The sequence below is a fragment of the Notamacropus eugenii genome, chromosome 4 (assembly GCF_028372415.1).
Source record: "Notamacropus eugenii isolate mMacEug1 chromosome 4, mMacEug1.pri_v2, whole genome shotgun sequence".
NCBI classification, from domain to species: Eukaryota; Metazoa; Chordata; class Mammalia; order Diprotodontia; family Macropodidae; genus Notamacropus; species Notamacropus eugenii.
The window spans coordinates 291051383-291284570 of record NC_092875.1 but is presented as its reverse complement, the minus strand read 5'-3'; the positions used below and the strand labels follow the sequence as shown (position 1 = coordinate 291284570).

Below are 233188 nucleotides of genomic sequence, written 5' to 3'. Positions count from 1 at the left end.
ATACACTTAGAAGGAATAGCAACTTGTATTTAACAGATTTGCAGTTTCATATACAATCAACTTTTTTTTCTACTCTACTATATTACGGAAATGCTTGTTTTATTTTAAATTTTATTTATTGTTTTTATTTATTTTTATTTTATTTTTATTCTGAATAAAATAATTTTTTTTAAAAACAAACAAAGGGGAGGAGGAGTAGAAGGAACACCTTGCATGAAGGGCATTCTCAAGAAGTTTAGCCAACAAGGAGAAAAACAATTGAGGATGGTAGTCAGAGAACCTTGGTTAAAATTCTCCCTCTGTTGCTTACCTTGAAACTCATTTTTATCATCTTCAAAATGAGGAAGTTTGACTAGGGGGTCCCTGAAGCCTGCAGATTTAGAGCTGGAAGGAGGATCTTGGAAATCATCCAGTCTGATCACTTCATTTTATAGATGAAGAAATTGAGACTTACAGTTAATAATACTGGTTTACTAGCCCTTTGTAATAAGACTAAAACTATAATTGATACTTATACTTCAACCACTGGTGGGGATGAGGGTAAGTCCTAGAATGGAATTCCCATCTCTCAGCTGCTGCCTGGAATACTCACTCTCTCTCCTCCACTCTAACCACTGCCCTCCCTGACTTCCTTTAAGTTCGAACTAAAATTCCATCTCCTACAGGAAACCTTCCCTGACTCCTGTTCATTCCAGTGCCTTCCTTCTGATAATTATCTTCTATTTATCCAGTAGATCACTTATTTTGTATATATTTGTTTGCATACTGTCTCCTCCATTAGACCTCCTCCTTGAGGGCTCTTTTTTGTATCCCTAGCACTCAATACAGTGCCTAGCACATAGCAGGTACTTAAATAATGGTTATAGAATGGAACTCTTCCCAAGAATCTAGCTCACAAACTGTCTATGACTTAGTAGATACTTACTAGGAAGTTGCCTCAGGCACATAAAAGTTAAAAGTCTTCCCAGGTCCACTTGACTAAGTGTCAGAGGTAGGACTTGAACTCCAAAAGGCAGTTGTCTATCTATGTAGAACCTTTCTATGTATGACCAACGCATCTGCCTTCAGCCTCACAACAACCCTGTGAGGTAGGTGTGTAAATATCATCACTGTTTTACAGATGAGGAAACAGATTTCAGAGAAATTAAGGGATTTGTCCAAGGCCACTCAACTATTCATATTTTTAAAGGCAGCATTTTAATTTGCTAGTCTAGCATTCTATGCATGACACTTTTAGACCTCTGTATAAATGATATGCAAACCAAACTTTGTATATAAAACATTCTCATTTGAGCATAACAACTGAGGTAGACACTACAAATATTATTATCCCCATTTTACAAATGAGGCAAGTTAACCAACCTGCCCATAGTCACACAACTTCTTGTTGTTTGTGCTTTGTTCTTGAAGAAGACCATGACATCAGGAAAATGATGCCATAACTTGCAAGTGAATGGGATCTCATTGAGGGAGGGTTTTGCAAAGTCACTACCAGTCTCAGTTTCTCCTCCAGAACCATCTGGGTCCAGTTGCAAGATGTAGACCAGAACAACTGGAGATAAGTATCAGAGGCAGGATTTGAACCCACAACATTCAGATTCTGGCCCTTCATCTGCTATTTTTTTGCCTCTGGATGGAAGCCCCAGGTAAAACCAAAAGTATAAGGGCTTCTTTCCTCCTATGGATCCTCTCTCAGGAGGGCTGAATGATCGTTAGCAGAGATGCTGCTGGGATACGTCACAGTGAGGAAAGGTGAAATGTGTTGAGCACAATTGGGGTAATCCATTCCAGACGTGTGTAATGCAGGGGGAAACAGGTGCAAACAATTGAGCCCACTGTCAGGGAGCTCTGGTGATCGCTTTTGATATCTTAATCGTTGGTTGATCCATGTGCAACACTGGCAGCATCACTGTCATAGCTGGCTGAACATCTGCAAGCCTTTTCCAGTGGCTTCTGATGTCCATGTGAGTCCGTGAAAATCCTGACGTCACAGGAGCCTAAATTGAGCATGATTGCTGCCATTTCCCTTTTTCCGGCTGGAGAACTGGGGAGTTGACAAATGTCAATAATTGCTAATCATTCACTACTGTTTGTCATATGCCCCACAAGGCAAGTGTGAAGAGGGATTGTTCTGAGGCTGTGATCTGCAGGCAGCCATCAGTTTGATGGACTACATGTCATTTCTCTCTTGGACAGAGAAGCTATTCGCCTTAGCCAGACCTCTGAGTTTCTTAACTTTTCCCACCCCTAGCTGTCTCTTCTTCTCAACCACAATCATGTAAAATAAGCATCTGGAAAAGTCTTAAGAATGAATATATGATTTTGCCATTAGTGAAATGTTTCCGTTCTCCTTTCGACGCAGTGCCACTCTCCAGTGATGGGCAATTATCTACAAGAAGGGGCTTGTCTCAAAATCAGAGCCATAACTACTAAGCTGTGCACCTGGGGCAGCTCAAAACATGACTGGAGCTAGTGGGGGAGGGAGGGAGGAACAACTTCAAATCAACTTTTTAAGCCATGACACCTCAAGGCTGAGGCTTGGAGCGAGGCAGGAAGGGTGGAGTCAGTAGGGAAGGAGAAGCACGGGTTATAATGGAAAAGAGGAAGCTTGGACCAGGTCTTGGTGGAGCTCACCTGGAGTCTAGTCATGTCTCCATGATGGTCCTTTTGGTAACTTCTTATCCATATTAATTATGTCTTCTTGTTAACTAGGAACTAAGAGCTATTATTTCTGAAGCTGCTAAAGTACTGAAATACCTTTAGTAACTTTTAAATTGAGCACTCTAGGAAAAAATCCCATTTCCTCCAACCTTATTACAGTTATGTTCACAATCAGTGACAAAATCTATCATAACTATAACTTGATTGAGAGAGGCATGTCAGTTTCACCAGGGATCACCACCATTAGGCACTCATATCAATGGTGGCACTAAGTATGGTTTTACTATATACTAACTTCCTCTAGCAAAAATAAGTTAAGAATGTAAAGATTCAGCTGAGAATTGTAGACATAGATGATGTATACATAGATGTAGACATAGACATGTCATTAGAGACTGAAGGTGGGACAACAGAATCCAGGGTTCCAGGTTCAGAGCTGTGGACCCCCATTATGGTCAACTCCTTGGGGTCATTCTTGTTTTCATAGTAGCTTTAGATTTATAGATTGATAGGACCAGAGAATGGAATTGAAAGGGGCCTTAAGAATCAGCACTCTGACCCCTTCATTTTCCAAATGTGGAAACTGAGGCTGGAGAGGTGAAATAATTTGCCCAAGGGCATGCCAAATAGTAGGCAACAGGCAGATCTTTTGACTCCAAATACAAAGTTCTCTCCACTCATAACTGTTCCTCTCCACAGAAATCTTAAGTAAAAAGTGAAAGATTTACACAATCGAAAGAGAAATCCGAGCAATACCATGCCATTCCCTATTTTTAACCCCAGTTTATTTCTATCACTCTTCTATTTTCCTCTATTCCAGTTCAGCATTTGCTTTCCAAGTCTCAATGTTTTATCCAGGAAGATAGAGAGATGCCTGAAATGCAATTACATTTAGATTCTCCACAGTAAAAAAAGGAAACAACTGCAATAATTTGGGAAGCTGGAAATGTGTATCACAACAATCCTGGAATGTAGGTGCTATTATTGTACCTATTTCACTGATGGGGAAGCTGAGGCAGACAGAGATTAAGTAGCTTGCCCAGGGTCACACAGCTAGTAAATTCCTAAGGCTGGTTTTGAAGTTGAGTATTCCTGACCCACCGCCATTCCAACATTTTTCCATCTAGCTGCTTCTTAAAAACAATCTCTTAAAAGTCTTCTATCTGTTTTGGTGGAGGACAGTACCCATACCAGTGAAACCATAAGTCTTAGAAGCATCAAAGCATGAGTGCAGGTAACATATCATTTGTGAAAAGTTACCAAGCCCTGTTTTACACTGTCTGGAATAAGAACAGGAAGACCACTCTTTAATTTGAAATTGACAGTACTTCACTTAGTGTTAACAATTTCTTTTCAAGAATTAAATGAAAGTGTATTTAAGGGCAGTTAGCCCTATTTTAATGGAAAATGTTGTTGCTGACTGCACAAAATGAATATTCTTACTTGATGAATTGAGAGGGGAAAAACACTTGGCATTGGAAATCATACTCATAAATATGGAGTCTTTTCTGTCTTGCTAACTTAGTACAAAACAAGGGATTCATACAGGACTGAATTCAAACTTTGGGTCACATAAACCTGAAATGTGACTCACAACTAGAGAATGCTTTGGACTAGAGTAACGAATGGTGCAAGTTCTATCTCCTTCCTGAGCCTCCCTACCCCCACTTCCCCTAAAAAAAAATCAGTCAAAATATTTACATGCCAACCATAGAATTCCTGGGTTTGATTCTTGTCTATCCACCAACTGCTTATGTTAAATTTCACCTGGGACTAATTTGTTTCTTAAAAAAAAAAAAAAAGGAAGGAGAGAGAAGGCTGTGCTGTGGAAAGACACAACATAAAAACCTATGTAACTACATTTTCTTACTATGATTAAGTAGATCTAAGTTCTCTAATAAGGTCTGGGACAGACTCTACATATATTCAGTGTCATACACAAGTTTTTGAGCCACAGACACTGAGTGATCATTGTCAATACATCCCCTTATAATGAAGACAGTGTTATTCCTACAGACTGGTGTCCAAAAAGACAAGGCTTTCAAAATCGACTGAGTCTTGCATGAGTCTATTGGATAAGTATGCAAACATTTTTCAGAGTAGAGATATCCCAGTCTTAAAACTAGAAGGGGCTTCAGGGACTATCTACTACAAGCACTTCAGTTTCACAGATGAGGAAACTGAGGCCAAAAAATGAAGTCATTTGACCAAATATGATTACTTTCCCCTGAGTTGTTCTCATCAATTAAATCCTGAACAAGCAAAAACCTCTTTTATTTTCATTTTAGCATGAGGAAAAAAATACATTTAGCATTTTTAATTTCTTAGAACTCAAACATATTTCATATAATCAGATATGTGATTTTAAAATTAAAGTATGTTTCCTGCTTTTAAGGGTTATTCTTTGAGAAAAAAAAATAGTAACCCAAAAAATATCACCAAATCACTGGATATTGTCTAAAGTAAGTTTCTGCTGATTTGAGAGAGGTGAGTATAAAAATAGTTTCCAAAATAAAGACTCTTGCTTAGACATTCCTTTCCCCTGATTGCTTCCATTTGAAAAATGCTCAGCCCATTTATTCCTACATCATCGCTCTGATGGTTCACCCCCACCCCCACTCCTCAGGAAAAAAAATGAAAAATGTCATATTTCATAGCTAACATGCAGGGAAAATTTTTGGCCATGCAATTTTTACAACTTGCATTTTTGTTATCAAAGCCAGAAAAAGAAATCCAGGTGATTGTTTCTGATTTTCAGGTTATTTTCCATGGCCATACGATAAATCTCAATATAAATTAGGCTAGGACCATAAATCTATAACTTTACTATAAATAAGATTTTTGAGAGGATTGTTCTCTTTCTTTCTTGAGTAACAGTTATATGAATTCCCTATAACTCAATATATGCTTATTTTCTCAGGATTGAACCCTTTTCCCATTTGACTATTCACCTTTTAGCTTAAGAGGGTTGTCTTTTTTCTCTCTCTAAGCAGACTATACATTACTGAAAACAGAGGTGTGCAAGAAGATTTGTTGCTTTTTAAAATCCTGTGGCTTTCAAAAAGCCAGGCTGAAGTTTATAACTTTATTGATTCTTTGTCAAGCACCTTGAGTTCATTGGTGAAAATGGGAACAGCTGGGGTGCACTGCTTCTATAAACCGAGCCTCTTTGTCTCCAAGAAGTTACAGGGTCAGCTGGCAATACTGGCAGAAATTTTACAGTAACTATATCAAGCCCTTTCAGAAAGGCAGTAATACCCACTTAACTGGCTATAAGAGCTTATAAATCTTCAAGACCACTCAGAGAAATCTAAATATCCATGAAGCATTCCACAAGGCAGGACCAGCCTTAGGCAAAATTGAAAAGAAGGAGAAGTCTGTCTAAGAATCTTCCCCCTCCCACCATCTTCCCCTGGTCCCTACTCCTAGTGTCCCCACCCCCAGGCCTCCTAGCCCCCACTCATTTAGCAGTGTTCTGTTTTTGTCTAACTGTTAAGAAGAAAATGGTTACTGGGAAAGCAATCAAATAAACTAATTTCCCCTAAGCTATAAAACATCGATAATTTAATATTACTCCTGCCTGGACTATTGGCATTTTATAAAGATGCCTAGGGGTAGCTACATAATAATCTTTCTTGGCTCTATAATAATAAAAACTCTCAATCATATAGCTATTAGGATGGTCCTCCTGTAAGGTAGGTAGTACTTCATTTTACAGATGGGTGGCCAGAAATAGCATAAGACATCTCAATCAAGGGAATATACACCTGGTAGATCCTCTGTGATGGATGTGTTCAAGAAAGTGAGCAAAGATCTCATAGAGACAAGGTATGTAGCTAAGATGTTCAGTACTGAGCACTGATGGAGGGTATAGCAACACCAATTATTACTGAAGGTGTTAGAAGAAAAAATGCCATTCCATTATGCCTGGTCTCCTGGTCTTCCTATCCACAGGAAGAGGAAAAACACAATGGATTGAGCACCAGTCTCTTCCCTTAGAGGAGAAAGGCCATTGTAGCACATTTCTTGCATTTCCTGCATTAGGGGCAGGGGAGTAACACTGTTCCTTCAGCTCCCCCTCTCCCAGCGTCCCAATGGTGACCTCACCTGAGTAACCCTGAGAGGACTCCATCCAGAGGCCAGATCTTGAGGGACATTGATAACCCAACCACCCATTACTCAGTGATTAACAAACTCCCACTTGGTCACACCTTCCACATCCCACTGATTGTGAATCCCCAGGTGTCATCATTCAAACCCCATTTTCCATCTTCCACTATACTAGTGGTAAATTTTTCCTCTCAACCCAACCAGCCCTATGATGTCCTGTTCTAAAGCTACCACCCCCTCCATTGTGCTTTCTGGAATGCCTGCTCAATAAGTAACAAAATGGGCTTCATCTTAAACCTTTTCCTTTCCCATTCCTTCAACTTTCTGGCTCTCACTGAGACCTGGTTCCTTTCTGATGATGTGGCTTCCCTGGCCTCCCTTTCTAGTAGTGTTTGGACTTCTACATGTTCCTACCCATTTAGGGGCTGAGGTGGAGAAGTTGGAACACTTCTTTCTCCCCATTGTCACATTCCTGTTCTCTTGCTAGCACCATCAATTCAGTAGTCTCTCCTCCTTTGAGGTTCACTCATTCCATGTCTACCATTCAATCAAAATTCTGGTGCCTCTTGTGTACTGATCTCCAGGATATTCTCCTTCTTTCTTGAATGAATTCTGTGCTTTGCACAGTCTTTTCTCTTCCTCAACTATTGCCTTCATTCAAAAGGATTTCAATATATTAATTTTCCCTTAAATATCCTAACATGATAGTTTCTCAACTTGCCCATGTCATATGACCTACTCCTCCACCCTACCTCAGCTGTACGGATATGGTCAAACCTTTGATGTTGCATTGCCCACTAAAAAACAAACAAAAACCCCTACTTTAATGTGTTTGAATTCTGAAATCCCCTCGTGTGGATCATAATCTATTGTCATTCCACCTCTCCTTTTGCCATGAAACCCCAACTCGATTCTTCATCTTCATTTGGATCTCCAATCCCTTGACTTCTCAATTCTTTCCCAGCCTACTCTGGCTACACTGTCACATCTTTCCTGTCTTGACCCTTTGGTGAATCAGTTCAACTCTACACCATCCTCCCTGAATCTCTTGCCTCCTTATCATATAGCCAAATTTCCCTGTTACACCTGCTTAGAATTACTCCCACCATCCCCTTTCTTAGAGACAATTACCACCCCTACCCTGATGCTTCTCAGATCTACTTGCCCAACCCTGAACTCTCTGTCAACCTTAAGTCTCTCCAACTGCCTATTGGACATCTCAAACAGACTGTCAGACAGATATCTTAAATTGAACATGTCTAAAAGAAACTCATTCCTCACCCCACCCCCAACCTTCTCCCCTTCTGATCTTCCCCATTACTGTCCAGAGCATCAACATTCTCTCAGTCACTCAGGCTCCCAAGCTATAATACTAATGAGAGTTAAAGATCTTCTCCACCCATTAATGGGCCTGCCCATTAGGGGAAATTTGATTAGGGGAGATTTGTATTATAAGAAGGCCCATACCTTTTGTTAATTTCTAATGAGGCACAGGTTCTCAAGGGCTATAATGCCCTCTGACTCTGAAAAATGTATAAATACTCTGAGGTAAGGTTTTACTTTGGGGTTTCCTCATTGGAAGTGTTTATATGGCTGGATAAGAGTCTGGGGAGCCACTGAGGAGTCCATCTGGCTTTGAAAACCCAGATGATGGTGCTTTTCTCTGGTAACTATGTGTGTATGGTCAGACAGGTGGATCTATCTGTTGATCAGTGATGGATGTATTGCTTATAGCCAGACAGTTGGAAACCCTGTCTGTTGATTTTTGTTTCTCTGTTTGTATTTTCTCTGAAGTTCAGGGTGCTGACTTTTTACCCTGAACTAAGTGAATGATATATGTGCTTGATTAAAGAAGATTGTTGACCCCTCAAAAGTCACTTTCCTTTCAGAGAAGCAGATCTAAGAATCTGTACAGCAGGCCCTCCTGTGTACGTCAGGGTCCTTGCTGATATACAAGCTAAGTGCCATCCTCAATTCCAGTATCTAACATCCCCCCTTATACAACTGGGTGTCAAGTGCTGACTACTCTACTTTTGCAACATCTCCGGTATAGCCCCCTTTTCTCCTTTAATATTGCCATCACCCTGGTGTAGGACCTCATCACCTCACACTTAAATTATTGTAATAACCTGCTGGTGGGTCTGGATGGTCTGTCTCTCTCCTCTTTTGCCTATTCTCCATATTGCTGTCAAATTAACCTTCCTAAAGCACTAATGTAATCATGCCACATACACACACTCATACACACACTCATACACACACTCATACACACACTCATACATACACTCATACACACTCATACACACACACATACACACACACTCATTCAATAAACTCTAGTGGCTTCCTATCACTACTAGGATCAAACAAAAAAATCTTCTGGCATTCAAAGTCATTCATAACCTCTCCTTCCCCCTATCTTTCCATTTTTTTATTATACCTTATACTTTATACATACACACACACACACACACCACATACACACTCACACACACACACACACACACCACATACACACTCACACACACACACACACACACACCACACACACACTCACTCTCCAATCCAGTGACCCTGACCTCCTCACACAAAACACTACATCTCTAGGCTCCAGGGATTTTCTCTGGTTGTCCCTCATTCCTAGAATACTCTCCCTCCTTATCTCTACCTCCAGCCTTCCTTCAAGTTCCTTCCTAAAATCTGATCTCCTAAAAGAAGCCTTTCCTGAATCCCCTCAATGCTCTTAATTATTTCCAATTCATCCTGAACATAGCTTGTTTGTATAAACCCATTTTCTTGTTGTCTCCCCCATTAGATGATGAACTTCTTGAGAGCAGAGACTGACTTTTACCTTTCTTTGTATCACCAACATTTGCCACTGTGCCATGCCATACAGTAGGCACTTAATAAATGTTGATTGATTGATTATCTTATAGAGAAAACCCAGAAAACGAACTAGATCTGAAAAGGATCTTTGAGGCCATCTACTCTAATCTCTTCATTTTATGTGTAAGGAACATGAGGCCTAAGGAGGTTAAGTTACTTCCTCAAGGTCATACACAGTAGGTACACATGTGCGCGCGCACACACACACACACACACACGCACACACAGCCTCAAAGGGAGATTTGAACTCCAGAGTCAGTGCTCTTTTCTCTGTACCTTGTTATCTCCATCCTTAGTGACGCAGACAGCAAGTATCAGGGCTGGAACTCAAACTCAGATTTCCTAATTCTATTCTGTCTTGTTCTCATACCAAGTACAAGGCACTACTTTGTACTGAGTCCTTGTCCCATTCAACCACCCTTTCCTTTTCTTCCTCCTGCAGCCCCTATAAATTTCACATCTGACACTAATTATTTCCCAAGCTTGTCTTCTTTCCAGACTCTGAGACCTCTGAAGAGTCCCTGTCCAAATATGCATTGATATTCACTAAGTTTCATTAAATGGATTCTCTATGAAAAAACCCCTACCTTGTACCTCCATTCCAGTAACATGGTCCCACTTTCTTGGGTCTGTATTCCATCTGTCATCCCATTCTCTCTACAACTGGAGACCTCCCTTGCCTGTATCCTTCCTTCCATCACCTATAACAACTTCAAAGAAGTGAAATTCAGTTCTTGAAGTCTGGGTCCTAAACCTAGGTCCCTGAGTCCCAGGGGCTTAGGCTCCTAGCTACTGAATGCTTCTGACACTGTCTGCTTGCCTAATCTGTTCATGGAAAAGGTAGAGTTCATAAAGCTACTTTCCTACTTGATAGAAATATAAATTAAGAGGTCATTATAGCCTAGGGCTTCCTAAGGTTTTTTTTGTATCAAAAACTCCTTTAGCAGTCAGATGAAACCCATGGGTCCCTTCTCAGAATAATGATTTTAAATGTAAAAAGCAAAACACAAGATTAAAAAGAAAATCAATTATATCAAAATATAGTTATCAAACTATTTTTTGAAGTTCATTGATCCCATGTTAAGAGCCCTTAGGTCCATAAAGTCAAACTTAAGTAGAAATGGATTGCTATAAGCAGCAATTTGACTTAGAAAACTACAGATTAACATTATCTATGTAGCATTGTATTTTTATTTATTTTACTAAACATTTCCAAATTATATTTTAATCTAGTTCAGGCTATCTTTGGGAATTCCATGAGTTTGACACCTCTAGGCCTAGCTCAATCTCTTCACATTATAAATGAGGGAATAGAGAGTTAAGTGACTCACCCAAACATGATCCTACTGGTAGCAAGTGGCAGAGATGGGATTTAAACCCAGAAGCCAGGATTCTGTCCACTTGACAGAATCACCTCAGACCTTTTCTAACTTCCTGCTGAGGACACCTTCCCCAATCACCAGGCCCACCCTTTTGGATCTGTCTCATCTCTAGGGCCTGACCATCCTCTGTCTGGTCAGGCCTGCAGCTTACCAAACCCTAGTTATAGACAAATGGTGCCTTAAACCTAGAAAATAAGCTCCTAATAGTAGAATTTCAGGCACTGTAGCAAGAAAGCAGAAATATTCAGGGATTACAACACAACAATACAATACAACAACAATTTCCAGCACCTTTCAAACTCATCTTAATAGGTAACTTCTTATTCCATCTACTCCTAAGGCCAGTTCTTCCACTGTAAAATAGCTTTAAATGTCACAGATTATGCCTGTATGATAAACATTCAAAGGAAGACAGAGAAATTCAATCCATACTCTCGTTTGATTTGTCTCTTTTTCAGTTGTATTAAAATAAGTTAATTAGATTGAGAGAATTTTTCATCAAATAATTGTCTTTTAGTATCTATCATATAATTAACACTGGATTGCATACTTGGACTGAGACACAAGAGAAATGGAATAAATGCATTGTTCCTGCCATTAGAAAGTTTACCAATGTGGGAGAGGAGGCTTACGCTTGAGGGTAAAAAAAAATTAAAGAATTATTAAAGACTATAGTAATCTTTAAAGGTTGAGGAAGCATTTCCCCCATAATAACTCTATGTAGTAAGGAGTACAAGTTTTATTATTCCCATTTTAAGAAGAGGAAACTGAGGGTCAGAAAGGTTCAGTGACTTGACCATAGTCATATAGCTAGTCAGTACAAAATCTTGGATTTGAACCCATTTTTTCCCTAACTCTGGGTCCAGTATTCAGTCCACTGGACCACCATGCTCTTCATAAGAGAAATACATTGTGTCACAAAAAGGCTGGCTTATATAGTAGAAAATGCTGGATCTGCATCAGGAAAGCCCCAAGTTCAAATCCCAGCCCTGACACTTATTAGCTGCGTGACCATGGGTAAATCATTTTTCTTCTCGGAGTCTCAGTACCTTATTAGTAAAATGGTAAAAATAATAGCAGTAAATATTTTGTTTTATTGAGTTAGGAGAATGAAATTAATGTAATGACAAAATATGAGTCCAGAGGACTGAAAATGAAGCATCCACAATTCACCTCCTGCCAGAGAGATGAAGGACTTAGTGAGAAGACAAAGGAAAAAACTTTTCTATAAAGCCTACTATGGGCCAGGCACAATGCAAAGCCCATTTCTTACATCTGATCCTCATAACAACCCTGGGAGGCTGGTGCCATTATCATGCGCACTGTACAGTTAAGGAAACTGTGGCAAACAAAGATTAAGTGATTTGCCTAGTTACATAACTAGTACCTGTCTGAAGTCCAATTTGAAACCAAGTCCTTCCAATTTCAGGCCCAGAGTTCTATCCACTGTTCTACCAACTACCTCCAAAAATGCCGAGCAAAAGACACATTTCTGAACATGATCAATGAGGACATTTATTTTGCTGGAATATGTATGTGTATGCCTGTGTGTGTGTATATTTGTTATGAGGGTTTTATTTTGTTTTTTACTCTATTTGCCTCCCTATACCTATACTCACCAGCCAACCCTACTGCTGATGGGCACAGAAATTTTGACCTACTCTTTTCCCAATCTGGGCCAGTATGTCCCTCCTCAGAAAGTCTGATGGCCCGTGACAACTTCACATATTGATATGAGATTTAGTGTAAATGCCTATACAGCTTTAACCCTACTCCAACACAGAACTCCCAAATGCAAGTGACTCACCAGCTTCCGCAGCAGAGAGAGTGCCACCATGCCCTACATATTTTTATTTTTATTTTTTTCAATTGTTCAAGGAGGGGTGGAGAGGCTATGGGAAGCAGAGATGATAAATACTCATAACCATTAATTAATTTTTTAATAAAAAAAGGATCAAATGAAATGAACTGGAGAAGGAAATGGCAAACTACTTCATTATCTCTTCCAAGAAAATCCCAAAAGGGGGGCACAAAGATTCTGACATGACTGAAATGGCTAAAGAACAAAATATTATACTATATTATAAGTGGTATGATAAAATTACTTTATTTTCTGTTTATGTAATTTGCTGCTTGTATTAAGGAAACAGAGTATCATGGGGTCCTGTTTTACCAAAGGTCCAGATTATTTCTGTTTGGAATTCAAAATACCTGGAGTCAAGTCCCAGCTTTGCCTCTTACTGCAAGCTATAACTCAAATTCAGGTCTTCCAACTCTGATATGCCTTGCTACTACGTTGCCCTGATATATTCAAATATCTAAAAAGCTGTCAGTGTAGAAGAGCGTTGAGATTTGTTCTGCTTGCACAGAACCCAAACCAAAAGTGAACAGTATAGGGAGGAAAACTTCAGCTCAGCCTAAGAAAAAAAGTTTCTAACAATTACACTTTTCCAAAAGTGGGATTCCTTGGGAGATGGTAATAGCTAGTATTTATACAGCACTATACAATTTGTAGGATCTTTACAACAACTTTGCGAGATGGATGCCTTTATTATTCCTGTTTTACAGATGAAGAAGTTAAGACTGAGAAATTAAGTAACTTGCCACAGTCATACAATTAGTATTTATGGCAGATTTGGGACTTGGGTCTTCGTGGTTCCAAGTTCAACAGTCTTAGTCACTGTGACATCTAACTGCCTCTGGTAGTACTTTCTCCATCACTGAAGGTCTGAAGGTTCAGATAGTGGCCTTTTATGGATTGTAGGTGCAATTCATTTTGGGGGGAAGGATTAAATTAGACAACCTGTGACCACAACAGATTTGAAGATGAAAGCCACCTCCCATCCAACTTTGTTATCTTATGGAAGGAGAAGGAAAGAGCCTGAGATGATTTGCCCAGGGTCACACAGATAATAAATAAGCAACAGAGCAAGTGATTCCAACCCAAGCCTTCTAATAGAGCTAACCGCACACTTTCCCCTGTACAGGGCTGCCTTCCTCTCAGCTCTGGTTTTAAGTACAGTTACAATCCCCAGATCCTCCTGTTCATTCTAACTCCTTGGGGGAGAGGGGAAGGTGAAAAATGAAACATTAATTTTATTCATGCACATATATATACAAACAACTCATGTAGTTATAACTTGAGACTTCTTCAAAGGTTAGCTCAGCACACTGCACCATAGCACTAATAAGGGAAAATGCCATGGGAAAAAAATTGCCAGACAACCTCCATTACAACCAATTTTCAGTTACTCAATTTTCAGAGACATTTGGAACTGAAATTTCCATTTTGGAGCTGACACAAATTATTTTACTGCTTTCTATTCGGGTGTTCAAACCAATTCAGGTGGTCAAGGCACATCAGAATTGTGTTGCTTTTGGCCTAAGGCCATGGTGGAGTCTTTACAGAGTAAAGAACAGATAGGATTTGATATGTGAGATAAATTAGAAAGATCAAAGAGAGCAGTTAGAATGAATTTCTCGTGTAAGAATAGGTAATTCCTTTCTGCTGATTGCATAAAAAGATTTATCATTTTTACCTACGGCATCTAATGGAACTTCAGCTCTGATTTTAAAGTTGCCACAGAAGAGGGATACATTCTGCTAATTATGTCCTTATTTGTATCTGATAATAAGTAAGTTACCTGTCACTATTCTAGATCAGCAACCTCTGCTCTTGAATCTCTTGTCCTTGCACAACTCTTCTCTTGATAAGCTTCAACCTTAGTTTTCTCGCATCTCCCTGACTGCTTCCACTGCTTCTTTGTTAGCTTATCATTCACAGTGTGCCCCCTAACTATAGGTGTTCCCCAAGGTTCTGTCCTGGGCTCCTTTTCTTCTCCCTTTATGTCTTCTTCTTCTACTTCTTCTTTTTCTCCTTCTTCTCCTTCTCTAGCTTCTCCTTCTTCCTCTTCTTCTCCTTCTCCTCCTCCTCTTTCTTCTTCTTCTTCTCCTTTCTTTCCTTCCTTCCCTCCTCTTTCTCTCTTCTCTTGCTCTAGCTCTATTTCTCTCCCTTTTCCCTCTCTCAACTGCCTACTGGATATTTCAAAACTGGACATCCTACCCTAATGCACTGTTGGTGGAGTTGTGAACTGATTTAACCATTTGGGGAGCAATTTGGAACTATGCCCCAAGAGCTATAAAACTGTGCATAATCTTTGATTCAGCAATACCACTACTAGATCTGTATCCCAAAGAGATAAAGGGGAAGAGGAAAAAATATTTATGGCAGCTCTTTTTGTGGTAACTGAGAAATGGACATTGAAGGGATGTCCATCAATTAGGCTGAACAAAGTGTGGTATGTGATTGTAATATTATTGTGCTAGAAGAAATGACAAACAAGATGATTTCAGAAAAACCTGGAAAGATTTACAAGAACTGATACAAAGTACAGTGACCAGAACCAGGAAAATGTTGTACACGGTAACAGCAATATTGTATGATGAAGAACTGTGGATGACTTAGACTTTCTCAGCAATACAGTGATCTAAGACAATGCCAAAGGATTCATGATGAAAAATGCTATCTGTCTCCAGAAAAAGAACTAATGTTATCTGAATACAGACCAAAGCACCATTTTTCACTTTCTTTTTCTTTCTTTCTTTTTTGAATGTTCTTGCACAAAATGACTAATATGGAAATATTTTACCTGATTGAATATGTATAAGCTATATCAAATTACTTATGACTGAGGGGTGGGAGGCAGGGAAGAAAGGAACAGAATTTGGAACGCAAAACAAAACAAAAAAAAGTCAATGAACTTTAAAATTATTTTTACATGTAATTGAGGGGAAAATAAATTATTTAAAACTAAAAAAACCCTGGATATCCCAGAGACATCTTAAACCCAATCTAAGACTGAACTCATTATTTTTCTACCTCCAAACTCTCCTCTTCCAAACTTTCCCAACTCTGTCAAAAGAATCACCATCTTTGATAATAATACAGGCACGTCCTAGACTCCCAATCTCTCTCATCCCACATATCCAAACAGTTGCCAAATCTTACCATTTATACGTTCATATCTCTTGTACTGGACCCCTCCTCTCAACCCACACAACAACCACCTTAGTTCAGATCTTCATCACTTTTCACTTAGTTGTAACAGCCTCTTAACTGGTCCCCTGCCTCAAGTTTCTCCCCAGTCTAGTTCACCCTCCACCCTGCTACTAAAGTAATTTTCCTTAAGCATAGACTTGACTATGTGACTCTTCTACTCAACTAACTACAGGAACTTCCTATTATCTGTAGGATTAAATATAAATCCATTTAGCTTTTAATGTTCTTCACAACCTTGTCTCAATCTCTTCCAAGACTCATTGAGCACTACTCCCCCTCAGGCACTCCGCAACCCAGCCAAACTGGTCTTTGTTCTTCACGCATAATAATCCTCCTTGTGTCTCTGTGGTTTTCATTGGTTGTTCACCATGCCTAGAATGCATCCCTTCCTTACCTTTACCTCTTAAAGTACCTCTTTTCCTTTAAGATGAAGCTCAGGCACCATCTTCTTCTGGATAACACCTTTGCTGATGCCCCTGTCAGTGCCGTACCTCCCAGGCTAGCTTGTATTTGACTATCTTGTGTGTGTTTGTGTTTATTCGCTTTATACTTATGCAGTATTTAGTGGTATATATACTTCTCGCCTCTATTAGAATATTAAGGTCCTTGAAAATAGGGACTGTTTCATTTTCTGTGATTGTATCCCCCAGTGCCTATCACATAGTAGATTCTTAATAAGGAATTGTTGATTAATACTTGTACTAATAATAGCTAACATTAATACACTGATTTAAGATTGATAGAGCTTTGTCTACATCAGTTGAACTACATAATAACATTTCAAAGTAGGTGATATTATTATCCCCATTTTACAAATGGGAAAACTGAGGTTAGGAGGCTTGCCCAGGGTCACATACAAGTGTATGAGGCAGCATTCAAACTCAGGTCTTCATGACTCCAAGTCTAAGCCACCAGTCACACCAAACTGCCTCTCAAGTTAACATCCATCCTCCAGCCTTACCCCATTTTTTGGAATGATTCTAGGGATAACATAGAATAAAAGTTCATGAAGTGCTCTAGCACAGTGATCTCCACTGAGGAGACATGATCACCTCCCACCTGCCAGAGACGGCCAATCTCAGCTTTTGTCTCCAAAAGAACCATACCTGCTCGTAGTCCCGACGGTCCCCTCTCTGGTCCCTCCCTCCATTGTGCAAGCTCCCAACTTCCTGTCTCCTGAGACAAGCTTAGGCTCCTTGAAGCAGTTATGGACTAAGTACTACTTGGGTACTCTCAGAAAGAAGCAGCACCTACATACCCTTAGGAAAATCACTCCTCCTTTTCCCTCATCAGTGTTACCTGCTTCATGGTTGACATGTTGGTTGGTTTTGCTTAACTGTCTTTTTGTCTTTATCAAAAGGGATGGCTTGCTGGGGGAAAGGGGGTGGACGATATTCAGAAAAAAATGTGATACACACAAAAATAAAAGGAATAAAGAAAAAAGTGATTAGCAAATTTCTTCTGCCCCATTCTCCCTTGATAGCAGCACCAAAAAGCAAAACAATGTTCCTCATAGCTCATCAATCCTCTACTCATACCAGGCTTATTTTTACTCAGTTTGTAGATAATTGCTTTCCCAGACACTAGCCTGTACACCCACCAGATGACAGTTTCCTGAGCACCTGGTGAAAAGCCCTTAAGGGTATCGTCAAACTAGTGGCAATAGTGATTTATCTGGGGAGAACACCACCCTGCAGAAACCACCCATCCTATGTGTAACCTGCTCCAGCCATGAAGACTTTGTGGCACGCTAGGGTGTGTGCTACTATATTATACCTCTCCCCTAACCCCCAGAGCTTTAATCCTGGAGGGGATCTCTTCATCTGTAGAGCAAAGAATTGAACTCTTTAATCTTTCAAAATTAGTCTCAGACCTTGCATACATGGTCATAAAAATTCCACTTCATTATAAACACTCCCTTAGGGACATATTACAATCTATGACCTTGGAATCACTTTCAAGGACTTTCTTGTCCCATATCCTGAATGTGTTCCAAAAGCCATACTCATCAGGATATTGACATTGACCATGTATATTGATTCACTTCAAGAAGTATTGGGTGTAGCCTTAATTTAAAATTGTCCCAATCATTACCCAAATGCACAATGCCTTTCATCAGCATGATGAAGTTTGAAGAAAGAGACCGTATATATCATAGTGGTCTTTTCTAAAGGCAAGAGGATAAACAAGATGGCTTTTCAAGACTCTCCAATGGTGAGCCTACCTACCTTTGTAGAAAAGACACTAAACTGAGTCAGTAAACATTGAATGGAGTTTTAGCCCTCCCAGTGACTTACCACATAGCCTTCAACAGGATCCTTACACTCTCTGGGACTCAGTTTCCTTGTCTATATAATGAAGAGGCTGGACTATTTACCTACATGTTTTCTAAGATCCATTTAAGACTGAAATTCTATATAAACTCTCCCATTTGGCATTTAAAGCACTTCACAATTGGGCTCCAGTGTATCTTTCCAGATTGATTACTACTTCCGCTCATAACCTCTACTTCCAGCCAAACTGGCCTATACTTGCTGTTCCTTGTAAACAATATGTGTCTTTGCACAGTCTGACCACCACATCTCCTGTCATATCTCCACCTCTTGTAATTCTTGTAATCTTGTAATCTTTCAAGTCTCAGATCAAGTGCCTCATCTTTATAAGAAAACTTCCTAGAGTCTCTTAGTTACTAGCACCCCCCAAAATATTCTATATTCCTTTTGAATATGATTTCTATTTACTTATCTTGTATACATGTTGCACCACCCCCATAACCTCACTGAAGTCAGCAACTGTTTTGTTTGGGTCTTTGTACCTCAATTGCTTAACACAGACTCTAGCATGTAGTAAGTATTTAATAAGTGCTTGTGGAAGGAAGGAAGGGAGAGAGAGAAAAAAAGAAAGAAGGAAGAAAAGGAGGGAGGGAGAGAGGGAAAGAAAGAAAGAAAGAAAGAAAGAAAGAAAGGAAGAAAGAAAGAAAGAAAGAAAGAAAGAAAGAAAGAAAGAAAGAAAGAAAGAAAGAAAGAAAGAAAGAAAGAAAGAAAGGAAGGAAGGAAGGAAGGAAGGAAGGAAGGAAGGAAGGAAGGAAGGAAGGAAGGAAGGAAGGAAGGAAGGAAGGAAGAAAGGAAGAAGGAAAGAAGGAAGGAAGGAAGGAAGGAAGGAAGGAAGGAAGGAAGGAAGGAAGGAAGGAAGGAAGGAAAGAGAGAGAAAGAAAGAAAGAAAGAAAGAAAGAAAGAAAGAAAGAAAGAAAGAAAGAAAGAAAGAAAGGAAAAGAAAGACAAAGAAGTATTTATTGAGGACCTATCTTGTAAAAGGCACTTTGCTAGGTTCTGACAAAAATGAAATAATCCCTACCCTCAAGGAGTTATATGGGGGTGGTACTGGGATTTAGGAATGTCAAGTGACATTCCTTCTTGATAGAAAAAAAAAGTGAGTGCCAGCAATCCCTTCCTAAAAAAAGGAGCTCCACATAATGCAAACAGTTTCATTGCTCTGATGCAGGATTACCTTAGCCACCCTATCTAAGAAAATCCAGTGCAGGTGAGTGGCTCCCACCCCCCAGATCTTGCTGATGGAGGTATAACCCTTGTGGTGGCTTCAGTCACAGAGTTCTCATTCACGAAAGATTTGAGCCAGTCTTCAGGAAGTTGTGTCAGTTATGGTTTAATTTCTTTGGAGGAGTTTATGAAGGGACGTTGCCCAGATTTCTTCAAAGAAGAGAGTTTATTGACATTAGCTAGGGACCATTTTTCATGCTGGAAAGTTTTAACTATGAGCCAGCACACCGGGAGGGGCAAGTAGTCCCTGGCAGTCCACTTACTAAGAATAAATTTTCTGACAAGGGTGAGTGAAGTTGATGAGGTTCCTATTTCTTGCATCCAGGAAGACTGCTTGGTCTTCTCAATTAGTCCTAAGAGGCATCTTCAGGATGTCTAATACTTTATTTCAGGGTATGAAATTTGATATAGCTCCAAGAAGCTTTAAAAAAATGTAAATTTATAACCTTCACATTGTATTAGAAGAATTTCAACATGAAATATACTTAGGGTCTTCTATGTTTAGGATGATTTGAATTATTATCCTTGTGGGTTGTGGTGAGTTGTTGTTTTGTCTTGTTTTGTTTTTTAGTGTTTATGTTTCCTGATCATGAATCTAACTCAGAGGTTCTTAGGTTTTTCGGGTGCGTTACGAACCCCTTTGGCAGTCTGACGAAGCCTGCAATCCCCTTCTCTGAACAATGTTTTTAAGTGTATAAAATAAAATACATAGGATTATAAAAGAAACCAATTATATTGAAATAAAGATGTGATATTTTCCCACCCAAATTCATAGACTCTCCCCAAAATCTATCTGCAGACTCTAGTTTGTGATCCATAGGTTAAGAATTCATGATCTTGAGAAATCACCATTTCTACTAGGTTTAGGGATTGGGTCTATATTTCTTCATCAGTGAACATTCTCCCTCTACCAATGCAAAAGTCAATGCCTTCTCTGCAATTTACAGCTTTGGAGAGTTATCTAGAACAATGAGGGTTTCAGTGCCCAGGGTCACACAGCCGGGAAGTGTTAGGTTCAAGATCCATGTCTTCCTTCAAGGTCAGTTCTCCAGTCACACCTCCACCATGCCTCTCTCCATCCCTCTACAGACTCCAAATAAAGGCTTGGATTGCTGAAATAAGTAACTCAGCTTGTATTTGAACTCACTGAATCATAGAATCTCAGAATTCAGAGTGACCTTTCAGGTCTTCTACGACAATCCATACCTTAGCAAGACTCTTCTTTGCAAAATCATCAACAAGTGATTATCCAGCATCTGTGCAAAGAACTCCAGTGAGAGGGATCCCATTACCTCCAAAGGCAGCCCCTTCCACATTGGGGCTGGTCCTTGATTGTCAAAGGAATTTGTCTTCTTTACTTCAAGCTTAAATCTGTACTCCCTACAACTTTTATCCCTTGTTCCTCATTCCTCCCAGTAATGGCTCTTCAAAGATGAAGTGACAGCTATCATAACCCTCCTAAATCTAAGCCTGCTTTTCTGTAGGCTGAACGTAAGTATCCCCCTTTTGGATACTCCCCTGCTTATCAGCATTTCCCAAAATGTGAAACTCAGCTCAATAGACAAGATTCCAGAAATGGTCTAATTGGGACATCATAGGGTGGACTATCCCCTCCCTAGTCCTAGACATTGTGACTCTCTACATCCTGAGGTTATTGTAGCTGTGTGGGTTGTCATAGCACACTGCAACTCATATTGATTTTGTTCTTGGTTTTTTACTCATTTTCAGTCATGTTTGCCATTTCCTTCTCCAGTCCATTTTACAGATGAGGAAACTGAGGAAAACAAGGTGAAATGACTTGCCCAGGGTCACACAGCTGGTGTCTGAGGTTCAATCTGAACTCAGGTTTTCCCAATTCAAGACATAGCACTCCATCCACTATAGTACCTAGCTGCTACATATTGAGCTTATATCCCACCAAAATACTGAGATTTTTTTCAAACAGCTTTCTAGTCCTACTTCCCTCAACTTGCACTTTATAAAGCTAATATTTTTAACCCAAAAGCAAGACTAAATTTGTCCCTATTGTCTCATTTTATTTAATCCAGTAAAATATTTTAACCTGTTAAGATCTTTCCAGATCCTAATTCTGCCATCCAATATGTTAGCTCCTCCTCCTAGCTTTGTTTCATAATGAAATTTGACTAGTTTGACAGATATGCCTTTAGCTAAGTCATTGAAAAGAAAATGTTGAACAGGAAGGATCAAAGAGATCCCCAGGTGTCATTAATGATCATTTATTGACCTCTTGGTACAGTGAAAAAAGATTAGCTCTGAGAGCAGAGAACCTGGGTTCACTGCCCACCTCAGATGCTTGCTAACTGTATGACCTTGGGCATGTCACTTATCTTCCCTTGGTCTCAGTTTCTTCATCTGTAAAATAACAGCAGCTAGCATTTATATAGCATTTCAAGGCTTGCAAAGGACTTTGCATTGATGACTCATTTGATCCTCACAACAACCCTATGAGATAGGGTTTTGTAAGTAATGTAAATATTTCATAAATAGGGAGATACCCCCATTTTACAAATAAGGGAACTGAGGTTAAAGGAGATTAAGAGAATTGCCCAGGATCACTATAATGAAAAGGGGTCTAAAGCAAGATTCAAGCTTAGAACTTCCCTCCTGGAAGTCCCATACTCTCTCTAGCTTTAACTCTCTTCTAGCTTTGACTCTGCAACAGAATGTTGTGATGTTGTCAGAGGAATTCTTGTTCGGGCATGGGTTGATTAGGTGGCATCTGAGATGCCTTCTAATTTTAAGATTCTTTAATATCATGGCAGGATTCAGTTCAGTCAAAGGATCTGGATTCTTTGTATGTATAGAAAAATAAGGAGGATTAAATTCCCCAAAAACATAGTCAGTAGCTTTAATCAGCACCTCTGATGAGAAGTTAAGAAAAACAAACCTGAAGACAGAACAATAAAATTTCACAAAGATGACTTCATCCCATGCTCTCCACCAAAAACCATATACTCCCCATAAGAGATTCTCTTACATAATACAGACCAAACCTGTATCTTGTAGGAAAGTGATATTTTAAAGTTTCATTCTATTCTGCTTATCCTGGTGTATATATTCCCTTATGACTCCACTGGAAGATGTTAACCATATCTGAATATACAGAAATGCATTTGATCATAACTATTCATTTGGAAGCAAAGTTTGATTTTTTAAATGAAAAAAAGAGAATTTCTAAGTCCATATTATTCACACTACTTCAAAATACTGTTTCTCTGTGAAAACATCCATTGTTATAAAGTCTGCATAGAGAGAATACTAAATATATATGTGTTCTATAAAATTCAACTTTATATAGACATCAAAGGATTTTCATGACATACACATACACGTCTTCAACACCAAATTAGACCACATGTCCATCAGAGCAAATGAGCTGTTCAGATGTAAATGGCAGTAGCCCTCTTCACTTCAGGGTTTCTGAGTCCTAAAATTAACTTGGTTGTAGATTACAGATTCTTCTTACTGAAAAATTAATGAGTTAGAACTATGGATACTAGAGTGGAAGAGAACAGTTAATGTCCTAAAATGAAAGAATGAAGCAGCTAAACACAGCCACTGTTGAGTACATTGTGGGACTTAAGACAGACAGGATCATCCTGATACCAGTGACCACCCAAGGGTAAATATCTCAAGGAAATCAAGCCCATCAGAGTTTCAAATAGTTGAAAAGCATTGTCCCAACACAACAGAAGGAAAATGCAGAACCCTCATGTATTTATAATTCCCCCTTTTCAAGACCCTTTCTATTTTTTTTATGATTATACCAGGAAAAGATTTACCAGTAGGTAGTAACATCCCTTAGTAATACCTCGTAACTTGGTTTCACCTTGATGATTTTCATCCACCTATCACAAGTACAAAAGGACATGTGGTGTAGTGGATACAGTCAGCTTCGGAAGCAAGAAGAACTAGCCTTACAATCAAGATGACCCGGATTCTTTGATACATATTATCTTAAGGTCTCATTTCCCTAGGCAACTTTCAAAAACCATAAAATGAAGTGCAGCGGTCATTCTGCATTGGTAGAGGAAATTTATTCACTGGGAGTCTCCTGTATTGGAACTCCCCATGCCAAAATTTTTTTAAAACCATTCAATATTACATGATCTCATTCACAGGGATTTCTTCTGCCCCCAAGAATGGGGAAAGTATCTTTCTACTGGAAGGAGAAACTGAGATAGCTCATAATTACTAGGTCTTACCTTTTCTAAATATATTTTTCCTGCAAATAGCATAACTAAAAAAAATATGACACCAGCTGAATAATGTGAAGCAAAAGCCATTACAAGACCACAGATTTAATGCTAGCAAGGAACTTAGAGTCTAACCCCCTCATTTTACAATTAAGGAAACCTAGTTTAAGGGAAATGAACTTGTCCAGTGTCATGGAGTTAGTAAGTCTCTGAGGTAGGATTTGAGTCCAGGTCTTCCTGAAATCCCGTCCAGCACTCTTTCCACCATGCCACATAGTTTTCATTCCTCAGGTAGTGTCCAATGATTCTTTTTATTATTATTATCCAACTTATAAACCAGTAGAATGAAAAGGAATAATTGGCAGCTTAGAAACTCTGCGTGTTATTGATTCAAATTCTGGAGAATATACTACTGCTTTTTAAAATAATCCATTCTTCTTAGTGTGGACAGTGCCAGCTTCTCAGGAATATACTTTGTTTTGGAAAAGTAGAAACAGCCAGAATTTTCCTCCTCAAAGTTTCTTTTCTTCCCTGTTCATGCTTCTAACCAAAGAAAAGGGTTGATAGAAACCAAGTTCCATTTCTGGATAGATTCTTCAACTTTATTTATTGCTTGAACAATTTAGTAAATGTGAGTTAAATGTAAGTTAAAAATTTGATTTGGTCCTTTCCCAGACAAGACATTGCACAATCCATGCAATACCCATTATTAATACTGAAATAGGACTTTGTCAAAGGTCTCTCAGATCATCTCCACTATAAACTAAAGAAGTCTTCAGTAGAATCATCTTTGTCACCCTGTTATGAATAATAAGCTGGGATAAAGGGTCGATGGCTGGCCCAAGCCTCACAGTGAGTTACCAGAAGAACTGGGACTCTCAGACTTTCAAGCCAGGCCTCTCACTTGATGAAACCACATTATATCAGCCAAGATTCCAAAAACTACAGAGACAAGAGCAGCATGATCTTACAAAAAGTCTCCAGAGAGTACAACCGACAGAAAAGCTCCCAGAGAAAACTTACGCCTACTGGCCAGTTCTCGGCTAATCTGGAAGTTATGCTTGGTTTTTCCTATGGAATTATTATGTCTTCTCAGACTCCTCACAACACTGTTTTGCAGCTACTTTCAAGCAGTCACTGAAGCTATTACAGTAATATGGCGAGAAATCAAAGGCACAGGGAAGACCCACTCTGCTATCCCTGTACCTTTGCTCACACTATGGCCTATGTCTGAAATGTCATCCTTACCTTCCCATCCTCAGTTCCCACTGAACTCCTACCTAGAGTTTTTAGAACCCAGCACTATTAGAAGCCATTGTCTGCAAGATCTCTGGGTTGGAAGGGACCTTACAGGCTATTTAGTTCAGTTCACAATTGAATAAGAATGTTATCTATAACCTACTGGACAAGTGACCATCCAGGCTTTGTGTAAAAACCTCTGAGGAGGTAGCACAATGGATGCCAGGCTTTGGGCCTGGAAGAGGGAAGACTTGAGTTCAAATCTGGCCTTAGATATTTACTGTGTGATCCTGGGCAAGTCACTTAAGCTCTGCTTGTCTCAGTTTCCTCATCTGTAAAATGAGGGTAATAACATCATCTACCTCATGAGATTTTTACAAAGAAAAAAATGAAATAATATTTATAAAGTACTTAGCATAATGCCTAGCACAGAGTAGTTATTTAATAAATGCTTTTTCCCTTCCAGATAAAGCCCGTTCCACTTTTTAAAATTTATTTATTTAGTTTTAGTTTTCTACATTCATTTCCACGAGATTCTGAGTTCCAAATTTTCTCCCCATCTCTCCCCTCCCCACACCCCAAGACACCGTGCATTCTGATTACCCCTTCTCCCAACCTGCCCTGTCCTCTATCACACCCCTCCCTTCCCTTATGCCCATTCCACTTTTGAACATGAAGCCTAATGCATGCTTTGCAATTTCTGTCCTTTGCTCCTACTTATTCTACCTAGAAACAAGCAGAAGAAACCTGAAATTTCTCCCATTTGACAGCCTTTCTAATATTTGAAATCAGCTATCATGCCTCCCACCTCAAGTCTTCTTCAGGATGAATATTCCCAGTTCCTTTAACGCAGGGCTGAATTTGGGATTCATGAATTTTTTTTTAAAAAATACACAAATAAATAAATAAAAATTAAAAATCATTTAATAACTATTTTAATGTGATTTGTTTCTTTTGGAATCTTATATATTTTATTTTATACATTTTTAAAAGTACTTTTCTGAGGAAAATCCCTCAGGCTTCACCATACTGCCAAAGGGGTTCATGACACAGAAAAAAGTTTAGAATCTCTGCTTCAACAAAAAATCCTCATATGACATGATCTCCATGCCTTTCACCATGCTGGCTGCCGTCCTCTGGGTGCTCTGTAGTCTGTCATCATCTTTCCTCCACAGAACTGCTCAGAACAGAACACACTAGACTGCCTTAGAGATGTGGTCTGATTAGAGAAGAGACCAGCAGAACTATCACCGATCTGGCCCAAGAAGCTATGCTGTGCTTGGTGATGCCTAAGACTGCAGTTTGGGGATAGAACAAGAAGAGAAAGCTCTCTCTCCTCCATGGCCTCCCGCACCCTCAGCCAAGGCTCCAGTTTCCCTTCAATAAGATCTCACTTCCCCTCCAGTCAACAATGACCTTCTCTCCCCTTAACCCCCATATACATTTTTTATTTGCCCTGCTCTTATGTTCTTCTTCCACATTAGTTTGTATTAGTTATTTGTGTATGTATCAATGACCTTCCCTGTTTGGATGTAAGTGTGACGAGGGCAATAAACAATAACAGCTAATATTCATTAAGCATCTATTCTGTGTGGAGCAATAAACCACAATAGGTTACAAACTTTACCTAAGACATGTACCTGTCCTGCCTTCATGGAGATTACAGTCTAAGGGGGGACATACCAAGACAAGCAGTTACTGTGCTTTTTATTGTTCAGTCATTTCAGTCATGTCCGACTCTTCATGACCCCATTTGGGGTTTTCTTGGCAGAGATGCTGGAGGAGTCTGCCATTTGCTTCTCCAGCTCATTTTACAGAAGAGGACCTAAGGCAAAGAGGGTTAAGTGATTTGCCTAGGGTCACAGTTGCCCCCACCTAAATGCATTAAGGAAATACAAAACAAAATAAAGGCAGTGTGCCATGGAGGAAACAGATGGAAGGCTCACTGGATAGAGTGCTGGGCCTGAAATCAGGGAGACCTAAGTTCAAATCTGCCCTCAGACACTTACTGACTGTGTGACCCTGGCCAAGCCATTTAACCTCTGTTTACCTTAATCCATGAGAGAAGGAAATAGCAAACCACTCCAGCATCTTTGTCAAGAAAACCCCATGGACAACATGGGTTTCATAGGGTCTATAGGGTCATCAAGAGTTGGACATGACTAAACATTAAAACTATTAATTAATTATTATGTTTTTATTATATAATGTATTATTATAATTAATATTAATTAATAATAATTAGTTATTAGTTAAGATTAAACTAAACAGTAACAACTACAGGGAAAAGTGATACTAGAACTATAAAGTGCTATATAAATGGGAGATACAATAAGCAAAAAAGTTATGTCATAATGGTAGTAATAATTGTGATAGTACCAAACAAATGAAATTGACATCAAGTCAGCAGACGAACAAATTAGCTTTGAACAAATGGTTGGGTTATCAAGATCTATATCTAAAAACAGCAGAGTTTGTGGTAATGATTTAGGACTAGGACAATGACACCAGACATTACAGAAAGGTTATCCTTAAGAAGTGAGAATTTATTAATTGTCGTGTGTGTGTTCGTCCTTCATTGCCGAAGAAGACCATGCCATCAGAGAAATGATGACATGACTTGCACTTGACTTTGTTTTTTTTGAGTGAGGGAGGGCTGTGCAGGTCACCATCCTCACTTCTCCTGCAGACTCATCTGAATCCAGTGACCAGATATTCATCAGGATGACTGGAGGTGACCCAAGATGAGGCAATTGGGGTTAAGTGACTTCCCCAAGGTCACACAGCTAGTGAAAATCAAGTGTCTGAGGTAAGATTTGAACTCAGGTTCTCCTGACTCCTGCACTGGTGCTCTATCCACTACACCACCTAGCTGCCCATTGATTGATATAGATTATACAATAATATCATAGAAGCTAACTAACACATCACTACTGGTTGCAAAGACATGATCAGGAGGCTAGAATTATACACCCAAAGCCCACCATCCTTTATAGATTAACAGTTGATAGATCTCTGTACTACAAATAGATAGTGCTTTACAAACCATAAAGCCCTGTATAAATGTTAGTTATTATTTTTAGTTGTATAGAGGAACTATGGGAAAGGGAAAGTTTAAATATTTAGAATGTTAAACTGGGCCCTAAATGGAAAGTGCCTATAAATACTAATCCTAGAACTTTCCTAATATTGCTCATGTAACCTTGAACAAAAAATGGTACCATGTAAAGGGTATTGGACTGGGTCAAGAGATCTAGCTTACACTTTCAAATCTGCTATTTAATAGCTGTGTGATCTGGAATGAATCACTGAACTCAGTTTCCTCATCTGGGACTATGCAGAAGACTATTAAGGCCCTGTAAACTGCAACTTTCTACAAGTTGGTCTTGGTGACTTCAGCTTCTTTATTTATGAAGGCAATACAGAATGAAAATAGTACTATTCTGGAATCAGAGGACCTGAGTTCAAATCCCACCTCTGTCAATTAATACCTACATGACTTTAGACAAGTCACTTCATCTCTTTGGATCTCAGTTTCCTCATAGGTAAAAGAGTAATGGACTGGATGAACTCTAGGTTTCCACCGAGTTTTAGATTTATGATCTTATAATCACTCTGGCAAAGCTCAAAAGCGATGGCTTTGAGGAGCCAAGCCCTTCAAACTTCCATTTTCAGATAACATGTTGGTGTTCATTGATTCATTATGAGATTACAACCCTACCTGCATTAATACAATCCACTTCTTTAAAGAACTCAAAATGTTGGGCTTTCTATTTTCCCTTTGGTGTGGAACAATAATGTGACCCAAGCTCTCCTTCATCCTGTCTTTTTCACTTTTAAAAAGCTGTCTACACTTGTTACCACTGTTTTCTTTCCCTTCACATACTTCCTAACTCCTTGCAATCTGACTTTGGATCTCATCACTCATCTGAAACTTCTTCCACCAGTTGTCTGTAATCTTCAATGTTAAATCTCATGCCCTTTTCTCAGTCTTCATTGTTCTTGAGTAATTTTCTGAAATTAATGCTCTTGCTCATCCTCTACTCGCAGCTATTCTTTCTTTTCTGATTTTCATGACTCTGCTCCTTCTTGATTCTCCTTCTACCTGTGTGGATGCTCCTCAGTCTCCCTTGCTAGCTCAACATCCTTGTCCCCACCCCCTAACTGTGAATACATAATATAAATGTCCTATTTCTCCTCCATTCCATATCTTCTCTCTAGGTGATCTCATCAGCTCTCATGGATTCAATTATCATCTCAGTCAGATTACTCCCAGATCTATATGCCAGTCTTTCTTTCTCACCTGAGCTCCAGGACCACAATATCAACTGGCGATTGGCCGTTTCAAACTGGAGGTCCTGCAGATGTTTCAGACTCAACAATCAAAAAAGTCAAATTCCTATTTTCCCCCTCAAGCCAAACTTTTTTAAAAATTAACGACTTCTACCCAAGACATCACCATCCATCTAGGTTCACAGCCTGAATCTTCACTCTCCATCAGCCACATTTCTAATCAGTTGCTAAGTCTTGTCAATTCTACCTCCACAGCATCCTTCACATCCATCTTATTCTTTCCACTCACCTTAGCTCAGGCTCTCACCACTTCTTACATGGAATATTTCAAGAACCTCCTCATTGGTTCCCAATTCAAGTTTCTTCTCACCACAATCCATTCTTCATACAGCTGCCAGAGTGATTTTCCTAAGGCATAAATCACAATCATGTCATTTCCCCATTCAAAAAATTCCAGTGGCTCCCTATTGTCTCTAGACTGAAATACAAACTTTCTTGGTATTTAAAGTCTTAGATAACCTGACTCCAACTAACCTTTCCAGGTTTTTATATATTGTTTCCCTTCTTGAACACTGCATTCAATTTCCCATCTCTTCGCATATAATGCACTCCTTTTTCAACTCTTCATCCTAGAATGATCCCTAACTTCCTTTAAAGTTTGGCTCAAGCATCACCTCTTATCGAAAACTTTTATTGATCCCCTCACCTTATCAGTACCTCCTCACAATTGCTTTCTATTTACTTCTTTTTACCAGTTCACTGTTTCTTCTGATTGACTATAACCTCATTGAGGGCAGGAGCTGTTCAGTTTTTATCTGTGTATCCTCAGTACTGAGCATACCATCTAATCCATAGCAGGAGATATAGAAATGCTTGATGATTGATAGTGTTTAAGAAGCCTTCCACCAAGCAGCTTCCATGAGAAGTGTGATGTTCACTTAATAAACAGTTAGAATAAGGTGTTCCAGGGGACCTGCATGTGATTGACCAGGCTCACTCTCTAAACATCACCCCCAAAACTTTTATTTCCAGTTTCCCTATCGAATTTGTAACCCAATTAGCAAAGAGAAACTCCAAACTTTTTAGTGGGTCTATAAGTTTAAGGCCTTTATTGCTTTAGAGCATGATCAAATATTGGGGTACAAGAAAGTAGAAGCTATTTAAGTGTGGAGTTGGCATGGAAGCAGGATTTAGGAGTTGATCTTGACTTTGGCATCTATTTGACTATTTCTTCTTTTAAACCAAGCACATAAAGAATTTTCTCCATCATAACTTAAGAAGGCAGTATGGAGCTGTGAGAAGAACTCCGAGTCCAGAGCCAGAGGACTTGGGTTCAGATAACTATGCTACTAACTACCTCTGTGACCCTGGGCAAGTGGCTTAACTGCTCTGTATCTTAGTTTCTTCACTGGTAAAATGAGAAGAGGAGGGATGTTGGACTGATGACCTCTAAAATATCTTCCAGCTTCAGATCTATGATCCTGTGACTAAATGATCAGTGAGGTCCTCTCCAGCTCTAAATCTTTGATAATGCAACTACTACAATTCCCAAAAACAAACTTGCCCTTGGGGAAAACCACCTTCTCCCTTAGGCAAGCTTGATCAGCAACTAAGCCAATGAAAAGCACTCCCTTCCCCATCTCCATCTTCATCCTCATTCCCATGGCTACTCTGACTCCACACTCATTGCTCCATTTCAAAACCAAACTAAATATGAGAGGGGAGGGTGCTTTGATACACACGGTTATTTGCCACAGTTATCTATCTTGTGAAAAAGTAAATAGAGGAAGATGTCAAGGCATCCCACATTCTGCTGAGAATTATCCACAGTAGATAGCATGTCTTCATGCCAGGACTAAAAATCACTTTAGACCAAAAGGGCACGTAAGCCCGGTTGGGCAGTTTTGGAGACCTTTCTGTTGAAAGTTATTTTGATAAAACATAGGGATGTCAGCTTGGGTTAAACCTTTAAGAAGCAGGAATGGTTATTCTAGAGATAGTCCACCCTGGGGAACATGGTATCCAGAGACCTGATAAGGTTAATCCAAATTACCCGGGAGATTAGCCGTGAGACAGCCAATGGTTCCACAAACATCTCTGCGGCTATCCCAAGCAAAGAAATTATATGCTTCACTTTGGTTAGCATTATCAGGGAGACTAAACCTGAACATGCCAGTGAAATGAAGACCTTAGTTTATAGATGAAGCTGTCACCCCGTGTCTGAATTTATGGGGCCAGGCTAGCAGTAGCCTCCAAGTTACAGGTCAATCCCTTCTGGGTCACCCATGTTCACCAAACACAATATGAAATTTCAAAGGCCTTTATCTGGAGTTTTACTGACATCACCACCACCCCCTTCAAATGTGGGTTATTAGGGGAGAAAAGAGGACAGGGAGTCCATGCATTTGCATTATCATCTTTATCCATTGTTCTCTGCCTCTTTGCTTTGCTTTTCCAGGGATAGTCACAGATAATCCATTATTCCGGGCACATGGTAGGGGCAGCAGGATGAAAAGGCTGACGAAATCCTGAAAGTGCACTTGGAGCCCCCAATGCACAGTATTAAAGAACTTGGCTTCTTTTTCCACATTTTAATAACTTTAACCTCTGAGCTATTGCCAGTAAACTTTAAGCAGTTCTAAGGTTTTCAGTGCTGACCATTCAGTCTAAATTCATCAGTTTTATAGGAGGGAGGTAAAGGGAGAAAACCCACAAATCCCCATATTTTCATTTGAAAATTGTACTACATGGGAAATGCACAAATGAAAAACAAAGATCCTTTATTCAGTTTCGTTAAAAAGCAAACAAACCAAAATTTAAGTAATCACATGTGCAAATAGTGTGATTTGCATGGCCAAGTGACTGTTTGCACATGTAAATGACTATTTGGACATAGTAATGTGGAATTCAAAAGCATACACAAAGATTTGAACATGAAAACAGGTTAATACCTAGACAAAGAACCACTATTTTGGTACAATTCAATGGTTTTCTTATGCAGTTACCTGATTTATCTGCCTGTAAATTAGGGAGTTATACCTACAGCAAGTCAAAGGCAGTGATGGTTGTCTTTGTCTTATTCTGAAATATGTTTGGAAAATTTTCTTAGAATTGAAGTAAATGGTTCAAAAGAGCCAATGAATAAAAACAGAATGAAGACAGAATAGACCAGATAACCATAGGTTGATCAGGTTAGATGCTTATCTATATTATGTATTTAACTCAATATTACAAAGATCCTTAATTTGATTCACATGGATAACTCCCTCCATGGATACAAATTCCAAAACCTCCACATATGTACTATACATTGCTGTTGTTGAGGCATTTTTCAGCAGCATCCAATTCTGTGACCCTATTTGGAATTTTCTTGAAGATACTGGAATGATTTGTCATTTCCTTCTCTAGCTCATTTTACAGATGAGGAAACTGAGGCAAACAAGGTTAAGTGACTCACTCAGGGTCACATTGTAAGTGTCTAAGGCTAGATTTGAACTCTTGGAGAGGAGCCTTCCTGACTCCAGGTCCTGTGCTGTAACCACTGAGCCACTTAGCTGTCTGTACTATACATGTATATATATATGTATACATATATAAATATACATATAGTATATACATATATCATAGCTAGCATTTGCATACTGCTTTAGGGTTTGTGAAGCTCTGTAGATGTTTTCTCATTTGAAAGATAATACAGTTCCTTATGAATTTTTGTTCATTAACATTGAATGTGAATTTAAAACTATTTCAAACATTAGATAATAAATTAAGTTGGTATCTTAAATAAAAAATGAATGTCAGTAATAGTTCTCTATCAATCACTTAGCTTCCTTGGACTAAGGAAGGCAGGTGGTACAGCAGATAGAGTGCTGGGCCTGGAGTTAGGAAGATGTGAGTTCAAATTTGACCTCATATACTTCCCAGCTGTAGCACCACTTAATCTCCATATGCATCTTTCTGCAACTGTAATATGGGGATGATAATAACACCTACTCCCAGAGTTGTTATGAGAATCAAATGAGATCATATTAGTGCCTAGCACATAGCAGGAGTTTAATAAAAATTTGCTTTCTTATATGTAAAAATGGATGGGTTGGTCTTAGGATCCTATGAATTATCTACATTCAAGTTGAATTGTGCCATCAGTTTACCTCAGAAAAAGACATATTTTTTTAAATTAATGTCTAATGCTGAAAGAATGTAATCAATCCAATTTTTTTAACAAGAAAGGCAGCTTCCATTTTACGAGTAATTTGGAGCCTCAATTAAGATTTCAGCTTCTAGAATGCTAATGATGTAGAAGGGGGTAAAAAAAATAGCAACTTTTTAAATGACGTGTGGGGACTCTGTGACCATAATCAAATTGGACTATAGCACCCCCCCCAAAAAAAAAAATTAGTTTCTCAATTGACCACAGCTCTTTATGTTGTTAATCATATATAAGGACCCTAAATCTCACTCCATCTCCAGTAATCAGACAACCTCCTAGTGAATCATACAAGTTTGTAATCCAAATGAACATGGATTTCCCCATTGCAATCACCTTTTTCCACTCATTTCATTTATGCTTAGACCCCTTTGAACTCCCAGGACACATTGTCTTTTCTTAAAGAGACTTCAGGGAGTACAGATCTTTGCCATACAGACGTGGAATCTGATGGGGGCATCCTCGTTATATCTCTCAACAGTGGTATGGATGCATTGGGGAAACATTTATACTCCCTTCCTAAGCCTCTGCTGTGACTGTCAAGTCTAGCTTCTCAGGCACCAAGTCAGTATCCAAATACACACCAGTTCCCATAATCTTCTCTTTCTGTCCACACTCCAAATCTCTTCCACAACCCGGAGGATCCAAGCTCCCAGACACCCTCTTCCTCTCCTCCCTGCTCACTCTTCACAAGGCTAGTTTTCAGCCCACATTTCTCACCATACCCTCATGGCTAGTTTCCATTAAAATGCTTCTAATACCAACATCTAAAATACTGGAAAAAGGACCTCCAGAGACCAGGTCTTGGAGGAACTAAGGCACTGTGATTTGAACCTCTTGCTCTGGAGAGGCACTGTCCTCATTGTTGAGAGCTGGGGCTATATCTAAGTTGCACCAGACCCCTGCACCTTCCCCAACCATGCTTCTCCTGGACATTTTCCTCCCATGCCATTATCTCCTCTCCTTTCCTTTCCTCCTTTCCACTTCCCACTCTGTAACAATAATCAAATCAACACTGCAGGTGAATGAACTGACCTATAGCTCTACTCACCATCCCTGTGACTTTCCCAACCAAAAAGCACTATCCCTAGCCAATATTTTCCTATATGTTTTGTCTTCTCTTATTAGAGTGTAAGCTCTTTGAATATAAAGGCTCTGTCTCTTTTGCATCTATATTCCCCATGCTTAGCTTAGTGCCTGGCATATGTTTGGTGCTTAATAAATGCTTCTTTATCCAATCATTCATACCTATTTGGGAGCTGCAGGCAGCTGTATGCTATGCAGAAGACACCATCTCCTATGCAGAGCTATGTACCATTTACTGATATTCTCCATTTAGTCATAAGCTAAATATAAAGATATTTTCAAGCATAAGTCTCTCTGATCAGACCTTCCTGGCAACTCTAAGATTCTCTAAAGAAACAAGAGAAAGCACAAACCAATACCTAAGAAAATAAGTTACAAATCAGGGTCCATCCTAGGCAGGATTTGTGAGAGTACATCTTTATTCTGTTCCTTTACTAAAGAATATGAACAATCCATAAGTGTTTGTATGTCACTGTGACTGGCCCCTCCCTACATGTACTCCATGGGATGCCCCCCATAAACATATATACATACATACACACCTTTGTACCATTAAGCAGTACAAATGCATGTGCGTTTTTGAACGCTAAGAAAAAATAACAGGTCATTCTAAACAACATTTTATAAATAGATAAATATAATATAAATATACTATATATAAAAATATAAATGCATATATAATGTAAATAAATATTCTATAAATAGATAAAATGAATTTTGAAATATTCAACAGAATAAAAATTAACCCATAGTCCTTATTCAATCTGGGGCACTAAGGTGACACAATGGATAGAGTATCTGACCTGGAGTCAGGAAGATCTGAGTTCAAATTCAGCCTCAGGCACTTACTAACTGGTATGATCCTGGGCAAGTCACTTAATTCTGTGTCACTTAATTCATCTGCAAAATGAGCTGGAGAAGGAAATGGCAAAACACACCCGTATCTTTGCCAAGAAAACCCCAAACCTTGAAGAATCAGACATGACTGAAAAATAACTGAACCGAACCTTGATCAATTGGAATCTCTCCTAGACCTCTAATTTAATCATCTCTCAAAAGCTATCAAAGCCAACAAGCATTTTTCAGTAAATAGGGTCTGGGAGTACCAAAGTAAAAAGAAAAATACATCTTGTCCTCAAGGAGTTTATATTCAACTGCCACAAAAAGGTGGACATAAATATAAAGAGATTCTGATACAGCAGATAATCAGATGATCTATTGGTGAATTGTGTAATCAGAAGGTAATCACTTCATAAATTAACCCCCCAATCTTCTCTGTGCCATGTGGCTCTTTTCTGTTTGCTTCTTTCTCACAGGAACCAGGAAGATTATTTTCATTTGTCTGGGGATGGGAAAGTAAAATCAAAGAAGCAAATCTGGGGAAAAATCAATCAACCAAAACCAAAAGGGAATGGACTATTGTATCACAGTGGTATGAATACTTGTTATCCCCCTTAGCTAAAAGCAAGAAGATATTTCAAGTCCAAGGTTTGTGTGCCTGTGCGACCTAGAAAGGCTCTTGTCCCCCAAGGCTATCGCATCCCACAGTACTGATGCTACAGGTCCATGCAATCACAGAGGCAGGAAGGTACAGCAAACAAACCCAACAAGGTCACTGCCAGGAGCAGTCAACAACAGTGTTAAAAACCACTAAAAGAGAGGCTCATTCAAGCAAGATCAGTGCACCTCCTTGTAGCCAGGCAGGATCACCTTTTTTGGATGGGTTAGTGAGTGCCTCCATGTGAAATGCTGAAGTAGAAAACTGTCTGATGAAATATAGAGATGAGATAATAGCTGAGAGATAATGTTAAATGGACTCTAGTAAGCTCAGGCTATCAGATTTCTTTGAAATGGCATGTGACCTCACCAAGAGATCAGTTTCCTCGTGTGTGTGCGTGTGTGTGTGTGTGTGTGTGTGTGTGTGTGTGTGTGTGTGTGTGTGTGTGTGTGTGTGTGGAAGGGACTTGGGGTGATGGAGATGCACGCAGAGCCACTGCCATCTGCTGGCTGCTGGCTGCTCAAAGACTGGGTTGCCCCTGGTTCCCCTCCCAAGGCCACCAGCAGCCACAGTTGTGATTTAGGAGCTGATGCATCACAGAGCACATGTTTTCCTGAATCTCAAATGTCTGTTTCAACAGTCCCAATAGTGGCTCGTTTTTTAGACCTAATCACCATCTAGTACAGGGTGATTTTTCTGTTTCTCCTTTTTGAAATTTAAGTTTTGTGTTGCTGCAAATTAAAATATAATTTTTTTGTGTTTGTCTGCTAAGGTCTCTCAGTCAATGAGATATATAATAAATAACGCTATGAAATTGGCCAGTTCATCATTCAAATGTATTGCTATAGTTCTGCCCGTATAAATGAGTGAGTGCATCCAGGTTATTGATCAGTTTTGATGACAGAAATAGTGACTTGCAAGGTTGGAAATGGTGGAAGCAACTGGGGTACAGTGAAAAGACCACTGGGTCTCTGTACACAGGGCTTGAATTCAAATCCTGTCTCCTAGCTGTCGGCATGACCTTAGGCAAGTCACATAACTTCCCGGAGCCCCAGTTTTCTTCTCAGTAAATGAAGGGGTTAGACAAGATGGTGTCTGAGGTCCCTTTCCAGCTGTGGACTTATGATCCTCTGATAAGAAGAAATGAAATGGAATGTTTTGTCTGAGCACTTCATTCAGAGGCCAAGTCTTAAAAACTCCTCAGAGATGCCTGCTCCCTCTGGGAATGTATTTTCCATGTGGTACATAGAAATGGAAGGGGAACAAAAGGTTTTAATTACGCTGTCAACAGCAGCCTCAAGGTGTAGAACTGCCAATTAATCTTTCCCTACAGGGTGAGAAGTCTCTCAGTCTCTGTGTCTCTGTGTGTGCACATATATATGGGTCTGGCTTACATTAGCACTCTGAAAAGTTTCTGGTTATACACATGGTTGATGTTGTCTGTGGAATTGTTGGGGTTTGTTTTTGGGGGGGATTGGAACTAATTCACCCCTTCAGGGTTTAAGGATATTGGACTCAGTAATATGGATGTAATTGTTTTCTCCCACTAGCATACTTCCAGAGAGGAGTGAGGATGGGAGCCCTGGACAGGTCCAAATTGTTTGAACGCAAAAAGTTAATCAGGCTTCACAACAGATCTGGAGAGTAGTCTCGAAAGCTGGCCAGCCCTCAAGATCCAAAACACCACCTTCCTGGGAACAAGGAACAGATGGGAGGGGAGGGTGAAAATTTTAAAAGTTCCAGGGAAGAGAAGAAAAAAGACTTTATAAAGGAAGCTTAAAGGATTTTGTCTAGAGAAAAGAGTGGTGAAATACTACCTATGTATTTGAAGACTTCTTATAAAGACAGAATTGTTGAGTAGTTCTCCACTGCCTGAAAAAATATAACGAAATGGAGAGACAGAGACAGAGGGGAGTGGGGGAGACAAGGAGAGGGGAGCAGAAGGAAGAGGAGAGGAGGGGAGAGGAGGGAAGGGGAAGGAAGGGGGATAGGACAGTTAAGTTCTGTCAAAACCTGAGTTTGAATTCTGCCTCTAGATAGTTATTAGCCGTGTGACCCTGGGCAAGTCAGTTATGCTCCCCTACCCTTAGTTTCTTCACCTGTAAAATAAATCCTACACAGGATTGTTGTGAAGATCAAATGAGATATTACATGCAAAGCATTTTTAAACCTGCAGTTACTATATAAATATTATTATTTTACTCTCTGAAGATGTACTAGCTAGACAGCACTTGGATTGGAGCACATTTTACGGTTATCTCTTGATCCTCACAATCCTGTGAGGTAGGTGTGATCTATTTTACAGATAAGGAAACTGAGATAGAGGCTAAGCGACTTTCCCAGGATTACACAGCTAATAACTATCTGGAGGCAAGATTCAGACTCGGATTTTTCTGACTCCCAAGTCTCATGCTCTATCCGATACACCAGTAGCTACCTAGATGCCTCAATATTAAAGACTGGTGTTGACCAACATTTGTCTAAAATAGGATTGATTAGGTTTAATCCTACTGAGCCTCAAAAGTCTTGAACTTCTAAACAATTCTTAAATTCTCTGTAAGAGAATAACTTTGGTTCCAACCAAGACTCAGCCCATTGATACAGGCAGAAAGTTTCAGAAGTCATAACTAGGAAGTTGATTTGTAGATGACTGTGAAGGGTGGTGAGCTTGTGAAGGCAAAACAAAATTCATGTTTTCTTCACCATCCTTACATGCTCTGCTTCCAATTTGTTTGGCAGTGAAGGCAATACTGGAACAAGAAATAAACATCCTCTATACCCTTAGCTGGCCCTACTCACTCTCCATTTGTAACTTGCCAAGATATATTTATTATCTTTAATAAATATTTTAATTTAACTTTATTTTATTTAACTTTAATACATATTATTAAGATATATTTATTATCAGTGATAATTATTTGATAAGAATGTCTGGTCCTCCAAAATGAGACAAGGTCAATAGACCTAACCCTTGGCAAATTTGTAAGTTTTGCCAATTTTTTTTCCTATATTCTACTACTGTCCTTAGGGCTGCTTTCAGACGTTCTTGGACATCCTTTTCCCTCTCCCCTTGTTAAAATATAAGCTCCCAGAGGGCAAATACCATCTTAATTTTGGTATTTGTATCCCTAGGCTTAGCATGAACTTCACAGATTCTAAGGTTTGACAAATACTTTATATTCACTTATTCATTCCCAGTCACTAACTTATACCAGTACCACTATTTCTAGCCCCACCAAAACACTTTATAGACCTACTTTCCCATTTTCCCAGATCGTAGCTCTGCTCACTGCTAATTCAATAGTTCACTGGCATTGAAAAAGTGTTTACTGAACACCTACAGCTGCCTGAAGCAGCTTGACCTAATGCAGTGGCTTCCATTAAATAAGAGTATGAACCTCTTGGAAGTTCAAAATGATGATCCAAAGGATTTAAGCTAAAATTTCTTTAATGGTGCCTTAAGAAGCAAATAATTGCAGAATATTCTGAGCAGCGCATTAAACTACCCTGGAGGTTTACAACACATTCTTGTTGAAAGTAGTCTGCACTGGCCTGATGGATGAGCTCTGGCTCAGACCCAGGGCTGGTCCAAGTCAAAAAAACTTGGGTTAAAGTTTTGCCTCTGACGTATATACTGGCATGGTCAAATAATCTTTTAATCCCTCAGTGCCCCCAAGTAACTTTCTAAAATGTTAAATTACAGAAGTTACCCATCTTCATTGGCAGAGGGATTGTCCAGAAAGATATTTTCCCATACCCAATAATCACATGCCTAGACCAAAAATATAAATTATGCAAGGCACTATGCTAAGTGAAGCATATACAAAAATAAAACAAAACAGTCCTTGCCTTTTAGAAGCTTACATTATACTGGTTAAGTAATCCAAGATCATTTAATAATACCTCAACTACTCTAAATACCAAAAGTCATTAAACTGTGCATACCCTTTGACCCAGTGGGCATCTAGGTGGCACAGTGGTTCTAGTGCCAGGCCTGAAGTCAGAAAGACCTGAGTTCAAATACTAGAGAAGATAGTTTATACAATAACAACGTTGAAAAGAAAAAGAACTTTGAACTCCTCTCATACCTTATCATGATGTGGAGGTGACCCTGAGTTCTCAGTAGCTATTTTAATGGAAGACAAGGTCTGAAAATTTCCTTTCAAGCTCCAAAGCCTTCAAATATAGGCCTATCAAGAGTCTGTGTGTCTGGCATCTGAAGATGGTTCAAAAAGGCTCATCAATAAAAAATCAATTGTTTCCCTACCACCAAAACTCACCAAAATTGGCTACTAAGGAGAAGAGGAAGTTGTAGTCTATATTAGTGAAGATATTAGCCATGCCAATTCAACCACAGATCCTTGAACTATTGGAGGAAGTAGTATAATGATGGACTGATAGGATGTCATTCTTCAGAGCTAAAGTATTTGTGTTCTAACACGGATCTTCTCAAGATGATTTCCTATACATTATAACAAATGTTATTATATATTACATATATAATATATATATAATCATATTATATATAATAAATTCATGAGATCTTAATCCATAGATGCTATGGGAGTAGGCCAATGGAAAAAAACATATAGGGGTCCTTCACATCCCATAATGAGAGGAGCTTCCTACTCTAGCTATATGGAGGCCAAGATAGAAAAAAATGGGTAGTGGGACTAGGGTTGGAGAAGTGGGAGACAGAAAACATAGTATGAAAAGACTAGTGTCAGTGTATATGATTGTCTCATCAGAGGAATCACAGCCTGGCCATCCCTGTACAGTGCCTTCTGCTCCACTGGGCACTCCTTACTCCTTTCCCTCAGAGTTTGCTTAAGAATCATTCCTGCTTCTTGATTCCCTACCTCCAGAGGTTTTGTTTAGGCCCTAAAACCCAGTCACCCACATTGATTTATTCCTTGCCAAGATATTTGCTTATAATCATATAAACTTGTATCTGTATTCAGGTTCATCCCTGTCATCTGCTAAAACTGAACAATTAGTGGGGGAAAAAATTTTACCTTTTTGAAAGCATAATATTATAGTAACTTTCACTGTCCTAAAAGATTTTCCCATCTATGTTAAAGTTCAAAATATTAGAGAGATGGTTATCTGGGCCTTGTGTGGTATCCTAGGCCTGGACTCAATGGACCTGGGTTCAAATTCCAGCCTTGCTGATTACTACCTGTATGGCCCTGAATACCTCCAACTTCTCTAGGCCTCTGTTCCCTCATTTATGAAAGAAGGGGACTAAACTAAATGGTATCTAAGAACAGTTATCGCTCTTTTTATTTATTTTTTTGTAAATTTTTTATTTATTTTAAACTTAAATAACAAACGAGAAAAGAAGAAAAAATTGCCATGTACACAGCAGAACATAAGAAAAGATTCAGTATAAAAGAATAAATTTCCATTTCAAGAAAACCTATAAAATAAATACTACACTTAGTTTTCAAAGTTGCCCAGCTTTTTCTTTGCTTCCTTGTAGGTTTTCTTTTGTTCTTTGCTGTGTATTTTTTACTTTATTTTCCCCTACCTCACCTCCACCCCAAATCTTCTACCTTAAAGAAGGCTACAATTAAGTGCAGATATATATACATATACATTAATATCTACAAACATACATATATGTACACATATGCATTCATATATATGTGTGTGAATATATATGTATATATATATACATATACACATAAGTAAGACCATATTATATTCATTTCCACTTGGCATTTCTTTCTCTGAAGATGGATACTATCTTCTTTCATAACTCCAAGTCTTCCCGTGTTTTTCTAAACAACCAGCTCATCATTTCCTATACTCCACCAATACTCCAATCCAATCACACCCTATCTGAGAACCTGTCTATGAAAGTTTTTCCCCAATTTTCTACATTCCTTCTATTCTTAGCTACATAGGTTTTATTTATACAAGAAAATTTTAATTTAAAATAATTGAAACTATCCATTTTATATATCAACAATGCTCTCACCATATAATATAGTTTAAAGTCTGATACTGCTGAATCTGCTTCCTTTACATCTTTTTCACCTGGTTTCTTTATAGTTTCTGACCTTTTGTTCTTCCTTATGAATTTTGTTATTTTTTTTTTCCTAACTTGAGATGATTTTTTTAGTAATTTAATTGGCATGGCATCAAATAAATAGATGTTAGGTAAAGTCATCACTTGTTTCTTATATTGGTTTTACCTGCCCATTATAGCTCTTTTTAAATTCTTCACTAATTTGAGAAAGATAATTGGTGAATTTCATCCTTGTACTTTACCAATTAAGAAATAAAGGAACACTCAAACATCTCTTGTCCTTAATGGCATCAGTTTTACACGAGTTATCTAGATGATTATTCTGTTCCTCTTCATTTTAAATGGATTGGTAATGTTAAGCATTTTAAAAACAGAATATAAGGCAGCTTCTTAGAAAGATTATTGAACACATCAATGAATCCAGTTGTCTTGGATAAGAAACATGATTATATCCCTTCTTCCTCGTTAGAAATAGCTCCTCCTTGTGGTTAACAGAAATAACAGCTTTAAACTACAATCACATGGTTAAAATATGAAAATCATATTACGTATTTTATATGCATGTATGTATAAGTGGTGCATATACATATATAGTGTCCATATATGTATTTATGTGTATATCCTGTTTCTAATTCACTTACCTAATTTTTACACCTGTCAATAATTACCCACAATCTGAGTTTTCCACAATTGTCCACCTTCTCTCATGCTTCCTATAGCAGAAGAATCAATTTTCAAGTTAGTGAACAAAAATATATTCACTGAATATCCATATATGGTAGCTAATAGTGTGCTAGACACCATGAGAAATTAGAGAAAAATAAAAAACAAGGTCCGTTCCCCCAAGGAGCCACCATTCCAATAAGGAAAGTCCAACTAAATGACAAAAAGAATAGACCCAGAGAATCTCAGAATTGCAAAAGATCTTAGAGGTCATCTAGCTCAAATTCCCTCTGAAAATGAATAGTCTCTACAACAGGCCCAAACCATCATCCATCAAGGCTTGAATAGCTCTAATGAGGGAGAAGGCAGCCCATTCCACTTTGAGATTGATCCCATTCTTAGGAATTTTCTCCTTACATCAAGCCAAAATTTGCCCCTCTCTTAAACTTCCACCTACTACTTCTAGTTTTGCCCTTTGGGGCCAAATAAAACAAACCTAATCCCTCTTTCACACGTCAGTTCTTCAAATATTTGAAAACAGCTGTTATGCCCATCACTGAAGCCCATCCCCATCTCCTCTCCTCCAGCTTAACAAAATGAGACTATGTAAGCGCTAAATGGCCCAGCAGAAACTGTAATCATAACAAGAGCTCAGAGAAAGGGGATCGGTGGGGGCTTGAAATAATCCAAGGAGTGATCACAGAGCGAGTGGGAGCTGACCAGTGCAGACCTTGGAACAACAAAAAATTCAATCCCTCTAATTCTGAATATGTCATAATACTATATTTAAGATTAGAAAGGACCTTGGAGATGGTCTGCTTCAACCTCCTCATTTTACAGGTGAGGAAAATGAGGCTCAGAAGGAGGAAATTACTTGCCCAGGGTCACATAGGTATTAATAGCTGGAATTCAAACCCAGGGTCCATGACTCCAGATCCATTTTCTTTGCACTATACTACTCCCTCAAAATTATCTTACTTTTTTAATTTTCTCAGTTTATAGGTAGTTATAGAAAATTAAAGTCCCTAAACCTTAAAGCTTCATGAAGAGCATATGCATTTAAAACATACTACCACAATATAAATCAGTATATTCCTCTTGCGATGGGAATAATAACCTCAGTATCCTTCTCTCCACTGCCCTCCCTGTATGTTGGTGTGTATGGGATGTTCAGGGAGTACTAGCACCTATGGTATGAGAACTTGCCAAGTCCTTTTCAGGGATGTTCATCTACCTTTGGTGTCTACCTCTCACTCAACTCTCACCCGTCGATCCAAGAATCTGTAGCATGCACAGCAGCCACATCCCGGTAAAACATCTTAGCACATGGGCTAAACCAAATTCAGGGTAACCAACACGCCTCAAACCTGTTAGCGAGTTAAGGGAATGAATACCCCAAGCATGCGAAAACCTCCCTCACAGAATAAGCAGATGAGAACAATTTTTTCCAGTGGTCATGAAAGCAGCTGAAGCAGACGCTGCGGAACACTTAGAACTTGTTCTGAAGACACCAAGGTCATCCGCTGCATCCTGAGCCATCTCCAGTCCTCTTGACTTTCAACTTGCCACTGGACTTTCGACAGGTCTGGAAGAGAGATGGAGGAGCAAGTCGGCTTCACTTAAATCCAATTCATGCACAAGTCAAGACATCATCGATCATCCACTATTACACCCCAACATCACGATGTCATTGGTCAAGGCTGAACAAAAACAACTGCCATATGTTAGGCTAGTTTCTCCTTCACAGATACTGAAACTGTCCTGGAGATTTAATTAGCTCAGGATACTAAAACTAAGGCCATTGCTATAGGTTCCTAGTCCCCTGGGTACAAAACCAGAGCACAAGGGGCTAGAACTCCTCCCTCCAAGCTTATGACCACAGATCAGCACCATTAACAGCAGTGGAAAGCTGAGTTCAACTGGATCAATGCTTTATCACTGATGAACATCTCTCCTCTGCTCAGAATGTCCTTCACCTGCTTTTGCTAAGTAAGTCTCCCTTTGTTCACTAGTGTCAGGTCTATCAGAAGTGCCTATTTCATTCCAGCTTTGAATCTAAAATAAGGGGCCAGTCCGGGTTAGCCCAAGCCAATGGCACCTCTCTCCTATTTCAAGAAAGTATCATAATTTTACAGGATTTGGAGCCAAAAAGGGCACTGGAGATCATCTGCTCTAAGTACCTCATTCTTCTGATGAGAAAATTGCCACCCAGGGAAGTAGAATAACTTACTCCAAGTCACAAGGAGCCAATGGTGCAGGAATTCAAACACAGAGCCTCCATCACCAGGTTATTTTCACTATGATACTTCACTATGGCACCAATAATTAAGCATAGCACTTTTCTTTCATGACTGCCCTGCTCAGGGATGAGTTGGTAAAATGTTTAACAACTGGGCTGCAATTGGGGTAGGGGAGGTACAGGACAACCATACAGACACACTTTTAAATTTAATCTGCATTAGTAACATTTTCTTAAGTCTACACAATCAACAAAATAATCCTCCAAGATCTGATTTGTGATGGCTGATTTCAGAGATGTAAATCCACTGAAAATTTAATAGTGGGTTCATTCAAAAGGGCTGAGGCAGCTCTGTATAACCCAAGTATTACTGTTAGTCAGCAGGGCAAATCTTTTTTTTCTTTTGAAAGAAGGAAGAGGAAAGAAGACTTTACAAAGTGGTAACAGGAATGCAGTATAAAGATCATTAACTTTACCCCTTCCCCTCTAATGCTGCTAATTTCTCCTTAAAGCATCAACACAATTTGCATAACCTGGGAACCAGCTGTCAAGAGCATGGCTGGAGCTGAAAGAAAATCACTCACCTCAACTCAGCTAGAAGGGAAGTATTGAGGAAGCTAAAAACAGAAAAGGTGTTTCAAGTCCCCTGAGGTATGCTGGTCTGGGGCAGTCTCAAAAAAAAAAAAGAGCTATATCTCACTCCCCCTCATATATCTGGAGGAAAGAAGCAGACAAGAACTCCAGAAGGTGGTAGCAACAGCCTGGTAGGGGAACTTCAAATAGCACCTTTTCAAGACAGAGAGCCACATAGATAGTGGAGCATCATGGACTGACAAAGGGAGCTCTGGGATGGGATCTCTCCTTAATGCTCAGAATCATTAAGGCAGGTATGGCTGATTGCCAGAAGATGGCACCATGAGAAATAGTCCAGCACTCAGAGTTAAGTTTGTTGTCCCTTGATGTATCTGAAAATGATTCTACTAGTTGAGTTTCCCTTGTAATTACCTTGTTATTTTTTTCCCAAGAGAATAAAATAATTTGGATAACGTTCAACGTTCATGATTAGACAAAGTTAGTGCAAAAAAAAGTAGCCATACTTCCAAAATTAATCCAGTGACTTAAAGTTATCCCAAACAAAATGCCAAAAACAAACTTTATAGAGTTTGACAAAATAATAACAAAACTAAGATAAAAGAAAAAATTGTTAAGACTCTCAAAGGGAAATTTTCAGAGGAGGAAGAGGGATTTGCACTCAAAGATTTTAAGTTATACCATAAAGTAATAATTATCAAAACCATCTGATATTGGATTTAAAAAAAAACAAATAAGCTAATGAGAGAGGTCAAATGATAATGAAAAAGAACTAGATGCATAAAGTACTTCAATGTTGGGTAGACCTAGGATCACAAAATAGATTGTATAAGTATTAATTTTTCAACAAAAGTGGTTGAGTAAACTGGATAGCAGTTTGGAGGAAAAGTGAGAACAGATCAAGATCTCACGCCATAAATCACCATAAGTTCAAAATGGATCAGAATCTATCAAATATTTCAGTATATGTAGATATGTGTATATGTACTCAATTCAATAAACCTGTATGAAGCTCCTGCTGGGTACAAACCACCATGTAAGCCCTGGGAATACAAAAGAGGCAAAAGATCGTCTCTGCTCTCAAGGAGTTTACAATCCAGTGGAGGAGACGATACGCCAACAAATACATACGAAGCAAGCTATATATGGGATAAAAAGGAAATAAAGGAGGGAAAGGACTGGAATTAAGAGGGGTTATATTTAAAGTCACCATAAAACATTAGAGGATGAGGAATTATATCTTTCACAACTCTAATGAGGAAACAGTTCATTAGAGCCCCCTGCTTCTTCAAATTACTTTGTATTTTTTTTTTTATCTAAATAAATGTCGTTTCTCTGAATAGAATGTAAGCTCTTTGAGGTCAGGAAAAGTTTGGGTTTTTTCCCTTTTGTATTTACAGTTCCCTGTATAAATTAAATGGAATTGACTTTTCCTAACGGCCTAATATGTCTCAAATTACTTTGTGTATCACTAGGAATATTTTTTATCTTCTTTTTCTGTTCCTATAAAATAGAGGTAGTAGGAGGAGAACATAAAATGAACTACCAAGTCACATAGTCAAACTCTAGACAATTCAGATATATACAACATTGTTTTTAATTCATTCATCAAACACTTTTCTCATTCGTAGAAAGAATTGCAGAAATTACAAAAGTAGGCAATTGTTATAAATTTCAATTTCTAGACACAGGTGTTCAGATCAACTAAATATTTAATGTTCTCCCCATCATCCCTAAAGGGATCGTGGAATCATTAATCCACCAGGAGCCTCAAGAAATAATCTAATTCACCTCCAGGCTAGTTTCTGAGAAACCATCCAGATTGAATGAAGGGGTTTCTAAATGTGTAACATGCTCCAGGCAAGCCTATTCCACATTCTTCCAAAAAGAATCAGTAAATTCTTCCTTATTTCTATGGATCCTGCCTCAGTTCAAACCTATTTTCATTTATTGTCCTCAAGACTATGTGCCATGTGCCATTTCTCCATTTAAGTGAAATCTCCTCCATGTTACCTAATTTTACTTCCTTTAAATTTCCCTATGCAGCCTCCCTTGCACTAGTTTAGTCATTGACTGTTCATCTTTTCCAAATTTTCTGCATCTCTTTATTTTTTATTAACTTAATTTTAGTTTTCAACATTCACTTCCACAAGATTTTGAGTTCCAAATTTTCTCCCTATCTCTCCCCTCCCCTCACCCCAAGACAGAGTGCATTCTGATTACTCCTTACCCCAATCTGCCCTCCCTTCTATCACCCCCCCCATACTTCTCTTATCCCCTTTCATTGCCTGTATATCTTATTTCCCAGTTTCTCCATCTCTTTAGAATCAACCTTCTGCTTTTTTCTCCAATGGAGAAAAAATTCAATGCTTAAATCCCATTGAATTATTAAAATCCCCAGGCATTTAGGAAAATGTAAAGTCTGGGATCATTTGGGAATTGCACATTCTTTTGCCCTTGTTTTGAGTGGAATAATTATGCATATGTAATACCCTCTAAGAACAAGCACTCAAAAAGTGGGGAGATGTATGTATTCATTTGTAGAAAGACACATGTGCCCTGGATACCTGATTTTTATATCAGGGAATAAATGGCTATCAAACCACAGAAAACCTCTTAAATGTTCATTTTTATGTGTAAGTTAAGCTCAGCAAAATGATCCAGGGATGGAATGATGTTTATGGGGGTTCAAGAAGTGCATTTACAACTTGGAAACATAAAGAAGGTTGCTTCCAGTATCATAACAGGTTGGGGGAGAGGAGGAGGCAAGTGCCTCTCTCTCTACTAAGAAATCTAGGATACCCAAGATTTTGAATTCCAAATTCTCAGAATCAAAACCATGAAATCCTAGAACATTATCACTTGACATGAAGTTCCTAAAAAGTCACTTGGTGTACTGTCTCTTGCCATACCTTGCAACCATATTTCCCAAGTCATCTTCAGACTGTAACAGAACTGAGTCCCAGAATACTGGGTCATCACTTCAGTATCTTTTGCTGTCTGGGAGAGAACCTATGACGTGAATTATCGATATCAAGACTTCAAGACTAAGATACTTCCCAAAATCCATTCACTCCCAATCCCCATAACTGACTGGTCAATAAAATTTTTTAGTCTACTGGACCCCATATTACAGTTGAGAAAACAGAAATTAAGTGACTTGCCCACAGTCACACAATTAGTAAATGTCAAACGCTAAATTTACCTAACTCCAAACCCAGAATTCTATCCATGGCATCATTTAACTGCTTCACAACTTAATAAATATCTGTTGAATTAAATTGAATTTATGGGTTTTTTTTACTTTTAAAAGTTTTATTAACTTAATGTTGAACCTCATTACAACTAACCTTGCTTAATCACCACTTAAATTTTGATTAATTTCTATGCATAAAATATTGTAAGTTTCCAGTAAGTTACTCTAAGTATCCCTCAGGATTCTTTGTCCATTATTTCCCATTCGTTTCCTCTTACATGGTTGTAGTTAGTGGGTGCTTTGTTATTCAAGGCCCACTTTTTCCTCCTTTGCCTCATTTCAGAAAGCTCTTTCCAGTTTTCTTTACATTTCCCATACTTGAATATTAATTTTGCAGCTAAGTATTTTGTGTGTATCCCATCTGAAACCTCTGCTTGGTTGGTATATTTTCATTACCCCAGCTTTGTGGAAGCAACCTCTTTCTCCCTTCAACAAATCCATTCATCAACCGTGCCGACATTTCTTTGGATCTTCCTGAAACTGCCAGAGATTTTTTGGCATTTTACAAGAGCTTAATTGCAGTACATGTGACTCCCAAGGAATGAGCTCCTCTGCCTGAAAATGAGTGACTGTGAAAGCCGGAGTGACATGTCCGCTCATCCTGGAGCTTGAAGAGAAAGCTTAAGGAAACTTCTCAGGGGCATAAAGCCCAGCTGACCAACTTTCTCAACTTCACAGAATTTTCCAAACTGTTCATCTTCCTTTGGTTCCTATGAGTCTATAGAGGAGGAAGAGGGGAGGAGGGGGTGAGATGAATAGCTAACTCCCTTGGGACCTGTTTACTTTCAGGTCTGACTCTTAATTCTGCTACGCTGCTGTTCTGTCGTGCCTATTAGTTCCCCAAGAAAAGAATTTTATGACTGTTTATGAAAATAAACAATATTAGTCATATACTTTCTGAAAATTCATGGAACCAATACTCCATCAAAGAGACTTCTGTGTTTCCAAGAGGCAGGCCTCGTATGACTTACATTGTATCATGTTCAAAACCAGGTCACAGTCCATTTTTATAGCAGATTTACTCAATCCCAGTCCCTAATCAGATTAGCACTGCTTTTATGTCAGACAAATTTTAAAAGTTGTTGGGAATGTGGTCATTAGAGAGGTTGCAGGTTATGAACCTAATTGTGGTTTGTGGGTTAATTTTTTCATTTTTCAAATTGGGTCTTTGAAATATCCTCTTCAAGCTGTATATTTTTGTTACTATTTCTAAGATAATTCAGGAATCTAGTGCTTTATAGGGGAATAGGAGCATGGCTCTAGATATGGTAGGGAACTTTAAGGTCATCTAGGCTTGTGACATCAAACTGAAACAGAAACAGATCCCTGAGGACCACCTATTGACTTTGAAAACCACAAATTAATATTATCTATGTTGCACTGTATTTTTATTTACTTTGTTAAACATTTCCCAATTACATTTTAGTCTGGTTCAGACTATGTTCTAGTTTCTTCAGGTCACTTGGGACAGTGACCTGAAAGCTAAATCACTCTAATGTCAGACCAGTCTCTTTATTTTAGAGATGAGAAGACTGAAACCCAAAGAAATCAAGTGACTTGTTCAAGGTCACATAGGTAGAAGTGGCAGAGCCAGGATTTAAACCCAGGTCCCCTAACTCCAGGGTAACTAGATGGTGAAGTGGTTAGAGTTCTGAGCTTAGAATAAGGAAGACCTGAGTTCATATCCAGACTAAGACACTAGTGTGACCTTGGGCAAGTCACTTAAGTTTGCCTCAGTTCCCTCATCTGTAAAAGAAGATGAAGAAGGAAATGGCAAACCATTCCAGTATCTTTGCCAAGAAAATTCCATATGAGGTCACAAAGAGTATGGCATTACTGAAAACAACTGAACAACAACCTCTAACTCCACTGCCGTCACTCTACTGTGCCACCTTGTTATCTATGTTTTTCTCTTAATGATATGAAGAGAACATTTTTTAAAATCACAACAATTTTGCAAGACGTGACACTGAGGTTTCATTTCTACTAACCAAACAAGGCTTCAGAACCTTGGCACAAGGACTGATGAGTTTTTTTCATCACCTATAGTACAAAAAGATGGGTAACAAGAAGTCATCTTTGGGTAATGTGAAAGCTGTGAAATAAATCAGCCGAAGCTATTATAGCTGAGATAGAACGCTATGCAAATCAATGTTAAAGCCACTTACCAGATCAGGAAAGGCAAGTTTCTATGTCTCAGAGCACTTTTTTTTAATTAGGTCAAGTTGATATCTTCTGTACAAAACAACAGCAACAGTAGAAATGAAGTAAACCCTAAATTACATGATCATATTGAGGGAACTAAGGAAAGATGATTTCTGGGAGAAGAAAAGTCGATTTGGCAGAACTCGATAATAACTTACATTTACAAAGCACTTGAAGTTTTACAAAAAAAAAAAAAACTGATTTTTTTTATTTTCCTGACCATGGAATTCAGAGAGTAGTGAAGCCCAAAATACAAAGATAATCCAAAAATCTTACTTTGAGTTGAACTGACAGTTTCACTTTCCCCCCCACAAGACAAACTTTTTACCAATGCTTCTGACAACTAACTGGATTGGTTTCTTGGTCATTCATTTCAGTTCAATAACGATAACAAGCATTTACTAAGTGCCAACTAAATATATGCCAGGGACTGTGCTAGTGGGGAAATAAAACAAAACAGCCCATGCCCTCAAGGAGCTTACATTTTGCTGGGAGAATTTCTATCATGTACCTTTGATGAGGGGTGGAAAGATAGAGGTACAGGAACTCCAAGACTGGAATTCCCTGCGTAGGTTGTCTGGGAAAGAATCCACAGACTCAAGCATTGTTGAGGTCAAAGTGGTAAAGATTTATTGTGCTTTTCAGTGGGCAAGAGTTCTTAGGGAACCTGCAATCTTAATGGGGTACAGGTAAAGTTTATATAGGATATTCTACAGTAAAACATGTGCCAGATATGCTAAGTAGGTGATTCAGGGCAGGATTAGGGAATGACTACGGAATGGTTAGTTCTTAACGGAACATACACTTTTAGTATCTACCATGGAGATATTTTATCCAGAGTTCATCAGGAAATAGCCCAAGGTGGGGTTACAAGGAGGTGTAGTTTTAGGCCTGAAATGTCACTAAGTCAACTAACAGTCAGGACTGACTAAGTAATACCAGACTGTTCTCATCAAGGTCTTGTTAGACAAGATAAATGTGAGGGAGTATACATTTGCCTAAGTCTAGGATACATATGATTGGTCAATGAATTATAAATGTCATTATGACCCAGTACACAGTCAGTCAGCCAGTATACAGGTGGTTCAGACTGCAGCTGGCTACCGTAGCAGGAAGGGAGATAACAGTTGTTGCTGGGGCAGGCTGTGTCCTTGGGCTGCGCAGAAACCGCCTGAGACAGTGTTTTGAGGCTAGGGAGAAATGTGATTTTTAAAGAGAAAGATGATTTTAGAATTGTGGTCCAAGCACATACACCCAAGCACCCCATCACCATGTGATGGATATTCTAGAGAAGGGATAAATAACTGTGAGAGAGCAACCAGTGCAAGAACACACCATAGTGAAGTAGAAAGTGCATGAGAGTTTAAGTCAAAAGAAAATGTGATCCCTGCTCTTTCACTTTACCATCTATGTGACCTTAGACAAGCCATTAATTAAAAAAAAATAAAGGTTAGGCCTCCGTCTCCAAATCTGTAAAAGAGGGAGGTGCGACTAAATCACCCATGAAGTACCTTTCATCTCTAAACGCTATGTGCTACACATTCTAGAAGTGGCTGTCCATGAACCTTAGCCCAAAACACAGTCAAAAGACCTTCTGCAGTGCAGACCCAGATGTTTTAATGCAAGTCTTCAGCTTGCCACTATGACTACTAGTTGTAGAACTGTAGATGTAAGAAATCATCTAGCCTGACATAAGTTTGACCAAACCATTTGACAAATCACTAAGATTTAGTTTCCTTATCTGTAAATTAAGGCATCAGATTAAAGGAACTCTTCAGTCTCCTTTAGCTTCAATGTTTTCCTCTCAAACAATCCTCTCTCCCCTTAGAATCAATCAACCAGCCTTTACTAAGCTCTTACTTATTATGTGACAATAACTATTTTAAGCTCTGGCCAGGATCCAGATAAAAAACAAAAAACAATCCCTGCCTTCATGAAACTTGTATTCTAACAAAGACACAACACATACATCTGAACATACAAGACTAGGAACCAAAATTAATTGTGTGGGGAAGAAAAAATGACTTTTGTCAAAACATGTTGTATGTTTATTCTGAAGCCTCTAATCCTGATTCTCTTTGCCTTTAGTTTGTTATATGGAAATCCATGCAAAAGTCATAGCAAAATAATTGTTCAATTATTATGAGTTCATGCACACACAAAAATACTCTTGTTTGAATGCGCAATTTGGGAAAGAACATAATTCTTTAAAAAAAAACTTTCCACATTAAATTCAAGAGGAGTTATGATCTTTCATTGGTTAATGCCCCCACACTAACAAAATTATAGAGCTTTGAAGTATCAAGTACTGACATAAGCTACATACTGCAAAGAATTTGTTAAAAGGCATGGTTAGGGAACAATGTCCCCTAGCTTCTTAAACTGTAGATCCTGACTCCATATGGCAAGCACTGGAGGAGTCAGAGTGGAAAAAGTTTAAGAAGCCCTGCATCTCTTTTCAAAAAATTAGAATACATGAGAGGCAACTATACCTTGATTTGATATTGTTGGTGATTATCACAATTTCTTAAAGAAACTAAACTGATGTAAAACTATTGCCAAAACAAGAGGCCCAAAGGGCTTCACCCAGCAAACACTTAATCATGTTGCCACAACCATTTAAAATATAAGCTCACTTGTAGAAGAATACCAAAGAGGATGAGGCCACCCATGAAACAACGAAACACAATGTGGGGGGGAGGGAGGAGAGAAGCAAGGCTATAGAAGAATTAAAATAAGATCCAACCAAGCCCAATTATCTCACAAGTATTTATACATAAAACTGGAAAGATGTGGGAAGTGGAACCAGTCTAAAAGGGTTTCTCTCAGTTCTGATAGAGAGTATTGCTACCACATTTGGAATCTTAAACCTCGGTACCGTGAAAATGCAAAGAATGGACACACCCCATCCATCATCTCTGCACACCTTTGCTCAGCACCCTATGAGTTAAATAGCCCACTGAAAATGAAGTTGGAAAAAGGCACTGACCTTGACCTGATCAAATGACACAATTTTAAAGACACTCAAGGATCAATTTTCAAGATCTCTCAAAGAAGAGAAATTTCCAAAAGAATAACAACTATGATTACCAAAAGAGCAAAGCAAGAGATAAAGCATGAATAACGGCCAACCATGTGTGTGCTTTCTCATTTCTATAAAGTCCTTATGAAAATGTTCCATGCACACATTGATAGTGTCCTTGAAGACAAGAGAAGGAAACAGGTCAGCTTTCAATCTCCTCAGGATCTATTGCTAAAATTAAAGGGATTTTACAGAAGAATCTGACAAGCCCATCAATGCTGAAAGCCACAGGCCCTTTCATTTGGCTCATTTAAAGTATGAATCCACTGGAGACTCCCAAAGGAGCACAATGGAAGAGGCAGGGACAACAAAAGAGAGCCCAATTACCCATTCCAGGAACAGGACTGAAAGCTTCCAAGTGAATCTGGGAAAGGGCAAGGAAAGAATATGACCAGGGATGTCATCAAGGAGCCTTTGGCATGATGATCTTCAAGCTATGATTTATAGGGAGACAATCCATGGTAGGTAGATATTCATTCTAGGAGGTTTCATGTGTTTTAAAGCAAATGAGGTGTGCTACTCAGACAAAGTTGATTGGTTTCCCAGCTCTGAGGTCATAGGCATGGCAGTACCAATAAGCTAGGTTTCAGAGAAAGTATAAGGCAGAATAGAGGGAATACTAACTGAGAAAAGCGGTTTGGATTCAGATCTGGAGAGTGTGTCGAGCTGAGATAAACTAGACCTGGAAGTTTGTCTTTTTTTTCTATACTACAGTATACTTTCAGTTATACAATTGATAATGAGAAGGAGCAAAGAATACACAGAACCATAGACCTAGTGTTGAAAGGACCTTAGAGGGAATATAGTCATTTTACAAATGAGGAAACTGAGTCCTAGAGAAGTGAAGTGACTGATCAAGAGTAAAAAGTAGCAGAGCTAGGGTTCAGTTCTGACCCATGACTCCAAGTCAGTGTTGTTCCCACATAAATACACTTCTTTATTTTTTTAAAGGCCAAAAAAGTCAAAAGAAAAAAAAATAAAGAGGTAAGCAATCTCCCACTTCAAAGGAGTATCTATACTTCTTTTTGTAATAAAAGATCCTTAGGTAAAATTCATCTTCCTAAATCTACTTTGCCTGTTATGACAGCTGGATCAAGTAAATTTTTTTCAATAGCCATTATGTCTCTGGACACTAATTTCAGGGCCATAGGAATTATCCCAGAACATCTCTTAGAAAGATCAGAGGAAATAGGGTACAGCTGGTGACTTTTGTCCTCCATCCCTAAAGCTGCACTGAAATCATTTTTCTCCTTCTATTTGTTTATCTCTTAGTGACCACAATGTTCTGTGCATAGTCCTAAATGTCTTAAGATAGATGAATGAATGGATTTGCATAGAAAGTTATAAACAGCCTTAGTTAAATTGTTAACAGCCTGAATTATCGTCATTTATTTAGACTAATTATTTTAGCCTGCTTGGTTCCTCTTTAAATTGGTGGCTCCTCAAGAAGAAGTAGTCTAGAAAATCTGAAAGTAACAAGATTAGGACAAAAATTACATGAATTTAAATGGGAAGGAACAGCACTAGAAAAGGTACTCAGCTATGGTTAGACTATCTGGTTGGAACTGTAATGAAAGGTAAACAAAAAGACACCGGGACACAACTGCATTGTTGGTAGCGTTGTGAAATGATCCAACCATTCTGAGAGCAATTTGGACCTATGCCCGAATAGCAATCAAACTGTGCATATCCTTTGATCCAGCAATACCAGTACTAGAGGGGCATCCCAAAGAGATCGTAAAAAAGGAAAAGGACCCACACATACAAAAATATTTATAGCAGCTCTTTTTGTGGTGACAAAGAATTAGAAATTAAGTGAATGCCCATCAATTGGGGAATGGCTAAACAAATGGTGGTATATGAATGTGATGGAATACATGTGCTGTAAGAAATGATGGGCAGTAGATTTCAGAAAAACCTAGAGAGATTGCCTGAACTGATGCTGAGTGAAGTGAGAAGAACCAGGAGAACACTGTACGCCCTAACAGCAACATTGTACAATGATCAGCTATGATTGGCTTAGCTCTTCTCCACAGTACAATGATCCAAGACAATTCCAAAAAACTCATGATGGAAAATGCAATCCACTTCCAGAGAAAAAACTATGGAGCCTGAATTTTTGTTTCTGATGGCTTTTCCCTTTTGTTCTGCTTCTTCTCTTACAACATGACTAATGTGAAAATATGTTTACATGATTGCTCATGTATAACCTATATCAGATGGCTTGCCGTCTTGGGAGGAGGGGAGGGAGAAGGGAGAAAAAATTTGGAACTCAAGATCTTATAAAAAATGAATGTTGAAAACTGTCTTTACATGTAATTGGAAAAAATACTATTTACAAAAAAAAAAAAAAAAAAGGATACCCAGGTGAGAAGGAGGGTTGGTTTACATGATTTATTCATTCTCCCTTTGGTTGAAGTATAAACAGCAAGTCAACTACGGAAAGTCTAGAATTACAATTTGGAAAATTGTTTGTGCATGGAGTAAGTAGAAGTGCTTTCAAGGTCCAGCTCTGACACCGAATTAGATATGTGACTTGGGGCAAAGTCATTCAGTGTCTCACAAGGTGGGGAGCAGGAACCTGGACTCTGATCTCTAGAGTCTCGAATAGCTCTAAAAGTCATAGAATCATAAGAGTTAGAGCTGGAAAGGACCTCAGAACTCATCCAGTACAACACCCTCCCTCCCCATTTTATAGTTAAAGAAAATCTATATGAATTATGCACTAGAAAAACAACAAAATACATATCACAATATGCGGGAACTTCTTATTGTAGATATTGCACCCTTGAGGTATTGGGGAGATGGGAAGAAACACCCTTTCCTTTCTCTCCTTGATGCCAGGTAGCCCCAGAGCATTGCTTAACTACCATTATGGTTGCATGTTCTTCCTTTTCGAAGAGGACCAATGACATCACAGGGTGATGTCGACTCATATATGAATTAGACTTAACTGAGGCAGAGTTGCAAAAAATTGTCAGCCTCACTTTCTCCTACAAAGTCACTAAAGTCCAGGGGCAAGGGAAAAGTCAAGACCAGCAATGGCTGCCTGGATACAGTAAATGTCCTTGTCATCTTCTATCCTAACCAAGCTCTAAGCACCCCACAGTGCCTGCTTCCATGGTCTTCATGGTCTTTGGGACAAATTATTCTCATCTGCCCATTCTGCCAAGGGAAGTCTCCACATGCTTGCAGAACACATCCTCCTAACTCACTGATGGGTGTGAGGCCTGTTGAGACCCTCAACCTGGTTTAGTTTATCTGCTGAGAAGGTCAAGATGTAGCCACTGCCCATGCTACAGCTTCTTGGAGCCACAGGTGAGAGTTAAGTGACAGGCAGACACCAAAGGTAAACGAGCAACCATGAAAAGGATTCAGCAAGCCCTCACACCATAGGTGCCCGTCCTCCTTGAACACCCCATACACCATTATACAGATTCATGAAAGCTATAGAGGGGTTCATTCTATATGTATTGATTTGAGCAAATGTGGTCAAAACTCAATTACTGAGAGCATGCACTGGGGTCAAGGCAGCACAGCACTAAGATATACTTGATATCATTGCATAGACTCAAGCTTGACCCCTTTTCCAGCCTATTCTCACACTAGGCCACCCTTAACACAACATTCCAAACACAGCAGGGATAGAACAGGTGGTCATATAACAATAATAGCGAATATTTATATAGCATTTACTATGTGTTAAACACTGTGCTGAGACCTTTACAATTACTAATTCATTTGATCCTCACAATAACTTCATGAGAGAGGTACTGTTCTGATCTCCATTTTACAGATGAGGAAACTGAGGCAAACAATGGTTAAGTGACTGACTGAGGGTCATACAGTTAGTAAGTACCCTAGGCAGGATTTGAACTGAGGTTTTCCTGACTTCAGGCCCAGCACTTTGTCCACTTTGCTACCTAACAGCCCTATCTACTTCATGTAATTTGACAAATTACTACAAAATCCTGCCTGACAAAAAAAAAAAAACTCCTCCCCCATAAATTTACCATGATGCTGCCATCCCCTCCTACCTGACCTAAAATTCATACTGCTAGTCACCCCTTAGGGAAGCTAGATGGCACTAACGGATAGAATGCTAGACCCAAAATCAGGAAGATCCTTCTTCCTGAGTTCAAATCTGGCCTCAGACACTTACTGGCTGTGCGGCCCTATGCAAGTCATTGAACCCTTTTTGCCTCTGTTTCCTCATCCATAAAATGAGCTGTAGAAGGAAATGGCAAACTACTACAGCACCTTAGCCAAGAAAACCCCTAATGGGGGCACAAAGAATTCATGACTGAATAACAGTCACTCCTTAGTGTTCAACAAAGCCAGAAGATTCTTTCCAATATAAGAATGTATTCATGACCAGGAGTCCTAGAAACCTCTCCTCAGAGAACACAATGTATTGAAACTAGGCAGGTAATCTGCCATCAGATAAACCCAAAAAAATGTAATAATGGCCCAAAATAAAAAATAAGTACTAAGTAGATAGAATTAATGTTCTCTTTAGAGAAAGTGTATGTGTGTGTGAGAGAGACAGAGAGAGAAAGACAGACACACAGCCAGAGAGAGAGAGAGAGATTGGCAGGGAGGGAGAATGACTGGCAACATCTACCCCAAACTAGTCTCCCCAAATGAGAGAAATTGGAATCTGCTTTATGCATTAGTAGGAACATCCTGCAAACTCTTAGAAGTGTATTCTTATCTTTCTAAATTTCCTAGACGTCACTATCTCAGATCTTTAAAAAGAGGAGCAGGGCCCATCTCGACTTTCCATGTTCACAGCTCCTAACTCAGAGATATCTTTAAGTATCCAGAAGATGAGATAGCTGAGAGAGGCAAGATGGAAGGCCTAATAGACAAATGGGGAAATCTGTTCCCACATGGTGCTAAGCAAACAGTTCGAGGGGGTAACAGAATAAATCCAGGCAGTGATTGGTTACCCAGCCTGCTCTCTTTCTGGTGTAAGTCTTTGCCGGTGAGTGGTGTTATGAAATGGTGTGATTTTAATCAGCTTTGACTGCACCTCATTCTAATGGTTTACTCAGTGAAGTCCTTGGAGGCACATTACCAATAGGCCCCATTCCAGGGTTGAAGTCTGTTCTTCATCAGCTAGGATAGACAGGAGAGCTTTTGTCTCACAGCTCCAGAACTAAAGGAGAACCTAAGACCCAGATGGACTTTAGCCATGGCCTCTGTCTTGCCAAACTACAACCGCAGCCATATATTAAGTAGGCCAATCTGTGACCCAAGTCTGTAGCAATGACTTAGCAGAGGCATGTCAAAATTCCAAGTCCTGGGGGCACTCTGACCCCTAGTCCTTCATCCTACAGCTTTGTATTACAGCCAAAAGTGGAAGAATATCCAACACTTTCATAGCCCAGCACAAATAGAATTACAAAGTGTCAGAACTGGAAAAGACCTTAGAAATCATTTTGTCTTACCCCACTTTTATTTTTTTACAAATGGGGAAGACTCAGGTACAGAGAAGTAATCTCTATTTATTACTGAGTCACTGAAAGTTTTGCTCTCAGAGGTGTTAATTTCTATATGCCTAGCTTTAAAAATGACATGTAACTGGAATTTTTTAGTTATTTATCCCTCCCACCTCCTCTGCTCTCTCCCTAGTTATATGTACTTAGATATATACATGGGCTGAACTGGAAATTGTTTAAGGAATTAACTAATGTTCCACTGTCTCTACATATCTATATATCTATACACACATATATAATATATACATATATGTGTGTATGTATGTATGTGTATGTATATGTACATGTAAGTATGTATGTATATATTCTTCCTTGAGAGAATCATTTGGACTCTTCCTGTTTTCATTATGGAAAATACTCAAGGTAAGTGGTTTGGATAAATAGGAAGGGCCGTTTTACAAGGTGCTAGGGAGAGATATTGAAGCTAAAGATGACTGACAAGCTGAGTAGGTATTAGGGCAAGTCACAGGTAGGATTTTTTTAACGTGGGGCAAAAACAAGTGAGAACAACAGGGAAAATGCCAGTGGTGGTAGCAGCAGTGGTAATACAGAGAGTACCAAGGGAGAAGGCAGTCCATTCTAGGGTCTTCATCTCCAAGGACTTTGGGGTAGAAGATGCCTTGAGGGAAGATTCCATGACAAGAGGCCCCTGGGAGCATGGCCACAGAGTGGCCCAGACCTACAGAGTACAGCAGGCAAAACATGGGGACAGCAGCTACTCTAGGGAGTCAAGGTACCATCATCTCAAGAGGAAATATCCTCCTGGATGAATGACAAAATGACAATGAGAATACATCCCCATGAGAATACATCCAATTAACCCAGAGCTAGATATGGTGCTGGATTATAGGAAGACCATGCTATGGGAAATAAGATTTAGAAGGAAAAGGGGATTTAATTAAACATGCTAAGAAAGTCCCTGAAAGAAATTTACAATTCATTTCTCCTCCTTACTTTGTTTTAAGTGTTCATGCCAAGCAACAATAACAATTTTTATGCTAATGAATATAATTCTAATGAATTATTATATAATACCAAAAGGAAGATCCCACCAGCCTACTTCTTGATCTACCAAGAGAGGCCTAAAGGTTTTCACTCTGGTTGTTTAATTTCAAGGATTTCCAGGAAGACTCCTCTTCCTGAGTTGAAATTTGGCCTCAGACACTTATTGACCATGTAACTCGGGGCAAGTCACTTAACTTTGTTTGCCTCAGTTTCCTCATCTGGAAAATGATCTGGAGAAGAAAATGACAAATCATTCAAAATGGGATCACAAAGAATCTGTAATGACTGAACAAAAACAACAATGAACTAACCGGTAACAATAATAATTGGTAATAATAATAATAAATTGCTTTAATATAGCACTTTAAAGTTAGAGAAGGGTTTTGTATCTCATTTAAGCCCCACAATAGACCTATGAATTAGGCACAATAGATATTATTATCCTCATTTTACAGATGTGGAAACTGAGGCTCAAAAAGTTTAAATGACTTGCCTATAATCAAACAGCCAGCAAACAGTAGATTCAAGATTTGAACCAAGGTCTCCCTGGTTCCTGGTTTACCATTCTATCTGTTACACTCTATCTAAACACTAGATAATGCTGTTGCAGTAGGAATATAATATAGTCTGCTCTGGCCCCAGTCTCTCAGGACCAGGCTTGCCTCCACATTTCCTGCTCATAGATCTAAGGTACCTCAGGTTCTGTGAAGAACTTGGAGGCGGCTCTCCTCTCTACTGCCACTGCTCAGGTCTCTATTGTCTGTATTTAATATCCCTTTCACATATACACCTTGCTGCCATTTTATTAGGAGCCCAGTAACTAACATTTCCAATTCCATTTAACCCCTTAATACCAAGTAATTTTTACAAAGGAATATTCCCTTCAAAGATATAATAAAAACAATTGTACAAATACTCTCCCTAATACCTCCAGGGCATACTCTCCTTTCTAGTTCCCTCTTATCCTCTGAGGAAGTAGGCTCCAAATTTAGTTCATTTCCTACACAGCATATGTCCCAACAAGTTCATGACCAAAGTCAGTATTGCTTCTAGAGATCTTCACTGGGCTGACATCCTAAAGGTTTCTCCCAAAGAGAAGTGCTGTCCAAGATACTATTAGAAGATACCCCGTTTTCCAGAGCTAAGGCCCAGCAAGCAAGCTGTGTCCTAAGCTTGGCATAACAACAACCCTTTGCACTCACCTTCTGGAACTGATGGTCCCTGAGCTCAGGCAAGCACCAACAGGCCCAGACATGAAGCCCTGCTATGAATAAACGTCTTGTTGCTGGACAATCTTGCCTTACTGTTGCTATTAGGCCTTACTTCTGCTTCCACACTATACTATTTGACTACCTAGCCTCAAGGATAGAAATCAAGGTTTAGCTCCACTACCTCAGGTTCCCTCACTGGAGGAGAGGAAGGGGGCACACGTGTCTGGATCCTCTCCTTTCCTGTAAGCCATTTCCCTCCCTTTGAAATAAAACTTCTATTCGATTCCTGACTGTCCTGTCTCTGGCCTGCTCTGTTGGCTCTGGCCATCCACAGATGAGAAGCCATTTGGGTTCAGCAGGTTGACAGCACTTACTCTTTCAAGCCTCAGTGCTAGGGTTGCTGCAAAACCTGACCTGAATACAACTCCCAGATTCCTGTGACTTGGAAAAAGCATAAACCAAAAGACCAAGGAGACCCCATTTCTCTGGGTCATAGTCTCAGAGGAGTAGAAGGCCCATATAAGTAAATTTTCCAGATAACCGAAATTAATGCCTTTAAGTGCCAACACTTCTTTGATTTCATCTAGTTTGGAGGGAAATTTTACTAAAATGCACTAAACATTTCCCTGCTGTTTTAAGCTGTATTTAGAACACAATTGAATCTGTTATTAATGAGTTATTGCCATCATCTACTGTTGTAACGCTGTGATTTTTTTCATGACCCACTGAGACGTTAGCGCTCCTTTCCCCTACTCAGAAAGCCTTTCTCCACTGACTCCTTCTCATCTACCTTTTCTTGACATTCTTAATGTATCTAGCTACCTTTCCATCTCTGTCTCCCCTTAACTATTAAACTTACTGAAAAGCTCATCTGTAACCAATATTTCTACTTCCTTACTCCATTTTCTATCCTTAAGCCCTCGTAATTACCCTTCTGCTCTCACAACGCTATAGAAACTGGGTTCTTAAATTAGATAATATTTATAAAGTGTTTAACACAGTGCATGACACATAGTAGGTACTCAATCAATGTTTGTTCCTTTTCCCTTATCTCCATTCTTAGCCTGGGATCTATCACCTTGGTTCAGTTAAGGGTGTGGTTTTTTAAAATTTTGATAATTGTCTTTGATCTGAATGGAAACATTAAAAAATATATACCTTAGCACCACATGGTAAATTTTCAGAAATAAATTATCTGAGAAATTATCAGAGAAATTATAAATTAATGCTTTAAAAAAAGAAATACTACTCATATTGTACAATAAAACTGTTGCACAATAAAAATAGGAATTATCTCCGGAAGCAAGCGTTCACAAAATAAAAAGAAGGTTCACAAATTTAAAATGCAATTTACAAAACTAGAAAATCAAACAATTAAACTCAAAATAAGTACAAAATAATGAAATCAGAGATTAGAGGACAAACATAAAATGAAAAACAAAAAAGACTAAATAAGTGATCTTCAAAATGAAAAACTAGTTTTCTGAAGAGTAATAAAATTATAATTTAACCTGAAAAGTAAAAAGTTAAGTTACTGAAAGAAAAAAGAAAAATGTGAAATCACAGCAGAAATAAAAAGAATTATCCAGACTATATTTAATTATAAACTAGCAAGATCAAGAATTTAAAGAAAATGAAACATACTCACAAAAATATAAAATGTTTTTCAATTTAACAGGTTATTAAATAGACCTCTTAAAACACTCAACCTCAGAAAATGAAATTGAACAGGACATAAAGAAACTCCCAAAGGTGAAAGAAAAAATGGATCAAACAAATCCTACCAAATATTTCAAGATAAAATAATGACACAAATTATTCTCAAAAATTGAGAAACAAAACACTCTACAAAAGTCTTTTTATGAGGCAAATATGACCCCACTGCCCAAATCAAGAAAGAAAAAAATAAGGAAAAAAGACTTCTAGATCAATATACTTTTTGTCTATTGGAGCAAAAATTTAAATAAACTACTAGTTAAAATACTAAAAATATCCCCCCACAATTCACCTGAATGAAGTGATGTCAGAGACGCGAAAATGATTCAACATTATGAGAAATTAACATAATTAAATATATTAAAAGCAAAACAATCCAAAAAATCATTATATCAGCTGATGTTTTTTCTGACTTTAACAAAACATGCAACTCATTTATACTCATAAAACTAAAAAGCAAAGGAAAAAAAGGATAAAAGTACATATCAAAAAACCAAAAATATAGTATTTGCAGTGAAGGAACACAATAGAAGCTTCCCAAAAAAAATACAGGTTCAAAACAAGAATGCCTTCTCTCCTCAGTATTATTTGACAAGGTTCTAGAAATGCCATGGAGAGGAAAAAAATTAAAAATATAAAATTTGCAAAAATAAGAGGAAGGAAAAATTTGCACATTTGAATGCAACATGATAATTTACTAAGAAAATTCAAGAGAATCTATAAAGTAAGTAATTGAGACAATTACTTTTGAGACATGCTCAAGATTATGAAAATGTGGTTATAAGACTTCTTTAAGAAATAAAGAATGAATTTAATAATTGAAAGAATATTCATTGTTCATGATCAGGACATGCCAATATAATAAAATGAGGTTACTACCTAAATCAGTTTGTAGATTTAGTGACTTCCTACTCAAATTACAATGGGGGTGTGTGTGTGTGTGTCTGTGTGTCTGTGTGTCTGTGTATGTGTGTTTAATTGCTAAGTAAATGGAGGGTAACTTGGTGGAGCAGTGGATGCAGCACTGGATTTGGAATGAGGAAGACATCTTCATGAGTTCAAATACAGACCCATACATCTGTGTGATCCTGGACAAGTCACTTAACCCTGTTTGCCTCCATTTTCTCATCTGTAAAATGCGCTAGAAAAGGAAATGGCAAACCACACCAGTATCTTTATCAAGAAAACCCCAGATGGGGTGACGGGGAGTTGGACACAACTGAAAATGACTGAACAACAAAAACAAATTGATAGCAAAATTTATTTGGAGGAACACAGGTTCAAAAATCTAAAAGGCAATCCTTTTAAAAGTAAGAATCAAAAGGGAAAAGCACATTCTGACCTCAAAGCATAAAGTGTAATGAAGTAATCATCCGAATAATTTGGTACTGGTTAAAAAATAGAAAGGTATGTTATTCAGGAAGATCTGGGTACAAGTCATGCCTCTGTGTCTCTGTTAGGGATTATGTATCTAAAATGAAAAGTTCTACTAGGCTGCTACTGAAGAGAAAGGAATGGGGTTCTTAGTACATTTCCATTTAACTAAGATCCTTGGAATATGGGCATTGCCAGTCTCCCTTCACCTTCCATCAGTGGTGGCTTTCTTTCTAGTCATTACTGAGGGAGAGGGGAGATTGGGAAAGGGAAAAAGTATTTATATAGCATCTACTGTGTATCAAGCACTGTCCTAAGCACTTTACAATTATTCTTTTATATGATCCTCACAACAACCCTTCAGAGGAAGTGCTGATGTCACACCTTCTTACATTTGAGAAAACTGAGGCAAACAGAGATGAAGTGACTCGCCCAAGGTCACACAGCCAGGAATATCTGAGATTAGATTTGAACTCAGGTCATCCTGACACCAGGCCCAGTACTCTGTCAACTGCACTCATACTTGACTCCACCTAGAAGCTAACATATATAAGAACACAGAGTATGTGAAGGTAAAAGGTATAAGATAAGGATGGAAAGATAGATTGAAGCCCAGTTATGGAGCAATTTGAATAACAAGCCAAGGACTTTAGAATTTAGTTCATAGGCAGTGGGGGAGTCACTGAAGGATTCTCAGAAGTATGCATGTATGTGAATAATATAAACACCCAATAGAGACATTAAATGATTGATTCTAGGTTTTCTATAGTTGTCTAGAGCAGTTTAAGCTTCTCTGCTTATAAAAATTTTTTTGTTACTCAGTCAATCAAAAAGGTAATTAGAGGTGAGGTCAGAGAGATCAATGTGGTAGGAAAGGATAGAAGTGGCTGGTTTATGATTCTGCTGGACACAGAAATCCAATGATGTTCACCTTCTGTCATCTTGTTCAAGGCCAGTTCACCAACCCAAAACAGAGCTTGGGAACTGGAGAGCTGTTTCTCTTGAATCATGACTGGGTTTGGGGTTTCCACATTTCTGTTCCTTATGAAGACAACGTACTTGCTGGTTCGATGATTCAGTACCCATCGATGTCCCTCCCTTCCAAGCTTAGCAAATTTAAACTCTATATCTAAAGGAATAAAGAGACCATTGCTAACCAACTCATCATTTGCTAAGCCAAGACTAAATGAAGAACCCTAATGGAGAGGTAGAGTTGCAAGTGTGCCAACATGGTATCCATGCACACACCACACCATTCATTGCCTTCAGAGGTAGAAAATAAATCAATGCTTTTGACTCTGAACATTTCCCTCTTTTTTGCTGGCAAATGGAATTTCAAAATGGAAGGCCAGCATTTCACTATGAGGCTATCAATTTCTTTCCCTGAGTATGATCCACACACATTCCAAAAGATTAACACATAAAAAGAAACCCCTGGTTTCGTTTCTCCTTTTCCCAATGTGCACAGGCTGAGGCAGCCTTGCAACAAAAGCCAGGATCTTCCAATTTTGCATGTGGAGCTTGTTAAGTGTGGAGCCAAGAGAAAGCCCAGCCTGATGGGAAGAAGTAAGAGAAGAGGTGGGGGTGGAGGAGAGAGAGAAGCTGTGTTGCTCTTGATGGTGGCCAGTAGATTGCATTCAATTAACTTCTTTCATGCATAATCCATCATTGACAGGACCAATTTGTTAGTGCATGTTCTCTGACTGAATTAGGCCACAACCTACTGCCCCACATACCACCATATCCACAGACGCACCAATCAATATTCCATTTTTGGTTGGGCAACCCAAACTATAAAAATCTCATGACATTCATGAACTGCTTACTTCTCACCTTCACTATCGGTCAGATCTGTTTGTACAGAAAATAGTCAAAACACATTTGAGTGAGATCAGTAATCATTATAACAATGGAAATTTCACAGTGTAAAAGGACAAAATGCAACAGTCCCAAGGACAGATACATATCATATATATACACACATACTTTTACTTTTTCAAAAACTGATTTATTTCCTAACAAGTCAATGTATCTTAGAGCAGAATATAAGGAAAACTCTTAATCAAACCAAATGAGTTTCTTTCACCCCTTACATTCAAGTCACTCAAACTTTTAAATAAACAATACTTTATTTTATTCATGGCTATAAAATAAAGAATAAAGAGACACTTTCAGTAAGTGAAAAGTTAACACTTGAAGCCAATCCAGAAGTCAGACAAAGATTATCATGACCTCATCTTTTCACAATATGTCTCTTCAAAAAATCTCACAGTTGGAAGAGACTTTAGCAGCCATCTAGTACAACACACATCCCAAAGAGAATCCCTACATAATAACAGACAATGGATAATCTGGCCTATCTCCTTACCTCCCAAAGCATCCCATTCCCCTTTCAAACAGCTCTAATTTGCCTGGAATTTTTCCCTGAAACCAAGTCAAATTTTCCTCTTTTCACCTTCTCCTCCTAGTACTAGCCTTTGGATCCAAAGCGAATTCATCTAACTTCTCTTTCATATGACAGCCCTTAAAATACTTGATCACTATCAAAGTCTGTTGAGCCTTATCTTTTCCAGGTTAAACTAACCCAGTTCTTTCAACTGATCCTTCACCATCCTAGTTCCCTTCTTCTTCAGGATGTGTTTTTTAATCTCTTTAACAGAAAATAACCCATCTGATATTTCATGAAGATGGCATGGCAAATGTCTTCATCCTCATTCTCTGTTCCCAGTGCTTTTAACCTGTCAGCAACCCCAGGCTCCCTTCCCCAGTCTTATCCATTCCCACTTGAGGGGGAATACATAATCAGAATCAATCAACAAGCATTTATTAATAATAGCTAACATTTAAATAGTACTTTAAGGTTTACAAAGCATTTTACATATGTTAATTCATTAGATCCTCTGAAATAGAGGAGTCATTATTATCCCCATTTTACAGATGAGGAAATGGAGGCTGAGAGAGGTTAAATGATTTACCCAGGGCCACACAGCTAATAAGTGACTTGGGTAGAATTTAAACTCTAGTCTTCCTAACTTCAAGTCTAACACTACTCACTTTGCTGCATAACTGCCTATGAGCTAAGCACTGTGACAACAAAGACCAAGCAAGGTCTTATATTTTGATGAGCAAGACAACAAACAAGAATTTTATATTTTAATAAAGAAGACAGGTTGTTGTGTTTGAAGCCCATGACGTCAAGATGATGGCATGACTTGCTTTGAGGGAGGGAGGACTGTGCAAGGTCACCAGCCTCACTTTCTTCTCCTGAAGCACCTGGGTTCAGTGGCCAGATAGTCATCAGGATGGATGACCAGAGAAGGCCCAGGAGGCAATGGGAGACCTTGGCCTCTCTGGCCTTGGGCCTAATCAGGGACTCACTTAGGGTGAGGTCAAGCCTATTCAGAGAATAGCCCTCTTTAAGAATTGAGTTGAGGGATGGCTGCTTTAATTAGAAAAAAGAAAAATCATGCTGGGAAGGGAAGACCTTCAGGATTGCTGTTCCAAAGAGAAACAGTTACCATTGACATTCACTCTGAGCCAGGAGGGCCCAAAGTACAGCCATTAAGTGGACCTTGGTCAGGGACCCATTGTATTCCAGTCTAAGGGCTTCAGAGTGAACTAGGTTTAAGGAAGGGAGAAAGAAAGAAAGAAAGAACCAAAGAAAGAATGGAAGGAAGGAAGGAAGGAAGGAAGGAAGGAAGGAAGGAAGGAAGGAAGGAAGGAAGGAAGGAAGGAAGGAAGGAAGGAAGGAAGGAAGGAAGGAATCTAGCCAATAAACTCCAAGTTAACTAAGCAGCTTCTTTGGAGAGAAGGAGAAGGAGAGGAATAAAGAAGACAACACAATGAAGAAGACCCTAGATGAATGACTTAATTTCTCAGGGTCTCAGTTTCTCTGGGGTCCCTTCTAGAACTAAATCTATGATCCTCTGATATATAAATCTTTATGTTGTTCAGTCGTGTCCAACTCTTTGTGATCCCATTTGGAGTTTTCTTGTCAAAGATAATGAAATGATTTGTCATTTCCTTTTCCAGTTCATTTTATATATGAGCAAACTGAAGCAAATGGGGTTAAGTGTCTTGCCCAGGGTCACACAGCTAGTAAATATCTGAGGCCAGATTTGAACTCAGAAAGATAAGTCTTCCTGGCTCCGGGGCTGGCACACTATCCACTGTGCTACCTAGCTGCCTATAAATCAACATAAACAAGGCCATTAGAGTAGAGTATAAGACAGTCTTAAAGGGAAAGACACTAGAAGGGACTGCGAAACAGAAGGATTTCAGGGACTCCTGAAAGAGGCAGATTTTGACCTGAGTCTTAAAGGAAGTCAGAGATTGAAGAGTTAGGAGAAAGAAAACACTCCCCAGGCATTGGGGACAGCTAATGCAAAGACACAGAAATGAGAGATGGGGAAGAACAGTGTGGTCCAGGATGGATGGATCACAGAGCCTGTGGAGTAGGATGATGTGTTAAAAGGCTAGAAAGATAGAAAAGGACCTGGTACAATATTCATTCTGCTGTACAGCTAGGTGGCACCATAGTGCACAGAGAGCTGGGTCTGGAGTCAGGAAGACTCATCTTCCTGAGTTCAGATCCAGCATCAGACACTTACCAGCTAACTCACCCTGGGCAAGTCACTTAACTCCATTTGCCTCCGTTTCCTCATCTACAAAATGAGCTGAAGAAGGAAATGGCAAACCACTCTGGTATCTTTGCCAAGAAAACCCCAAATGGGGTCATGAACAGTGAAACACTACTGAAATGACTGAACAACAACAGATGCTAGAGTGATGATACAAGATTTAGATAAATTATATTCCCTGCTCTAACAGAATGTGTGTATTTGATCACTGTGGTCTTCACTATCTTCAAATAAAGTGAAATAAAAAGTCACTTTCCAAGTGCACTGGCCTTCTCTTCTCTGAATCTCTATAGTTCTTAGCATTCATTTAGTATCTAATCACAGAAACATAACTAGAAAATTTTGTACCTCAGGTAACATAAGCCATGCTCATGGCCACTTCAAGGGAGCCAAATTCGGAAGAACTATTCATGTTGGCTAGGAAAGGGATGAGAAAAAATCAGACCATCTGGTAGCTTCCTATTTTAAATAATTCTTATTGTTAATGTAATTCAAGCCCTGAAACTCATTTATATACAATACTTTCTTTGCTGGTGGAGATTAATGCCAAAGTCTATGTGAGGAGTAAAGGGTAAGAAATGGGGAGTTAGGGGGAAGAACCTTAAAATTACATCCCCTAGGCTAACTTCCCTAAGGAAGCAGATCAATATAATTCTAGCCCAGTTCCTCCCTCTGAACAGCAGAGGCAGCTCTCATTCACCATACTGATGATTTATATCCCCCCAACTAAATTGTCAGCTGACTCCTGGAAACAGAAGCAGCCCCCCCTTAACCTTCTCTTGCATCTCACTGAGTGCCTAACATTCTATTCTGCACAGAGTGGGTACTCAGTAAAATAAATATTTTTTGTTGTCTGCCAGAATGTCCTTTAGGAATAGTCTTGCTAGAAACTTTCTCAGAAAGGAATTTGTATTAATGCTTTCAATATGTGTGGGGTATTTTTCTTGTGAAGACCTTTATGGCACCTGTTTATAGCTCTGTTTTTGCCAAGTTCCAAAGAGTCACACTAAAGCTGAGTTAGATTATCTCCTCTCCAGAGCCAGGTCCCAGAGCTTAGGGGCAGGGTACAGGAGTTTTCTATCTTGGGCCTTCTGGGGGATGGATGCATAAAATCATTAGAATGTGGAAGACAAGAATTAAAAGCTCAGCAGTTTCCATCACTCGTTTCAACCCCAAAATGTGCAGGCTGTTCACTGGTCACTGGCACAAGCAACATTTCTCACTAGCCTATGCCTCTATCTTCAGGAACCCTGTAAACCCATTTCACAGGCCAGATCGACTAAAGATTTGGAAATGTTAGAGAAAGGGTGGGGAGATGGGGCAAATGGGTCAGGAGCTTACTCAAAATATGAGCCCCTGATTCTTCTTCTTGAACATAATCTATCACTGTCTGAGTTTGTGATCCAAAAAGTTGACCCATCTCCATACCTTATAACAGCTAGAAGGCAAAAAAAAAAAAACAGGTACCAAGAATTTTTTTCTTCAGAAAAGCTGGTGCAGTAGATAGAGTGAAAGATTTAGAAGTCAAGAAGTTTTGTGCTCACATCTTACCTCAGTCATGTACCAGCTGTGTTATTTAAAGTTATTTTAAAAAAAAAACAAAGCAAACAAACAAACAAAAGAAACCCACTCTGCCTCAGTTTCCCCAACTGTAAAATGTAGATAATTATAACATCTACTTTACACTGTTGTTGTAAGGATCAAATAAAATCAAGTGTAAAGCACTTTATAAACTTTATAAAAGCATTATGTAAGTTGGAGCTATTATTATATCTTCCTGTTCCCAAAACATAAGAACAAATTGACCAGAGATCAGATAGAAGTCTAAAAACAATATGTAGATCCTTTATGCTTATGAATAAGTAAGATCATAGATTTAGAGATGGAAAGGAGCCCTGAGGCCATCTATTTCAATCCTCTCATTTTGCAGATAAGAAAACGGAAGCCCAGGAGGCAATATGGAGATCTGAATAGGTTCTGGAGTTGGACACAGGAAAACCTAGATTCAAATCTCATCTCAGTTACTAACCAGCTGTGAACCTTGGGTAAGTCACTTAACTTATGTGTTCCTCAGTTTGCTTATCTGTAAAATAAGGAAGTTGGCTTCCTTCCTAAGATTCTTTGGGGAGATAGATAGCACAGTGAAGCACTGGAGTCAGGAAGACTCTTCTTCCTGAGTTCAAATCTGCCTCAGACTCTTAATAGCTACATGACTCTGGGCAAGTCACCTAACCCTGTTTGCCTCAGTTTCCTTATCTGTAAAATGAGTTGGAGAAGGAAATGACAAACCACTGCAGTCTCTTCGCCAAAACAAAGCAGAATCACATATGACTAGACAAAAAGTTTCCTCCCAACTCAAAATTTATAATTTATAATCATAATCCTATAAATTTATAATTATAAAGTTATTATATTATAAAATTTATATATAAATATATAATATAATCTATATAATAAATATATAATAACATAAAATTTATTATAATATTATAAAATTTATAATCCTATAAATCCTATGGGACTTTGGACTACTTACAGGTACTTAAGGACACTTTGACAATGTCATATTACCATTCCAGAAACTAATAACAAGGAACCCTAGCCATGCTTGCTTAAATCCCATTTCAAAAGACAGAACTGCATGAGGGTTTTGACCTCAATCCCAATCTTCCAAAACCCTAAAGCAAGAGTTCTGACACCAGTGGGATACACCAAACCACCTTGATGCATGGTTTTTAGTTGCAGAGATTTTGAAGACAGATTGCCTAGGAATATGAAGCCCAAGTGAGAATCTTCATAGCTTCATGTGGGTAGATGGTGTGCCAAACCCCACATTCCTCTTCAATAAGTGTGGAGCACACTTCCTAGCTCTATCAACTGGGAAGTCCCTTAGAGCTTAAGACTGGAATGATTTAGCATTATGGTAATGCCAGGTTATCTCCATCCCTCCGCACTACCAACTTGGAAGCAGTCAGGAGTCCAATATCTCTACATATCCTTAAAGAAATCAAGTATAGGAGCCTCTTCCCCATACCATAACAATGATGGGATTGGTCAGTGCAACTGAATGTACTTCTCACTTCTTCTGACCCAAAGATTTTTTGAAACTGAAACTTAACTACAAACAAAAGTCTTTTTTTTTAAACTAACAATTTTAACTGTCTTTGCCTCTATTTTTATCTAGAAGTTAACCCAAAAAAAATCTGTATATCTTCCCCCTTTCCTTCTTCCAAATGCAATGCTTCTTTAAAAAAAAACAACATAGCATTTCTAAAAATGGCAAGTGAATTATAACTCATCCTGGAAGACTGGGGTTTTTCTCAAATTTGTCCATACATTGCTGTCTTCTTGTACACATTATGATTCTGGCTGAACAACTGACAGCACGGAGTATGAAACATGCCAATTTTAATTAAGCATGTTGGTGGGCTTAGAGAGAGAGAGCATTAAATATTCACAATATATATCCTACCATCAATCACAATATGGCATTTTCATTGGCAGGAAATAAGAAAAAAAATTCAGATCTGTGAGCAAACTAGTGAAACAAACAGAAGATTAAAAATAAAGGCCTCTTCTAAATTTCCATATCAGTGACATTATTGCTATATGAAAAATCAGCATTTCTGAAGCAGCTGGGGACAAGAACTTGTTTGTTTTAAGTGAACATAGAAAGGGGTAAAAAAAAGTTAGGATAGTGTGGAGAAGTCTAAAGCTTTCCTACTGTCATTACAGGATGGAATATTTTTGAAATGTTATTAGACTCACCCACAAAACTAGCATAATTTGGTTGAAAATTAGAATCTAAATGGTAGTAAGAGACAAGTCAGAATCCCTTACTTCTAAAGGGTTAAAGTGAACTTCAGTCTCTAAGCGGTCACCCTCTGGTACAGAGTCTTCATAAATTTGATCTGTTTATGGAGTGTTTTTGATGGTAGGCAATTCTTTGTTGAAAGTTAAGTGCTCTTTTATATGAATAAATAAAGAAGGCTTTGGTTTGAACTAATACATTATTTTGACAAATGTTTATTGGAAACCTAATTATGGGTCCATAAATCAAGGCTCTTACTGGTCCTTCAGGTGAGCTCACCAATGCCACCAGATGTCACATTGGATACCAATAAGGTAATTAAAACAATTCCATGGAATGTTCTCCCTCTCCCACCATGCTGACAGTAGTCAAAACAGGAAGAAATTGTTCATTATATTAAATTTAATTTATTAAAATACTTGTTGTAAGATGTCATGGCCATTTTTTAAAGCCATTTGTTTTCTATTTGCAGTTGGATTAAAATGACAAGGTCAAGCATGATTCATTAAGCCTCCTGATACATGATTCTAAGAGCTCCTCACAGTCAAGAACAAAATTCATCTGCACACATTCTACAGTTTTCTCTCCATTTCTCAGAAGAACATTTCTTTGTTTTAAGGCAGTGAATTTCTCTTTGAAAAGGTGGGACCTGTTAATATCTACCCTCTCCTGACAGGCCCAAAACTGTCTGGAACACCCCACACCAGAAAATGATGTCTTGTTACCCACTCACCTCCACCCTAGACTCCTTCAAAAGGAAAAAAAAACCAAAGCTGACTCAAGTAATTCAGTAAAAGCCACCATTTACCTAAAAATGGAAAAGGGCTTGTACTCTCAAAGTCCTCTTTCTCTCTGCAGGTTTCCAATCGTTATTGTCAATAGCAGGGAAATCTGGATTTGGGTTGAGGTCAGTAAGATGCACACCACTGTACAAATACAGGCATTTAGCATGAAATAACATAGAATTAGGAGACCTTGTATGACATTGTTATTTCACCATTATTGTTTCTGCCCTTTCTTGCAACTCTCTTGGTGCAATTTTTTTATTATGCAAATATGTAAAGGATCTATGATAATTTTTTTTTTCAGTTCTATGCTCATCACAGATTCCTGGACTGACCACTGCATGGGAAAGGAAAAGGGACAGAGATAAGAACTAGACCAGAGACTTCACTGTTAATAAGGAACTGTCTCTACCAATGCAGGTCTACACTTTTTCTGCAACTTTTAGTCTTAGAAAGTCTACTAGAGGACAGAGAGAGACTTATTAACTTAGCCAGGGTCACACAGCCAGTAGGTGTTGGAGTCAGGTCTTCTTCCTGGCTCAGAGGCTAACTCTCCATTCACTAAACTACAATGATCATTGCATGATTCATCCCAAAGGATAATAAGAAACACTGACCAGTACATCATAGCTTTACCTCCAGCTCAGTCCTGGCTAGAGTTGGAGGGAGGCAAGACAGTCCCAGTGTGAAAACTCCCTACATCAAAACAGTCTATGATTTAGAAGGTAAGCACTAGAGAATAGACTGAGCCACATAAAGAGGAAGTGATTTTCCCAGGATCACAAAGCTAGTATCAAAGGTGCAATGTGAAGCCAGGTCTTCCCACCTTCAAACCCAATTCCTTATTTACTATGCCAGAATATTGCTGCTATTATTGTGGTTGTTATAAAATTAACACTCAACAAATAAATAATCAAATCAAATACAGAGAAAACCTCTAAAGAAAAGCCTAAAATTTTTGCTTATTTTTAAATGCATGATATATACTGATGAAATAATACAATAACAATATGTTTGCTCTCAATCTCCTTCCAAATCTTTTGGTGAGTTCTTAACTGGAGGCCAAGTAGGACAATGCAGGCCTTGGGCAAACTGAAAACTGTTGAAGACCTTAGTTTGAAAAAGCCAAGATCCCCCAGTGTATCATGGGCCATCTCCAGTTGTCCGGATCCATATCTGGACCCTGATGGCTCTGGAAGAGATAATAAGGTTGGTGACTTTGCACAGCCCTCCTTCACTTAAATCCAATTCACTGGCATGTCATGGCATCACCTTTCTGATGTCAAGATCCTCTTCAAGAATGAAGGACAAGTAGCAAAAAGCAAAACACAATGCAAAGCATACTGGGTTTACATTCAGAAGGCCTGGGTTCCAGTGTCTCCTCTTTCCCTGTTAGCAAATCACTGAATCTTCTGAGTTTCAAACTCATCATCCATTAAATAGCAATAATCCTACCTACCATCCCCGCCTCCAAGTCATTGTGGGAATCCAACTAGATACTAAATGTGAAAGTGTCTTTACAAAGTGAATGCAGTGGGATGCAGCAATGCCCACCGTTATTACACTTAAAAAGCATGTGACTTGGAGCCTGAAAGCTTGACCTCCGATCCCACTTTAACACTTAGTAAGATCACAGGAACCATGCCTCAGTTTTCGCATCTTTACAGCAAGACAGTAAGGTACAGATGGCTTGACATTTGCAATCCATATGATAGGATTGATTAATTACTCTTTCCCCCCCCTCCTCAAGCTAATCAGGAGCAGTGCTCAGGGGGGATTACACCATTGTCAGTAAATCGATCTTTTCCAAAAAGGTACAAAAACACCTGCATTTCTTACACCCAAAGGGACATTGGGGGAAAATCCACTTATTAATAAATAATGGAAAAACAAAGAAATGTTGAGTGTGGATTCATATTAGCTGAATCACACTTTCTTCTCTTAGCATCTACATCTGCTGCAGAAGGAATGGTGTGATACATGTGCTTATGAGGTGTTGTAAATAGAATTTTTTATACTTTACTGTACCAGAGAAAGTCTACAGTCCTGGGAGGTAGGCACTATTTTTATCCCCATTTTACAGATGAGGAAAGTAAAGTAGACCAACTGAGGTTAAGTGATTTGCCAGCTAGGAAGAGCCTCAGGCAAGCTTTGCATTCAGTTTTTCATTACTCCAGGTCCACCTCTCTGTACATTATGGCACCACCTAGCAGCCACCAATGAAATCACAGGTCCAACCCAAACAAAAAAATATTCCTCCAAGCAAGGGTTTCTGGGGCTTATTTATTTGAAATTACTTGAAGGTGAGCACTGGAGATGAAAGAATCACTGCATATAAAATCTTTTGACAGACTGCTGGACTGACTTTTGTATGAGTATCCCAAGTGACTTCAAGAAACCCAGGCCAGAACCTCACAGCTATGCCTCCGGGACGGTCAGGCAGCTCCACGTGAAGCGTCACTAGGCGGAGGCCACACATGCAGGACTCTGCTATTACACTACATAATTCCAGCCCTGCTGGCTTGGCTACCAGTGCTAATATAAACATCGGGTGAATGACACCTTAAAATGCTGGCTGTGGGGCTTCTCTCATCTTGCAGCAATAGAAATTATGTCATCAAGGCTGCCTTAAAAAGAACAATGTCTAAATACAGCTGTTACTTGTGAAAGACAAAGAATATGCTGTATTGTTTTATGTGCAGTGTTGCTCAGTGGGGAGATGATGGGGATAAAAACCTGGACTGAGAGCAGGACCTGCCAAGATGTCCATAAGCCCCATGCTTTAAGGAGATGTACATAAAGAAAATTATATTCAAAAAAATGTGTCAGCATTCCCACACTGATCCAGTAGAATTTCTTATGAGCCAGAGATTGAAGACTATTCCAAGGAGAGATGAACAATCCCCAAGAATGCCAGCTGCAAGATTAATATGGGATTGAACGATCAGTTATAAACTACCTTCCAGTCTTGTATTTCACATCTATTCGTCGTTTCTTTTATGCATTCATTCATTTGAATCAATTGTCTCTCTGTAATGCAAGATCACAGACCCACTGAAGACCAGAGTTAGCACTGTTATGCTTGTTTCTCCTTTTCTGTACTAAAAAAAAATATACATCACAGACTCATTGCACTAAGTTTTTTCGCCTCAAGGCTCACCACTTCTGTGTCCTCCGCTCCTCATTTTCTCCCACCTTCCTATATCCAGTATCTCCAAGTCCTGCTGTTTCAAAGTCTGTCTCTGGAATATGACTCCCTTCTCTCCGCTAATACTGTCACTACTCTGCTGCGGGTCCTCCTCACCTTACACCTGCGCTACTGCAGTAGCTGCTAGGGGAATCTGCCTACCTCAAGTCTCTCCCCAGTCCGGTTCAATCTCTTCTTAGCTGCCAAAATGATCTTCCTAAAGAGCAAATCTGACCTTGTCCCACACACTCAATAAACTCCACCTCCAGTATCAAATATAAAATCTACTGTTCAGCTTTCAAATCCCCTCATAATTTGACCCCTTCCTATCTTTCTAGTCTCCTCATACCTTACTCCCCAGCAAGTACTCTGTAATCCAATGACATCCGCCTCCTGACTCAGTGCATTTTTATTGGCTGCCTCCAGGTCTGGAATGTTCGTTTTCCCTCCTCATCTCTGCCTCTTGACTTCCCTGGATATCTTCAAGTCTCAGCTAAAGTCCCACCTTCTGAGAGAAGCTTTTGCCAGACCTCTTCCCTCTGGGGATGCCTACATCCAGTATTTCCTACATAGATATTGTTCATACATCATTACTTATGTGTTGTCTCCACATTAGACTATGAATCCTATGAAAACAGAGCCTGTTTCTTGCCTTTCTTTGTATCCCCAGCACTAATGTGGAATCAAATGTCTAAATGGAGAGATATGAGGATGAATATTCCTTTCTTATTTACCCGGATAGACTGTAAGTTTCTTAAGAGCAGGAGCTCTGTCTTCTATTTTTTTCTTTCCTCCATAGCATCTAGTATATAGTTAACAATAGGTGGCTACTGGTAGAAAAATTCTGGATTAGCTTTCTTTTTCCCACAAGGCCAATTTGGAAACATGTTTTAGATGTATAACGGGAATCATATTTCTTGCCTTCTCAAAGGGTGGGTCAGAGGTAGACACAGGGGGAGAAAATGGAACTGAAAATTAAAATTAAAAATCAAATTTTAAAAAATAAATGATAAAGGGGACAGTTTCAGAAAAATGTGGGAAAACATATAAACTGATGTAGAGTGAAAGGAATGGTACCCAGGGACTGATTTATACAACGACAAGGACATTCTGAAGAAAAACAACATTGAAAGACTTAAAAACTTTGCAATGACCAACTACAGTTCCAGGAAGTATGCTACCAATTTCCTGACAGAAAGGTGATAGACTCAAGGTAGAGAAGAAGAAATATATTTTTACACATGGCTAACATGAAAGCTCATTTTGCTTGACTGTGTATTTGTTGTAAGGGTTTTATTTTTCTTTTTTTCCTCTGTAATAGGGTTGCCAAAAAGCAAAGAAAGAAAAGAGGGTCATTGAAACATATTTTTTAATGTACAGAAATGTTCCCAAAGGAAACAGAAGGAAAGACAGCTCTGAAAGTCACATGTTGAACTTACTATATTCTTTACAGGAAAAGGAAATGGAAATGGTATTTAGCATAGTTCATGTACAGTCTTTATTCTGTTTTATTACAGAAATGCTCCTTCAACTTAGTGTTTGTTAAACTGAGACAAAGAAAAATAAGTAACAAAATGCTTTCACATCTCATCTGTTTGATATCCATGGCAACTCTATGAGGAAGACAGGATAGGCATTGCTTTCCCCATCTGACATATGAGGAAACTGAGGCTCATAGTAGTAAAACAAATTGCACAAGGACTCACACCTAATAGGTGTCAGACATAATTCTAGAACCAGTCTTTTGACTCCTAATAATTGATGTGTTCAATCGACCACATCATGCTGCATATATGTATAAAATATATTTTGTAGAATGAGACATCCTAGCTCACAACCTTAAAGCTAGGCAGGCTACATTTATTCTTCAGGTTTCCATGGGGCAATTTTAAAGAGTTTTGTTCTCTCTCCTCCATCAGCTTGAGCCTCTTTTTGACGGGATAGCCCTGAAGGGTGGTGGCATCTCTCTTTTCTGCTAACATCAGTTTGAGCCTGTACCAACTGTTTCCCAAGTTATTAGAGAGTAGTAACTAGCTCCCTGCATCCATTTAAAAACTTAACATCAATTAGCTTTACAAATGGATATTTACTTCAAAGATATAGCAAGAGCAAATGTACAAAGTTTTCCCTCCCCAGAACCTCAGGAAGTGTACTCTCCTTTACAAAATTTGTTCTAGTGGATAGAGCACCAGTGCAGGAGTCAGGAGGACCTGAGTTCAAATCTCACCTTAGACACTTGACACTCACTAGCTGTGTGACCTTGGGCAAGTCACTTAACCCCAATTGCCTCATCCTGGGTCATCTCCAGTCATCCTAATGAATATATGGTCACTGGATTCAGATGGCTCTGGAGGAGAAGTGAGGCTGGTGACCTGCACAGCCCTCCCTCACTCAAAACAAAGTCAAGTGCAAGTCATGTCATCGTTTCTCTGATGGCATGGTCTTCTTTGGCAACGAAGGATGAACACACACAATTTGTTCTATGGCAGAGTAGGCTCAAAACTTAGCTCAATTCCTACATAGCATTAGTCCCACCAAGTCCATGTCCAGAGGCTACCTGATGTCTCAGCTTGTCTCAGTTTCCACTGACTTGGATCCAGAAGGTCCCTCTTTGCTGGCAGGGGCATCAGCTCTAGGCTGATTGTAACACCCAGCCTGGAAGCCAGGCTCTAGAATGCCAGGATGCTATAGCACCCTCATAACTACATTTCAAACTCACTACGTTTTAAGACTGTATTCCTGTCACCTTAAAAAGAAAAGAAGAAACAGAGACCAAAGACCAAGTCTTGTTTCCCTTTACAACAGTCTCTCATCAAACAGTATAAGGCGAAGGAGTCACAAACATCCCCCAAGATGGGAGACAAAAGAGGACACAGCTGATAATGAATTCAACCAAAAACTTTCCATTTCACCATATGGTTTGCTGACTAGACCCAATACAGAGTATCTGCTACACTTCACAATCTCTCAAAAGCCCTGCCCTGACTGGTTATCAAGATTTTCCTGGAAGGAAACTCCCTAACATCATCCACCTGGAGAGGTTACATCAGCTGAGCAAACTGATGAGGTCTGTCTGCACACACACCAGATGCCCATTACTTCTAGGAAAGAATTATCACTTTCTCGAGCTATAAATTTAAAGTAATATAATCCAAGTCCCAAAGTCCATTGGTAGAGATCAATGCCCCAGGATCTGCATGGAGTTAGTGAGAGCAGGAGACGGGAAAGCTCTAGTCTATTCAGTCTCTTGATTTTAATAATAGTTAATAATGACAGCTAGCATTTATAATAACGGTCAACATTTACATAGCACTTACTATGTGTCAGGCACTGTGGTAAGCACTTTACAGTTATTTTCTCATTTGATCCTCACAAGAACTCTGCAAGGTAAATGCTATTATTATCCCCATTTTATTGATGAAGAAATTGAGGCAAACAGAGGTTAAGTTTCTTGCCTGGGGTCACTCAGGTACTAAGTATCTGAGGCCACATTGGAACTCAGATCTTCAAGACTCCAAGCCCAGTTCACTCTCTGTGAATTTTTTTAGTCTCTTGAAGACTTTTCAAGCTCTTTGACCTCAGGAGATGCTTCTGGTACTTCTGTCTTCCAGTTTTAAGGGAGAAAATAGATAATTCAAACCCCATTTCATGTTGCTGAAGGGAGAATAACATCCTGGAAAGAAGCTGATGTGAGAGGAGCTAGCAGCCTCCATCATGTCCCTATCCCCAACTTGCTGTACTAGAGACTCCAGGGAATTTTCCACTTGAGTGAGATCTAAGATACCCCCTTTTCATTGAGCTCTCTTGCTCCCAATGGGAAATCTTTTTCACTCTGTATTGTGTGGCATATATTCTCCTATGAATACTTTCTCTGATTTCTATTTGGTTATTGATTTGGAAAAATGGGTGTCTTTGCTACTTAAGGTTTGTATTCATTGTAGAACTGGTATTTAACAGGAAGTCCAGCCTTGGATAAAGAGCTTGGGGTCCTTTTCCCATTAATGAAGGACAATCAGAACCTGAACCTGAAAATTACATCCCCTACACTAATAATATGTAAGGGAATATGTGTACATTACATGTACATGTACACATAGATATACGCACGTGTGTATATATGCACATCTCTATGCATCAATATCTCTCTTTATATCTCTATTTATGCCAGAGAGACAGAAAAGGGGAGAGGAAGAGAGAAGGAGAGAGACTCTAGCCCAGTCTCCTCTTTCTGAAGCCAAGCTTCTGGCCCCAACCTACTGCTTCATCTCCTGGCAGGAATTAAAGTCCCCCTTGGAGAAGGGTGGAGGGGAAGAGGCTAGAGATGTCCATTCTGCCTTCCTCCAAGCCACACAAAGACATTCCTGTGCTATATATGAGGGACAGCTTCACCACAGTATTCTTATTCTTGCGATTTGTACTGTTTTATCCCTAAAGAGGCAATGTGTTAGAGTAAGTGTTTTTATGATTTGGGCAAGTAATTAACTTGTCTGGACTTCAGTTTCCTCATCTCTAAAGTGATGAGGTCAGACTAGATGATTTCCAGCTCTAAATCTGTGAACATATGACCCAATGATACTGAAACCAAACTAGAAATATGTTTAATAGTACTGGGAAAATGGCAAATCTGATGAAATTCCACATAATGCTAATAGTAATTAGATAAATAACTCCTATCTTCCTTTGGAAACCATCTATAAATACTCATAAAACACCATGAGAGACAGAAAGGTACAGATAATTTTACAAATATAATCCATGAGAAAGAAATCATTCAACAACACAACATTGAACTTTAAAGATGTTTCAAACTCAAGGCCCCATATAGTGTAAAGACTCGGCTTGATGTGACAACATGCCTATAGCTCCATCTTTTGGGGGGGTTTGTTACTTCTCAGAATGCCAGAGTGATAAACCTAATAGAACAGAATTACAGATTTCCTGTATTTTGTGCACTTGAAAAACCATTTGAACACTAAAAATATCCCAACATTTAGCATGCTCTAAGGACCATTTCAACATTACTTTCACAAAATACATCACTTCTGACTGCGGTAAATATTAGGGGGAAATGTTGTTAATGTTCTGAAATATTGGGTGTCAGGTCTCAGGGTTCTCACAAAAAGATTATATAGAGATATAGATATACATATATACACACATACATACACACCCATAACATATATATGTGTATATATATAATATGTGTGTAGATATATATAGATACACACATATACATACACACATACATATATAATGTCATATATGTATGTGTGTATGTATATATACATACTATATATGTATGTGTATGTATATGTGTGTGTATATATACATATTACATATATATATATTTCTTTTCCATTATTCTCACCTTGTCCCACCAAATAAAATAAAAATATGTAGGTTAACCCCACTGACTACTGAGCAAATACCCCAATTTCCTATGTAAGATGCCAATCCTGCAATTAAAGGGAGTGAGGGGCTGATGTGGTTAGAGAGCTAAATCTCTTGTGTTCCTTTGTACATCCGCCAGTCACAGTAGGGTAACTTCAATAGGTGCCTATTATGGTGGCATTGAAAGTCAAAGGACATTGGTTCAAATGCCCCTATTACCACCTGTGTGACCTTGGGCAAGTCACCTAACCTTCATTAGCCTCAGTTTCTTCATCTGTAAATTGAAAAGATTGGATTAGATGGCTTCTGAGGTCCCTTCCACCTCTAGCTTTGTGATCCTGAACTGAGTTGGGTCCAAACACAGTGACTGAGAAATACCATGCTTGCAAACTAACTGGCCAAATCCCTCCATCTGGTGATTCTGCTGTTTTCAGGGAATGTATTTTTGTGCGGGATTTGGGTATTTGTTGGGAAATGTCTGTTGTGTTGAAATGAAACTTATCGTTTAAAAAAAGGAAATGCTCTATTTGTTTTTAGTATTCTGAATATTTAAAAATAATAGTACTGGCAGCTAATAACATTAACCTGGGATAATGCAAAACAGCATCTCCTGGGTCCAGTATTTGTGGTTCTATTGCCCCCTCGTGGCTGTTCTGAAACTAGATCATTATGATTAACCCCTCAGTAATCTCAGGAAATTGAATTTTATTTCAGCTTCTTACGAATGTGTGTGTTCTGGTTGTCGGTTACAACTATTCCTCTGCTTTTTCAAGGAGCCAAAAGTATCCTCAACTGTATAGAATAATACAGAAAAGAAACTATAATAAGAAAAACAAATTTTATTTTAAAAAATTGAAGAGATGTGTAGTGTAGCCCATTTTCATACTATACTTTTAACTATAACCAAGACACCGAATCAACCAATCTAATTCAAAATATAAGGTCACTGGCAAGGAATGTATTCATTGAGGTTTTAATACAGGACTTTCAATATTCAGGCTCCTCAGTTCTTGCTAATTATACTGAGCCCAATTCCCCCAATGCATTAATTGCTATGAGAGAGTGAGTAAGTGAATGAGGCCAGTCACGCAAATCAGCACTAACCCACAGCCCCAAGGCCAAAACAAACAGGTCAAACAGCAAAGAATTATGCTGTGGGCAAGGTGCTGTTTGTTGTTTTTTAATCAGTAAAAATGGAAACTATCCTAGAAAATATTAGTGCTATATTTCTGTAGGCTTCATTTCTGATGCTGGTAAATATTAGAAAAGAGAACTGGAAATGTTAGAATCAATTTTTTAAAAGATTGAAAGTGGTAAGATTTTTTTTTCCCCTGCTTGCTTGACCGTCAGCATCCAAAGATGTACCTACCTGTTTACCCCAGCTGAAGGCTCAGGGTTAAGTTGCACAAATCTCTGCCATGCTCACTGCTGATTTAACATTGTGCCCTGGTTCCAAATTCTCTGACATCAGAGACATTCTAAGAATGTATAAGATTAAACTATCGAACCATTATGGTGGATTCATTTACACCTATCACCAAATTATTTAACAGGCTGATTATTAGATAAGAAGGCCCTGAAGATATAGTACAAAAAGTGAGTGCATCTGAGTAAAGGAAGGTGATGAGGAAGTTTAGAGAACAGGACACTGTCAGGGAAAGCAAGTTCAATAGCCTACCTTAATAGGAAGCCTTGGAGCAGCTAAGTCTGTCCAGGCTGTTGTTGTTCAGGTATTTCCTATTCTTCGGAATAAAGATACTGGAATGATTTGCCATTTTCTTCTCCAGCTCATTTTACAGATGAGGCATTGAGGCAAACAGGGTTAAGTGACTTACCCAGGATCACACAGATAGTAAGTGTCTGAGTCCACCACTCCACCTAGCTGCCAGATTACTCCCCTGCTAAAGTAGCATCCACATGCAGAGAAAGGACTGATGGAATCTGAATGCAGGTCAAAGCATACTGTTTTTCAATTTCTTTATTTTTCGTGTTTTTTTCCTTTTGATCTGTGTCTTTTCTCACAAGATGATTTATGTGGAAATACATTTTTCATGACTGAAGATACATAATCTATGTCAAATTGCTTATCATCTTAGAGAAGGGAGATGGGAGGAGAAGAGAAAATTTGGAACTCAAAAAAGTTTTTTATGAATCTTAAAAATTGTCTTTACATGTAATTGGAAAAAATAAAATACTACTTTAAAAAGGACTTGAGGAAGACCAATTAGCAAGCCATTGTAACAGTTTAGGCAAGAAGGCATGAGGACCTGATTTAAAAGGAGGAGGTGTGAGAAGAGAGAAAAGGTTCAATTTGAGAGATGTTGTAGAGGCAAAAACAACCTGATTTGGCAATGAATGAGAGACAGAGGCAGGGGTCAAGATGAACACTGAGGATGTTAACCTGTGTACCTGGAAGAATTATGGTCTTTTGGATGGAAAGTGAATTTTGGAAGATAGACTGGAAGGCAGGCATGGGGAGGAGAAAGGTAATGCACTTTGTTTTGGATAATAATAACAATAGCTAGCATTGATATAAAGCTTTCAGATTTTTAAAATGCTTTACAATACAATTATTTCATGTTATCCTCACAACAACCCTGGGAGGTAGGTGTTATTATCATGCCACTTTACAGGTGAGGAAACTGAAGCAGAGGTTAAGTGTCTTGTCCAGAGTCACAAAACTGGAGAGAAAATTTGAACTCTGGTCCTCCGGATTCTAAGTCCAACTCTTCACCCGCCGTACGACTTAGCTGCCTGTGTCTCCTGGGCAGCCAGGTAGTACAGTGGATAGAGTGCTGGGCTTGGAGTCAGGAAGACTCCTCTTTCTGAGTTCAAATCTAGCCTCAGATACTTATTAGCTGTGTGACCCTGGGCAAGTCACTTAACCTTGTTTGCTTCGGTTTCCTCATGTGTAAAATGAGCAGGAGAAGAAATGACAAACCACTCCAGTATCTTTGCCACGTGTCACAAAGAGACAGATAGAACTGAACAACAACAAAATCTCCTGGACATCCCTTTTGAAATGTCCATTAAGCAGCTGGTGAAGAAGGACTGAAGCTCAGGGGAGAGACTGAGGCATACTTCGTACATCACTTGTATTCTCTTTATCTGTGTGCACATTGTATGTCCCTAGTAGAAAAGATCCTCGTGGGATGAGAATATCTTCTTTCTGTCTTTCTATCCCCAGTGAATGCTTGTTGAATTTTTATTTAAATTGAATTGAGACAACATGAGGGCATTAGATCAGGACATGACACGAAGTAAAGTAAAGAAGGCTGGACCCAGGCTCAGGAGAAACCCATATTTGAGTGTCACATCTGATATTTACTAGCTATGAGAGTGAGGCTGATGCCTGTGCATCTCTTCCTCATTTAATTCAATCTGTATCCATGATGATATCATTGTTCCTTTTCAAAAAACAAAAGACAAACAACAATCATGGACAGGTCATTTAATCTCTCTGAGTCATCCTAATCTAGAAAATGTACATGACAATTCTGGGGTGCCCACCTCACAGAATGAGGTTAAAATGACGCTTAAATGTAAAGTACTTTACAAATCTTAAAATTCTATATAAATGCTACATCTTATTATTATTGAGGCAGGGCATAGACAGAAAGGAAAGGGGTTTAACTCAAATGCCACCAACTATCACACCAACTGCTCAGTTCACAGTTCGGCCCAGAGATGACGCAACATGAGGAAATGTCATGTGTGGACTTGCCACAGTTTCCTGGAAATTTTAAGATTAGCAAAAGATTGATCCTGACAAAAGCTCAAGCTAGACAAATCTAAAAATCTGAGTTTTACAACTTCTTACCTATTTCCAACTCTGCTTACCCCCCCAAAAAAAACCCCATGCCTACTCAGGACAAAAACACAAATAGGGACCCAGTTATTTGTACGTTGCCTAATAAGCAAACAGGTACAATTGTCATTATTTGTATCATTTCCTAAAAATCGATCTTTTCTATCTCACCCTTTTTGACCTTTCTGCAGCAAAAAGAGGTTGACCTCCTCTTTGCTGATGCTCTCACTTCCCAAGTCTCCCGCTTGCCTGGGTTGTTCCTTTCTGATCTCCTCCCAAGGTTCTTCATCTTCAGCCCACCACCTAAGCATGAGTATCCCTCAGAGTTCTTTCCTTGGCCCCCTCATTTCTATACTCTCTCTCCCCCTGTCAATCTCATACCCATAATTTATCACTCTGAGGAAAATGACTCCTAAATTCACATATACTGCCCTTAAGTTCCAGTCTTGGACTTCATAGATTCATGAATTACTAGATCTGATAAGACTCTTAGAGATTTTTCTAGTCATGGATTCATAGGGTCATATAATTATTAGGTAATCTAATCCAGCACCCTCACTTCATAGTAGATGAAAGTGAGATGAAAAGAACTCGAACGATTTGTCTAAAGCTACACAAATGCTTAATGGAGGAAAGTCTGATTGTCCCACTGGCACCTCAAACTTAACACACGCAAAACTTCATTCATGCTCTTCTTTCTTCCAAAAAACCTGCCTATCCCAGGCTCTCATGTTTTGGTTAATGGCATCAGTCTTTCCAAGGTTGCAAAGCTCCAAGGTATTGCTCATTTCCCCCCCATATCACTACACATGTAGTGGTCATGTCCTATCAATCCTACCTTGAAAATATCTCTATAATCCATTTACTCCTCTCCACTCTCAAGGCCTTCACCCTCATTCAAATCTTCACTCCCTCTAGTCTGAACTATTATAATAGTCTCTTAAGTGATTCCTCTCTTCCAGCAGCTACTTATTACTGCCAAAATCTAGGTATAAAGATCCATACCATGGACAAACTGGAGGAGCAAGGAATAGTGTATTTATCAGATTTATGGAGAAGGGAAGAATTTTTGACTAAAGAAGAGATAGAAAGCATTATGAAGGACAAGATGGATAATTCTGATTACATTAAACTGAAAAGTTTTTGCACAAACAAATCTAAAGCAACTAAAATTTGAAGGGATGTAGTATATTGGGAAAGAATTTTTACAGCTAATCTCAGGGATAAAGGACTCATTTCTAGAATACATAGAGAGCTGAGTCAAATGTACAACAATACAAGTCATTTCCCAATTGATAAATGGTCAAAGGATATGAACAGGCAATTTTCAGAGGAAGAAACTAAAGATATCTATAGCCATATGAAAAAATGCTCTAAATCACTATTGATTAGAGAGATGCAAATCAAAACAACTCTGAGGTACCACATCACACCTATCAGATTGGCAAACATGACAGAACAGGAAAATGATAAATGTTGGAGAGGATTTGGGAGAGTTGGAACACTAATTAATTGTTGGTGGAGCTGCAAGCTCATGCCCAAAGGGCTACAAAAATGTGCATACCCTTTGACCCAGCAATATCACTTCTAGGACTGTATCCCCAAGAGATCATAAAAATGGGAAAGGGTCCCACATGTACAAAAATATTTATAGCAGCACTCTATGTAGTGGCCAAGAACTGGAAATCAAGGGGATGCCCATCAATTGGGGAATGGGTGAATAAATTATGGTATATGAATGTAATGGAATACTATTACACCATAAGAAATGAATGATCAACAAGAAGACTTTAGAGAGGCCTGGAAAGACTTACATGATCTGATGCTGAGTGAAAGGAGCTGAACCAGGAGAACTCTGTGCACAACGACTACAGTGTGCAAGAGTTTTTTCTGGTAGACTTGGATCTTCATAGCAATCTAAGGACTTAAAAAAAAAAATTCCCAATGATCTTCTAAGGCAAAATGCCTTACACATCCAGAGAAAGAACTATGGAATTCAATAGCAGAATGTAGCAGATCATTTTTTTGTGTGTGTTTAATGTTTTGGTTTGTTATATGATTTCTCCCATTTATTTTAGTTCTTCTACACAGCATGACTATAGTGAAAATGTATTTAATAGGAATGTATATGTAGATCCTATATAGAATTGTATTCTGTCTCGGGGAGGAAGGGGGTACATGCGGGGTAGATGGGGGGAAAAAACCTAAGTTTTATGGCAGTGAGTGTAGAACACTAAAAATAAATAAAATTAATATAAAAAAGAAAGAAAGAAAGTTGTCCTTCTTTGTTGAAGAAGAGCATGACATCAGGAAGGTAATGTCATGACTTGTAAGTGAATTGGATTTAGTGAGGCAGGGTTGTACATTCTCCAGCCTCACTCTCTCCTCCACAGCCATCTAGATCCAATGGCAAGATATAGTTCAGGATGACTGAAAATGACCCCTATGCAGTGGGAAACCTTGGCCTTTTTAAACTAAGGTCTTTTCCAGGTATTAGTTTGTCCAAGGCAATGCCTGTTCAGTGATTAAGGTTAGGTAATAAATGCAGCAAAGAATGACCTTTTACCTAGTCAAAAAAAAAAAATCAATCTGGGACAGGAAGACCTTCAAGGTTTCTGGCCAAAATAAAAACAATTGCTAAATTCCGCTAAACAGAACTATCACAGCCCAAACGATGACCAAATGAGGCTTGAGCTAGGACCTATTGTTGCCCAACCAATGATAGTCAGAATGTTTTGGGTTTAAAGTATGATCCTTAAAAAATAAATCTAGCCCATAAACCCCAAGATAACTTGCAAGGTTTCAGCGATCAAAATTTATATCCCTTTGGGCAGACCATCCACAGGTAAGGGTATGATTCCCAATGTGGATGGGGTAGGGAGGAAAGAAGGAGGGAGGAGAGGGAGGGAAGAGAGGGGAAGGAGGGAAGGAAAAAAGGAGGAAGGAAGGAAGGAAGGAAGGAAGGAAGGAAGGAAGGAAGGAAGGAAGGAAGGAAGGAAGGAAGGAAGGAAGGAAGGAAGATTGCCCAGTTGAAACTGGCCTTTTGGGTCCCTAGTGGGGAAGTTACTAATACTCACAGACTGCTGATTGTAATTGTTGATTGTAAAAGTTCTTTCTTCCCTGTTTTATGTGAGATAATTTACCCCATTTTACTTCTCCCTTCCTCCTTCTACCAATTCATCCCTCTTTCTCACCCTTTATTTTTGTTTTTTTAGATATCATCCCCAAATAGTCAACTCATACTTGTACCCTCTGTCTACGTATACTGCATCTAACAACCCAAATAATATTGCAATCAATCTTTACCTTCTAGGCCACACTCAGGTGCCACCTCCCCCAAGCTGTTCCCATTCTCCCAGAATGTGACCTTTATATCCTACTTTGCCTAGACCTCTCCTTTGCACTTATCACATTCTATGCTGTCACACTTATTTATGACCCATCATCTTTTATATTGCCCTTCCTTCAACAGCCCTAGTCCCAGTACGATTGTGTTGGAGAGAGGTTCAAAGTCACAGAGGCTTGTTGCCAAGGATGTAAATATAGTAGAGGTAGAAATTTAATATAAAGACTCTACCTGGATGTTTTGGGGGTTTTTTGTGCTGTCTTCCTTCCAACCTACTCCTTTTTGTTTGCATAGGAGTCCAAAAAATTTTGAAGGTACTAAAAATACTGGAGGCCCGAGAGCCAATTTTCCTTAGAGGTTTGTTGGAAGAGAAGCATCTAAAAATGATCAGGAATGGATACATAGAAGTAATTAGGAAATGATAAAAGTTACAAGACCTTTCTTACCTTAAATCAGATAGCTATTTGGGAAAATAGACTGAGAATTAGCCCCAAACACCATGAGATTCAATACTAAATTTAATGTCTATAGGCTATACTTAGCTGGCAGGTTGGCCCTTCTTTGTTCCAAAAGACCTTGGCCACTGGAGGTAAAGACTCTTCCTTCTAGATGTGAAAAGCCTCCCACAAGCAACTGTAGGAACAGACAGGCTTCTCTCCTAATGAAGAAAAGAATCTGCAAAAGATTTCATTTAGTCTGATTCCAGGTTCAGGTATGTGAAGACCTTGCCTCTAAGAGGCAAAGCTAAAGCCTCTGGGCTTTAAGCTAAACGAGAGATGACAGATACCATTCTTTCCATTCAGGGAATTTCTAAAGTGAGAGATTCAGCTGAAAGCAAAAAAGATGGAAGTAGAGCTAATATACTTCAATTTCTGTACATCTCATAGGTATCACATACTTAGGGGAACCATGCCAACCTACATATGTGAGACCAGAGAGGAGCAATACTGAGCAGAAACTCCACACTTAAGAAACTACAGAGAGAGAGAGTGAAGAGAGAGAGAGCCAGTGAAAAGCAAGCCCAATTGGAATACGTATAAGGACCTCATAAGGCAGCAGAGATACCACAGGGACCCCACCCCCTAACTGCTTGCAGGTAGGCAGTACCCCTATGTACTACAATTATAAGTTCCTGGAGAAGAGCATACTGTGTCATGTATATCTCAAACTCATAACACAGGGAATGGGGCATGTCAGAGGCATTTAATAAATGTCTGTTGAACTACTTCAGTTTTCAGGGTAAATGGAACCTCAGTTGCCTGCAAAAGTCAATATTCAATTAAAGTACTCAGCTAGGAGGCTCAATGGATAGAGAGCTGGGCCTAGAGTCAGGAAGACCAGAGCTCAAAATATGATCTCAGACACTAGCTGGGTGACCCTGGGCAGGTCACTTGGCCCTGTTTACCTCAGTTTCCTCATCTATAAAATGAGCTGGAGAAGGAAATGGCAAACCACCCCAGTATCTTTGCCAAGAAATGGGGTCACAAAGAGCTGGACACAATTGAAACAACTGTCCACAAAAACAAAAGCGCTCAAAATTCCCACGAAGTAGTCTGTGTGCTGGTAAAATGCAGTGGAATTTTATTTGTTGTATATAATTATAAAGATATACATATTTTCATTACTTCACATTTATTAGTTTCACTTACTATGAAATGCAAACTTTTATGGTAAACAATTCAAAAGATAACATGCCAGTTTCTGTAAACGCTTTTGTTGGAAAGTTCTTCTTGGTTAAGACCAACAGTGGGTATTTGATGATGACTTGGTGACTTTTCTTTAATGGCCTTGGATAGACAATTAAATTGCTTCCACCATACCTCCCACTGATAAGCCCCTCCTAAGTGCTACTTACATTAGGACATTACATTACTTTCTCATAACTCTCAAAGTGAAACAAAGCATGATTAATTTCCCTCCCTGCGAACTTCTGAAAACCCTGAAATACAAACTACTCAAACATCCCAGAAACGGACAGCTGAATACAGTTACTGCATTAGGAAATGCCTTATTCTACAGGCTCTTGGTGGTGTCCTTCCATCTAATTCATCAAATGCTTCCTTTTCTTCACTTCTGTTGGGGTGAAATGACGTGTAGTAAACAATAAGAAAAAGAATTCCAAGCAGAAGACCCCCAACTATGATGATGGTGATAACTCCGAAGAAGACTTGATGTTCATCAGGTGGTGTGCAGAACCAAAACACAACCAAGATCCCCAATGTGACCAGCACCCTCATAATATAATAAGCAGACATAGAGAATTTTGTATTTTCTCCCTTAACATTAAAAAAAGTAAAAATCAGAATGAATCCAACAACTACTCTGTATAAAATTTCCATACATTTGGATACACAAAATGTAGTTTGTTGTTTACAGGCCCATGTTATGCCTGACAACCAAAGGATAAATAGCAGAATTAAGCCTGAATGAACATTTAGCATGGTTAAAAGAGAGGCACTTAGTATCCAAGATACAAATGTTAACAGCTTATATAGGAGATACGTTAATCTGGGACAGGCTCCACTGAGGAGTTTTTTATCAGGTAAAGATTTTCTTAGGGCAATGTGATAATCCACAGTTGACCAGGAAATAGCACAGCAGGAGACCACAATAGCAGCAACTAAAAAATAAGAACAAAATAAAGCAAATTCTCACCATGGAAATGTTATAAATGTTCATTCATACAACAAATATCATATTGAGTGTCTACTATGTGCAAGACACTATGCTAGGCATTGCAAAGGGTACAAGAATAAATACGGTAGATAGTTCCTGTTCACAAAGATCTTGTGATCCTTGAGGCAGGTACAGCTTTGGGCCTGGAGTCAGAAAGATCTGAGTTCAAAAGTGCCCTCAGTCACTTACTACCTGTGTGATCCTGGACAAGTCACTTGACTTCTGTTTTCCTCAGTTTCCTCAACTGTAAAATGAGAAGAATAATATCATCTACTTCTCGTGGTTGTTGTGAGGATCAAATGAGATACTTGTAAAGTGCTTAGCACAGCGCCTGACACAGTAAACACTTAACAAAATGCACGTTTCTTCCCTTGCGAGCAACATGGAGATGCCTGAATTGTATGGCTTTCCCTTGAAGCATTTAGTATTTCTAAGTTGTTCCCATTTCATCACAAAAAGATTAGGCAGCATAATGCTTGTAATTACTTATCCAGATTCCATTGATTTCCACTGGTTATGATTTTCCCCTGAACACAGAGTCATCTAAATGAAGGACTTTTTTAGGGGTATTGTAGACCCCCTTCTCACAGTCATGTTTTCAACTCCATAAAACAAAATATATAGGATTACTAAAGAAATTAATTATATCAAAATAAAGTTATCAAAACACTTTTAAATCAAGTTGTTGGACCCCACTTAAGAACCCCTGATCTGGATATACTATCTTTAACCTCAGTATCACCTTTGATTGTTTCCTCCCCCGACAAGTCAAACCAGTTGCTGGAGCTTTGGGTTTTTCCCCAGTGCTTTCTCACACACATTCATCCCCTCATTTAGGCCCTTATTTTCTCACCTAGACTGTTAAAAAGTATCCTTTGACATTTGATGGATCCCTGATTACATCAGTGGAGGGATTCCCACTTCTCTACTAATCCAGGTTGAAACCACTTCACTCTTTCTCATTGTGCACAACAACTCTTATTCATGTCTTTCCATCCAGCTGTACTGAGGTACTGTTTTGATTCTTTTAATAATATGAATATATCAAAGTTATTCACCTGCTATGTCTAAATCTCACTACATGAACAACCCACCTCCTTTAATGATTATACATTTCCTTTGTTCCTCCTCATTTGTGAAATGAGACTGTTAGATTGGACAACCTCTACAGGACTCTATAATTATGATGAATAATTTTTTCATGTCATTCATATTCAAGTCATCATTAGCAAGATATTGCAACCCACTTGATACCACCATGTAGCTTTCCATGGTCCCTTCAGTTACATGTAATTTTGATTCCTTTAAGATCAGGGTAGTTCCATGACTCATAGCCATGTGGCACCACTAGGAAAATACAAATATGACCTTTTGCATGAAAAAGGAATTTGGAATCACTGGAAGCACTGTGTAATTCACAAATGTAATATCACTTTCCATTCATCTCCATGTCCTCGTGAGGGCGATATTGGATCTTCAGCTGCTTTTCCCACAGAAGGTGGTTAGACTAATCTCTTGTGGCTTTCACTAAGAAGGTTTGTAATATTCCAGCACAATGTTATCCATCACAACAACTGGAAACTCCTGCTGCCTAAACAAAATTCTTTTATTTGGGGAGAATTTCCCATGACAATGGCAAACACTTTTAGTGAGCATATGCCCCTCCCCTCATTTTACCCCTTCAGTACTCAGTGGATTCCTGAACAGAGTTAATTCCATAGTCCAGATAATAATAACAATAATAATTCACACATATCCAGACAGCATTTTTAGGTTTACAAAGTGCTTTCCTCTCACCAGTCCTTGTGAGATGGGAAGTATAAGCATTAGGATGTCCATTTTATATACAAGGCAAAACCTTATGGGACAAAGAAGGATGAAAGACAGGGGAAAAGGTCTAGAGAAAAACTGGTATAAAGATAAATTAAACCAGATTATCCTCAAAGCATCCATAGATGAAATTAGCAGAAAAACAAGAGGCAAACACAAAAGAAAAAGAGAAACAGATCCATTGGCATTTTTACAAGAGAATTTATTGTGAGATCCTTAAAGAAGAGGTTTGGTTTTGCCTTTCTTTGTATCTCTAGTATTTAGCCCAATACCTGTAAGTTCTAAGTGCTAAAGAAATGCTTGCTGACAACTTAAATAGGATGAAGGCAGCACACCAGATTAAACTGGCATAATACTTTCTCGAGTGACTTTCTAACATAAAAACCCATTTTTTTCAACACCAAGATTCTTCTGAAAGTTCCAAGTGGCTAAATCAAAATTATAAGTGACCCAAAGAGCATAGATGGTACCTTGAACACAAGTAACACTGAAGATGACAGTCAGATAGCATATGATGGAAAAGTAGATGGGATGAACATGTGCACGTAGAAAAAAAAAGAGAGAGAGAATGATATGCACATATCAGGGCATTATTGCCATAGTACCTACAGAAGGCCTCAAAGACATAGGAGAGATGAGAATGCCATAGGTAAAGGTCATCTGTGAATGATATGTAGAACATGGACAAGAGTTTTATAGGTGAGATGGTCTGAGTGGCTTGTGATCTGGCCCACTGGATGGAAAGCCTGTGTCAATGACTCATTATAGTATTTCAATATCAAAGATGAGGAAACAGGCTCAAAAAGTTTCATTGAGTTGCCCAATGTTATAAACCAAAGCAAGTATCTGGGACTCAAGTGGAACTCAAACGCAAGCTTCCTGACTCATTGCCTAATGTTCTTTTCACTACACTTCACTGCCTAAAATCCTGTAATAGCCTCTTAACTGGTATTCCCCTTTCTCCATTTTAACCCCTTTAATATAACCCTGAAACCACTACACAATCTAAAACACTGCTCTTAATCATGTCATTCCCTGCTCAAAAATCCTGAGTAGCAACTCTTGGCATTTAAAACCATTTATCAACAAACCATGAACGACATTTCCAGCTTCATTTCACACTACTCCCTTCCAAAGACTCAACGTTCTGGCCAAAGCAGATTGTCCTCTCTCCCAAATTTTAGGGCTGCCTTCTCCCTACTTTGCTTCTGCCTTGGCTTAAGTCATTCCTCATGTGTCAGGGACACACGACTGTTGGCTGCCAGGGTCCTGAGACCCCTTAAGCAGACACTGGAGAGAATCAGGAAGTATTCAGAAGTTGCCAAGGATATAGCAGACACTGACCTGATATTAGTCATCACCACTTCACCCTTTGACACAGGAAAGTGCCTAAGGCCTCAGGACGCTTAAAGGATATTCTAAGGGACAAGGCCTTCACAGAATAACACAAACATTCAGGGGTACCCAGAGAAAGCTGTCTAGCTAATGAGAAGCGATGCACAGCTCCACCAAAAAGGGATATTGCCTGGGTCTTTTTCTTCTTCTTTACAACCACAGTTTAAGGGTGGGTTTAAGAATGCTAGTCCAGAAGTCACAGCTCCCCCTGCTTTTTTTTTTCTTTTTTATTGCTATCTGTAAAAAGTGGGAAAGAGGTTGATGCTTCATGGAAGTTATTTCCAAAAGCTAATAGCTTCCCAATCCTTACAGCTCAGCTATCCTGCCTTCTGTCAATGGGCAATCACAAGGGATCCTGAACACTTCCTCACTGAGGCCTAGAATAACCCTCCTATTTCTGCACACTGAAGTCCTTCCCTTCCTTTAAGGCCCGGCTCAAATGAAACTTCTTCCAGGAAGCCTTCCCCAACACTCCACTCACTCCCTGAGCTAAAATTGATCTTTTCCACTTTGGTGCTTTGTCTGGATCTCTCTTTTGTACTTAACACATTCTCTCCTGAAGTAAAGTTATGTGGGCACATTACATGGCACATTTTATGAGAATACAATGTATGTTATAACTTGACTATGCATCCCTAGCACCAAGCATACTGTCTTATACATCAGTACTAAATAAGTGTTTGTTCAATTAAAGTGAATTGAATTGAACTGAAAAAAATTAAGATTTTTTAAACTGACAAAACAATAGATATTAGAACCTCTGAGTCATTTTTCCAATTCTTTCTTAATTTGTTCTTTCACAAAGTCTTACTCTAGTACCTTGTCACTGAGTGAAGGAGACCCTAGGTTCTTGAAGATTATGTTAATGAAGCGCAAGCTTTGGCAGGTTTAACCATACTGGATTGGCTTCAAGTACAGTCTCAACAATAAACTGAATGTGTTTTCTGAGGTTAAGTACAGAAAGGATAATCATTATATTTCATTTACAATTTCTGTGTTAATCTAATATATCTTCAAACCACCACCTGCATGATCTAGAGTTCTGTTTTGAACTCAAAAACCTTCAGTATCTCCCCATTTTCTACTTCTTTGTCAACTAGAAAAATGGTACCCAAGAGCAATAGTCTACAAAGTCATTTGTAAAATCTTAAAGAATTCCCTAGTAGACTAACGTTCAAAGAATATAAGTAGTCTTCGAAAGATCTGCAAAGTATGGCATGGAGTCAAGATATCAGAGTAACAGCATGGACTTTCTAGAGCACTCTCCCTAAGCCCAGTCAAAAACCTTTAAAAAATGGCTCTAAACAAATTCTGGAGCTGCAGAACCCACAGAATGGCAGACTGAAGCAAATCTCTAGCCCAAGACAGCCAGAAAGTGTCTATCACACCTCACTGGGAGCAGGGCGCAGTCCAGTGTGGGCTGTACTGGCACAGAGGGGACCTGAGCAGGCCTTGGGGGAACTAAATCTCTCGCACCTATGGCAATTTCCAGACTTTAGGACCCCAAAACACTGAGGACAAATTGGAAGGTCAGTGGATAAGCCTGTGGGACCAGCATGGGAGAGTGCAATGGTCTGGCCCCAGTCCCAAGGCGGCAGAGGTGGGAGGAGGAAGAGGAACCTAAGGCAGCCACAGCAGCAGCAGGGGCAGCAGCAGCAGCGACTGCTTCTGGAGCTCTGGGCCCACAGATTGTGGGGGGAACCAAGCAGCTGACAGTGTACCCCCACCCCCACTGGAAGCAGAAATCTACCTTAACAAAGAGCTCAAAAGTCAAGTAAATGACTGGGGAAATGAGCAAAAACTGAAAAAAAAAATCAGACTATAGAATCTTACTTTGGTGACAAGGAAGACCAAAACATGCAAACAGAAGACAACAAAGTCAAAGCTCCTTCATCCAAAGCCTCCAAGAAAAATATGAATTGGTCTCAGGCCATGGAAGAGCTCACCAAGGATTTTGAAAATCAAATAAGAGAAGTAGAGCAAAAATTGGGAAGAGAAATGAAAATGATACAAGAAAATCATGAAAAACGAGTCAACAGCTTGCTAAAGGGAGACACAAAAAAATGCTGAAGAAAATAACACTAAAAAATAGACTAATCCAAATGACAAAAGAGATGCAAAAAACCAATGAAGAGAAAAATGCCCTAAAAACCAGAATTGGCCAGATGGAAAAGGAGGTCCAAAAGCTCACTGAAGAAAATAATTCCTTAAAAATTAGAATGGTGCAGATAGAAGCTAATGACTTTATGAAAAATCAAGAAATTATAAAACAAAAGCAAAGGAATGACAAAATAGCAAATAATGTGAAATATCTCATTGGAAAAACAAATGACCTGGAAAATAGATCCAGGAGAGACCATTTAAAAATTATGAGACTACTTGAAAACCATGATCAAAAAAAGAGCCTAGACATCATCTTTCAAGAAATTAACAAGGAAAATTGCCCTGATATTCTAGAACCACAGGGTAAAAGAGATACTGAAAGAATCCACCAATTGCTCCCTGAAAGAGATCCCCAAAGGAAAATACCTAGGAATACTGTAGCCAAATTCCAGAGCTCCCAGATCAAGGAGAAAATATCACAAGCGACCAGAAACAATTCAAGTATTATGGAAATACAATCAGGATAACACAAGATCTAGCAGCTTCTACATTAAGGGATCACAGGTCTCGGAATATGATATTCCAGAGATCAAAGGAGCTAGAATTAAAAGCAAGAATCACCTACCTAGCAAAACTGAGTATACTTCAGGAGAAAAAAATGGCCATTCAATGAAATAGAGGACTTCCAAGCATTCTTGATGAAAAGATCAGAGCTGAATAGAAAATCTGACTTTCAAACACAAGAATCAAGACAAGCATGAAAAGGTAAACAGGAAAAAGAAATCATAAGGGACTTACTAAAGTTGAACTCTTTGCATTCCTATGTAGAAAGATAGTATTTTTAATTCTTGAGACTTTTCTCAGTATTTGGGTAGTTGGAGGGATTATATACATATAGACAGAGGGTACAGGGTAGTTAAATAGGAAGATGATATCTTAAAAAATAAAAGTAAGGGATGAGAGAAGAATATATTGGGAGGAGAAAGGGAGAAATAGAATGGGGCAAATTACCTCTCACATAAAAGAGGCAAGAAAAAGCTTTTTCAATGGAGGGGAAGAAGAGGGAGGTGAGAGGGAAAAAGTGAACCTTACTCTCATCATATTTGGCTTAAGGAGAGAATAACATGCACACTCAATTTGCTATGAAAATCTATCTTACACTACAGGAAAGTAGAAGAGAAGGGGAGAAGCAGAGAGAATGACAGAAGGAAGGGCAAATGGGAGGAGGGGATAATTAGAAGTAAACGATTTTGTGGAGGGATAGGGTCAAAAGAGAGAATAGAATAAATGAGGGGCAGGATAGAATGGAGGGTAATATAGTTAGTCTTTCACAACATGATTTTTGTGGAAGTCTTTTGCATAACTACACATGTATAACATAAATCAAATTGCTTGCCTTCTCAGTGGGGATGGGTGAGGAGGGAGGAAGGGAGAGAAGTTGGAACTCAAAAGTTTTAAAAACAAATGTTAAAAATTGTTTTTACATGCAACTGGGAAATAAGATATACAGGTAATGGGGTATAGAAATCTATCTTGCCCTACAGGAGAATAGAGGAGATGAGGATAAGGTAAGGGAGGGGTAAGATAGAGGGGAGGGCAGATTGGGGGAAGAAGTAATCAGAATGCACGCTGTCTTGGGGTGGGCAGAGGGGAAAGATGGAGAGAAAATTTGGAACTCAAGATCTTGTGGAAATGAATGTTGAAAACTAAAAAAGTAAACAAATTAAAAAAAAAGATTTGTAAAGTAGAAACAATCATATGAAAAGATGCTATAAATCACTAATAGTAAGAAATATGCAAATTAAAACATACCTTAACTTTTACCTCACTCCATGCAAATTGTCAAAGCAGAAACAAGAAAAGCACCAGTGCCTTGGTGTCATGGGAAGATGCATACCTAGCTAGTAGAGCTGTGGAGTGTTCTAACTGTTCTTTCAATTTGTAATTTTACAAGAAAAGTGACTACAGGGTCTATAACTTTAATCGCCAGTCTTATTACTGAAAAAACACTCCAAAAAAGACAAAGACAGAAAAAAGGTCCAATATATATCCAAATATTCATAGTAACATTCTTTGCAATAGCAAATAACTGGAAACAAAGTGGATACGCATCAATTGGGGAATGAGTAGTGTTTAAAAATATTTTGGTATATATGAATGTAATTTAATATTACTGAGCAATCAGGAATTACAACTCTGAGTAATTCCAAGAAACATGGAAAGGTTTATATGAATTGATTCTATGAAAATAAGAAGTACCAAGAAAATAATCATTCTCCTGGATTTTTCCTATATGGTCAATCTATGCAGGCTATCCATCAGTAAAGATATCTTAGCCCTTCGCTGGAAGTGAAAAAGTTGGGCCAAGAATTAAGTAGGAGGTGGAGAGCAGTTCGGAATGCCTTTGGCAAATTACAAAACTTCTTTAATGATCCCTAACTTCTTCCTGAAATTAAGATTCACATCTTCAGTACCTACATTCTATCCGTGTTGTTTTATGGTTTTGAGTCATGGAACACTACAAGTCATAAAGAATTAAAAGCTGGAGATGAATGGAGAGGTTCACGGTGGGTGAGTTGAATACACAAAACAAAAAAAGAAATTATGAAGAACCAGAGTAAGGAGGTCATCAAAAATCTGTGATCCAAAAAAAAAATGATAAGTAACAATAGCAAGGAATTACAAATGTACCGCCCATACACTTCATCAGTATTCACAGAAAGCATGGTGGGAAGACCCCTTGTCCAGACTAACAGGAGGATGTAGACAAGCCCTGCATACAACGAGCAGGCTGGAGAAGCTGTGACTGGCATCACAGAAGAAAATATCCATACTGATGGATAAGAGCCATAGAAGCTCTGAGTTAATTCAATCAGTGGGTGATAAATACCTACATTATTTATCTCATGGTAATTCTGTAGAGTTTAAGAGAAATGCTGTAAAAGAGTCAGTGCCTCAACAAAAGATGAATACAAAGTACTGAGTTCAATTGTGTTATTTTTTTAAAGTTTGGGGGCGCATATGAATCAAAGATAATGTAAACACAAAATTCCAACTGTACTTTAGGTTATGACCACATTTACTCCAAGTACCTGAACATTTCTACCCTTCATATTATGGGAAAATCCATTCGCTCATTAATTCCTTTGTCTCAGACGTAATCCCCCAGTTAAAACGATTTCCTGCACCATAAAGGCCCAAATGAGATAACATATGTAAAGCACTTTGCAAATCTTAAAGTGCTACATAAATGCTAGCTACTGCCATTATTATGAATATCTGCATATACATTGTATCCTCTCAGGAGAAATTAAACTTCCTGGGGAATTTGTTAAGGAAATGTTTCATTTCTGTTTTTTGATCTCCAAGAACAAGCAAAATGCCCCAGATCTAGTAAGCACTTAATAAATGTTTGCTGAATTAATGAGGACACAACTCAGAAGAAAACCTCAGATATGACTGCATTCCTAGCAATTAAATAAAAGTTGATCCAGATACGATGGAACAATTGGAAATATGCACAAGCTTTCAACTATTCCAAGAGTTCTTCTTGACCTTTTAGTGTTACAGACCCTGCTGGCTGGAGACTATGGAGCCCTTCTCAGAATAATGATTTTAAATGTGTAAAATAAAATATGTGGTTCTGGAAAGGAAACTAATCATAATGAAATGCAGTTATAAAAATATTTTTAAAATAAGCACATAGACTCCAAGTTAAGAACCCTTGATATAAACTGTGAGCCCTAGGTTTTCACCTCGATTTACAAAACTGGCAATTGGATGCAAAACAGTCCAGTTTTAGGTTACATCGATACAAAGCACCATGGGTAAGGAATAGTTGTAGATACTAGGTGGGTCCACTTTATTATTCTATAATAATCCCAGTTGAGACTTAAAGAACCCAAGTACTAAAACAGGTTTGGAAAACAGGCCTTTTGCCCCCATAAACAATAGGCCACATCAAAGACACTGGTAGAATACAACTGAATTCAAATTAGCAAACATTAGTTCATAAGAAAAGCTAGCATTTACATAGTGCTGTAAGGTTTGCCAAGAGTTTTACGTATATGTCTATTATCTTCTGTGAGATTAGTTACTATTGACCTGCTTCGAATCACACAGCCCAAGCCTGAGGCAGGATTCAAACCAGACCTTCCTCATTCCCAGTCCAGCATTTTGTCTGTCCTCTGCACCATCCAGGTGCCTTCACTTATGCTGCTTCATATTCAATGCCCCTACCATTATTTTACTGACTACATTTCTTTAAAATCACACATTCTGGAAATTTGTACAAACATGACAAAGAAAATACTGTATGAAGTCAAGGAGTTTTGTAATGGGCAAACATCTTCCACATTGTCCCAAAAGGCTTACCCTCTCTGAAGCCAGTTTGACCAGATTCCATCAGGACATAGAGCTGAATCATGAGCTGTGGGGAGGCTTCCAGGTATATTTCAAATAGCCTGAGCATACTCAAGTCAGCCACTTCATTTATCATTTTTTGATGTAAGTCAGCTGGTTCTTCTCTAATGGGAGTGGAGAAATCTGTGGGGCCTTGTGTCAAGGTGGATGCACCAGATTGGTCATCTGAGCTGCTGCACCGGAAAGCCAAACGGTATCCCTCTCTCAAAGCAAACCAATACCTATAAATATACAAATAGCATTATTATATCATTATCAGTAATTAACATATGAAGTATTTGGACTATGGACTAAGAGAAGCCCTAGAAGTAAAAAGCCAAAATAAGAGATTAGTCTAGCAACTCCAAGGAGAGCCCTAGAGAAAATACGGTTTCTCGACAAGTATTACAAGTAGGCAGAAGAAATGTAGCAAGAGATAAAAAATGGAACTATAGAGAATGGAGGGGGAAAAAAATGAAAGGAAGATAAATAGCTTAAAAGAGATGGTAGAAAAACTACCCAAGTAGTGATTCCCTGAAAAATGGTGCATTAGTTGACTAAACTTGTTCAAAAGGACAGCTACAATCAATTCCTCAACTTCCTTTCCTCTGACTTTCTTCTTAACTCTCTAGAGTCTGGCTTCCATACGAATGGCCTTTTCTCAGTCCTTATCCTCCTTGACTTCTCTGAAGTCTTTCATACCGTTAATCACCCTCTTCTCCTTGACATTCTTCTCTGTACGTTTTTGGGATGTCGCTCTCTCCTGGGTCTCCTCCCACCTATCAGATCACTCCTCAGTCTCCTTTGCTGGATCTTCATTCATGTCACTCCCACTAACCAGGGATGTCTCTTCTGGTCTCTCTTCTCTTCTCCCTCTAATTTCTTTCACTTGTTTACCTCATCGGTTCTCATTAATCACCTCTATGTTAACGATTCTCAAATCTATTTATCCAGTCCTGACCTCTCTGTTGACTTCCAGTCTATTAGATATCTCAAACGAGATGACTTCTTAAATTCAACATGTCCAAAACTTAACCCATTACCTTTTCCCAAAAATCCTCCCCTCTTTCACACTCCCCTATTACTGTCCAGGGCACCATCATCCTTCTTAATCAGACCCACAACTTAAATGTCATCCTCAACTCCTCCCTCTCCTTCTCCCATCCCTACCCTGCCCCCCTCCCCCATGCTGCTTTGTATCCAATCTCTTGCCAAGTTCTATCGTTTCTACCTTTACAACATCTCCTCTATATACTCCCTTCTCTCCTCTGACACTGCTACCATCCCGGTGCTGCCCTCCACCACTTCATATCTAGACTACTGTTAATAGTCTGCTGGTTGGTCTCCCTGCCACAAGTCTCTCCCCACTGAAATCCATCTTCCACTCAGTTTTAAAGTTTTAAAGCACAAGTCCGACCACATCACTCCCTAGTCAATTAATTCCAGTGACTCCATATCACTTCCAGGATCAAATATAAAATCCTCTTTTATTCAAAGCCCTTCATAATTTGGCCCCTCCCCACCTTTCAAGTCTTCTTATACCTTATACCTTAACTCAATACTTTTCAACTGTCACACCATACTTTTCAATCCAGTATCACTGGCCTCCTTGTTGTTCCACAAACAAGACATTCCACCTTATGACTACAAGCATTTTCACTGGCTATCTTCCATCATCTCTGTCTCCTAGCTTCCTTCAAAATCCAGCTAAAACCCCATGTTCTACAGGAAACTTTTCCCAGTCCCTTTTAATTCTATTTCCTTCCCTCTATTAATTCTATTTCCAATTTATCCAGTATAGCTAGTCTCTAAATAGTTTTTGAATGTTGTCTCTCTCATTAAAGTCTGAACTCCCGGAGAGCAGCGACTGTCTTTTACTTCTCTTCGTATCACTGGTGCTTAGCACAGTGCCTGACACACAGTAGGTATTTAAAAAATGTTTAGTGACTGGCTGGCTGGTAGAACTATGAATCAATCCAACAACTGTGGAAACCACTTTGACACAATACCCAAAGTCACTGAACTGCATGTGCTTTTTGACACAGAAATACCACGACTAGGCCTATACCCCAAAAAGATCAAGGAAAGAAGGAAAAGATCTACAGTATTGTACAAAAGTATTTACAGCAGCACTTTTTGTTATATCAAAGAACTGGAAATTGGTGCCAATTGGGGAATGGCTGAACAAATTATGGTATTTAATGAAATATCACTATGCCATAAAAAATAATGAAAGGGACAGATTCTAGAAAATGTGAGAAGACTTGATATAGTGTGAAATAAGCAGAACCAGGCGCAGTATTTATGCAATAGTTATACCACAGACTACAAAGTTATAAAGGAAAACAACTCGGCAAGATTTAAGAACTCTGATCAAAGAAATGATTACTCTCAACTCCGAAAGACTGATGATGCAGGATGTCTCCTACCTCTGCTAAATTAGTGATGGTCAATAGGTACAGAATGAGACATATATTCTCATGCCTTACCTACAAAATATACATTTGTTTTGCTTGACTTATTTGTTTGACTTATTTTTCCATATTCAATTGTTACAAGGAAAGGCTTTTGTTTGCGTGGAGGGGTGGGAGGGAAAGTTGTGGGATAAAGTAGTTAAGGATGATATAAAAAGAAGAAAAAACACTGGATTGACAAAACATTTAAAATACATAGAAAAGAAAGCAATTCATAAGGAGACAGACAAGAAGGGCAATAATATTGGTACTACCACATTATAAAACAAGCTATAGTAAGTTCACAGTTTCATATATGACCTTCTTTGTATTTGTAAGTGTTTCAATTTGCTGTTGATTTTCCAGTTCACAGCTATTTTTTTTTCTTAAGCTGCAGTAAGATTTCATAGAGAATAGGTTATGCCAAGCTGTCAGGACTAGAAGTAAACTAACAAATCAGTGTAATACTCTAGCAGTAACTTAGGTATTAACAAAATGTTTGATAAAGCATGTCAGTAGCTGGAGAGATGTGGATGAGATGGATTCAGGATTGGCTGGATAGCTAGAGATGTAGAGTGCTTATTAATGACTCAATGTCAATTTGTTTGGTTGAATAGAGTGAGTACTTCAGCGGTCTGTGCTTGGCTCTAGACTGTCTGACATTCATGACTCAGAGAAAGGAAGAGACAGCCTGCTTGTCTCATGTGCAGATGATGTATGTTAGGGATATTATCTGACTTGGGACAGTCTGAACATTAGTCCAGGTTTAATGTTTGAATGCAATGAGGCACCTGTAATCCATTCAATGGTTAATAAAAGGAAGACTACTTAGTTGTGACTTTCAAAGACTATTTATTTAACAACGCCAATTTTAACAATTAGTTTAAATGGATGAGTCTTCCACTCATCATCCCAGGGTATTGTAACTCTTATGATCTTGGAATATCTGCTAAATATAAAAGGTCCCAACTAAATGCTGAAGGAGACTCAGCTTGAGCCTTGGCTCCCTGGGCTGTTGAAGTTTCAGAGACAGCACTGTTTGTTGCCTTTCAAAGAAAACCTAGCCTAACATGCTCGGGCAAAGGGGTTAGAATATTGCCATTACCAGAGCAAGGAATAGTGTATTTATCAGATTTATGGAGAAGAGAAGAATTTTTGACCAAAGAAGAGATAGAAAGCATTATGAAGGACAAGATGGATAATTCTGATTACATTAAACTGAAAAGTTTTTGCACAACCAAAACCAATGCAACTAAAATTTGAAGGGATGTAGTATGTTGGGAAAGAATTTTTACAGCTAATCTCGGGGTTAAAGGCCTCATTTCTAAAATATATAGAGAACTGAGTCAAGTGTACAACAATACAAGTCATTCCCCAATTGATAAATGGTCAAAGGATATGAACAGGCAATTTGCAGAAGAAGAAATTAAAGATATCTATAATCATATGAAAAAATGCTCTAAATCACTTTTGATTAAACAGATGCAAACCAAAACAACTCTGAGGTACCACATCACATCTATCAATTGGCAAACATGACAGAACAGGAAAATGATAAATGTTGGAGAGGATGTGGGAGAGTTGGAACACTAATTAATTGTTGGTGGAGCTGCGAGCTCATGCCCAAAGGGCTACAAAAATGTGCATACCCTTTGACCCAGCAATATCACTTCTAGGACTGTATCCCCAAGAGATCATAAAAATGGGAAAGGGTCCCACATGTACAAAAAATATTTATAGCAGCATTCTTTGTAGTTGCCAAAAACTGGAAATCAAGGGGATGCCCATCAATTGGGGAATGGCTAAATAAATTATGGTATATGGATGTAATGGAATACTATTGCACTATAAGAAATGATGAACAAGATTTCAGAGAGGCCTGGAAAGATTTATATGATCTGATGCTGAGTGAAAGGAGCAGAACCAGGAGAACTCTGTGCACAGCAACAACAACAGCGTGTGAGGAATTTTTCTGGAAGACTTAGCCCATCATGGCAATGCAAGGACTTAAAAAAAAAACTTCCAATGGTCTTCTAAGGCAAAATGCCCTCCACATCCATTCTCCACATAGAGAAAGAACTATGGAATTCAATCACAGAATGGAGCAGATCATTTTTTGTGTGTGTATTATGTTTTCGTTTGTTACATGATTTCTCCCATTCATTTTGGTTCTTCTACACAGCATGACTATAGTGAAAATGTATTTAATAGGAATGTATATGTAGATCCTATACAGAATTGTATGCCATCTCAGTGAGGGATGGGGGAAGGTGTGGAGTAGGGGAAAAAAATCTAAGTTTTATGGTAGTGATTGTAGAACACTAAAAATAAATAAAATTAATATAAAAAAAAGAATATTGCTATTACCACAACATGAAACTGGGAAGAACAATCAATCAATCAATCAATGAAGATTTATTAAGCACCTACTATGTGCCAGATACTGTGTTAAGTGCTAGAGACACACATACACACACAAAAGGCAAAAGAAAGTCCCTGCCCTCAAGGACCTTACAATCTACACACAAATATGTACAAAGAAACTATATCAGGATAAATCAAAAAAAATTAACAAACAGAAGGAAAACACTAAAAGTAATAAGGGTACCAACACATTGGATTAAAGTGTAAGGATCTAAAAAAATTTTGACATGCTAGAGTCTAATAAGGTGAAATTCACTAGGGAACGACATAAAGTCTTATATTGGGTACAGGTACAAGTTGAGAGAAACATGGGCTGGTAACAGTTTACATGAAAAAGACTTGGAAACTTTAGTGAGCTGCTCTATATGACCTAAGGGCATGTAGGGCAATTCCAAAATGCTAATATAATCTTGTACTCCAATAAGAAATGCACAGAATCCAAGAATAAAAGAATTATAGTCCCTCAATACTCTGTCCTAGTTAGACTATATTTAAATATTAATTTCAGTTCTGGATGTCATAGTTTAAGAAGGCTATTGATAACTTGTTGATCATACAGGGGAGAGCAATCATGACAGTGATAGCCTTGAATCCAAGCCACATGAGAATCAGTAGAAAGAAGTGGGAATACTGGAGAAGAAAAGGTTCAGGAGGGCATGATAGCTATGATGAAAAATATTAGAGTTATTTTGTTTGACCTTGTGCAATGTTAATTAAGTTAATGAGAGTTAAAGATCTTCCCCACCCATTAATGAGCCTGCCTATTAAGGTAAGCTTGATTAGGGAAGATTTGTTTTGTCGGAAGGCCCACACCTTCTGTTAATCTCTAATGAAGCACTGGTTCTCAAGGGCTGTGATACCCTCTGGCTCTGAAAAGTGTATAAATACTCTGAGGTGAGGTTTTGTTTTGGGACTTACTCACTGGAAGTGTTTGTTTGGCCAGATGAGACTCTGGGTAACTACTAAGGAGCCCCTGGCTTTGAAAACTCAGATGTTGGTGCTTCTCTCTCTGGTAACTATGTATATATGTAATGGTCAGACAGCTGGATCTGTCTGTTGATCTGTGATGTATGGTCAGACATTTGGAAGCCCTGTCCGTTGATCTTTCTGTTTGTAACTTCTGTTTGTATTTTCTCTGAAGTTCAGGGTGCTGACTTTTTCTCCTAAACTAAGTGAAAGATAGATATGCTTCCTTTTTAGAAAAGCAGATCTAAGAACCTGCACAGCAGCCCTCCTGTGTATGTGGGGGTCCTTTGTTGTTACACCCTGGAAGACAGGAAGGAAGGAAACAACATTTATCAGGCACCTACTATGTGCCAAACACTAGCTTTACAATTAATGGATACAAACTGGAAAGAAAGAAATTCAGTCATGCTATCGGGAAAAACTTCTGAACAATTAGAGGTACTAGTGTGACCACAAGATTGTGAGTAAGAAAGAAATGTCAGGATCATATACCCTTCAGTTTTGAACAGCAGAGAGACAAGATTGGATTTGTAGGAAAGTGGCCTCCACAAGAGGGAGGAAATAAGCATTTAAGTTCTGGGCAATGTGCCAAGCTCTTTACAAAAATCATGCCATTTTATCCTCACAACCATGGGAGGCAGGTGCTATTATTATCCCCATTTTACAGTTAAGGAAACTGAAGCATAAAGAGGTTATGTGACCTACCCAAGGTCATACAGAGTGTGAGGCCACATTTGAACTCAGGTCTTTCTGATTTCAGGCCCAGTGGTCTATCCACTGTACCACCTAGCTGTCTTTCATCCTGCAAGTATGGGGTATTCTTGTACTGTCTGCAACACTAGAAATTTACATATCTCTTATATAATCTATATAAAATCACATATAATTAAACATAAGTATAATTTAATATGAGGCTAAATATAAATTCATAATATAAATTAATATTTAATAATAAATATTAATAAAATAAATCTACATAAATATTATAAATAAAATTATGTATCCTTTATATTTACATATCTTATACCTTTGGAACCAGTGCTGCTCATTTATGACTTACATCTCATTTTCTTTCTTTTTAATTTTCCTTGAAAATATTGTAAGTTTTATGCTTTTAAGTGGGGAATCAATCTCGGTATAGTAATGGGTCTGCATATATGTTTACAAGTTTCTTGGGTAGCACTTAGAAGTCAAGAGAATAAGAAAATCTCCCCAAATATACCAGGGACCTTGTAGCATGGGGAGAATTTCTGAGACAGGGGTTACATGAATACTTCCTTCACCCACTGTGTTTGAACTCCAGCTTGCGGGCATTTCTCTTTGACCTATTCCTTTGTGACTTTCAGTTTAATTGAATAAACTGTAGTATACTTGGCTATTTTGGGAAAGCACCTGGAATCATCAGACCACAATGTGGCATAGAAAATGCAACGTTACACCTCTTTTCTCCAGTCAGCATTGACTTCAATTAGTTTGTAATTTCAACTAAAAATGGTGTTTCTAAACAAAGAACTACATAACTTAGGCTAAGCTGCCCTAGAAAAAATGATCTATTCCATTAGGCATATGGAATAGCTCCAACCATCTTAGAAATTTTTCCCAGAAGCAGGACATAGAATCATGAAAGTAGAAAAGATATTTTGCACTGAGATACCATTTTAAAATTATCTTTTTTAGCTCAGTGGTTTTTTTATCCACTGCCCTCTCCCATTGTGGTATAAATATGTAAAGGAAAACAACACTGAAAGACTTCAGATTTCTGATCAATACAGTGATCACAATCATAATTTTAGATGATTGTCAATAAAGCATGCCTCTTGCCACTCTGATGAGAGGTGCTAGAATAGAGGTGGAAAATCTTCCTAAAATGCAGGTCTGTTCATACACCCCACGCCCCCCCACATTCAATAGACTTTAGTGGCAATCACAAAAGGGCTTCTCAAGCCCTTTGTAGCCTGGTCCCTTCCTACCATTCAGTTTTCTTACACCTTCCATGTACACTACAGTCCAGTGACACTGGCCCCCTTGTTGCTCCTCTAACACAACACTCCATCTCCTGACTCCACGGATTTTCTCCACCTCCTGACTTCCCTGGGTTCCTTCAAATCTCAGCTAAAATCTACCTTCAGTAAGAAGTCTTCCCCATCCTCCTTAATCTTAGTGCCCTTCTATAGATGTTTTTGATCCAAGAAAAAAAAACTGATAAGCCCCTTAGAAGACTGATGCTTTTTTCCTTTTCCCTTGCTTATTAGATTTAACTTGAAAAAGCCCCAATGGTGCAGATAGCTTCAGTATTTGTCATAGCACACTGAAAATTCCGACTTCAAAGGGAGCCTGAAATTGAAGTTGTTTTTTAAGAGAAAAAAAAAAGGAAAATCCCCTGAATATTCCCCTGAAATTTCTACCCTTGGACCATGCTCCCCATCTGTGGTGGGCCTCAGCTCACCTAGCCCACTATCTCAGTTCAATCTCAACTTTGGTCCCGGCACCTGGAACCAGGATCAAATCAGCTCTGCCACTGATCCCGAAAGGGGTGTGTCAGTCTACTCCCCTGGGGCCTCAATCACCACCTTTCCTAACCAAAGTTCTCCTCCTTGACCATCACTCTCCTATATGTGTTGTCTCCCCCATTAAAATGTAAGTTCCACGAGGCCAGAATCATCTTTGCTTTCATTTCTATCCGCAATGCTCAGCACACTGCTTGGCAAATAGCATGCACTTAACTTTTGTCCCCCAAGTCATTCTATATTAAAACAAAATACTCTAAAATAGTAAAATATTCAGACACATCTCTACTTATTGGTGTAATGAAACACGTTTATACTACGGAGGATCCCATTTTCTATTCAACGCTTACTGCCTCCTTTTTAACACTTCAGGGTTATCTTTGATGTTCCTTCTCCCTCACCTCTCATATTAAAGCTGTCACCTATTTATGTGGGTTCTGCCTTTGTAACATCTCTCACTTCTGTCCCTTCTATTTCCATCATCCTACAACAGATTATCATTACTGCTTGCACAGACTACTGCAATAGGTCATCCATCCCTTCCTCACTCTCCTCATCCATTCCTCAGTACCTCTGTCAGAATAAAATTTCTTCTGTTCAGATCCACCCAAATCATGCCCTTACTCCAAATTCCTTAGTGACTTTTCTATCGTCTACTGAGTAGATTTCCAACTTCTGTGCCTGGCATTCAAGAACCACCACAATCTGGTACTACCCTACCATTCCAGTTTTATTTCTTACTCTTCTCCTAAATTCTGTGCTGCAGCCATACTGGCTTAATATGTACCCTCCATATGCCCTGCACCTTCCTGCTTCGGTACCTTGGTTCACCTGTTTGGCTACACCTGAGACACCTCCCTTCTCTGCTTCTTACCAACCCTTTAAAGATCAATTTAAATATCATCTGCAACATAAGGCCTTCCCTAATCTCCAATGCTTCCCCAGTAACTACCAGAACAAGAACACAAAGAAACAAAGCCTACTCACAAGAAGCTCTCCTGAGTAGAGGCAGCTAGTTGGCTAAGTAAATAGGACATTGAACCTAGAGACAGGAAGGTCTGACTTCAAATTTGGTCTCAGATACTTATTGCTGTGTGACCCTGGGCAAGTCACTTAACCCTGTTTACCTCTGCTTCTTCATTTGTAAAACGAGCTGGAGAAGGAAATGATGAACCACTCCAGTATCTTTGCCAAGAAAACCCCAAATGGGGTCACGAAGAGTCAGACACTACTGAAAAACGACTGAACAACCACAATACGCCAGGCACTGTGCAAGCACTGAGGATACAAAAAAAGATAAAATAGTCCCTTCCTTCAAGGAACTCACATTCTGATGGAGGAGATGATACAAACTACGTACATACGAGATACACACAAGACAAATTGGAAGTAATCTCAGAGTGAAAGCACTAGCAGCAGAGCAGACTGGAAAAACCTTCTCAAAAAGGTGAGACTTGAGCTGAATCTTAAATGAAGTCAGGGAACCCAAAAAGCAATCAATCAATCAATGCCAATAAGTTAAATGCAAAGTAGTTAGGAAGGGAGGGCACTAGGGACTGGGGAGACTAGGAAAAGCTTCATGTGGAAGAAGATGGTGTTTGGATTATATCTTGAAAAAAGAAAGGAACTCTATGAGGAGGAGGGGAGAAGGGAGTGTATTTCAACCACAGAGGCTGACCAGCACAAAAGTTCAGGTATGGGAAGGTGGAATTCCACATCTGAAAAAGACAGAAGACAGTCTGGCTGGATCGTAGAGCGCAAGAAGGGGAAATGGGAATGAGAAGGCTGGAAGGCTAGGTTGGGGCCAGGTTATGAAAGGCTTTAAAAGCCAAATTAAGAAAGTAATATTTTCTCCTTAAGAAAATAGGGAGTCACTGCCATTAAATAGAGGAGTGACCTGATCAGATCTGCTCTGGCAGCTTTAGTCACTCTTGTTTCAGGCAGGCTCCCCTCCTGATTTTCAGAACTCCCTTCTTTACGAAAACAGTCTCTTCACTACATCCCTGAAGCCCCAGAACCTCCATTTTTTTTTTATTCTTATCATTATCTTTTTTTTTTATCTAACTTTTAACATTCATTTTCACAAAATTTTGGGTTACAAATTTTCTCCCCTTTTATCTCCTCCCCCCCCCCAAACCCAAGCTTTCTAATTGCCCCTGTGACCAATCTGCTCTCTCTTCTATCATCCCTCTCTGCCCTTGTCTCCATCTTCTCTTTTGTCCTGTAGGGCCAGATAGCTTTCTTTACCCCTTTACCTGTATTTCTTATTTCCTAGTGGTAAGAACATTACAGTTGATCCTAACACTTTGAGTTCCTACTTCTTTACCTCCCTCCCTCTCCACCCCTTCCCTTTGGAAGGCTTGCCTTCCAGAACCTCCATTTTAAGGCCAGTCAGGTTCATTCCTTCACTCCTCTCTAGGCTCTGCTCCAGACTCTCAAGGTTTCCCTTTCCATCCTCCTCATGTGCACCTCTTTCCAACTCTCTTTCATTTTCTTTTGATGTGTTTTTCCCCATTAAAAAGTGTAAATTCCTTGGGGTCATGGATGTTCTTTTTGTTTGTTTTTGTATTCCCAGCACTTAGTACAAGGCCTGGCATGTAGAAGAAACTTAAAAATTGCTCACTGACTTAAATTAACTTGACAACTCATGGAAGATGGGTTGGAATAGTAAGAGACTGGAGGAAGAGAAACCAACTGAGAGACTTGAAAAAGTTCAAGTGACTTGTGAAGAGGGCCTGAACTACAAAGGGAGAAACAGAAGTGTAGAGGCTTGGCAACTGATAGTGAGGGGGTCAGAATGAGAGTGAGGTTACAAATCTGAGAGACTAAAAGAACAGGGGTACCTTTAACAGAAATAGGATGTCTACCAGAATGGGGAATATATAACAAGTTCTACTTTAGACAAGTAGAGTTTGAAATGTCTCCAGGACAAGAAGACTGAAATGTCCAATAGGCAGAGGAGGTACAGAAAGAAAGTTCAGGGAAGAATCTGAAGCCAGATCTCTAGATGTAAGTCACTGGCACAGCAATGATTATTAAAGCCAAGAGTAACCAAGTAACCAAGAGACAAAATGCAGAGAGAGAAGGAGGCCTAGGAAGAACTTGAGAATGAGAAGGGTGATGAGGAATGATGAGACAAGTTGGAGAACCAAGACAGGAAAACCCAGAGAGGAAACAGAATCCAAGGGGAGAGGAGGGTCAAACATCAACTACTGCAGTTAGATTTTGAATTTATTTTGACAGAATACAATCCTTAGTAAACAATGTCATAGTCAGGACTGGAGCATACCTTAAAAGTCATCTAGTTAAACTTCTTTGTTTAATGGATGAGAAAACTGTCCTCAAAATGGTGACCTATTAACTAGATTTAATACAAAGGGCAAACAATATTTATAGCTCAGGTGAAAGATGTTATTATTTCATTCCAGTAAGAAGCTCTAGAACAGGAATGCTACTTTAACTTATCACACTAAGAAATTATCTATATTCAAATATAAACTGAAATGTTTTATAAATATACCTTGAAAATTCTGTAGATACCCCGTTGTGCTAAGTCAGCATTAGTTGCCAGAATGATCTTTGTACATCATGCAAATAGTGGACATATCTGAATGTTTGTCTACATCAGTTAGATATAAACCAAAAATTTCAATAGACATGAATAAAAGGGGAAGAAAACGTTTTGTTAATGATTAAAAATTTAAACTTACCTTGTAAAAATTCCTCCCTGAGAGCAATGAATCAGAAGACTGTAACTCAGCCCTTTCTGACCTGTTTTCTGAAAATCTTCCTTGTACCACATAAAACTAAAACACTGGACCACCACTGCTGCAATGAGGACAAAGCTCATTGTTAAAATACCAAAAATATGCTGTCCTTTATAGAAAAAATTTATGGACACCCAGATATCCACTATTAAATCAGTCACATAAATTAGACAGCCAAGAACCAACATCACAAAATTCCATTTCGTAAATTGCATCATGAGACACTTTCGTTCAGGGCTGCCTGCTGCCTATTATTTCATATATTAAAAAAAAAAAGTGGGCAATTAATATTAATGCCTTCTTCACTGCAGTACTGAATGTTAACTTCTATTGACCCAAGTCACAAGAAAAGTAATGAGACTATAATCTTTTCTAAAGAACTAACGTTAGGATGCTAGATGTAGCATTCAATTATCTGCTTCAAAATAAAGATGATATCCGTCCTTTGTCCCAAATGACTGCACCTAAAGAAAAAAAGGAGGGAAAGCTCATGAGAATCTTGAACATGATACCACAAATGCTAAAAACTTAGAAAGTAAGCATCCATGGAAACATAGTTCCAGAGCTGGAAAGGGCCTCAGAAGTCATCTACTCCAGAGGCATCAATGCTGACTTCACTCCCCAGTATGGCCTGAACCTGATTAAAATATAATTGGGGAAATATTTAGCAAAATAAATTAAATAAAATAGAACATACAGAATGGTAATATGTGGTTTTCTAAGTTAATATGCAGCCACAAGGATCCTTATATAAGGTTTGTTGTGTTGTTTCAGTCATATCCGTCTGTGATCCCATTTGGGGTTTTCTTAACAAAGATAGTGGAGTGGTTTGCTATTTCATTTTCATAGATAAGGAAACTGAGGCAAACATGATTACATGACTTGCCCTAGGTCACACAGCTAATAAGTGTCTAAGGACAGATTTGAACTCAGGAAGATGAGCCTTCCTGACTCCAGGCCTGATACTCCCTCTACTGCCAGATGGTCCAGATGGCCAATGGAAAGTTTAGCAGCCTCTATTTCTATTTGAGTTTGACATCACTAATCTAGACCAATGACCTCATTTTACAGATGAGGAAATTCACAGAGGTTGAGCAACTGAAGCGAACCAGTTAGAGAAGGAACCTCTCACTCTTGCCCAACTAAATATTGCGTATGACTAAATCAACCAATTAACAGACATACAGTAAACTCTTACTATGTCCAGAGATTGTAGTAGGTACTAGAGAGACAAAGGCAAAATGAAACAGTCCATACCCTAAAGAACTCCTGGGCTTATGGCAGATCCTTGATATGAAAGTCTCAGAAAACAACTTAATTTTATTAAACTTTTTCTGTCTATATTTACCTTTTAATAACACAAACTAATATACCTACTTTAAATGATTTTTTTCTTGTTGTTCATAGTATTTTACTCCTGGGTCCTTTTTCAGAATTTTACAAGAAGGTCTCACTACTCCTGGAGAGATACTGTTAAACCTGATGGTTCAGAAGTACTAATTTTCCTGACAGCAGGTGACAGTGGTTAAAACGATGAGGTTCTGGAATCTTAAAACTTAAAGTTTCTCCAGGGATGTCTTTGCCATGACTACTGGCTGGGGGACCTTTTTGTAAAGCAGCTTCTTTATCTATAAAGCAGGAAGAGTCATACCCAATATTATCTCTCTCACCAGGAGCTGAGAAAGATTGAACAGAATAAGAGAGCTCACAAATTATCATTATATATTGAAATTGTGTCCCATAAAAAACTAGTTTCCACAAGACATGGTTTGGAGCAACTTGAAAAATCAAAATATAGTTTCCTAAGCTCAGGGTTATTCAGACTTCTCACTCTCACTCCAGGATCTGGCCACTCCAGGACCCAGCTGGCTCTGGAGGAGAGAGTGAAGCTGGTGACTTTGCACAGCCCTGCCTCACTTAGATCCAATTTACCTGCATGTCATGGCATCACCTCCCTGACATCATAGTCCTCTTCTAGAATGAAAGACAAACAACAAGCAGTATCTAATCAGGTTCCAAATCCTCCATACTACACATGTAGCCACCAGCTCAGTTGAGATACTCATTGATTTGAGGGCAGACTATTAAAATGGTCTCCCTGTCTCAAGTCTCTCCTCTTTCTGATTCATACTCCATAAGGCTATCAAAGAGATTTTTCTTACTAACTCCACTAGCTCCTTATAACCTCTAGGACAAAATGTAAAACAAACAAACAAAAAAAACCCTCCTTTATTTGACTTTTAAAACCCTTAATAAACTGACCCCAACTTATTTTTTGGCCTCCTTATGCATTGCTCCCCTTCCTGGAATCTATGGACAAGTCAAATTGTCCTCTCTCTTCCTAATGTTTGCAATCCACCTCCCATCTCTGTAAGCTTTGTACCAGCTCTCTTACGCCTAGAATGCATTTGCTGCTCTGAGAATTGCTAACTTCCTTTTAAGAGATAGCTATAATAATAATGTTTTTAGGATGTAGCTCAAGTCTCTTATTCTATCTGATGCCTTGCATGATACCACCCAGGTTGTTCGGACCCTTCCTTACCAACCATTTTATATTTAACTACCTTTTAATTTATATTTATTCTACATATTTCTTATGTATATACTTATACATGTATCCTGGGCAATTGCCAGTCATCTTGATTTATTACATCTTGCCAAAGGATTCTGATGACTCTGGAGAAGAGATTGTGTCTGAAGACTCTGCACAGCCCTATCTCACTCAAATCCAATTCACTCTCACGTCAAGACATCACCTTTGTGATGTTATTGATCCTCTTTAAGAACAAAATATGAACAACAACAGACTTATATATGTACATGTTGTCTCCCTAGGTAGGCTGTAAGACTTTTGTTTCATCTGTGTCTTGGAACTCCAGTGCTGATCACACAGCAGGGACTGAAGAAAAGTTTGTTGATTACCTGTTTGGGAGGAAGCACGGAAGCCATCTCTACCATCATATCCAGGATGTCGTGCACCAAAAAAATAAAATTGCCTATGTAATGGAAAAGGAGCAAACCTTCTTCTAAAAATTTTAAAGTAGAAACAAATAATTTTGATAGTAGTTTCCAGAGTATAAGAAATGAAAAGAACATAATATCAGTTTATAGATCCAAGGATGAGGGAGAGAGAGTGGGTTGTTTTTCCCTACCCCTTGGGAAGAACAATATAGGGGAAATATCTTTTCAGAGGGAAACAGCTACTCAAACCATTCAACTTGACAACATCCAAAAAAATTCATTTACCTCTAATTTCTTCTCTCATCTAAATGTTATTATCTGAAATAAATCTGGATGAGCAATGGCTTAAAGAAATTCCAATAAATATAAAGCTAATCTTTCTATACTCAAATTCAAGTATATTACATATGCATTATATATTACATAACTGTAATTTTTTTTATCCAGTGGGAGAGTGAAGCCTGCCAAGCATATTTCTTTTAACTTCTGCATCCATAAAAAGACTTTCCATTACCTGACCCTGACAGGGAAGATGGCAGCCACTTTGAATAAGTATAGCTTTTAAGAAGGTAAAGAGTAATCTTTTAGAAACTGTAGGGGAAATTGCAGCATTGGCAGAATACCAGATGAAACTGAACTGATCTAATATGATGACTCTTAGGTTTCTAATTCAGTTTCAGAGAAAGTAATTACCCAATTGGCAATAAACTAATACACAAAGTCAATATGACTGCTCTTGCTGGAAGTGCCGCTGGAACGTGATGATCACAAAGTTGTACAATCCTTACACTAAGGTATGATTCCAATGTGTAGTCGGGAAAACTATAACCAATCATAAAGTTCTGCAGCATAAAGGCTTTCTGAGATTCTTAACAACATTTCACTTCCACTATGGATCAATGCTAAACAGAGGATGGAATCAGGCAGGCTATGTGGCTCCCAGCCAAAACAAGCAACCTTTGCACTCCGAACACAGTCCATCTGAGATAACACAATTCCTGCTTTAAAAAAAAAAAAAAACTAACCAAGATCTTCACCAGTTCAACAAACTTTTTTAAACCATACAAAAAGAAGACTTACCTATCACAAATGTAAATGTTCTTTATCATTACAAATCTTCCTTTAACTCAGAGACTCTTCAGAAAAAAATCATCCTTGGCCCCATTCGATTTCCTTGGAATTTAAAACAATTGTAATTAAAGAGTATATAAGCCTTTAAGATCAAATGCCAAAATGAAACTCAAATCATCTCTTAGTCACATGTTCTACTGTCTAATCTGCTGATGACATAATAATCTATTTTATGCAACATTAGGAATACAACCCTTTGTAACTACAGCTGAGGGCAGTACTAACATACACATAAGTTCATGCTAGGTTTTTCCTTTACGTTCCAGTCATCTCTCAGGAAATATTATTTTGTGTATGTTTTAACCCATCCAAAGAAATCATAATAGACATTTAGATAGCACTTTGAAGTTTTCAGAGCACTTCACACAAATTATCTCAGTTTAACTTCACAACAACCCTGTCAGAGAAGTATTGAAGATATTATGCTTATTTAACAAATGACGACATTGAGGTTCAGGAGATTTAAGTGATTTGCCTATGGTATGAGAGGTTGTATTTGAACTCAGGTCTTCCTGACTCCCTGATACGCTATTGAATTCTAATAAATCTTATTCTAACAGAATTCTACTGCATTTGAAAAACTCTGGTAAGAAAATTTAGAAAGTTCAGAATATAACTTCTCAGGAGAGGATTTTAAATAAACTTCTAATTTGCCATAGGATCATGGCATCGTATAATTTAGAACTAGAAAGGAACTTAGAGACCTAGTCCAATCCCTTCATTTTACAGATGAGGCTTAGAGAGGTTAAGTGACTTGCCCAGAGCAATGAGTAAACCATAGGCATGAAGAAGTTGCATCATATTAACAATGAAGACTTATGTACAAAAAGTTGCATTAAAAAACATCATCAAAGATATTTGTGAAAAGAGGAGGTGGGTTGAATATATTAGCAAGGGTGAGAGTTCCCAAAGGCTTGTGAATATTTCAGAGGGGTGACCTCCTTAAGAACTGGAATTGCTTTTGCCCTTCTTTGTCTACCTGGCACTTAGTACAGGGCTTGACACATAGAAATCTATTAATAAATAACTGATTGACTAACATGAATAAGTGTTGAATGAAATGAATAGGGTGTGGATGGGTTGTGATCTATACCACTTAAGGGGGTACTCACCAACAAAATCAACAGTCTGATGAAACCACAGATGCACTGAAGAATTTAAAAATTCTCTCTCTGAAGAATTTAAAAGAAAACATGCAGAAAAAAAAACTCTTACCATACCTCCCTGTCCCCTCGGAAATGGGAGCAGGAGCCGTGAAAAGCAGTCCTGTCAGGACATATGAGAGGCAGAATCAGAGACTATATAGAAGTGATCATTTTGCTCTTTGCATACTAAGTCATAGATCATGAAACTTTTGAGCTGTGACAGGCCTAATACTATGACCGCCAACCCCAGGAACTTGCAATTCTCCAAAATCTTTCAAATATTACCAATATTGGCTCAATGATCATATACTGGCTGGGTAGAAATAATTTTTTAATTAAAATACAAATTGTTGGTCTTCCAATATGCAACAAGGAATCTTGATCCTATGAGTTCAACAGAAGTCCTTAAAATACTCTTCCAAGAAAAGAATATATTTAAAAGGGGAGGTAAGATACAGTGGACAGAAAGCTGACCTTGAAGTTAGGAAGAGCTTACGCTCAAGTCTTGCTCCTGAAACACTAGCTATGTGAACAAATAACTTTAGCCTCTCAGTGGTTGAGATAACTCTCTTTATAAACCGCAAAGAAAGTGCCAGCCTTCATTGATAGAGGGAGTTTCCACACCAGAAGTTCCTTATACTAATGAAATCACAGGTCTGCTCCCCTCCAAAAGTACATATTTTAGATAAGTCAAGAACTTCTGTGTCCCACCAACTGCCATTACATTCAAGCAAGCTCAGTATACAGAATACTAAATTTATAAAGAAAAATTAGACTGATTATATATTTTACATGTTTTTTAATCAAGAGATTACTTTTAAATAGCAAGCTACAATAGTAAAAAAAATTCAATTAATAAAAATTTCATATTCTTGGGAGATCTTATAGTCCAACCTACTCCTTGGTATATACTTAAACCAGGTCTCCAAGGTATTAAGTGATTTGCCCAGAATCTCAATGGCAAAGCTGGGAATGGAAGTGTTCTTCCAGTCCTCAGTCCCGTGGGGCCTTCACTTCGCATCCCTTGCTTAAATACACTATTGATTTATTTGTGAAGGGATACTCACTTAGCATTTTTTTCTGCATCAAAAAATAATAGGATGGTTAACCAACTGGAACATTACTTGGAATGGATGCCTTTTCCTCATCTACATATGGGGGCGGGGCTGAATTCACATGATTGTGCAAGGTGTTCTGGACCAAAGTCAGGGATTTCAGGCACAATTAAGAGCAGAGAGATGGGTGAGTCATTAACTCACAACATTCTTGGCACGCTGGGAAAGTCCTGCTTAACATTCCACTGCTACTACAAAGGGACCCGACACACACACACACACACACAGACACATACACACACACATACATACACACACACATACACACACACAGAGACACACAGACACACACACATACACACACATACACATACACAGACACATACACACACACACACACACACATACACACAGACACGCATATACACACACCAGTCGAAGATGGGAGTTCTTTAGCCCCCGCCCACTTGTACAGGACGCCAGAGAAGCAGCCAATCAGCATTGGGTAATTGACTAATAATTGCCCAATGTGCGGAGGAGGAGGAAGGTAAAGGGGAAGGTGCATATAAATAAATTCCAGGATCCTAGGCAGTTCTGAGGCCCTCGGTGGGTGGAGGTGGGCTGGAAACATGCACCAAGTTATCCCTCCCAAACGGGTAATTAAGCTGAATCTTGTAAAATTCTAACGTCCACCCTTTGTCCTTGAGGCAGATTCTCCATCTCAAAAAACTCCACGTCACCAGACAGGTTGTATTAGAGCAAACTTCCTGCCTCAAGGTAGTTGCGGCTGTGATCCCATTATTCTTGTGATAATCGGTCAAATGAAAGACCCACCGCCAAAACTCAAAGAGAGTATGATGAGAAACAGCGAGCCTCGAGCTCTCTTTGAACGCACGTGGCCACACCCAGGCAAACTCCAGCATGGCCCCGCCCTTTCCACGCCCTCCTCCCCTCCCCCTTCCCCGCCTTCAGGAAATCACCGGCCCAGAGGATCACGTGGTATTCCTAGCCCAACCAATCGCTGCCGGACCTGTGCAGCGGCGCGGGAGGAGCCCGCCCTGCCCACCGGCCCCGGGTTGGGTCTTCCTGCCCCCGCCGCGCGGCGGCGCCCCGCCCCGAGGCATCTTAAGCTGACCTCGGTCACCGGAGCTGGATTGCGGACGACATGTCGACGGTCCTGCCGCGGATCGAGAAGCTCTCGTCCCGGGTGGTGCGTGTCCTGGGCTGTAACCCCGGACCCATGACGCTCCAGGGCACCAACACTTACTTGGTGGGGACCGGCCCCAGGTAAAGGCCTCGGGGGCGGGGCCTGCTCCTTGCCCTTTCCGGTGCGGGGAAGGAGGTCAGGCCGGCCCGGAGCGAGGATCTTACCCTCCCCCAGGTCGCAGTTATTGCTCGAGTGAGACGCGGGGGGCACCCCCCAAGCACTTTTAAAACTCGTTGTGTTTTGGTTTGGGGGGTCCAGAGGACCCCTCCCCGCTTCCAACTGCCGAGGGGGCTAGAGGACGCCCCCCTTCCAACTGCCGACAGGGGGCAGAGGTCGCCCTTCACCCCCTTCCAGCTGCTGAGAGGGGTATCCGGGGCCCTGCTTCTCCGGGCCCTTGGCTCGCCCCGGCCTCTCCCGGCCCCAACGTCCCTCTCATTGAAGGGGTGAGATGGTGGTGAGTCCTAGTGCACATCTCCCACCAGGGGGCGCGATCCTCCGCTCGAAAGTGAACCCCGGAGGGCCGGCGTCAGCCCCGAGGAAGGAGTTACACAAGCTGCTGTTCTCCTTGGCAAACGGCCCTTGTTTCTGAGGATTTTCACCCTTGACCCTTCGTTACTTGTAGGCCATGCTGTAGCCTCGTATTTCGGTTGTGTTGCTTTTTTTAACTGAGGAGTAAATAAGGGTCGTAATTATTGGTCGTACCGTACTTCCTTCCCATGAAGCCTGACGTTAGAGCGGATGGTGAGCGCCTAACTGCTGTGTCTCTGCGTGTTAGAGTCCAGAAAAATTAGGCTTTAGATGAAAAGGTAAGCATTCTCAGCACCTTGAAGGACCAAAGTAACATGAGCAAAGCTCGCCAGATGTCAGCGTGAACTGTTACATTTTGCTACTCTGGAATCCTTGTGTACTTGGGACTAGTAAATTGCAGGCATTTTAATGGATCACCTATTGAACTGTGTACTTTAGGACTGTGCTAAGGACTGGGAGGAATGCAGAAAAATAAAAGAGCCCCTGTTCTTAAAAAATGTGAAATCTTAATAGTGTAAGAGCAGCGCACATACAATCGAAGCTATGTGCTTTTCACGCAATAAACTCGTATAGTAGGGTGTGAAGTTAGTGAACAGTAAAAATCAACATATGATGCTGAGCACCCCAAAGACCAAGTCCTCAGTGTCTCTTTGATTTTCCCCTTCCTGTCACAGTTAGACTTGTGTGGCAAATGGAAGGCTGGCTAGGGGAGAAGAGTCCAAAAGGTGCTGTGAGATCAAACAAGCCTTTTGATGGATTCAAGAGGAGTCAGCTCCAGTAGGATACCGAGCAGGTGTCTAGGTGGTAGTGTGTGTAATCTCATTGCTGTAGGTGGGCTTACTTACTTCTTCATCCCTGGTGTAGGCTCATCATTTCACACCTGTACTGTCTCTTACCATCTTTCAGCACACCAGTCATTCTATCCTGTGTACTGCTGTCAGACTTTAATTTTCCTAGAGCACAGCTTTACATGTAAAAAGAACTTTTATGCATAAAAAAGAGGCTGCTTAGGAACCTCTGATGGTTTATTGCAATCTTATGCTCTTCTGAACTGAGTATAAAAGACATTCAATAAATATTCAACGATTGTGGTAGAAGTTGGAGAGTGAGAATTTGAAATTGGCAGAAAGGAGTAAGTTCTATAAATATGAATGAACCTTTATGTGGGAAGCTGCTACTGGTGCCTCACCCTGACTAGAGTGGGTTTAGGGGTTTTTTGTTTGTTTTTTTAAGCAGTGATGAATTTTGTTCAGTTACAATACAGGTGTTCATAAAACATTTGCCATGTGCAATGAACATTGCACTCAAGGAGCTTTTCTTTATTTGTCTAAACCTGTGATTTCATCCATGTAGGGAAGGACTGCCCTAGGAGACAACTCCCTCTACAATGCAGATCAGCAAGAGTGCCACAGTTTTGAATTGTAGTCAAAAGTGCGTTGATAAGTTAAGTGATTTGCTCTGGGTGACAAAGCTATTATGTGAGGGAAGAGATTCACTGAGGGAAGAGATACAGAGGTCTTTAACCTCCCAAGTTACCAATCATAAACATTTACAAGAAGTCTACGTAAGTTAGGAGTATAGTTTAGCCACTGGAAGAAAACAAATCTAACAAATATGGTGCAGAACCTTGTTCTTTTTATCTTTAGCTTCTTATTATTAGTGCTAACCAACCACGGACATTGTGTCATAGCTATTTCTTTTCCTGAGGGAATGACATACTTCCAATAGATTTTTTAAAAATCTGTTGATATAAACTAACCCCTTATGAAGAATAATTCTAGTTGATTCTAAGATCTCTTTCCTCCTATAAGTGTGGAGAAATGAAAAAAAACAGTTTTTAAGGCAAAAGATGTTTAATTTTTTTTCCCTGAAAGCCTTCTTTTTAACCAGATAATTATTCTTGGAATCCTGACAGCAGTATTTCCTGAGGCTTTTTGGCCCTATGCAGTTTTGTAAGTCAAGTTTCAGGTGATACCCAGTAAGAAAAGGTCTTAAAAGGAGCCAAGGGTGACCCTATTAAAAGAGCAGCAAGAACCTCTCTTGTTTATCCAAATAAAATCACTAACCTCCCCTTCAGGTTTCCTTTTTACAGAAGCTACTTAATCCTAAATACACAGAGACAGCAAAAATCTGGAATGCTTAATTTAGGTATCCCAAAATATTATAGGAATATAGGAGGAGATCTTAAAATTACCTATCATACTTGATCTTATGTGCAGGGAAGTAACCATACAAAGTAAATTAAAAACACAGACATCTAGATGTTTACTCTCTATACTAGCATTGGAGCAAATGTGGTAGGAAAAAAGGCAGTTGGAAGGGCACATCCAATATACATACTCTACACCAGAGGGTTCACACATGCAACTTACAAAACTCTCATGAAACCAGAAAAAGATTAAAATGTAACCAGGAAATATTTGACTAAATAAAATAGAACATAGCATACATTTTAAAACTAAGTCAATATGTGGCCCACAAAGGGATCCTTTTGTACTAATTAGTGGACCGCATTTCTATTGACACCACTGACGTAGGTGACAGTATAATGAAGTGATACAACAGCTGAGCAAGTCCTATAAATATTTATGTTAAAGCTTCACTAATTTGAATTTCACTATTTAACATTCAAGATTATTCCAACAAACTGTTGAAATTTATTTGCTTAGAAAACCTTTATATAATTCGAGTAAGTAATGTAAACAAGATTGCCAAGAATTATTTAAAATTAAAGTGGGAAAAGAGAGAAGCTGGTAAGGGAACAAACCTCCTCTAGGAACATCCATTCATATGTAAACAGTTTATATTCTAATAAAAGATTTTTAATATCTTCATTAAATTTATTTTTTAAGAACTCTGCTAGTCAGCACTATGTTAGACTATATTTGTTTGGAAGTAGCAATTGACATTTTACTAATTTAAACCAGATTTCCTGAAGTTAATATGAATTTAGTCATTTTTATTATGTAATCAAGAAAGAATCAAAAAGAATGTGAAATGATAATTAAGAAGGGAACTATAACCCTAAAAATACATAATGTTAGAACTAGAGACTTGAGAAATTAACATAGTTCTACCATTTTAGAAATGGGTGAATGGAGGCCTAAAAAGAGATAATGGTTTCCCTTTATTTGTGGTATAGAACAATATTTTAAAGTAGGACTTACTCTTAAGAAAGTTCAGAAACATAAATGGGAAAATCAGAGAGAAAACCTATCCTACCCCATTTCCCACTTCATATCTGAAAATGTTAGGGTTCATAGCAAGCCTATGTAACTTAGTTACTAGACCTAGTGTAGAAGAACAAACTTGTTTAGAGAAGCTATTCAGTCAAGTCCTTGGTATCTGTTGGACACAAGGCTATTGTGAGAGGTCTCTGAGTTCTTTGGTGTTAAGTGCTTTGAGGTTTGCAAGACACTTTTCATGTCATCTCATTTGATACAGCAACATTTTTGAGGTAAGCGTTTATCTTCATTTTACAGGTTAAGGACTTGCCCAGAGTCACACAGCTAGTTCGTGTTTTGAGGCAGGATATAGTAGCTAGCTTTTATGTAGCATTTTGAAGCTTGCAAAGCACTTTACAAATATTACCTAATAGCTACCATTTATATAGTACATACTATGTGCCAGACACTGAGTATGAGGAAATGGGTTAAGAGAGGTGATGTCGCTTGCCAGGATCACGCAGCTGGCAAGTGCCTGAGATTGTATTTGAACTCACATCTTCTTGACTCCAGGACATGTGCTCTATCCCCTGTGCCACCTAGCTACCTCACTATTTGCTTGCTCTTCTTATAGCCTTCAAGGGTTACCTCTCTACCATCACTAGAGTAGGATTGTAGTAGAGTTTTCCTAACATTTAGCTTAAATTATCTGAATGACCAATATGCTACTGTTATTTCATACTCATGATTCTATGTATATTTCTATTATTTGATTCCATTATTTAATTTGGTTTTTTAGGAGAATTCTTATTGATACTGGTGAACCATCAATTCCAGATTATATCAGCTGTTTAAAACAAGCACTGGCTGAATTTAATACATCAATCCAAGAAATTATAGTGACTCATTGGCACCAGGATCATACTGGAGGCATATCAGACATATGTAATAGCATCAATACAGGTAAGCAGAAATGTTCATTAATCCTATTAGGAAAACCATGGTTTTAAAGGTCATGTTTTAGATATGGAATACTAAGTAAACTATTAAAATATTTACTGAGCTTTTCTTGTTTGCACACTACTTCTAGGTACTATTTAATATTTATATGCCTGTTAAGTATTATTCTTGTTTTAATATAAAAGGAAGAGAAAAAATAGTTTACTTCTTCATATCCCCTGCCCTCTCCACCCCCTTGTAGAAAAGGAAACGTACCCTTCCATTTAACATAGGCTAAAGATTTATCAACCTGTTGCTAAGCCTCTCCAAACGCAGTTCGGTTGCTCCTTAGACTACAGGAATACAGTCTTATCACCAGCTTCTGCTCTTAAGTCTTTCTAGCCAGGTAGAAGCTTCCACCTTCATGCCATAATGAGACATCAGAATAGTACATTTGTGGAAAAAGGCATACTATTCCAAGAATAATCTCAGAGTCTGAACTGAGCTTTAAAGGGAAATAGGGATATTAAGAAGCCATTGAATAACACTCTTTGAATAGTCATTCAACCAGCTACAAATCCATCTGGCTGTATTACCATTTGAACCCATTTGTCCATCTTATCCACAAAGATATCATGAAAGGTCTTGTGATATGTTATGCTGAAATCAAAACTTATTACATCTGGAGCATTTTCCTGGTCTACTAATTTATCAAACTGTGACATGAATATAGTTTGGCATGTCCTCTTAATTAACGTATGCAGATTCTTCATGATCATCACTTCATTATGTATTTGCTTACAAACTATCCACTAAATAACATATTCTGGAATGTATCCAGGAATAAATGTTAAATTCTGTATCTATAATTTTTAGCTTTTCTGTTCCTTATTTTAAAAAATCAGAACATTGGCCTTTTGCTAGCCTTCTAGAACCTCCAGTTCTCCAGAATTCCTCAAAGAGTATAGGCAGCAGTTCTATGATAACTTCTTCAGCTTTTTTCATTTTGCTGGCAAATATTCATCTGGACTGTAACCAGTTCTCATGTAATGTAACCATGTTAATCGAAAAGCATTTACTAAATCCTTACTCTCTTCCAGACATTGTGCTAAGCAGTGTGGATACAAAGAAAAGCCAAAAACAACCCCTGGCCTCAAAGAGTGTACATTCTAAAGGGGGAAATCACATACATATAACAAGATACATACCAAGATACATTCCAGTTAGATGGAAAGTGATCTTAAAGGGGATGCAATAGCAGTTGGAGGGACTGGAAAAGGACTCCTTCAGAAGGTGGGCTTTGAACTCAATCTTGAAGGAAACCAGAGAAAACAAAGATGGAAAGACAAGGGGCAGAACATTCCAGGCATGAATTATATTCAGTAAAAAGACAACAGAGATAAGAGTGTCATGTTCAACTGCAAATAGGTCAGTGTAGTTGGATCGGTGGAGGGTAGGAAGGGCTCAGGTAAAGAATATAATTAATTGTGAACCTGGAGAAAATAAGAAACTTACTAGGGTGCATTGAGCAGGGAGTGACGTGGTCAAAAGAACGTTTTAGAAAAATCATACTGGCAGCCAAGTAAATGATGAATTGGAGTGGGAAAGACTTGAAGGAGGTAGACCAGTTAAAAGTTTACTAGGGCTATATGAGTGGAAAGAAAAGGATGCATACAAGAGATAATGAGAAGACAGAAACAAAAACAAAAATATGTGGCAACAGATTGAATATATGTAGTGAGTGAAGAGTAAAACATGGCAATGAGATTTCGAGCCTTGGTAACTAGTGCTGCCATCAAAAACGAAAGGAAAGTTTGGAAAGGGGGAAATTGAGGGGAGGAAAAGAAAAAGCAGATTTGGACATATTGTCTTAGAGACACTTACAGATACATATATACCTGGAATCATCTACATAAAGATGAAAATGGAATCCCTGGTTGCTGATGAGATCACCAAGTGATACAGTAATAATATTTTTGTTTGTATCCTTGAGGATGAGTGTTTCTTGTGACTCCTAGACGTTGAAATCTGCTTTCCTTAAAAATAGCGCATCTCCCACCATGCCTAGCTTTTTCTTCTGTTTGACAAATTGAGATGTTGTGGACATTTCCCCAAAAAGTTTCTATCATTTCCACCTCAGCAACTAGCTTCTCATTATTATTAAGGATTCAGAGTAGAATTTCCTTTTGTTGGTTTCTTCATTTTTTCAATGAAGAATAAAAGAAAAGTAGCTGCTCTACTTTTGGCATAGAAGGAAAATTCTAGTAGATGTCTGGATAATTGAAGAATCCCATTGCTTCCATATCATGCCTGTTATCAGGCTTATGATTTGTTTTCCAAACTCATCTATTTTTTTCCTTCTGTTCAAGTTGTTTTAAGTGTACTCCAGTGATAAAGTAATTATTGCTTCTCTCCTTACTGATCTCACCCCAGGGCTATCATACTTTCCTTTTCTGTTTCCTGGATTTTCTCACAAGAGTCTGCCTTCTAAATATATGACTATTTCTTCACTCCTTACACTTTTTTGTTTGTCTTGAATAAGGTTCTATCCAGTGAGGACTGTATTCTAATCACACTTCACTAATGCCTATGAAGGCACTTTTGCCTCCTGGCATTAGGATCTCTAATTCATCTTGCTTGTCACCTAAATTTTGTGCATTTGTGTACAGATTTTGGAGTCTTGTGTTTTACTAATGACTCATTTCTTAGATTTTTGTCGCCTGTGATCTCTCAGGTATCTGAACTGTTAATCATCCTGCACTATGGCTATTATGTTTGTATCTACTTATTGGAGATGCAAACAAAGGTTTCCTTTTCCAGTTTAATTAAAGTCCTTTTAGTTATATTTAGAAAAACATCAGAAAAATACATTCTTTCCAGCTTTTATTAGGTACGTCCTGGCCAGGAGACCTGTTGTTTCCATATACTAGAAATCTAAATCCCAGTCTCAGATACCATCTTTTTCATTTCCTAATTTAGCTTTTTTTCTGTATCCACTGCCTTCCATGGGCAGCTTTGAAGGGGGAAAAAAACTTGTACCTCTCTGACCTTTACTTTCTTGCCTAAGACTTGCTAATCTTTGCCATTGCTTTCCAGATTCCTTCTGGTAGTTTGGCTTATACTCACATGAATCACCATAAGTGGTTAATAGACATCTGTTTTAACAAGTCTTGGGGGTTCTTTATTATGCCTGGGGCATACAAACCCCAGAAAGACTGTAGCCTCTTTATTGTTATTAAGTCAACAAGCACTCACTTAGCAAGGAATCACCTATCACTATTCCAGTTCTCTTTTCCTCTAACCCTTACTGGATAATCTGTTTCTTAAGGCTTCCGTAACTCTTACTTTATCCTTTGCTTAGTGGAACACAAGAAACTATTTCTTCCTCAAAGCCATCTAGCTCCCATCTCTTCAGGAAGAGGTTCAAATTGTTTTTAGCTTCTAATGTCTAAATACTCTTTCCCATCTACTGTGTGGCAGCCACTGACTCTCTACCCTCATAGCACAGGTCAAGTTTACCTCTGCCATTTCAGTTCCTCTGTCTAGTGTTTCTCCCTCCACCTTCCCCCGCTGAAGTCCTTCAAAATCTCTTCTTGACCTACTCTTTCTTCCCATTGCTACTGCTTTAGACCAGAACATCATCATCTCATACCTGAGTTTCTATATTAGTCAATTTTCCGGTCTCCCTGCCTCCAAGTTTTCCCTTCTTTAATCCATTCTGTTTTCAGCTGCCAGAATAAGCTTCCTACATGTCATTCTCTTCTTCAGGCATCATGGTGCTGTGGAAAAAGCACTGAACTTAGCGTCATGGAACCAAGTTTCAAAACCCAGCCCTGCCACCTACTCACTACTAACTGTTTGACTTTAGACAAATCATTTCACATCCAGGCTTCAGCTTCCTCATGCATAAAATTAGATATGACTGAATGATCTCTTAAGAGTCTTCTACAGGGGCAGCGAGGTAGTAGAGTGAATAAATAGAGCCCCAGCCCTGGAGTCAGGAGGAACTGGGCTCAAATCTGACATCAGACATTTGATAGTTACTAGCTGTGTGACCTTGGGCAAGCCACCTAACCCCTAGTTACTTTGCCTTCCCTCTGAAAAAAAAAAAAAAAAGAGACTTCTACATTGGATCTCTGGTGCTATGACCACAATTGTCTATAAAATCAATTCCAAATGCTTCTGCCATTTAAGGATCTCCAAGTAGTAACTCCATTTTATATACCCAATCTTATATTCTGCTACTCCCTAATACAAAATTCCTGCTTTGGACAAGCTAATCTCTTTAGTGTCTTCTGTATATTCTGTGCTTATTCTTCATTTAATCAAATATTTATTGAACACTTACTACGTACTGTGCATTGTACTTGACACTAGTGTTAAAACGTGAAACAAGACAGTCTTACTTTCAAAGCATTTACAGTAGGGTAAGACCAAGTACATATCATGCAAGAGAGATCCAAATAAAGGGAAGAGGTCACTTGCTGCTAGGGGGATCAGGGAAGGTTTTTTCTTCTCTTTTTAACTGAATTTTGTTTTCAATTTCAAATTCTCTCCATTCTATCCCCTCCTCCCCTACCCACTGAGAAGTCAAGAAAAACAAAACTCATTACTAACATGTATAGTTGTGCAAAATAAATTCCTGCATTATCCATGTCCATAAAGGGGAGGTGGGGTAGAATTATGCTTCAGTTTGTCCTCTGAGTTGATTAATTCTACATCTGGAAGTAGATAGCATGTTTCGTCATGGAACCTTTGGAATTGTGATTGGTCATTGTGATGATTAGTTTCTAATTCTTTCAAAGCTCATTATCTTTTACAATATTGCTGTTATGGTATAAATTGTTCTCCTGTTTGTGCTTACTTCTCAGCATTTCATTCAAGACTTTTCTGAAATCATTCCCTTCATCATTCATACAGCATAATTCCATCACATTCATATTCCATATTCTTTCAGCCATTTTCTAGTTGATGAACCTTCCCTCAGTTTCCAATTCTTTGCCACTATAAACGAACTACTAGAAATATTTTTGTGCTTACAGATTCTTTCTGTCTTTTTTTGGTCTCTTCTTTGGGGTATAGACGAAGTAGCAGAATCACTGGGTCAAAGAATATGCACAGTTTTTAGCTTTTTGGGCATAATTCCAAATTGCTTTCCAGAATGATGGGACTAGTTCACAGCTGTACCAACAGTGCGTTAGTATGTATATTTTCTAGAATTTCATTCCAGACTCTCTACTTATTTATTATGGTGGCTGCTGAATCTTATATCTATGTTTCTGTGGAACTTGAACACTTTCTGTGTGTTTCTACGGAACTTGAATATTTTCTGGGTACTTACAGTATTTTCTTCTTGAGCTCTAGATTTTGGCTATAATATTCCTGGGAATTTTCTTTTGGGCTACTCTTTTAGGAGGTTACTGGTGGATTCTTTCGATTTCTGTTTTGCCCTCTAGTGCTGAGATATCTGGGCAATTTTGTGTTATGATTTCCTGAAACGTTATTTCTAGGCTCTTTTTTTTTGTTCGTGGCTTTTAAGTAGTCTAGTGATTGTAAGATTATCTCTCCTCAATCTATGTTCCATGTCAGTTGCTTTTCCTATGAGATATTTCACATTTTCTTCTATTTTTTTTTCTATCTTGTGACTGCTTCTTTATTTCTTGATGCCTCATGGAATCCTTAGCTTCCATTTGGCCACTTCTAATTTTCAGTTATTTTCTTCAGTAAGGTTTTATACTTCATTCTCTCTTTTCATATCTTTCTTCCTTAGCTCTTATCTCTTTTCTCCATTATTTCCTCTATTTCTCTCACATGGTTTTTAAAATCATTTTCTAACTCCTTCTTTAACTCTTCTAGGAATTCATATTGGACTTATGTTCAAGTTGCATTTGCTTCAAGTAGATTTTTTTTTATTGTTTTTATTCACTTATTTGTTTATGTCTTAAGTTTCTCTGTTGCCATATTAGCTCTTTATGGTCTTATTCTTTTTATGATTGCTCATTCATTGAGGCTACATCTTGACTTTGGATTCTATGTTACTGCTGAGCTCTGTACTGTTCTGGAGGTGGAGGGGGGGAGAGTTTTAGGGTGGTGTCTGTCCTGAGCTTCTGACCTCTTACATACTTTTTCTGCTTTCAAACCTCTGGCTGGGGCCTACAAGCTTTTGGTTTTTCCAAAGTGGTATTTTGCAGGGAGAGGTCTATTTACTGTCCTCCTGGAATGAGTTCTGCCAGTACATGACCCAGGTTTGGGTCTGTCAGCTTGTTTCTAGTTGGGAATTTCAGCTGATTGCTTCTTGATTCAGCCACTATTGGCCTGCTAATAGTCCCTGCAGGTTCAGTGACTGAACTACCAACTCCGTTTTGTTCTGGAATGCTGTGTCACACTCTTGGACTCAGAGACAGCTATCATGTGCTAGGTACTTATTCTATGGTTAGCCACAGACAGGGCCAGCACTCACAACCATTCCTTTCTGCCCTGGATCTATGACCTAGAATTTTGTGGTAGCCAACAATGCCACCAGAAGGCACCTGTTCCTGTACCCGGAGCTTGCTCAGGGTTTCCCTGAGACCCCTTTTTTGGTACCTTCTCTCAGTCCCTGGACACTGGAGTGATCTCTGTCTCCCCACCTACTCAGGACAGGAGAAATGACTCACTGTGGCTTCTTCTTGGCTTTCTTGATGAGAATTCAGTCTGATACATTCTCTAATTTTTTGTCGAAGAAGTATGAAGAGAGAACTGTACTCTTACGCGTTCTCTCTCTTTCTCTGTCATCTTGACTCTGCCCCTCAGGCAAGGCTCCATGAAAATATTTTGCTTTTGTTAGTCTTTGCATGATAATGGTGATAGTTGATTTTTATATTGCAGCTTAAAGTTTACAAAACATTTTACATATATTACAGTAATCTCATTTGACACTAACAAGCGGGGAAACTAAGACTCTCAGCCGACTAAAACTTTCTAAGTGACTTGCCAATGGTCACATGGCTAGTTTGTATCAGAAATGGGATTCTAACCCAAATAATTGCATCCAAGTCTGTTATTGTTTCTGCTGTGTTATATACATCTTCTGAAAGAAAGAGAATTTGAATAGGCTGTTATGTAAGGGGAGAACCTATCTATGTATAAGAGATAAGGCACAGAGACAGGAGAGGGCAGGAAGAAACTCAGGGAATGACAAGTGGTCCAGTTGGCTGCAAAACAGTCTGGGTAAAGGAACATAATATACAGTAAAGGCTGGAAAGGTAGATTTGATCCAGACTGTGGACAGTTTTGTTTGCTAGGCTAATTGTATTTTATGTGGTTAGCACTGAAGAGCCACTGAAGGTTTTAATCAAGAGAATAAAATGATCACAGCTTTTAAAAGGAAGGTAACTTTGGTATGGTATGAAAGATGGATCAGAGGAGCAAGAGGCTGGAGGCAAGCACAGCAATCATGAGGCTATATTGGAAAGGCAAAAAGAGTCTTAATGGTGGTGGTAAAAGTGGGAATTAATTTGAAGGAAAAAGGCTTCATAAAAAGTAGGGGTGTGTGTGTGTGTGTGTGTGTGTGTGTGTGTGTGTGTGTTGTGTGTGCATGTACGAATATACTTACTATTTAGACTTCTTGAAAGTGTGGTGTTTTTGTTTCTCCATTGTCCCAAACAGTTCACTCATATGTTTACCAATTAATTGATTTCTTTTTTTTTAACCAGTGGAGACAGAAGTTAGTTGTTATAAAAGCTGATATTTAAATAGAGCTTTTTAAGGTTTGCAGAGTGCCTTAAAGGCATTATCACATTTGATCTGATTGGAGTTGATCTTCATAATAATCCTGTGAGGTAGATGCTAAATATTATGAGACTTACAGAGGTTGTGACTTTTTATCATGCAGCTAACAAATTTCTAAAGTGGGATTTGAACCCAACTTTCTCTAACACCAAGTCCAACATTATATCTATTAGACCATACAACTCAGTTTTCCAGTGTTAGCATCACATTGTTGTCTTTACTTCAGAATTCAGGACAGGAAAATCCTTTGCTTCTTTAACCTTTTACTGTGGTAGCCCATTTGATATTGGATATAGGTATCAGCCTTTTATTAGGGATTTACAAACACCATTCCTGTGGTTCTGTATTACTGTCTCATCATTAGTACCTAGAAGTTTGTTGTGTTTTATTTGTGGGGGCAATCAGGGTTAGGTGACTTGCCCAGGGTCAAATAGCTTGTAAGTGTCTAAGGGTGGATTTGAACTCAGGTCCTCCTGACTCCTGTGCTGGTGCTTTATGCACTGCACTACCTGACTGCCCCCCTACCTAGAACTTTTCAAAGCTAGCTAAGATTTGAGGGGACTATTTCTTGAATTTTATGTTAACAAAAGAGAATTTATTTATACATGTATGTATAGAGGGGCTTAAAAAATGTAGAGTTCCTCTAGACAAAGTATCTGTAAAATGCAAGAAGCAGCTAGCACTCCAGACACTTGCAGCTGTATGAAGAGTTTCATCTGAGAATTTTTGCATTTAAGGCACCTGAATACCACACACTACACTTAGGGCAAACTTACCTTCAGTTGGCAAGGATGATGCAGGGTTACTACAGAGAGAATAAGGTGGAACAGGATGAACTTCATCTCAAAATTTAAAATTATTTTTGCCAATTGGGTACTAAGCTTTGTTGTTGTTGTTTTTTTGTTGAAGAACTACAAGTATTATTGATGCCCTCTAAATTCAGTGCTGCATCAGAAAATTCTGGTTGCCTCATTCTAGGTTTTGTCTCTGTCTGTAGTACCTCCTGTTTTACTGGGTCTCCATCACTTCCTTGAAATGTAAGGAAGAAACCTTTTCCTTCTGATGACTGCAAGTATCACCATCATGAGTTCCCTATAAAATATATAACTTTGAATTTTTTTAATGTGAATTACATATTTTGTGACCAGACACTGCATATTGCATCAGAAAGCTTCCACGCAATCCCTTCATGGATGAAGTTATAGGAAATAAGGAGCAAAAATATGTTTATCTGAAAGATGGAGATGTGATTAATACAGAAGGAGCCACTCTCAGGTAAATATTTGACTGTTTTGTGAGCTGTTGTTTAAAAATCACATTCTACCCAATGACAACCAAATCCTTATCAAAGTCAATTTCTGTCCACCTACTTTAGTACAGATCTACAATTCTGTAATCTGCTGAGCAGAAAAGTAAATTTGAATTAATATACCCATGTCTGGGGCTCCTCTCCTAATCCATTGTTCTTTCAATTATATGAATCACAAAATGTGGCCATTCCAAGGGATTATGGGGTGGGTTTCTTATAATGATTTTCTTAACATAATATTTTGTTCCTCATATGAAACAGTGACTGTTCAGGCTGAGCCCAATAAGGTACCTACATCTTGACAGGATCCATGTATTCAGATCCTGGTCTTCAGTTTTGCAGGTTCAGAAACTCAATTTATTTTAACCAGTATGGTCACGTCACAGAATGACTTAGCCTAGGTTAACCAAACTCAGAATCAATCAGGCTATATAACCTAGACTTTTTATTAATTTTCCTTTAAAAAGCTACTAAGTAGATTGGAATATTGGGGTGGGTTGATCAATGCATTTATTTCCCAGTAGGAAGGTCTGCCTGGGAAAACCAAATTAGTATCAGAAAATTGCGCCCTAAACATAGAATCAGAGCAGAAGTGGACATAAGAACTAAAGAAACATAGCATTTTAGGACTGTTTCACAAAGGAACAAGTAGTCCTACACAGATCAGTAGCTCCCAAGTAGCAGTAATAACAACTTACTTTCCTAAAGATGAAACTGAATAATCAAGGAAAGATTAAATCATGTTTGGTGTACTCTGTTTAAGAAGGTAGGGGAGTATTTAATAAGTTAGCGAAAAACTTGAAACAAAACATGCTCAAGAATTGAGAAATGGTTGAAAAAACTTTAGTACATTAAATATTTAGTGAATTAAATATGACAATTATAATAAATTCAGAGAAACCTGAGAAAAAGTGAACTTGCTGTTCTTTTTCTTTTTTTCTAACTTCTAGTATTTTTTTCTAATCACATGTAAAGCTAATTTTCAGCATCCATTTTGGCAGAATTTTGAGTTCCAAATTTTTCTCCCTCCCCAAGGTAGCAAACAGTCTGATATGTTACACATGTACAGTCGTGTTAAACATATTTCCACGTTAATCATGCTATGAAAAAAGAATCAGAACAAAAGGGAAAAAACAAAAAAAAGTGAAAATAGCATGCTTCAATTTGCATTCAGACTCGTAATTCTGTCCCTGGATTGTGGATAGCATTTTCAATCATGAGTCTTTTGGAATTGTCTTGGATCGTTGCATTGCCGAGAAGAGCTAAGTCTATAGTAGTAGATCATTGCACAATGCTGCCGATACTGTATACAAAGTTCTCCTGGTTCTGCTCCGTTCACTCAGCATCAGATCATATAAGTCTTTCCAGGCCTCTCTGAAGTCTTCCTGTTCATCATTTCTTATAGCACAATAGTATTCCATTACATTCATATGCCACAATTCGTTCAGCCATTCCCCCATTGATGGGCTTCCCCTCCATTTCCAAATCTTGGCCACCACAAAGAGAGCTGCTACAAATATTTTTTACATGTGGGTCCTTTTCCCTTTTTTCTGATCTCTTTGGGATACAGCCCTAGTGGTGTGGTATTGTTGGGTCAGAGGGCATGCCCAGTTTGGTTGCCCTTCAGGACATATGAACTTGCTGTTCTAACACATAGCGTTTCACCTCCAACTCCTTGTCCCCCATGTTGGGGACAATCTGCGTAAAGGTTAAGTGAAGGAGAAAAATGCTCTGTGGGAGGAACAGTCAAGCCAGTTTGACTGGAATGTACAGTGTAAGGAGGACTGGTGTGAAATCAGTCTCATTTAGAGCTTATTTTACTTTACTTACATTTTAGTCTTTTTGGTAATAGTACTTTATATTCATTGGACAGTTTTTCTTTTAAAATGTTTTATTGGTGCTTTTTTTTAAACACCTCAGGTACTCCCCATTACCTCCCATAGAAAACTCCTTCATAAAAAGACAATTAAACAAAGCATATTATCACATCTACAGCACCTAACAGTACATGCAAAATTACACATATGTAACCTGCCACTTCTAAGGGTGGAAGTGTATGGTCATTGCATTTAATATAAATTTAAGTGCAATTTTACTTATACCTTTTGTTTCTACGAAGCCTAAAATTCTTCCATCCCTTTTCCCTTCATGCTGTGAAGGTGTTTGGGGTGCTCAGGGAGGACTAGCACCTCTGGTTTGAGGGTTTGGTCAAGCCCTTTTCAAGGTTGCTCTTCTACCTTTAGTGTCTACCTCTCACCCAAGTCTCAACTGTGGTTCCAAGAAGCATCCAAGTAGCATGAGCAGCAGCCATGTTACTACTACTACTGCTAGTACTCCTACTACCATCACCACCACTACCACTACACTTCTTAACATATGGACAGGGATTCAAGGTAGACACTAACGGTAGAAGAGCAGCCCTGAAAAGGGCTTGATAAACCCTCAAACTAGAGGTGCTAGTCCTCTGATGATTGGAAGAGAAAGAGAAGCTGATGACTTTGTGCAACCCTGTTTCACTTAAATCCAATTCGCTCATAAGTCAAGACATCATTCCTTGATTTCACTGATCTTTTTCACAATGAAGGATGAACAGTAATATTGCATGTGACTCTGGGGAAGTATAATAGGAAGTCAGCTTGAAGAGCTAGGAGCCCCCAGAGTGGAAAGCAGGGAAGTATATTATTGTATAGCCTTATTTTGCAAGCTCAGGGAAAAAAAGCCTCACAACAAGTCTGCCTGCCTCGGAATATCACCTTGCATTTTATTTGTAGTAATAGTAACAATAATAGCTGACATTTATAAAGTGCTTTAAGATTTGCAAAGTACTTCACGTATGTTATCTTGTTTGTCTTCACAATTATCCTGAGATAGATACTGCCAGTATTTCTTTCATAGTATATAGCCAGAGACTTAAACCTGCCCTTTTCAGAACTTTTAAAAATCTGTTCTCTTATAATCTAGCATAAATGTCTGATCATGCTCAGAGAAATTATTAAAAAAGAATCTGAAGTATTCTCACAAAATCTCAAGTATTTTAAGGAAACCTAGCAATTGACTAAAGACGGAGGAAATATTTGCTATTGCACATTCTTCTGAATCACTCTTCAGTTTCCACTGGATTCAACCGATGTGTACCCTGGGGTTATCCTATGCTACATTTGTCTTGTAAAGCAGAAAATTTGGTTCATATATTTGCCAGGCATCAATTCTGAAAAAAAAAAAAAGTATATCACACTATGTTGACATCTGTGTGCTATTCTTCATCTTCACTATATCACACTTATATGCAAAAATTTTTTAAACCATCTTACAAAAGGCACATTAAATACTTAATAGAATGATTTTTAGCATTTAAGCAAAAAAACCTCCAGATTGTTTCAGTTTTTTAAAAGTCTTTAGATTTTGGCAACAACCTTTAAGATCTTTATAGTATAGTTTTGTTTGCCCATCAGTAATAAAGTTCCCAAAAAAGCTGTCTAGCCAAATGACCCTTGTCATTGGGAGGTGTTGCCTCTGGCCCATCTAACCATCATCACCTCAAGTAAAGTGTCCCAGTATTAAGGTAACCTGGGATCTCAAGCCCCTACAAAAGAAGCATAAACTCTGACTTATCCTGTCAAATTGGAAAAGCTTCAGACAATGAATTAGGTGTTTCCTGTCCAGGAATCAGCCAAGCTAAATTGACCACTAGATAATGATTTATTTATTCAGTCACAGAAATTCATGAAGATATTCTACTAAGAAATGGCAAAATTGTGTAATATAATTATCCTTTCCCTTCTTATATGAAAGAGAAGATATGATAGTGTGATGTAATAGAGTATAGTAGATAGGGCACTGAACTTTAGAAAGACCCAGGTTTTAATCCAGTCTCAGACATTCACAAGCTCTGTGACCCTGGACAAGTTCTTACCTCTAAGGACCTCAGTTTTCTTGTCTATAAAATCAGGAAGTTGTACTCAATCCCTAAGGTCCCTTCTACCTCTAAATTTATGACCCTGTGTGCACAAAACAATACAAAATGTAGTAAGAATTCAGAAAAGGAAATAATACTCCAGGGGAGAATGGGGGACGGAGTTAGCTTATGGAAGAAATAACATTTGACCTGGACCTTGAACAGTGAATGATATTTCAATGAAGATAGAAGGCATCCAAGCTCTAATAGGCAGGATGTATTTCGAGTAGAGGCACAGATGTAGGAAATTGCAGGTTATGTTTAGGGAACATCAAGCAACATAGTTTGATTAAAGTGTAGAATAAATTAAGAAAATACTGCAAGATAAAGTTGGAAAGGTGTATTGGAGGCAGATTATATAAGACTTTCCTTGCTTGGTGTGTAGAGTTTGGTATTTATTTGGTAAGCAATAAGAAGTCAGTGAAGGTTTGTGGGTTTTTTAAAGCAGGGAAGAAACATAGAAGTTGTTTAATAGGAACACTAATTTGGTTGCAGTGTACAGGATAGATTGTAGTAGAATAAACAAACTGGAAAGGGGTTAAGAGTCCATTGTAACAGTCCAAGTGAGAGGGAATAAGGGACTTCACTCGTGCTGGTGGTTGTAGGAATGGAGTCTGTTCAGATGAACAAGGGTTTAAGTATTTATTAAGTACAAAACAGAAGTTCTAAGCCCTGGAGATATAAAGACCAAACCAGAGTACCTATGGGAGGACATGGCATATATACAAATCAGTATGATACAGAGTAGGAAATGAAAGAGCAAATCAGAGAACACTTTTCTAGGAATATTCAGAGGAGAGAGAGAATGCTTTCATGTGGAAAGAATTAGGAAAAGGTATCATCTGTGCTTTGAAGGAATATAAAGACTCACAAAGATAGACAAAAGGGATGAAGGATAGTCTGCATGACAGTAGTTTGTCAGAAGAGTAAAATACATACAGGATAATGGTATGAAGCAGGTTGGAAGTACACATAGATGGCCTTAAATGCCAGGCAGAAAAACAATCACAGAAGATTCAGAGCAGAACAGAGATCAGATCAAAACTGTGCCCTTGGAAGCTTATTTTGGCAGCTACTTGAATGACAGAAAGAAAAGAGACTGGAAACAGGATTATAAAGATCTATTAGACCAGAGGAGTGACAGTGAGGACCTGAAATAGCACAGCAGCCATGGGAGTAGAGAAGATTCAAAAGATATAGTAAAGGTACAAGCACCAGGCTATGGCACTGATTGAATAGGGGGTGATGAAAATAGGAGTAAAATTCATCTGGGGTGACTGAGAGGATGATGGTACCATCACCAGATATAAGGAAGTATAGAGGAGATAATAGTTTAGGGTGTGAAGGTAATTAGTTTAATTTTAGACATGGTGAATTTGAGGATACGGGTAAAGATGTCCATCCAATAGTTGGAGATACCATACTGGAGTTCAAGTAAGACCTTAAACTTAGATGAATTTAGAATTCATCTGCATAGATGTGACCATTGACGCTACTAGAATGAGTAAGATTACCAAGAAAGTATAAAAAAAGAAGAGGTCACAGAGCAGGACCTGGGGGCAGCAGGAAGTGAATAAGCAAGAAAAAACAACAAAAGAAAGCAGTGTCACAATGTTGGGGTGATTGCAAGAAATGGGGATGATCAGAAGCTGAAGAAAGGTAAAAGAGTGGTGAGGGCAAAAAAGAACCCCTTAATCACCTTAAAAGAGAAAGGACAGTGCACAGAGTTGAAGTTACAGGCAACTTTAGATCATTGAGCCTTAATGACTGGAACAATAATAATGCTATTAACAGAAATAGATGATATAGAAAGTCAGGGGTAGGGAAAGGTTTGGGAGGAAATATGTTGAATTTGGTTTTGAGCATTTGGAATATGAGATGAAAATTTACGTGTATAGAGTAGACATTAGTCTGTACTAAAAAGCCAAGAACAAAAATATGTTTTTGTTCGTACATTAGGTGAACAGGATAAGAGAATTATAGACAAATGGTAGACTTTTTTATCTCAATCTTTATTTTTTTAATTGAGCAAGCTAAATGTTGAACTTTTTTTTTTACATGAATGCTGTCAAACTCAGAAAATAAGTGACCAGAGAGCCACAGAAGTTATACAACCTCAGCTGACTCTGGGAAAAGAGAAAATAACAAAACAAGAGCTCACAGTGGTTATAAGCAAAAATCTTTCTTGATTCCATTGGTGGAGAGAAACTAGATACATGTGCGAGGGGCTGCTCTGATACCCAGGAGATGCTCCACAGCGAGGCCAGGCCTTGATACGAAGTGAGCTGTAGCCATGGCAATGAGGGTGCAACAGCAGTGAGCAAAAAGCTTGATTCATACTTAGCAAGGCTTCACGACCAGACTGTAGGTGCTTGTCCAAGCCCAGGGACGACCTGGGGCTGGTGTGGAAACAGTCCTGGGATTTTACTGCAGCAGAATTCATGCAGAGGGTGAGCGCAAAAGATGGTTGTTATGCCATGCTCAGGACATAGCTTGCTTGCTGGGCCTTAGCTCTGGAAAACAGGACGTCTCTTAATAGCTTAAAAAAAAGTGAAAAAGAAAGGGATGGTCTTGGCATGGGAATCCTAGCAACTTGTAATTATATGCTCAAAAAAATTCATTGAGAAACTAATTTCAGTACTTAAAAGATGTATTATTTCACCTGTTCAGGTACCTATAAAATCTTAGAAAATAGTCTCTGAGTTGTGACCAAAGAAAATGCATCACATTATGGCTAACCATCTCATCTCATAATGAGCCTTGCCAACCCAAGCCAGGTTTTGAGAGAGCAACAGTGTTTTCACCTGGCCCACATTTAAAACCTTTCCAGTTTGGCAGAAGCTGCTAGATCTCAGATTCCACTGCCAACAAATCACAGACAGTTCCACAATAAGATGAAGCCCTTGAGGGTTATTAAATAGAGAAATAGATATAGATATGTGTATATGTATATGTATACATATATAGGGATGTAAAGATGTGTTTATATGCACACATATACCTGTCTAGTTATAGGATATATAGTTACAGTAAAAGTAAGTCTTTTCAAAGATGACCAAAGAAAGTGTTTTACTTTTAAACTAAATAACTTAGTGAAATAAAATATACTTTAATATTTTCATAAATCATATATAAAAGTGTGTGTGTGTGCGTGTGCGTGTGCATGTGTGTGTGTGTAGCCCTGAGGTGAAGAAGGTGTCTTAACTAAACCAGCCTACCAGTTTAGCCAAGCAGAAAGACCAAAGAACAATTTGATTTTTTGCTACACATACAAGAGCCTTCTAATGCTGTCCTTCGTGTGGGACTGCCATATAACATGTTGCTATTTCACATACTTCAGTGCTTTGGATGAGGTCCAAGACAGTTGTGAATAAATATGTCGTGAGGCTTATAAACACATGTGTGTATGACTCTTACATAGAATATAAGGACTAGATAGCCTGAATTTATATTGAAGATTCATAAAAAATGAAATTAATAGTACAACAATAAGATACAGATTGTGTTAGGCACAATCTTATATTAGTCAATAAGGTGTTGCAGTGGATAGAGTACTGGATTTGAAGTCAGGAGGACCTGAGACAGTCCAAACAGGCAGCAAGCATTTATTAAGCGCTACTCTATGCCAAAGAATTCACATTCTAATGGGCAAAGATACACATAAAGGAAAGAGAGGGAAAGTACTCATGGGGCCTGGTGTCAGAAATCCCAGGAGTCAGAAGCACCACACAGTCAGGAAGGGAACAAAGCAGAACCTTCCCACAATGAAGGCTCCCAAGAAGAACTTGGCAATGGTAGAAAGGGACTGGCATGGCTGTACAGTACTCCATTGAGAAGGTAGCTATGTCATAGAATCAGTCTCCTAAGAGTCAGCACAACCAGGAGGGGAAAGTTAGGATCCTGTCTTAAATACTTAGTAGCTGTGTGATCCTGGTCAGTTCACTTGTACTCTCAGCCTGTTTCCTCATCTGTGAAACGGGCATAATAGCACCAAACCCATGGGGTTGTGAAGATCAAAGTGAGATGACATGTAAAGTAATTTACAAACTTTAAAATACTATTTAAATGCTCTTATCATTGTAAGCCTCTTCAGGACAAAGATAGTATGCTTACCCTTAGCACTAACCATTGAATAGGCCATATATAATAAGGGACGGATCTAAGGATCATAGATCCAACCTGCTCATTTTATAGGTAAGGAGACTGAGGCCCGGAGAGGTTAACTGACATATCCAAGTCACAAGGCTACTAAGTGTCTAAGGTGAAAGTCCCGTGCCCTGTTTACTATACCACACTCCCCATACCACATACAATTGATTCTTTTGGATGGTGACAGTTGCTAATCCCCACAGTGTAACTGCCACCTTTAGAAGAAGGTAGTTTCTTCGGCCTTACCTGAAGACAAGGGTATGTATTAGGTGATTTCTTGTTATTGCTGTTAATTCTAAGGTATCATGATTGCTGATGACTTTTTGTTTCTTCTGTTAACCAGAGTTCTGCACACACCTGGACACACCGATGATCATATGGCTCTACTTTTAGAAGAAGAAAATGCTATCTTTTCTGGAGACTGCATTCTAGGAGAAGGAACAACAGTATTTGAAGATCTTTATGATTACATGAATTCCTTAGAAAAGCTATTAAAGGTTAAAGCTAATTTGATATACCCAGGTAGGCAACTGGTTTCAACTTGGGTACCTATTTGTCAGGTAATGGGGTAAAGTTTTTTAAAGATATATAATAATAAAGTACTTCATTCAGTTCCATCCCTAACAGTGCCCCACTTTGTTAAAAGTATCTGAAAAGAAGTCTGAGGGGTCCAAGTAAATATCTTTCTACAGGCATAAGAGGGTTATAATATATTGATAAAAATACTGAGCAGCTCTTGTCAGTTTCCAAAAACTGCAGGGGAAGAAGTCTAACATGGCTAACAAGTCTGGTTTAAATTAGTACTTCTTAGGTATTTTGATTCCATAAATCCTCTAGGGCTTTATAAAATAAAGCAGAAAGAGAACTAGATCAGGAGTCAGCAGACTTATTCAGCTCTGCCACTTGGAGCAAGTTACTTAATTTCTTTGAGCCTCTGTTTTCTCATCTGCAGTATGGAGTAATAATATTTGTCTTGCCACCTCACAGAGTGACTGTGAGGCCCATGGCCTGGTAAAAAAAGAAGTGTATAAATTATTCTCAACCCCAACAAAAAGAAACCCATTGTTTGTCTCACAGGCATGACAAATCACCAAACAAGTCTGTAACTATTTTCCCTTTATCTTAAAGGCTAGGAGAAAGGGAATTCTGACAAAGTGGTCTAGAAGATAAAGAAGACAGCATCTTATTCTTAAACAGGACTTTGATCAAACAGCTACTGAGAAGCATAGTTTGTGCCTCCCCCTGAATGCCCTCATGATTCTCCTGCTACTGGCAATGGAAAAGAAGCAAGCAAGGGGGGATGGGAGGGACAGTTAAAAGGATAATGTGAAGGAGAAAGAGCAACTTGTTGCAGGTTCCCAAAATGTCAGACTTCTGAGCAGCTCCCAGGGAGCCACTACACAGATACTAAAGTTGTAAGAAAGGAGAAAATAGGCAATTACAGCAAAGCTGGGAAGACTTTGAACTGGTGCATAGCAGAGAGAGCAGAACTAGGAATAACATATAGAATGCTCATCAGTGCAGTGATCCAAAAAAACAAAGATCTAACATATCACTCAGCTGTGATAAACTTGAAATGTAAAAAGAGCCCAGAGAACATGACCAATGGAGGAATTGTTTTGCCATACCATGTAGATATATATTAAGAGATTTGTTTTACAGGGTTTTTTGTTTTTTTTAGTTAGCAAGTCAGTTAGCAGGTTCTTACTCTAGACCAGGCACTGTGTCAAATGGTAGGAATACAAATAATAGCAGAAAGAGGGTCCCTGTTCTCAAACTCACATTCTGACAGAATAAGATAACACATGAAAGGGAACTGAGGCAGGGGGGTTGTGAAGGTACCTACTACAGAGGCTTTATAGAAAAAAAGAACAGGAGGTTTGAGAATGCAGGCTAGAGAAGAATGAAGACCTGGCTGGCCTGGGCTTACTCCTTGGAGGAACCAGCCAATCAGAGGGAGAGGCCCTGGGAGGGAAGAGCTAAGTTCCATGTGGGAAGTATAGTTATCCTTTCCCTGTAGTGACTTTCCCCATCCCAGTTTTAATATATCCCTAGTCAGCATAGGAAATTAAATAGGAATTTTGGAGTTTTGCAGAAGCCGCAGTTGACATATGAAGGCCAGCAGACAATGCAGAAAAAGTTTAGAAATTCAGAAATGCATAAATTATTTGTATGGTATTGTATAGTATCAGCATATTTTATCTTTTAATAGGATAGTAATATAGACTTCTCTGGTATAAAGGGAGGGCCAATTTTATGCAAATTTTTCAGATCATGAGGGCACTGAAACCCTAACCCTCTCAGTGTGGAAGGAATAACTATAGTTATAGGAGAAACAAATCAATTAAAAATACTTAGGCAGAAAAAGATAAGATCTGGAAAGTATTTTTATAATCTGCCAATATATAGTAAGCATATACTGTGTGCTGGACTAGGGATACAAAAAGAGGCAAAAGGCAGTCCCTGCTCTCTGTAAAAATCTGAAAATAGTGTTAAGATAAAAGACTCTTGGGCAAATACCAAAGGAAATTCATAAGATTTAGAGTTAGAAAATATCTTAAACGTCATCTAGACCAATCCTCTCACTGTTACATATCACTCAAAGCTCCAGGGGTCATTTTTCCTGCTACCAAGCCTAGGTTTAGTTCTGAGGGCCCTAAGGGCTCAGATTCTCTCTCTAGTTTATTGATTCTATCCTGAAATAAAACTCCAAGAAAATATGAGTAAAGCTGAGATATAATTCAAGTCTAGTTTTCCCCAAATGTGGGTAGTGGTCCTCTCCCACAAAATTACATAGTGTATAGGTATCAAGTATGTCATTCACCACAGAAAATGCCTAGGATATAAACTCAAGAACAAATATGGAAATATTAGACATTCAAATATCGCATAAGCCTGTATCCCATCCAACCCTACCCATTCTCCAGAAGGTAAAGATACTTTGTATGAGTGCTGAATAAATATTCCCCCATTTACTGCAAAAAAATTTTTACAATTCATAACAATAAAATGAAAGATTACAAGGATTTCCTAGGTTCTAATGGCTTAACTTAGTTCTTCAGCTTCAGGCTGGTCCTCTTTGGAAATCCTCTTTTCAGAGAAATACACTGTGAAGGAACTGTTTGCACTCTATAAGCTAATGTCTGGCTCAAATTCAGGGACTCTTGCTTTCTTAGGAACTCAAGAACTTTCATTTTTAGGAACTCAAGATGCCAGAATTCTCTCCATCTTAACTGAGCTAGCATGGACTCTTCACCATATACTTTTCCTACAAGTTACTTTAAGGAGGATAAATCAGAGGAGACCTTAGTCAAATTGAGAAACTTCCTAAATAATCTGTTAATATTATAGGATATGCGATCCTGATTAAATTAAGGAGTTCCCCAGTCAAATAGATGAAATTATAGGGCTTGGGCCATTGTTTGGTGGCAATTGATGGAACACAGGGAATTCATTGATTGCCTGCTATAATATCCAGCACACTTCATGCTCTATTAAAACAAGTTGGCCCCAACCTCTGGAACTTTTAGATCTCATTCCTTGCCTTTTCCCTTATACTTTCTTCCAAAACATGGTATTAAGTAAAGTGAGGGAATTTCTCTTCCCATCAGCACCAAGAATAGCATGAATAGCAAATCACAATTTAGAAATAAAGCACGTAGCACTAGGAGTCATACTGTACTCAGCTTAAGAATGTAGTTCAGTTCAAGGATGCAGTCCTGAATCCTAACCTCTTATGCAGAAGAGAGGATTTTGAATTCCCCAGGTAGCACTATCTCAGAACACAGCCTCTTTTCCTCTTTTTAAGAAAATCCAATTTATCTACCTCCCATCTTACCTTGCCCCTTTGTCTAATTGAGAAAGAAAAGCTAAACACCTGTTAGAAACATGTATAGTCAAGCAAAACATGTTGAACATTTCCACATTGGTCATGTCCGAAAGAAGTATCAATCATGAGTAATGTATTTCATCAGGAATCCACTGGAATTATTGTTGATCATTGTGCTCATCAGTGTTCCTAAGTCTTTCAAAGGTCTTTGTCTTTACAATATTGTTGTTATATAAATTTTTCTGCTGGTTCTGTTCACTTCACTGTGAACTGATGTTCATACAAGTCTTCCCAGATTTCTCAGAATACAGTAGATAAAGAGATCTCCTGGGCAGCAGCAGCAGATTCATTGGTCACTTTAACAGTATGGAGTTCAGGCACTAGATCTTCCAGAAAGTACAGTGAAAAGAAAACTAAGGTTAGAAAAAAGGAGAGTGGTGAGATACTTTCTTATTCTCATAGACCTCAAAGGGAAGAACACCTCCCCTGACAAGAGTGCACCCTCCTTAACCTTTAACCATTAACCAGTCATCAGAAGGGAGCCCTAGTCTCTGAAGCTAAATCAATAAGGTGTCAGTATGCTTATTCTGCCTCCATTTAAGGGCCCCATCACCATGTCATTTTTTTCAGGTTGATGGTGGAGGGGAAGAGGGAAGGAGACTCACCAAATTGATCAGAAGCTCCCTTCTTAATCTCTTATTGCATAAATCTCTGGCACATAGTTGGTGCTTAATACATACTTGGTAATGAATTATTTATAATGAAGAAATAACTGAAGCCCAGGGATATTACCTGACTTGCCCAAATTCACATAGGTATTAAGAAACTACAAAAAGACATAACTGCGGTTTCTGAGAATTATTTTCCACAAATTCGCTGTTTGGAACTTAAAGGTGGTGTTTTCCTTTTTAAACAATATTATAAATGGTAACCACAATAGCCTATTTAACGTTATGCAGTGTGTCTGAATTATAGCCTCAATTCCAAGGTACTGATGTAGCTTCCTTGGCCCAGGTTTGGGGAGAGGGTGGAATGCAGGAGTGGAAATGTGGAATAGGGGGTTTAGGATTTAACAGGAATAAAAAACCTATGAGAAACCTCCTACATTATTTGGTGCCTGACGCAGTTTCCCATTTTTTAACATTTTTATTAATTTTATTTAATTTATTTAAATTTTCTTTTTTTAGTGTGAACTAAAACAGACTAATTATTAACTTAATTTTCAACAAATACATATTTCAACATATAAAGAACAAGAAAGAATTGTCAGAGAAATTTAGCTGTTTTGTACTGTTTGGTTTTTTAGAAAGTATGTATATACGCATATATAAAATTTAGCAAGGTAGCGACAAAGCTACACTGTGTCCCATTCTGTGCCTTTTTGTTTTCATCTGTGCTGCTCTTACTAACCTACCATCCCATTACCTCTTAGCAAGGTGAGGCCTCTCTTCCCTACCCACCTTTAGCAAGTACGTATCATCCAGCAAAATATTGGCCATGCCTGATAATGTATGTATATCTCATCTGCATCCTGGGTTCATTACCCCTCTGCTCAGAGATGGCAGATAGATTTCACTAGAAATCTCTACAAAATCACTATTGATTCAGTGTTCTTGAGTGCAAGAGTACAGAGAGGGGAGTGAGACTACAAAGACTCCTAGACAGGAAACTCCCTCTGCTAAGAAAGATTTATATCCTCTCCAGCTTTCTTATGGCACAATAATAGTGTATACATGTGTCAAAATTTGTTCAGCTTTTCACCCAAATAATAGGTACTGTTTTGTTTCCAATTCTTCACTACTAGAAAAAATGCTGCAATGGTTCCTGTACGTACAGGTCAAGATTGCAAAAGAAAGAATTTTTTTTCTTAAGAAAAGAGGGGTTATGGGGAAATGGGCTCATAATGTACTATTGGAGGAGCTATTCAACAACTCTGGATAGTCATTTTGAGCTCTACTCCTTCCTTACTCTTTTCCTTCAAAGATCCTAATGGCTGCTCTTTTCTACTATTGCCACCTGTTTCCAAATGGGATTTCTATTCCCCCTAATCCTTTACATAATAGAATACAACTTGTAACTTCCCCTATTTTCCCAATCCAGAAGGAAGCATATAGTCAATTTGAGGCTTCCTATAAGTTTTTTTTATGAGGGAAAGGGAGTCTCTCTCATTTTATATAGATGCTAAAGTGAGGTCTTTGGATACAAAAAGGACTGAAGCATTAGTCATCAGTATTTCACTTTAAAAAAAATTGCCTGACTCAACTTCTCCTGAGTAGTCAACCTTAGGGCAAGGGCTCTGGGCAGAAGAGCAAGATGAAAGTAGGTGTGGGAGGAAGGTGATAGAGTTGGAATGGGGAAGGGCAGGGCAAGGCATTGAGTCTGTGATGATGTGTGCTGGGGCTGGAGAAATAGCAGTGGTTGTGGAAGAAATGGGGACTCTATTCCTCTTTCACTTTTCCTGTGGTCACGGCTTATTCAGCCACCTTAGACCCTTTCATAGATCTGCACAAAACTAGGACAAAAGTCTTAGGCTTCTAGAAGTGAGCTGAGAGAGAAGGGAGAACACAGCAGGGATTCCCACATTGGAGAAGGCAGGATTTTGAAAAGTTCTAATAGCCACCAATCCAATGAAGTAAACTAATGGTTCCTTAGTAGCTATGCATTGAGCTTAGCTACTATGTTGTTAAGTTTTCCATTGCTTATTTCTAGTACCTTACATGAACACTCATTTCCATGAAAGATTTTTCTCTGAAACTCTGTTAAGTTCATTTTAAAGAGTAAACTTCAAGCTGGAAGGAACCTCAAAAGTCCATCAACATAGCTCCCATCTAAACAAGAATTCCTTCTGTCTATTCAGCAGTTGCTCCTATAGCCTTTACTGGGAGACAGTGACATCACTTCTCTAGATGGTCATTCTACTTTTGAGAGATTGGATTGTTGAAATTTTCCTTCTATCAAGCAAAAACTGGTCAGTTTGCAACTTCCTCCTATTCTGTCCTATGGAGTCAAACAAAAAGGTGGATTTCTTCTTTCAAAGGAAAGCCTTTCAGATACTTGAAAATAGTTGTCATATGCCCCCTAAGATTTCTATTCTTTAGGCTATTCATCAACAATTCCTTTATCTGAACTTCATGTCTTAAATGACTTCACTATTCAAGTCACAATCCTCTGGACAGTCTCCAGTTGAACATTATTCCTTGGATTTGACACCCAAAAATGAACACAGTATTTTAAATGTGGTGTGACTAGGTCAGAAGACAGTAGCACTGTCACCACCCTCCCTAACCATGAATACTATGTCTCTCTTATACAGCCTAAAATTGCACTCTTGGAGGGCTATCATATAATAATGTCAACTCATGTTGAACTTTTGCTTATCTAAACTACTGCCTACTCATGCTTCTTCCATATTATACTTATGAAGTTGATTTCTTGAACCCAAAATTAAGTTTTATCTTGATCTTTATTAAATTTAATCTTATTACATTCCATCCTGTATTTAGCTTTTCAAGATATTTTTGGGCCCTGACTCTTCTCCAGTGTGTTACCTGTCCCTCCTAGCTTTGTATCATCTGCCAGTTTGATAAGCATGCCATGCCATCATAGCCTTTGTCCAAGTCATTGATAAAGATGACTTGTCTTGGACATTTATTAGAAGCCCAAGATTACAATAATAATAGTTAACATTTACATAAGGTTTTAAGGTTTGCAGAGAGTTTGACATATATGATCTCATTTCATCTTCACATCAACACTTGGAGGTAGGAGCAATTTTTATCCTCATTTTACCAATGAGGAAACAGAGGCAGACAGAGTTTAAGCAACTTGCCCAGAGTTACATAGCTAATAAATATTCAAAGTTAGGTCTTCTTGACTCCAAATCATGTACTATGCCAACCAACTACCTACAGATCCCTGAGACACTTCACTGGAGCCCTTCCAAGCTGACTCTGAATCATTAATAATAACTTCTAGTGCACATTTCTCTATCTTTTCCACAGGAATAGCACAAGAAACTTTGTTAAATGCTTTTCTAAAACCTGAATAAACTATTTTCTAACCCTCACCAAAAAACAAAAAAATAGTAAATGACGATAATTTGGCATGACCTGTTCTTGATGAAGTCATACTGGATTGTTTTGATCCTAATACTTTACAGAATTTGCCAGAAATTGAAGTCAAATTGACTGGTCTGTCATTTGCAGTGTTCTCTCCCTCTCTCTCTTTTTTTAAATTTGGTGCAGAACTTGGCCTTCAGGCATTCATTCCATTCTCCATCATCTTCAGAGGTCCCTGGTAGTGGCTCAGCAATAATATTTGCCAGTTAGAGCCTGGCATCTGAGCCTAGAGACTTAGAATTATCGAAAGCAATTAGTTACTCTCTTAGTATCTACCTTCCTATTTGGGGGACAAATGGAGGGATGGTATTTTTTCTGAAAATAGGTTGTTTTTCATTACCTTTTAAATTGTCGATTTTTTTAAACCCATTTTAACCTGCATGCTACCTTACACTCACTTGTTAGTTTTTATCCTGTATGTATTATTTTGCATCTTAATGCTGTAGGAAAACCCATATCCATTGAAACAAATTGGGAGAAAGGCTAATATGAATTACAGAATATTATAAAGAAATATCTTATTGCCTCCCAAAGAACTAGGCTAAGGAGTTGGTACTCAGACTATGACTATTTTAATAAATAGAACAACTTGTTCTATTTATATAGAAATGGTATATCTGTGATTTAAGCCTCTTGAAAATATTGCATTCTCAGATATTTTAAACATCTTTCCTGAAGTCTATTGTGTGACCAGTTAATTTGTTTTCTTTATTTAGAAATGGTTTATGAAACATAACAAATACCAAACTGCTAAGAACTGTCCAAACTTCCAAATTAGTAAAGTTCCAATATGAGGTATTGCCTTATGTGTTATTTTGACAAATCTCATTCACTGATTGGAAACATGATTTTACATTCTCATTATTTATTCTTCCATTCTATATTTATTCTTTTAATGTGCATAAATAAATTTTTATGTATTTTACTTTAACATAATTTTATTCATTTAGATTATTCTTTAAATTTTATTTTATTATTACTTTATAGCAGTCTGAAAAGTTTGTATCTTTTAGGTTGTTTCAGGACATCTAAAATTCTTTTAAAATTGGTTGAATAAATAAGTTCTTTTTATTAAATGGTTCGTGTTTTGTAAATATATCTTAATTTAGGACATGGCCCAGTAATTAATGATGCTGAAGCTAAAATTCGAGAATACATTTCTCACAGAAAGGCACGGGAACGTCAAATCCTTAATTTTTTTCATGATAATGCTGGAAAGTCATTTACTGAAACGGAGCTTTTAAAGATTATTTATAAGGTAATTCAAGTTTATTATCTGGCTTGTAGAGCCCCGAAATTGTAGACAAAATTTCATTACTATTATTGGCATAGCATATAGTGGTAGTAAGCTAATTACACAGTCATACCTCTCTTCCTAAAGGTCACAACTTCTAATAACCTCAGCCATCCCGAACCTAGCCAGTAATTGAGGAGTAAGAGGAAAAAGACCTCTGTGCACAAAAACAGCTGTCATGAAACCAGAAACAATAAAGCCTACAGATTTTACTTCCTGAAAAAGTATGGCTGACTTAAGTCAGTGATGTCACATATAATTCTAAGTCATCAAGTTTCCCAACCTACAGTAAATTAGAAAAGAATCTAATAAAAGCAGACTCTCTAACAGCATCCAAAAGCAACTATGGCAGCTTGCTAGTGAAAGGAAGAGTATAAAAGATCAGCATATATGTGTGTGTGTATAAATATTTGTATATATGTATATATACATATACGTAGTTCTGAAAGTACTATATTGTAGCACTGTTATAATGATTGAAGGTGGTGATAAATATACTGATTAAGAAAAGATTTGTGTTCGTTATATTCTGAGAGGTAAGGGAATAGGTAGTAGTTTTAATTGTTAATATTTGATACTTCAAAGTAAACTTCAATCAACTGGAATATCTACTTGTGTGGGACATCTCATTTTCCCCATGAAATCAGTTAAATAAGACATTATAGTATCTCACAGTGTTTTTTCCTGAGGAAATCAAGACATCACAGTCATTCCTTACTATAGCTGTACAAACTGTCAAGCTTAACTAAAAGGTACTAGCAAATAATCTGAGGGGAAAAACACCTCTTATCACAAAGAAATGAACTTAGTGGATTAAAAGGTAAAAGTAGTAAAGACCAAATTAAATTCAGAGAGAGAAAAATTGAGGCTTACCCTACCACCACCAATAATAACACTTACGAATCAAATTTTAAAGAATATTACAAGCCATTCAATCTAAGCTAAAGATGGAGGAGGAGGAGAATGTAAACATTCTATAAAAATAAGATTATTTTAAAATGGGAATATTTTGGTATGGTTGTATAAAAAAACAATAATTAAAACTTCATGCAATCAAAAAGTTGGAAAGGGCTTTCAGAGTCCATCTAGTGAGTCCAGCTTAGTCCATAGCTGGAAAGCATTTGCTTCTACAGTATCAGCTGTATCTGAAAATCTTCAGCAAGAGGAAACCCACTAGTATTCAAAATAACCCATTATAATTTTTAAAGTTTTTCCTCAGATAGTACTAAAATCTATTCCACTGCAGCTTATACCAATCACTTCCTGATTGTATCCTCTGGGGTTGAGAAGTCTATTCCTTCTTCCAATAGAAAATACCTGGACAGCTACTGTCTACCCCTTTTTATTTCTTCTCCAAACTAAATAACCTTAGACCCCTCAATTGGCATCCATCCATATGAACTTGATATTTAGTCCCCTCATCACCCTGCCCACATTCTTCTGGGTGTGCTCTGACTTGTCAGCAACCTTCCTAAAATGTAGAGCTTAGAAATGAATATAATATATTCTCCCCAGAGCAGAGTAGGGTAAGACTATCACTTTGTTCAGGGAAACTGAGCCTTTCAATGCAGCATTAATTTGGGGGCAGCGATGTCACAGTGAGGCCTCATATTAACTTGTTAGTACAACAAAAAAGACAAAACAAAAACCTCAGATTTTTTTCATGAGAAATATTGCTGAGTCATATATATCCCCAGTCTTATATTTGAGTTTGAGAATTAATTTGTAATATTTCAAAGGTATCCCTATTTCATATGAGAATCAGTTCATTGTTGCCTGTCAAGATCTTTATTTGGATCTTGACTCAGCTGGGAGCCCAGACTCTCATCAACTACAAATTAAACAAATCTGCCATCTGTATGTTCATCCAAGGCATTGATAAAAAGTTGGTAAAGCTCAGATCCTTGGGGAAGTGCAGTAGAGACTTCCCACCAAATTAACAATTTACCTACCCGTTGACAACTCTTTGAGTCCAATCATTAAACCATCTTCCTACCTGTACTGTCACTGAACATAGTTTTTTTCCTTTTTTTTTCCCACAATAGCATAGGAGACTATGCCAAATACTTTGCTGAAATCTAGGTAAACTGTATCTATAGCATTCTCCTGATCTAATGCTTACAACAGAGCCTGGAACCTGGTAGGCATTTAATAATTGCTTATTGGTCAGCTGGTCTACCAGCTTGGTAACCTCATTAAGAAAGGAAATGAATCATTCTGGCATGACCTGTTCTTGATGAAGCCATGCTGGTTTTTGGATGATCTATTCTCTCAGGTGCTTAATTTAGTCCTTGGTACTAAATGAAATGCTTAGGGAGATTATTAGCTCCTAAACCAATACCACTTTCAGTACAATGCACAATTTTTTTTTTTTATTAAGGTGCTTCAAAAGTTAGGCAGCAGTGTATTATCATTTAGTTTACTTAATACATTGCAACTCACTAAAAGCATGCTATTGAACCATTTAACATATATCTTATTGATGTATTTAGGAGTGCTTTAGGAATTAAGGAAAAAGACTGTCACTTGATCATAAATAGTAATATATTTGCTAAGTGGTATACTGGTAACAAAGAAATAAAGAGGCATACTCTCAGTTACTAAAGAGGGACACTGAAGAAATTAATCTTAGTATTCAGTTTTTAATACGCACATATATTTGAAAGCTTTAACAGATGCATAAAATGAAAATCTAAAAAGCTTAACATTTAATGTGTGTACTGCTGTTTGTTGATTTGATTAAGAAAAGTAACATACATTTATTATTTAATGGATATAAATGTTTACCCTCATACTGCTAACAAAATACAGATTCCTTCTGTGAATTATACTTTCATAGTTTTTCATGACCATTTTTAATTTTTTCAACAAAATAATTTCATTGTAACAAAAATCAAAGGAGAAATCCGTTTTTCAATATACTGTAATTGTATCATTAACTAGTATTGAACATATATTGGTATATTCTTACTGTAAAGGGTTTTTTTATCCTAACAGTATTTATTATAAGGAGACATGTATTTAACACAATAAATTTTCTAATAACACATAGAAATTCTGAATACTTTTTTTATTATAAGCCCACCTGTTTCATGGGAAAATAATTTTTCCCATTAAAATCATTTAAAATATAGACTAAACTTCAGAATGGTTGATCTAAAAAGACATTTACAAACTATAACCATAAACATTTTCCTGTACTGTGTACTGAGCACTGTGCTAAGAGCTAGAACCCTGCCCACAAGTAGCTTATAATACAATATGGAGATAAGATACCCATCAACACTGAGAACTCTCATCAGTAATTTTGCATTAAGTGCATTAGAGTTATAAAGCAAAGTTCTACTTGAGATTTGAGTAGAAAATCATTACCAAAAACATGTGATGACATTTGAGTTGGACTTAAATGAAGGGGAAGGAATTTAGCAGATGAATGGTAAAGGAAAACATTCTAAGCATTGAAAAAAAAGTGAGAGAATGTAATGCATGTTTGTTGGGCAGCATATTTTCATTTGTCTGGATTGTACATTTAAAAATAATTACTTTTAGAAATCTTTATTTTTCTGTTATTCACATGAAATCTCTTTTGTGACAGCCACCAAAGTAACACACATTTTAAAATAATTTAGTTGAAAAATATTTATACAAAATGTATTTTACATATCAAAATACTAAATGAAATGAAAGAAATGTTACAAATGAAATTATGATTCATTTCTATTTTCATGGCACTGCTTTTTCCTCTGGTTGTACCTTTTATTTGTTTCCATGTTGTCTTGACCCATTTGTTTTCATGATGTCTTTCCCATTAACTGTGAGTTCCTTTAGAGCAGAGAATTTTTTTGTTTATTTTGTAGTGTTGGGTATTTTTTTGGTATCCTCTTAGCACAGAGCCTGGCACATAATAAGTGCCTGATAAATGTTGGTTGATTGACTGCAAAACTAGATGTTTAAAAGGTAGTTTCTCTGTCTTAAACATTTAGCCTTAGAAGCAGCCATGCCCACCACTTCCAAACATCCCCTCACTCATATTAGAGATAAAAGAAACTAGGCCCGAGGAGGTTAAGTGATTTAGCCCAGGGCACATGGTTAGACTTTCAGAGAAAGTACTTCTTCCCATCTAAAGCTTTCTTTTGGAGAAAAATGGTCAATTTATAATATGCAACATACTTTTAGTAAACAGGCAAAAACACTTTCTCCATTCAGGTCATCCAAAAGGTATTTTTGGTATACATTGAATGGCCAATAACAGCCTCCAATCCAAGCCCTTGTGGTTCATTGTTTAGGTGCTGATGGCTGAGAATGAGTGTAAATACCAGTTGTTTTCTTTTCTGGTTGGAAACTCTGAATCTTTCCCTCCCACACTGATAGTTTTATGACATAAATTGTCTCAAATTCTTACCTAAGCCCTTAGTCATTGAATAGGCATTGCCTCAGACAAACCAAGACCTGGGAAGGACTTTAATTTAGGAAAGCCAGGGTCACCCACTGAGTCCTGGGCCATTGCCAGTCTTAATTTTTTGTCCTGCCACTGGACTTCAGTGACACTAGAGGAGAGAATGAAGCTGACAACTTTGTGTGGCTCTACCTCACTTAAATCCAATTCACAGGCAAGTCAAGGCACCATCCTTATTGTGTTATTGGTCCTCTTGGAGAACAAAGGCTGAACAATGACAGTGGTATACAATAGTACTAGTCTAGGCTGCTGCCTAGATCATAAGAACATACCTGGTCTGTGTGTCTGTGTTCATCCTTCATTGCCAAGGAAGACCATGACATCAGAGAAACGATGACATGACTTGCAATTGATTTTGTTTGGGGTGAGGGAGGGCTGTGCAGGTCACCAGCCTCGCTTCTCCTCTGGAGCCATCTGAATCCAGTGACCAGGTATTCATCAGGATGACTGGAAAAGGCTTACATACAACAAAGATAATTTTGTTCAGTCTTTTTATTAGTAATATCAAATGAAGCACAAAACAAGGAGAGGTATACTAGTCATAGATGTAGGCAGCTGTAATTAGAGGATGTGAGGAAGAGTCCAAAGGGAAAGGCATTTCCTTATAAATGAGTATCTCTAGATTTTCTAATTTTACTGATGCCATTGAGGTGATTAAATCAAGACCTAGAACATTACAGAGCCATAAGCTCTACTGATACTCAAGGGGATATCCTAATGTAATACATACATGAAAAACCAAGTAGATGAAGAATGCCTCTTGTACAGACTGTACTGTGTATTTGGGTGGACCATAAAGCAGATCCTTTGGTACTATATCTTGGACAGTCATTGAAGAAGGACAATGATCTGGGCCAAGAATTCTATAAACAAGCTAAATTGCACTGAGAAAACTATGCAAAACTTCGAATGACCCCAAATTTCAACATGAAACAAAAGTTCATCTCTTAAACAATATTCTTCCAGTGATACTATATGTCTGTGTGAATCATCTCTGAAAAATCTAAAATTGCAGGTCACCCAAAAGGCAATGGAGAGACAACTGGACATAAAAAGTATCATAAAAGATAGATAATTAGAAAGGGAGGGGACCAGTCTTGTATGAAAATCCAAAGTTAAACAGTGGACAGCTTGAATGCTATTCTGGTTATTTGTCCTTCAAAAAAGACCATTGACATCCCAGAATTGTGAATTAGATTTAAGTGAGGCAGAGCTGAACAAAGTCATCAGCCTCTCTCTTCCAGAGTCACTGAAGTCTGGTGGTGAGACAAAAGTCTAGATGACTGGAGATGATCTGGGGATGCAATGCTTGACGTCTTCCATGTCTGACCAGGCTCTAAGGGCTCCACAACTATTGGAACAAATTGTTCTCATCTTGCTCGGGGTAGATATTTCCCTAACTCACCAACTCTCAACCTGGTTTAGCCCATCTGCTACAATGGTTTTACCAGGGTGTGGCCTGCACATGCTACAGCTTATTGGAGTCATAGGTGAGAGTTAGATGATAAGTAGACACTAAAAGTGGATGAGCAGCCCTGAAAAGGGCTCAGCAAACCCTCCCAACAAAGGTGCTCCTCCTCTCAAAACATCCCATATATCCCTGTTCTGGTACTCAGGTAATATTAGAAAACCTGAAGGAAAATCTTAGCACACTGAGTAGGTAGTCTAGAGAAAATGGAGAACTCTTAAACAAGAATTGTACAGGATAAGAAAGAATGTGATTGGGGGTTGCAATATTTATACCTTAAGATTAATACTTAAAATTAATGAAATCACTGATCCATTGAAGTACTGCTGGAAACAAAACAAATTCTACTTTTAGGCTTCTCAGTTCCTTCCAAGTTCATCTAGGTGGATAAATTAATTGTTCTCTTGTATTAATTTATTATCTTGCCATTTCTATAAAATACCAGCATGTTCTCTTCTGTTCTTCCAATCTCTCCTTGTGGATATGTCTGTATTTGTGAATGTGTTTCTGTGACCCCATGCCTTCTCCCTTTTATCCTACTACCCCTTTCTCCGATTTCATTCTTGAGTCATTTCTTTTTCCTGTAGCTTTCCTACTTATGGGGTGGGGGGCTGGGGAGGTTAGGGGGGACCTTAATAGGGAAAACATTAATATTTTCATTTATTCACCTCTGCGTCAGGAATTGTGGTGGATGCTAAGCAAATACATCCTAACTCATTCTTTGTTTATGCTCACCAATCACAGTTAGGTGGTTATTAAATCCTATCAGAAAATTTAAGTGTAAAATTTAAGTTTCAGATGTTTATTAAGTATAAAAGTATGCAAAGATATTTTCATGTATAGATTACAACATAGGATGTCCTTCTGTAATATGGTCAAGACTATTCAAAAACAATACTTTAGGGATTGAGTGTCAGCCTAAAACAGAAAGCTTTAACCATGTGAAATACTTTCATGATCAGTGTAGTAGCATCTCCAGATAAAACCTTTCTCTATATCATATTGTTCCTAAGAGGTTCTATAAAATACACCTAATGGATTTTCAAAAGTAATATTTTTCTACTACTTTTGTTTCCTATTAGAATACTCCTGAGCATTTATATAAACCAGCTAGTATTAACCTCTGCTTTCATTTGAAGAAATTAGAAAAAGATGGAAAACTATGTAAGTATTTTCTGCAAGTGTAATTCTACTCTTTTAAAAAATATATTGTCAGTATTTCCACAGTTCTTTATCACTTACTCGTGTAGAAAAAATAGTCAGTTCACCCAACCCAATTCTTTTTGAAATGCAGCCTCTAACTCATATGTCAGAGGCATGGATGGTAGGACTGACCAGTTGCACACACCTAAAAAATCCTAGGCGGGGAGAGACACAGAGAGATACTGAGAATGTGTGTGTTTGTGTGTATTTGGGGGAAACAGTCTTACAAAGAATCAAAACCATTCTTACTGATTTTTTGAGGCAGTTAGGCAGTGCAGTGGATAGAGCCCTGGGCCTAGAGTCAGGAACACTTGAGTTCAGCTCCATACTCAGACACTTAGTAGCTGTGTGACCTTTGGCAAGTCATTCTGTCTCAGTTTCCTCAATTGTAAAATAGAAATAATAATAGCACCCACCTCTCAGGGTTGTTGTGAGGATCAAATGAGATACTTGTAAAGTGCTTAGCACAGTGACAGAGTAAACACCATATAATGTTAAGTTGTTACTATTGATCTTGTTACGTTAGAAAACCACGTCAGTCACAGAAGGATAACTTTAGCTACTAATCTATCCTAGGCCACAGAGGGTATGTTTTTTGAAAATGATTGGAAACAAGCCATAGTTACCCAGGAAATAGTGAAATGGTTACTCTGGTATTTACTTGCTAAAAGTGAAATTAATCTATTATAACAATTCTGTGGTCTTTATGAAAGTCTCAGTAATCTATGAAAGACTGCTTTCTGGGTACTAATCTATGAAAGATTACTTGGTGATTCCTCATGAATTGCAAAGTCTTAAAACACTTTCTAGAAGAGTATCAATATTATCTCTATCTACAAAATGATACAAGCTTTAATATGAGGATGAGGCATAGAACATTATTTTGTAAATAACATCTTTAAATAAATTTCTCTTCCCTTTGTTTTTTCACAGCAAGTACAATGACTCCTGAAAAGAAATGGAAAGCCAGTCTTTAGTTTCATGCTAGTGAATAAAGAATAAATAATCTGAAGCCTTTACTGAGGAAGAATACTGAAAAAGAAACTAGCTACAAATAATTAGTATCACATCTGCTCCATTATCAAAAATATAAGAATTCTACAATCTATATTTAGAGTATGCATGGTAATTATAATTCATCTATTTTCAAGACTTTATGAGTTATAACGATTTATGAGTTCTTAACAGACTAATCAAAACCTCTATACTTTAAAATTAATAAAATCAGTTTATTTTAAACAATCTGCTTTGAAAGTTGTCCATTTGATCCAGTTGTCAGTAACCAAAAGTAACAATATATTTTTCCTCAGTTACTCCAAAATAACACCATATCTTTAATTCTTCCTGCTTCTTAAACTCTAATTGTTAACACTTATGTCTGGTAGATGTGTATGTTCTCATGCATTTATCATTGTATTATCTTTTAATAAAAGATTCAAGATAACAGGCCCTTCAGAGAACTTATTCAAGATACATTTTCTGTCTTTCAGGCAGCTAGGTGGTATAGTGAATAGAGCAGTGGGCCTAGGGTCAGAGTCAGATCCAGCCTCAGATGCTTACTAGCTGCATGGTCCTTGACAAGTCACTTAACCTCTGCCTCAGATGTCCCAACTAGCAAATAGGGATAGTAAAAGCACCTACCTTGCAGGGTTGTTAGGATAAAGTGAGATAATATTTGTAAAGCTCCTTAGCACAGTGCGAGGCACTAGCAGGCACTATATAAATACCAGCTAATATAATTATTTTCTCTTGGAAAGAGATAGGATATTCACAAATAAATATGGCATGAGGTAGACTATGACAACTACATAACCCATGTGTTATTGGAGTCCTAATCCCTAACAAGAGATCTAGGTACAACTTGGGAGGCAGCTCTGGTATAATATCTCTAGTTCATATCTGAGAATGTCAGTATCTGACTTGCATGTACACACATACACAACAAATTAGCTCATATCCCCACCCAGAGCTTGTGGGATATATTGTAGGAATATCATTACATCCCTCACTCTTCGTCTTAAAAGGACACCAGTCCCCTTTATTTTTTGAGACATTTTGGGTTAAGTGACTTGCCCAGGGTCATACAACTAGTAAGTGTCTGCGGTCACATTTGAACTCAAGTCCTCCTGACTCCAGAGCCAATGTTCAATCCACTGTGTCACCCAGCTGCCCTTTCTGGTTCCCTTTAAGTATTCAGGCTAATAAGACATCACATGTGGAATAAATTTTAATTAATTCGACAATAACACAAAGTGAGCTCCTAACCAAGTTTCCTCACTGTTAGGAAGTCTCTCTCCTCCCTTTTCCAAAAGAGACCCTCTTCTCTGATATATTCCAATTTTCCTCTGAACCTACACAGTTCACATGACTGGAATAGAGATGAATCGCTCCTGAGGGTACTTGGTTCTCTATCAACATGAACTCTAGTACCTTGCAAAAGTAAGGTCTGTCAGTTTCTACTCCTCCCTGATATTTCTGGCTCTGCTTTTTTACTCTTTGGTAAATCATTCCCTGCTGGGCCTCTCTTCCTAGTACTAGCAAGGGCAAGGTCTAAATGATTGTTTCTTCCTCTTAGGGTTATATTAACCATTTTCTCATCCGGCTAGCACTACCACCATGGTAGAAATGGTTTTCCTTAGAGACCACAAGAATAGGCCCCTCCAGGTACCATATGCCCAGCATTTCTATATCTTACCATGGACCACATGTTCCCTCATATCTACAAACAGTTTCTTGGTGAAATAATACAGGAAGAGCTAACTTGCATATCTGCTACCAATGGTGTAAGAGAAATTGGGAAGCAGAAGAATCACAAAAGAGTTTCAAGAAGGAATGAATCAGCATTTGAGAGAGCTTTAAGGGATAATCAGGACTAACTGGCAAAGATTGGGTGGTGCAGCAAATGATCACAGGGAGGAAGGATTGTGAACAAAGACAAAGAGACAGGAAAATATCAGATATATCTATAGAAAATCCACTTTAGAGCACAAGGTGAATGAAGGAAGTAATGATGACCTAAATTTTTTTTTAGATTTTCTTTTTTTTCCTACCTAAAGTGCCAGTCCCCTGCTGGAATTACCTTTTATATAACCAAATTGCACACTAATAATGGAATTTTTGGTTTTCCCTCCACCAGGGTACTAGGTTAACTTACTTTTAATCACTACTACATAGTTGCTTTTCCATAGAAAAGTTTTGAAATATAACTGTCTTGGTTATGTTAAGGGTCTCTCTACCAATGACTTTTAAAACCAGATTTTTTTTTTCAACTATACAGACACAAATGTTTTAACCACTAAGTATAAGTCACTCAGTAGGCACATCTGATTTTTGAAAATCTGCCAGTGATCCACTGGAGGGGGCAGCTTTCAGAGGTTTGGCGTACAACATTGCATTTGCTGATCTGGGTCAGAACACTCACAAACACCAAGACTGGTTTGATGAAAATGATGGGGAAATTCAGAAGCTGCTAAATGAAAAACAAGAACTCCAAAGGATTTACCAGTGGGATAGTTCATCCATCTCTAAGAAGGCAACATTTAATTCCATCAAAAGCAAAGTACAAGCAAAGCTTAGATACAGGATTCCTGGCTCAGTAACAAAGCAGATGAAATTCATTTTTGTGCTGATAACAATCCAAAGTGCTTTTGTGATTCCCTGAAAGGTATTTATGGACCAAAAACCTATGATGCATCACAATTACTCAGTGCTGATGGAGCCACATTGATTAGTGATAAGGACATGATCCTAGAGAGATGGGCTGAGCACTTCCATAGTGTTCTCAACAGACCATCATCAATCAATGCTGAGGTCATTGACTGTTTACCTCAGGTTGAAGTCAGTCCCTCCTTAGTTGAACTTCCAACTGAAGAAGAGGTTTTGAGGGCCATTAGACTCCTTTCATGTGGCAAAGCACCTGGTGCTGATTCTATTCCAGCTGAGATTTACAAGGTAGGGGGACGATTGCTTATACAAAAGCTGACTGAAATTTTTCAAGTTATATGGCAAGAGGAGGTTATCCCCCAGGAGTTCAAGGATGCCTCCATTGTCCATCTTTATAAAGGTAAAGGGAATAGACTGTCCTGAAACAATCACAGGGGAGTCTCTCTCTTAGTTATTGCTGGCAGAACTCTTGCTAGAGTCCTCCTTAATAGGCTGATCCTTCACCTGGAAGATGGTCATATACCTGAGAGCCAATGTAGCTTCAGAAAGGATCAATGAACAGTCGATATGGTGTTTGCTGCCCGACAACTTTAAGAGAAATGCCAGGAGCAAAACAGAGATCTGTATACAACATTTGTAGATCTGACCAAGGCCTTTGACACTGTTAGTCATGAGGGCTTATGAAAAATTATTTCAAAATTTGGTTGCCCAGAGAAGTTCATGATGTACATCAATTTCATGATGGCATGTTTGCCCAGGTTCTGGATAGTGGACGATGCTCTCGTGTCTTCCTAGTCACCAGTGGAATGAAACAGGGCTATGTGCTTGCTCCCAGGCTCTTCAGCATGATGTTTTCAGTCATGTTGTCAAGTGCTTTCAATGAGGATGAACACGGCATCAAGGTCAACTACCGTACTGATGGTAAGTTCTTCAATTTGAAAAGGCTACAAGCCAAGACCAAAGTGGAGGGAGTGCTGGTGCATGATTTTCTGTTTGCAGATGATTGTTCACTCAATGCAGCCTCTGAAGCTGAGATGCAAAGTATGGATCAATTCTATGCTGCCTCAGTTAATTTTTGCAGAATAATTAACACCAAGAAAACACAGGTGCTCCATCAGCCACCACCACACCATCCATATGCGGAACCATCGGTTACAACAAATGGAGAAGTTTTGAATACTGTGGATAAGTTCACTTACCTTGTTAGTGTGCTTTCCAGGGATGTACACATTGACAATGAGGTGGATGCATTGCCAGAGCTAGCTCAGTGTTTGGGAAGCTCTGAAGAAAAGTTTGGGAAAAAAGAGGTATTAGACTGACTACCAAACTGAAGGTCTACAGAAGTGTTGTGCTGACCTCATTGTTGTATGCCTGTGAAATGTGGACAATACACCGACGCCATGCCAGGAAACTGAATCACTTCCATTTGAACTGTCAGGAAGATTCTGAGGATCACCTGGCAGGATAAGGTACCAGAGACTGAAGTCCTTGCTTGAGCTGAACTGCCAAGCATTCAAACTGTGCTTCAGAGAGCACAACTCCGATGGGCTGGCCATGTTCAAATGCAAAATGTGTGCTTGCCAAAAAGACTATTTTATGGAAAACTCACATGGAGCAGGAGATCACATGGTGGTCAGAAGAAGTGATACAAGGACAATCTCAAGGTCCCTCTCAAGAACTTTGGATTTGACTATGCATCATGGGAGACACTGGCACAGGACCACTTAGCGTGGCATGCTCACGTAAGAAAGGGTGCTATGCTCTATGAGCAAAGCAGAACTGAGACAACCCAAAGTAAACGTAGGATGTGCAAATTTGGGATATCCACCCCAAATACTCACACAGACTCTATGCCCAACCTATGGTAGAGCATTCTGGTCTCGTAGTGGTCTGATCAGGCACAGTCAGATACACTGAAATTTCATTTTATCATGATGATTTCATTTTAGTCCTCTTTGAGAACAAAGGACAACAGCCAACTATTAGAAAGAATGAAGAGAAATGGGTGAGCTCCTAGAATTATTTAGTCCTATGAGTTTTCTTTTGTAACTGTAAAGTGACTGGGGGAAGAAGAGGTACTAAAGGAAACAGTACATTTAGTGTCACACAGAAAAAAAATATAACAGCAAATATAGCACAAAATGGAGTCAATTATAGTCTCTCCCAAATCCACTTTCAACATGCCTAAATGATGAAGGGATAATTTTGATAATCAAAGGGACCAAATGATGAAGGTTTCAGAGAAACCTGGGAAGACTTGTATGAACTGATCCAAAGTGGAGTAGAACCAGGAGAATATGTAGTAACAACATTGTAAAAACAAACTCTGAAAGCCATAAAAACTCTGATCGATGATTCAACCATGATTCTAGAGGACTAATGATAAAACAATTGGTGCTACTCTCCTATTGACAGACAGGGGTACTCAGGGTGAAGAATGAGATACACATAAACACACACACACACGCATACACATGGACACACGCGCACACACATAGATGACAGACAGAAAGAGCGCACCAGCCAGTTGCCCAGCACATCAACCAATGACTTCTTCATTTTCTCATCTAATGTAAAGGCAAGTTCTGACAAAAGCAATGCCAATTGGGCCTAATCTTGAAAATACATTTCTTTTTTTAAAAAAAAAATATTTGTTTTTAGTTTTCAACATTTACTTCTATAAGATTTTGAGTTCTAAATTTTCTCCCCCTTATTCCACTCCCCCTTCCCCAAGATTTCATGCAATCTGATATAGGCTATGTTCAATCATATTAAATATATCTATACATTAGTCATGTTGTAAAGAAGAATTAGAACCAAAGGAGAAAGCCAAAAAAAGAAGAAACAAACAAACAAACAAAAAAACCAGTATGCTTCAATCTGCACTTAGACTCCATAGTTCTTTCTCTGGCTATGGAGATCATCTTCCACCTATATATTTCTTAATATTGAGAGTAAAACACTAGCCTCAATACCTCTGAACAGGTGATCCCCCACATGAAGAATGTACCCCTTGCTCATCTCTACATCTTGGATAATTAGCTTTAAGACACAACTTGGATACCACTTCAGCTTGGATGTGCCACATTAATTCAGGTGCATCTTTCAACAGGCCTTTCTCCCCCCAAAAAACTCAAAGGCTCTTGAAATTCTTTTGCCTTCTTTTCTAGATTTGTTGTAGTTACTCCATCTGTCCCAAAGCCTGCAGCTCTATCACTCCAAGACAGCATAACTTTCCAGATGACTAATAGTGTCTGAGCCCATCAGCAATCTACTGTTGCTTAGTCTCAAACACAATTCAGGAATTTGTAGAATGCATGGCAAGGGTCAGCAATCAGAATTTATCCTTTATCCTAAACTAGACCACATCAGGAGTGTTGAAAGCTTCCAGGTCCCTGGCCTAAGCAGTACTGGAATAACACCATGCTTGTGATAGATACCCCTCAACTCACCCAGGAATTTAGTCTAAAGTGGGGAAGCCCATAGTGTTCAGTACAGGTTATGGGTGGGGATAAATTCTTTAACTAGATTGCCCAAGGCTGGGCAGTTTAGAAATAAACGACAAAATCAAAGTTACACACCCACCCATCCCAGTCCCTCCTTAGAAAAGGTCCTCCTCAAACAAAAGCCCCCCTCAGACATAGACCAATGCCTGACATCATATACCAGAATGAAGTCCAAATGGGTACATGATTTAGGTACAAAGGCTGATACTCTAAACAAATTAGGGGAGCAATGAATAGTTTATTTGTCAGATTTATGGAGAATGGAAAAAATTTATGGAAAAAAACAAGAGATAGAGAACATTACGAAATACAAAATGGATAATTTTGATTATATTAAATTGAAGAAGAAAACTAGGAATTTTTACAACTAATATCTGTGATAAAGGCCTCATTTCTAAAATACACAGAGAGTTGAGTCAAATTTATAAGAATACAAGTCATTCCCTATTAGAAGTGAGCTTGTTTAACACGCCCCCAACAGTGAGAAACATGCCCACCTTAAATAAAGAACAATACCTGTTGTGAAATCAGGAAAACCTTTATTAATCTTTACGTCCATTCTCCCTGAGTGAATGAATAGCCTCCCCAGTAAGGTTTCAGGAAGACTACAACACATGCAGGAAGATAGGGCTTCTTATACTGTTTTCTGAACTTTGGATCTCCCATGACACCGTCCCCTGGCCATGTGACTCCATGTTCTCCTCTCTGATAGGCCCTTCCTCACACAGCTCCTTAGACCTGCCCATTAGTTTCTGATCTCTAACCTGTCCATGCTAGGTCACAACCCTTATCACCTAGTAATGTGGACAACAGAACTTTCTTACTTCTCACATTCCCCAATTGATAAATGGTCAAAGGATATGAACAGGCAGTTTTAAAAGGAAGAAATTAAAGCTATCTATAGTTATATGAAAAAATGCTCTAAATCGCCATTGATTAGAGAGATACAAATCAAAACAACTCTGAGGTATCACATCACATCTATCACACCTTTCATTGGCTAACATGACAAAACAGGAAGATGATAAATGTTGGAGAAGATGTGGGAGAGTTGGAATACTAATTCATTGTAGGTGGAGTTGTGAGCTGATCCAACCATTCTAGAGAGCAATTTGGAACTATGCCCAAAGGGCTACAAAAATGTGCATACCCTTTGACTCAGCAATGGTTATGGAATACTACATATACTGTCATTTCTAGGGCTGTATCCCAAAGAGATCAAAAAATGGGAAAAGGACCCACATGTACAAAAATATTTACAGAAGCTCTTTTTGTGATGACCAATTGGAAATCAAGAGAATGCCCATCAACTGGGGAATGGCTGAACAAGTTGTAGTATATGAATGTAATGGAATACTATTGTGCTACAAGAAATGATGAAAAGGCAGACTTCAGAAAACCCTGGAAAGACTTATATGAACTGATGTTGAATGAAGTGAGCAGAACCAGGAGAACATTATACACAGTAACAGCCACAGTATGTGAGGATTGTTTCTAACAGACTTAGACCTTCACAGCAATGCAAGGACCTAAAACATTTCTAATGGACTCGACGCAAAATGGCATCCACATGCAGAGAAAGAACTACAGAGTTAGAACACGGAATGAAGCAGACTATTCTTCTCTTTTGTTGTTTTATTTTGTTTAGTTTTACTCATACTTTCTCCCACTTGTTTTAATTTTTCTATGCAACATGACTAATGTGAAAATGTGCTTAATAAGAATGTATGTGTAGAATTCATATAAGATTGCAAGTCATCTTGGGGAGGGAGGGGGAGAAAATTTAAAATTTATGGAAGTGATTGTTGAAAATTGAAAACAAATATATTTATAAAAAAAAAAGAAAAGAAAAGAAAAGGTCCACCTCTCATTGTAATATTCATTCTCTCTCACTGTTAACCAATCAGAGTTGACTGCCACCTCCAGAACACCCCTCTTCCAAGGACATATAAACTGCGAGCCCAACACAATGAGGGGTCTTTGGCATTTGAGAGTGTCACTGACCCATTTTTGTTAGTAATATGTTGGCACTGTTAATACAATTATTAATTCCCCAGAAATTATGTCTCTTGAACTTTTAAAAACGTCACTGTATGATCTTAAGGCCTTTCACTATTCTAGTTGTCCTCAAGTCTCAAGTTGAGATTCAGACACACATAATTATAGGTTTAGATCTGGAAGGGATCTTAGATGTCATACAATCATAAGATCATAGATTTAGAGTTGTAAGGAAACTTAGAAGTCATCTAATTCAATCCTCTAAATTTACAAGATGAAAAACTGAGTCCCAGAGAGAGTAAGTGATCTGTCCAATCTGATACATAATAAATGGCAGAGCCAGGAATTGAATACAGCTTCTTTGACACTAAATAGAGAACTCTTTCCACTGTATACTATGGATGGTCTTGACACTTCTGAATTTATCTACTTCAATTTATCAACTTCTAAAACCAAACCCAATGTACAAGATACTGAGGACAAAATACAGTAGGACTATCACCTCACTGGTGCTGGACATTATACCTCTCTTTATGCAGCCTAAGATTGCTAGATTTGAGAAATAGCAAGACTTAGGGAGTACAGGACCTGCCTCAGAGTCAGAAAAACCTAGGTTCAAGTGCTACCACTGATACATCATAACTGTGATCATGGCAAGACATTTACTCTCTCAGTGCCCCCAAACTAAAATTACAAGTTACAGATTAATAGCTGATCTACATTGGTGTCAGGAATTTCCAAATCAAGAGTCTCCTACACAGAATAGAGGGGACAATAATGATGAGGTATCATGGTCATATAGCATTATAGGTGATTCTCTGTTATAGGTACAACCACAGCCCTGTCACTGCAGAGAACTAGATATATTTCTCCTTTCTTTGAGGTTGCTAGATGGCACATTGCTGGATTTGAAGTTAGGAAGAACCAAATTTGAAACCAGCCTCCCATTTTATTAGCTATGTGGACCTAGGCATACCATTTAACATCTATGGGCCTTAGTTTCCTTATAATGAGGGAATTGTATCTGATGGTCTCTACAACCCCTTCTAGCTCTAAATGTTTGATTCTATGAAATCCCAAGGATGGACCTCAAAATAAAGATCACTGTTGATTTATGCTACAATCTGATAAAACCCTCAGATATTTTTTAGCACTTCTCCATGATCTTATACCTGTACAGCTAAAAGTTTGTAGCCAAGTCAAAGACTTTACATTTCCTTATTAAACTTTATCTTATTAGACTCAGTCAACATCTTGGCCTCTAGACATCTTTTGGATCCAGATTGCCTTCCAACCTATTACCTATTTCTCCTAGCTGTGTGTCATTTGCAAGTCTTGACAAATATGCTATACAGACCTCTTTGCAAATCATTAATAATTCAAGTCATTTTTGGCTTAGTAGGGCATTCTAGAGCTTTTGCTTTGTAGCAGGGCTTTCAAGAATCCATTGTTACTTCTATGCCACTTATAAGGTACCAAGGAGGGACTTTAATAAATAAATAAAGCTGTAAAACAAGATTAATGGATCAGGACCTACTTTGTTCCTGTTTCTCCTGTAAGAATCAAAGGGCCAAGACCCCAAGCTTAAGAATCTAGCCCTCACACATACAGTAACGCTCCATTTATCCAGAGGTCATACAATCCGTTTTACCCTTCAGAACACAAGCCCCAATTATGAAGAAAGTCTCTGAACATCATGAAGCCCATTCACTAAAAATTTCCATTCTCACAGGAGAGACCATTGGAGAAATTCACATGTATTTAAGCAATAATCTGCCTGGTTTCCTGTACTGAATTCTTCTGACTTTCAGGTCTAGAGCTAGGTTTATAAAGCTCTCAGGCACAATCTTTCCCTACACTCTTTAAACAATACTCTTCCTAGGTAGAGGGAATTTAAGAAGCCGTAGTAGGTGACTGTTGTTGCTCATCCCAATCTGACCATGTAGCCCACTTCCAATTACCGGGTTCTTACCTTGCTCTCCATGACCAACTACACCACCTCATAGGCGTTCCAGTAACAGGGCCTGATTTATGTCTCTGTGACTGACTCCCTCTCTTTGGTTGCCTGACTGGCACCCAGTTCTTCCAGGGCTTAGGGTCTTGATTCATCTTGCTCCTAAAGCCAGGCTTCTGTAATGACCACCAGCCAGACCTGATGAAAACTGTGACTGGAGCCTCTGGTTCTGCCCCATCTCTCTCCAAGTATCCAATTTTCATATGCTTCTATACACATACACACACACACACATATATATACATGACAACCTTTGTGTATACACACACACACTTTTTTTTCCCTTTCCAAAGAGCTCTCTTTGGGTAGCTGTAGAATATAGTCACAGGAAGCCTAATTTGCATCAACCTAAGTAAAAAAACATGGAAACCACGGGGTTGGGACAAGTGGGGGCCTTCCCAGAGGGAGGTCAGCGGGAGAGCGGTGAGCCGTGACTGCGGACAGTCTAACCAGAAGAAGAGACGCGCGGCCCTGGGCCACCACGGAGCGTTAAGGCTACCACGGCCCGTCCTGCCGATAAAGGCTACAGCGGACATGAGTGACGGCGGGTTCTCGCTCCTCCTCCTGTTTCACTACAACACCAAGGCCCCTCACGGCCGCCCTTCCCGCGGCGGGGGCTGCACAGCGCTCCAGGACTGACGGACGGGTGACCTCGCTCAGGAGCGTCGGGAGCCGGGCCGTCCACCTCTCACGTCCTCGCCCTGGGGTACACGGAAGGGAATAAGAAGAGCACTTCCACCAGCCTCGAGGCCAGGATGGAAAGCGGTGCCGCCCGGGAGCAGCGGCGCGGAAGGATCTCAGGGAATTATTTTTATAGCCGTAATGCCTCCCTCCACCGGAGTGCCCCCCTCTGGGCCTCGAAGATGCCAGGCCGGCTCCGCCGCGGGCACGTGCCCGCCGGCAGGGGGTCCCCGGAAGCAGCCATGGTAACTGAACACTCTAGGTGGGTTCTGAGCCTGCGGGACACATGGTATCACAGATCCCTCGAGTTTTCGGGTAGGAGCGGCAGAGCGAGCGGCGAAAGGGGAAAGCCCAACACATTGGAAAGTGCCGGTGAGCGCCGGGCCTGAGCAGGAAGGAGCCAAAGGCCGGTTGGGGGCCGGGTGCGCCTGCGCAGTAGGCTACCACCAGACGTCACTTCACCATCTAAGGGGCGGAGGTGCTCTCTGGCGGTAAAAGAACACCTACTCTCGCTCCTCCCCCCAAGAAGAGCAGGGCGGGTGCCCTGGGGGCGTTTCCTCAGCCTGAGAACTACCGGCCTCCGGGCTATAGGTGGCGCTGCAGGCCAGGCTGGCGTGTTGGGGGAGGGGAACGAGAAAAAGCGCTACGAACGTCGGAAGCCCGGAGTTCGCGCGTGCGCATTCTCAATCGCTTTCCCTCCCTCTTTCTCCTTTTTTTCTCTTTTTTTTTCCCGGGCCGCCCCGGCGGCTGCGTAGTGGCTGTGGGATGGGAAGTGAAGTCCCAGCGAGCGGCTGCGGCGGGGCTGAGACCAGCAGCCAGGGGGAGGGGACGGAGGCGGGAGCAGCGGCAGTAGCAGCGTCTAACCCGTGAGGAAGAGCAAAGCAGGAGCCTCGGCGGCAGCGGCGGCGCCAGAGGAGGCCAGGAGGGGGAAGGACGGGACAGGGGCCAGCCCTCACCATGGCCATCCGAAAGAAAAGCACCAAGAACCCCCCGGTCCTGAGCCACGAGTTCATCCTGCAGAATCACGCCGACATCGTCTCCTGCGTGGCCATGGTCTTCCTGGTGGGGCTCATGTTCGAGGTGAGACGGGCAGACACACCCCCGCGCCCCCGCCCCGCGGGGAGCTCCCTCGCCCCCTCCGCCCCCTTCCTCCCCTGTCCGCGTTGACAGTCTCTCCTCTGCCCCTCCAGAAGGAGCTGCGGACAGAGCCTCCCCCCAGCCCCGAGGTGCCTGGGCCGCGTCTCTCTCTTCCTGTCCCCCGCTAAGGAAAAAACGGGGGTGCGGCTTCCTGCTCCCCCACCCCGCCGGGGAGCCTCGGAGCGGGGCAGCGGCGCGGGAGGCGGAGGGAGGAAGGGAAGGGGAAGGGAAGCTGCTTCCCTGGCCTCGGGCTTCTCGTCATTCGCCGGAGGCTCCGGGCGGGAAGGGGAGCGGGCGCCCCCTCTTCCACTCCCCTCCTCCTCCCGCCCGCTCGCGTTGACGCCGCCGCTCAGTTCCTGGTTCCCGCGAAGGGTTACGTGGCAGTGAGCGAGGGGCTGGGGCCGGGGGCGGCCCCTCGGCGGAGAGGATGAGCCCCCCCTCCCCGGGCCCGGCGGCTGCCTGCGAGGGGGGGGCGGGCTGGAGAGCGAGCAGAGCAAGGCCTCTCGGGAAATGTGTCCCCCCTCCTCGGGGCTGGGCGGCGGGGCGGCCCCGGAGAACTACAAGCCCCATGTGGAGCTTCTCCTGGCGGGCCGGCGAGCCGGGGGGAAACCGACGGAGACGTGTCCATCCCGAGCAGAGACCCCGGGCCGGGCTGGGCCCCGCTGGGCGCTCCGGCGAGTCTCTGCCCTTCGTCGTCTTCTGACGTTTAGCTTCAGTTTCGTTTAATAAATGCTTGTCCACCCCGGTGCAGAAACCGCCGACGTGTGCCCTGTCACAACGTGATCAGACGGGTTAGAATGACCCTGATAGGCCCTAGAGTGAAACCGTTCTTCGTCCTGGGGGACTGGAGGATGGAAGGTGCAAGGGACGCTCCCTAGTGTCTCCCCACAGGTGGGGTATTTGACTTGGCATGGAGTGTCTATTAGGAAGCACAATGGGCCCTTAAAACTTGGCAAGGGAAGATACAACATCTTCAGTACTTTGGCAGAATTTTTTTTAGATTTGAGGAATCGGTCTGATTTGTACGAGAACTCACAAATTCATTTCAGTTTTCTTCTGTGATAAGTCCGCAACGTTGGAAAATAGCACGGAACTCAAATACAATAACTTGGGCTACAAATGGAAAGGTTTTGGCAATAGGGAAACATCCATAATTTGAAAGTCAAGAATCTTAACTCTTATCTACTTTCCTTTAACTACTTGTTGAAATCTTACAAATCTTTTACATCCTAAATGTTGGTTTTTCTGTGAAACCCTCCCTGTTTCCCAGTCTCTCCCAGAGCCCACTGCTGAGTTTCAAACTTATTATTAAAATTATTTATGTGTGAATTATATCTCCCTTTTAGATTATGAACTCCATGAGAGCAGGAGCCCTACAATCATCCTTGGATTTCTTAGCACCTAGCACAGAGATACTTAATAAATAGAATATAATAGTTTAAAGTTTTAAAGTTCTTGTTTTCTTATGTTACTCTTGTATAGGTCCTTGTTAAAAAAATTTGCCTCTAAAATTTTCTAGAACTTAGGTTGTTTTATTTTTAATTTTGTTGCTGCATTACTTAATCCTACAGTACTAATGCAAAATTAAATGCTTCTCTCATATATTTAATGTTAGTAATTATGCTTTGGTTTCATATTTTTGTGAAGTTTGTAGTTTCCCGCTGATAAAGCTTAACTTGAAAATAACGTATTTGAATACAGACGAGAGAGATTATCATAGTTTTGAATGTATTACAGGCAAATTTAGAAACTGGAGAGTATATGGAGATTGGTAGGATTTTACTTTTATGTGAAACATTGTTTCACATTCTTTTCTAGATAGCTTTCTGGTGATAAGAATTCACATAAGAATTTGCGTATTAATAAGGGTAAAATATTTTTATTTGTAAATTTGACAGGTTTTTTAATATTAATATGAAAGCAATAAAAGTGCTAAACATGTTTCTAAGATAAATTCGAGATACAAAACTTATGTATCCTACGGATAAGGTGTAGTCTTATTACCATATGTTAATAGTTCAGGATTTTGAAGCCTACTATAAAAGGAAATGTCACAGGATTCATATTGATACTATTAAAATATTACCAAACATAATACATTACTGCTTTGTGCAAACTCATTGGAATAGATGAGGAAATGTTAGCTTATTGGAGCGAAGGGAACCTGTTTTTGGTTACTAAAAAAAAGGGAAAGACTGGCCCCTATTTCCTGTGCTTTTGATCCGATCCCAGCCCATTCTGTGCTTTGTTGCATTAATATTCCCACCCCATCCTCCCCATCCTCATCTCCCAATGCATCTTCCATTGCTCCCCTGCCTCCCCCTCTCTGTTAGCTCTTTTTCTGTCTTCAAACATCCATGTTTGGTTCAATTTCTGTCCTAAGAATTACTTCCATTGATCCTCCTACAAGCCCTTCAAGTTATCTTCTCTCTTCTCTTCCAGACTTTTAAAGAAGTGCAGCTAGTGACAGTTTATACAGAGTGAACATGGAGAGTTAACAAAATCCTTTCAAATACAGTGGCCATTGTTGGTAACTATGCTATCAAAAATAAAGGATACATCTTTCTCTGAACTTAAGAACATGGAAAGGGACGTACTCTTAATGCAATAGGGTTCTGTTTGAGCCTTTGTTGAGAAGTTTCAGCATCCAAACAAAATGTATCATGGTTTGTTTGTTTGTTCTTTTTAAAGATACCAAGTATGGGCATTGGAATATAGGAAAAATTATTCAGAATAGTAAATGTTGCAGGTGTTTTGGAGTTTACAGGATTAACATCTCTTCCTTCCCCACCCCCAAATTGTGCTAACAAGACATTTTTTTCTATGTTTTTAGTGGAGGATTGAGGATGCACCCTTTCTTTTGCTATGAAAGAGCCATCTATATGCTCAACTTCTATTTCCTCATCCATTACTTAATCTTCCTATACAGTCCTCTCACCCTCCAACTGAAACTGCATTCTCCACCAAGATGATCATGATGGTAACATCCTAAATGCCTTATGCAATGACTTTTTCCTATTCTTCCTCCTCTTTGACTACTTTGCCCATTTCACACTGTTGACCATTCACACAAATATCATAATTTCATCATGTGCAAAATCTTTCAGGGGTTAGACAAACACTAGGTTTTGGAACTAGTTGAATGGGTAGGACCTACAGGTAGTCATTAATGATTTATTGTCTTGGAAGGAGGCTTCCACTGGAGTTCCCCAGAGCCCTGTACTGTTTAACATTTTGAACAGTGACTTCGATAAAGGCATCGTTGTAATACTTATCAGATTTTCAGATGGCACCCATCTGGGAGGAAGAAGAGGCAACCCAGGTGTTGGATTGTATCAGGTGTGTAGAGACAGCAAGATGAATTTAATAAAAATGTAACATCTTATAAGACTTTAAAAAAAATTCATGTCATAAGTACAAGATGGGAGGCATAAGGTCTAAGAATTGTAGACTGCCAGTTGAATATGTGTCAGCAGTCTGTATGATCTTAGCTTGCTTTAAGAGAGGCAGCATCTAGGTCTAAGTAGATAGCAGTCTAATGCTCTCTTCTGCTCTGGACAGACCATACCTGATATAACAGGTGCCACATATTTTATAACAGGTGTCAAGGTAGGTGGTACACTGAATAGTGTTGGGCTGGGAGTCAGGAAGATCATTTGAATCCTGACTCAGAAACTTACCAGCTGTGTGACTGTGGGCAAGACACTTAATTTCTCAGTCTCTCCATCTGTAAAGTGGAGATAATAATGGCAACTAGTATTGTTGTGAAGATCAAATGAGATAACATTTTGTGAGCCTAAAAGTGCTGTATAAATACTGGCTATTATTATAAGCTAAAAGTGTTCAGAGATGGATTATCAGGATAAGGAGTGACCTTGAGCTCATGGCAAATTAAGATCAGATGAAGGAATTGGGAGTGTTTAGAGCAGGGCTTCTTAAAATTTTTCCACTCATGGCCCCTTCAGCTCTGGTTTAGAGAAGATAACTGTTTTTAAATATCATAGAGGCTGTCATATGGAAGAGGGATTCAGTTTTGTTTGACCTGCCAGGGAGCAGAACTGGATGGCAAATTGTAGAGAATGAAATCAGTTCTATGTAAGAAAAACTTTGTGATAAAGCCATCCCAAAGTGGAAGGGGCTGCTTTGAAAGGTATAGCAGGTTCTCGGGATTATAGGTTTAACAATAGTAAGGACCTTAGAGATTGTATAAACCAACCCTTTCATTTTATAGAGATAAAACTTGGAGGCCTAGAGAGGGTGAGTGATGCCCAAGGCCAGTGAGTGGCAGAGCCAGGATTTGTATCTGGGCTCTTTTCCTCCCAATTATCCATTTACCTAAGATTAAACAGGTAGCGAGCAAGTGATGGGGCAGAAATTTGAACCTGAGTCCTCTAATTCCTCCACTGCACCATTCTAAAGATCTTAAAGCAAAGGCTGTGGATGACCACCTGAAAAAGTATGTAGTAGAAGAGATTCTTGCTCATCTATGCTTTGGGCTAGTTGGTTACTGTTGTTTCTACCACCTCTGAGAGTCTCAGAATGTATTTACAGTTATCCCTTCCACATGGCGATTTTCCCTATAGCAGTTTCAATATATTGTGTTTCAGCAAAAGAAATTAAATGGGAATTTTGTTGGAGTTTTGCAGAAGCCACAGACAATACTGGAAGGCCAGCAGATGACACAGAAAAGTTTAGAAACTCAGAAATATATATGTATAGTATTGTATAATAACCCAAATTTTACAATAAAGTACTGTAATACTCCACAAAAGAAAGAGAAAAAATTCAGATTTCTTCCCTGGTATGAAGGGAGAGCCAGAAATTTTTGTGCAGATTTTCCAGATCACAGTGGCACTGTGCCCTTAACCCCTGTGATATAGAAGGGAGAACCGTATTACTTTGTTTTTCGCTGTTTCTACTGATTTCTTCCATCACCATGTCTTTCCTTGCACAGTCTTCATGGAATGATCTTATTCTATTGACTTTATATCCTTTCTCCCCTTACAGCTGCAAGTATTGAATTCTTTTCACTCAAGGCTTAATTATATGTGGAACCATCTCTAGAAATTTTCTCTACCTCAGATTTCTCAGAGCACTTTGTTTGAAATTCTCCTTTACACTTAGCACATTTTGCCTTAGGTTAAAGTTTTTTGTTTACCTGTTTTGTCCAGTATACCTTTTGTATTGTTCCTCCCTTTCCTTATCCCCATCTTCTCTTTTGTCCTGTAGGGCAAGATGAATTTCTATACCCCATCACCTGTATTTCTTATTTCCTAGTTGCAAAAACAATACTCAACAGTTGTTCCTAAAACTTTGAGTTCCAACTTCTCTTCATCCCTCCCTCCCCACCCATTCCCTTTGGGAAGGCAAGCAATTCAATACAGGCCATGTCTGTGAAATTTTGCAAGTGACTTCCATAATAGTCATGTTGTGTAAGACTAACTATATTTCCCTCCATCCTTTCCTGCCCCCCATTTCTTCTATTCTCTCTTTTGATCCTATCTCTCCCCAAGAGTGTTGACTTCTAATTGCTCCTTCCTCCCATTGGCCTCCCTTCCATCATCCCCCCGACCCTGCTTATCCCCTTCTCCCCACTTTCCTGTATTGTAAGATAGGTTTTCATACCAAAATGAGTGTGCATTTTATTCCTTCCTTTAGTGAAATGTGATGAGAGTAAGCTTCATGTTTTTTCTCTCACCTCCCTACTTTGTCCCTCCTCTGAAAAGTCATTTACTTGCCTCTTTTATGAGAGATATTTTGCCCCCTTCCATTTATCCCTTTCTCCTCCCAATATATTTCTCTTTCACTGCTTAATTTCTTCATTTTTTTAAAGATATGATCCCATCCTGTTCTATGCACCCTGTGCTCTGTCTCTCTCTCTATGTGTGTGTGTGTGTGTGTGTGTGTGTGTGTGTGTGTGTATGTGTATGTGTATGTGTAATCCCACCAACCACCCAGATACTGAAAAAAGTTTTCAAGAGTTACAAATATTGTCTTTCCATGTAGGAATGTAAATAGTTCAACTTTAGTAAGTTTCTTATGATTTCTCTTTGCTGTTTACCTTTTCATGCTTCTCTTGATTCTTGTATTTGAAAGTCAAATTTTCTTTTCAGCTCTGGTCTTTTCATCAAGAATGCTTGAAAGTCCTCTATTTCATTGAAAGACCATTTTTTCTCCTGAAGTATTATACTCAGTTTTACTGGGTAGGTGATTCTTGGTTTTAGTCCTAGTTCCTTTGACTTCTGAAATATAATATTCTACGCCCTTCGATCCCTTAATGTAGAGGCTGCTAGATCTTGTGTTATCCTGATTGTATTTCCACAATACTTGAATTGTTTCTTTCTAGCTGCTTGCAATATTTTCTCCTTGACCTGGGAACTCTGGAATTTGGCCACAATGTTCCTAAGAGTTTCTCCTTTTGGATGTCTTTCAGGAAGTGATTGGTGGATTCTTTCAATATTTATTTTGCCCCCTAATTCTGGAATATCAGGACAGTTTTCCTTGATAATTTCATGAAAAATGATGTCTAGGCTCTTTTTTTTATCATGACTTTCAGGTAGTCCCATAATTTTTAAATTGTCTCTCCTGGATCTATTTTCCAGGCCAGTTGTTTTTCCAATGATATATTTCACATTATCTTCCATTCTTTCACTCACTTGGTTTCATTTTGTGATCTCTTGGTTTCTTGTAAAGTCATTAGCCTCCATCTGTTCCATTCTAATTTTGAAAGAACTATTTTCTTCAGTGAGCTTTTGAACCTCCTTTTCCATTTGGCTAACTCCACTTTTCAAAGCACTCTTCTCATTGGCTTCCTGAACCTCCCTTGCCAATCGAGTCAGCCTATTTTCAAAGGTGTTACTTTCTTCAGCATTTTTGGGGGTCTTCTTTAGCAAGGTGTTGACCTGCTTTTCATGCTTTCTTGCATCTCTCTCATTTCTCTTCCTAGTTTTTCCTCCACCTCTCTAACTTGATTTTCAAAATTCTTTTTGAGCTCTTCAATGGCCTGAGACCACTGAATATTTATTTTGGATGTTTGGGATACAGAAGCCTTAACTTTTATGTCTTTTCCTGATGGTAAGGATTGTTCTTCCTCATCCGAAAGGATGGGAGATATCTGTTCACCAAGAAAGTAACCTTCTATAGTCTTATTTTTTTTTCCCTGTTTTGGGCATTTTCCCAACCAGTTACTTGACTTTTGGGTCCTTTGTCAAGAGTAGGGTATATTCTGGGAATCTGTAATATCTCAGTTCCTCCAGGGTGGCACAATCCAGCATGTACACTGATCTGGAAGCAGAGAGAGATTTTTGTGTCCAGAATCTTAGCAATTACCTCTCCACAGCCACCTGGCCTCCAGTTCTGCCAAGTCAGCGCTGGGGGCTGATTTTCAGATAAGCTGGATGGGCAGGGCTGCCATTCAGTGTGAGACAAAGACTAGCTCCCCCAGGGCCTCCCCACAGGGTCAAGGCAAGACTCAACTCCTCAGTGCCCCCAGGGGTTTATGATCCATCAACGTATGGGGGCTGATGAGAACTGCTGCCACCTGCCAGATGTGGCCTCTGCTGGCTGCTGCCTGAGGCTGGAGCTATGGGAAGTCCCTTCTCCCTTCCTGGCCATCTGAAAAAACCCCGTCACTGACCTTTGGCACCTGTGGGTTGAGGGATCTGAGGACCCGCTGCTACAACTGGAGATTCCGCCCCCAAGGTGTCCTCCTCCCAGAGTCTTTGTCACATCGAGGCCAAGGCTGGGCTGGGCTCAGCACTCTGCTCCAAGTCTGGTGCAACTGACGTTTCCCGTGGGCATTTCAGGTCACCCTGGGCTGGAAATCTCCTCCACTCTGTTGTTCTCCACTTCTGTTGCTCCAAAATTTGTTGAGAGTCACCTCTCTACAGGTGTTTTATGGGCTGTGTGGGGAGACTTTATGTATGTGTGTTCCCCCTCCAGTGTACCTTTTTAGCCTTATTTCACTTTGCTTCCCTTTTTGTAAATTTTCTTAAAATGTGAGCACCCCTTGAGGGCAAGGAATGTCCAGTTTCATCCTTTTTACCTCAGTATCTAGCACAACATAGTATACTTAAAGCATATTTGTAAAATTGGACATATCCTTTATAAAAAATGGGGAATTATAGGTTGAGAGCCAGAAAGGACTTTAGGGATCATCTTCTTGTCTAACCTTTGCACTTTAAAAATGAGAAACTGAGACCTGGAGATGTTTAAGTGACTTTTACAAGGTCACAAAGCTACTATGGAGGCAGAGCTAAGATCTGAACTCAGGTCCACTGACTCCCAATCTAGTACTTTTTCTACTATACCAGTTACCCAGGGGTATCATTTCTCAAAACTTTAGGGTTTTATGACCCCATTATACTCTAAAAAAAAATTACTGAGGATTCCAAAAAGGTTTTGTTCATGTGGATTATATCTGTTGATATTTTTCCATATTAGAAATAAAAATGGTTAAATTTTTAAGTATTACTAAGTCATTTTAAAATAACAATAATAAATAAACCCATTTCATTTTAACATGAATAACATTTTTATGGAAAAACAAAAAAATTTAGTGAACGGAATAGCATTGTTTTATGTCACTTTTCTTTGCAAATTTCTTATTATCTGGCATGAGATTATATTTGCTTCTACATTCATTGTCTTGCAATATATTATTTTAGTTGAAGTTTATGAAGAAAATCCAGCTTTACATAGGTAAGTATTTGGAAATGGTAGCAAATTGTAATAGATAAATAATATCTTAGTATTGTTATGAAAATAGTTTTGACCTCACAGACCCTTAAGAGTATCTAAAATCAGTGAACCAACACTTTGAAAACCACTGCCCTAGAGGGAATGTTATTGTAGAAAAGAGAGAACTATCCTTTGCAAAAGGAAACAGTTCTGGAGGACTGTGTATACCCCAAAATGGAGACCTAACGGGGCAATTTCATGGATAAAAGTTGTCTCCTATTTCTGTCTTTCTAAGAAGAATGTTCAGTAATTGAAGTTTGTTTCCTCAAGGTCATGACCATATGCTAAAGGTTAGTGCTTCAATAATAGTTGTTTAATTCTCTTTGACCTCAGGTCACACTAACTAGCTTGGAACAGTTTAAAAGGTTTAGTTCAACAAACATTAAGGATGGGATATTGTGCTAAGCACTGAAGGATATAAAGATAAATAAGATACCATTCTTTTTATTCAAATGGATTGTGGTAACTGTAACTTGTATAAAAATATAACTTATGACTTTTAAGGCCAAAAAAATTAAATGGGCTCTTGATGTTATAATGGAAACTAGTAAGAAAATAAGACTTGACATTTGGAAATTTGCTTTATAAGCAACTTCTTCAGAATACATCTTTTATTTGTGTAAGTCAGATCCTATGTTAAGAAATAACAAACTGTTTTTACATAAAGAAAAAAATAAAATTTAAATTTTTTTAAAAAGTAAAAAAAACAAACCATAATTGTTTTTGTAACTTAAGAATCCCAATACAATGAAGTTGTATAATCATTTTGACTTGAAGAAAACCCTGTTTTAAGATTTCATGGACACAATTTTCAGTTACTGAGGGACTTTGGCAAACAGAAGCTTAATCCAGGAACCTGAAGAGTAAGGGAAATGGAAATGAAGGAAGCAGGAAGGAAAAGACTTGAGGGTGAGTGAACTGTTCTTCCAAAACTGGAAGGAAGGGCTCTTTTGTGGGAATGGGATACGATTGACTTGGAATAGTTCAGAGGGCAGAGCTGGAACTAAGGGTAGCTAAAATAACCTAGAATTACTGGTCAGGAGGCAGCTCAGAATAAGGAGGAATGGTTCAGTAACAGTCATATAGGCAGGACTATGGTGGAGTAGGGACTTTTCCCATTCTTGGAAGTCTTCAAGCTTATGACAACCTGTTAGGAGCATTGTAAAAGGGATTTCTGCAATAGAAAGGAGGTTAAACCTAAGCAATTACTGATGTTTTCAACTCTTACGATTCTATGATTTTAGGTCACAACATATTTCTTAATCCTACTTATCTTCTCAACTATTTTACTTAAACTGATATTAAATTAGTTTGCTTTCCCTGGCAGATACAGAGTAAGAACACAGTGGCATGGGAAAGACACCAGAACATGCTGGATAGAATTTTATTTTCTTTTAATTTGTGGTTTGTTATGCTTAATGACATGTATGTAAAACATGTATGTAAATGTGACCTATTCAGAGCAATATGGGTTAGTGGATAGGAGCACTGAACTTGAAATCACAAAACCTGGGTAGAAATCCTGGTTCTGTTATTTATGTATATGACATGGTAAGTTCAAAGATGTTCAGTAATTTGCTTAGTTTTCTTGTCTGTGCAATGGTGGTAATGATTCTTGTAACCGAATTGCAACTTTGTTATGCAGATCAAGTAAAATGATACATAAAAATCACCATCAAGGTTTTCTCAGTCTTTTGTTTTCCTCTTTTTGAAGTGAACACTACATTCTAAGCTAATATTCATTTCTGAAACTTAGGACAAAAGAATATGCCCATTCCTGTTACTTAAAGGATTTGATGTTAAGATTTGTTTTTGTGTTTTTTAAACATATCTCAAAAGTTGGAAGGAACCTCATAAGTCATCTACGGGTCATAAGGTAGGAAATGTTGGAAGAAGGTTTTGAACTCAGGTCCTCTGACTCCAGAGATATTTTTTCCCCTATTGTTGTTCAGTTGTGCCCAACTCTTCATTATTCCATTTGGGGTTTTCTTGGCAAGATAATGGAGTGGTTTGCCATTTTCTTCTCCAGCTCATTTTACAGATGAGGAAACTGAGGCAAACTGGGTTAAGTGACTTTCCCAGGATCACATTTGAACTCAGGTCTTCCTGATTTCAGGATCAGGACTCTTTTCCACTGTACCACCTATCTTCTAATGTCTTAAAGATTATCTAGCAGCTAAGGGTCTATGAACAGTCAGTGAGCACCTAATAAGCCCTTTTCTATGTGCCAGATGCTGTGCAGAGAGAGAAAAAAATTAAAACAGTTCCTCCCCTGAAAGAGTTTATATTCTTTCTTCCTATCTGAGCATCTCTTTATTCAGATAAATATGTTATCAGATATATGTTTTTGTGATGAGAAGCGAATATTTAGATACTATATATTTTAATGAAATTTAAAAATATTTATGCTTAAATTTTGCAGAATAACACTGGTAACTTTTTGTTTTTACCTCCCTTTCTTTCCTGAGCAGCCCTGAGTTAAGTTCTTCATTTAGCTTGAATCCTACGCAACTCATATAAGTGAAATGGCTATTTTGTAGTTGTGGTCATGTGAATCATTCACTGTTACCTATGACTTCTAATTAGTTTCTTCTCAATAAAGTGTCTGTCCATCTGAAACAAGTAATTTAAGTAGTTTAGAGAGAGGATACTTCTTTTTAAACTCGGCCTCCCTTTTCCCTTAAACTTTCATGTTAAAATTTATTTTGGCAGGAAATTCAGTGACCATTAATGAAATACCTAATGTTTTAGTCTCCAAGACTGAGAAGGAAAAAGACCAAAGTGACATCTATCCTCAAGATTACATTCTTTAAATTTCTGTGCAAGTCTAGGAAACTGGAGAATAGTGACAACCAAGTTCTGCCTTTTGGACAAGGATTACTTACTGTAATAAACTGGGAAATTCTCAACACTCTAGTTCAATAAACTAACTGTAAGTGCTTACCTCTCTTTCCCTAGTAATCAGGAATCCCCAGTTACGTCTGCCACTATTGTATGGTCTGAGAGTTGGTGGTTCCTGCATTTTTTTTCTGCAGGTGGAAGGTGGAGACCTTTTGTTATTTGGTTTGGAGAAGCCTCATTAAGGAAAATGTCTGTGAAAGAGTATTAAGTTTTTGTTGAGGGGCAGCACATGTTAAGTGACTAGTGTTGCATAGCTGATATGTGTCTCAGTCAAAAGATTTGAACATAGTGTTTTCAGAATCCAAGGCTGGTTCTCTTATCTTTTGTAACATTAGTTTCCAAACTTTTGATCCCATATCCCTATGTTGTCAATTTTTTTAAAAGTATTTACTCCTGACATACATATGTAGCGCCAATGTGATATTCATAGCTCCTTTGGCAGCCATGAATATGCTGGCACAATTCTGAAGCACAAAATGCAACAGACTCTCCACATGGAAGACAGAACCAAAACATTTATTCAGTCACCCATGTGACTCAGGCTTCCATGTGAAATAGGTCACATGGACCTATTAATGGATGGGAAAGATCTTCCCTTAAAGAACAAAAATACATTAACAATACATGTACTTATTTATATATTTTATACATATACTGTTCTACTACTGTGTTATACATGCTATAAAACATACTATGTTAGGGAAACGCAAGTTGGATCAAATACATGTTGGAGGTAAAACAATTGCATTTTATATCTGAAGGCATGGGAAAAAATCTCAGACCTTATACCATTGTTGTTATTCATCCCTTATTTTCATTTTCAAAGAAGACATCACAAATGAGCAGTGTCTTGACTTGCTTGCTCATGAATTGGATTTAAGTGATGTGGAGTTCCTAAATCATCAGCTTCACTCTGTCTTCCAGAGTCATCAAAGTCCAGTGGCAAGACAAAAGTTAGAACTTCTGGTGACAGCTCAGGATGCAGTGGATGACCTTGGCATCTTCAAAGGGCAACTAAAAGGATATTAATAACTATCATTAACAATATAACTACCATAGATTCTTTTACAACAAGATGTCTCCCATAATCAAAATCATTCGAGATTCCACGGAAAATATAACAGAAATAACCATGTTCAGTGACCTAATAATACACAATCAGGTAAAACATATAGTAGGCATGCATGCTTACTAAAGCTATTCATCAAAGAGGAATTATTCCCTGTGGATGGAGGGGTCTTCCAGACATTCCTATTTGCAGATGATATTGTGCTGATCACGCATCATGCCCTACAACATTGTGATGCCTCTTGCACATAATCTGTAATCACTCAAAAGAGTTTGACCTGTCCATACACACAGGAAAGACCAAATAGATAAGGAATGTCTTCTTGCCCAAATTTCAACATGCACTTTGATGAGAGCATTATAGAGCTTATGCATCAGTGTCTGGGACCAACTGTACAGATGGGCAATATGTTGGGCCTGAACTGAAAAAGAAGATGAGAGTGAGTTCGATTGCTGTTGACTACTTGGCAAACAAAGCTTTACTGATCCCAAGCTTCCCATGAAAACAAGGCCCAGCTTTTCAGTATTACCAATCTACCAGTGTTATTCTGTGACAGCAAGAAATGGAATATACCCACTTCTGAAGAATTCAAAATGAATATCAACGTCAGAGCAATGGAGAGGTGCATGGTGGATATGAGCAAACTGCAGCTTAGTCTTTGGAGCTCTTGATAATAACAGGAATTAAAAGTATCATCAAGGAATTGTATGATAAGACTGGGCTGTCACATGATGATAAGTGACAGTAGGCAGATAGCCAGAGTACTCCACTGGCATCTGATGGATGTCAGGAGAAAGCAAGGAAGGCAAGTTAGAGGAGGAGTGGGACAGGTAGTGCACAGATTGGCCATGCAGGACTGGGTGATGACCTGCAGTATTGGAAGAAACTGTAGAGTCTATGCATTCCACTCTCAGTCTTCAGCTCTGTTTTGTTTCAGTTCTGTGGAACAAGCTACCCTTCCCTGGAGAAGTTGTTTCTTCTAATCTCATCACTGTGCTGCTAATTCAGCCTTGAATTAGCTTTCTTGAATTCAGCTTCCCACCCACCTCAGCTTCTTCTCCCCTCTGATTGGAGGGCTGCAGCACTGAATTGCTCCCAAAGATTTCCTTTATAGAGTATAGGACCTGGACTTTCCAGCAGCTCTGCTTGGTTTCAGCTCCCAGGAACAATATGCCCCTGTGCTAGGTACCCCCTGGTGGTATTCCCCTCTTCTCATCTTTTGAACTTCTTTTTGTGTATTGTCTTCCCCAATTAATTATAAGCTCCTTGAGGTGGGGACTGAATTTCTGATTATTTGTATCCCCAGCACTTAGCACAATATGTGGTACATAGTAGGGGCTTATTAAAAAACATTTATTGAATTGAATCCATGTGATCACAGATCCATTTAAATGAAAAAGCATACAAAAACAAATTAAAATGAATGAAATAAAAAGTAAAATAATTTTTGATTTAATAGTGCAGAATATTTTGTTTTCACTAAAAATTATTATTTCATGAGAACAATGTGATTGGATATTGTTTTTGAAAATATTTAATATATTGCAATACAGCAGTTCAGAGGTCAGATATTTATTCCAGTATTTAGTTTTAATAACTCATAACTGAAAAAGACACTTCACAAAGATACATGGATCCATATGGAATAAGTGCTTCATTAGCTTTACTTTACAAATCAAAATGATCATAATTCAGTCCCATCCACCAGTTAATACTAAGGTTTTTGTTGAAATATAGCTAGTATATTTCCCTGTTCCATGATATTCATTTCTTCTCAGAGACTGATTGAATTTTTATTTTTTTAAATTTTTTGAATTTTTAACAAGTCATTTCAAAACATGTAGAAACTATTTGGAAGATTTATAAACAGGTTAAAAAATTTTGTCTCCAAGCTTATGTGCAGATCTAAGAGTTTGCAAGTAATGCACTTAGATTTGTTTCTTAGCAACAAAAGTTTAATTTCTAAGTTCCTCACTAGTTAAACATGATGGCGCAACATAAGGCAAGAATTTCATTATTAGCAATAGCAGATATAATTCCATATTTCAAATTATTTTATTTTTTACTTTTTGCCAACTTCTTATTAGGTCTGATTAGATCATCATTATTTTAATCTCATAATGTGGCTGAAAAAGTCTGTACTAGGAGTAGATGTGTCAGCTCTACAGTTTTCTTTACTATTATCTCAGGTTCACGTTGTTGTTTTTACAAATATCTCTTTAAGCCACTTGTCCATTTTGTGAGGTTTTAGTTAAAAGTAGATATTATGGTCTGTAAATCCGCTTCACGGGGTACATACAGAGAAGCCATAATATAAGGAACAGGTGAAGACATCAGTGTCACATCCTCAGTGCTGCAGAATTCCCTCTCTTCTCTTAGGATACCCTTGTGGACCATCTGTGACATCTGACATATAGACTGAGTTAGATTACCAGTATCAATCTGTGTTGGGACTGGAAGCTCAATTCCGTGTGGACAGTCTCGGGCAGGTAAAAGTGGGACTTCTAAATCTTAGAGTCTTACGAGGCCCTCCATGAACAGCGGGGGTTCGAGAAGGTCAGACCGAGCTAGCTCGGCTAGCTCGGGTATTTCCGCCTCTCCCCCGGAGATACCTGATGGGTGGAGTCTCCCTGCCCTCGAGGTCGTCCCGGATTGGAGCACACCTAGTTACCTAACAGCACGGTATTGAGATGCAAACTGTGTGGCTGAAGATTAAGTAGGATTGAGGAAGCCTAAAAGCTCTTAGCACGTGTGGAGCCAAAGAGAAAAGTAGGGCTCCGCTTCTTTTCTTTCCTCTCTCCCCTCCCCCTCTCTCCCCCGCTTGTACTTCTACTTCCATTCCCTTAAGCTTAGCCTTCTTAGGAAATCTCCCCCTCTTCGTCCTAAGAAAGAAGACTCCCTGCACTTGTAACTGAAACCCTGTAATAAAGCTCAACCCCTGTTTGACTCTGGAACGTCCTTTCTCTCATACGTGCATCCGGCGTGGCCAGCCGAAGACCTCGGGAGGTGAGGTAAGAAAGACTCGGGTAGCCCAATACAGGCCTCTAGGCTTGGCAAATCTGTATATTAAATATTAATGAAGTTTAAATTTCTTTTCTTTGTTTTTGAGTAAATAAAATAAAAGTTCCAGTGTTTCCCCTGTACCACAATGAATCATCATCTGTGGAGTTTGGAAACTTGCTGGTCTTGGGTTCTGTATATGTTACATCAAACCACCTTCCTTTCTTTAATGACTTCTGTATCCAAGATTATGGCATCACCATAATCCCTTTCCTTCCTAGTTTGGATTTGGGAAGATCTGTTTGATCTGCGTGTGTCAGGTTTTTCAAGTTTATTCAATACTCTGGTTCATCTTAATTTTTATTTATCTCTTTTCAGATTACAACAAAGGCAGCAGTCATTTTTGTTACGCTTCAATACAATGTTACCATTCCGGCCACAGGTAAGTATCTTTTAGAATTTGTTATTGTGAGGAGCAGAGCGTAAAGTAGCATTGAGGATTCAGACTTGCTTCTGCTTTAATCTTCACAGGATGCCTTCATTAGTAGGAAGGAGCTCTAATTTATTGATGTTCATGTTGGAGTACAGAATTCACTCTTTTTGATGAGCATCTTCTAGTACATTGTATGGAAATTAACACTTGTGTTTTCAGTGCTTGAATTATTTTTTAAAAAAAATTTTTTTTGTGGAGAAGCTTAAGAATCCATAATGAGCGTTCGTTCTTTCACATTGATCGTGTATATACTTATTCGTTTTACATTTACTTGTGTATAAAGCGCTTTGCTAGTTTGGGGATTGAAATGTAAACTTCAAGTCAGTTTACATCTCCCTGCCCCAGACATAATGTCCTTCCTATTATATAGTTCCAGGTGTGTAGGAATAAAGATTTTGAGCTTAATGTTCATTCCCGAGGTGTTCTACATTAAAAACAATTAGTTGAGAATGAATAGTAGGCTTAGTGATTGCCTGAATTATCTTGTACTACAACTCAAATTACTTATTCCATTTCAGAAAGTAGGGTTATTCCTAAAATATCTCATTAAATTTCTTTTAAAATAAAGCTTTATTAGAAGGAAATGGAAGTTTAAAATAACATTAGATGCTGTGCATAGAGAATGAGCATTAACACATTTTTTCACATCACTCCTTGAATACATACAAACAAGAACTCAGTTATTTTTGGTTTTGGTTCTTTGGTTTCTAAATTATACATTTTTAGAAATCATCAGTTTAATAACCAGCTAATTAAGCTTTATGACTATAAAAAATTAAAAGTTATCTCTATTGAATTCAGCTAAGTAGAATAAAAGGGGGAAGGGAAAATGATAACAACTTCTAGAAGTCTACAGGAAAGATGTTAAGGAATAGAGTATTATTTGATTAGAATTGTGGGTTTTGTATTTTTTTTAATTATGGTAATTGACAAGTAATAAAGTGGTCAGAGATGCTTAAGTTAATTTAACGCCTATCTTTTTCTTACATAGTAACATAAACCTAGACCTTTTCAGATGAAATTGAGTTTTTCTTTCAACTCAAAACTAATTGCTTCTGAAGCTTTGTTATTCAGACTTTCCCTGGGAACAGATTTCCCTGGGGAATTACTAGAACTTAATTCTTAGTGTTTTATTGTTTCCGTAAAACTATGTTGTACTGAGTTTTATCCTTAATTAACAATCTTAATATGTACTTTGGTTTTCTCTTTGACCTTCAGAAGACCGTACAACTGAAACACTCTCTTTCTATTACTATGGCATCAAAGATTTGGCTACAGTTTTCTTCTACATGCTGGTAGCAATAATTATTCATGCCATAATTCAGGAATACGTGTTAGATGTAAGTACCTAGTGCGGCTTTCTTTAAGGTATTATAAAACATTATGAGATGAACTTGTTATGTATTTGGATTTCTAATAAAAATTATTAATGACTATTTTTATTTTTAGAAAATTAACAGGCGAATGCACTTCTCAAAAACGAAACACAGCAAGTTTAATGAATCTGGTCAACTTAGTGCATTCTACCTTTTTTCTTGTATTTGGGGCACAAGCATTCTGGTGTCCGTAAGTATTATCTGTGTTGAAATTGTCATATCCAAAAAACTCATGTTTTAAACACCAAATAGAAAGTATCCTATTTAATTATTGTCCTCCAGTCTATAAATGAATTTTGGTTTACTGAAAATTTTAATTTCTGTCTTTGCTCCAACTAGCCAATTGTTAGAGATCAGGAGTACTGTTAATCTGTATAAATGTGGAATTTGAGGTGATACATTTGTTATTGAACTCTGTGCTGTGATTAGTTTGTTTTGTAATGTTTCGTTTAGAATGCCACATATTAACATTTATAGTCCCTGAATCAGGAAAATATTTTTATCTCTTGTATTCACTTGCAGGCAGTGTCTGTATTAGCAAAAAAAAAAAAGGGGGTTTTTTAAGATAGCAATAACTTTAATACTGCTGGTCCTCAAAGGTGAGATGTTTTCAGCCATTTCTCGCAAATAAAGCCAGTCAGGCGAAGTACTTTCCAGAGAGCTTTAAAAATGTTACATGCTTTTTCAAAGAGTGCCACCAGAACTTTGCTTATATCATTCTAACTAATGGAAAAAGTAAGAACTTTTATTTTAAAGGCATTTATTTCTATTAACGTTTCTCAAAATGTGTCATCTTCCACAGATATTTGTTAAATTACAATCTAGAAGTTAGGTTTTTCTAAAAGCATTACATTTGGGGAAATGGCACTTTTATTTAAAATGAACTTTGCATATATAAGAGTTAGATTTTTGCATTAGATTAAATAAGTTTGATGGGCTGTTGGTGAAAAATTGTTTTGGTTAAAGAAACAATGCCATTTTACCAGTTTCAGGGTAGATGTCAAGGTTGCATCAACCAAGAATGCATTTCTTTTCTACTTTTTGTAGTCCATTATCTCCCTCCATTTGTTATAAATTGGCTGCTTTAATAATACTTTGGACAGAATTAATATATGTAGACTCTCAAATTAATGAAGACATTTGGGGACTGGTACTACATCCAACTCCATAGGATCAGTGTTTTGTTAATTTACAGTGAATTCTGTTTAAAAAAAAAATTTCCTGTGTACCAGATATTTTTACCAGTCCATATGGGAGTCAGTCTACAAAGACATTATTGTTTTAGTATGTCAGTATTCAATGGAAATTTTTTTGTAATTCTCTTTTTTTTGGCCTATTTTAATAGAGGAATAGATGGTAAATATTGCAAAATTTTTCTTTCACAGATTTGAGAGAGGGTTTAAAGTAGGGTAGGTCCTGAGCCCAGAGTGTCTGTAGTGGAAAAGTTTAGGAAATCCAAGAAGTGAAAATGGAGGTACCCTGGTTTGGGATCTGTTAGCAAGAGCAAACAACTTATACCTGATATGCCTCCCTCTCTACACTGCATAGTTTTCATATCTTGTCAAGTTTATTAAAATGGAGTTCTACCTTCGCAAACATTTACAGGAACAAATCTTTCTCTTGGACTATCAGGAGATAACTGCTCAGTAAGAATAAGATCAGATATCTTGGAGTAGAATTTAAAGTGTTTTTCTTTTTTCAAATAAATGCTGGTTAGCTTGACTATCAACAAGTCAGTGATAACTATTTGATTATATGGGATTTGTTCTATGAGGTTTGGATTCAGTCAGAGGGCCTCCAGACCTCAGGTTCCCTACCCCTGTACTAGAATATTATTTTAAACATCAACAAAAATTTTTGACCATCTTGAGTATCTACTTAAACCTTAAAGTCATATGAAACTTTAGGAGTAGTTTAGTCCCTTTATTTCATCGCTGGATGTGATGGGATTTGGGCATGAAAGAAATGGAAATAGTTTTCTACTTTATTTTTGAGTTATCTTCTGTAGGCTAATTTTTATGTCAATACTGTCTTAGGAGAACTTCATCTCAGATCCAGCTATTCTGTGGAAGTCCTACCCCCTTACCCTGATGACGTAAGTTGTTTTTAGTTTGATTTTACTGATTAAAAAAAAATAGTTCTGTCAAATGAAAAAGCAGCAAATGTTAAGTAGTGCTCAGTACTCTTTACACTTGGTCCTTCTATCATGTTCTTCTTCCCTTTATTCTTGTTCTTACTTTTTCACTTCCTCTTCTTTGCTTTCTTCTCTATCCTCTTGCCTTTTTCTCTCTTTAGCTTAGATCCATTCATTCCTTCTTCATATTTCTTTTTCATCTCTTAAGCTCAAACCAATCCCCGTTCTTCCACAGTCCTTTTGCCCTAGTGACTTCTTTGTCCTCTGAATTCTCATCACCCTTATATCCTGCCATTCACTTTAAAAGTTAGTTACATACTGTCCAGTATGCTTCTCTGGTTTTTTAAACTTATGTCAATTTTGTCACCTCAGCAGACTCCTAAGTTCCTTGAGAGCAGAGAATATCTCTTAACTTCTTTTTATAGAAATTATAGTAGTTGGTAAATAGGAATATTCCAGAATAATTGACTTAACGAGTGGGTGGTAGAGGAGAGAGGTGGAAGTCAAAAAAGGGGCTATGTCTTTGCATCCGTGTTTGCTAAAATGACCATTGCATTGAGTTGTTTTTTTTTTTAAGAGTACTCTTTAAATAGATGTCAATTACATTTTATCCTTGGGTTCTTATAAGCCTTCAAAAATACCTTTTATATGTATCCGTTCTAAAATTTGCAAATCTACTCTCTATACCCTAATGCTGCTCTACTTTCTTTCCATTGAAGTATACTCCTTTTCCTTCCCTTCCTCTTGTTGCAAGAATCTTCTTCTTTCTCTCCTACCACAAAACTAAGTCTGTCTCATCTCTTCAGCATTTGATTCTCTGTGCTTTCCAACTAGCTGCCCTGATAAACTAATTAGTGTTTATGTAGTAATGAAAAGGCTAGATTTGTTTTATGGTAATTTGTATGGTAATTGATAGACCTACAAAGATAGTGTCCTTTTGTTTAGTAAGCCTAAAAAAGGACTGCAAAGATGGGGATTTCAGACCTGTTTTTCAAGGCAAGCAGTTTGTCAGGATCTGTTTTGGGGGTCAGTAGGGTATTACAAAGGTAGTCTTTCTAATCACACCACTCCCTGTTGTATATATGCAATATAGATACAGTAAGGAGTGGTATGATAGATAACTCTACGATTGACCCTGACTTCCAATATTTGTTCTATTCTGTGTTCCTTAAATATATTATGTTTTTAAAGTATTTATTTCACTTTCTTGTGTTGTACAGATTTCAAATGAAGTTTTTCTACATATCACAGCTGGCTTACTGGTTTCATGCTTTTCCTGAGCTCTACTTCCAGAAAACCAAAAAAGTAAGCTGGACAATGTATAATTTTTTAAATTATCTTGCTATCAATTTTTTTTTTAATTTCTTGAAGGAACTTTTTTTTTATTTTATCCAGTATCTTTTTTACTCTCATTATCCTCCCTTCTGCTTACCCTTCCCAAACCTCCCTTCCCCCCCAAAAAAGTTTTCTCCATTCTAAAACATAAGTTTGGGTCATTCATTTGATTTCAGTTTAACTCAGAGACACTTGAAGAGCTAATAAATGCAGATTTTGAATGGTGCTAATGGTCATAATTTTGCTTTTATTTTTTTCAAGGTAGCATTTTTACCCCGAATTTGAATTTTATACTTTAATTGCCATCAGTAGTTCCCTTCTTAGCTGTGTTATAAGGACTAAGACATTAGGTAACTGAAGCATAAACAGTTTTATGTAAATCTTAGAATTCAGTGCTGAGAGAAGTAACTTGTAGGTTAAGTCTTTTTGATCAACAAAGTCATCTCATTCTTTTAAAACAAACATTCCTAAAATGGATGAATTCTCCTTTGAAAGTATAGGGAAGTTGTGGTTTTTCTTAAACATAGAAGAAAAGTTCTTAAGTAGAGCAGACAACTGATTTCTAGTCTCCTTACTTCCAGTACTTTTCTCAAGGCAGTTCCTTCTGCTACAGAAATTGTTTTTGCCAGTTTTTTTCGCCAAACCATCTGATATCATCCTTATTACCTTCCACTAAAATAAAGCTACTTACCACTACTCTCAAGTTCTTTTTCTGTTTGCATTGGATTTTTAATATCCTAATTTGTCCTTTTCCTTCCATATCCTTAATGTTTTATTCGCACAGATATTCTCTCATCTACTTTTCTGTTAGTCCTTCTAGAAGCACTCCTTTTCATGCCTGACATGCTCTTCTACATTTAGCAATTATTCAAGCACCCTCTCACTCCTTCCAGAACTCCCTAAAATCCACCTCTATTCACCAGTTCCATTCTAATGACACATAATAATATAGCTAATATTCAGAGAGTCTTTTAAGCTCTTGACTTACGTCCTTATTTGATCCTTGACAACCCTATGAGATAAGTGGCATTATCCTTCTTTTATAGATAAGGAGACTGAATCTTAGAGAAGTTACATGACTTGACAGCGGTCACACAACATCTCATAAGCTTTAGATACTGGAGCTGAATCAGCTTTTCCTGATTCCAGCACTCTTTACATATACCTTGTGAGGAATTGTAAACAAATTCTTGATACAGAGAGATAGTAATTCATGAATGATGGCTTTTTTCTTTTGTGTTTATTTTGCTTGTTTTACAATGCTAACCTATACTGCTATCTGCTAAACTTATAGCTTCAATGAAGTCATATAAAGGTCAGCATTTAGATATCATTGGAAGATAGTTCATTTTTGGGGGGGGAAAGAGAATATTTTATCACTTGTGAATGTGTGAAAAATAGGTCAGAAGATTATTACTCTTTTTTATAATGTTAAATTGTTTTGAGATCAGGGAAAAGGGCGGGGGGCCACAGGGTTATGACCATAATTTTCAATGGCACTTTCACCCTCACTATTCTCACTAAGGAACTTAGAGATTTTTGCTGTACTAATAATACCTTAGCTACCATGGTGGCAGAACTCCACTAGTCCATACCCATTACATGAAAGGTAATCAACCCCTAAAATAACATTCTTAGCAAATGGTTGTGCAGCCTCAATTTGAATGATTGGAGGTGAACTTATCACCTTCAAAGCTAGCCTTTCCATTTTTGGATAGCTCAAATTGTCAAGAAATTCTCCTTGTCATCAATCCTCTGTTTCTCTCCTTGTAATTTTTACCACCTGTGGAGCCAGATAGAATTAAGTAAACTCTCTTCTTCCACATTACAGCCCTTCACATACTTGCCCACCAGTATTATTTCCCCCTAGTATCCTTTACTTTCAATGCTGAATATCTCTACTTCTTTTCAATCCATCTTCATGTGACAAAGACTCAAGGCCATTCACCTTCCACATTGCTCTTCTCTGGGCATAGGAGTTTTCTTCCTCAGCTGTGACTAGTCAGAGTAATTTTCAGTAATCATTTCTTGAAGTTGTTCTTATTGAAGCCCAGCACAACATTACCTTGACTGCTGCCATATTATCCTGATGAGATGCATTGGGTTTACAGTCTACTAAATTTAGCCCACAGTTCTGTTTCAGACAAACGTCTGTATAACCATGCCTTCCACCTCTTGTACTTGTGAGGTTGAATTTTTGAACCCAACTGTAAGACTACATTTGTCTCTCTTCTGTCTTACTAGATTCAGCCCAATACTTTAGTCTGTCAGGATTTTTTTGGATTCTGACTCTGTGATGAGTGTGTTAGCTGAAGTTGACAAAGGTTTGTGTCATCTAAAAATTTTATGGACATCCTTTCTACTTCTACATCCTAGACACTGATACAGATGTTGAAGAGCACAAGACTGTCATGCACATAGCAGGAATACCTCACTGGGAACTTCCTTCAAAGTTGACAGTCATTAGTGACTAATCTTAGAGTCCAGCCATTCAATCAGTTATGAATCTATCCACTTGTATTTATCATGTGGTCTACATACCCATTTTTCACAAGAAGAGCATGACATTTTTATCAAATATATGGCTGAAATCTAGATAAATTATATTTCCAGCATTCTTCTGATCAGCCGGTTTAATTAACCCTGTCAGGAAATAAGGTTAGTTTGGCATGATGTGTTCTTAATGAGGCCACAGTGGCTCTTTGCATTCCCTGCTTCTTTTTCTAGACATTTGCTGTACATTTCTTGAATAAAGTAGTCTAGAATTTTGGCAGAAATGAAATTGGGCAGAGTACCTGGCCTAAATCACCAATTTGGTTCTCTTCCCTGTTTTGAAAATTGCAATATTTGCCTGTCAGTCCCATGATAGGAACCTTTTCTTTCCTAAGTGATTTTTCCAGAAATCCCTAATAGTGGATTGTCCATCACATTTCCCAATTCTCAGGAACTGAGGTTGTAATTTACCTGGATAAAGAGACCTGAATTCACCAAGGGTACCTAAATGCTCTTTCATCATCTCCTTATTTGTGTGGGAGGGGCAGCTAGGTGGTGCAGTGGATAGAGCACCAGTGTAGGAGTCAAGAAGACCTGAGTTCAAATCTCACCTCAGACACTTGACACTCATTAGCTGTGTGACCTTGGGCAAGTCACTTAACTTGCCTCATCCTGGGTCATCTCTAGTCAACCTGATGAATATCTGGTCACTGGATTCAGATAGCTCTAGAGGAGAAGTGAGGCTGGTGATCTGCACAGCCCTCCCTCACTCAAAACAAAGTCAAGTGCAAGTCATAGCATCATTTCTCTGATGCCATGGTCTTCTTCAGCAATGAAGGATGAACACATGATGATGACTTATGTGGGATATCAAAGTAAGAACTGATCAGCTTTGCACTCTCTCTCTTGTAGTTACCACGCACACACACACACACACACACACACACACAACCACACACACACACCCCAAGCAACAAACAGCCTTTCTTCACCTGTCACCAGTATAGCTTTCTCAGAACAAAATACTTATTGTTATCCGTACCTCGCCTTACCAGCCTCAACTCATTCTAACATTTAGCACTGTTTTAATATGACAGTGCAATGTCTTTGTACATACCCTGTTACTTATCCATGCTTCCATGTGTTTTAAAAGTTCTTACTCAGTGGAAACTGCTTTCTACAAAGTTAACACCACTCTTTAAAAAAACATCTAGGCCAGTGGCCTTTTCTTGTTCTTTTTCCTCCTTAACCTGTCTGGAGCATGTGATGCTAGTTGATCCCCTTTCCTTCCAAGACACTCTTTCTTTTCTTGATTTTTGTGACACTTGTCTTTTTGTTCTCCTCTTCCTTCTTGGTCTTCTTTGCTCTGTCATCATCCTTTCCCCTAAATATAGGCATACTTCAAGGCACTGTGCTATGCCTTCTTTCTCCCTACAGCTACCCCCTTAGTGATCTCATCACTTCCCAGGAGTTTAATTATGTCTGTGCTGATAGCTCCCAGAACAGTGTATCTAGCCTTAGTCTTTCCATCCCTCTCTATTGCAATAACCTACTAGTTGATCTCCCTGCATCCAGTCTCCCCCTCTCTATCCCATCTTCCACACAGTTGGCAAAATATCCTAAAGGTGTCACTCCACTGCTCAGATTTCCCGTAGTCCTTATTGCTTCTAGGATATAGTCTCTTCTGTTCGGCATCCCTTTATATATTATTTCCAAATATTTTTCTAGGCTTTTTCCTAATTATTCCCCTTCATACACTCCACTACAAGCTAAAGTATCCTATGTGCTATTATTTATTCGCAACATTCCATTTCCCAACTCAGTGTCTTTGCATAGATTCTCCCCAATGCCTGCAGAGTACTTCAAAATACTGCTTTGTGGTCTCTACTTCTTAGAATACCTGGTTCACTTGAAAATTCAACTTCTGTTACCTCCAATATGAAGCCTTTCCTGTGTCCTCTTCCAATCCCTTCCAATCAAAAAGTTTTTTTATTTACATGTACTTATGATATACATATATGTACATGATTCCCTCCCCCATCCCCATTTGATTGTTTATGCAAATAGCTGATTCATTATAGGGGGGAGAGAGGGAATAAACTTGCATATAGCACCTACTATGTGCCAAGCATTGTGTTTAATATTACTTGATTTCACCCTTACAAGGACCCTGCAAAGGTAGGTACTGCTATTATCCTTTTTTTTACATTTGAGGAAACTGAGTCAGACAAAAGTGAAATGACTTGTCCAGTGTTACACAGTAAGTCTCTAAGGCAGGTTTGAATTCCCTCTTCCTGACTCAAGGTCCAGCATTTTATCCACTGTGCCACCAGCTACCCAATTCCTATTTCGTTCAAGCTGACTTTCTGTAGAATTTTAATCTATGAATTCCTACCTATTTTCCCTCTTCTTTTGAAGTCTGCTCTCTTAAAATCTAGGGCACATCATCCTCCTGGGCAATACTTTCTAGATTTCTTCTGGTAATATGATTTGTAGCCAAGTGAATCACCAATAGTTCTCCACTTTGACAGGTCTTAAAAGGTTCTCTGTTACGTCTTGCATCCACATGCCAGAAATAAAACAAACATCTTCATTGTTGTTATCAGGTCATTGAATAGCTTCAGCTAGATGATTTCTCACCTGATAGCTTCTGTGGCACCACTTTATCATTTCTTGGCAGACAAGAAACTGCTTCCATAATAAAGCACTGATTTCCTTCTGCTTAGGAAAAATCTCAAATTGTGTATATAGTTGTTCTGTTCTTTCCCTTCCTCCTCTTTGTGCCATTTTTCTAATCCCTCATCTCCTAACATAAAGGTCAAGTTTCCTATGCCGGTGATGATCCCTTTTTTTCCTTCTTGCAGCGCACTTCAGGTTTTTGGTTTAGGGAGGCAGCAAGGGCATTGTGCACTTCAGTGTCTCTGGTAACTTGGAGGATGGAGAGATATTCCTTAAGTCTTTTCACCTTTCCTACAAGGGAGATCAGGCTACACTGAGAACATAGATAACACACCTGGATGTGGCAGAAATTCAAGCATACATTTGGTACATGGTCCTACAAAGTTTACCCTATTCTACATAATGTTTGAGAGTCTCAGTCTTGCTTTTTTACTCACTTGTAGGTATTTACACCTAATTTTTTACACACATCTATCTATTCATATGGTTTTAAATACATGCATGTCTACAGACTAACATATATCCAAGCTGATCACTAATTTAACTGTATCCTTTATATACCTGCATTAATATATCCGCCAAGTTTCTTCACTTGGTGGGATGGAAGACAATTCAAAGTAGTCGTTGATTTTTGTCCCACACCCTCATGTTCACCAATTCCAGGTGGAATTCATCCAGAGCTGCCATCTAATTTTTTTTTTTTTGTGCCATCTAATTTTTGTAGAATCATTTGCATAACTCAGAGGTAACAAACTATTTTTAACACATATATGACAGTTGAAAGTAGCTGTTTGAAGTAATTAGCATAATTTGCAAGTAGCAGCTGCATATGTGTTAAACAGTTACTTAAAATTTACTCTATAAAAGTTATTTTGGGAAGAACACTGTCTGGAAAGAATTGGTAAAGAGGGGGACTAGAACAGTGATTGCTCTGAAAAGCTCCCACTGGCACACTGAAGAAAGAAAGCTGCTGGCAACAGTTCAAAAGGTGTGTTGATGACAGATAATGTGTCATTTTCTTCAAAGGGGAAAATACAGAATTTCAGAGACCTACTTTGTAATGAATTTTTCAAAATTCTAATCAAGGGGTAGGCTTAGATTTATTGCCACTTACATGAAATGTTTTTTTCACTTTAAGTGTATCATTACATATAACGCATTAGTAAAAGATACCTAAACAATAGAAAATAACTAACCTGTTGAAGTTGAGTATTTGGGAATGTCTTCCAAATCTCAAAACTTATTAAGTAAGTGTTAGGAAATTCTCTAAGGCACTGAGAGTTTAAGGGACTCTCCCAGTCATACAGCTAGTATTAAAGGCAGGATTTGAGCCTAGACCTTTCTCACTCTGTGTGCTGAATTCTATCTACTATACGACCCTATTTCTTAATGAAACTACCCTTGTAAAAACTGGTTAGTGTGCTGTGATAACCTAAGAGTTTTTGCAAACGAGATGAAGAGTACCAGAATGAATATTACACATTTTACTTGTATAATGCTTGGGATAATTGTTTGAGACATTGGAAAAGTAAGCCTAAAAATTATTTGCATTGCAAATATTCTTCCACTAAAATTGTCAGAAAAGAAACCCAAAATTCACAAAATATGTAATATTCCAAAAATTTTTGAAGATAATTGTTAGGATATAAAAAAATTTGATAGAAAACCAAAAATAGCCAATTCTAAGTTACTTCTATATTAATCTAGAGCTTCTGTATGTTAAATTTATAGCTATAGGGAGAAACGCTGAAAAAATTATCCACCAGGTGGTTACGGTGCAGAGGTTTATGATGGTATAGGTTAGCATTGTCCATTCACTCTCCCCTGCAATTGACATTAGTAGATAGGAGCTGAACTACTGAACTGGAACTTGACATGGGTAGCTAACCATAGCAAAGAGCAAATTGATTTTCTGTTAGCAGGTTTGGTTTTTTCTTCTCTTGGGTTGGAATTTGAAATCAGAAAACAGGGGAAATGGATCTGCTTTGAAAACCAACATAATTTTGAATTTCTTAGAATTGAAAATAGATTTCTGTCATTTTTAGAAACAGAATGCGGAGTGACATGTGTGTGCTAAATAAGCAAAAAAATTTCAGAGGGATGATTTAAATGTCTCAGGCAATGTTCTCTGCTTATTAAGCACTTTCTTCTGTTTTTGTTTTAAGTTATTAGAGTTTTCTTCTTTGGAATGGAATCTAAAGGTTATACTTTTTCATCCCCTAGAAACTTGTTGAAAAAAATGAAAATACTCCCATTAGAAATACTGAGGATTTCTTTAGTTTATTTTAACTTGCCTTTGGGATAGCAATCTTCAAAGTAACATATTAGATAAAACAGACAGACATGCTATAGTATAGGCATTAGAATTAGTGCCTTTGTGTTCATGCACCCCAACAGTTAATCGAACTGTAACTGTATAATATTGGGACTTTACAGTGGAAAAGAGAAGAGAAGCTGCTGGGGGTAAGACTCGGTGTTTTGGTATCTTTAGCTAACTAGAAAAAGTTGAGTCTTTGAACATCTTTATTTCATTCAAAGAACCTCTGCAAATGTTGCTCTGTTTGTGGACTCTTCTGAGAGAAAAACATACCACGTAGCACACCTTTGTGCTATCCCTCCAGGTAGCTGGATAAGTATATTCTTGATGAAAGGCAGGAAAAAAAGACTTGTGTACAGCACATTATAGTGAGGTTCCAATATAATGTGTCTCACGTGATTAGTAGAATTGAAAGAGATGTCAGAGATCATCTAATTAGTATTTGTCAATAAATCAGATGTTTAATATTCTGGAGTCTTGCCCATGCTATTAATTTTCTGAACCTGGAATAGTTTCCCTTGTACTACTTGAAATCCTATTCACCCTTTAAGTTGTAGCCTCCTTAAGACGCTAACTCCTCCACATATCCTTCCCTACCCCTCAGCCGAAAGTGACTTTTTGTTCTTGTCCATTGTCCTAACACCTTGTTTTTATCATTTGTGTATTTTCACAATTTTGTTACATTTATGTGTTTGTCTTATTTCCATCTTTGATAGTACCACACATACATCCCAACACCTAACACAAAGCACTGGTAGTATGGAATTTTTACAGAGTAGATGCTCAGTAAATATTGAGTGAATTAAATTGAATCTAGGCCAACTTTCTTGTTTTTCAGATGAGACCCAGATAAGCTTTATTGAATTCACAATAGTTAGTAGGAAGGGCAATACTAAGCACAGGTTTTTTAACTCCCAGTCCACTTTAATTGTAGACTACCACTTAATTATTTCAGATGACCATATGAATGCACATACATATTGTTAGCTTTCTAATGCAAACTCAGAAATAAATTTATAGAAAAGTATGAAGTCATTTTAATCCAATAATCAACAAAAAATATTTGAGCATCTGTCATCCTTTACCCAGTAGCTTGCTGAGAACTATGGGAACACAAGGGAAGTAACACAAAAGTCTTACCCTTTAACACCTTATGTTGTAGTTGGGGATAAAGACTTACACGTAAGACAATTAGCCATTACAAAACAAGGTTTTATGAAGAATTTGAGAACTCTTTAATGGTGGTCGTCTATCCCAGAGAGTGGCAGTTTAAGCATCATATATATATATACCATACCATCAAATATGTCAGGATTTGTTGAACAATAGAGCCAGAACCCTAGAATTTCAGTGTTGGAAGGAACCTCACGGAATTTTCAGTCTGACCATGTCAAAGAATTCCTTCTACAGATCTACCTGACAAGGGTCATTCACACTTTGCTTGAAGACCCACATTCAGGAGGAGTTCTTAGCTACCAAGGCAACTGACGTATTCTATTTTAGATAGCTCTCATTATTAGGAAGTTTTTCTTTGAGCTTAATTTTGTCTCTTTTCAGCTTCCATCTATTATTGTTTCTAGTTTTATCTTTTGGGGCCAACCAGAAAAAAAAATTCAATTCCTCTACATTATATCCTCTTAAATACTTGAAAACAATAGCTGTCACATCTCCCCAATCTTTCCCCCCATTTGGTCCTAATCTGTGATTTCATTGGTATAGAGAATTCCCAGTGAGAAAATTACCTGTACTGTTCTATAGACCTCTATAGGTAAGTTTTAACATCAAATCATTAATGAAGATTCTTTGATTCTGGCCTTTTAAGCAGTTCCTAATCCATCAAATTCTAACATTCATCTCTCCATCTTTGCTTAAAGAAGAAAATAAGAGTTTTTTTGTCAAATGCTTTATCTAGTTCAAATCCTCGATTCTAAACCTAAATGCGCTAAATCTATTTGAACTAGATTTATATCATTCCACTGATCTACAAATTTAATAACCCCATCATAAAAGGAAATTAGTTTATCCTGGCATGACCTGTTTTGTTTTGTTTTGTTTTTTTAGCATAGAACAAACTTAATTTACAGAATAAAATTCAGGGAAATGAATTGCATATGAACCCATAGACAATCCAGAGAAGCAAGTTCTCTGTTCTCTTTTGTTGGAGGGTGGTCTTTTCATGGCCTGTTTTTAATAAAGTCATGCTGGTTCCTTGTTATTATAATTTTCTTTTTGATGATCAATAAGTGGTCTTTGGTAATATGTTCTAGAATTTTTTTCTAGGAACTGTAGTCAAATTATTGACCATTTTGGAAATAGCATGTGCTTTTCTGTTTTTGAAAAGTGAGATGTCACTTTTCCTGCTCCAGTTCTGGGACATCTCTCACTCACGTCCATGAGCTTTCAGATATCATTTACATTGTCTCACCAGTGACATCTACCACTTTTTTCAGTTGATCAGGATGTTAATCATCTGTGATAGATAACTTGAATTCATTAAGGCAAGTAGATGCTCACTCATTCATTTTGTTCATTTCATCCAGTACAAATATCCTTCTCTTTGGCCAAGAAATCAGAATCAAAATAGAAATTTAGTAGCTCTGCCTTCCATTTGTTAACAGATTGAATGTAAATAGATTAACCCATCCAGTGGGAGAAGCAGTCTTTCATCTCTTTTCCATAGCTTAAAAAATAAAAAGGCAAATAAACTTTTTTTAAAAATTTCTTAGATTTACTCACTAGCATCAATTCATTCTGAGCTTTGGCATTCCCTGTGCAGTACTATGCCACACATGTGTTCATCTTTTCTTACTTACTTGTGTTTGCTTCAGTTGTCTTTTTATACCTTTTTAAAATTCAGGCAGGTTGGTGAATTCCCTGGGCATCCACATCAGTCTCTTCAGACAACTGCCATTTTTCCTCCTCAGTAGAATTTTTTCTGTTTCCGTCTTCTGAATTTCATTCTTAAAGAGTTTTCCATTCATCTTTGGCTGACTTCTGTAGAATCTGAGCACATGACATCTTACCAAAGGCTTGTGAATCTTAGAGATGGGATAAACTTCAAGTGAATATGTGATGTAGTTAATCCTTTTGCCATCAAGCAAGCAAGATATTACTTTCCCTATGAATAGGGCAACTGAGGCCTAAAAGTACTAGCCATAGCTAATAAATAGTATGGGTAGCCTAGACTTCGGTGACTTTGTGCTCTTAGGCTCTTTCCTCTGCCTTTGGAGAACACGTGTCCCAAATGCTCCAGAACAGTCCTGATTTCAAGAACAAGAAAGTTTTATGTTTTTAACGTGGCTTTTCAAATGGCACGTTTTCCCTATGCTAGTAGTGCTCTCCTGGAGCTAATAACAGACAGTCAGTCCTACTGAAGAGCATATTTCTAGTTTAGAAAATGTTTCTTGTCATCATGTTACATTGCCCTTCTAAATGTCAGTGTGCTTTAGCTAATCTCTGATTCCTTATTCTGTCTTACCAGGAAGATATTCCACGACAGCTTGTCTACATTGGTCTTTACCTCTTTCATATTGGTGGAGCTTATCTTTTGAAGTAAGTTGGGGGGAATCTCTTTTATCCCCTGTATTCATGCAGTTACTAAACTAAATAATTGTTCTGTCTTTGTTTCTGTTTTAACAGCTTACACCATCTGGGACTTGTTCTTTTGGTGCTTCATTACTTTGTTGAGTTTCTGTTCCATATTTCCAGACTGTTTTATTTTAGTGATGAAAAATATCAGAAAGGGTAAGTTATTTGTCATATCTCCAAAATAGCACAAATATTTTAAATCCATACCCAAGTTGTTCAGTTATGTACAGTTGTCATCCAAAGCTTAAAATAAAGTGAAAATACTTGATTTACAAAGTAGGTGGTAAATGTCCAGGAGAATAAACCATTAATTTGAAAATATTTTATATCCCTTCATTAAGATCACACTTATAAATTTAAATTTAGACTTGCTTACCTTTGTAGAAGAAGCATAAATATTCAACAGTAAGTGACAAAGACAGTAGGACATCCTTATAAAATGATTAAACTAAAATGCTTTTGGATAGGACAGGAGTTAAAACAGTAAGTAGACCTGAAAACAGAATTTTTAAGTTCATTTCAGGACTTGTAATTTAGATTTTATTATGATTTTTTCTTGTCTCATTTATTGTTATTCATGAATTTGTCTTACAGATTTTCTTTGTGGGCAGTACTGTTTGTTTTGGGAAGACTTCTGACTTTGATTCTCTCTGTATTAACTGTTGGCTTTGGCCTAGCAAGAGCAGAAAATCAGAAACTGGATTTCAGTACTGGAAACTTCAATGTGTTGCCTGTCAGGTGCAGTAGATTTATTTTTAGCAAAGTCATTTTTGTTTGGGGTGTGTTTTACATGGTTTTGTTGGAAAGATTCATACCATAGAGAAACAAGTAAATTTGGGGACTTAATCCACAACAAGGGAGAGGAATATTGATTGATATTAAATTCATATCTCTGACAGTTTCATAAATCCTCTGTCAAAGTGAAGTGGACCATATATTTAACCCCAGGGAATAAATCATCAGTTGACATTTTTTTGTAGTATTTTACGTCACCACAGTTTGGTGGGGGTTTTAAAAAATATAATCGCAATGTTTGGCATTTAAAGCCCCTACATAACTTAATTCCCTCCTACCTTTCTTGTTTTCTTATACTTTATTCCCTGCCCTATACTTCTAGATTCAGTGACACTTGCCTCCTGGCTATTCCCACAAACAATCTCTCTCATCTCTCAGCTCCAGGCACTTTCTCTAGCTGCCTACTTGCCTTACATGCTTTCCCTTTTCCACTCTGCCTCCTTGTTTCTTTCAAATCCTAACTAAAATCCCATCTGTTACAGGAAGCCTTTCACAACCTATCTTAATCCTAGTGCCTCCCCTTCTTTAATCATTTTCTATTTATCTTGTCATTGATAGCTTGTTTTATACAGATTTGTTTACTTTTTGTCCCTCTCCATTTGACTGTGAATTCCCTAAGAACCGGGACTGCCTGTTGCCTTCCTTTGTATCCCCAGCACTAAATTCCTGGCACTTAGTGAATGCTTATTTACTGACTGAATGTAAACATTGAAAAGATATTGTCAAAGAAATCCCTGTTTAGGCTTCATTTATTCATTCATTTATTTGCTTTTCATGCTAGCCAATACATATAGTAATTAAGATTTTAATTTGCTGGCAGTGGAAATTTCTTTTTCTCTGCATTACCTATGACAGTAGTGATCTCTTGGGGCTAAGCAGTCAGACCAAACTGAAGAACACATTTTAAGAAGTGTGGTTTTTCTACAACCACACCAGAAATATCAATAATCTCTTCATTTGAGAAAGAAGGAAATGAGGAAAAACCCCTTTAACTAGGATGTAAAACATCAGCTCACAAGAAATTTAAAACAAATTGTGGAGAAATAGACATTTTTGTCCAGGCATATGATAGCATAATGTAATTCAGCCTCTTTTTGAAGCACAAAGGCAACTTCCCCCTTAATTTTTTTTGTCCTGATGTACTCTAACATTTTCTATTTATTTCAAAATCTATTCACAGAATTGCTGTTCTTGCATCAATTTGCATCACTCAGGCATTTATGATGTGGAAGTTCATTAATTTCCAGCTTCGAAGGTGGAGGGAACATTCTTCCTCTCAACCTCAGATTGTGAAGAAGAAATCTACGGTAACTAAAGGCAGGTCTTCTAGAAAAGAAAAAGGTTAGTATTTCTCACTATGAGTAAAACACTCCTTGAAGCAAGAGGGAATGTGAAACAGTAGTTGTGTTTATCTTGTTTTAAAAGAACTTCATAAAATCTAGGGTGCATTAAGTGTGATATGGCAGCACACCTCAAGGCAGCCCCTCTACTCAGACTAAACTTTGTTTTTGATTTTTCTGCCACCATGGGGGAAGAGAGCAGGAGAGAGGAATTTCTCTCATCCAAAGCTTTCCCTAAGCCCTAACATTTACTCTTTCTTCTCAGTGACTTTGTTTGGTGTCTTGGTCCCAAATTTTCATACACTGAAGTCAACCCAATGCATATGTTCTTGGTGTTCAGTTAATATTTTACCAGGGTGTACAAAATCCCATTAACTTCAGTGAATTTAAGCTTAAATGTATCTCCCTGCTGTTAAGGTTACTGATGGTTTAAATATGAAACTACTACAAAGATTTGCTACAAGACCCATGTGATCCATTTTCTATAGTTTTCATCTTTCTAGTTCCCTTTTGTGGTCTTTGGAAGAGTAAGATTCTTTTCTGTTTTGTTTCTTCTGTTGTTCTTTTCATACATATGATCATGGTCAAATGGGGATAATATCATTTGTACTACTTGCTTGTTATTAGGAGGAGGTTTTGGTGGCCTTGAAGTATTTTTACTGTTTCCTTTGTTCTCTTAGTCTGTGCCTCTGGCTGCTTTTCACAACTATCCTGACATTGAAGTCATGTCCTGTACCTCTTGACTGATAGATGTACCCCTAACATTGGTCCTAGGAAGTTTCCTCCCACTATCCCTTCAACCCTCTTCTCCTTTAATGCATTCTGGCATCTCCTCCTTTTGGATATCCTGGGATAGATTAATGAGCTCTAACTCCCAATCCCAGCTTGCTGACGTTTTGACCCACTATATTTGCACTCTGCCCTTTCCATCCATCTCTGCTTCTTAGCATTTTTATCATTCCTCACTTGCCCACTTTACCTTGTTAACTCATCTTTGCCATGCCAGTATCCAACCCTAGGTCTGCCTAACCTTCATAGTTCCTTATTCCCTCATCACCATCATTGATACGATTCATATTTGCATTTTCAGAACAGCTCCTATAGATTTTTGAAATGTATTTACCCCACGTTTATTAATAAACATAATTCAGGTTTGTATCCAATGTATTGAATTGTTTTGCTTGACTATTCTTATCCATCACTGAGGAGGTGGAGATGGTAAGTAGTGATGCAGAAAGAAAAAAACGGAAAGAAGAACATCAACAAAACATTAAAAACATAGATGAAAGCAGAGGGAATTTCAGGAAGGGACAGATGAGGGCAATTTTGTTACTAATACATATTTAATATTCACCTTTTAGAAAACTAACAGAAGTTCATCCTTCATTTGCTGTCCTTTTTCTCTTCTTGTTTGTATATTAAGTGTTGGTATTTCTTAAGTTCATAATAAAGCAAAAGTCTAGTTGCTGAACAAAGTTAGGGTCTAATATTTTCAGCATTAGAGCTGTCAAGGTTTTCATGACACTGAATTTTTCTTTCAGTTTGCAGTTATTTGAAAGAGTGAAACTTGATAGAAATAGAAGTTCAATTTGATAGGGACAGGCCAAGCAATGATAGGATGGGCTCTTTTTATGTTTTGAAGGAGTGAGAGGAGGCAATCAGCATTAAGTGACCTGCCCAGGGTCACATAGCTAGTAAGTGTCTGAGACTGGATTTGAACTCACATCCTCCTGACTCCAGGGCTCTATCCACTGTGCCATTCAGCTGCCCCTCAGGATAGGTGCTTTAAGGAAAAATTAGAAATAAAACAACCTACCAGTATTAAGTTTTAGTGAAACAATAATTTTTCCAAGAGTCCCTAACTTGTAGTTGAGAGACTTGAAGTCAAATCCAGACCCTGTCATTTAATGTTTGTATAAACTTGGGCAATTTACTTAATCTCTGAATCTCAATTTCCTCTTTTAAAAGTAGGTACAATAACATATATGCATTGACTTCACCTTATTGTTGTGAAGAAAGCTACAAATATGAATTGTTCTTGAGAATCCAGAGGGAAAAGCAGGTTTTGTTGGACTGATCTTTGATCTAGCTGTTAGAGGCAAATTCTGGTTTCAGTACTGAAAGCTTTCAGCCTCTTTTTTTTTGTTTACTGACACTTAACCTTGAGAGTCTAAGCAATGTAAGATAGATTTAGGGTCTGGGTTTGAGTCCTGGATCTGCACTTATTAGCTCTGTGACCTCTAGTAAGTTACAGACTCTGTGAGCCCCAGCTTTTTGCCCTGTCCAACTGGAACTCTAAACCTACCCTGTCTCATGGGATTTTTTGTGACAATTCAGTTGAAATGATAATATGAAGACATTTTGTAAATTGTAAAGCAAAATCCAAATTTAAAGCTGAAGTCTCATAACTCTTTCCAGGAAAGATATTACATGATCTTGAGGTCTTAGTAAAATGGAAAGGCATTGGACTAGTTAGGAGGCCTACGTTCTACTTCAAGCATTACCACTAATTATGTTACTCAGTCTCTCTTTCCTCATCTATAAAATGTATTGATTCCAGAGCAGCAGTTTTCTTTCTTTTTTTTAATTAATTTGTTTTTAGTTTTCGCCATTCTTTTCCATAAGATTTTGAGTCCCACATTTTCTTCCCATCTCTCCCCTCTCCCCAGCACATGATGGCATGTACCAATATTGATATAGGCTCAACATGCGCATTCATATTAAACCTATTTTCATGTTAGTCATGTTGTACATAAGAATTAGACCCAAGGGGGAAAATCATGAGAAAGAAGAAAGACAAGAAAAAAGAGAGAGAGCAAGTAATACGCCTCCATCTGCATTCAGACTCCAGAGTTCTTTTTCTGGATGTGGACAGCATTGTCCATCATGAGTCTTTTGGAGACGTCTCAGATCCTTGCATTGCTAGAAGAGATAAGTCTGTCAAAGTTAGTCATCATATAATGTGGCTGTTACTGTATACAGTGTTCTCCTGCTTCTGCTCGCTTCACTCAGCATCAGTTCATGTAAGTCTTTCCAAATTGTTCTGAAGTCCACCTGCTCATCATTTCCTATAGCACAATAGTATTCCATTACATTCATATATCACAACTTCTTCCAGAGCAGTAATTTTCAATGAAGTACCTTTTTATAGAGAAAAAAAAAGTGAATATAGATAACAGTTCTTTTTGCAGATCCTTTTTTAAGTGCTGCTATGTTTCAGATTTCTTTCAGGTGTATAAAATACAGCTTTACTTAGCTTCATTTTCTTCACTTATATTATCTATAACATTTGGTGTATAGTAGGTGCTTCAAATTAATTTAATTATAATTTTTAGCCTACTAGTAAGATTTCATTGGTTCCAAGTCACAGATAATTCAAGGAGGATAAACAGGAGAAGTTTTTATATCCTGAGATGGTAATTACTGGCATAGAGACCAAGTGTTAGGGAGCTGAACATTCCAAGAACTATAGGAGCATTGCAAGGTGTTTTTTGAAGGATAAAAGGATTTATTTCTTAGACTGTATAGTTATAGGATCTTAGATCTAGGGCCTTAAAATCTTCTATCCCAAGATCTTTATCTTGTTGTGGCACAGTGCCTGCTGCTTCTCTCAGAGAACTGCTTGGTTTTATTTTCTTTTGTTTTGTTTGGTATATTGAGTAAGACAGAAGTCTTACAGCTTTCCTCATCTATCCTAGCATTTTATCCCCTTATCAATTAAGAAATCATTTCTGATTTCTTAACAAAATTTCTCCGTGGTTAATTTCAGCCCAATTTTGTCTGACTTTTCACAGATATACATTAAGGTGAGATGACCTAAGTGAGACATATTACTCAAATTAGAGTGATTCACATAGAATATGATATATGTTTGTGTGTGTGTGTGTGTGTGTGTGTATACACATACATATATACATAAATGGATTACTTCTCAGTCCTTCTCCATCATTCTCTTTTTAATGTATGTATCACTGAAGCAAGTCATAAAAGTGTTTTCAAAACTATGTCCACTGAATCCTGGTGCTCTCCGTCCTTTGTGAATAGGAATTTTGGGGGGATATATTCAAGGCTAGTGAAGGAGTGCAGAAGTCTCCATACCCAGCAAGTTCTACTTAGGTGTTTTGCTGGGTTGAAAGGATGAACAGAATGATGAATCAGGATATTGGGCTGTCCTCATCCTGACCTGGACACAGAAGAGACTCTCTTTGTGTACACTGCAGCATTTTGGTTAATGTTTCGTTGATTTACTTTTCTTTTTTATCATCACTCTCGTTCCCTCCACTCCTCTGCCCCTATAGAAGCCCTCCTTGGTAACCAATAAGTATAGGCAAGTAAACCAAGTATAGGCTCTTTGTAAATGCATATCTCTCTCTCAGCTCATCTAGTTGATCCAAGAGGTGGGAAGCATAATTCATCATCTGTCTTCTGGACAGATTTGTCCTTTGCATTGATTGAGATCTTTCAAAGTACAACTTTGTGCTACTGTTTCTGAAGTCGCTGCCTTGTTGTTCATACGTACTAGTTCTCCCCACCCCACAGTAGTTTCAAGCCTGTGTCTCTCACACCTCATATACACACTACCATTCCTTCCTTCTCCCCAGTTGTCTGGCACAGTGTTTCTTCCATTCCTTTTACACATACAACTTGAAGGAAATCATAGCCCTTCAAGATCAGTGGGAACTTTGTTGGGAAGGCACCTTGTACTTAGCCAGTAAAATTTATAGTATGTAACCTATGGATCCCATGATCACTGATTAAAAATGAATGTGGAGAGGATTCTTATGCTGGAACAGGGGCAAGTATATAATTTACCATGATAAAGGTTCTCATATATATTGAACCCAAGCAGCAACACTGATGAATCAGCTACTGTAGAAGTCCAGTGTAGGGTGTGTGTTAAGATGAATTACTTTCTGAGGAAGGTAGAAAGATACATCTGTTTGGGATACGTGGGAAAGATTATCCCTGGTGACACTCTGTTCAGAGAGAAACCAGAACTATGGGGAAATCTCAGCTTGCCACAACACAAGACAGATAGTAGTTAATTACGTTGCTATGTACCAGGGAGCCAGTTGGGAAGCACCAGTACATAAGATGTGGTAGGTGTTGCTATTCAACTGTTAACTTATGTCTAAATTTATTGATGCCAAATAGTTTTTTTAAAAAGACTTAATAGAAGTGATGCAAAATTGAACTAAAACTCCCTTGAGGTCTGAAGAAATCAGTCATTTTGGATAAATGGATATTTAGGCTAAGAGTCTATCCTCCAACTGTTAACTTTTTTTTTTCTAAATTTTGACAATTTCTGTTGGAAAGTTTTCTAAAAGTGATGATGTTATCCCCTGACTTCTTAGACTATATTAATTAACCTTATCTTCAGTAGGCAAGTCTTAGACTGGCACCATGGATGGTGAGTTAAGTTCAGAATTGTATTGGAAGAAGAAATCATAGATCTAGAGCTGAGGCTCAGCCCAAGCCCTTCGTTTTACAGCTGAAGAGAGTGGGTCCAAAGCTTGCCCAAGGTAACACAAGTGGCAAGGACAAGCTTTGAAGCCCTCAATTCCACTCTTGCCACTGTACCTCTCTGCAGTGACCACCAAGTTATCGTTAGGAGCAATTGTTATTATCATAGTAAGTTGTAACTCAGGAATGCCTTCAGTACCTCTTGACGCTGCTAGGCTCTTTGTGAGGCAACATGACAGTGGATGGAATGTTGGATCTGGCAGGTCTTGGTTGAGATTCCACCTTTAATATTTAGCAACTGTGTCCTCTTTGGCAGTCATTATAATCATGTCAGTTTCCTCATCTGTAGAATGGAGATAATATAAGCAGTGAAGTGCTTGGTAAACCTATGTAAACATAGACTACTGTATTTTTCTTAATCTTTGCACCAAGTGGCACCAACTGCTATTTATTTTAAGTTCCTTCATCTTTCATTTTATAGTTTTTCTGTTTCTTGTTTCTTTTTTCGTTTCTCACTGTTCAGTATGTCTGTTCTCACACACCCAAAACCTTCTCTGTCTTCAGACTTGCTGACAAGGTAGGGGAGTGACTCTTTAGATTTCTGTAAAATGAAAAGAAGCTCTGTGAGATCTGGTTCTTTCCTTTTGAGTGCAAAAGTGTGGACTGGCTGACATCTATTTTGAATAAAGTGCAGCCTTTTTTTCTTAGTAGTTTTTTGGCTGGTCAAATAAATGAGTCTTTGTTGAACTACCAAATGAAGTAATAGATATTGACTGAACTTAACACTCTTCATAATAGTTGCATTAATTACATTTTTACAAATGAGTAATAATAGTTATTTTCCATTTTCAGAAAATGGCGTAAATGGAACAGTAACTTCAAATGGAGCTGACTCCCCCCGTAACAGGAAAGAGAAATCCTCATAACTGAATTTTATCAAATTAAATGACTAATGTCCCCAAAGAAATCTGCTTTTTACAATAAGAAGGTCTTCAGCACTAGACATCATTCTGATCCTAAAAATACAGTTCCTGCTCTTTGATTCTTGCTATACTTGTATGATTTCACGCATCTTTTTTTATGGGCAGTTGGGGAGGGTAGGGTGATTTCTGTGAGGGAGAGAAACATTTTGGCTTAGACTAAGCTACCTATCTTCAGAATAATCAAGGGACCATCACACCTTTTTGTTTTTCGTTTGTTTTTGTCTTTTTTAAACTTTTTGTAATAATTGGGAATAATTAGTTATTTAAATTTCACATATTAAAGATCAGTAATTCAATTTAATATTCCCAGCTATTTTTTTATGATCTTGGCAAATAGCCAGTTCCAACAAAATCATATTTTTATTTCAGTTCTCTTTCAAGATCAATATGAAAGCAGCATAAAATTGGAAGTCAAACTTTAAATATGTTTTAAATAGTCTCTGATATTTAGGAGTATTATTTTTAGTAGAATTACAACTGGAAACCTGATTTTTCAAACCACCAAAATAATTGTGTGCTTTATTTTTTAGTTAGTTGTTGTCAGTGTTGCAAACTGATAGTTGGAAAAAAGAAAGACACACTATTTATGGTTGAAGTATTTCAAAGGCATATTGCCTACATTGAATTGAAATTTCTTGTATAAATATGAAAATACTCATAACAAAGTCTTTGAAAGTATGTTGGAAACACTTACGGACTGGAAAATAGAATATTAAGTGTACACTGTAGAAAGCAAAATCAGATTTATGCAGCCCTTTTAATAAATAAGTTTATCAGAAATTAGTAGGGCTTGTCTTAAGTTCAGTGTGTACAGTGTCCTAGAACAATGCTTCTTTGGTGTGCAAACCATTTTGGAAAGTAACGCTGTCTACTTGATCAATATATTTGAACAGAATGTCATATTTACACCTAGAATATGTATTCCGTGCACTAATTCAAAAAGGAATTGAAAGTTCAGGTGGATGAGCAGTCTTACGAAAGACAATGTTTTATGTCACAACTATAGCTTTGGTTCCATCATTAATTGAGAAACATTTATCTGTATAAAACATATTTTTGGATAAAAAAAGATATATATATATTTGTATCTTTACAGAAAGGCTATAAAAGCATTTGAGTAAAATATTTGGTTCCCTTTTCTATAATCATCCTTTGAAATCCTTATAGTTGAACTTGATTTGTCTTTGTCTTTCCCATGCATATAGTTTTCCTTTGGTGTTCATATCTTGTTCCTGTTTCTTTTATCAGAAAAAAAGTTAAATGTTTGTGCCTTTTTGTGTAAAATTTGCAGACAAAAAATGCTATCATTCCCTGACCACCCTGTTAAGAGGTCTGCAGTTGAAGTGGCCATGCTGCTAATAATGTCATGCTTTCAGTATTTCACAGCTATTGACCCATTTCTAGGAAAAGGGGGTCTCCCTTTGTAGCATTATGGAGTTTAAGGGAACTAGATTGTTCCAGTTACAAACTGTCATCAGGTTGAACTATACGTTGAGAAACCCAGTCAAAATAAAGACATTTTTACTTTCACAGTTGTATTCTGCATCTTTCTTGAGCCAATATGAAGGTTTTATTCTGCCGATAAGTTTTAAAACCATCATAACATTATTGCTATTGGGTAAGTTTTTAAGTTTTTTGTCATGCAGCTTGAAACAACACTACACATTTATCTTCCATGATGAGTTTCTGTCCACAGAAGTGGCAGAAAAGTTTTCTTTTTAAGTTTTAGTGATATCTTGTGTTTTTTACATCCATCATTCCTAGATACACAGTACATACACATACACATGTCCCAACTTCCCTTTTAAAATGAAAATAAAAATTAAAACCAACCAATATCCAGGTGTCTGACAGCACAACAGATGTTTTCAGGGGTAAATTAATAATGTTATTGGGAGACCCATCCCTGTTTCAAAATGATTAATTTGTTCTTCACAGCTGGGGCCACTGAGCAATCTGTAGTAGCTTTGGAAACTGCCCAGAAGGGTGGTTCTGGGACAAACTTAAGCTACAGTGATTGAGAAGAAAACTTTTGCAAAGATACCTTTTTGAGGTCTCTTTGTTGGTCTACTGACACTTAAAAGGAGAGAAAAAAAAGCATGACCAGAGCTTTAAATAAGGAAAATTAGTCTAGGAGCATTGTCTTGCAGGATGAATTAAAAGCAGATGGAGGGATATTTGACCGAGGAAGACCTGTTCAGAATTTTGTTGCAGTAGCCTAGGCACCTCTGGGAGAAACACTGAGTATGCAGAACTCAAGAGAAGCATGGGAAGATGTCACATGAACAAAAGTGAAGTGAGATGACTCAGGAAACCAGCATGCACAATGACTACAATAATGAATTGGGGGAAAACAAAAACAGCTGATTCTGGTTAATAATGATGACCAAGTCTATGGTCTTAAAGAAAAGATAACACTCTCCACCTCCTTTCCTTTACAGAGATGGAAGACCAGGGTATAGAAGAGGCATCAAACTCAGAAACGGAACCTTGCATAAGGATCTCTATGAGCCTCATAGTGACTTAGAAAACCACACGCATTTAGGTACAGCTACATCTCTAGATCTTCCAAATCTCTCTCTCTCTTTCTCTCTCTCTCATGTGATAGATACATAAATACATCAACACATTTAGAGTTATAGTGAGCAGACGCTTGAGACACGGAGGTCAACCAACCAGCTGTTGCAATAGTCTAGGCATGATGTGATGAGACCCAACAGTAGTCTATGGCACTGTCAAAAGAGAAGAGGGAGCCTTTAGGAGATAGGAGGATGAAATCAACAGGATTTAGGAACGTATTGGGTCTAAGGAAAAAGAATAAATGAGAAGTAGACGGTGACACTCAGGTTGTAAACCTAGGTAACTGGTAGGATGGTGGTACGATTAATAGGGAAGTTTGAAAAAAAGGGTGTGTTTGGGGGGGGAGGGGAGGAAAGAAAGGATAGGGAAAAAACACCCTGAGTTTTCCATGCCCCTCCCCTATCCCCTTGTCATGCTAATGAGAGTTAAAGATCTTACCCACCCATTAATGGGCCTACCCATTAAGGGAAGATGGCTTAAGGGAGAGTTGTAGGAAGGCCCACACCTATTAATTTCCTATGAGGCACTGGTTCTCAAGGGCTGTGATGCCCTCTGGCTCTGAAAAGTGTAAACATATTCTGAGGTGAGGTTTTACTTTGGGGTTTAGTTTTTGGAAGAAAGTTCACGTGCCAGATGAGACTCAGGGCAACCACTAAACAGGCCCCCAACTTGGAAAACCCAGATGTTGGTGTTTGTCTCTCTGGTAACTGTATTGATTATGGTCAGACAATTGGATCTGTCTGTTGATCTTTATTTCTCTGTATTTTCTCTGAAATTTGGGGTGCTTATTTTTCTTCCTGAACTACGTGAATAATACATGTGCCCGATTAAAGTAGATTGTTGACCCCTCAAAAGTTGCTTTGCTTTTAGAAAAGTAGATCTAAGAACCTGTGTAGCAGGCCATCCTGTGTATGTTGGGGTCCTTGCTGTTACACCCCTCCACAACATGAGTTAGGTCTATGTTTTCCCTCTTCTCCAACTCCCCACACATGGATTAGTTTTCCCTAAAAGGCTCCCCAAAAGACCTACCTACATAGAATCCATGACCCTCTGACTGGGTGGATGTCTGACAACCAGACATATCACCAGTCTCCCCAGCTGGAGAAGCTAAGGGCCATTGTATCTTTTTTAGATGTCTTTACTGTATTAGGCCTAATTAAACCTTTTGTTAAACTGTTCAATCACTTATGAGTGCCTCATTTCTTCACAGCTTCAAATCTAAACTAATAATAGGTCGCGGGTGTCAGGCCCATCCCTAAAAATAGACAGCTAAACTTTAATGACAAAAAAAAAAGATTTTATGAGGTCTAAAAATAAACACTTTAGCTATTATTTAGATTTACAAATCACAGATTCTGCAATTTTAGCCAACATGTTTGGGGACAATATGTAAACAGTGCAGTTTACCTGACCAAGAATTTAGGTTTTATTCTCTTTAGTTAGATCCAAAGAAAAGCAAAGTATGTCCACCACTAGGCAGTGAGTTTGAATTTTAACATTTTAACACTGATAAAGCCTTGGTTGATTAAATTGTTATTAAATTATTAAATTAAAAGATCTCAGATTTCACTTATATATATAGGTACATCTTCCTCCTAAAGAGACTGCATTCTCTGTGCCTTAGATGTTTTAGGGAATTAGCCCCATTAATTCACCTTGTGGCTAAAATAGTAATGAGTACCCACACTTTATTAAAATGATCCTCAGATGACAAAACCACCACTGGGCCTTTACTCCATGCCTTTTCCAACTTGGTAGGACCTACGAAAATTTACACTCCACTGGTTTAATCTTCGGGAGGCTAATTTGCCTCAATGCCAAAATTAGGCATCAAAGTAAGATATTATTAATACACACTGTTGCTTTTCTTATAGGAATCAAAATTCCACTCAAAGCTGACTTGATTGTGTATTTATACTGTCTAATGATAGTATAGTATATTCCACAGAGCCTCAGCTACTGCTCTTGAGCAGATGGGCTGATGCATTTATGCCAGATGATGCTTTCAGGACGTCCTTCAAACATAACCTCGCAGGCAGCAAAGATAGATTGCATTTTTACATAGCTCCTCAGTTCATGAATTTAGACAGCAAAGTAAATGTTTTGAGACGTTTACTCTGAGGTGCTATAAAAGCACACAGTAGGATTGAAAGTACACTGAAGATTGGTTTTAGAATTTTTTTTTCTAAAAAAGACTCATTTCACTCCACTTTTCATCTGGTGCTCTAGACACTGGGATGGTTAAGTAGAAGGTGAAGACTTTTGTCCCCTCTATACAGTCTAGTATGTCTGGGACAGGAAGTTATTTATTTTTCTTTTGAGGCAATCAGTGTTAAGTGACTTACCCAGGGTCACACAGCTATCTAGTGTCTGAGACTGGATTTGAACTTGGGTCTGCCTGGATTCTGGGCTAGTGCTCTATCCATTGTGCCACCTAGCTGCCCTTTAAAAGGTAAGTTTTGATGGCCGAAAGCTGCCTAGTTAACTTGAGGTTCACTGGCTAGATTTCATTCTCAAAGATGAAACCTTAAACCCATTTCACTCTGGAGCTCATAGATTGGACAACAATAGGTCCCTGCCCATGCTCCACTTAATGGTTATTTTGGGGGCTCTCTTGACTCGAGTGAATGTCAATAGTAACTGTTCCTCTTTTGGCCAGCAACCCTGAGGGTCTTCCCCTCCCAGTTGGAGTTTTTTTTAATTAAAGGGGTCATCCCTTGACTTTTTTTTTTTTTTAACACAGAGGTTTTTATTAATGCACGCAGGGAGAGGGTGGAGGGGGCTGGTGGAATAGGGCAAGTCTTCCCACCCCTTCTAGACCTCCAGAGCACATGGGCAAAATCTGTTGGTGGGTGTGAAAACGGGGGATTGCGAGGCAACTGGCTCTCCTTGCCCCCTCTTCAGGGAGGCAGGTGCTGGCTAGCTGGCTCCCTTTCTTCTCAGGATCCTCGAAAAAGGGGTGGAGTGTGTCCTGAGCGTAGTAGCCAGGCTGGAGCAGGGATGGGCAAAGGTGGGATGGGTCTCCAGAAGTGCCCTAGACCTAGGGAAGCTCAGAAAGACCCCTGAGGGTCGGCCAAAGGAAGCTCATTGAAAACTGATGGGGTGGGAGACCTTGCAAAGGCCCTCCTCACAAACAAGCCTCCTGCCACAGCAGGTTTTCTTCAGCTCTGAGACCTAGGGAAAGAAGGACAGTGGACAGTAAACTCCAGGAAAACAGGGGCTATGTCATTTTTCATCTCGGAATTCCCAGCACCTGAACAGGGCCTGAACATAGTAGAGGTTGGTAAATAAATGTTCACTAAATTGAATGTAAAGACTGCCCAGAGAAAAGGGCCTGGAATGTTGCCCCATCCCTCTCTCCCTCTGATGGGGAGGCCACGGACCCTTGTTGGGGGACACATAGCTGGAGGGAGGAACAGGAGCCTATCAAACCTAGATGGGAGAAGGGGGTCAAGGCACATCTGGCTGAGGTGGGAGGGGGGAAAAAGGGGCTCAAGAAAATGGACAGATGACAAGCCCCAGGACAGGGCCAGCAGGGGGGAGGAGGAGGTGTCTGCCCCCTCCCAAGGTGGGGGAGTCACAAAACGAAACAGGAGTTGCCTCGCTTGAGTAGTGTTGGATTGAGCACAGCCGGGACAGCTTCAGCGAACACTTGGTCTCTATCCTGCTGCAGTGCAGAGCACCTGAGGTAGTGAAACGCATGGATATGCTAGCTTGGGACTAGACTCTTCTGGGGCATGATGGGTACCTGTCCCTCCTTCAGCTGCCTTCCAGCATCTAGCTGGGCCCACAAGTCCTTCTTGGTGCCCATGAGCAGAACGGGCACATCAGGGCAGTGGTGACATACTTGTGGCTACCACTTGTGCTGCATGTTCTCATAGGTAGGTGGGCTGGCCATGGAAAAGCAGAGGATAAAGACGTTGGTCTAGGGATAGGACAGGGTGTGTGGCTGCTCATATTCTTCCTGGCCTGCTGTTGTCTCACAGGTTCACATTGACTGTGTTCCCATCCACAGTGCTTTGGGCACTGTAGTTGTTGAACACTGTACTCCTTAGGGAAGGAATTCATAGCATAGCAGAAGAGAAGGCGTATCTTGCCCACTGCCACACACTTGATGGTCTGCATCATGGCAGCTGTGGCAGGTGCAGCTGTGGCCTTCCTTGCCTTTCCCAGTCAGAGCCCCCACAGTGGCAGCCAATGTTTCAACCTGGTCCTCTCCCTCCCTGCCCTTGGTGGGGCTTCTGGGGCAGTGGCAGCTCCAGAACTGAAGAAGGAAGTCCTTGACTCACTTCATTGAATGGGCCTTACCTCACTCAAAGTGAGTACCTGAAAAGGCCTTTGCCTAAAAGGGCCAGGGCCTCCCGTTGCATCCTGGGCCATCTCCACTCATCCTGATGAATATCTGATCACTGGATTCAGATGGCTCTGGAGGACAAGTGAGGCTGGTAACCTGCACAGCCCTTTCTCACTCAAATCAAAGTCAAGTGCAAGTCATGTCATCATCTCTCTGATGTCACAGTCCTCTTCAAGAGGAAAGGATGGTTTGCCAGATGAAGGACTGAAGCAAATAGGTTAAGTGACTTGTCCAAGGTCATATAGTATCTGGGGTCAGATGTGAACTCAGAGCTTCCTGACTCCAAATCCAGTGTTCTATCCATTGCACCATCTATCACCTGCTACACTTTCTAGTTTCAGCCTGTAGAACAAGAAGCCCCTCCCAGGTTAAACTCATCACTTGTAATCCCATGATCATGCAGCTAGTTCAAGCCTTGCTTGACACCACCTCCCTCAGCCTCCTCACGCCCCTAAGCTGGATGGTAGAATACCAGACTTCTCCCGTTCCCTTCCCTTATAGAGGCCAAAGTACTGGACTCTCAGATCCCTCTGCTTGGCATCTGTTGCCCTTCCTTGGGTTAACTCCACAGAACAAGACGCCCCGTTGACTCATGCCCTTGGCCTTTTGTGTTTTGTCTTCTCCCCTATTAAATTGTGAGCTCCTTGAGAGCAGGGAATTTCTTTTTATTAATTTTGTTCTCAGCCCTTAACACACTGCCTGGTACATAGTAGGAGTTTAATAAATGTTTAAGGCAGCTGGGTGACTAGTGGATAAAGCTCTGAACCTGGAGTCAGGGAGTTCAAATCTGGCCTCAGGCACTTATTAGAGGTGGACGCTTAGGTGATACAATGGATAGAGAGTCCCCCGCCTCCCTCAATCAGGAAGACCTGAGTTCAAATCCAGACTCAGAAACTTACTAGTTGTGTGACCTTGGAAAAATCACTTCACCCTTTGCCTCAGTTTCCTCATCTGTAAAATGGGCCAGAAAAGGAAATGGCAAACCACTCTAGCATCTCTGCTAAGAAAATCCCAAATGAGGTCATGAAGAGACAGATTTGACTGAACAGCAATAATAAATGTTTCTTGGATTGAATTTACTGGATCAGATTTCCATCCAAGTCTAAGATTTGGAATATAGAAAATTGTCATTGCATATGGTAAATATTTTGTTGCAAAGAACTTCAGAGTTCCTTCAATCTAGCTAGCCCATACCTGAGCAAGAATTTCCTCTACCAGGTACCTGTAGACCTCTAAATAAGATGTCAGTTCTAGTTGGAAGGAACACATGACTTCCCAAGGAACTTCATTCTAGATTCAGACAGTTCTGTTTCTTAGGAAGTTTTATTTTATGCAGAAGTTGAGTTATGTGATCGCAGCTGCTAAAATTGTAAAGTTTCAAGTCATCCCAAAAGTCAGTGAATGAATCATTGCTTAGTGGGCATTACACACAAAGAATTACACAGAAATCAATTCAGTTCACCAAGTATTAGTTGTCTGTTCAACAGACTATTATTTACAGGGTTACATGGTAGAAGTTGGGGGGGGGGGAATGAAAAAAAGGTTACAGTGAAACATTCTATTGGAAGAAAAACAACATTGACTGGTACAAATAAATACAAAATATTTACAAAGTATTACAAAGTAAATATCAAAGGATGGGGAGGGGGAGGAGAACCATCAGGAAAGACCTCTTGTAAGAGGAAGCATTGAGCTGAGCTTTGAAAGAAGGTAGGATTCTAAGGGATGAAGCACATAGTAGGCACTCCATAAATGACTTGATTAATTGTTGCTTAACAAAAATTTTTTTCCACTTGCTTCCCATTTAATCTTAGCTTTATTGGATTTGCTTGTATAAAACCTTTTAAATTTATGTAATCAAATTATCCATTTTATTTTCTTTGATCCTCTCTATCCCTTGTTGGTCATGAAATTTTTCTTATAGGGTAGATAGACATTTTTTTTCATATTTCTTTAATTTTTTTGTGATGTGACCTTTTGTGTCTGGGCCCCATATCTATGTGGAGCTTGGTATAAGGCGTGAGGTATTAGTCTAAATCTAATTTCTCCTTACCTTTGTCTACTGGAGAAGTTTCTCCAGTAGTTTTTATCAAATAGTGAGTCCTCCCAGTAGCTGGGGGCTTTGTGTTCATTGGGTACTAGGCTACTAGATTCATTTGTTTCTGCATCTTATATACCTAATCTGTTCCACTGATCAATCTATTTTTAAACCAGTAGCACATTGTTTCCAGAATTTCTGCTTTGTAGGATAGTTTGAAATGGGATACTGCCAGACATCTTTCATTCTGACTTTTTTTCACTATTTTCTTGAGATTTTTGATCATTTTTCCTCCATCTGAAATTTGTTATTTTTTCTAATTCAATAAAGTAATCCTTTGGTCGTTTGATTGATGTGGCATAGTATTATCATTTTTATTGTCTGTCCTATCCATGAATAATTAATATTTTCCCCATTATTTAGGTCTGTCTTTCTGTAAATAGTAGTATGTAGGTGTGCTTATATAGTTCTTATATATATCTTGGTAGGTAGACTTGCAAGTATCTTTTACCTTCTATAGTTATTTAAATGGAATATGTCTTTCTATCTCTTCCTCCTGGATTTTATTACTATGATATATAAATGCTGATGATTTGTGTAATTTTATTTTATATCCTGCAATTTTGCTGACATGATTGTTGTAATTAACTTTATTTGACTAGGATTCTTTAAGTCATATATTTCCATTATGTCATTTGCAAAAAGTGGTCATTTTGTGTTTTATATATTATGCCCATTCCTCAAATAGAAGTGGTAATAATGAGCATCTTTGCTTTCACTACTGACTTCACTGGAAAGGATTTCTCTTAACATGTTGTTTTCTCTTTACATATAATGCTAGCTCTTTGATTTTTAGAAATATACTATTTCATTTTAACAAAAGGTACATTTGTCCTATATTTCGTAGTGTTTTTCAGTTGAAATGGGTGTTATATTTTGTTAAAAGTCTTTTCTGCATTTATTGACACAATCATATGCTTGCAGTCGTTTTTCTTAATAACATTAACATTTTCAACAACGTGAAAGAGCCAAATTAGCAGAACAAGAAATAAAGAATTTAAACAACCCAATTTCAGAGGAAGAAATGGAAAAAACCATTAATGAACTACCTAAGGAAAAAACCCCAGGACCAGATGGATTTGCAAGTTAATTCCATCAAATATTCAAATAACAATTAATTCTAATATTTCATATTTGGGGAAAAAAGCAAAAGAAGGGATTGTATCAAATTCCTTTTATGGCACAGATATACTCATATGTTGATTTTTAATACTTTTTTTAGTGGCCAGTTATTTAATATAATTTTATTGTATTTTGGTCTGTAAAGGATATGTACACTATTTCTGCTTTTCTGCATTTGTTTATGAGGTTTTTGTGTTCTAAGACATGATCAATTTTTGTAAATTAAAGAATACTAATTCAGATAAAACTCTACTCTCTGATTCCATCTTCACCATAGCAACCAGCCAAGGTAGGTCAGAAAGGCATTCCCACAGGGTACAGTGGGAATTATTTGAAAACCTGATACCAATTCCCCATTAGCTGGGCCTCAGGCAGCAAGGAAGCCAAACCAATCTGATCCCAAGAACCATTTCCCCTTGCACTTACAGAAAAATCAGGGAAAGCCTGTGAAAAATGGGAACTATTTCTACCATATCAGAAAAAGTAAGCAGAAACCAGAGTGATGATGGCTATAAACGCTAACTGGAAAGGCTTCTATTTCATAGGAAACAAGGACAGCACTAGAAGTTTTTGAACAGGGGAGTGACAGGATCAGACTTGTGTGCTAGGAATAAGGGTTTAGAGGGGCAGCTGTGTGGTGCAGTGGATAGAATGTTAGCCTTGGAGTCAGGAAGATATGTGTTCTAATCTAGTCTCAGAGGCATGAGCTTAGGCAAGCCACTTAAACCTGTTTTTTTTAAGCCTAAGTTTCCTCATCTGTAAATGAGTTGAGGGAGATGGTAAATGACTCTAGTATCTCTGCCAAAAAAACCTCAAATGGGGTCACAAAGAGCCAGTAGGAGGTTATTGGAGTAGTCCAGGAGAGAGGAGAAAGGAATGAATGCTTGAACAAGAATTGTAGCCATGTGAGAGGAGAGAAGAGTCATGACATGTTGTGGAGAAAGTCTTATTTACCCAGTAAGACTCACTCATTGAATATGGAAAATGACCCCATGGACCACTGCATAACAATCCTATCCATGGAGTTTTCTTGAAAAAAGTACTGAAGTGATTTGTCCTTTCTCCAATGGCTTAAGGCAAACAGGTGAAGTGACTTGACCACAGTCACAGTTAGTATCTGAGGATACATATGAACTAAGGTCTTCCTGACTTCAGGCCTGGTGCTCTATCCATTGTACCACCTATCTCTATCAGTAAGTAGCACAACTTACGGGGGCCTGCTATCACAAGTTCTTTGATCTAATTTTCTAAAAGGAAAGGCAGCTTTTGAGGGGTTAAAAATCTCCTTTAGTCAAGCACATGTATTGTTCACTTAGTTCAGGAAATAAACAGGCAGCACTTCCAAACTGTCATAAGTAATACATACATCACAAATCAACAGACAGGTCCAAATATCCTACCATAGTTGCCAGAGAGGGAAGCACCAACATCTAGGTTTTCAAAGCCAGAGTCTTATCTGGCACAAAAACCTTCTTCAAAAAATTAAGCCCTAAAGTAAAACGTCACCCTCAGAGTATTTATATCTTTTTTTTAGAGCCAGAGGGCATCCCAACCCTTGAGATCCAGTGCCTCAATAATAAAAGGTGTGGGTGTTCTTACAAATCTTCCCTAATCAAACTTCCTTTAATGAGCAAGCACATTAATGGATAGGGAAGATCTTTAATCACATTAACAATACAAATACATATACTGTTTCTAGTTGTTTCTGTATTTTACTCCTAGTAAAGACTCTAGGTTAATAAAGGCAAGATTCAGTCAGAGGCACTTGATTGTCTAAAACAAAACAAAAGATCCTACTTTGCTTGTCCTTACACTAGCACGTAGTAAATTGTGTGTATGTATATATACATGTATACATATCCATGTATACATACATATATAGTATATATATGTATATGTAGTACATATGAACATATATACATATATAGTAAACTATATATATCTATATTATTTATAATAAATATAATATATAAATATAGCACCTAGCCCATAGTAAGCTATAAGTAGCCTAGTAGTATCTAAATGCTAGCTATTGTCGTCATTCTCGTTGCTACTTTTGTTATCATTATTGTTGTACAATTTGTCTCCCCCATTAGACAAATAAGCTCATTGGGAGCACGGATTATTTTGGTTTTGCCTTTGTTTCCCTTTAGTATAATACTACTGGCACACAGTAGGAGTTTAATAAATGCTCGTTGATTGATTGAACAATTCATTTCTCTAAACAATCTCAGAAATCCCTCTCAACTCCAGGATCCTATGACTGTAATTTTTTACTGGGCTTTCATTTTCCCAAACTAAATTTTCATTATCTCTAAGACAATAAAAATGAACTTACAAAATGAACATCTTTTGATGAATGTAATCTTGATTTTTCTCCTGGTATCTTTTAGAAAGAAACTAGATCTCTACCAGCCTGTAGATCTCTAATTGTTACAAAACTGTTCCTTTCAGACAAGGACAACAGAACCAATTGTATCCTGGTGCGGAAAAAATAGCCACTAGGGGCCAGGTTGCAACCACCAACAAAACATGCACTGATGAGCTCATGCACATTCATACTCAGTCTCCAGAGGTGAGGAGGCGGGGGAGCTCCTGACCACAGCCAGCGCTCCCTGCCAGCACCTAGAATTCTTTTTTTGTCCGATGTCACAAACCTGGCAGTAACTGCAATGTTTCATGCCCACGACTTGTACGTCTGCCTTCTGCTTTTTCAGGCATGTGGCCGGCAACTTCACATAAAATGTTGTTCTCCCAACTTTCCTCTTCCCAATGTTCAAATTTGTGTCCAAATAGGACACCAGTGTAGCTGTGACTCAGTAAAATGACCTGGGAGAGAATTCAGAGCTGGAAGAGATCTCTCATTTAGAGAACATCCAGAACAAATCTCTCATTTTAAAAGGGTTTTTTTTTGGGGGGGGGGTGCAATATCCCCCTAGCTTAAAGTCTAATGGGGGAGACAATATGAAACATTAATAATAATAAGGGTATAGATTGAACCCTTTTATCCACCAAAGGAAAACAATTAAGCCAAAACCTCTGAGCCATGTTGGACAATATATACAGCATTCGTCATGGTAGTCCATCTTCCTTCCATAGAAAGGGGCTATGTTATATTCTCTGCTCTCCAGGACCAATACTGGTTTTTCAGTTATTGGGAATTCAGGCTGCTTTTAGGGATCTTTTCATTTTTGTTTCTGTAGCCAATCTGCATATTGGTTTTTCAAAAATTTTACTATGTTTATAAAAATCTTTCTTTGAATTTTCCATGTTTGTTGTTTCTTATTTCACAGTAATACTCCATTATATTCATAAATCACGTACAAAGTAGAGTGAGAACAGGAGAGTAATTTACACAGTAATAATGTCATAAGTAAAAACAAGTCTGAAAGCCTCACTTCTCTCCTGGTTCCGCTTCTGTTTGTCTTTCCTTTTCCTCCAGCTCCTCAGCAGCCTTCTCACTTCGAAGATGCTTCTGACCAAGCGGCCCCTCTTCTGACTGGCCAGTCCCTTCCCAGGACCACATTTCACCATGCACCCAGGCCTTCCATGCTCATTTGTCTCTAAGATCTACTCCTGACTCTCCGCATGTTTCTACCTTGTGCTTGTGCTGGTGTCCTCCTCTCACTACCCCCATCTTCCAGATCACTTTTATGAATTCCCATGAAAAATATAAGCTTCTTGAAAGTAGGGACTGTATTTTTTGCCTGTATTTATAACTCCAGCTCTTAACCCAGTCCCTAGCCCACTATAAGTGATTAATCAATATTCTCTCTCTCTCTCTCTCTCTCTCTCTCTGTCTCTCTCACACACACACACACACACACACACACACACACACGCTGCATTACATCTAAACTTCAGTTGCAGCTCTTCATTACCTGGCCCCTTCCCACCTTTCAAGTTCTCTTACACTTCCTGCCCTCCCTGTTCAGACTAGCCATCTTACTACTTCCCAAACACAACGCTCCACCTTTGGAGCATCTGCCCCATGCCTGCAATCCCTTCTTTCCACCACTCCCTCCGCTTGGTTTCCCTAACTTTTTTTTGACAGTTTTTAAGTCCTTGTTCCTATAAGAGGTCTTTCCTAGTCCCTTATTTATTCTTGGATATATTTTTTTCTACCTAGTTAATTACATGTGGTCTCCATCATTGGAATAGGAGCTTCTCAAGGGGAAGATTGTAATACTGCTTTTCTTGTATTGACTTTCTTTGCATTTGCATTGATTAAGCACCTACTATGTGCCAGCCTGTGTGCTGAGTATGGCACACAGTAGGTGCTTAATCAATGCTTGTTGGCTTGAATCCAGATCTTCTCAGCTTTAAGGCCATCTCTCCATCCACTTCTCCACCCTGCAGTTCTGTAAATGAAAAGTAAGACAAACTCAAAAGAGCTGATGAAAGCATGGCTGCTTCCTTTATCCGTTAACATGAAGGTCTGCAGAGTGCTCCCCCTGCATCTCTCTGGCAAGCTTCCCCAGTGTCTGCATGGAGGAAGCCCAGACTGTGAGACTCCTGGATGGCAGAGAGAACTGCATTAGGACACTAGGTGATAAACTAGCTGACAGGTTTTACCCAGCATGAGTCTTGATTTGATTTGAAATTCACAAAATTGTTGCTGGCAAATCAGGGCCACTGAGAGGTTAAGTGCTATGTACAGGGTCTTAAATGTGCTCAGTTCATCTTCCTTTGCTAGCCTCCATTGGGACAAAAAAAGGTTCCTGGATCAAATTGTGTTTATACAGTTACAAATCATGGAGAAAAAAAATCACCAAATGGCAACAATTTTATCTCTAATGAAATGAAATTATAATGTTCCAAGTAGAAAATGGGCCTTTACAAGGTCACTGTATTCCCTCTATCTGCCTGGTCACTCCTAGAGGCGATGGCCAGACGTCAGCTCGGCTACAAACCTGATTATCGCCAAGGAGATGGCCCAACATCCCCAAAGTGGCTGCTGCTGGCAGCCAGTGACAAGCATGAGCCGAGCGAGGAGGGGCCCCAGGCTCAGAGCTCCTTAATCGCTTCTGCAGCACCCCACCCCCACCTCCACACTTCCAGGGAGCAGTAATTAGCAGGGGCGCTGTGGATGCTTAGGCTCTCCCATTTGTCTGTGAGGTTCTTGGGGGTGGGGGGAGCGATGGGGCGAGAACATCTCTCTTCTCCTTCCTTTCCTACTTCACACAAGTCTAGTGCAGCCATAAACCAGGAGCCAGAGGGACCTAGGAAATGTTGATTAACCAGGGGGATGCAAGGAGGAAATCAGACTGCATCTTGTTTCCCCACCCCCATTAGCTCTCCTACCTGCACTGAACTCTCCAGGTCCCCCCATAATTTAAATGCATTCATTATTCTTCTCAGTGTAGATTTATTCATGCTTCCTTTTCACTCACAAATTTGTAGGTTAAGATTAGTGAAAACTAATAAAAATCTCATATTTATGTTTCTCATAATTATGTGTTCAGTTGTCTTTTACATCCAGATAACTTGGTGCATTTGTTTAAAAAACAAGGAGGATCAAATCAATTCAAATGAAGCTCCAGATTTCCTCCAATTTTGAAGAAACTTCTTATGAATGGGGTGAGGGCTGTATAGTGGGTGCATAGAATGGGGTAGGGCACACTCAGCCCACACTCTGTAGGATGGACACCCTTGGTCTTTCTCCAGCCCTTTCCCCTCCCTTCAGACTTCAAGGTGTGTATGTAGCTAGGGATGCACCCCATGGCTCACTGGGAGGAATGTGCTGAGTTGCGGGGTGGGGGTGGGTAGGGGACGCCATAGATGTGGAGCATGCTGGAGTTCTTCAAACATTCTGGGACACGTGAGACTCACCTCTGAACAGATCTGCCCTGGGGGATTCCCCTCCTCCACTGTCTGTGTTTGTGGTGGAGAGATGGAGGGGCGTGGGGTGAGGCGTAAAGGGAGTGATTAAATGACTTGCCCAGCAGCTTGAGCCTTCCTCCCTCAGATCATCTCGCATTTACTATTTTGTATGTAACTAGTTACTTCAGGTTGACTTTCCTCATTAGGCAGCTAGATGGTGAAATGTATGGAATGTTGGAGTCAAGAAGACTTGAGTTCAAATTCTACCTCAGACACCAGCTATGTGACCCTGGGCAAGTCACAAACTCTTCGCCTCAGTTTCTACATATATGAAATGGGGATAATGATAGCAGCTCCCTCACAGGGTTATTATCAGGATCAACAGACATCATAAGTAAAGAGCTTTGCAAAACTTAAAGTGATATATCAGTGATAGATATTATTATTAATTGGATGTGAGTTCCTTGAAGATCAGGATTGTTTTTGTATATTTTTTTTTAATTTCTAAGTGCTTAGCTGCTAAACTAAGTTAAGCCAAGTGCAGTCCTTTGATGGATCCAAACTTCACAGAACATATCCCCTTAATAAAAGGATTTGTTCTGTGAAACTTGGACTCTGTCAAAAGGCTGCACCCAAGGACCTCGAAGGCCACATGTGGCCTGGAGGAAGGTTCCCCCACCCCTGGCTCAGCACAATGCCTGGCCCCTTACAAGCACTTAATAAATGAAGTAGCAAGAGTTTGATATCATTTCAGCAATCATTAACTAAGCACCACTGTGTTAAACATTACACAAAGACAAAAACAGAAACATAAGCTTTTGATTTGAAGAAGTTTATATTTTACGAAAGGAAATTATGCAAAAGTAGCTTAAAAGATGCAAATATATATTATATATAGTGATTTGAATGAGCAGAAAGTTCAAAACTAGGGAAATCAAGACAGACCTAGTTTCAGTCGCATCTGACTCTTTGAGACCTCATTTGGGGTTTTCTTGGCAAAGATATTAGATGATTTGCCATTTTCTTCTTCAGCTCATTTTACAGATGAGGAAACTGAGGCAAACAGGGCTAAGTGACTTACCCACACGGCTAGTAAGTACCTAAAGCCAGATTTGAACTCAGGAAGATGAGTTTTCCTGACTTCAGGTCCCACATTGTGCCACCTAGCTTCCCCAAAGCTTCTACAGGAGGTGGCCTTTGGAGAGGGGATTGTAAGAGGCTAGGATTAAATCTAGCTCTCCTCAGTTCTGACCATAACTCCATACCTCCCATTTTTCCTATTCTTTTTGTGGGGACAAGCATCCTTTCAGTTACCCAGGTTCACAACCTCAGTGTAATCTTAGAATCCTCTCGGTCACTCCCCTCCCCTCCCCCTTCATATACAATTAATCCCCAAATCTTGTCATTTCTTTCCACATATCATCTCTCAAATTTGTCTTCCCACTTCCACAAGATTTTGAGCTCCAAATTTTCTTCCCATCTCTCCCCTCTCCCTCTCCCAAAGATAATATGCATTCCTCCAATCTGCTCTCCCTTCTATCACCCCCTCGCCTTCTTTTATTCCCTTCCCTTCTATTTTCCTGTAGGGAAAGATAGATTTCTATATCCCATTGCCTGTATATCTTCTCTTCTCTCCAATCACACAGATACCATCCTAGTTCATGCCCTCATTTCTTCTGGTCTGGACTACTACCTAGTTTGTCTCTCTGCCTCAAGTCTCTCTCCGCTCCGATCCAATCCAATGCTCTCAGCTGCCAAAATGATAGATAGTAAGATCCTGGTGCCTAAGGCCCGACCTCCTAGTCAGAGGATCCAATCAGAGGGGGAGAGGATACTGATGAGATCCAGGAAATGAGTACCAGGAAATCACAGGATTTCCCAATGATGTTTCCCGAGGAAGGGGGGCATGAAGGAGAGATCCAGAGAGATCCAAAAGCAATGGAAAATGAGGAGAAGATGGTATTAAATACCCTCCTTAAAAAGAAGCCCTGGAGCTCATGGCCAATTACCCATGCCCTGGGACAGAGTAAAAATTTAATAAATGAGTGTTGATTGATTAACTGTCCTCAGAAAGGGCCAGCAATTCTTCAATGAAAATGGATGTCATTTCTGGGACCCAGCAGTCTCCCTTCAGAGTCTAGAAGTGTTTTGAAACTCTCTTGATGTGGTAAGCGGCAAAGGTTACCTCCTCATTGGTTGTATCCAGTCTGAAATGCAGAACACATTTGAGAATCTTGTTACAACCTGTTCCAGAACAGGCTTCTACCCACTTCGTGATGCTCTTGAGATGGAATTTTGAAACACAGTTCCTATGATGAATTCAAACTGGGCATGATACATAGCACAAGGTACAAAGGTGAACAGGAGCCAGTAAAGAGATGATCACAGCCAACTTCTGGCAACAGTATCTTTAAAGAAGAAATAAAACGAGGGACAGCTAGGTGGCACAGTGGATAGTGCACTGGTCCTGAAGTCAGGAGGACTTCAGTTTAAAATTGACCTCAGACACTTCCTAGCTATGTGACCCTGGGCAAGTCACTTAACCCCAACTGCCTCCAAAAAAGAAAAAAAAGAGACCTAATAATAATTGGAGAACAAGGATAAACCTAATGGACTAATCAGTTCATTTGGTATTATTCTCAGAGAAACTCATATTTTTTTTTTTTGAAACTCTTATCTGCAGGGAGAAATGATAGGCAGCATGGAATGGTGCAAAGAAGGTTGGCCTTGGACTCAAGGAGACCTGGGTTTGAGTTCTGCCTCTGACACGTTTTTTAGCTTTGTGAACTTGGGCAAGTAACCTCTCAGAGCCCCACTCAACTGACCAAAAATCAGTAAGCTGCAGAAAAAAGTTATAATCTGCATTGGCGGAAGACTATCTGGAGGCTGAGAGTGCCCCAAACCAATGAAATCGCATGTCCATACCAAAATAAACTGTAAGAAACCAAGAAACTGTCATAGGGATTGTGGTATGAAAGTAATCATAACCGTTTCAGAGAAAGAAAGACAAGTGAAATTTCTTCTCAGTACAAATGAAGGGACAGCCTAATTAAAGGGAAGTTTCTTGTTAAGAACAGGGCATCTAGGTGGCATAGTGGTACAGTGCCAGACCTGGAGTTAGGAAGACTCATATTCCTGAGTTCAAATCTGACTTCAGACACTTAGTAGCTGTGTGACCCTGGACAAGTCACTTAACCCTGTTTGTCTCAGTTTCCTCATCTATAAAAAGGAGCTGGAGAAGGATATGGGAAATCCCAAACA

At 38.6% G+C, this 233188-nt stretch overlaps 3 protein-coding genes, 1 long non-coding RNA gene and 1 pseudogene across 16 annotated transcripts; 2 read left to right on the top strand and 3 right to left on the bottom strand.

The window, feature by feature from the left end:
• Positions 1–91601: 91601 nt before the first annotated feature.
• Positions 91602–121313, bottom strand: XKR9 (XK related 9). 9 transcript variants are annotated; one of them, XM_072604839.1, is made up of 6 exons: positions 120870–121313; positions 119770–119923; positions 118607–118699; positions 114509–115029; positions 102422–102690; positions 91602–92663 (listed from the first exon to the last, which is right to left on the bottom strand). In XM_072604839.1, exons 4-6 carry the CDS (start codon positions 114781–114783, stop codon positions 92032–92034), a joined length of 1176 nt encoding a protein of 391 aa, XP_072460940.1. In that variant the 5' UTR covers positions 114784–115029; positions 118607–118699; positions 119770–119923; positions 120870–121313; the 3' UTR covers positions 91602–92031. The 9 variants fall into 9 exon arrangements, with proteins under 9 accessions (XP_072460940.1, XP_072460939.1, XP_072460937.1 ...); XM_072604838.1 differs by having other exon boundaries at positions 119770–121287; XM_072604836.1 differs by having other exon boundaries at positions 119873–121287.
• A 56-nt stretch (positions 121314–121369) lies between these two features.
• Positions 121370–161488, top strand: LACTB2 (lactamase beta 2). Of its 4 annotated transcripts, XM_072604849.1 has the most exons (8): positions 122033–122144; positions 123946–124023; positions 126556–126719; positions 135614–135740; positions 144222–144400; positions 152935–153083; positions 160126–160207; positions 161180–161488. In XM_072604849.1, exons 2-8 carry the CDS (start codon positions 123980–123982, stop codon positions 161221–161223), a joined length of 789 nt encoding a protein of 262 aa, XP_072460950.1. In that variant the 5' UTR covers positions 122033–122144; positions 123946–123979; the 3' UTR covers positions 161224–161488. The 4 variants fall into 4 exon arrangements, with proteins under 4 accessions (XP_072460951.1, XP_072460949.1, XP_072460952.1 ...); XM_072604850.1 differs by lacking the exons at positions 122033–122144; positions 123946–124023 and adding an exon at positions 121370–121404; XM_072604848.1 differs by lacking the exon at positions 123946–124023 and having other exon boundaries at positions 121827–122144.
• Positions 136518–144255, bottom strand: LOC140501338 (uncharacterized). Its single transcript, XR_011966139.1, has 2 exons — positions 144125–144255; positions 136518–138982 (listed from the first exon to the last, which is right to left on the bottom strand). It is a non-coding gene; the product is annotated as an uncharacterized lncRNA (long non-coding RNA).
• An 11287-nt stretch (positions 161489–172775) lies between the features above and the next one.
• Positions 172776–215480, top strand: TRAM1 (translocation associated membrane protein 1). 2 transcript variants are annotated; one of them, XM_072604846.1, is made up of 11 exons: positions 172776–173188; positions 189333–189396; positions 190666–190787; positions 190897–191013; positions 192860–192918; positions 194178–194262; positions 205263–205333; positions 205421–205525; positions 205964–206107; positions 207345–207505; positions 213820–215480. In XM_072604846.1, exons 1-11 carry the CDS (start codon positions 173066–173068, stop codon positions 213891–213893), a joined length of 1125 nt encoding a protein of 374 aa, XP_072460947.1. In that variant the 5' UTR covers positions 172776–173065; the 3' UTR covers positions 213894–215480. The 2 variants fall into 2 exon arrangements, with proteins under 2 accessions (XP_072460947.1, XP_072460948.1); XM_072604847.1 differs by having other exon boundaries at positions 172804–173188; positions 190669–190787.
• A 4627-nt stretch (positions 215481–220107) lies between these two features.
• Positions 220108–220655, bottom strand: LOC140498426 (rho-related GTP-binding protein RhoG-like; annotated as a pseudogene).
• Between the last annotated feature and the right edge of the window lie 12533 nt (positions 220656–233188).

What these genes read in the sequence shown, in the direction of transcription:
- XKR9 (XM_072604839.1), bottom strand. Translation starts at nt 114,783, where the DNA reads ATGATGCAATTTACGAAATGGAATTTTGTGATGTTGGTTCTTGGCTGT. An exon ending in CAGGGAGGAATTTTTACAAG is followed by an intron (nt 102,691 to 114,508) that starts GTAAGTTTAAAT and finishes GTATATTTATAG; the next exon opens with GTATTGGTTTGCTTTGAGAG. An exon ending in TCAAACTGGCTTCAGAGAGG is followed by an intron (nt 92,664 to 102,421) that starts GTAAGCCTTTTG and finishes CTTATTTTTTAG; the next exon opens with TTGCTGCTATTGTGGTCTCC.
- LACTB2 (XM_072604848.1), top strand. Translation starts at nt 122,023, where the DNA reads ATGTCGACGGTCCTGCCGCGGATCGAGAAGCTCTCGTCCCGGGTGGTG. An exon ending in TTGGTGGGGACCGGCCCCAG is followed by an intron (nt 122,145 to 126,555) that starts GTAAAGGCCTCG and finishes TTGGTTTTTTAG; the next exon opens with GAGAATTCTTATTGATACTG. An exon ending in AGCTAATTTGATATACCCAG is followed by an intron (nt 144,401 to 152,934) that starts GTAGGCAACTGG and finishes ATCTTAATTTAG; the next exon opens with GACATGGCCCAGTAATTAAT.
- TRAM1 (XM_072604846.1), top strand. Translation starts at nt 173,066, where the DNA reads ATGGCCATCCGAAAGAAAAGCACCAAGAACCCCCCGGTCCTGAGCCAC. An exon ending in ACTTCCAGAAAACCAAAAAA is followed by an intron (nt 194,263 to 205,262) that starts GTAAGCTGGACA and finishes CTGTCTTACCAG; the next exon opens with GAAGATATTCCACGACAGCT. An exon ending in GGTGGAGCTTATCTTTTGAA is followed by an intron (nt 205,334 to 205,420) that starts GTAAGTTGGGGG and finishes CTGTTTTAACAG; the next exon opens with CTTACACCATCTGGGACTTG.